General features: G+C 38.9%; 4 protein-coding genes, 1 non-coding gene and 2 pseudogenes across 21 annotated transcripts; 4 read left to right on the top strand and 3 right to left on the bottom strand.

Annotated features, from left to right (window-relative positions):
• Positions 1–36,415: 36,415 nt before the first annotated feature.
• On the bottom strand, positions 36,416–84,608 carry Arel1 (apoptosis resistant E3 ubiquitin protein ligase 1). 10 transcript variants are annotated; one of them, XR_011706553.1, is made up of 23 exons: positions 84,461–84,608; positions 79,063–79,155; positions 77,248–77,320; positions 67,174–67,482; positions 61,717–61,777; positions 60,569–60,795; positions 59,415–59,652; positions 54,479–54,648; positions 53,729–53,909; positions 53,284–53,531; positions 51,573–51,650; positions 50,642–50,783; positions 50,399–50,520; positions 48,298–48,373; positions 47,692–47,801; positions 45,831–46,010; positions 45,527–45,652; positions 42,836–42,965; positions 42,696–42,754; positions 39,703–39,792; positions 39,107–39,282; positions 38,679–39,000; positions 36,416–37,854 (listed from the first exon to the last, which is right to left on the bottom strand). XR_011706553.1 is itself a non-coding variant. In XM_071607668.1 (23 exons), exons 6-23 carry the CDS (start codon positions 61,730–61,732, stop codon positions 38,898–38,900), a joined length of 2,472 nt encoding a protein of 823 aa, XP_071463769.1. In that variant the 5' UTR covers positions 61,733–61,777; positions 67,174–67,482; positions 68,247–68,288; positions 77,248–77,320; positions 79,063–79,155; positions 84,461–84,608; the 3' UTR covers positions 36,416–38,897. The 10 variants fall into 10 exon arrangements, 9 of the variants coding, with proteins under 9 accessions (XP_071463769.1, XP_071463771.1, XP_027787329.1 ...); XM_071607668.1 differs by adding an exon at positions 68,247–68,288 and having other exon boundaries at positions 36,416–39,000; XM_071607670.1 differs by adding an exon at positions 62,220–62,305 and having other exon boundaries at positions 36,416–39,000.
• LOC114089589 (rRNA-processing protein FCF1 homolog pseudogene) lies at positions 48,803–49,566 on the bottom strand (annotated as a pseudogene).
• Positions 81,420–81,491, top strand: Trnae-cuc (transfer RNA glutamic acid (anticodon CUC)). The gene has a single exon. It is a non-coding gene; the product is annotated as a tRNA-Glu (tRNA).
• Positions 84,609–84,664: 56 nt separating the features above from the next.
• On the top strand, positions 84,665–107,505 carry LOC114089782 (rRNA-processing protein FCF1 homolog). Of its 3 annotated transcripts, none has more exons than XM_027931736.2 (8): positions 84,665–84,719; positions 84,978–85,045; positions 86,456–86,527; positions 87,559–87,707; positions 92,358–92,430; positions 98,495–98,582; positions 101,839–101,933; positions 107,367–107,505. In XM_027931736.2, the coding sequence occupies exons 1-8, from the start codon at positions 84,717–84,719 to the stop codon at positions 107,443–107,445; spliced, it is 627 nt and encodes a 208-aa protein (XP_027787537.1). In that variant the 5' UTR covers positions 84,665–84,716; the 3' UTR covers positions 107,446–107,505. The 3 variants fall into 3 exon arrangements, with proteins under 3 accessions (XP_027787537.1, XP_071463768.1, XP_071463767.1); XM_071607666.1 differs by having other exon boundaries at positions 84,701–84,730; XM_071607667.1 differs by lacking the exon at positions 86,456–86,527 and having other exon boundaries at positions 107,367–107,504.
• A 19,610-nt stretch (positions 107,506–127,115) lies between these two features.
• Positions 127,116–199,437, top strand: Ylpm1 (YLP motif containing 1). Of its 6 annotated transcripts, none has more exons than XM_027931540.2 (21): positions 127,118–128,116; positions 140,945–141,181; positions 142,737–142,916; positions 143,860–144,836; positions 159,481–161,601; positions 164,663–164,780; positions 170,947–171,367; positions 171,479–171,571; positions 172,013–172,205; positions 172,681–172,799; positions 173,643–173,797; positions 178,406–178,468; positions 178,739–178,858; positions 179,082–179,258; positions 179,344–179,427; positions 180,110–180,193; positions 183,130–183,210; positions 186,306–186,357; positions 191,544–191,674; positions 198,545–198,727; positions 199,055–199,437. In XM_027931540.2, the coding sequence occupies exons 1-20, from the start codon at positions 127,259–127,261 to the stop codon at positions 198,689–198,691; spliced, it is 6,411 nt and encodes a 2,136-aa protein (XP_027787341.2). In that variant the 5' UTR covers positions 127,118–127,258; the 3' UTR covers positions 198,692–198,727; positions 199,055–199,437. The 6 variants fall into 6 exon arrangements, with proteins under 6 accessions (XP_071463761.1, XP_071463762.1, XP_071463763.1 ...); XM_071607663.1 differs by lacking the exon at positions 127,118–128,116 and adding an exon at positions 134,112–134,158; XM_071607664.1 differs by lacking the exon at positions 159,481–161,601 and having other exon boundaries at positions 127,122–128,116.
• Positions 135,207–136,290, top strand: LOC114089648 (mitochondrial ribosome-associated GTPase 2 pseudogene; annotated as a pseudogene).
• A 16,164-nt stretch (positions 199,438–215,601) lies between the features above and the next one.
• Prox2 (prospero homeobox 2) lies at positions 215,602–225,300 on the bottom strand. Its single transcript, XM_071607659.1, has 3 exons — positions 224,566–225,300; positions 218,428–218,622; positions 215,602–216,905 (listed from the first exon to the last, which is right to left on the bottom strand). Exons 1-3 carry the CDS (start codon positions 225,298–225,300, stop codon positions 216,720–216,722), a joined length of 1,116 nt encoding a protein of 371 aa, XP_071463760.1. The 3' UTR covers positions 215,602–216,719.
• Between the last annotated feature and the right edge of the window lie 6,054 nt (positions 225,301–231,354).

Raw genomic sequence — 231,354 nt, 5'->3', positions numbered from 1 at the left:
TGGTTCTAGTCTCAGCACAATCATTTGTGGTTTAAGCTAAGTGACTCTTTGAGCCAGTTTCCTCACCAATAAAAGAGAGATCAAATAAATGTCTTTCTACACAGAATACCTAGAAAAAACAACTGTATTTGCCAATAACAACAGTCCAGACTACATGCAATTGGACCAGGGATGAGCTCCCTGGCCCAAGAGCAACCTTTCTTTTCTTTCTTTCTTCTCTTTTTTTTTCAACATACTAGAGATTGAATTCAGCTCTATCACTACACCCCCAGCCCCTTTTATCTTTTGAGACAGGGTCTTGCTAAGTTGCTGAGGCTAGTCTCGAACTTGCAATCCTCCGGCTTCAGCCTCCAGAGTTGCTGGGACTATCGGTATGTGTCAGCTAAGGGCAACTCTTTCTTCATCAGGTGACTTAAGACTTCTGTGGTCTGGCCAGGCATGGTGGCACATGGCCTGTAATCTCAGTGGCTCCTGAGGCTGAGACAGGAGGATCACAGGTTTAAAGCCAGTCTCAGCAAAAGTGAGACACTAAGCAACTCAGTAAAATCCTGTCTCTAAATAAAATATTAAAAGAGGTTGGGGATGTGGCTTAGAGGTTAAACACTCCTGAATTCAATCCTGGTACCAAAAAAAAAAAAAAAAAAAAAGACTTCTGTGTCTGACTTGAATACAAATATCCTTGAGTGTTGGATGAATCAGATACTATCTGAAAATTTGAACTAGGAAACAGTGCTTTGAAAACCAGGGCTTAGAATTAAAACAGAATAGGCACATTTCTGTGCCCTAGAGCTCACAGTCTGATGGGTTCACATAACCACACAATAATAAAGCCAAAGAAGTGAAGTGACTTCCCCAGGGTCACACAGCTAGTCAGTAACACAGAGAGGGCTATAACTCAGATCTTTAGACTTGGCTTTGGCTCAGGGTTTGGTCCTTCCTACAGTCACAGAAGGCACACTGCCCTGAGCTGATTGACTGAAGAAGGCCAGAGAGCCATCGTACCCCATGTTTACCTATGTAGAGCCCTTGGGCAGCTTTGGAGAAAGCGGCTCTTCCACTCAAAGCACTAAAACCTAAAGTCAGATCACATCACGGCAAAGACAGACCCTGGTTCCAGTCCTGCATCTCTACCCTGTGTGTCTATGTGATCATGCCCCTTCCCTCCCTGGGCCTCAGTTTCTCATCTTCACAAAGAAAGGATTTTACAGAATGAATTCAAATTCCCTGTCAACACTAAGATTTGATTTGAGGAGCAGACAGACCACAATTAGATGTGGATCCAAGAACTGCAGGGTCCAGAGAGTGCATGCTAGAGGGGAGCCCCCTGAGAGACCAGCCAGCTCATTCCTCCAATTTACAGTGGAGGAAGCTGAGGCCCAAAGAGGGAGAGATACTTGCCCAAGGCCACATGACTGATGATTGGCAGCACTCAGCACTGGAATCAGGGTCTCCTGACTCCCGAGCCTTTCAACTCTTTCTCTTTCAAGTCTCACAGAAAGCTGGAAACTATTTGGCCATCTGGGCCAGGGAAACCAAAAGTCACTGCTCATGTCAGAATGGGGCCTTGGGGCCTGGGAACATCTCTCACGGGGAGTGGAAGTGCCAAAGCTGCTGGGAGGAGGCCATGGTTGGGGACTCAGGAGGACATCCCGGAGATAAGCTGTCAGCATCTCCCCTCTTCTACTTGGCAAGAAGAAACAGGGAAGCATCCATGACGACAGAGGGACCACCCCAACTTCTGGCTGCATCGCTGCTCTATGGAGCATCCATGCACATATACTAACCACCCTCACCTAACTGTTGGAACCTGCCACCTGCAGCCTCAGACTGTAGATGTGTGTGGTTCCCTTACCCACACTACTTGTGGTGGCTTGGAATTGCTCACACAGTCTGAGATGCCCCTAAGTGCCCAACTCTAATGCTCAGCCTATTTGACTGGGATCATGATACCCTCCCATTCCAAGAATAAGTGTCAGGCACTGTGTTAGGCACTGGAACATCCTCATGCCTGTGTAATGGTGAGTGTGTTAACAGGAGATTTTTATTGTTGTTGTTGCATTTACTATATTTTTCTTTTGAGGTGGTTGGAAATGAACACAGATGGCAGTTTTTTTAAAGGGAAGGTTTCCCTGAGATAGTGGATTCTAGCCTCGCCATCGAGTATTTGAATTTAGCCTTATATGTAGATTGGTACCAATTTATGAACTGTATGCATTCATGCTATTAATTAATGGAAATAATATAATGGCAATTACATTTTTTCATTTAACTTTTCTGCTCTATTGTCTTTTTTTATTTTTTTTAATATTTATTTTTTAGTTCTCGGCAGACACAACATCTTTGTTTGTATGTGGTGCAGAGGATCGAACCCGGGCCGCACGCATGCCAGGCGAACGCGCTACCGCCTGAGCAACATCCCCAGCCCCTGCTCTATTGTCTTATGAGAAAACATCTTGAGCTTTGAAGTAAGAAGCATCCCCCTCATGTCCAATAGAAATAAAATGTGAGGCACAGGTGTAATTTTAACTTCCCTAGTATTTTTTTATGAAAAAAAAGGGTTTATTTTGGCTCCTAGTTTTGGAGATTCCAATTCCTTATCAGTTGGCGCCTTATCGCTTTAGAAGAGACAGCACATCATGGGAGAAGCATATGGTGGAACAAACCTTTCACTTCATGGCCAGACAGCAAGTGAGAGAGAGAGAAAGGAAAGAATGAAGGTTTTTCAATCCCCTATGAGGGCACACCTCCAAGATTCAAAGACCTCCTTCTAGACACAACTTCTTTTTAAAAAATTTGTTCTAATTAGTTATACATGACAATAGAATGCACTTTGACACATTATACATAAATGGAGTACAACTTCTCATTCTTCTGGTTGAAAAAGTATCACTCATACATTGCTGGTGAGACTGCAAATTGGTGAAACCACTCTGAAAAGCAGTATGGAGATTCCTCAGAAAACTTGGAATGGAACCACCATTTGACCCAGTTATCCCACTCTTCAGTTTATACCCAAAGGACTTAAAAATCAGTATACTACAGGGACACAGCCACATTGATGTTTATAGCAGCTCAATTCACAATAGCTAAACTATGGAACCAACCTAGGTGCCCTTCAATAGATGAATGGATAAAGAAAATGTGGTGCATATACACAACGAACTATATTACTCAACCATAAAGAATGAATTTATGGCATTTGCTGGTAAATGAATGGAAGGGGAGAATGTTGTGCTAAGTGAAATAAGCCAATCCCAAAGAACTAAAGGCCAAATGTTTTCTCAGATATTCGGATGCTAATTCACAATAAGAGATCAGGGGGCTAGGGAAGAATAGAGGTACTTTGCATTAAACAGGGGGAGTGAAGGGAGGAGAGGAACTAGGAAGGATAGTAGAATGAATTGGACATTATTACTGTGTGTGCATTTATGATTATTCTACCAGTGTAATCTTACATCATGTACAACAGGAGATTTAACACAGTCTTTCAGACGCCTGAAAAATGCCTAACCATGCTGGAGAAGGTTGATTAGGAAGCATTTCTAAGAATCTGAAATCCTGAAGGCTAAGGAGGAGTTCACCATGTACTGAAAGGGCCATGCCAAGGAGGAGGCAGTGCATATGTGAAGCCTGAACTTTTGGGGGATTTATAAGCAGCTCATGTGGCTGGTATTCAATTAGAAAAGGGGGTGATGGAAGAGGAGGAGGCTGAAGGGGAAGCTAGGGTCAATTTATGAAGCACTTCTCTGAGGACTGTAGCCATCAGCTGTGCCTGGAGTGGACAAACTATCCATCTGGAATTCTTGAACTGATGTTTTCTGGTCCATTGCAAGGAGCAACTCACCCAGAGAACAGCAATATATCCTTAATCTCCAACAACCCACCCAAAGCCACCCCAATAAACATGAGTCAACATAAAGCCAGTGAGCTTTGCCAGGCCTAAAGCATGACCCCCTCCCCACCCAGTCCTGCTCCTATACAGTCTGTCTCCCCACATAACTCCTTTCCCATAGAAACTATAGAACTGCCAGCGCATTGGGTCAGCGTTCTGCTGTCATGCCCACTCAACCAAACTGTATCCCCTCCTCCTGACACCTCTCCCAGATTCCCACACTTCTCTAAGCCATGTCTGAATTCCCCATTCCTTTTGCCCCTTGGCTCCTCTTGAGACACAGCCTCAGTCAGGCTCCTGTCCCTCACTCTTCCTCTTGCTTGGCTTCAGGTCCCTCCCTGATCCCACAAGCTCATGTTAAAGTTGCATCATGCCTGGGTGTCACGATATACATCTCCAAGCCTCTGACTCCCCCTCCTCCATTGCAGCCTCCCTCCCAGCTCTGCTATGTAGGTAGATAAGCCAAGTGCTCTTGACATCAAAATGGTAGCAGGGGAGTACCTAGTGCATTTCAGCCATAATTTATCCAGCACCCCTTCGGCAGGCATCAGTATCATCAAGAAGGTAGCAGAGGATAGCACCTGTCCTTAGGAGCTAACAGTATGGGAAAAGCAATGACACATATCATGGAAGTGCTGGGACTGAGACAGGCTCAGGGTATAAGGTGAGTCCAAGTTCACAGGGTATAATGTGAGTCCTGAATAGGAGAATGGGATGTTTGGTCAGAGAAGACTCTAGAGAAGGCGCCCTCTGAGCTGGGCAAGTCTCAGGCAGGAGAAAGTGGAAAGGATGGTGAGGAGGAAGCACAGAAATTACCAGAACCAGATTCACAAAATGACAACATACAAGGCCTTACCCCATCTCCTTTCACACTGGGGTTCCTGATCAGAGAAATTTTGCTATATTTCAATGATATGGTACCCAACATGGGTAGGCGGGGGAAATGGGAAACCCATTGTAATGCTGTTGGGTGCATACAGAGATGTTTGTTCAGCTGTTGGGGGGATCATTGAGATATATACTCCTATGAGACAGGGCTGTGACCTACACAAGACTTCTCACAACTGGGAGTCATAAAAACATTCATCCAATTTTCACATGCCATAGAACTGGAGGAATAAATGATAAAACTAGATGGTAGAAGCGAGATGTAAATTGATGTAGATAAACTGAGTATTAGTAGAGATAAGTTTTTAAAAAGTCTTGCATGTTGGTCCAAAAAAAAGTCAGCAATTAATTTAAGAATGCTTTGATAGCAGTTCATGTGAAATGACCTGAATTTTTTTTCTTTTGGTAGGGGAGAGTAATTAAAAAGGCAAAGCCCAGTTAGCCACTGGGTTCAAGAATAAACTAAGAGAACACTACCTTCCAAAATATCTTGTGCCATCTTGGCTAAAATCCAGGTCTGAGAACAAAGACGGCAATGGTGTACTACCAGATATTCGAATACAATGAAGCTTTGCACTTAATTCTGCTGCCAAGTTTTAAATAGAATAGTTCAATCCTGAAGCCTGTCTAGGGAAATGTAGCCTGAATGAAGATAAATATAGAAGGAGCAGCTGAGAGACAGGAGAAGAGAAATGTTGGTCCTCTGGCAATCTTCATGTATTTTCAGGAAGATTGGACACAAAGGGATTCAGCTTATTCTTTGTTTCCATCACTCATAGAAACTGCTGTAACAAAAAACCCTTAGAGATGGGGCTGTAGCTCAGTGGTAGAGCACTTGACTACTATGGTCGGGGCCCCAGTTTCCATCTCCAACTGTGAAAATAGATCAAAACATAAACCCAAACAATAAGTTTGTTCTTGTTCATGCCAAGTCAGGGGACAGGAGGGCTCTGATCCACACAGTCTCTCAGGGATCTAGAATTCTTTCATTATGGTCCTCCAATATTTTACCCATATACTTCCCCCCAGAAGTGAAAGGTGGGGCCTCTACAGACCTTCAGAATCAAAAGAGATCTCAGGGGCATGGAACCCACAGTCTTTCCACTTCCCCCGCAACTCCATTCTCCTGACAACCATCTACTATTGTTCCCAACTAACAGACTGTTCCAGTTTGACCTACCCTGGTCTTTCCTTTCATGTGCCCCAAGCCCAAAGGAATCACAGGGCCCATCAGGCTCACAAATTACTGTTCCCACTTCCACACCAAATGTCACTGGCCGGCTGGAAATAGTGGTTTTCAAATATTTTAGCTCTAGCTCACAGTAGGAAGTATATCTTACAACCCGACTTAATACGTATGAACATAGATTAGTTGAAGCAACTTAGTGCTGCTTCATGTGATACAGTTCATGTTGTCTATTACATCTTTTTGTATGGCATTTTAGTGTTGGCTGTGACTCTCTCCAGTAATTTCACAACCCACAAATGTATCTTGATGCTCACAAAGTAAATGGCAACCCAGATAAGGATCAGAATAACTCAAGACAAACCCAGAGGGCAAAGCATGAAAAAGCAACATGGATGGTCGATTTGTGTGCTCCAGAAGAAGGTCTTGAAACCCCTCAAGCCAGAGAACAAGGAGGCAAAGAACAATTTCATCTGGTCTTTGTGCCTATCCATCTGTCAGTTTGATGTAGAGGACAGTGTGTGGTATTGTTCATGCTGAGATCGGCGTGAAGTAGAGTGGACTAAAACTACAAGGGAAAAGATTTCAGTTCAACACAGGATTGGTAGGCGAGCATATGTGAGCAGCCAGGGCAACAAGAGATTTTACACATTAAAAAAAGCATTTTAATATGCTAAGTGAAGTTAGCCAATCCCTAAAAAACAAATGCCAAATATCTTCTCTGATATAAGGGGGGTGACTCAAAAGGGGATAGGGAGGAAGAGCATGAGAAGAAGACTACCACTAAATAGGGAAGAGAGGTGGGAGGGAAAAAGAGGGAGAAGGGGAGTTGCACGGAAGATGGAAGGAGAACCTCATCGTTATACAGAATATATTTATGATGTTGTGATGAAAAAAAGAAAAAAAAAGTGTGTCACATTAAATTGGATAGAGAGAAATGACAGGAGGGGAGGGGAGAGGAGGAGGAGGAAGGGCAGCAGAATAGAATAGACATTATGATTGCTGTATGTATATAGGTGACTCTATGACCAGTGTAATTCTGCAATCTGTACAATTAGAAAAATGAGAAATTATACCCCAATGATTCAAATGTATGAATTGCCAAGATCATTGTAATATCATGAGTAGCTAATTAAAAAAAAAAAAAGCATTTTAAAAGGCTCATGTGACATTTGTTCTTGTTCAAAGTAAGGGGAAGGCAGTTGATGTTAAAAACGGTTAAATTCTCATCAATGTTTTACTGTTTTCCCAGAAGTTAGGAAGGGCCAGATGGCTTCTATGAGCCCCAGGATCTCATGACCACTGCAGCTCACACCCACAAAACGTGCCTGTGAACTTTCACTCTGGCTCCATGTTGGCTGAGGAAGATCCAAACAGAAAACCACCCCACTTCCAGACCCCAGAGAGAGAGAGAGAGCCAGGCTAGGAACAGCCAGAGAGATGGAGAGGGAGAGATTGAGAGGAGGGACCCACGGAGGGGGTGCAGGCGAGGGGAGGAGGCTGCATGCCAAGCGTTGTAGACTGGGTGGGAAGTGCAGGCTGGGCAGGTTGATGGGAAGGAGCTGCACAAGCCGAGCTGTGAGCTCAGCATTGGGCATGAGGCAGGCCTGGCTCCTGTCATACCTGCACTAATGAGCTGGAAGCAGACAGAAACAGCCCAGCGTGTGAAGGCCAGCAAAGGGAGGGTCCTCCTCACGCCAGCTGGACAGGAGAGGATGGAGCTGGGTGGAAGTAGGGCCTGTCCCCTCCCCACACCCTGCATTCTCAAGCTAGAGGCTGAAACTTCCAGGAGAAAGGGCTGGGAGGTGAGGGCTGATCAGATGAGGCTGAAATAAGACCTCCTGCGGGGAAGGGGATTAGAAAGATGCCAAGGGACCCTAAGAACAGGAGGAGAGAGAGCCCAGGGGCTGCAGAGGAACCCTGCCAGCCCCAGGGAGGGAAGAGGCCCCAGGAGGGTTGTCAGCTACAGAAGCAGGCTGTGAGGAGAGAATCTGAACAGAGGCAAAGGCTGTGCATAATAAGGGCAGGCAGAATGGATGGATCCTCCAGCCCTGCTGGGGCAGAGCAATGGCCACAAGTATTTACAGACTGAAAACACCAAAGATCACAGGACTTGCCTGAGTCTGGGAGAACCAATCTGGACCTGACGGAAGAAGGCCAGGGTGGGAAGGAGGTATGAGTCTGGTGTCTTTCACAGCGACTGTCTTGAGATCCTGGAGGGAAAATCACTTTGGAAACCCCAGGAACAACTCAGACCACTGCCCCCCACCACAGCCAGGAACTGAACACAGCCCCAGATGGAGATCTGGGACGGCCTTTTGTGCATATAGGAGGAAAATCACCCTAGCAGGTGATTTTTCCTCTTCAAGGCCAAAAATCCAGGAATTCAAGAGAGGCATTTTGAGCTAAAGTTGTAGGGGAGCTGATTCTGCCTCCCAACACAGAGTGGGACCAGGGCAGTGGGGTAAATATTTATGGAGCATTCCCATTAACCTTTCACATGCAGAGTGACCCCTCCCAGTGGCTTTCATATGGATCATCACCCCCACCCGATTTCTTGTATGGAAAGTTCCTACCAGAAACAGAACCTGTGGATCTAGTCTGACCTGACTGGGAGGCCTCTGGGTGGGCTGTATGTTAGAATCTAGGCTGGGAGCAGAGGCACAGAAAACCTAGGCAGGACTGGATGTGTGTGTGTGGGGTGCTGCAGTTCATTCACCTGTAACCTGAAGAGACTGAGTCCTCTCTGCAACCAGTGGTTTTCATTTCCTCTCTGCAACCAGTGGTTTTCATTGGTTATAGCTCAGGTTGTGGTTTCTATGGAAACAGTCCAAGGCAACTGTAAGGACAGTAGGCAAGGGCACCACCCTCTAGCCTGTGACAACCATGTGCTTTGTCTGTCTTCCGAGCATCCTTCCAAGAAAGGGAAGGATCATGAAGGTTTTCAGGGGGTGGAAAATAAAAATGGGGGCTGGGGATGTGGCTCAAGCGGTAGTGCGCTCGCCTGGCATGCACGGGAAGCTGGGTTCGATCCTCAGCACCACATAAAAAAAATAAAATAAATAAAGATGTTGTGTCCACCGAAAACTAAAAAATAAATATTAAAAAAATTCTCTCTCTCTCTTTAAGAAAAAAAGAAAAGAAAAATGGATTTGCAGGTAGATCATGAGAAAAGGTTGGAAAGGGAGGCTGGGACACAGATGAATGGGGAGGTGCATCAGCTCTGGCTGTGATATAGAAAAGCTGACTCTGGCAAACTGAGCAGGGAAAAAAAAAAAAAAGAACTGATTGGAAAGATGCAGGGTACTAAAGGAGGTGCTCAGCAACCTGACCTGGGAAAGCCAGAGGCCAGGGCAGCTCTGGGGTTCTGGGTAGCAGGAACTCATTAGGCTGTAAATGAAGTTAGTAGTGACTCCGACTCAGATCCAAATTCCCCAGGAAAGAGTCTGATGGAGCTAGGGTCTGGCATCCACCCTTTGGGAATAAAGAGTGGGAAAGTCCTGGGACTGGCAGCCCCACTAGGAATGTGTGGAATTGGGGAGGTGGAGCTCCAAGGAGAACTCTTTCTGTTCCCTAAAGAAGGCGAAGGAGTGCTGGGCATATGCACACAACAGATGTTCCCTACACATGGGATGTCGATTAAAAGAGGAGGGAGATGAGTGGGGTGAGATATGGGAATTTCCAGGACACTCCAGAATCCACCATGGGGCCAAGGCTCTTGCTCCAGCCCTGGATTGCATCTCTCACTCCCGCTATAAAAACAAGCTCAGAAAAAGAACTCTGTTTTTGTTCATGACAGCTTGATAGAATTGTCTCCTTAGCTTCCAGTCATGCTCAGCCCCTGCTAGAATAATTACCACCCACCTGTTCTCCATGCAAGAATTCACAGCCAGTGGACACACATCTGGCCTGTAAAAAGACATGCTTGGAAGTCTCCCAGACTTCTTGGAACAGGCTGGGGACAACTCAGGGTCAGCCACTGATTTGAAAGCAAGGAAACAGCTGGTCTGAGAGCCGTGGTCACTATGGCCAGAGTGGCCGCCCACTCCTCCCCTGCGAAGCAGCTCAGTGGACATAAGACAGGTGAACCCTGAGATAAGCAAAGCCCCTGAGACTCAGAGGAGGTCTGAACAGTGGGCCCTGACTTCCTCCCCTAGGACATGGCAGTCCTCCCCACCCCCATCTACTTCTCCTGGGGGTGGTAGAAGCTACCGGCCTGCCTTTCTTGCCTTTCTTTCTCTCTCCATTACCATTCATACCACTCTTTTTTAAGCACCCTGGAAGTTAAGAGAAGGCCAGGTAAAGTTTTAATGGGGACAGAAATATTTTGATGGGGAAAGCAACTGCATCCAAGTTTTAAGGATGTGAATGAACTGGAAAGGGTCTGAGAGAGCCTCTGGGGTTTCCTTTTTTTTTTTTTTTTTTAAGCAGCAAACTCTTTGTGCGGTGTTTCTGCATTCAACACGTATTTATTGAATGCCTGCTGTAGGCCAGGAGCTATGCTAGCAGACATGGAACATGCAATCCAGGCCTGACCCCTGCCCTCTCAGCTGACACTCTAGGGAGGGAGACAGACAGCTGGGAAGCCAGTAATTGAGTAAGAAGCTCAATAAAGAGATTTAATTGAAATAGAGCCAGGAGCACAGCTAGGTGCAGTTGCAGCTAGGTGGCCTGATATAGATTTGGGGAGTGGGGTAGGGATGTCAACCCCAAAGAGTGACATTTGGGCTTAGATCTGAAGAATACATAGGAAACAAGGAAAGAAATAGGACAATGAGTGGGACAAGCGATAGTAGGAAGAAAATCCCCAAGATAGCACTTGTGTTGGAGGAAACCTCAGGAGGTGAAGTTTGCAGGGAGGCTGGGGGCTAAGGCAGAGGGCCACCAGGATCAGACCACCAGGGCCCAGGGCCCAGATCATGGGTGTGAACAGGAACCCGGAAAGCTGCTATGGCTGAGAAGGGGCCTGTTCCTGACACTTCCCCCACCCCCAGGAGGTATCTTGGCAGAAACACAGGCTTCACAGAACACAGCTTGACAACCACTGTTCCAGCACTACTGGCCATTTTCAGATGAGAAGACTGTGACAGGCCCGTCATCTGCCCCAGTGACCTCTCTATTAACTCTGAGCAGCTCACCAGTCTCCCTGGGAAAGCGATGCAGGGACAGGCTCCCAGGGCATTTCATGCAGACAGCCTCAAGAGCCGTCCACGGTTCTGGCATGAGGAAGAGGGGACAGACCCCATGGATGAGATGTTATCCCTTCCCTGCACTGAGGGCCCTCAGTCTTCTCTGCTCTACTGGGAGGATCCTGACCCCCTCAGCCTGTCCCCAGCTCTCATCCAAGGCATAGGCAGGCTGTCAGCCAGGACACCAGACCCACTCCAGCTCCAGCCTCAACATTCCTCTCCACCCAGGGGTCAGGGGCAAGTGGAGGGTATTTTCCCAAGCCCTGGGGAATGGCGGCGCCTCCTGATATCTACAGCCACTACCCGTCTATAGGGCAGCTACAGAGGCAGACAGACCAGAGAGCAGAACAGTCAGCTGGCCCTCTTAGCAGGGGTGTAAGGCCGAGGGGCCTGGAAGGAGGGCCTGGAGTATATCAAGGACTTCAGCCCCAGGAAGCAGAAATGGAAAGCTAGTGAGGGAGAAGGGAAAATGGCTGGCAAGGCAGGAGTCTGAGCTGAGACTGCTTCTGCCTCAAGAAGAGGCTCGAATTTGTCTTGCCCCATCCCAGGCTGGTCCTCTTCTAACTAACCCCAGGTCTGGCCTCTCTAGGGCCCCCATTGGCCTGTCTGCAGCTCCTGGGACAAAGCCACAGGCAGCCACCAGCTTGCAGGCAGCATCTTCAGAGCCCCAGAGGAGATAGACAGGCAGAGCAGGCACCTGCACAGCCCTGGAAATGCCAAAGGCCAAGTAGGCCAGGCTGGAGGGAAGGTCCCAGAGATCAAGGAGAACACAGCGGCAGCTACCAGATTGGAGGAGCTGCTGGGAGAGAAGACTCCTGAGTTCTGGGAGTTTCGTCAACCAAGATGACCCAAGGCACCACAGCCTTCTTTATTCCCACCTTTCCTTTCTGCACTCATTGGACACACCACTCTGAGAGCACAGAGCACCTACCATCCCGCCTCAGGGAAGGCAGGTATAGAGAAATAAGGGAGCAGGTGCCCGAAGGCTCAAATAAAGTCTAGCTCCTCCTCTGTCTAGCTGTGTGACTTCAGCAAAGATCTCAACCTCTTAAATTCTGTTTCCCCTTCGGTAAAAAAATGGAATGGGTAAGAGCTTCAGTTGGCCCCTATATCCACAGGCTTGGCATGCTCAGATTCAACCAACCACAGATTGGAAATATTTTTAAAAATTGCATCTGGCTGAGTGTGGTTGTGCACCCCAGTGACTCTGGAGCCTGAAGCAGGAAGATTGTAAGTTCAAGGCCAGCCTCAACAATTTAACAAGGCCCATTCAAAATAAAAAGGACTGGGGATATGTAGCTCAGTGGTACAGCACACCTGAGTTTGGCGCACCTGGTTCAAGAAGCACCCAGTACCAAAAAAATGTTTCATCAGTACTGAACATGCACAGACTTTTCTCTTTGTCATTATTCCCTGAACAATAGAATATAGCAACTATTTTGAGTTTTTACTTGTTTTAACTATTATAAGTAATCTAGAAATGAGTTCAAGTTTACAGGAGGATGTGCATATGTTATATGCAAATACTAAGCCATCTGATATAAGGGACCTGAACGCTCCTGGGGTTTGGTATCTGTGGAAGATCCTGGAACAATCCCCTGCAGATACAGAGGGACCACTATACTTCTTAGGGATGTAAAAACAGTTGGATGAGAAAATGAAATTCTTATTCGGTTTTCCGCGGATGCTAGGACTGGGACAAGGGGGCGTAAAGTGGGGAAATGGGAAAGTAATGGGGGACCTTGGAATTTTCACAATGGGGTGCTTGACATGTGGGAGAGCTTCCAACAACTTCAAATCTTCTCTCCAAGTTAGAGGCTGGGCTAGATAGTGGGAGACAAGAGCCTGCAGTAGAGAGAGTAGCTCTCAATTAAAAAGAAAAAGGAGAGAGGAAGTCAAATTTCACTAGGTGTGTCAGCCAAGAGCCTGGGCAGACAGCCTCTCCTCCAGAGGAAGGACTGGTGCTCCCCAGCACTCTGGCAGCCACTTAGCTGCTGTTTTCCTCATTAATTGTGGCTGTAGCCAGGCCTGTTCCAGGCTCTTTGCGCTGCTGACAAGGGACAGAAGCAATTCCATCTCAAAACAGATAGCATCACCTGTTCTCAGCATCATCTACCAATTGAATCAACACAGTGGCGCTGAACTCAGAGATCCACAGGGAATAAGAGCAGAGAACAGTTGCTGGGGTGGAACCAAGGGTCTGGGGAGCAAGGTGCACCCAGCAACATTAAGCCATAAATAGTAAAACTATTTTCCAGGCTTTCATTCCCAGAACAGCCTTATGAAGTTAATGATATTATTATTCTTGGTTTATAAATAGACAACTGAGGCACAGGGTGATTAAGAATTTTAGACAAAGGGCTTTTTTGCTTTCTGGGAAGGTGAGACCATGAGTTAATACGCTCCTGTGAGAAAAGAACAAAATCTGAGCTGCTCCCCCCTTCCCCAAGTAACGCACTTCTCAGTTTTGCTTTGTCCTCTGCCTCAGCTTCTCCAGATTTCCCACTGCCACTGTGGTGGCTAGGCTCAAAGAGCAGCTATCACTTAGTGTCCTGGGGATGGACATGCTCATTGTTGCCAAGTTCAGCCCAAAATATGGTCAGCATTTTTCAAAAGAAACTTATCTAGAGACTTAGAAGAAACCAAAACAAAACAAAAATATAAAAACCCAAGAATCTTGGAAGGGAGAAGTTTAGAAAGCAATAATCACGTTCTAAGTTAAGGACAATAGTGAGGGCTATCGTCTATGCCAAATATCAAACACTACGCTATATTCTTGATATATGTTATTTTATACTTAAATGAGATGAGGGATTAGTCTCCTTATTTTACAAATAAGGTAACTAATGCTCAGAGAGCTTAAGCAATTTTTTTCTGGGTCACACAGCTTTTAAGCAGAGCTGAGTATCAAACCTGCCTTTATTTTTAATTGCCTAAATAGAAGGGATAGTGACAACTGATGACAGGTCTTTTGTTGAGGGCTTATTTAGGTTTGCTGGAGGGATTTAACTGAGCTACCTGTATCCTAAATAGAAGAATTTCAGGTTGGCTCCGTTGTTCCGTCTGAGGCATTTTCAGGTTTTGTTCAGGAAGCAATCAGAATGCTTTTCCTCTTGGGCATGTCCAAAAAAACCTTGGCAAATCTGTCCCTTCTAGTTCATCTTTTAGTCCCTTCGTATGCAGTCCAAACAAAACAAAAAATTAAAACCAATGTATTTACACTTATCCATCTTAAGTCACACTCATGATACGTTATAATTCCCACAATATTTCATTGGTGAACTGTCAGACTGATGCTTCCTGATGCTCAGAGAAGTATGGTCATCCCTCTGTATGTGCAGGGCATTGGTTCCAAGACCCTCAGTGCCTGGCACCTAATTGATATTGAACATGGTGTTGCAATTACTATGGAGAGACAACTTCCAGAGACCACATTGATAAGTCTCCCTAACTCCCTTATCAATAAGTATTGATAAATAATATTTATTTACTTATTTTAAAATATTTTTTTAGTTGTTGATGGACTTTTATTTTATTTATTTGTATGTGGTGCTGAGAATCAAACCCAGTGCGTCATGCATGCTAGGCAAGCACATTACCACTGAGCCACAACCCCAGCCCCTAAATAATATTTATTGAGCTGTTACTACATGCCAGTTTTAGCCTGTGTAGCTTACATGTTCCATCTCTTAATCTTTATAACAACTCAATGAGATAAGGATTATTTTTATTATCTCCCTTTCACAGAAGATGAAACTGAGACCTGAAAATATTAAATAATTTGCACAAGGACACACAACTCCCAAGTGGCAGGACTGGGATTTGAGCCCAGATAGATAAATGGTGAACCTGTACCAGTAGCCTCTGGGCTGAGGTTGATGACAAGAGACAGAAAGTCAAAGAAGGATGAAGTCATTGTGTGCTGGGATAGTTGGGAAAGGCTTTCTGCAAGGGATGAGCCCTGTAGCACCTTGAAAGAAGAAGAGTGATGATAATAAGAGAGGTACATTCTAGGCCAGAAGATGACCCCTAAAGTCTCTTGGGACCTAAAATGGGACCTCAGAAGATCCCCTCTCCCTGGAGCATGAGGGCTTGCTTCTCCTCTGAAGCAGTGTCTGTGGCCAACTCAGTTGTCTAGGAAAACACTCAGAGCTTTAACAGGAGCCAATGGTCTGCATGGGAACTCAGTGTCAGTATGAAGCAGAAGAACAGCAATAGGTCCCCTGGGAGGCCCTGGACAGGGGGGCAGGTCAGGGTCAGATTGGCTCCCTGTCATCTCCACACTGGCCACAAGAGTTGCTTTGCAGAAGCTGTGCTTGGTGCCCCAGCAGGTGGACACACAGAGCCCATCGGTTGGAAATCCGTGGAAGGTCCCAGAAATCTTAGGGTGAGACTTCAACTTCACTTCAGCCATAAAATCTTGGGTGTTGGGGAAGAATTTAACTCAAGGCTAGACAGCTGGCACAGCGTTACAGTCCGCCTCCCTCCGCCACTCTACAAAGGCATGGTGGGGTCAAATGAGACCCGTATGGCCTGTGGCAACTGTTCCTTAGAGGTTCAGCCAACCTCCAGGCCCCATCCTGGGAACTCACTTGTGTGGCCATGGATTCCAAGTTCACTAACCAGACTCCTAGTTGCCCCCTGTTTATAAACATACGCCATCTTCCTGCACTGACCCCTAGAGTGAGTAGTTTGATGAATCTGTGCATGAAGCAGGAGTGAATGAAATGAGAAGTGAGAAGCTCCTATCTACTAGGACTCTTATCTCAATTCCGAAGGCCTGCATCTAATCCCAGAGCTGCCTACCTGGGATTAGAATCCACTGTGACCTTGGATGGGTTGAAATGCTGGGAGGAGGGGTTGCTATGAGAGCCTGCTATGCTGACGATGGGCTGGGGAGGGGATGTCACAAGCACACTTAGTAGGACTGAGAATCACAACATCGCGGTGCAGAATGTAGCTTAAGTGACTAGCAAAGTGCTCAGCATAGTCCAGCAATTTTGTGAGCATATTTGTCCCATATATGTTGATCAGTAGAAATATAATGTGGTGCCCTTCCGGGTTGACTGGCTTTGCTGGCTTTGTGTCTGTGTACATTCTTAGATCCCAGAGAGCAATGGGAGATCCCTGGGGAGCAATATGTCACAGAAGCACTTCTTGCCTGGGAGCTGATCAGAGGGATGGCTCTAGGGAATGCTGGGCCAGTCGTGGCTGGCTGAGGTCTGAAGGGGAACATGTGCACTCTGGGAGCCTGGGCCTGGCTCTCACACGCACTGGTGGAATTTCTGAGTGCGTCAGTAATTCTGCACCTGTTCCTTTTCACTTAGCCCCAGGCTGGTCTGGCTCACCCAGGCTGCAGCCAGAGGCAGTCTGGAGAGAACTGGCCAGCACTTCTGAAAGACAGACTGAGGCCAGAAGGCACACAGGGACTGGAGGATTCATCTCTGCTAAGGAACCCCAGCAAGAAGGCCCTGGCTCCCACCTCATGTGCTCTCTATGTGCCCAGCACAGTTCACTAGCTGACATGTGAACTGTATGTACATGGTTTGCTCTCCTACCATACTTCATGCTACTGTCACTCAATGTGGTTCATGGACCAGCAGCAGTAGCACCTGGGAGCTTGTGAGAAGTGCAGAATCTCAGGCTCCACTACAGATATATTGGATCACAATCTGCATATTAAGATCCCTGGTGATTTGGATGCTTGTTAAGATTTGAGAGACACTGCTACTTGAAAGCAGGATTTGTCCCTGCCAGACTTATCTTTATACCCTTCAACATCTATATTCCAGGTGCTTGGTAGGAAGTAGGTGCTCAGTAAGTCCCTGGTTTAACTTTTTATTCTGAAATAATTGTCGACTTAGAAAAGTTTTAAAAATAGTACATAGTATTCATGTATATACCCTTCACCTACCCTCCCTTAATACTAACAGGTTATGGTTTGGATGTGAGTGTCCCTCCAAAGCTCCTGTGTTAACTCAGGAATGTTAAGAAGTGAAATGATTGGATTGTGAGAGCTGTAATCTAGGATGGTTACTGACAGGGTGGTAACTGGGTAACTGTAGACAAGTGTGTTGTTGCTGGAGAAGGTGGGTCACTGAGGGCATGTCCTTGAAGGGTTGTTCTTCCTTGGCCCCATCCTCCGCCCCTCTGGTTCCTGGTTGCCATGAATGGAGCAGCACCCCTCCACCATGCCTTTCCACCATGATGTTCTACCTCACCTGGGGTCCAGAGCAAATGGAGTTGACCATCTACGGACTGAGATCTCTGAAACCACGAATCCCAAATACACTTTCACTCCCCTAAGTTGTTCTTGTAAGATATTTTGGTCACAGTGATGAGAAGCTGACTAATGCATGACAAAGGTACAATTACCAAACTAACATGAGCAAACTAACATAGGCATAGAACTCTTAACTGACCTACAGACTCTGGTCAAGTTTCATCAGCCTTCATTTTCCCTATTGCCCCTTTCCCTGCTCCAGATCCCTCATGGCATTTTATTTTATACCTTTATTTATTTATTTATTTATTTATTTATTTATTTATATGTGATGCTGAGGATTGAACTCAGGGCCTCACACGTGCTAGGCAATGCCCCTCAGTGTCCTCTAATCTGCTGACAGTCCTTTGGTCTATCCTTGTTTCTCATGACCTTCGCTCTTTTGGTGAGTACTTAGTTTATATTCTGTATCTCAACATGGGTAAGTTTGTTGTTTTCTTACAGCTAGATTAAGTTATGTGGTTTTGGTAAGAATACCAAAGAAGCAATGCTGAGTCCTTCTCAGGGCATCATCTCAAGGGTACATGATGATGACATGTCTTATTCCTGGTGATTTTAACCTTGTTCATTTGGTTAAATGTGTATCTGCCAGTTTTCTCCACACTAAAATTACTACTATTTCCCCCTCTCTAGTGAACAAATATCTCAGAAGAGATATTTTGGGATTATGCAAACATCCTGATTCTCTTTAAACTTTCTCCCACTGAATATAGCAAGCATCACTAGTGTCTCTTGCTTATGTGATTGCTGTTGTGTTTGCCTAATGGTGAGTTTGTATTTCCCTTTCCTTCTACATTTATTAACTGGAATATTGCTGTAAGAAGATAAGTTCTTTTTTCTTTGTTTAAAATTTTATTTATTTTAGTGGGGATTCATGGATATTTACTTAATCCCATGTAGTATAACCCAATATTATCATTATTTTATCTTGTGGCTTAAATTGTTTCAGTCAGGAGGAGTTCCTATTATATTCTACATGCTCCATCCTTTTTTAAGAACTTCCTTATTGTTGGGTGCCACAGAAAAAGTTCCAGGCTCATCTTGGTCATTAAAGTTAGTATAGATGAATGAAGGATGAAAAAGTAGGACCCTTCCTGTGTACGTCCAGCTGGGACACTATGTCTAATTCAGTTCTCAGCTGAGTGGAAGAACAGATGTTTGGATGCCCCATAGAATCACTCACTTCCACTGCTCTAGGAGTGTCAAGGAAAGCTGGAGAAACTTCTAACCTGAAAACAAAGGAAACTGTGTCTGTGGAAATTGGGAAATTGGCTCGCCCTGAAAGTCCCATTCATGGACTTTCCCCATCTACCAAGCAGCACAAAAGGATGCTTAAGAACATGTGCTGGAACCAGACAATTTGGTCTGAATCCCTATGGTATCTAGTGTGTAACTTCCCTGCGCCTCAGTTTCTCATCAGTAAAAATTTTTGAACAGTCTGTGGAATGTGTCAACATTCAATAACCATCAGCCACAGGAGAGTGGCCTTTCCAGCAATTAGCTCATCCTATTGAAACCATCCAGCAATCATTTATTGAACATCTACACATCTGATCTCAAAAGCTAGGCAAGGTCACCTGATTTGTACCTGGATGGGAGAGCCTCCTCATTGTAGCACTGTTGTGAGTCCTGGGTTCTCAGCAGTGAACTAAAGGGGTATCACTGCTCTCACAGACTTTATATCCTCCTGGAATAAAAGTAGTCTAACCCTACTAAAGACCGCAATACTTTTTTTGTTTGTTTTTGGTTTTTGGTACTAGGGATTAAACCTAGGCAAGCTCTACCACAGCTACATCCCCAGTCCTTTTTTTTTTTTTTTTTTTTTAATTGAGACTGGGTCTTGCTAAGTTGCCCAGAATGGCCCCCAATTTGTGATCCTTCTGCCTCTGTACCCAAGTCACTGGAATTACGGTTGTGCACCAACACGCCTGGCTTAGACTGCAATACTTTTTAATATGGTAGTGGGGATAGGAACAGCATTATTTTTGTCAATCAGTATTTTTGCCATTCATCTTTTCCTGGTAGAGGTATCCATTTCCTCTGGAGACCCACCCTCTGTTTTCATGTGAGTCAGGCTTTGGCCAATGAAAGTATTGAATTTTCTTTGCCACAGTGATTGGTTCAGCAAGAAAACATGACCCAATCAGCACCAATGAGACTTTTGCTCCTGGGGTTCCTCATGGTAAGAGCCATGAAACTGAGAGCTGCAGGGATTCTGGGCCCCCATCTGACACTGAAGCAAAGAAGGAAGAGAAGAGTCCTGATGGCCTTGTTCAAGCCCCAGAATTCAAAACAGGCCTGAGGTCCATCCCATACTGCACTTTTCATAACATAAGCCAAAAAATTCCCTTTTACCACTTATTACTGAGAAAGTTCAGAGGTTACTGCAACCCATCAGAAAGCTGACACCTGAGCAGGACGCCTAAGCCCTGTTATTGTTCTTAGTACTTAGTGTTGAAGCCAGATTTACAGATAGTAGTTACAGGTAGTTAGTGTAGTTAGGTAAATCGGGTCTAATATCAAGTAAGATAAATAAAATGGAGGCCATTATAGAGAATGGAGTCCAGGAAACCAGAGCAGCATTTGGGGAAATTGAAATGTTACTGTCCCCAAGGCCTGGAGCCCATCCTAAGAAAATGTTAATGAAGCAGCTCCCAGCAAACAGGGAGATGATAATCCAAAAGCCACCCCAGGCCCTTCCTGCCCAGATTACTCCTTCAGCCCACCTGTCCCCCATCTTTTGGGCCTTCCCACCTGCATTCCATCATTGCAAGATAACGGAAAACAAAGGACAGAAATGTGGGAAAGCTGAAAGAAGACCTTAGCTATAAAAGAGGGAAGACCTCCCTCTCCCACGGATTCCGCCTTTTGGGCCCCCTTCTTCCTCCGGGGTGAAGTCTTTTCTGCTGTCTTTTAATAAAGCTTCCACTTTCTACTCTCCACTTGCCTCTGGTGTTATACTTCAGCATTCAGGGAAGCAAGGACTCAGCAGTAACAGTGTCATGCCTTGTCCTCAAGCATACAACACAAATACACTTGCATGTGCATGGGGGCGCGCGTGCGCACACACACACACACCCCACCTCCCACCTCCAGCTTCCTGGCTCCCAACTCCCTCAGGAGGAAACCCCTGCCCAGGGACAGGCACAGCCTCTTCAGCATCCTGCATGGGTTATAGCCCTTCCTCCTGCTCATCTGGTTCCCCTCCCAAGAGTCTGCTCAAGCCTCTTCCTCTCAGGCAAGCCTGCTGAATTCCCAGTCCTCAGTTTGCCTCTGTGGCCCTGCCTCCTCTCCAGAAAACTTAGAGGCTGATGCCTGGTCTCAGATGGCCAGCAGGAGAATGTTAGCCCCAACCTCCGGAGTCACATTGAGGCTCCCACCCTAGAAGAACCACTTGTAATTATCTATTCTCCGGTCTCTGGTGTCTTCCTATAACTCCAGGCCTGGGCAGCCTTGGGGCAGACATCAAGGATGTTGGACGACCCACCCCACCCCCCACCCATTCAAAAGCCACATCCTAAAAGCAGACCAGAGAGCCCAAACTCCACTTCCTTTGGGAAGATTCCCAATTCCCTTCTCCGAAATTCTAGGGAATTCGGTTAAAACCCTTAATCACCCATCAACTTATGACATTGCTTGCGCTATTCTCTAACTCATCATCATAAGACTTGCCTGTTTGGACTGTAAGCTATGCACCATGAACCAGTAAACACTGAACAAAGAAACAAGTGGTTGAGGAAATGAAATTTTGAATGAATGGTGAAGTGCAGGAATGAATAAGTGAGATGAGTGAGTGAGTAAACTAAAGAGAAGAGACTGTGATAGGACTGGGGTGGAGTGGCAGAAGGATCAGAAGGCCCGGGAGGGAGGAGAAAAGAAAGGAGACAGGTGGGGAGATGAGGCAGCTCCCCTGGCTGAATGGCAGGAGAAAGACAGATGTCCCAGGTCTCTCAGTCTTTTGTTTCCATAAAAAATGAGGTTAGCCCTGGGCTCTTTTATAGATCATTTATTAGCTTTTAAGAACTTGTTATGGTTTGGATATAAAGTGACCAAAGCTCTGTGTTAATGCAGGAATATTCAGAGGTAAAATGATTATGACAGCTGTAACCTAATCAGTCCATCCTAATGTGAATGGACTAAGTAAGTGGTAATTGTAGGTAAATGGATCATGGCTAAAGGAGGTGGTTTACCAGGGGCATACCCTGAAAGAGTTGCTCTTCCCTGAAGCCTCTTCCCCTTTCCCTCTCTGCTTCCTGGCTGTGGAGAACAGAGCAGCACTCCTCTGCCATCCCCTTCCACCATGATGTTCTGCTTACCTTGGGCCCAGAGCCATGGAATCAGCTGACCTTAGACTGAACCTCTGAAAGCACGAGCCAAAATAAACTTTCCCTCCTCAAAGTTGTTCTTGTCAGGTATTTTGCTCACAGTGGCAAATAGCTGACTAACACAAAACTTTTCTAAAAAATGTTTTTAAGGGTTGGGGATGTGGCTTAAGCGGTAGCCCGCTCGCCTGGCATGCGTGCGGTCCGGGTTCGATCCTCAGCACCACATACCAACAAAGATGTTGTGTCCGCCGAGAACTAAAAATAAATAAATAAATATTTTTTTAAAAAATGTTTTTAAATACAAGTGGCATTTGTCAGGGACATTGCTTTGATGTGGTCAGTCTTGGCAACCGAAGGATCTGCTCTGGTATCCCACTTTGGGGTCTAGGAAAGACAAAGTGGTCATGTCACCAGCATTATCTGGAACAGCTTTGGGGTCAGGACCTGGGAGGTCCAGTGAACTTGGGGTGCTTCTCAAAGCCTTTCAGCAAGGACTCCAAGTCCTCTGCAGGTCAGGGCTATAGGGCCTCTCCCCAGATTCCTCATCTCCTTCTCTGCCACTGACTCCCATCTCTGGTTCCACATTGGTATTGCCAGGAGCCCTGTAGGGCCTCAGGCTACCCAAGAGAGCTGCAGATGACTACATGAATTTGCAGCTACAAATGAAAAGCCACGTTTTGTTTTGAATGGATTGGGGCTCTGGCAGGAAGGCCTGGAGTTGCAAATCCACCAAGTGAAGGAAGATGCAGATGGGAAGCAGATGTCGGATGTCGAAAGTCCCTGCTCCAGTGCCTAAGGCCCACCTTAGAGAACACATGCCTTCCACTGCAGAAAGCTGACGGGCAGGGCTATGCTCGGACACTGTGGTAGCCCCAACTGAGAGCAGGTCTGCTTAGCTGTCACCCTCTCCTTCTTACCCTCCTTCTCAGGGGCAAAGCATTCCTTCCTTGCCTTCTTAGAGCATGTCTGTTCTCCCTGCCTCTCCCCTCTCTCCTCTCCTCCCTCTCTCTCTCTTCCTCTGTCTCTTTGTCTTCATGTCACTGCCTGTCTTACTGTCTCTCACTCTCAGACATTCTCTAACTCCACGTCTGTCCTTGGTCTCTGACTCTCTTTTCCTCCCTCTTCCTGGCTCTTTCCCAAGGCCAGTGCCCCTACCCTCCATGCTTGGATAAGTCTGCCAATCAGCTTGAACCCCTGGAGTGAGGAACAGGAAGAACAGGCCAAGGGCAGACAGCAACCCTGGTTCCATGAAGGAAGGCCGTTTCAAGCCAAAGAGGCCTGGGCGGGCTGAGGCCAAGAATTTCTCACTTACCCACAGGGCTGGATATTTAGTCTGAGTTGGGGAGGGCAGGTGGCAACCAGCCTGGAGCTCCCAAGCCTGCAAGAGCCCAGCTTTGCCCCAGCCCTCCCCAGCCTCAGGTCCCATTCAGTGTGACTCCTGGCATGAGCCCAGTCCTCTCCCATACCAGGGAGAGGCAGCACAGCTGGGTACTATGGTCACTATTTCCCCCAAGGACACAGGCTCAGGTGAAGGGCAGACGGGACAGGAAGAAGCATATTTTGTGTCCTTTCCTGCTCTCCAAAGAGCTGAGCAGTCCTCTGCTTTCAGCCCCTGCAGGGCCCCAAACAGCCTCCAAAGGCAAATGTGCTTTTTCTTTGGCTTGTGTACAGTCTAAATACTTTATCCAATCGATAGAGTTTCCCTATTCAGTTGTCTTATTTTCCTTTACAGATCTATCATTCCTAAGTTCTCCCGCAGGACCTTGGGACAATTTGTGGCACATTCCAGGGGCCATCAGCCATCTCACAAATTGATTTTAAAATCATACACAGGCTGTGAATACTACACAACTTTCGAGGGGAACTTGAGGGTCACACCCTCTAAAAAGAGGATGTTGCCATTCCCAGGAGACGGAAATCATTTAGAAGGCTAGCTTCTGAGGATGTGAATGAGGGTACTGTTGGAAGACAGCTGGAGCTTGTCTCCCTCACATTCTCCAAGTCTTTGCTCAGGGACCAACTTCCCCTCCCAGCAAGCATTCACCCAGGATATATGGCACCTGTGTCCCCAGCACCAGGCCACACCTAAGGGCATCACTGCAGTACCACATGACAAGGCATTTCTTGCAGAGTCTCAGCTCATGGCTCTAGAATCTTTTAGGCACTGGGCACCTATCACACATATGCCTGACACTCTACTAGGCACTGGGAGTAGTGAGCAAACAGACGGTGTCCCTCTGCTCAGGAAGGAGACAAACAGGATGCTGAGAGCTGGGAAAACAGTGGGGCACCTAGGAGAGCACCTGCAGATGAGGGGAACCTTGGGCAGGTCACAGCAGCCGTTTGTGAGCTTTAGTTTCTTTACCAATTAAGAGTGGGCCTAGGGGCTGGGGTTGTGGCTCAGTAGTAGGGCACTTGCTTAGCGTGGGTAAGGCACTGGATTAGATCCTCAGCACCACATAAAAATAAATAAAGTCATTGTGTCCATCTATAACTAAAAATATATATATATTAAAAAAAAGAGTGGGCCAATATCACAGGCCTATTTTGAGGAGTCAGTGATGCCATTGATACAGAGTAACAAGCAGAGATCACATTCTACTGACAGCATCATGCAGCTAAAGCAGTTAGCAGCAGATAAGGCATAGGGACAACAGAGTTCTCAGTGCTCTACCCACACATCTTTGGATCCCCAAATCATCTTGGAACACATCTTGGGTTACTTCCCTGAACCCCCACAGGCAGCACCAGCCCAGTGACCCTGGGAGTAGGAGCACAAGTACCTAGCCCCCCCCCCCCCAATTTCCTAAGGGCTAGGCCACTTTCCCTCCAGCTTGACATTGTATCCTTGCTTGGCCTCTCGCTCCTTCCAGCCTCCTTCCCCCACTCCTGGGAAGATCCCTGAGAAATCACCACTTTCACTCAAACCCTCCTTACCAGGGCCACTTCTGGACAACACAACTTAAGACACTGGGAAGTGCCAAGTAAACATTAGAGGGTGTCTCCGAAGCTGTGCAACCCAGTCTTCCTACAGATCTACCCTCTGGCCATGGCAAGTCCTCCAAATTTCTAAGGAATCAGTCACAACACAACAGCCAACTAACTCTGAGGAAGTCTACCCTCCCTGTATTTGCACATGACAAAGGCCGGCACTGCGGGAAGCTGGGAGGATGGCCCCTGGCATATAGTTCTCAGTTCTTAATTCAGGAAATTGTCTGAGCTGCTGGCCTTGAGACTCTGTGTCCTCATTCCAGGGACCTGTCCAGGATACCAAAATATGGCATAAAATTTATATTTAATGATTGCCATCTTTTTCTATTCCTTGGAACCCTAATGGTCATCCTGAAGTTAATCTTTTTTTGTCCCTCTTCCCACATTCCATCAGAGGGGAAACAGGAGACCTATGTGGAGCAGAGGCATACAAGCTGCTGGAAGGGCCAGATCCAGTTGCTGGTCTGGATTATTTTTCTGGATTTTTGTGATGTTTATGGTATTTGCCAGCTTTGTAAATTTTGTGATTTGTTATGACTTTTTTCTTTTTCCAAATAAATATTCTCCTTTTTGCCTAATTTTGTATTGTTTTACTTAAAGAGGACTCCTAAAGGCTGGGTATGGTGGTGCATGCCTAAAATCCAAGCCACTAGGGAGGCTGAGGCAAGAGTATTGAAAGTTGAACACCAGCCTGGGCCACTTAGACCCAGTCTCAACATAAACATTTTTTTAAAGGGCTGGGGGTGTAGCTCAGTCATGGAGTTCTTGCCTAGCATACATGAAGCCCCAGGTTCAATCCCCAACATTGTTAGTGGGGCACAGACGGAAAACGAAGAGGAATCCCAAAATTATAGAATCTTAAGGCAACAGAAAACCTCAACATGCTTTGACACCAATGTTCTGAAGACTTTTTCACAGACTAACTTCTGGCTCCATAAATTTCTTTCTCTTCTTCTATCCTTACACTTCCAGTGTTGATGTGAGAGCAGCTGGTCATGCATCTGGTGCTGTACCAGGTGAATCAGCACAGTATGTGATACAAATAGTTATGCAAGCCATTTCTATTCAGGATGCTTAGCAATAAATATATTATACAGCATAAATACATTACACATAACTCAACTTAATATTTTTCCAACTGAACCAAATGAATATATTTCAGCAGGCTCAAGTGATCAGTTGAATATATTCCTAATTCAAATTCCTTTAGTCATATCCTCAAATGCCACTCCATCACCACTTGATATAAAAGAAAGAATAACATAGTAAAAATCAAGATGGAGATCTACTACAGTTTTAAAGAATCTTATAAAATGTACAATCTTGGAATAATATATGATCTTGAAAGTGGCTTGTGCAAGTGAGGGCCTCTAAGACTTGTTAGCTTCTCATGAAATTGTCCTCGTGTGTCTGGACTTGTTGTGAGCTTTGGACAATCACATTTTAAGGTCTGTGGGTTTTAGGGTCATCTCATATGTATAAGAAAGAACATGGCTCTTTCTTTTCTTTGATGCTCCTTAACCCTAAATCCATGGCAGGAAGACCCTGCAGAATCACCAGACAAGGCTGACAAAGGACAAGAAATGGTGACCATGATCATGGCTGACAGTGAGTTTGGCTTCTGAGGTGGGACTTAATAGTAGGAGGTCTGTTTTCCATCAGCCCAAGAGCTCCTCTTCTTTTGCATCTTCTTGTTTTAGGGGACCCTCATTTTTAAACTAAAGTTTCTTTTGAAAAACTTCCAGGTTTGACTTTGCTGAATGAGAAGGCAAAGGGATTCAGCTCTGCCCCAGGCAGGCCACAGCCAGTGGGAGTGGGAGAGGCAAGGCTGGCATTTATAGGATATTTTGTGATTTGAAAAACATTTTTCACATTCAATCCCTCATCTGAGCATCACACTCCCTCTGCATGGTGCCTATTTTACATGTTGGTAAAAGACAAAATATTTGCCCAGCGTGATGGTGCATGCCTCTAAATCCCAGCAGCTTGGGAGGCTGAGGCAGGAGGATTGTGAGTTCAAAGCCAGCCTCAGCAATTTAGCGAGGTTCTAAGGAACTCAGTGAGACCCTTTCTCTTTTTTTTTTTTTTAAAGAGAGAGAGGAGAGAGAGAGAGAGAGAGAGAGAGAGAGAGAGAGAGAGAGAGAGAGAGAGAGAGAGAGAGAGAGAATATTTATTTCTTAGTTTTCGGTGGACACAACATCTTTGTAAGTGGTGCTGAGGATCGAACCCGGGCCGCACGCATGCCAGGCGAGCACGCTACCACTTGAGCCACATCCCCAGCCCTGAGACCCTTTCTCTAAATAAAATACAAAAAAGGGCTGGGGATGTAGCTCAGTGGTAGAGCATTTGCCTAGTATGTACAAGGTCCTAGGTTCCCATCTACAGCATTGTCAAAAAAGTAATAATAATAACACCTACCCCTGTTTATAAGGGTTAATATGCCAAACACAGTGGTAGCACTTTTCACAAAATTCTCTTCTTTAATTCTCACATCCTCTAACATGAGCTGGACTGGAAGATTAAGGAGGTTGGAAATGCCAAGACAGAAAGATTCCTTGTGCAGGGCACAACATAAGCAAAGAAAGCAAGGCAGGCATGAGCTGAGCTTGTTCAAACTACATTCACTTGGGCCTGGGGCTGTAGCTCAGTGGTAGAGCACTTGCCTACCATGTATGAGGCACTGCGTTCAATTCTCAAAATAAAGGTCCATTGAGAAATATATATATATATATATATATATATATATATATATATATATATATATATATATTTTCTTTTTAAGAAAAAAAAAAAAACTACATTTACTGACACCCTGTTCTTGGGTGCCTGGTCCTATCAGGTAGGCCTCCTAAGACTCCTTGCCAGCATCTCTCTCTGAGAAGGGCTGCTCCCACACTCAGTGAACTCTGGAGACAACAGCTGGAAGAGGCCTGTAGCCTGTCACTACCCATACGGTTTCTTCTCTGCCTGCCAGGGTGAGCTGGTATGTCACGAAGGCTCCCATATTTCCAGCCAAGTGATGGGATTGGCTCCCACCCTTCAGCTTTGAAGTAGCGCTCCCAACAACCCACGGGCTTGGTCAGACTTTGCTCTTTAGTTCTTCCATTTCCCACCAGGGACCTGGAGCTGGGTAATGACCTAAGGAGCCTCCTTGGTTTGTTGGGAGTTGGGACACGAAGGAGAACCTCCTGACCTGGAGGCGGGGAGCTGGAAAGCACTAGCTCTGCTCTGAATGGGCAGCAGAAACCTTAAAAGGCACAGAATGCCCCGGACAAGTTGAAGTGCCTACCAGACTGATTTCCTGGACCAGAAGTCAGAGGTCTGCACCCCGTCTGTCTCCCGGTTTAGAGGGATGAATGGAACATTGGCAGCTCTTACAAGAGTTCTCAGAACTTAACTGTGTGGTCCTCAAATCTCCTCCTTTGAGCTTGTGTCAAAGGAGGTGCTGGAGCCAACCTGACACCTAGATTCACCCACTGGACACGTAACCTTGGGCAAATTAGTTCTTTGTGCCTCAGTCTCCTTATCTGTAATATGGGAATACTGACTGACTTTAGCTTATAGATTGATGTGAAGATGAAATAACTTAGGCCACATGCTTAGAATAAATAGGGCCTCGCTAAGCAATGTATTAGATGTCAGCTCTTGTTGTTATTGCAAAATTTCTGAGATTACTCATTTAGGCTCACCAGTGTTTTCCTTTGGGTTGTTTTCTGTTACTTAAACTGGATTGAATTTCAGGACAAGTGCTGGAAAAACTTCTCATGAGACCTGGGAGGGTACTACTACTAACTGCCAGCACTTCTTGCTGCTTCCTTCCCAGCCACCCTGTTGGAGGCTGGTTTCACTGCCCAGGCTGTATCTGCTGCAGTTCATGTGCAGCTGCTAACTGGGAAGAGGTGTTTAATATTTCATTAGCACCTCCACTGCTTCTTATGAGGCTGATCACTTCAGCTTTCCCTCTGGACTCTGAGCTGCCTTGGAAAAGTAGTTCCTGTGATGGCCCAGAGACTTCCCCAGCTGGTCCCAATCCCTGTCAGATCTCTCCCTTTTTACCCACGAAGTGAAACAACTTGCTGGCTAGATTTTGGTGATATATATGTGTGTATTTTTAAAAATAGGCCAGATCCTTACTCTTCTGAGCATCTAAAACTAAACCTTCATACAACTTCTCCAGAGCCGCTGCCTCTTCTCCCCACCCCGCACCTGCAGAACTGCCCTCATGCTTGCCACCCATGCTCTGTAAGGAATTAGGCTTGGGAAGGCAAGAACCCAAATTTGAAGCAGATGTTTGGGATGATGAGTGAGGCTGGGGTGGAGACAATAGGAAGGATGTGGACCCTGCTAGAACTGCTCGTTGGTCTGACCTATTGCCAAGGCTGAGAAAAATAGAGTGAGTGTTCCTGGTTAAATACCCAGCTATTCCTCTTGCCAGACTTTCCTGGGCCTCAGTCCTCAGAGACTGGCTCTGCTTCCAAAATTCTCCACATCTTTGTGCCAACCCCTATCTTGGCCCACTTTTCCTGCTGCATAGAGCCCCTAAGCCCAGTCTTACCCCTGAAAGTCAGGACTGGAGTTCTGCTTTTTTTTCCTCTCCATAGCTAATCCACAGTAATGTTTTTCAAGCCAAAACTCAAGATATGGTCTGACAAAAGAGATTTGCGCTGATTCCGGGTGTGAGAGACTGTCTGGAAGACGCAGCATGGATGCCAATAGTATTTTCAAGGTTTTGGGGATATAATAGGTCAGAGTTGAAATCAAAGCCATTGTGGAATCTGCAGATGGATGGCCACTGAGCACCCCCACTCTGGACATCTCCAGAGCTGTACACGTGAACCTGACGGGATCTGACACATCTGTCTACCTTGAGTAGGACATCAAGTCCAGAGAGAAATACTCAAGTTTAATTTCATTACTTTGACTTTCTGAGGAGACAGAAGTTGACATTATGATGAAAGGTTTCACAGGAAAATCCCTTTGGGAAAGGAAGCCTACAGAAAGCCGGTTTTACTGAGGCATGGACCTGACTGACAGAAGGCCAATCCAGCCACAATCCAGCTCAGTTTAAAGAACCAACTGTCAGAGCTGGGGATGTGGCTCAAGCTGTAGCGCACTCGCCTGGCATGCGTGCGGCCCGGGTTCGATCCTCAGCACCACATACAAAGATGTTGTGTCTGCCGAAAAACTAAAAAGTAAATATTAAAATCCTCCCCCCTCTTTAAAAAAAAAAAAAAAAGAACCAACTGTCAGGACTGCTCAAACCTATGAGAGAACAGGCATCAACTGCAGCACATGGCAGAATGATAACCAGGGACTCTGACTACCTGAGTTTGGCCAATGTGAAGGAAACTGGAATGAAGCCGAGTATTTCTACCCACAGTGGTTACAAACCAACATCAGAGCTGTTCAGAGACTTGATTTGTCTCTTCATGTCTTTGCATTCATTGGAAATGGCATTACTTTGTCTTTTCTCTGCCATCCTGATTATCCTGACATAGTACAGACCCTTCTGATTGTTGTTAAGATGCCTCCCTCTCCCCATCCACTCTAGATTTTAATTTCATTAAGTGAGCTGCAGGCAAGTGGCCAGTTCCCCACTGCCAAAGTCAACACCTCAGGTTTGGGAGAGCAGGTTAAGGAGAGTGTGGCCCTAAGATCACTGAGTTCCCTTTATTTGGCCCATCCCAGCGCTGGCTTGGGTGACAGCCTATTGATGGCGCAATGAGGACTTGCTCCTTGGATCTCTGTTTGGAATCCATCTTTATCAGGGTTTGTTCTTCTCTGTAAGTCAACAGGGAGAGTAATGTCCCTTCTTTTGTGAAAGGAGCTAAACAAATTTTACTTGCAGCTATTACTCTGTAATACAGGATTTCCCAAATGCATAAATAGAATGTTCCCCACCTTAAAGTAAACAGGAACGGGCTGGGGTTATGACTCAGCGGTTGAGCGCTCATCTAGCACGTGCGAGACGCTAGGTTTGATCCTTAACACCACATAAAAATGAATAAAATAAAGGTATTGTATCCAACTACAACTAAAAAATATATTAAAAATAAAACAAAACAGGAATAAGAGAAACTACAGGGGGAGGGTGGTGATGAGCTCAAAACCCCAAATCTCAGGGAAATGGAGTTTATGTGTCTACCTCCCCACACAAAACTCTGAGGTGCTCAGAAACAAGGATCACTTTTTATCTTATGTTTCCTTCGTTCCCTACCCAGTGTTCCATACACAGGAAATGTCTGGAAAGATGCACAGAATTAAAGGAAAAAGAGAAGCCAGAGACGGAACAGAGACACTAGATTTAGGGGATAGGGGGTTCACTTATAGGAAATGAAATGAAAACTTGGATTAGACTTAGGACTAATCAAGTTTTCATTTAGAGAAGACTTAGCACAAAATGATGACACACACATAATCTTCCTCTTACACAATAACACAACTATTTGTTTTCAACACAGAAGTCTTCAAACTGGCTTGCATATATCCCTGGCTGCTAATGGGCAAACAGAGGAATGTCTTGGCATCTCCTCTGAGTGGGGGTTCTGGAGAGAGAGGAAACATAGTTGGTCAGACAGATTCCTTCATGTGCAAATCCTTACTACAGGTGAAGTGGGGGTTGGAGAAGCAGTGACTTCCTCTTAGAGATGTAGAGAAACCCTTCACCCTAAGATATTATGCTTGTAGTTTCAATAGAATCAGTCTTGTTTTGGGTATCTCCTTTAGCTCTGGCAATCTTGGAAATGTTTACTTCCTCAGAGATGCCCATCAGGAATTTGGCCTTTGTCAAAAGATGCTGTTCTGTGTTTCATATAAAGAAAGATGGGGACAAAAGACATATTCAAATGAGTCTTTCTCTGCAGACTTAGTTACATGAGATAAACATCAGGGTATTGTGTTAGCATGTCTGACCTCATTCTAATTATCCCATTTGCATGCAACATATGGATTTTCCACCGAAGTAAAAAAATTAAAATTTCAGGATCTTTTCCCCATTATATCCTCAAGAATGTCTTGTATTCTTTATGCAGGGTTCATTTAAAATTGGAAGTTTCTTCATTCAAGTTATTAACTAGTATTCTATGAAACTTTCTTCATGCAAGGTTTTAAAGTTACTACTAATAGCTGCACCTCTTAAAAGCTATCTGAGGCCTTCTCCTCATCAATCCCAAATCCCCAAGTGACTGAGAAGTAAACCAAGGTATAAAGTGTTCATCTGTCACATTCAGCATCAAGGGAATGTGAGGCAGAGGCAGCAAGCTCTGGTGGCCCAGTGCCTGGGTTCTTTTGTAGTCTAAACTAATCCACTAGAGACAAACCAGAAATGTAGAGTTTGAGTTTGACATGAAACAGACCCTATGCCCAAATACACTCTACCACTGAGTAGTTAAAGATGCCTTGGCAGTTTTTTATCCTCTCTGTGCCTCAACTGTCTTGTGTAAAATGGAGAAGATCTACCTTGCAAGGTCATTGTGACTATTAGACAATACATATTAAAGTTCCTGATATACAAGAGAGCTAATTAACAACAAAAAGGTAACTATTACCATAATTCAGTACTCAGGCAAGTTAAGGAAAGTCAAGGGTTACTGAAATACCTCCCCCAATTATTTGGTCAGATGTCTGACACTGTGCAGGATTCATCAGTTCGCTTGCTCCACTAGGGTCCCCAAGTTGCCTACCACATGACAGGTTTTAAGATGCAGTCTCAAACACCTCCTCTGGCCTTTAGAGAGTAACAAGGAAGGAGACAAGGCCTCTTATGATTTGGGTCTTCTTCATAGATGTTTGGGCTAGGTCTCTTGAATACCTATTCTCTTTGGCCTGTCACCACCCTCTTGACTCCCATACCAGTCATTCACACTAAGCACCTTAAACTGCCCCTAGATTCACATAAACTCCTGCTGTGGAAATTATACTAGAGTTCTGAGCCATGGAATCATAAAGACTATATATAGAAAGTTTTTTTTCATAGAGCTCCATACTATTAGTTTTCATATTTAGTTAATAGTATCATTTTATAGGTCAGAAACTGATATGAAAAGAAGGTTGCCTTGATGGGGGTAGGAAAGATGGTAGACCGAGATGGATATCATTTCCCTAGGTACATGTATGAAGACACGAATGGTGTGACTCTACTTTGCGTACAGAGAAATGAAAAATTGTACTCCATTTGTGTACTATTAACTGAAATGCATTCTGCTGTCATGTATAACAAATTAGAACAAATAAATAAACAAATTTAAAAAAGAAATAAAGGTTTGCCTTGGCCAAGATTGAACTTTTGAGTTAAAAATATAAATCCAGATGTAGTGGTGCACACCTGTAATCCTAGAGACCTGAGACGCTGAGGTAGGAGGATCACAAGTTTAAAGCCAGTCTCAGCAATTGAGACCCTGTTTCCAAAAAAAAAAAAAGAGGCTGGGGTAAAAAGCACCCCTGAGTTCTAGCCCCAGTACAAATCAATCAGTCAGTCAGTCCATGACTTTCTATTCTGTGAAGGTCCCATTCTGCACTTGATGCAAAAGTATCCAAGGGTATCTTCTTTGAGGAAAAATCAAATGACACAAGATGCCTGCGCTACAGGGGTGCTAGAGGCTCAGGGGCCCTAGTGTCAGAAATAGGACATAAAGTTTATATCTCTAACTCCTTGTGTAATCCAAGGTGGACTTCTTTCTAGCGATCCCTAAGAGATGAAGTTGGAGACCTTGCTCACTCAGAAATTTGCCTGGTTTGTCAGCCAAACCTGGTTTAAGGCACTCATGGCCATCAAAGACTACAGAGGCCATAGTGGCCTACTTATTGGATGCTCCAAGGAAGTGGCAGCCACACACAGACTCATCCTAGATAAATTTTCATTTCCCTAAAGAAAGGCTACAAGAGGAATCAAATGATTAGATATGCTGGGTACCATGACACACACCTGTAATCCCAGAGACCTGGGTGGCTGAGGCAAGAGGATCTTAAGTTTGAGGGCAGCCTCAGCAACTCAGCAAGGCCCTGTCTCAAAAAAAAAAAAAAAGGGGGGGGGGGCAAGGTAAAGCATCCCTGGGTTCAATCCCTAGTAGCGGGAAAGAAAAATGGATGCTCTGGTTCCGAACCTTCCCTCAGAGGTACCAATATTTAAAAAGCTGCTGCAGTTGGCTGGTATAAACAAGCCAAAGCTACACCGACAAAATAGCGGCTCAAGCCACCTCTGACATGGTATCAAAAAACCTACAACTATCATCTCTTGATTTCTCAAAGAAACTGTGTCTTCCACATCTTACCAGGGACTCAGATCATCTTTAGAGGCCATATCCGAGTTTACTATGGAGAAATGGGTACCTGCTATAACTACAAAATAATCATATTTATATAAGCAAAATTAAATTAAACCTGGATGGGGTGTGTGTGTGTGACACTCCTAAAAAAGCATATGCCAGCTCTAGACAGCATCACTTAGACAAGGTCATCAGAACCCTCCTACCCCCACAGATCTCTACATTATCTCCTTGAATTCTAAACAGAAGCTAAAAAGCAAAACCAAAAACTAAGCTCTTCAATAACTTTGGTTTGCTTTTCTGACATGTGCACAATATTTAGTAGTGAGTCAGAAATACTAGCCCATTCCATAATTATTTGGACAAGTTAGTGCTGAGTAATTTTCAATACTATTACACCTCAATGATGACACTCAAGGATGTCCTACTAACCACCAGAATCACTATCATGTTAGACCAGTCCACAAAACCTATTGGGGGGGGGGGCATAAATACAAAGGAGTATCTGAAGAAAAATTTTTACAAAGAACTGGTAGTCTTAGAATATGATTAACCTGGTTCAATCTCAGGAATCTGGACTAGATTCTCATGGGGCAAAGATGGCCTTCTAAAACCAATAGTAAGGGGCTGGGGATATAGCTCAGTTGGTAGAGTGCCTGCCTCACTGCACAATGCCCTGGGTTCAGTCCCCAACACCATTAAAAAAAAAAAGGGTAAAACCAATTTTAAGGTTTAATTATTATTGAGAAATTGGCCTTGGTTAGTATCTTATCAAGAGACTTAATTGGCTCTTTTTCCCCTCACCCTATGACTTTTGGGACAGGCTATTAAAAGGGCACTAGTGAAATAATTTTCATGTAAGTCAGGATAATCACTCCTTCTAGAGGGTCAGGATGAGACTATGCTCTGTAATACTGCAATGTTTCTTTTTGACCTAGATGGTAGTTACATTTTATAATTACTTTAAATTGCATATGCTTAGCTAGGCGCAGGAGTGCGCCTTGTAGTCCCAGTGACTCAGAAGCCTGAGGTAGGAGGATCACGAGTTCAAGATCAGCCTAAGCAAATTAGCAAGGCCCTAAGCAACTTAGTGAGACCCCATCTTAAAATAAAAAATAAGGGCTGGAAATATGGCTCAGTAGTAATGAGTTCCAGCTCAAAAGTTTTAAAAATTATTCATTTTTTAATAAATGTATTACCAGATAACTGGAACTGGTCTATTATGCTCATGGATCTCAATGAAACCAAAGTAGAGGTAAGAAGTTTTTGGGTTCAAGCCACCTGCTAGAGAGCCTCTACTGGTGCTAAGAAGTGTGGCTAGACAGAGGCCCAAGAGCGCACTCTGCAATGGCTCAGAGGCGATGCTGTACAAGAAGCTAAGGCTGGTATTTACTGGGTTGATTCAAGAACAATCCAAACCTCAAATCTTAAGAATGACTCCATGATAGGCTGAAATCACTCAGACACGAACCTTCACAGTGACCTATTCAAAGCCAGAAAAGCAGTAAGTGTAAAAGATGTAGGACTATAAATAACTGAAAAATATAAAGTTAGGATAAAACTTTGTCTTTCAAGATAAATCATTCAAGGAGCTCAATGAGGTGGAAGAATGCACTCAAATGGATTAGATTTCAAGCTAAGATTCCAATTCACAGATCTGGGGGGTGAAAACAACAATCTGTACTCCAAAGGGGGGAAACAAAAATTCTAAAAGGGATTGTTTTGATTTCCAGATTGGGAATGTACAAGATTACTACCCCAAGAAAACTGGGTTCCTAAATTTTTCTTTCTAGGCTCAAATCAGAGGTCTGGTTTTATCTCTTCCAAGCTTACTTTGGTTGGAGAACTAGTATCACTTGTTACTCACAAATTTTTAGGAGCAATAGTCTTGTTTTCTAAACCCAAATCCCTTGTGGGAAGGTAACAGGGATAGTGGAAAATAAATGTTGATATGAAAATCAGCCTGGGAATATAGCTCAGTTGGTAGAGTGCTTGCCTTGAATGCACAAGGCTCTGGGTTTGATCCCCAGCACCACCAAAAAAAAAAAAAAAAAATCAGAAAGCTATAACAACAAATTCATGTTTGGAGATTGATAACAGACATCCACTGCTTCTGCAAAACTGGATTCTTCTTCAGCTGCTGACTACAAATACTTGTCCCACTGGATGGCAGTATGAGAGAATAAGCAGGGTGGCCCTGCCTGGCCCTATGGACAGATACCAGGGAAGGGTGAAAGCACAAGCTGCAAGACGGGCCAGGGTTCTAGGTGCATATCCTACCCCGAGCCTACTGCTTCCTGCTTTCAGGGAAATGCAAAATCATGTGTAAATGTTTTTCCTTCTCCATCTTCTAGTTTAATCCCTTAATCTCCACCAAAAGTAGTCACTTGCTCCTTCGTTCTTCTTTTAGACATTTATTTAATGTACAAAATATTTACATCACTACCAGCAAATGTCTGGCCCTTTCACCTGGCCTGACAAATGGGCAGCAAGGATTGGTCTCTGTTAAATTTCTGAAACCATGTGGACACTCCCTGTGCTCACTTGAGGCCTGGTCTCCTTCAAGGACACTAAAAGGCCAGGGGGGTAGCTGGCCTCAAGCAGCTAGGCTACCAGGGCATAAACAAAAGAAATGATCAAAATAAGAAACATGAATAGAAAATTGCCCCCCAAATAACACACTATTACTTCTCTCCAGCATATTGTACCTTTCCCCCGATATTGGCTAGTATCAAAGCAGGATTAGGAAAAAAAAAAAAAAAAGCAAAAGTGCTTTTAAACATAATTAGAAGGGGAAGTAGGGGAGGATAAAATTGGAGGAATAGAAAACCACAACAGTACCAAAGGATTTTATGAAACAAAGACTCTGGTACCTATGAACCACCACAGGGGATGTAGCAGCCCAAGTTGGACTGCAATGGTGCTTGGGATATTCTGAAAAAGTGCTATGACTAGAGCTTAAAACAACAGATCTAGCCAAGAAAATTAACTCAATCCCCAGAATCAGTTTCTGGAGGGCTGCTGGAGGGGAGAATGAAGAATCCAGAAGAGGAAAACTGCCCAAAGCAGCAAAAGTCCACGTGCCTCAGCTGGAAACCCCCATTTGGGCCCAAGGGTGACAGGGTGATGACTAAACTTTCCTGAACATATCCCATGGGAAAAGTATGGATGAGCAGCAGCACCTTGTCCTGGTCCCTGAGGAGAGCAGTGACCATGCGGCATGGAGAATCTTGGGGTGACGAGGTCCTGATGCCATATCCTGGACCCCAAGGATGAGTGAGGTCAGCACCCATGCCAAGAAAGGACAAATGATGCCTGCAGAGGAGTGAGGTCAGGCGGGAACTGCAGCAGCTCAGGAGGGCTTGTTCCTCATCCCTGGGAACAGGAGGGCTCAGACGGTTTCTAGGAGGCCAAGGCATTGCCACAAGTCCTGCCTTGTCTCAGGAGTCTGTGTACTTGCTGGTTTTGGCAATAAAGATGGCTTGTAATATTCTGAGGTGAGTGCCCCCATCAGGAATGGTAGCTTGAAGCAAAGCCTTCTTAAAAACTGAAATTTGGGAAGTTGATGTGACTTTGAGCCTTAAAATTGTTTGCATTCAAACAGTAATGAAAATGGATGTTGTCATCTTCCAAGAGACAGTGGCAGGTTCTCTTCAATCATCACTCAACAGTAGTATAGAACTTCCTCCCTCCTTGGTTCCCCTTCCTGGTAACTGATGGAGTGAAGGGTAGGACCTGGGATGGTGTATACTAGGTGTTTACTGTCTCATGTCCTCCAGATCTGTCCCCAGTAGCCTGACCCCAGCAATCTGTGATCATTGTTCCCTTGTCTCAGTGCTGTCAGAGAACATCAAGCAGAGAGAATGAGAGATTGCTGGCATATATTCTTACTATCCTTGTTGTTTGCTACCAAATCTTCTTCAGCAGAACATTAAAGACTCCCCACCTCTTTAACATAGCATGTAACTTAGAAGTCAGGAGGTAGGCCTAGTCATATCTCAGTGCAAAGAACAAACTAAGGGAAAGGCATCAGTAGTCTTTAAGCCAACATGCACCTAGATATGTCCCTCACCATAAGGGAGAATCACACCAAGCACTGGAGGCTAAGCCCAGCTATCCTTCACATTCTTCGGTCTGACTGCTTGTTTCACTGGCTCAAATTCAGGAAAAAGCTTACAGAATTCTTTGTAGATTACTGATCACTTCTAAAATTGCCTGCAGGGAAAGTGCCTTTTTCAGTTCTGACATCACAAAAAAAAAAAAAAAATCATTCTTTTTCCGCTATCAGTCCTCAGCAGAGGTAATCTGGTGCCTTGGCCTATGCCTGCCAATGTGCAGGAGGACAAAATTAAGGAACCTAAGGATTGTGGGCCACATTCTATCTGTGCTTGTCCTGGCTGTTGGCAAGCAGAGGATCATCCCACCCAGGAGAAGGACTCCTGTATCAGTCTGGTCCAGTAGTGAGGGTCAAAGAGGGCACCTCACAGGAGCATCAGCCAAGAAGCTGGAGCGAGACAAGACTTAAGGCTCTCCACACACCAGTTTCCCAACAAAGCTGAGCCTGTGTGTTATCTCCCTCAGCCACTGAGGCAAATACAGCTACTGAGGTCTTCAAAGGACCAAACAAGAAGCAGCAGCATGGTCCTCTTCTCGTGACTTACCAGAGAGCTCAGATTAGGTACCGTGTCAAAGTGGCCTATGGTAGATATGGGCAGGGAAGGGGGAGAACAAGGCTTGTGGTAACAAAATACTCCAGACACAGGGAAGCATGCGGCATCTTCTGGTTGATGGTTATGTGTGTTAGGATCAGCAGTTATGTCTGTAACATGTGCTCAAATGCTCCATAGAGCATGGGAGCCAAGTAGATTGCAGGAGAGTGGTCAGAGCATGCCAAAGCCTTCACAACCCTCGCTGATGGCCAGTTGCAGCATCTTGTGCACCTCTTCATACGAGTCATATGTAGGGAGGCACAGCTGGTTAAAACTGGAAAGGCAAGAGAAGTGATTGACTCACACAACCAAAAACACCGGCAAGGACTGGAAAGATAAATCCCAACCAGGGCCGTACACAGGGCAAGTCAGATACCTACCATGTGTGTGCAGTAGGTAGCGTGCTGTGGGTTGGAGCAGCAATAATCTGAAATGAGGGACAGAGGGCAGCAAAGCCTCCAGGTGGTAGCTGAGAAGAGCCTGTGGTGAACTGAAGTAGTCGAGCCAACTCCTCCTGGGTCAGACTGGAAACCACAGTCCAAAACCACTTCATGACCTGGCAGGGAGAGTACAAGACTGGAATAACATATGGTACACAGTCTAAGATTTGATATTTGGGGAAAGGAAAAGATAACCCTGAAGTAGGGTTGTGTCTGAGTTTACAGTTCTACAAGGAAACTGGTAGGAGATGCCAGAGTTGGCAACCTCTGTAGGAACATTGTAAAATGATCAGGAAGGTAATCACTGATTGCTTGGTTCTACTCCTTTGCATTTCCAAATTACTGCTTAAGTGGCAGTCAGCATTCCAGTCCTTAAAAACCAGGGCTCCTTTCTGCCTGGACATCTAACTGTCTGTCCTATATATCATTTCTTCCCAGTCAACATGTGTAACACTTTAACTCTTCTACTTCTTTCTTCTAAAATTTCTTCCTTACAACATGGCACAAATCCAACTGAAGGAGTTTGGCCCACTTACCTTTTCTCTGAAATGCCATGAACCACCAACAACTACTGCATGGGCTTTGAAGTCAGAAACACTGATGTCTCCGGTCCCACACATCAGCAGCTACAGAAAGATGATCGGGTGTTAAGAAGGACAAAGGCCCACTACACAGTCAAAATTATGTATTAACACACAAATACTGGATTAAAAAAACACCAGGAGAAAGACAGAGGTGAGATCACAATACCAGAATACTGCTTGTGATCTTACTCCAGAACTACTGAATGAGAATCTCTAAACTATGCACTTACATAATTTGACATAGTCTGCCCTGGACTTAGCCTAGGAATATAAGAGAGTAAAAGCAAGTCCTTCCCCTTTGATGAAGATCACTAGCCCCCTCTATCAATCTATCAAATGGTCTTTCCTTTTTCTCAGGATTTAGCCTCCATTTTTTAATTTGTTTTGGTTTCTGATGGTACTAGGGATTGAACCCAGGGAATCTCCACTACTAAGCTACATTCCCAGCTCCCTGCTTTTTTTTTTTTTTTCCAATTTTAACTTTGAGACAAGATCTTGTTGCCCATACTGGTTTCACACTTGTGTTCCTGCAGTCTCAGTCTCTTGAGTCACTGGGATTATAGGCATGTAGCACTGTACTTGGCTCCATCCTTTTGTGGCCTGAACTCTTACTACATTCCCTTAGGTCCTGCTTCTGCTTGATCATATAAATTTAAAAGTATGCCAAAAAATGAGAACATTAATGACATCAGAACCCTAAACATCTTGTTGATGTCCTAATTTGGTACAGGATCCGGCAAGTTACTTAGCAGACTATGAGTATTCATCCAACATCTATAAAGAATGATACATCCTAATCATGAGGCAAGAAAAGCCCAAGGAGCCCTGGCTCCTTCAAAAAGAACCTATTAAATAAACGAGTGGCTAAGAGTAGGAAGAGACCATGTCCTTCCTTTCTACTCACTTTTACACGCTGTTACAAGAGCTTTGCTTCATGATAAAACAAAATATACTGGGAGCTATTCCTCAACACCAAAATAACAGTACTTGGTGATAAGTCTATCAGAAACTTTAAGCTGAGACACAAAGAATTCGCTTCATTTCCTTTTTTGGTAGCAGGGGTTGAATCCAGGAGTATCGTGCCCAGCCCCTTTTTAAAATTTTTTGAGACAGTGTCTAAGTTGCTGAGGCTGGCCTTGAACTTGGGATCCTCCTGTCTCAGCCTCCGGAGTCACTGGAATTATAGGGTGTGCCACATGCCCAACTAAGAATTCCTTTTGTATGGTTTCCATATGTGAAGGCACAAAAGGTGAGGAAAACTGCAGGAGACTTTGATTCTTGTTCTCAAAGACAGTTCAGTTAATAAGAATTATGCAAGATCACCTGAAACTACATTTCTTTCCCTGTTTTAAAAGAACTTCCTCCCGGGGCTGGGATTGTGGCTCAGCGGTAGAGCACTTGCCTAACACTGCGAGGCCCTGGGTTCGATCCTCAGCACTACAAAAAGAAATAAGTAAAATAAAGATATTGTGTCCATCTGCCTCATAAGTAAATAGAAAAACAGAAGTTAAAACTACAATGAAATGTGACTCTCAACCTACCAAAGTGGTATCATTTTTAAAAAGACTAATTGTAAAAAGAAATTTTTTCAAATGACTGGCAGAAGAAAAAGCTTTTGCAACCTCTTTGCAAAGTAAATGACAATATGTATCAAATGTGTCTTTCTTTTTTTATATCATATTTACTTTAATATTTTCAAATGTGTTTTTTGAAAGCATGTTTTTTAACTTAATGACTCTACATCTAGGAATCTGGCATAAAGAAAATACTCAAGAATGCAGACAATGATTTATCTGCAATATGTTTACTTAAGCACTAGTTACACTGGAGAAAAACCGGTAACAACCTAAATAAACACTAATAGGAAATGGTTGAATATTTTCTAATAGATCAAAATAGTGGAATTTAATGTTGTGATTTTAAAAAAATGTGCTTTCAAAAGCACATTTGTCCATCTGGAATATAACTTCTGATACAGTAGTACAAGAAAACCCACAATACAATATGCTCTTTTCTTTTTTACAACATAAAGTGTGTGTAATATGTGTTTATGTGTATACATAAATAAAAGCTAAAAGAAAACATTAAAATAAAGCCCTTAAAGTGGTCGGGAAAAAAAAAAAAGATATTGTGTCCAACTACAACTAAAAAATAAATATCTAAAAAATAAATAAATAAATAAATAAAAGAACTTCCTCCCTATAAGAACAGTTTGTAGAAATATACTCCTCATAAAAGCTATGGAAAGTTAAAACCAAAAATTTGCACTCAATGTGTCATCTGTGAGCAGCAAATAAAGACAAACTGATTTGGGGAGCATACCTGATATGGGCTTTAATTTGGCTAATTGTAAAAATGGTATTTACTATCTTATATCCATATTTTCTTGCTATAGAATTTGATATAAGAATATATTTTCTATTATATGTAAAAATAAATACAATGTTCTGGTACAGATCTTTGAAATACAACCATATTTCTGGTTTGCCTTCTTCACTAGAATATAGCCGTAGGGGGACTGGGACTTTATCTCACATTGATTGCTATCTCCCCAGTACTCAAAATACATGGCATAGAGGAAGTACTCAATAAATACCTAACAAATACATTCTATTATCCCTTAAATGTCCCTGAAAAATTTTATGAAGACTTTATATGACACTAACATTCTTATTATTCAATTATTCAAATTAACCAATATCAATATTTGATAAATAAATATTAATCATTACTCTTCAAAAATAATTAACTATTTACTGCTTTCTGATTTTCACATTTAGATTTTTAAAAAGTTGGAGAAGGGGTCAATGAATGGAAAAGTGATAAAAGTGTGCTCAACTCTTGTATATAAGGGCTTCCTTGCTGCACCTCATAACAGGAGGTGCCGCACACTGGTTCCTATAGGCATGCTCTCTGTAACAGGGGTTTGAATTATAAGCACTTACCTCGAGCTCATTCTCATCAAAAATGGCCAACAGGTTCTCAGGTACTAACTCATTCAAGCCTGAAACAAATATGCCAAGTTAAAGCCACACCAAGGATACAGACATTTTAAACTCAAGGCCAACAGGAAATAGGAGCCCACCTTTTAGGAAATGTTCCACCTCCTCTTTCACTTGACTGGCCAGTCGATATTGGGCCAGCAAGTTTAAATAGAAGATTTTATTTGCATTGGTGACTGGGGTTTGAGCTCCACCTGTCATGAGTTCTACAACCTGAAATAGGAAGCAAAAGATAAGGAGAGGCTGTGGATGTTAGATTACAAGGTGCTATGTGCCTGGTATGTTTCACACACATAAAACCCTTGAACTCTATCAGCACCAACTACAAGTTTCCACTGTGCTTTCAGCTTTTTAACACACTTGCTTTCACTTCACATGACTAAGCTTCAAGACTTCTACTACTGCTGCCATATTCTACCAACTACTATTTCTGAAGTGGGTGTGTGGGTGAGGTCTTCTCTGACCCAGTCAGGTAGTGGTCATGCAACAGGAAGATATTAAGGTTTCTTATTACTAAATTTTAATCTGTCATCCAAAATTAAACCACTACAGACCTCTTCTCAAATAAATCCTTTTATGTCTCAGAAATTTTAAGATGGGGATAGTTGATTCCACAAGTTCTCCAAAGTGAATTAGTGGAAAGTGCCACAGTTTGAACCTTAGAGATCCTGGATTCTAATCCCAGTCCTGATGCTATCTTGCTACATAACTTCAGTCACTTTTAATTATTTGGACCCCTGTTTTCCTCATATGCAAAGAAAAAGTCAAATAAACTTAGATGATTCTCAAACAGAACTTGTATCCTTCAATAAACAACTCTAAAAGGCACTTAAAGAATCCTTGAGGCACAGTTTAAAATTACCACTCTGGAAAATTTGTATATTGTATATAGCATATACATACACATATATTTTTTATATATATATTCATAAATGAAAGCCTCAATTTAGTTATAACATCAGATTTTAAGATCCTGATGACATCATGCTGCCTCATATTTTTAAAGATGCTTTTTAAAAAAAATACCTTTATTTTATGTACGTATGAATGTACATACGTAGTACTGAGAAGCAAACCCAGTGCCTCACACACATGCTAGACAAGCGCTCTACTACTAAACCACAACTCCAGCCTGCTATCTCATTTAATGTAAACCTTAAATCTTAACCATTTATTTCTTAGGCTACTAGATAGAAGTGCTTATTCACAGAATAGAAATATCACAAAATAACAGAAACTCACACAAAATAATAGAAAAAAATTCTACATTTTCCTAGAAGTAGTATTGCTGCATCATAAGGTATCAGAGTTTAGCTTATTAGATAATTTCAGTTTTTTAAAATGCCTGTGCCAATTTATATTCATATATAAGAGCTCCTGTTGCTTACATTCTCACCAATGCCTGGTATTATCTTTTTCATTGATTGTATAATATATGTAATTTGGTTTTGGTTTTTTAAAATACATATATATTTTTTTAGTTGCAGTTGGACACAATTCCCCTACTTTATTCATTTTTTTAATGTAGTGCTAAGGATTGAACCCAGTGCCTTGCATACGCCAGGGAAGTGCTCTACGACTGAGCCACAACCCCAGCCCCTATAATTTGGTTTTATCTATAATTTTCTGATTACCAGCAAAGTTTAATAAGTTTTTTTTTACATATTTATTTCTATTTGGACATCCTCTTTGAGAATTCATGTTATTTTACCCATTTTAAATGTAGCGTTTGTTCACGTTTTTCTGATTTTTTTAAAGTTTTAAAAATCAGTAAAATATATACTCCCATTTCAATTTTCCATCCTCATCATGATGTTACATTCTAAGAAATCTATCATGAACTGAAAGTTAAAAAAAAGAAAGAAAGAAATTTCTACATTTTTAATCCCTAAGAATCCCTGATGTGTGTGGAGTAACATGCCTTTCCTACCATGCTGTCCCTTGGGCCTGAAGACGTTTTACTGACTCTAGTTTTCTTGTTATGCTGGCTCAGGAAGTCAGGCTCTGATCCCATATGTACAAAGGGTTATGTGTGTACAAAGCGTTACATTCCCACAATATTCAGAAAGGATATCTGACTATCAGTAGAGTGGTACCATTGGTCACAACTTTTTAAAATTATGAATCACTGTAACTTTAGCTTCATCACTTATCATTAAACCCACAATGTAAACAATGGCACATTTTCCTCAAAAATACCTCTGGCCAATAGTTTCCTTGTAAAAACTTTCACAGAGGTGTTGTGTTAAAATAGGAATCATCTATATCACCACTGGTAAATGCTGATGAAGACAATATCCTTTCCAAATCTGCTTATGCGTGAGTCTTTCATTACCACTTAATTCTTTTTCGACTGGAAAGCAGGAACAAGTGGAATAGATAGGCATATCTGTTTCTTACTCCACTCAAATAGTTGAGATTGGGGCTGGGGATAAGCTCAGAGGTAAAGTGTGTTCTCAGCATGTGTGAGGCCCTGGGGTTCAAACGCCAGTACCCGCCCACTCCCCAAAAAGGGCTGAGAGCATAAACTGTGGGGTGCAATGTTTGAAAGCTGCATCATCTGATGGAAACTGCTAGCCACATAAGAGTTATTTAAATTTAAATTCATTAAAATGAGAAATTCAGTTATGTGGTCACACTAGCCGTGCCGTGGGTATTTAATACACAATACAAATTTAGAACCTTACCATTACTATAGAAAGTTGTATTAGACAGCACTGCTCTAGAGGGAGCTGGGGAACAGGGGACCCACAGGCTTTGGTCCTCTTTCTCACCTTGTCCAATTGACCTGACTTGTTATATTTTTCTTCTGCAAAAACCAGCTCCATTTCACTCATGTCATTGTTGAGGATGAAACAAACTTTTGATTTGTAGAATTCTGGGTCATCTGTTTCAAAGTACTGAGGAGACAGAAAGACACAGCCGAAAATAAACTCACTTTTGCCCAGAAATAAAATTTGTAATTGTTTGAAATCACTTATTCCTTGAACCTTAAAAATAATCAACCCAGGCAAAGAGATCTCAGAATTTATGGACAGGCAGTCTTAGTAGAAAATGCATACCTAAGATGGTAATTACCTTGTAATGCATGCGTAGTCCTATGATTTGGGCCAGGAAAGAACGGGTAAAACGGGCTCGAACCAACTGCTTGTAGGCACCTCCTAGAGAGGATTCATACAGACACTTGCCCACCAGCCGCCCTGCAAACTCATACATCTTTAGGCGCAGGTGAGGTGGGCGATTAGGATTAGGATGAACCTGTCAAAGAAATAAAGTGAAAGGTCCTGGGCTATTTTTCCCCAAGCCTTGTTCTGGAGAGACCCTCCCTCCCCAACTCCATGTGTTATAGTTTGGATTTGGAATGTTCCCCAAAGGCCTATATATTAAAGGACTGGTTCCCAGCCTTTGTGCTACTGGGAGGTAGTGGAACCTTTAATGGGGGGGACAAGTGAAAGGTTTTAAGTCAGTAAGGCATGCACTTGAAGGGTATTGTGGCAAACTGGTCTGTTGCTTATCTTGGTCATGACGTAATTGCTTTTGCCATGCACTGCCACCATGATGTGCTGCCTTAACATAGGTCCAAAAACAATGGGGCCAACAAAACATGGACTAAAACCTACATAACTGTGAGCCAAAATACATACTTTCTATTTACAAGGTGATTTTTTCAGGTATTTGTTATAGTAACAGGAAGCTGACTAACACACCATGCCAGGGGAGCAAGAATTCCAGTGTAAGGATCAAAGAGCTCAACTAATGATACTGGGCTTTTGGTAGCCACCACTGATTAATTTAAAGTGACTGAAGGATAAAAAATAAGGATGAGGGCTGGGGTTGTGGCTCAGTGGTAGAGCACTTGCCTAGTACATGTAAGGCACTGGGTTTGATTCTCACTCAGCACTATATATAAATGAATAAATAAAATAATGGTCCATTGACAAAAAAAAAATTTAAAAAATAATAAGGATTTTTACTAAACTAAAGAATCTTGTATTAAGTTTGTGGTCCCTGGCTGAGTATAGAAATTAATCAGAGGGTGATATGATGTCTTTTCACTGAACTAGAACTTCTTCCAGCCAAAATCTACATTTTACTCCTAACACCTCAACCTAGTCAAAAATATAGCCTAGAGGGGCTGGAGATGTGGCTAGAGCGGTGGCGCGCTCGCCTGGCATGTGTGCGGCCCGGGTTCGATCCTCAGCACCACATACAAACAAAGATGTTGTGTCCGCCGAAAACTAAAAAATAAATATTAAAAAAAAAAAAAAAATTCTCTCTCTCTCAAAAAAAAAAAACCCTTTAAGAAAAAAAAAAAAAATATATATATATATATATATATAGCCTAGAAATCAATTGCTTCAGGTATTCTTTTTAAAATATTTTTTTAGTTGTCTTTTTTTTTTCCTTTTTATTTTATTTTTTTTTTTATTGGTTGTTCAAAACATTATAAAGCTCTTGACATATCGTATTTCATACATTAGATTCAAGTTGGTTATGAACTCCCAATTTTACCCCAAATACAGATTGCAGAATCACATCGGTTACACATCCACATTTTTACATAAAGCCCTATTAGTAACTGTTGTATTCTGCTACCTTTCAATGGGTCTTTATTCTATTTATTTATACGTGGTGCTGAATTGAACTCAGTGCCTTACACATGCTAGGCAAGTGCTCTACCACTGAGCTACAACCCCAGTCCCCACTTCAGGTATGTTTTGAGAAAGTGGCTTAAGTAATATTCAACTGTCTTCATTTTTTCTCATCTTATAAATGAAATAATGAAGGCAACTAGGAGGGAGGCAACCTGATTAGCTCATATTGTAAGTAGCAAAATTAAGAACAGGACACGGGTTGTTAGATTTTCAAAATTTCAAACCCTTGAGTATACATTACATGTTCCACTTTCCACCCACCCAGGGGAAAGTCACAGACTCACTAATGCTTGGTTGTTGTCACTGAAACGGGTGAAGAGCTGATTGGTAGTATCAAACAATGCTTTGCAGATCAGTTCAAACCATTCCCGCCGAGGACCTCCCCAGTCCAGAGCTGAAAAGTATAATGAAAATTAATAAAAAGAGAAGCCTACCTCCCTCCTCTTATCATCTTTGTTCCTTTATTGGTGATTTTATGCTCTCCACATTCCCTCCATTCCATTACTTTACTGTATCTCCACTGCAAGTCACCTAAATGATAGATTATTATTATTTTTTTTTAAATCCCATCGCTTTCTGTAGGATAAAAGTATTCTGGTCACTAAGCTACTGGAAACACAGAAGATCAGAGATCCTAGGAGATGGACATTTTTCCTGTTTCTGCAATGGTTACTTTGCCCTTTTAGTTCAAACTCTTAGAGCTCTTCTTCCAATCCCTATGTTTCTGCTGTACAAGCTCCACCATGCCATCTGGCCAGTGAACATGATCATTTTTTTTTCCCTTGACTCCTGGAAGCTAAGTTGTTTTGTTTGTATGTGTAGGGGGAGTAAGATAAAGCAGGGATTAGGGAGGAGAGTTTCAAAAGATGAAATGAAATCTCAAAACTGACCTTCTTCATCCTGGAAAACCACTTCGAAGTTCTTGCTCCAATCTGAGATGGAGAAATTTCGAGTGGCCTTCAAAGACTGAAAAGCAGTGACAGGAGGGAAACTGTGAGAATACTGGTTGGCAGCCTCAGATGCTAAAAACAAAAACACAAGAGTACTGCCACTGTCCATCAAAGTAACCACTATTATATAGAGGAGATTAGTAGAAATAAGCTTTTGTAACATCGTCTTACATTTAAAATGCACAGATCTCTAGAAGAAATTTAAGGTTTGTTTTTTTTAATAATTATTTTTTAGGTGTAGATGGACACAACACAGTGCCTTTTATTTTTATGTGGTACTGAGGATCGAACCCAGGTCCCGCCTGTGCTAGGCGAGCGCTCTACCACTGAGCCACAATCCCAGCCCCAGAAATTTAAGGTTTTAAAAAATACTTCTTTGTCTTTACACCATCATTTTGTTGGAACTGAAGTTGTTTTTAATAACCTTCATTTTATTTTTATTTTTTTAAAAATGAGGCAAAATATCATTTTCCAAAAGCATCAAGAAGTGAGTATATTTAACCATACTCAGCTCATAACAGAGTAAATGGATTAATAGAATAATTTGTGTTATAGCATGTTTACTGAACTGGCAATAGATAAAGTTGGTCGAAGGAAGACAGAGGAACTTTGTTTTGTAAAAATGGAGGGGGGGATCATCTGGTATTTGTTCCCTGTCATATCTATGATTAGAAGTATACATGATAGGAATTCCAGGGATCTTCCAGATTCTTCATGTAAGGTCATGTTCAAATGTGGTCATGATGTAACACTTGTGCTGAGTTACTCTTTGTACTAAGTAGTCATCCCCATAGATTCCTTTGTGTGTGCATGGTAATTGTTCAAACCATGCATCCTTAGCCATCCTCAAAGCCACTTGGTAACTTTTGCCCCAATTTCTCAATTTCAGCCATTACACAGTTACATGAGAGATTCACTTGGTAGACAATTCATCATTGACTGCACTAAGTCCAGTTTGGTGTTAATGGAAAAGTTAATAAAGTTGGTAACAACCAGGATGTGATAAGGTGGGCCCAGCTGCATACTGTATTGGAAGAATAAGCAGGAAAGGTGTTGACTTCTCTTTCCTTCAATGCATTGAGAACTTCCTCTTGTTTCTTTAAAGTTTTTAATCTATTCTTTTCTTTAAGCCTCTCATCTCTGAGACTAAGCACTTGCTTCATGATTGCATACTTTCTTGCTTTCTTTCACCTTCCCATGTTTATGCCATACACCCCAACAATTCTGATTTTATTAATGAAAAAACTCTTGCAACAACCAGAGAAATAGAAAGTTGTGCTCCATTTGTGTACAATGAATCAAAATGTATTCTGCTGTCATATATACCTAATTAGAATAAAAACATACATGAATTTTTAAAAAAGAAAAAACTCTCATAGGAAGAAAAAAATGACTCAAATCATTAAGCCATGAGCAAGAGAACCAACGAGTTTCAGTAAAGTACAATCTATTCACTAGATATCTTTATCCACAAGGCAAGGTTCAGGCAGTGAGCCATGCCACATGGAGAGTGTGGCTGAGAAAAGGGGTTTCCAGTCACACCTACCAGAGCCAAACACTACAAACACTTTCTGGACAGGAATTAAGCCTTCTCATTCCCGGGGAATGTTAGATCCATGCCAGTGTCTGCATGGTGGAGACAGACACACGTCAGGTGTTCCTTTTCCATCAGACCAGAGTGACAACAAAAATCACATCCTTGTAATCCAACAAGAACCTATTTTAAGGATTCAATAACAGGAACATCCTCTGTAACCACTTCACCTCCCTGCATAGGAGACTGTTCAGGAACTAGTTTACCTAACAGGCGTGAAAGCCAATGTGTCACCTAGTCTCCCCTTGGTAAAATACCTCCAACAACTGCCCCAAAGTTAGCATAATCAAAGAGAAGAGCAAACAGTTTCTAATAGATATATTTAAGAAAGAGAAATTTAGGCTTCATTAAAAAAAACCCAAAAACTGCAAGGTATAACCATATTATTAAAGAGGTTTTTAGTTGGAAAACTCTGGCATCTGTTGATGGAGATGAAATTTTACTCACCGATTCCAACAAGGTATGTCTGCTGACCTTCAGAGTGACTTTGGAATGTGGTCTTTTCATGTGTACCTGCCGAAGCTCTCGCTGGAAAAAGTTTACCTTGTCCTGAAAGGTTTCAGAGCCTCCTGAAGAACAGCAAGATCCATGATCAGAGCCTCATGAACAGGTATATGAACTTTATATCCTTGGGACTCAAAGGCAGCTGGCACTGCTACCTTCCCAGTTGAATCTCTATACCAATCTTACCAATGTTCTTATGCAGGGAGCGAATGAAAGTGGCTGCTAGAATGTTCCTTTCCTTACAGCTGAGCTCCACAGGAGGCTGAATACCATCATCCACGACCAGTGTGAGAAGCTTATGAACAGGGTCAGGGCCAAGGTAGGAAAACTAACAACAAAAAAAAAAAAGTTAATCTATAAAGCCTTCAATCCCAGCAAAATCTTTCCACATTTCTACCCTTCTATACCAACCAAAAAACCAGGTAAACATGCTTTCTCTGAGTGAGCACCAACCAGGAGTACATCTCCTTTTTTTCACCTCAATGTTCTACAATTCAAATCTTATTTAAAATTATTTGAATTGCAGAAATTGCCTTAAGTAAGGATTACAATCAACACTATAGACCTTCCAACATAAAATATAAGAAGGGCAAAAGTAGTAAGAATATATAAAATAACAAAAACTGCTACTCCAAACTGCTAGAGGAAAGTGATTTTTATAAAACAACATATACAACAAACCTTTGGATAAAAGTTTATATTCTAAAAGCCCAGAAAAGTAAAAAAAAAAAAAAAAAAAAAAAGACTTTTAAGAAAATATATGAGAGAATGTTTCTTTTAAAAGAATGAGCTTTAGCATACTGGGAGTTACCAAGGCCTTCTGTATGAATTTAGTCCTAGAGACAAAGGTAACTGGTAAACTATTCCGAATTGCTGCTAATTTCTGTTTCTGTAGGCACGTGTCCTTCTAGAATTTACATATTCTTTGTGCCATTTAAGCGAGGAGATAACCCTTTCTTTATTTGGAAATGAATCCCTTGTGTACAGGGAGAACTTCCAAAAACACTGAAAGCCCTAGTGGTGGGGGTGAGGGGAGCGGGGAGGATTGGGAGGTGGCCTGAAACATCCTAAGAGCTGAAGCCTGCTCAGCAAGAACTAGATGTAAGGTCCAACTTACTTTTGTTCCTGGACATACTCGAAAGGTGTACAGGCGCCAGGGAATAATTTTCAGATAGAACTCCTTCACTGAGAATTGCTGGAGAATCAACACACAGAAAACAAAATGAGTGATAAATAAACGGGCCCTATTTGGGTATTTTAATTCAAATATCAAAGTTTCTGTGTTTCTCATGATAACCTGCCTCTTCGATGGACAAAGAGGGTTAACTTAGTACTAAAATAAATAATCAATTCTACCTCTAATAAAGCAAATTAAACCCAGAGACTCAGGAGACTGAGGCAGAAGGATCACAAATTCCAAGCCAGCCTCAGCAATGGCAAGGCGCTAAGCAACTCAGTGACACCCTGTCTCTAAATAAAATACAAAATACGGCTGGGGATGTGGCTCAATGGTTGAGTACCCCTGAGTTCAATACCCGGTATCCCCCCCGCAAAAGGGCAAATTAAAAATATTACAATGACATAAAATTTCACAGAGACATTTATAACCTTAAAACTCAAGTCTTACAATTCTGAAATAGCTGGGATCAGAGTGGTGAACATTTTACCCAGAAACAATCCGAATCTCCTACTCAGCCCAGTGCTGGTCAGAATGACTTTGTTAAGTCCAGACAGGGCATACCAGTCTTCCAGACCCATTACTTTCCTCCTCCTTGGGTGGCCAAGGATTTGCCAGGGATGGAAAGGCAAGAGGATAGTAATGCATGTGTGTTTTGGGGGCAGCTCACACAAAAAGTTCACCAAAATATTCCATGCAAGGATAAAGAAGGATCTTCCTATGCAATTTGCAATTTACAAAAAAGGAAAAGACAATGTAACAGTTCTTTAATCTAAAAAAACAAAAAACTTATTATATGAACATGAGGCAGATCAGATTTTTTTTCTTGATTTAAAGACATTTTCCAAAGAGAAAACAATATAATGAACCCATAACCAGCTTTAGCAATGATCAATTCAAAGCCAGTCTTATTTCATTCAATCACCTCATCCATTTCCCTCATTACCATCCCTTCTAGTCCAAATAAAGGCTAGATTTTTAAGTGAAGATGGTATACAGCAAGTGCTCTGAAGAACAGAATTTGAACTCAGTTTTGGTTATGAGATTAAACAGATAAAATAGGGTATTTCAACAGAGTCTCATTTTTATGAGAACTTACTAAGAAAATACAAATATTCAAATGAAACACTTATAAAAAGCGTCTCTGAGCTCAGGGGCTTGGGAAGTTCACCTTCTTGTCTCTGCCAAAATTTCTTTATTCCAATCTTGGAGCCTGATGTGACATCCATTTACTGAGGTTTCACAAATCACAGAATAAAAGACCAAATTGTTTCAACATAGTACAAGGGGCCAATAGTGATTTTTATACTGGTGAGAACTTCTTAATGGTTAAAAGTAGCTTTCTTTACAACTCAGAGCCATGTCTTGAAAATTCTCCACTGAAGCAATCAAAAGGCAGCACAGACAGATGCTCACAGTGCCAAGGCACAAAGCCTCTCTAGACAGAGATCTAGGCTAGTTCCAAACAAATATCAATCTACTGCTCCACTTTCAGTAACCTCTCTTAGCAGCATCCCCAAACCCTTCAAGTCAAGTCAATGATCCTGCCCCACCAGCACTCAGACTGGTATTTTGTTGCTAATGTTACTAAATCCCAATTAGAGGCAGGCTCAAGTAGAGGGACTATAATACAAAAATGGGGTGTTCCAACCTTTGGTGACACATAGCAGTACACCTTCTTCGGTTTCTTCACCTTCTCAGGAGTGTGGCACTCTGAGGGTGAGTCTTCATCTTCTTCTTCAATAGCAGTGGAGGGCCGGCGCTGGGAAGAGCTCATGTGCATGGGGGGGAGGTGCCATGGTGTGCTGGTACAGTTGGTAGCATTATAAAGATAAGCCTCAAAGTAAATGCTCACTCCTGACGTGGACACATTGCGTTCAACAATATTCTTCTCATTCTCTGAAGCATAACAAGGATAAGATTTAAAGTAAGAGGGGAGGAAAAAATTGCCTATTTCTAAGCATTTAGTCTATAGCACACTAAGCCAAGTGTGGTTCAAATATCAAATGTTTGTTTGGTGGGACAAGAGTACAGACACACAAAGAAGTGGCAGTGGGGAGGAGGGTAGAGACACCAAATCACAGCTTCCAACTCACCACTTAAGACAATAATATCAAATTCGCCATTATTGATCGGCTGATTTTGGTAAGAAATGCAGGCATGGAAGCAACCACGAGAATGCAGGGTGAGTCGCAAGAAAACCTGGCAAGTCTGCCTGTTCGATGTCACTGACTTCTCAAATGAGACTCCAGTAGTCTCCTCTTCTTCAGGGCCAAGCTATGGGAAAAAAAACAAAACATTACTCAACATGTACCATTTTTCCTATTTGCAAGACAATTTACTCTTTTTAAATTTTTTATTTGTAGATGGACACAATACCTTTATTTTATTGATTTATTTTTATGTGGTGCTGAGGATTGAACCCAGTGCCTCACATGTGCTAGGCAAGTGTTCTACCACTGAATTACAACCCCAGTCTAAGGCAATTCATTCTTTACAAAGAACATTCCTATCTACCATGTAATCTAAGTCTCATAATTACTAATGAGACAGACAGCTACTCAGATAAAGATATGACAATACACAAGTCCAGAAAAGGAGACAAGAGATTGGAGTCAATCAGAAAAGGTGAGAATGGGGGCTGAGATTGTGGCTCAGTGGTAGAGTACTCGCCTAGCATGCGTGAGGCACTGGGTTCGATCCTCAGCACCATGTAAATGTAAAAATAAAGATATTGTGTCCACCTAAAACTAAAAAATAAATATTAAAAAAAGAAAGAAAAGGTGAGAATGACAGAAGGAGCCTACTCTTGTCAAAACAGACAGGGGGGAGAAAAGGCCACTTACCTCATGAATGGACAAACTATAATTGTGCTCATCTCTCAGGGATGTAGAATTGTTGGTAGGGTTGTCATACTCATCTCGGGGCACTATTTGAAGGGTGTGTGGCTGCCCACAGGTCAACACAAGTGTAGAAAAATGGCACACAATTTTGGTCTTGGAAGGAACCACCATTCCTGGAACAGATAATAGAGAATTGAACTCAGTGCCTCACATGTGCTAGGCAAGTGTTTCTATCTCTAACATTTAGAGATAGAAAAGATATTCTTTAAGGCACAAAGAACTGCTTAGTGAGTCCCCTCCCAATTCTTAGGGACAATTAAAACACAATGAAGAGGAGGGAAGAGGAAAGAAAATACACTAATTCAAATGAACTTTATGGACTCATTTTTATAAATTCTAACAACTGCCAGAACTAAACAAAATTAAAATGTGGAGAAACAGAACTGAGAGTTAAAAATACAGTACTAGAGTTCCACAGGGAACAGAGGAGTGAGATAGGCCTTAAAAATGTGTGAACACATTTTACCAACATGTATTATAAAATAATTGTCTGGATTTGGGCTATAGTGAGAACATACAATGACCAGGATAAAAGATCAAGCTTTCACTAAATTTGTGGAACACTTCAGTGGGAGTTTAGTACTCTCTTAATTTAACATGTAATTGTACAGAGGTTTTAAAGAATAATAAATGGAAAATGAAAAGTACTAGGAATATCTGATGAATTTGTTTTAAAGGCCAAAGCGAAAAAGTATTTGAAAATTTTGACTATCAAGAGACAAAAAGTTCCACTCAAGATAAAGAAACCGGGGCTGGGGATGTGGCTCAAGCGGTAGCGCGCTCTCCTGGCATGCGTGCGGCCCGGGTTCAATCCTCAGCACCACATACAAACAAAGATGTTGTGCCCGCCGAAAACTAAAAAATAAATATTAAAAAAAAAAAAATTTCTCTCTCACTATCTCTCTCTCGCTCTGTCTCTCACTCTCTCTTTAAAAAAAAAAAAAAGATAAAGAAACCTTTAAAGATAAAGAAGAAAAAATAGGAGAGAGAGAGAATGAAAAAGAAAATTATTTTATTGATACCAACAGCAAGGAAAATGATGAAAGAAGTGCAAAAGAAAACTCTTGTCAAATTAAACTAAATTGGCAAGGTCTCCCCTCTATGCCCTGTGGTTGTTTGCAGCATCAGAACATCAGCATCTGCCCTTGTGATGTTGAGAATATTTGTGGAACACCTCTGATAGTGCAGAGCCATTGAACAAAGCCTGAAAGGCTGACATCAGCTCAGTGGTGATTTGGTCCATAAGAATAAGGCTTTGCCTGTTCTGATTTTTTAAATTGCTACTTATGGTCTGTTTGCAACTAAGATCTTGTATTTTTAAGAAGTGTTTTTGGGGAAAAAAGGTTTGAGAATCACAGCTGTTACAGAATAATTAGCTATAAAAATATACATTATGATATTTGGTGGAGAAAATGGTTTAGTATTTAGAGCAAAGAAAAGTAAGGGCCTTTGATGACTTAATTGAATTTTTTTCTAGAAAGCATGAATCAATAAAGATTTTTAATGAATTATAAAAAAGTATTATAAAAGTATTAAATGAAAAATGAATATCAAAAAATGTGTGAGCAATGGCAAAAAAAAATGAAAGGGGCACAAATCTGATAAAACATGGTATAAGACTTACACGTGGAAAACTACAAAATGCTTAAGAGAAAAACAACAAAGATCTTAAATGAAAAATATCATGTTTATTAACTGGAAGATTCAACATTGTAAAGGTGTCAATTTTCCCCAAATTGACATACAGGTTTAACATAATTCTTATTAAAATTCCAACAGAATTATTTATAGATTTAGACAACATTATCCCAAAATTCATATGAAAAGGCAAAGGAAATAGAATAGCCAAAACAATTTTGTAAGAATAAAGTGAGAAGAGCCAGTTTTCCAATTTTAGGACTTGAAATTACTACAGTAATCAAAACTCTGTAATGCTGGTCTGCATACGGTCTGTAGATTGGTATGCAGAATATATAAAGAACTCTCAAAATTCAACATTGAAAAAATCTACTTAGAAAATCAGCAAAAGACAAAAAGAAATATTTCACCAAAGAGAATACACAGATGGCAAATAAGCATATGAAAAGATGTTCAACCTTATTAAACCATTTGGGAAATGTGAATTAAAACCATAATGAAATAGCATATACTTATCAGAATGACTAAAATAAAAAATAGTGACAATATTACATGTTGGCAAGGACACAAAGATGCTGGATTATGCAAATGTTGCTGGTGGCATATAAAATGTGATAGGTCACTCTGGAAAGAGTTGGAAATTTTATTTTTAAAAAACTAAGCATGTGGGGCTGGGATTGTGGCTCAGCAGTAGAGTACTCTCCTGGCATGTGCGAGGGCCTAGGTTTGATTCTCAGCACCACATAAAAATAAATAAATAAATAAAATAGAGATATTGTGTCCAAATACAACTTAAAAAAAAAAAAAACTAAGCATGTCCATTCATTTTCATACAATTCAACGATTACACTCTAGGGCATTATACCAAAGAAATGAAATCTTATGTTCACACAAAAACCTATACATGAATGTTTTATTCACAACAGTCAAAAGCTGAAAACAATTCAGATGTCCTTCAATGGATAATTAAATATTCATATCATTGAATATTACTCATAAAAATGAACTAACTACTGATATACTCAACAACCTGGCTGCATCTCCAGAATACTATGCTGAGTGAAAATAAAGCCAATCCTAAAAGATTGCATACCTTTTGATTCTATTTATGTAACATTCTTCAAATGACAAAAGTATAGAAATGAAAATCAGATTAGTGAGTTTCCAAGGGTTAAGACCTGTGGAGGCTGGGGTTGTAGCTCAATGGTAGAGCGCTTGCCTAGCATGTGTGAGGCACTGGATTCAATCCTCAGCACTACATAAAAATAAATGAATAAAATAAAGGCATTGTGTCCATCTACAACTAAAAATAAAAAATTGTAATAACAAAAGAGAAACAGGCCTGTGAGGGAGGGAAAATGGTGTAGCTATAAAAGGGCAACATGAAGGATCCTTGAGTGTGATAAAAACTTTCTGTACCTTGACTGTATCAATATTAAAAACCTGGTTGTGATATTGTACTATATCACACCATGCTATAGTTTTGAAAGATGTTACTGGGCTGAGGTTGTAGCTCAGTTGTAGAGCATTTGCCTAGCAGGTATGAGGCCCTGGGTTCGATCCTCAACACCACATAAAATTAATAATTAAAAACAAAGGTGTTGTGACTCACCTACAACTTAAAAAAAAAAAAAATGTTACATTAGGTAAAGGATATACCAGATTTCTATTATTTCTTGTAATTGCATGTGAATATACAATTATCTCAAAAAATGTTAATTAAAACCAAGTTAGTACATATCATAACAATTGAAATTATTCTCCACTGGAGGCAAGAAGGTGAGGTGCTAATTCATGTGGAAAGGAGTCTCCAGAGTGAGGCATTCAAGGGAAGCAAATAGAGGGATGGCTTGGGAGCTACTTTGTTCTGAGCAGCCTTCTATTGCAGAAGATAGCAAGATGAGAACCAGTCAAGAAAAGATACACCAATCTTCTTAAGGTTTGACTCCCAAAGTTAGCCATGGTCCTAACATTTCTGTGGATACCAAACTAACCATTATCTAATGAAGCTTCTTGAAAGAAGATAGACGTACAAGGAAGAAGACAGGGTACAAGGCAGAAGACAGGCGTACAAGAACCCCGCCACCCCGCCCCAAATACACTAAACATGTATGTTGCAAACCAAGAGTCAAGAGATTATACTGATGGACCTCAATGTCAGTCAGCATCTGTTATCTGGCATAAAGGACACAAGAGGAAAAAAGGGTAGAGATAAAGCCTCCATTCCTAGATACCAGAAGCATGAGCAGAAACTCTTTAGGGAGAAGTAAAGCATACTGGCAGCAAGGGTGGGATTCGTATCAAGACGCTTTAACTTGAAAAGGTTTCAAAAAATCAGAAGAATTTATTTTCTACATATTCTGGTGCCCTTAGCCCTTTTGAACTTGCTAGGCTTAAGACTCAGCAATTCTACTCCTTGAGAAATTTAAAAAAAAATAAATTATATCTACACAAAATTTCACAAGAGCTTTAGTCAAGAAGTGGAAAAAAACTCAAATGCCCACCACCTTACCAATAGATAAATAAAATGTGGTATATCCATATATTAGATTACTTGGCAACAAAATTAAAGAAGAATTAATTCACACTACGACATGGGTAGGTCTTAGAAGTATTATATTGTTAAATAATCTAGTCACAAATGGCCATGTATCTTATGATTACATTCATGTCCAGAGTAGATAACACTACAGAAGCAATAGATAAGTGGTTTAGAAATTTAGGATTGGGGATTTGGTGACAAAGTGACTGATAATGAGTCTTTTGGGGATATTGAAAATGCTTTAAAATTGACTATGGTGATAGTTGCATAACTGTGTACATTAAATTGTATATGTATTATTATTATTAATAGTTTTTTTGTTTTTGTTTTTGTAGTACTGGGGATTGAACCTAGGGAGTGCTTTATTATTGACCTATATCCCCAGCCCTTTTATGTTTTTCATTTTGAGGCAGGGGCTCACTAAGTTGCCCGGGCGGGCCTCCAACCTGTGATCCTCATGCCTCAGCATCCCAACTTGCTGGGATTACAGGCATGTACCATCATGCCTGTTTAAACTCTCCACTTTAAATAGATGCATTTTATGGCATGTGAATTAAATCTAGGGGTAAAGGGTTAAAGCTCAGTGGCAAACTATATGCTTGGTAACCACAAGGCCCTAGGTTCAATCCCTCAAATCTCACTAAAAAACCAACACACCAAAAAAGGAATGGAAGGAGAAAAAAACAACAAAGAACATACCAGGCTGAAAAATTTTGTAGTAGGGACTATAGGCCACATTTAATCCACCAAGCTTCACTGTAATTTCATAACGCCCAGCCCTGCGTACAGTGAAGGCCACCTTTACCACATTTGAATTGGGCTCCTGAAGGACTTCCTGGGTCACTGGAATTTCCACTGCTAGCTCAACATGAGAGATGTGAACTCTCAGTCCCACAGGCCGATGTGCAGGGAAAGGCTGCCCGTTCTTATAAAATAACTGTAGAGGAGAGGAGAGGGGCACCTGTTAGTGAGCAGAGGAGAAAAACATTTTTGGTGTAATAAGAGAGTGGGGAAAGAGGAAGTAGCCGGCCAAGGTCATACTGATAAACCCCCGTGCCTACCTGCTTCTTACAGTTCTGCTCACAGAAACAGAGACAAATTCCCTCGGCACACCAAAGAAAATCAATAAGTCATGAACATATTCTTCACCTGTTCAGAGGACAGGGGTAGAATACACCACTGAATCAAGAACATACCAATTTTGACTTGACATTTATGAACCACAAATGCTGCCTTCTTGGTCTTTCCAGACCTTTCTATAATATTACCTTTCTATTAATATTATTAATCAAAAATGGAAGGCAGTAGACTGGCAGCACTGGCACTGAATAAAGGAAAGAATCAGGCAAGGGTAGGAGAGGTTCCAGCTCTCTTGCCTGTTTTTATGCTACACAATAGAGAAGTCACCGCGGGCACTGGCAAACTTCTCTGTAAAGTGCCAGAGGGTAAATATTCTTGGCTTTGTGGGTCATGCACAAAGCTACTGAACTGTCCTAAGGACTCAAGTAAGAAAGAAGACACACTGACCAATAACAATGCATTTACAGAAACAGAAGGCCCTTAGGCTGTGGTTTGCCAACTCCTAATCTTCAATACCTAAGTTTCTCAATACAATTTTTTGAAAAGGTAACATTAAGTTTTAAACTTTTTCAAAGCTAAGCACCTAGCAAACCAAAAGCGTACAGAAATTCACCACTCTTTGTATATTAAGAGTTCTCAAGTTCCTAGGAGGAGATGAGAAACAAGGGAAAATGTTAACATTCCAGCCAGCAGCATCATTGGACTGAATTGGTCTCTGGAAAGCAAGTGACTCAGAAAACCCAATGGGGATGGAGACAGAAACATTCCCTTACATGCACTCGGAAGGCCATGCTGTGGCCCACCTCATAGGGGTCCTTCCAATCCCAGGAGACTTTGCAGGACCGGGGATCCAGATAATTTCCCCGCACGTAGTCATAAATAGTCCGGTCCCCTCGGCGCTCACGGTCTTCATTTTGAAGAAAGCTGACTACTCGTGCGGCAAGCTCAAAGAGGAACTTAATTGTGAAGAAGAATGCAACCACAGATACTGTGATTCCACCTATATAAAGGAGAGAACACACAAACCAGCTGCTGGTTACACATTACAGCTTCTCATCACAGAACAGGCTAGCCATCTCACAAAACTTAAAAGAGAGTCAGGATGAGACTGTAAGATGAAGAAGAAACACTGTATAGGGTTGCCACCTCCTCTGTGGGTGAAGTGAGGAACTTCTCAGCTAGACCAGGGGTCAGCAACTACAGCCCTCAGGCCACAAATTCCACCTACTATCTGTTTCTATAAATGAAGTTCAACTGGGAACCAGTCACACCCATTTGGGTACAAACTGTCTACATCTGCTTCTGTATCACACTGGCAGAATTTAGCAGTTGCAAGGAGAATATAGAGCCTTCAAAACTGGAATATTTACTCTCTGGCTTTTCATAGAAAAAAAGTTCACCAACACTGTTCCATAGCATAAACTACACATCATTCTCCTCCAGCCCCACTTTCCTGGATGTGCTGGGCCCTTACAAAAGTAGTAAAAAGAATATGCACTCAGGTCTCTCCATTTGGAAGCCTTTCCCTCCCTTGTCCACTAGGCACAGGCATTCTCCAAGCCCCACTAGAGTTAAGAGTTCCCTCTTCTTGGCTCCCTCAAACTCCCATATTTGTTATAACTTATGTCCTCCTTGATCATCTTCCTTTTCATGTTATGAACTCCTTAAAAGCAGATATTTGCCTGATTTGACATTGAATCCACAGTAAACAGTGTCTGGCACAGACTGTAATTGCTCAATAAGTATTTCCCAAGTGAATGAATTCCTCTGCCAAACCTGTGAAGGTACATTTTGGCATGAGTGGAAATATTTCTAGCTCTGTTTTCAAGAGAGAAAGGAATAGTCAGGGAAACAAAAAGCAACTTGGTAACAATAAAAAATTTAAAAAAAGATAATTAAGAAAGCTCTTTCTATAACATACCAATAACGTAAAACATCAGGTCCCTTCAGTGCCAACAGACAGCCAAGGATCACAGCTGCAGCTGCGAAAGAAAACTTGTTAGTTTTGTTTTTGGTACTGGGGATTGAACTCAGGGTCACTCAACCACTGAGCCACATCCTGAGCCCTATATTATATTTTACTTAGAGACAAGGTCTCATTGAGTTGCTTAGTGCCCATTACTGAGGCTGGCTTTGACCTCACGATCCTCCTGTCTCAGCTTCCCAAGCCACTGGGATTATAGGCAGGTGTCACTGTGCCCAGCAAACTTATTAGTTTTTTCTCCAGCTTTCCCTTATAGCCATCTTAGAGGGAAACAAATTACAGAACACGGCCCTCTAGTCTAGAGAGTCAATACCTTTTTGCCCTCTCTAGTTTGACAGGCACTTTACAACATATTTCACACATTTAAAGAGAATGCATCACTCCTCCCAAAGTCTTCCAATCTATTGACCACCCTAAGAACACCACAAACAGTCACTTACTTTAATTACAAAATGTAGTAACAGGGCTTTCATCTTCTTAGATCCTGGGCTCCCAAGACAGTTTCCCTCCCCCAAGCAAAATAGTTCTAATTAACACAAACAAAAAGGACAATGAAAGCATTTACCCCTTTACAGTATTTGCCTTCTGGAAGTAATTCAGCTAAGTAGAAACAGTTATATAAAATATAGATTTTTAAAAAGTTAAGTATTATTACCATGTTGGCATTATGTAATTAAAACGAATGGTGGATCATCCCAATAATAAGCAGTGAGTATGTAAAAGAAGTCATTTGTGCCATTACCAAATCAGACAAACTACTAGCCCTCTGGAAAATGAGTTCAGCAGAGGGGAACAAAAGGAAGAAACTGTACTTCTCATCCTAAGTGATGCCTGCCAAGGTCAGGGTTTGAGGGGAAACTTTTACTGTTATTAAACTTGTTGCCAGAACAAAACTCAATCTTTGTTATTCATTGGATCATTTGAATCACCAAGGGCACCACCAAGAAAAAATGCAATGTGTGCTCAACTTCCCTATCACTTCACTGAGTATAACCTTGTGTGAGCTGCAGATGCTCTCCAGCCCATACTCAATTCTCTTTGTTTCTAAGGCAATATATGTTGAGGTTATCAATATCCAGCACTTTTGTCAGCACTAGAATATTACTTGGGACAAAACGGCTAAAACTTTCTAGGCTCCAGAGCTAAGAAGAACCTAAACAACGTAAAAAAAAAAAAAAAAAAAAACACAGGGTGCACTTTTATGTCTCATTGTGCTCAAAAAATTTGAACGAGACAGAATATGGTTCTTTGGTTCCTATGATAATAGTATTCTCAACAGAACCCACAGATAGTAGGTAATGTGAGGAATAACCATGTCAAGTTCCATAGAAATTCCTATTTAGACTGGTATCTGAAGTCCTACTTGAAAAAAAAAATACATGAAAAATTAGAAATGTCAACATACAAGGATAAAGAAGCTCCCTATTATTAAGATAATATATAGACCTGAAATTTAGGATCATAACTTCTGAGCCTCTTTCCCAACAAATATCACATCTTCTGGGACCTTATGCTGAAAAGCTGTCATTATCTCTCAAAAAGCATCTTTCTGAACCTCACAGGATGTGCTAGATAACCCAGCAGGACCAAACCTAGCAGTTTAACTGCCTTAAGTGCTTTCTCAGCTGGATGCTATCCAATGTAATATTGGATGTGAAAACTTCCAGTTCTCAGAAAAGCTACAGCATTCAACAGAAAATGAAGTACATGTGGCTGATGGCACAGGCTTGTGGTATCAAGTCTCTTGCTCCTTTGGGGGGAATTAGTGCTGAATTTATGGCTTGAGTCACAATGGCTAGAAAAATTCAGATCTATGATCTCTGACTTCTACAACAACCTTTCCTATGAGAGGCAGCTCATAAGCAGTAAGTCAAAAGCCTGAGGACTAGTTCCAGGGCTACAACTAACTGTAGACCTGTCTAGGCTTCAGAATTTTCACTACTGTAAGAGTGAAAGATTTAATCATTTCCGTGGTACCATCTTCTTTAATATGACTTCAACATAAGTCCCAAAGCAATCACAGCTCTCAAATCAAATAGTATAATATAGAAGATGAGAGCAAAGACTCTACAGTTAAGATTATCTGGGTTCAAGCCCATACACTACCATTCACAAAGTGAACCAGAACAAATCATCTAATCTCTCTACAGAATGCCAGTTTCCTATCTGTCAAGTAGGATTAATACCTACATATGGGTGCCATGAGATAACACATTAACAGCTCAGAATTAAGTCTGGCACACAGTATTTTTTCAAGATTTTAGTGATCATTACAATTATTCTCTACAGAAGTACCACTATCACTACTCCTTTGCTTCAGAGTTGAAGAAATCAAGGGAAATTCTCTACTGGCCCACACTTTCTTCAGTGACAAATGCATCAGTTACAAAAGACATGGCTTCTCTTACTGTACCTAAAATCTCCACCTGTACAGGAGAGCTTCATTCTATTCTAATTTGATGTCTAAAAATGTTCTAAGAAGTTAAAATCTCATCCTAAAATACTTCATCCAACAAATACTGAGTAACTTACTTAATGTACAAGATACTGGAGGAATGGCATATAACACAATAGCCAAAGTCCCAGGCCCCATGAAGTTGGCAGTAATAAATTTTACCATGTTGGATCCTTGGCCATTTCTCCCCATTCCCTTATTTCTCAACCAAATCATCATTACTGATTTTCTAGAATCCCTAGATCTTTTCCAGTAAGTCGATTCTACATTTCTACCCTAAATTCCCTTTATCATTTAAAACTCAGCATACCAATCACAACTTTTTTCCAAATCACTCTCCTCTCTTCTTAAAATCTCCTTATGGTTAAGGAGTAAGCTGTCAATTTCTCACTCACTGATTTGACTTTTGCAAAATATAGCACTGCTCACAGTTCAAATACCTCCCCAATAATATTTGCCTATCTCCAAGTTTTCCCCAGAGTTACATTCTGAACTTGCCTTCCTTCTACATTTTTCCCCTTTCTGGCTCTTCTTGAATATTGTTTCATAGCCTGTTTTTGTCATTCCAATTATTTTTATTTCAGTCTTCACCTGTATTCCATAACATTTTTTATCCTTTTACTGATTCTGTAGGGAGTTCTCCCTTCCCTGCCTCTTGCTATCCCAACCCTGCACTATTCTCCTTGGCCACATCTCCTCCTAATTATTCATTATTATCCTTCATTTTTCATTCTATGATCCACCTAAATTAGATCTTTTATACTTTCAAATACATGCCCTGAAATGTTCCATCTCCATGCCTTTTTAAATATATTTTTAGTTGTTGATGAATCTTTATTTATTTATTCTTTGTTTAATCTTTATGTTATTTATTTACATGTGGTGCTGAGAATCAAACCCAGTGCCTCACACATGCCAGGCAAGAGCTCTACCACTGAGCCATAGCCACAGCCCTCTCCCGGAAACACCTCCCTGCTTTCTTTTTTTCTTTTTTAAAAAGAGAGAGAGAATTTTAATATATATTTTTTAGTTTTTCAGCAGACACAACATCTTTGTTTGTATGTGGTGCTGAGCATCGAACCCGGGCCACACGCATGCCAGGCAAGCGCACTACCGCTTGAGCCACATCCCCAGCCCAACACCTCCCTGCTTTCAATCTCTAGCTACAAGATACCTCCTAATGCTAAATCTATGGAAAATCCTATCCTCATTCCCTGAAACTTCCCTAATCCCCAACTTAAAAATTCCTTCACATGCTCTAAGAAGTTAAAATCTTAGAAATTTTGAATTTCCATTCAATTTTGATTTTATCTATCTTATCGTTCTTATATTCTAACTTTCAGTCTCTTGTCTATTTTTTCATTTCAGAGAGGTAAATAACATAAGGGAAAGACTAGTCTTAAATCCCTCCAAAGCAATAAAAAAAATCCTCCAAAGCATTTAACATAATTACATTTAATAATTGCAATAAATATGAACAAAATATCTGCTGAATGAATAAGGCCAAATATTTATTCTTTCTTTTGTTCAGAATGCCTAAGGATCAGAAATTTCACTGATAGAAAACAGTATATTTTTGAAAACAGTTTGTTTTTTGCAGTATTGGGGATTGAACTTAGGGTTCATGCATTGCTAGGCAATTGCTCTACCACGAAGCTACACCCTCAGCCCTACATATAAGTTTAAAAAACTTATTTAATTAGCAGTATATTCACTTGAGCCAGTATATTCATTTAAGTTCTTCAGACCAAAAATTGCCAATTTAATTCAGATTAACCAGTATGTATCAAATATCTATCAGTAAGAACAGGAATTCTCATGTATTTTTCTACAGTACCCTCAACTTTCTGCTGCTCATACTTCTCCTGCATAAAATTACATTGGAATTCTTCCAATGTCTAGTACAGGCACAAAGAGGAATACTAAACCTCTACCATACTATTTCAAACAATTTTCTTATTTTAATATTTTGTTTTCAAATTCATCTCTATGGTGGTCATGCCCTTATAAAACGTGGCAAACTGTAAATACTCTTAAGCTAGCAGAATAACAGCAGTAGTAATAAACTAATAATTTTCCATCCCTTTATTAAGCATTTACCACAGGTAAACACCACCCAAAGTGCTTTACAATGTTAGTCTAAGTTCTATAATTATCACCACGACAGTCTGGCAAGATAAGATAACAGGGGAAAAAAAGACTGGGCTTAGAAAAATTAACTTGTTGAACATCTCAAAACTGGTCAAGTGACACAGCTGAGAATAGAACCTGTCTGAGGCCCCAAAGTGCTCAACCTCATACAATGATGAATTATGAAAAAGAATGAATTCAAAGGCATAGCCAAGTACTTCAAAAGATTTAAGAAAACAAATAAAATATAAAAAGTTACCCAATCTATCTGCTAGAATTTCACTGTGAGGCTAAAATTAGAAGGATAAATTCTTAAGGCTCTTTTAGTTATCTTTTGAAATAAAAATAAAGCATGACAGTGAAAGGTGGAATGCAGTACCAATTATCTAGTGCAGAGAATACTTGCTCCCTGGAGGATTCCAGGCAACTTGCTTCATACTACAGACCTTTGACTCACGTTCCCTACAAAATGGAGAGGGAAATACTTGAAATTACCTATATCAAAGGAATGTTAAAGTTGATTGACACGAATATTCTAAAACCCTTTTCTTCTTTTGTAGTATAAAGATTTATAATTACAGTATCAAATAAATGTTAACCGCAACATTGAAGATCAGTTGTGAAAATCACTTCCCCAAAATGGAGAATTTGTTTCTTCATATTCAAAACTGCTCTGCCAGGGAAAAAGTCAATTCTCACTATAATCTGTGCTTCAACAGCTATCTCTTACCAAGGAGACTCAGGACCTGGTCACTGGGTCCACGTTCTGCACCCCACTAACTGAATCTTAATTCAGCCTATTACCTTACCTTTAAACGAGGGCCCATGTTCTGAGAACCAAGTTATTCACAAAAGCAAATAACTTCTGGCTCCTTTCACTTTGTCTTCCAACTTCCACATGAAGAAAAAAGCCACAAAGTCACTGGAGAAGGTCTATCCATCAGACCTTCACTTAGCGTGTGTCACAGTAAGTAGAGAGTTGATGTTTTTGTAACGAACTGGATGAATTCCAAGGTAGAGAAATATAGCCCAAGAATATATCATTCCTGGACTTCTCTAGTGCAGGGCACAATCAACTGCTAAAGGATGCATCTGTTCTGGTGTCCCAGGATCCTACCCTATAAAGAAAAAAGGGAAGTGTAATAGGTTTTTCTTTCTGAAAGAGATTCCACGCCCCCCCCCCCAAAAAAAACAGAGATAGAACAGACAGTGGGAACTCTGGTACACTAAAAGTAACCAAGGTTTGGTAAATCCTGACCAAGCATCCTCAATTGAAACTCCACTCAAACTTCATAAAAAGAGTTGACTGGCAACCTCACTGCCTGTAACTATGTCACAGCCCAGAAGGAAGCTCCAGCACTTTAGTTGACCCAGACCTTCAGCAAAGGCAAACTAGGGCACAGATTTAAAGAGGGAGACTCAATACAACTTCAGGCCCAGTTTCAGTTTAATGGGGTTGGAGCCTGGAACCCAAGTGAAGAGAAATGAGACAAAAGCACCAGAAAAGCTAGATTACAGAGGTTCATACATACCATGAAAAGACTCAAATCAACATTCTGCTGGGAAAGAGAAAACTAAACTACCAGCCTGTCCAGTGTATTTCACTTGTGCTAATGTATTCATTTCTAAGACATGATTAAACAAGGCTAATGTTATCTTTAAAACAGCAAAATATACTATTAGAAGTTGGGGGCAGGGGAAAATCTGCGAATTTCCAAAATAAAGTTACTAAGTCCAATAAAGTCAGTTTGAACCCACAAAGATACTCATGACTGAATGTTGCAGAAAGGAGGTTTATTATGGCAATGCATATACAAAGAGCCAACATAAAACAAATGAGAAGACACTACTAAACATTTAATGGAAAGAAAAACAGTCTTACTATATGACAGGAACTGTTCTTAGTGCTTCATGACTCATAACCCTAGGACATAAACACAATTTTCTTAACTTTATAAAGTAGGTTTAAAGTGGATGAGGTACTTTCTCAAGATTATACACAAAAAGTAGTGTAGAGTTAAACTCAGACAGCCAGAAATCCATGCTTTTAATGATTACTCTCCTGTCTCTCTGTTTTGGGAAACCAAAGAAGAAAACACAAAATGCTAACTAGAACAGAACAGAATGAATGAAGGCCCACAGATCAAAAAAGTTGGCAAACTTTTATAATAAAAATAGAATATTGGGCTGGGGATGTGGCTCAAGCGGTAGCGCGCTCGCCTGGCATGCGTGCGGCCCGGGTTCGATCCTCAGCACCACATACAAACAAAGATGCTGTGTCTGCCAAAAACTAAAAAATAAATATTAAAAAAAAAAGAAAATTCTCTCTTAAAAAATAAATAAATACATACATATTTAAAAAAAATAGAATATGCATATATTTTAATAAGGCTTGCCAGGTACATAGCCAAAACATGGATCAACTAGCAACTGGAACCAGCTTAAAAGATTCACAAACAAAAGAGCAGTTATGTATACCACAAGAGATCTCTATGATGGAATGTTACATAAAGATTTTAAAATGATACTTTGAAAATCCTCATGAATAAAATGTTCACAAATAAAGTGAAAAGGCAGGCATGAAATTGTTCACATTATAGCACAAGCCCAATTTTAGAATCATAATATTATTTAAATAAAACAGAGAAAAACATGAAAATGTTCATAGAGGTCATCTCTTTACAGAATTAGAATTTTTATCTTCTATCTGTGCCTTTCAATGTTTTCAAATTCTTTTTTGTTATTATTGTCGGTACTGGAGATTGAACCCAGGAATGCTTTACCACTGAGCTGCATTCCTAGCCCCCCACCCAAATTTTTTTCTTTTGAGACAAGGACTTCCTAAGTTTCCCAGGCTGGCCTGGAACTTAAGATTCTCCTGCCTCAGTCATGCACCACTGCCCCCAGCTTCCAACAAATTTTTTTTTTCTTAGTTGTCAATGGACCTTTATTTTTATTTATTTGTATGTGGTGCTGAGAATTGAACCCAGTACCTCACGCATTCTAGGCAAGCACTCTACCACTGAGCCACAACCCCAGCCTTTCCAAATTTTAATGATGCAAAAACATGAAAAAATTCTTAACAAATATAATTTTATATTGAATATATAATATTTAATTATATTATATTTAATATATAATTCATATTCTTGAGAAATATAATTTTATGGACCTATTTTCCTAAAAAAGAGAGACAACAGGCAAATTGCTTTTTTTTCAAATAGAGAAATAGTAAAAAGAAATGAAGATAAAGTGTACTGAACTTTTGTCTTTATAGGGTTTCCAACTCTCTGACCAGCTAGCTACTTGATTAAGCCAAGTAACTCTTAGTTCTAACATCCTTTACTGACTGTCCCCACCATGAACTACCATGCTTATCAATGCTGCAGTGTCTCTAGTGAGCTTCAAAACTCAACTCAAGCACTGCCCAACCCCCATCCCTCTGGCATTTCTCTAAAGATTCTACCCATGCTAGGCAAAAATCAATCACTTCCTCCTTTGTGATACTCCAAAGATGAAGATACCTCTATGACCGCATTTATTAGTCTGCTTTATAATTATCTGTTATATGGCAGTCTCTCCTAATAGACTATAGCTCCCTGAGGATGCTGGCTCTTAATCCTTTGCCGTCCATAGCTAGTATGGTATGTGGCCCTTCTATCTCAGGGACTATACTCTCACAAAGAACCCAGCTAATTCCTGTTAAGTTTCAGAAGCATGGCCTACACTCTAGAGCAGTCAGCCTGAAAGGGGGCCCAATACTTCCCATCTCTACAGGCTCACAGGTCTTACGGACTACACTTTCAGGAAAAAGAATCAAATGCAGGAGCCAGCAAACTATAGATGGCAGGCCAAATCCACCTGTTTTCATAAAAAACAGAATGAAAAGATCCAAGTTCATTCATTTACATGTTGCCTATGACTGCTTTTACACTACTATAGCAGAACTGAGTAGTTGCAGCAGAGATGTATGGTCCACAAAACTTTATTATAGAACCCTTTGTGGGAAAAGGATACCAATCCCTGGTGTAGGTCTTAGTCCTGAAGTAATGTACTTACATTTTGTAAATGTGAACATTTCTACCAAACCAAAGCATAAAAATCATTTTCTTCTCATTCTACTATCCCTTCTTAGGAAAAGAGCTATAATACTCACAGAATTATGCTAATCTTTCTAATTTCAACTTTAATTTAAGTTTCATGTCGACATTCACAGCCCATTTAGGGATTTTACACAACCATTTCCCAAAGAATGTGTTTCATACAATAAACCTCAGGGATCAAATACTGTATCTTGGTTCCTAAAATTATTACAGTACATATTAATGACACTTTAAAGTGCTATTCTAAAAAGCTAAGGAAAAAACTGGCATGAATAGTCCACTTCAGAATTCTGGTACATATAGAGCTAAGTGGCAGCACATATGAGTTTAGTAATCACCTACTGATTTCCACAAAACAAGACAGGACAAAAGAAAGAAACCGCCTTCCAAGATGTAGTCTCCAGCATTCTGTGCTCAGACCACCAGCCATGAGTCCAGGAACATCAAATTAAAAAAAAAAAAAAAAAAAAATCACTCAATTAGTAAGAGGTTCACAGGTTTAGAGTGGTCTAATTATGGAGGTTCCAAGAAATAGTGTACCATCAGACACTTTGAATTATTAGTTTATAATTTCAATGGCTTGATATCACCCTTGGCTTATTCTCCCCACCCCAAAATACCACTATAAAAGACTATCCGCCCACATCAAGTTTATACTCTTGAGATATTTATACAGTTGTATATTTCTGCTGTCTTGGTTCAGCCAAGTTATAAGGTTTTCATTTATATTCTTTCATCAGTCAGCCCGTCTAGTCTCTTGATCATTCCTGCAGGTCTTCTGTGAACTCTCTCCAGCTGGTCCCCAGCACTCTGGTAATGAGGTGCCTCCAACTGACTGCAGCCTTCCAGGAACAGCTGAGTTAGAACAAGATGAGCTCACCCTCCTCAGTTCCATGACATAATACTCCTAAGTAGGCAATCCCCCAAATCACAGCAAGTGAGTATGCTGCCATATTAGACTAAAACCCCATTCCATGCCTCACAGATTTGGGTATCAGCAAATGCCAGAATGTGCTAGAAGTCAGAGAATAAATGTCATATGTTCCTGAAGCATCTATTACACCAGAGGATAAAAAGAGAATGGAGGGAAAAAGTATATTCGTGTTAAAATAAACACACAAAATAGAATGCAAAAATTCATGGCTTTCTAAAGATAAAAACATAGATATGCTCAAAATACTCATGGATATTTTGTACTTAAGCCAAAAGGCTCTTGGTTGCTCTGCCAAGTTGTAAAGCCCCCAAGGGGTTATATACCTACTACCCTGTACCACAAGAGGTGCTTGAGTCAAAAAATCTCAAACACTTAACTTCTGGTCTACTGCCCATTGGCACCTATCCCATACACTTTTTTTTTTTTTTTTTCACTTTTTTCTTTGAATAGACAGAATGCCTTTATTTTTTATTTGTTATATGGTTCTGAGGATCAAACCCAGTGCCTCACACATACTAGGCAAGCACTCCACCACTGAGCCATGCCCCAGCCTGCCATACACTTACATTTTAAATGAGATTACTATTACTATGCTATGTTTCCCCATCTCTAGGTATCTACATTTATTTTCTCTTTGACTAAAATAATTTGCCAAATCTATATGATTTCCCCTTGTAATTTACTGACAACTATTTTTAGGTTCTGCATCATTTATTCTTAATTGATTTCACATTTCTTGAGCATATGCTGTATGCCAGGCTGTATGCTAAAAACTAAGTAGAAGGATAAATGAGACTACATTCTTAACCTGTGCACCTGGTTCAACATGGGAGACAGATGACACAATGTGGCAAATGCCACCAAACAGTATGAATAAACAAAATGTGGAGGGCAGGGGAAGAAGAGGTAACAGAGTTGAGAAGTCTTCATAATAGGGTAAATAAAGCAGATTTCTTAAAAATGAATAAGCATTTGCAAAAGCAGGAAGAAAAAAAGGCTAATATCCTAGGCATAGGCAGAATACCAAAGTAAAAAAAAAAAAAAAAAAGGAGGTGGTGAAAAGCTCAGCATTATGAACCAGGGTGAATAATTCTAAGTCCAGTTCTACATTGGTGGTTAAGAGAATAAATTTTACTGAGTGATCCTGGACAAGTTACTTCCCTCCTCTTCCAGTTGCATCACATGTAAAATGGAGTGGCACTGAGAAAGGAAAGGATTCCAGCTGCTCTTGAGTAGCAAGACTTAAAGGAAATAAAGGGAAGACTGGTTGAGAATTCAAACTCCAGACCCAGGTGACTTGGTTTTACAGGAGTGCCTTGGGGGATATTGCTCTATGCTGAGTTGCCAGGTTACGATGATGGTTTGTGTCAGGCCACAGCAGCTCAACCCATAGTAAGTGAGGAAGATGGCTTGAGTTTTACCCAAGGGACTATCCAGCTTTCCAGAGATCCCATGTGAAAACCTAGCAACAATCTAAAATACTGAACTTTCAGGGTTTCTCTCAAGTATGACAATGATAATAACTCACATTTACCAAGAACATACTCTGGAGCTAGGGTTGTAGCTCAGTGATAAAGTGCTTGCCTAGCATGGGTGAGGCCCTGAGTTCCATTCTCAGCACCACACAAAAACAAATAAATAAAGGCTAAATTCTTTAAAAAGAAAGAAAGAACATACTCTGTGCCAGGTACTGTATAAAGTGCATTATTTATATTATCTCCTTTAACCTCACATCAACAATATGAGATAAGCATATTATTATCCACTGAGAATAATCTACAAGATTAGGAAACAGAGGCACAGAGAACTAAAATAACTTGCCAATAAGTCATCCAGTTGATAATTGAAAGAGCCAGGCAATCTAATTCCAGAACCTATACAATTTTTTTTTTTTTAGAGAGAGAGAGAGAGAGAATTTTAATATTTATTTTTTAGTTATTGGCAGACACAACATCTTTGTTTGTATGTGGTGCTGAGGATCGAACCCGGGCTGCACGCATGCCAGGTGAGCGTGCTACCGCTTGAGCCACATCCCCAGCCCCAGAACCTACACTCTTAACCAGTAATACGATGTATCAAAAAGAGTCCCTGGGTTGGGGTTGTGGCTCAGCGGTAGAGGTAGAGCACTCACCTAGCATGTGCAAGGCCCTGGGTTTGAGCCTCAGCACCACATAAAAATAAGTAAAGGTATTGTGTCCAACAACAACTAATAAAATAAAATAAATATTAAAAAAAAAAAAAGAGTCCCAAGGGTTGGGGTTTTGGCTCAGTGGTAGAGCACTTGCCTGGCATGTGTGAGACACTGGGTTTGATCCTCAGCACCATATAAAAATAAATAAATAAAATAAAGGTACTGTGTCCATCTATAACTAAAGACATACACACACACACACACACACACATACACACACACACACACTCCACCAAGAAGGGCAGGGAAGTATATTCAGGATAGGAAGAATGAGAGCTCAGAAATATTTAATTTGAAAACATAAAAAAATATGACTTTTAGACATTAAGCAACAAGAAAACATAAAAGAGATTTTTTTTTTAAACCAAGGGAGAAAGAGGATCACATATCATAAAAGATGTAAAGTTTTTGTTCTTAGAAGCAACAAAATCAATGATTTGTCAGGTCAAAAAGACCAACAAGCCGGGCACAGTGATGTGCATTTTTAATCCCACTGTCTCCGGGGGTTGAGGCAGGAGGACCACAAGTTCAAGGCTAGCCTCAGCAACTTAGAGAGCCCCTGAACAACTTAGGGAGACCTCATTACAAAATAAAAAATAAAAAGGACTGGGGTTGTAGCTCAGTAGTAAAGTTCCTCTGAATTCAATCCCTACTACAAAAAAAAAAAGAAAAAGAAAATGACAACCAAGAACAAAAAGCTAAGGACAAATGCAAACTTTCTACCATGGGGAAACAGGATCAATGGTGGAGGAGAATAGGAAGGAAGAGAAAAATATGGGGAGAAATATGAGTACAGAAGTTTGAAGTGTTTATGGGATATTTAGGTAAATACACCCACAAGACAAATTCAAACAATCATCTGAAGGTACCAACATCCTGAATACACAGGGAATGGAAAAGACCACTATGTAAATAGGCAGACCTAGAAAAAGACTGTGGGGAACCACTTCAAATGCACGCACCTTTAAGTCCTGATGCACCATAGGGATCTGAAAGATCACTATAGTCTGGTGTGTTAGTGCCATGACTGGTGACAGATAACCAGGCAAGGTTATCTGGCACCCAGAGGGGTTGAGCTACACTCACCTGTTCCTTTGAAATCCTACCCCTTGCCTCATTTGAATGGCTTCTCCCCAATAAAAGGGTTCGGCACTTGCTCTTCTCTCTCTCTCTTTCCAGGAACCCCTAAGGTCAGAGGAGCCGTCACAGGACCCAAAGAAAAAGGCATTTCTGTCTCTGTGTGATTACTTTGAGCAGACCAGTTCACTTGGAGTGACTTTGAGTGTTTAGGAACAAAAGACTAATTATAAAAACCCTCAGGGATGAATTTTACTGAGGGAGGCAGAAAGGAAAAGAAAGAGAAGATAGCAAGCTGTAATATGTGTGAAGTAATATCTTATTGTGGTTTAGTTTGCATTTCCCTGAAGGCTAACAACAACATTGAACATATGCTGTGGCGTGCACTCATAATCCCAGCTACTCAGGAGGTCTGAGCAACAAACGTGGACAACAAAGTGAGGCACTTGTTAAAAAAGGAGGAAGAGGAATCATCAGAGAAAAGAAGTTATAAAAGTGGTTTACTAGAGACCAAAAGAAGTAATTACTACTAGAAATGAGTGTGCAACAGTGCTCAGACCCAGAAAAGTTTTATGCTAGAGGTGGAGAACTCAAAAATCAGCCCCTAAATTATTTTCCTGAATTATTTAGAATTCTCACTTTCTGCCCTAGTTAATTCTTCAAATAATATTTATACCCAATTCCCATCACTAATAATATTAATGAAAAATTAATCTAATTTTGATAACTAGAAAGCTCTTTGCAACTCAATTCAGTGATGCTTATTATATCTAAATCACCTCAGTGCCTATGATACATTCAAATCTAATCTGAATTCATTCTCTAATCCTGCATAAATCCTTGACAGAATAATCTCATCAAAATTTTTTAAAAATCTGCTTTATTGCTTTATTGAGGTATAGCTTTTATACAGTCAAAGCCACCAATTTAAAATGCACAATTAGTTCTGTTTTGTTTGCAATGCTGGAGGCTGAACTCAAGCCCTTGAGCATGTTAGTCAAATGCTCTTCCTCTGAGCTACACCTCCAGCCTAAAGTGTATTAACTAATTCTGACAACTGTATAACATTATAATATAAAATGCAATGATGATAGAACATTTTGTCATCCCAAAAAGTTTCCTTGTGCTCCTCTGCAGTCAGTTCCCCACCCTCAACCCAACCACTAATCTAGCACTATAGTTTTACCTTTTCCAGAATGCCATATAAATGACATCATTTATAAAAGTCTTCCATGTCACATTTTTCTGTAGTGTTAACAGTTTTTAGATTTATACGTGTTGTTACATGAACAGTAGAACAGTAGTCTGTTCTTTATTGCTGGGTTGAAGTCCACTAAAATGACATACTGCAATTTGTTTATCCATTTACCAGATGAAGGACATTTTGGTTATATCCAGTTTAGGCTATTATGGATAAATATAAATATTCAAAAATAAATCTTTTTTTAAACTTTTTTTTTTTTTTTTTTTAGTTTTAGGTGGACACATATCTTTATTTTTTTATGTGGTGCTGAGGACTAAACCCAGTGCCTCATGCATGCCAGGCGAGCGCGCTACCACTTGAGCCACACCCCAAGCCCTCAAAAATAAATCTTTTATAGACACGTTTTCACTTTTCTTGGTAAATTCCTGGGAGTGGGATTGTTGGTTCATATGGTTAGAATAGTTTTGGCTGCCCCCCAAAATCCCTGCCAAATTGTATTTTAAAGTAGCTGTACTACTTTGTATTTCCACTGGCAAAGAATGAGAGCTCCAGTTGCTCTACATCCACCAACACTCAGTACTACTGATCTTAATTTTATCTATTGTAATATGTGTGAAGTAATATCTTATTGTGGTTTTAGTTTACATTTCCCTGAAGGCTAACAACAACATTGAGCATCTTTTTTCAGTTGCTTATTGATTATTTGTGAAACTTCTTTGGTGAAGTATTTGCTCAAATCTTTTTTTTTGCAGGGGGTTACTGGAGATTGAACTCAGGGGCACTCGACCACTGAGCCATATCCCCAGCCCTGTTTTGTATTTTATTTAGAGACAGGGTCTCACTGAGTTGCTTAGCGCCTGGTTGTTGCTGAGGCTGGTTTTGAACTCATGATCCTCCTGACTCAGCCTGGGATTATTGGCATGAGCCAATAATCCAGTTCAAAGTTCAAAGTCAGTCTCAGCAACTTAGCTCTTAGCAATTCAGCAAGACCCTATCTCTAATAAAATATATTTTTTTAAAGGGCTGGGGATGTAGTTCAGTGGTTGAGCACTCCTGGGTGCAATCCCCAGGATCAAAAAAAAAAAAATCTCTGCCCAGCTCAAAGTCACAAAGACATTTTCATTTTCTTCCAAAGTTCATCTAAAAGTTTCACAAGAAAAAAAAAAAACTCTTATCAAAAAAATTTTAACAAAATTTCTTAACTCCTGCATTCGATTTATGTCATAGTTATTCAATTTTATTATTTATTTGCTTGTTTCAAATCAACTTCCCACATTACCAAGCATCATTAAAGTTATAGTCTATTTCTAAATTTGAAATGATTTTTATCTTTTTAGCAGATATCCCCTCTTTTCAACTTGGTAAGTGACTTACCTAAATTTAGCCAAGGTTTCAATCCTTTGCTTTTCCTCAAATGGACCAAAACCTCTGCAGCCTGATGCTGGTTCTAAAAACAACAAAATTCCACAACCCAGAGTAAGCTCACTGGGGTTCAGCCAAGGGTGATCAACTACAACCCTTCTGGAGTTAAGATGCTGCTTTTCTAAGATCATTCTCACCATTATTAAGGCACTCTTACCTGTAAGGGGGCTGGAAAAAGCTGTCGAGAAGAGTTAAATTAAAATTAAGGCTATAAGGTTAAGATGAGCATACTAAAGTAATTCTACAGCCATTAATTCATTTTTTTTCTTGCACCATTCTCTTCAAACAAGCCAGAGTTCCTCAGACTCAAAATGAAATTTATAGTATATACAAAAGCACAGCTTATGCCCTCTAGAATGGAGTCTGCCAATCCTACTCAGTACAATTTAGAGTAGGAAAAGGGATTCAAAGCTAATATAAAACTTGGAGATCAAGAAATGACAATTTACCAATGTTCATTCTATAACCTTGTGGGACATCTGGGGGAAAAAAATAGAAAATTGGCTCATTTACATCCCTATCACATACCTTACCCTAAGTCCAGAAAACATTAGCTTCTAGAATTACTGACCCATAGAGTCCTAGTTGGAACTCTATATGTCAGGGATTAAAGTTGTTTTTGTTTTTCTCATTGCTTCATTCAAACAAATGAACCTAAAAGTGTTACTTTTTAATCAAAGCAAATGTTATGGTAACAGAGGTACTTAACATATAATAATCAAAATAACAAATGGTCTTCTAAACTAAGAATAAATTTCTTAGTTATTTTGAAAGTCATTTTATAAGAATTTTGGCTTAATTTTTTAGAAATATTTTAATAATACTCTGCATTATAAGATGTTTCTGGTCTCTGCTTTTTTTCAGGCTTAAACAACTGGCTAATTGATATTTTTCATCACAGACTGTGGATGTAACTAAGTGGTATTGTCCTTGCCTAGCACACATGACGCTGTGGGTTAAACCCTCAGTACCCAAAGGGGGGAAAAAAAACATTCTTCATCACTATTAAGTCATCTTCACTAAAGAGAACCACAGAAGCTCTGCATGTGACATAGATACTCATTTGTACAGAGGTGAAATTTCAAGCAGGAAAAGTGGTGTTCAATCACAATGAAGTATCCAGAAAGAACTCCCCAAGTACAGTGTTTTCTAAACTACAGAACGATACTATGAGATTGTTTTAAATGAAATTCCTATACATACATTTAAAATAAAAAGGTTTTTATGATTTTCTTTTCTATATGGTGATGCCAGTTTTTCATATACGTTAGTTAGAAATTAAAAAGAATATTAAGGAAATTACATTTTAGCTGGCAAATGGGTGTGGCAAAAATCATGATAATGGTGGGCAAAGGACAGAAGTTTGGGAAACACTTACCCTAGAAGATATTCTGGAAAACAAGTTAAAACCCCAAACTCATACATGAACTCTAGAGAGATCCATTGGCAAGATCCTATAGCTTCATATTTTCACAAACTGGCTTTTTTTGTTTTGTTTTCTTTGGGTTTTTCTTTTCTTTTCTTTCTTCTTTTTTTTTTTGTTTTGTTTTTGGTATTGAGGACTGAACTCAGAGGTGTTTTACTACTGAGCTACATTCCTAATCCTTTTTATTTTGAGACAGGGGCTTGCTAAATTCCTGAGGCTGGCCTTGAACTTGCGATTTCCTTCCTTGGCTTTCCAAATTGCTAGGATCACATGAGTGAACTACCATGCCCAACTAACTGATTAATTCAAATTTCATTCTGCTTTTTCTAATTGATGCTTACTGTATTCTCAGTTGACTGGATTCAAGGCTGGAGTCACATTCAGCTCAGAAAGATGAAGGGTTTCCAACTATTTCGGAGATGACAATGTAGTATCTAAATCAACAAATTAACAGATAAATTAACAGATTTATTTTTGTTCAGGTGTCTTTTCAAAAGGAAAATTATTAGCTTCAATTTACTACTTCCTCCTATCCTGATTCTTCTTCTGCATACAAAATGGACTCTATTATGATGATCCACACAATTAAGACAGGCCCCCATGTTACCAACCCATGGCAGCTTTTATGCTTTGGTGACCCTGGGCCACTGAATCTTGGCTATAACAGGAAGATTTTAAAACTAATTCTCTGAGCCTGACAAGCTGTCTCCCTCAATAAGTCTAAGAAGTTGTTATTTCATTAACTGTGCATGAAGTAGCAGGCAAGTGGCCAGATCCGTAGTCCAGCGGGGTAGAAATAGAATTGTTGCACATATACTTAAAAGCTAACAATAATTTCTGCCTCTATTATGATCCACTACTTTCAATTCTACTCTTATTTAAAGGGGAAACAAATTATTTATACAATTTAAAGGAAGAACAATTTTTTTTGATGGTGTTATGGATCAAACCTAGGGTATCACACAAGCTAGGCAAGTTGTCTACCATTGATCTTGTTGTGCAAGCACTCTACCCTCAGTCCAAAAGGAATAACAATCTTAAATGAGCATTTAATATTTCTTTAAGATTCCAAGGAGAAAAACTCAACTAATCACAAAAATGGCAACATAATATGACTCAATGTAAAGAAGAAACTCAACACTTATTAATTCAAAACAAAATTTCTGTTGACCTAATAATCAATGTTACCAAATAAGGACTTAATTTCTTCAAATGGATATTAAGAACCTACCACATGTCAAGCAATAAGCTGTACCAAAATGAGTAAGACAGTCCCCAACTCCTTAAAAACATACAGATTAGCAAAGAAAACAGACAAATTAATCACTAGTTATAATTCCATGTAGTAAAATCTATGAGGTGAGCACTAGGTGCTGTTCGAGACTAGAATGGGCACCTTCATCAGGATTAGCTCATAGCTTCTCAAGTACCTTCACATCACCTTCCTAGGAGCAAAGCCAACTCTTCACTCAGTTACCAGTGGTTTGGGAATCAAGGAATGGTACTATGTAGTATTATTTATTTTCATGATCAATGACTTTTACTCTTCATCAATGATCAGAGGGGATTACTGGACCACATACATAGCACAGAAAAAGCACTCATCGGGAAACTCAACCTGTTTGTAAAAATTATACATGGTCCAATTGCAATGTGGTATTCTGGACTGGGTTATGGGACAGAACATGAGTGGAAAACTTCTAAAAGAACATGAGTGGAAAAACTTGTAAAATCCAAACAAAGTCTGTAGTTCCACTAATAATCCTGTTAATTTCTTAGTTGTTTAACATCTGTACCATGGTTGTGTAAGAAGTTAACATTAGGAAAAGCTGGCCAAAGGTATACAGAAACACTCTGAACTTTCTTTGAAACTTTTCTATAAACTTAAAATTGTTCCACAATTTATTATTTTTTTGTTTTTACTTAAATATGGTTTCTTACGTAACATCCTTACTTCTCCTTGAGATCATGCCTCTTAATCACTGCCTCAACTCAAATATGCTAGGCTAAATATTTTTTTAGAAAATCTTTTTCAACTCCTTCCTGTAAACCATTTGCACAGCCAGGCTGGGTTTCCTTCTTCACCAAGACATAAAAAGCTAGATCATATTTGGAAGGTTTTAGATGCTTTCTCTTCCTAATAGCTTGAATATATATCAGGGGGTATATATTCTTGGATTTGAACTGCCCAAAGAGGACAGACCAGACTCCACTAATGTCATAAAATCGAATCTGTCATATGGCATGTTGACTGTAATAATAACAGTACTGACCTGGACCACTTCCAGAAAGATGAACAGGTGAAATAATTTCTCTATAATAATTCAATTCACAAATCTCTATTTAATGACCTACCACAGTTTAACTGTTCACAAGCCTTTCTCCAATATAGGACTAAGGTCTTAAAATGTAACTAGCACATTGCCTAAGGCAAAATGGGTCCTCAATAAACGCTTTGTGAAAGAAGACACAATAGTAATCTACCTTTGAGATCCTTTTATAAACCAATTAAATATCCAGACCTAGTAGAGCATGCTGTATACCATGCTACCACATTTAGGAGGCAGTCAAGTTACCTGAAAAACAATTAATAGCAACTAATGTTTGTTCGGAAAAAAAAAAAAAAAAAGTCATGAGTCATAAAGATCAATGTAAAAATTTTAACTAAAAGTGTCATAAAGATCAATGTAAGGGGGTTGGGGATGTAGCTCAGTGGTAGAGTGCTTGCCTCTCATGCACAAAGCCCTGGGTTCAATCCCCAGCACCACCACCAAAAAAAAAAAAAAAATCAATGTAAAAATGTTAACTAAAAGTAAAGAGATACCTCTAAATTAATTTTGTTTCCCTTGAGGGCCACAAACATGAATCCACCTATAACTTTCTAATATTGAGAGGACACTGAATCCTAACCACTAGACTACCAAGGATCACCAACTTTCCAACACTATTAATACAAAACTTTAAGGACTCTTTGATTATCCATAATACTTTATAAAGAATTTGTTATCAACTCAAATTGGTAAATTAGTCCAATTAGTGCATGGGGGAAGTCCAAGCCAAATTATATGTTCACAATGTGGGTCCAATGCTTTGATTCTTTTTCTTCAAAACTGAAGAAAAATACAAAATAACCCTCTTGACTGCTAAGAATTACAATAATTTCTCTTCCTTACAAGTATGTACCTGAAAGCCATTCCCTCCTGCTTCGATCCAACACAACCAACACCACCTCTTCTCTTCCCATTCCTATCAAAGAATGTTAGAGAGTATCCAAGTAGTTTAATCTCAGGCTATAAGAATCTCAGATTTCAACAAAATTACAATGCAGCAAAAACATACCTTTCTAAGCATGTTCTCATCCCCCATGGTATTCCCACACTAATTTAGCTCCCTATCAAATATTAATAAGGAAATAAGAAAATTCTCAGAACAAAAATTGCAAACCACTTTTTAAAAAATTTTTATATGAGTTCCAAAAATCAGGGGACCTAATACCAAGGAAGTGTTTTCCATCAGTGCCTGAATTTAAATGCAAATTACTATTCAATCATATGCAATTGTTCCTCTGAATGAAATATATACGCTGCAAAAACAAAACAAAATGTTTAGAAACTGATTAGTAAATTACCAAATCAGTCTCTAAATGTTTCACTTTGTTTCTGCAGTGCCAGAGATTGAACCAGGATCTCTGAGCTGCAGCCCAGCACTGAGATACAAGCCAGCACTGAGATACATCCCAGCACTCTGAACTGACTTAAAAATAACTGGCAATATTTACTTTAAAAGCTTACTGCCCAGGGGCTGGGGATGTGGCTCAAGCGGTAGCGAGTTCGCCTGGCATGCGCGGGGCCCTGGGTTCGATCCTCAGCACCACATAAAAATAAAATAAAGATGTTGTGTCCACCAGGAAAAAAAAAAAAAACAACTAAAAAATAAATAAATAAATAATTTTTTTTTTAAAAAAAAAAGCTTACTACCTAATCACCAAGAGGTTCTAATGTATCAAAAAAAAAAAAAAAAAAAGGTTGCTATTAGCTCTACCCATGAATGACAGTTTGGCACAGACAAGCTGTTCTGAGAGATTAAGACCGTCTAGTGACTTCAAATGGAGTAAAGCAAAAGGTACATACAGAATCTGTAGATATTCTAATAATAAAACTACTTCAACATCAGAAGTTCAGAGCCTACAAATATGCAAACCACAAAGCAATCTAAATCATGCATGCTTAAAGGAGAAAAGAGAAGCAGGACAAACAGTAGGTCTACATTCAAATCAACACGAGAAACTGCCCCGCAACTGAGCTTCTCAAGACCTGAAAAACTGATGAGAAAAAGGTTTTGAGGCTTATCAACATATTCAAGTTCCAAAATAGTGGAACTACATATTAAAATAAACCCAGCATAAAATTCTAATTCTACCACAGTTGGAAGAATTGTGTCGGAACAACACGGAATAGAAAACACTTGGTAAATTTACTTTGTGGTAGTTATTTTTCTAGGTACTTCATATTATAAATGAGGATAATAAGTCCTGATAACATCTCTGTAAGGCAGGTACTGTTATGATTATCTCAATTTTTCATATGAAGAGAGTGAGACACAGATTAACTTGTCCAATGTCATGCATCTAGTAAGAGGCATAAATTTTTTTAAAAAACCCATCAGTCAGATTCCAAGTTCCTATTAACCAATATATTGTCTTATAATAAGAGTTATACAATGGTCACTTTTTTCTTTAACCTGAAAACATTTGGGGCTCTCAAATGTTTGTATCATCTGAGATGTATCAAGCAATAAGAAAAGCACAGGTGGGGCTGAGAGTATAAGCTCAGTGAGAATGCATTGCTTACCAAACACAATCCCCTGGGTTGGACACCTAGCACCATTAAAAAAAAAAATGCAAAGGAAAGCAAAGCATAGGCTTTGGGATCAAACAGACCCCTAAATAAAGCCTCCGCCTCAGCTTCCCCATACCTAAAATGAATGTACTTAAGTTATTGTGAAGGTCAAAAGATAAGTAACATAGAGCATCAAGCGATAAGTACAGTACATATACAGTACACAATATAGGGGTTCTTAGTATGAAGTTTCCAAACACTTGAATGGTCCAGAGATACACTTCATAGTATATGAGTCTTTTAAATTGTAAGGGTGCTGCGCACTTCAGCTCATTTTTGAAAGAACTGTGCCTGGCTTTCCACAAATTTTCACGGGGTATGAATGAGCCAAAAGATAAAGACCCACAAGCGTACATAACAGATACTTGCGGGGTACGCTACCTTTCCCTTCTTGTTCTCACAAATTCTCCCTTTTCCCTCAAGGAAGGCATGCCAAGCCTTCACAATAAATGCCAGTTGTTTCCCACCATATTCTTAGCTTAAGGAATAATAATATATACAAGTTTACGTCCCAGTTTTCCAGAGAGAGCCTAAAGAAGGCCCTCAAGCGCTTCTTCATCACTCTTTGCCTGGAAGAATAAACTGTTTATTCGAGAAGAAAGGTCCTTGTAAGGTGCACGAAGCACCTTGAGGGCTAGGAAACCCGACTAGGAACCGCAGCCTCAGGACTGGAGAACGGAGACCTGATGCCCCAGCGCTGGGCTATAAGGACAGGTGTTTCCTCAAACTACTGGGCAACCCAGGATTCCGACTCGCAACACTTGTCCTCTTTCTGGGAACTTTGGTGCAGGCAGGTTTGCTGGGATCTGCTTCGGGCAGGATGAGTGGAGAGAAACGTTACCCGAGCTACGTTGCAGCTAAATTTCAGCTGAGGTGTCCTGGGAAGCGGCAGCAGGATTCAAACGAAGATAGACCCTCAAGTAATCCGACAAGAGCCCCCAGAGCTGTCTCTGCCGGAGCTAAGAGCCGGCTTGGGGTTTTTCCGTTTCTCAAAGGGGCTTCCGTTTCCGGGTTATCCTTCGTCGGAAGCAGTATATAGATGTCGTAAAAGTGTCGTGTAATTGGTGTATTCGGAAGAACGGGTGTGCGGCTTGAACATGGTGAGAAGAGGGTCTGTCGGAGCCTTATATGGGGGGAATAGGAAGGACTCAGAGCTTGACCCCATTTCTTTTTCCTTACACTTCCCTTGTTTATTTGCATTCGGAACTTAGTTCTTAAACGGCTCTGAACCGAGCTTGTTGTGCTTTAAGGAGTGAGGAGAGGGGTTGGGTGTTTGAAGGAAGAAGAGAATGGACAAGAGAAAAAGTACTTTAAAAAGATACAATGTACGCTTTTAACTCTAAAATTTCTGTTTCAAGGGAAAGCAAAAGAAAACAAGAAAGTATGCGACCATGAAGCGAATGCTTAGTCTCAGAGATGAGAGGCTGTGAGTGTCCAGAATCTTTTGAGTTCTTAAGACTGCCCAGAGATAGAGAAGTCACGAGGGGATAAGTAGCAAATATTTTTGTTGTTTTGTTTTCTCTTATAATATTGTGTCTTAGATTTGTGTCGCCGGAGATAATAGTCAGATGTGTAATAGTCACCGCGCTGCTGAGCGACTTTGCTGGGAAAGGCCATGGGAAATAAACATTTCTTAAGTGTTCACTTTGTTCCGCTCTTGTTATGTGCTTTGTCACATTTAAACATCATAACAATTGTGTGATGTAGACACCTTTATGTTCTTACCATTACATTGCTACATTCCCCAGAAAAAGATGTTTGTTGTCCTTGAAAGATGGTGAAGTCAAAGACCATGTGTTCAGCACTTGACACTTAAACTTTTTTGAAAGAGAATGAGAAAACTCCCAAATGACTCCATGTTATAAATCTTATATGAATCCAGATCACTGTGGAAGAAAAGAATAGAGAGAAATTCTCTATTATAAAGAGGACCTAAATAGTTGTTCTGCTTCTGTCAAGACTGGATAGGTTATTAAATAAGGACTGGTCTTCATTGTTTTTAAATTTCACAAAAACAGAATGGTCATGAGAGCCTCCAGAGTTAGTCTTCCAAGCCTTTGATGTGGATTTATTAGGGACTGAAGATGTAACTTAGTGATAGAGCACTTGCTTAGCATGCATGAGGTGCCTTCACTTTGATCTCTAACACCAAAAAAAAAAAAAAAAGGCAAGCCATTGGTGTGGATTAATTATGTCCTTTATAGGAATGAGGCCCCACTGATAATTTCTACTTACAGTTAAATTTTGTATATGTCTTGTGATTTAGCACCATCTCCCTTTTTTTTTTTTCCCCATACTGGATGCTTTACCATTGAGCTACATTCCTTTATTTTGAGACAGGAACTTGCTAAATTGCTGAGGCTGGCATTGAACTTTGCAATTCTCTGCCTCAGCCTTCCAAGTAACTGGGATTACAGGAATATACCACCATGCCCAGCTGTCTAACCCTTTATAAGAAGCATTTGGGAAAACGCCATTCCCTATCTACTATTAAAACATTTGAGTCATCAGAAGATAAATATCAACAACTTCTTTGCTCACTTCTTGGGAGGGATTTTGGTCCTTGATATGAAAACTTCTTGCTAAGAAAGACACTATAGTTTAACCAACATTTACCCATTAACAGTTTTTTGGATTATTGGTTTTACTGAATAATTTTGATAGTTCCAGACTACTTTCCACTACAGTTATTTGCTCAGAAAGTGTAGGCTGATATTAACATAAAAATATAACAAAATAGGATTTGCTCTGTAGGAAAAAAATAATGGAACTTTTTAATGAGCTAACTACTGTAATATTTTTCATCTCTCCTGTATTAACTTTTTTTTTCCCCCAGTAAAGAAAAGGATAGATTAAAACCAAAAAAGAAACAAAAGAAAGATCCCAGTGCACTGAAGGAAAGAGAAGTGTGAGTAATCAAAAACTTTAAGTTTTCTTTTAAACCTGAAAGGGACAGTCCAAAACCTCTTAGAAATCCAGGCTTTCCATAAGCTGATTTACTCAATCATTTGTTAGTAAGTCTGACACATTATGCAAATAAGAGTGGTATTGCTGAGCATACACTGATGCCAGTGGTTTGAAGGTTTTGGGATTTCATGGAGCTGTAAGATTTCCCTAAAATCCTGGGAATATAATCTGAGAGTATTAGGATTTTTGTTTGCCAAGAATCTTTTAGAAGACATAATTACCATTGTTTAACACACCAGCATTTCATGAAATAAAGATTGTTTTAAAAAATAAATAAATACTAATGAATAAATAGTATTTTCAGAATAAGGTCATTTCTTTTAATAAATATATTTAACTTTACAAAAGCCTTACTGCATTTTCTTTGTTTTCTCAACCTGGTTCATGGACTAGTATTTAAACATTTGGGACTTGTAGATGAGAAAAAGGCCCTGCTGTATTACATAATCCTAACACTGGACAAACTGTTCTCTTAGACCACATTTTGTACAACCATTTAGGATCCTATGAGAATAGCAAACTTGGTGTAGTATTATTCTGATTAAGATATCAGTATTCTACCACTTGTGTCCATGGTTACTCTGCTTCTGATAGAAAAAGATCTGTGTTGAATAATTGCTTTTTTAAATCTGTGGCAAAACATGCTAGTGTACAATTAAGATAAGCTTTCACAGGATGGGGTTGTGGCTCAGTGGTAGAGCACTTGCCTTGCATACGTGTGGCACTGGATTCAATCCTCAGCACCACGTTAAAAAAAAATAAAGTTAAAAAAACAGATAGAATTTTAAAAAGAAATAAGCTTTTTACTTTCTTCCTTGCTTTCCTGTTTAGAACTTATTCCCAATGAATAAGAGAAAAGGAACTTAATCTATAGTGAACTATCCTCAGCAAAGACTTCATTTTCATTTTTTGTTCATACCAAAATATCAATGTAGACTTAACTTTGTGTTCTTATTTTTCTTTTTATTTCAGCCCCCAACACCCTTCCTGCTTATTCTTCCAATATAATACACAATTGGGCCCACCTTATCATATCCTGGTTGATACCAACTTTATCAATTTTTCCATTAAAGCCAAACTGGACTTAGTGCAGTCAATGATGGACTGTCTGTATGCCAAGTGTGAGTAACATACTTTTACATTTCTTTGACATTTGTTCAGAATAATCATATTTATCCAAAAATATGAAAGAAGGAGATAGGATTTGCGATGAATGAATTGCCATTTAATTTGCAATGGTTATCATAGAAATGACCATTTTTAATGAAATGTTAAGCATACATGACTAGAAGTAATTGAACTTTCACAATTCAGAAAACAGTGCTTTGGCCATCATTATGGATATCAATTCTGAACATAGAAAGGGAATTTTATGTTTTAGAATTTGGGATTTTAAAATTCTAGGTATATTAAAGTGTATTATAATTTTTCAGTATATACATTCTTTTATATTAAGGAGTGTAGAAAATCTACAGACATTTTGTCATTTACAATCATAGAATCAGAAGTTGGATGATGGTTGATTTCTAAGTTTATTCAGATGTTATTTATTTGTACTAAAACGACCTGAGGTAATATATTTACACCTAGATGTGCAATTTACCATTAATAAAGTTCCCTTGTATACTTGGGTTATCTCCCTTCACACAATTTTCCAACACTACCATGAACAGGCAAAAAAATGTAGGCCATAACTTCCTAATAGTAAGATCTGATAAGTTTAAATTTGTGTATTTTCCAGTCACCTGATAAAAAATACAAATGAAAATTAGGCTTGTACTTTGTCATAAAGAATAAATTACTGGAATAAAAAGGGAAAGTTTATACCTCCTTTAATCTTTTTTTAAATATATTTTTAATTGTAGATGGACACAATACCTTTATTTTTATGTGGTGCTGAGGATAGAACCCAGTGCCTCACACAAGCTAGGCAAGTGCTCTAACACTGAGCCACAACACCAGCCTCCTCTTTTAATTTGTAAAGGATACTATAGACACACCTTGTGTTATTGTGATTTTTAAAATTACACTTCACAACTGGTGTGGTGGCACACGCCTGTAATCCCAGTGGCTCGGGAAACTGAGACAGGAGGATCACAAATTCAAAGCCAGCCTCAGCAAAAAGCAACGTACTAAGCAACTCAGTGAGAGCCTGTTTCTAAATAAAACACAAAATAGGGCTGGGGATGTGGCTCAATGGTTGAGTGCCCCTGAATTCAATCCTTTGAACTCCCACCCCCCAAAAAAAATTACACTTCACAGACATTGCATTTTTTACAAGTTGATGATTTATAACAGCCCTGCATAGAGCAAGTGTTTGAGCACCATTTTTCCTATAATATGTGTCCTCTTGGTAACTCATGATATTTCATATATTTTCCTTATTATTATATCTGTTTTATTAATCGGTGATCAGTGACTTTTGATGATATTGCTGTAAATGGGAACACCATGAACTGTCCCCATATAAGAAGGCACACTCAATCCATAAATGTTGTATGTGTTCTGATTGATCCCAACTACCATTCTACCACCTCTCTCCCTGTCCTCAGGCCTTCCTATTCCCTGAGATATAACATTATTGAAATTAGAATACTTAATAACCCTACAGTGGCTTCTAGGTATTCAAGTGAAAGGAGGAATCATGTACCTCTCCCTTTAAATCAAAAGCTAGATGCTGTTAAACTTAGTGAAGGTGTGTAAAAAGCTGAGACAGGCTGAAAGCTAGACCTCTTGTGCCAAAAGGTAGCAAGAATTGTAAATACAAAGGAAAAACCTTTTAAAGAAATTAAAAAGTGTCAAAGTGCTATTCCAGTGAACACATAATTAGTAAGAAAACAAAACAATCTTTCTGCTGATATGGAGAAAGAAAATCAAACCAGCCACAACATTCCCTTGAGCTAAAACCTAATCCAGAGCAAGGCCCTTACTCTCTTCAATTCTCTGAAGTCTGAGAGAGATGAGGACACTGCAGGAAAAACGTTTGAGGCTAGCAGAGGTTGGATGAGGCTTAAGGAAAGAAGCCATCTTATTAAAATAAAGTGTGAGATGAAGCCTCAAGTGCTGATGTAGATGCTACTGCAAGTGATCTAAAGGACCATCTAAGACTATTGGTGAAGGTGGCTACACTACACAACAGATTTTCACTGTTGACATGATAGCCTTATCCTGGAAGAATATACAACCTAGGATTTAAATAGCTATCAAGAAGTCAATGCGTGTCTTCAAAGGTCAGATTGACTCTGTTATTAGGGGCTTATGTAGTTGGTAACTTTAAGTTGATGCCAATGCTCATTTACCATTCCAAAAATCCTAGGGCTCTAAGGAATTATACTAATCTACTCTGCCTGTGCTCTATAAATAGAACAAAACATGTACAGCCTGAGGAATGAGAAGTTGTGATCCATTTGTGTTCAATGTGTCAAAATGCATTCTACTATCATGTGTAACTAATTAGAACAAATTTTTTTAAAAAGATATACCAATAAAAAAATAAAACAACAAAACCTGGATAACAACACATTTGTTTATAATATGGTTTACTGAATGTTTTAAGCCTTCCCAACAATGATGATAGTTTGCTCTCCAGCTTTCCATCAGCATTTCTCAGATCTCTTAAAAAAAAAAAGAAATATATGTATATATATGTACCTGGTGACCCAAGAGCTCTGATAGAGATTAATCTTGTTTTTGTCCACTAGGAGAATATCCTTCTGAAGTCCATGAATCAAGGAGTAGTTTTTTGAATATTTTTTTAATTATACATGGTTACAATATTTTGTTTACTTACTTTTTTATGTTGTGCTGACGATTGAACCCAGTGCCTCACATGTGCAAGGCAAGCACTCTACCACTGAGCCACAGCCACAGCCCTTAAGAAGTAGTTTTGACTTTCAAGTTTATTATTAAGAAATACTTTTAGTAAAGTCCTAACTGCCATTATCTTTTTCTCTGATAGATCTGGACCTTTCCAGATTGAATGAGGTGCCTTTAAGAACATTCATGGGCTGGGGTTATAGCTCAGTGGTAGAGCACTTGCCTAGCATGTGTGAGCGACTGGGTTTGATTCTCAGCACCACATATAAATAAACAAGATAAAGGTCCATCAACAACTAAGATATTTTTAAAAAAGAACATGCATAATTTATGGGAAGAAGTTAAAATATCAACATTAACAGGAGGTTAGAAGAAATTGATTTCAGCCCTCATAGATGACTTTGCGGAGTTCAAGACTTAATGGAAAGGGATGATTATAGATAAGCATGTAGCTGGGTGCTGTAATTGCATGCCTATAATCCTAGTTATTTGGGAAGCTGAGGCAGGAATATTGCAAGCTTACATACAACCTGTGAAAGATGGAAGTTATTTTTATTAAAAATGAAAATAGATCTTATTTTTGTTCTTTTCAAAAAAACAGCTCAGTAGTAGAATGCTTCCCTAGCGTGTGTGAGGCACTGGGTTTGATTCTCAGCACCACATATAAATAAATAAAGGTCCATCAACAACTTAAAAATTTTTCTAAAACAGCTTTATTAGGATAATTCATATACTGTTCACAATTTAAAGTGTACGGTTCAGTTTCCTTTATTGTAGTCACAAGAGTTATGCATCATTAATCACAACAATTTTAGAACATTTTCATGACCTGGAGAAAATCCCTGTGCCTGTTAACCATCACTCCACAACCCTCCTTATTCTCCCCATCCCTAGGCAACTACCAATGTTCTGTCTTTATAGATTTGCTTATTCTGGACATTTCTTGAAAATAGAGTCATAATATTTGGTCCTCTTTCATTTAACATATGTTTTCAAGGGTTGTTCATGTTATAGCATATATCACCACTCTACTAAGTAGAAAGTGTTTGTTTTGATTTATATCTCTTTAATTAGGAGTAAGATTGAGCATCTTTATGCTTATTGACCATTTCTATGTCCTAGTCTATGAACTGAAATATAGCTTGGCAGTTAAGATCCCTAGTGTAAGGGTTGGGTATAGCCCAATGGTAGAGCACTTACCTAGTCTACATGAGGCCCTGGATTTGATTCTCAGAACTGCAAGGAGGAAGAAAAAAAAAAAAAAGATCCCAGAATAGACTATCCAAATCTTGACTTCACCATTATCTATCTAGTTACTTTTTTGCATCTGAAGATCCTTATCTATAAAATAGGAATGATGATAATTATGACAACAATGCTACCTGGTAGGTGTTATTATGAACACTAGAGTGAGACAGTTCTTATAAAGTACTTAGCACAGTGTCTGGCAAATAGTAACAATTACAAACTATTATTATAATAGCTGAGATATTTCATTTATAGGAATACATTAAGAAAATTAGCCCTTTTGACAAATGTGTAAAAATATTTTTCCCACCTTATTTTTTAGTCTGCTGTGGCTTTTGGTAGTTGTCAAGTTTTCTTTTATTTGTGTGATTAAATTTGTGTTTTTTGTTTAATTTCATGGCTTAAATTTAAACATTTTTTCCATCTACAAATTACAGAAAAATAATAACAGGATTCGGCTTAATTTTTTCCCCAGCATTTATGACAGGTGCTTATTAAAGTCTATGGCATGTCTTTGTGACAATTCCCTAGTTGCTTTATAAATAGGGATTTTTAATTTGTTATTTTTAGTTATACATGACAGTCTTCTCTAGATCTTAGCTGTTATTCCAGAAGTTTCTTGGATCTATTAAAGACTGACCAGGACATAATTCACATAACTTATCCACAAGTTCTGTTGTTAACTTTTTTGTATTTTTTCCTGGCAGGTATCCCTTGTATAACTGATTGTGTAATGGCTGAAATTGAGAAATTGGGGCAAAAATATCGAGTGGCTTTAAGGTAAGAAGGATCTAGTCTAGTTTTATTTTAGATTGGTATACTGAAGATTCTTTTATTTTTTATATATATATATTTAGTTGTAGATGGACACAATGCCTTTATTTTATTCATTTATTCTTATGTGGTGCTAAGGATTGAACCCAGTGCCTCACATGTGCTAGGCAAGTGCTTTACCACTGAGCCACAACACCAGTCCTTGGTATAATGAAGATTGTTTTGACCCTTCTTCATCTCTTTGCCTTCCAAAGAGTGATTGACCAATTAGACAAAATAAAAATTAAACAAAACTTTTATGATTTTAAAAATTAAATAAAGTTTAAAAGATTTTAAGCTCAACCTCTTTGAACAAAGCTACTTAGTCATATTGATCTTGTGACTCCTTTTAATTTCCTCTCAATTTTTCCATTAGAAGTTATTTATTAGTTTGTTTTAAAGACATCTCTTTCAGTATCTCACACTTAAAATGTACACATTTAAAGTTTTGAGTTTACTCTAGAAAATTGAATTTAGAACTTTGAATTTAGAGTAGGCATTCTCAACATGTGTCCATGGACTTCTGAGTCCCAGAGACTTTGGCACAAAACCTTTTATTCACAAAACTCATTTTATAATAATAGAGCCATTGTTTTTGTCACTGTGTTGACATTTGCACTGATGACATTGCTTATGCCTTAGTATGAATCAAAATAATGGGCTCCTACAAGGCTAGTAGCCGTTGTATTCCTCACTGCTCTTCACTGGCAGTTTTTTTTAAAAAAAGCCAGAGTTGCTTAAGAATGTCCTTGAAACTAGCTATAGTGGCACACACCTATAATCCCAGTGGCTGGGAAAGCTGAGACAGGAAGATCGCAGATTTAAAGCCAGCCTTGGCAACTTAGCAAGACTCTCTATTAAAAATAAAAAGGAAATGGCTGGGAATGTAGCTAAGTGGTAGAACATCCTAGGTTCAATCTCCAGTGAGGCAGATTCCTTAATGAAGCAGTAAAATTTAACTTCATTATATCTTGACCTTCAAATACACATCAGTGTTCTTTGTGATGAAATGTGATACATACACAGAGCACCTCTGCTACTTACCAATGGACAAAAGTTATCTCAATGAAAAGTGTTGTGTGTGTGTTTGAGTTGGGAGCTGAACCAGCTGGTTTTTCATGGAATGTCATTGTTTCTGTGAAGGAACAACTGATAAACACTGGTTATTTAGACTTTGTTATTTGGCAAGCATTTTCTCAAAAATTAACAGTGGTGTCAGGCATGGTGGCACACACCTGTAATCCCAGTGGCCTGGGAGGCTGAGGCAGAAGGATCACGAGTTCACAGCCATCCTAGCAAAAGCCAGTTGCTAAACAACTCAGTGAGATCCTGTCCCTAAATAAAATACAAAAAAGAGGTGGGGATGTGGCTTAGGGGTCAAGTGCCCCTGAGTTCAATCCCTGGTACCAAAAATAAAAATAAAAAATAACAGTGGTGGCCGGGGCTGGGGATGTGGCTCAAGTGGTAGCGCGCTCGCCTGGCATGCGTGCGGCCCGGGTTCGATCCTCAGCACCACATACAAACAAAGATGTTGTGTCCACCGAAAAATAAATAAATAAATATTTAAAAAAAAAAGACAGTGGTGAACACATCACTGCAAGGAAAGCAACTTACCATATCAGTCACCAGTGATAAAATTCAAGCTTATGGTGAGCTTAACACATCCTCAATATTAAAGACCTTCTTATTGTTCTTACTGAGACCAGTGGAGATAACAGGTGTGATGTTTTTTCATAACGTATAATGAAAAGTACCAGGGCTGGGGATGTGGCTCAAGAGGTAGCGCGCTCGCCTGGCATGCGTGTGGCCCGGGTTCAATGCTCAGCACCACATACAAAGATGTTGTGTCCGCCTAAAAACTAAAAAATAAATATTAAAAAAAAAAAAAGTGCCAATAGTTGGAAAAAGCAACATACCTCAACTAATGAGTGTTTTCTAAGTGACTTATGAATGATGTCACAAAATCATGCCATGGCTAAAAAACATGTTCAATAGACCAGTGTATTATTTTTGTCACCTTTATGGAGATATAATTTCTATACGATAAAATTCACTAATTTAAATTGTATAATTTGGTGAGTTTGGCATACGTATATAACAATAGGACTTCTATTATAGTCAAGAAATAAAACATTCCTGTCTAGAAATTTTATTTCATTTATAGGAATTCTAGAAAAGGCAAAACTAGAATAGAATACAGAGTAGTGGTTTCCTGGAGCCAAGAGTAGGAGCGGGGATTAACTGCAAAGAGGCATGAGGCAGCTTTTTGTGGAGAAGAAAATGTTCTATTTCTCAGTGGTGGAAGAAGTTCCATGGATATATAAGTCTGTTAAAACTTATGCAAGCATATCTCTATAACTAGAGATTTCTATTATATTTCATTGATATAAAAAAAGATGATTTTTTAAAGGCAAAAGAACAAATGGAACATCTTAGATAGTATTGTTTAGGTCAGTAGGAAAGTAATAAATTACTAAAATACTGATTACATCTGTAGGAAGAAAGAAAAATTGGATCTTTATCTCACATAAAAATCAATTCCAGGTAGAGGAAATATCTAAACTTTTAGTAGAAAATATAAAGAATATCTTAATGAGCTGAGGGTGGGTAGGACTTCCTCAAGAAGTCCAAACTATAACAAAATTAATCAATTTGACTATATGGAAATTGAATGCTTCTTTATAACAAAAGATACCATAAGCAAAATTAAGACAAGCCAGAGACATTGAGAAGATATTAGTAACACATGTAATGAACAAATGGCTTATTTTCAAACTGTATGAAGAACTTCTATATATATCTAAGAAAAAGACAAATAATCCTTAAATTCACAGTGAGATGCCATTTCATACTCATCAGGTTGGCAAAAACAAATTAAATCTGCTTGACAATGCCCAAAATAGTTGAGTTTGTATAACAATGGGAATTCTCATACTCAACTACTATTGCTGTCAATGTGACATGACTTTGGAGAGCAATATGGCAATATCTGGTAAAATCAAGGTTGTCCATGCTGTTCCAACACTGTCTTTCAACCTAGAGATCATAGTCTGTATGTTGTGAAATCAGTTTAATGAGTCACAACTAATATTGTTTTTAATGTAATAGAATGTTAGCATGCCTTGCATGAGGTAAGAGTTGAATTTGAATACTGTTTCACAAAACTCTTTTCACTTTTATAAGCTTGTGTATAAAAGTGCAAAGTGAGTGCTAGTAAACTGCATTCATACTGTGGCTTCTGGTAATACAGAAAGGCACTGCCATAAAGAAACTCACACAACAATTGTAGAGTCAAGTTTTGGAATTTTCTTATGTAATAGCAAAAAATTATAGGTAGCCAAAGGTCCTTTAAGGAGAGAATGGACAAATTATGGAATGTTCATGAATAAAATACTATATAGGAGTGAAAATGGGTGAACTAGAGTTATAATTGTCAATATGGATAAATCTCAAAAGCATTATAAAACAACCAACCAAGAGCATACATTTATCTAAAGTTTAAAAACATGCAAGCCAATATTACACTCTATATAGGTATGTACATATGAAATCTTACATCTGTAGTAAAGTGTGTGGGGATGATAAATATAGAATGAAATTCAGCATAATAATTATTTGTAGTGGGGTAGGGAGGGACTGGGGATTGAACTCAAAAATACTTTACCACTGAACTACATCCCCAGCCCTTCTTATTTTTTATTTTGAGACAGGTTCTTGCTAAATTGCTTAGGGCCTCAGTCTCCCAACTCGCTGAGATTACACCACTGCACCTGGCTCTTTAATGAAAATTTAATCTTCATCCATTTTTGCATATCTGAAATAATTCAAATTAAAAGGGGAAAAGAGGTAATTATTTTTAAATAATATAAATAAATAGCGGGAGGCTGGAGTTGTAGTTCAGCAGTAGAATGCTTGCCTTACATGTATGAGGAACTGGGTTCAATTCTCAGCACCACATATAAATGAGCAAATAAAATAAAGGTCCATCAACAACTAAAGAAAATTTAAAAAAATAAATGAACTGTGGGAGAGGGAGGGAAATATGGGCACAAGTTTGTTTATGTAGAGAAACAAATGGGGTGTTAGCTAAAAGGAAGGGCTAATTAAATTTTTTTTTCCTTTTTTATGATGGGAAAGTACTAGAGCATGTTGGTCTGTCCCCAGAAAAGAGCCAGTTAAGAAGAAGAGATAATTCCAAAAGTGAAAGGTGTAGCCAAAGAGCCAAGTCACAAGACTGTTGCCTACATCTTTTCTCAGCTACCAGCCTGTCTTCCTTCTAGTGTATCCTCCTTACCCAGCATGCTAATTCTTCCCATGATAGAACTTGGTTCATATCACTCTTCCCTCAGAAATCTCTTTTGGGCCAGGTGTGGTGCTGCATGCCTGTAATCCCAGCTGCTCAGGAGGCTAAGACAGGAGGATCACAAGTTCAAAGCCATCCTCAGCAAAAGCAAGGTGCTAAGCAACTCAGTGAGACCCTGCTTCTAAATAAAATAAAAAAATAGGGCTGGGGATGTGACTCAGTGGTCAAGTGCCCCTGAGTTCAATCCCAGTGCCCTACCCCACAAAAAAAAAAAAAATCATTTTTGGTACCAGGGATTGGTACCCAGGGGTGCTTAACCACTGAGCCACATCCCCAGCCCTTTTTTATTTTGAGATAGGGTCTTGCTGAGTCGCTTAGGGCCTCACTAAATTATTGAGGATAACCTTGAACTTGGAATCCTCCTGTCTCAGCCTCCTGAGCTACTGGGATTACAGGTATACACCACTTTATTTAGCCCTTGCCTCAGAAATCTTATACTAACTCCCACCACCTTTGTCATGAAGCTCACACTCCTCAGCCTGGCATTGGAGATTAGCCTTATTTTACCCTCCTCTCCATAAACACTTCTCCGCCAGATGTGCTCACTCTTTCCTGATCAGCAGCAAACATTTTATTGTTGGATGGTGCCCTGTTTGGAATATGCCTACCCTCATTTTGCTTGGTATATTCTTTCATCTTCATTTTATTCATCTCCATGTCTTTTTCTAAATTATCCAGCCCACATTGATCTAGCACTGAACTACTGCAATATGGAGTATTTTTGTTGCGCTTGGTACCTGTGTGCTACCTTGTATTTTTATCCATTTCAGTGACTCATCATCGTTGTGTAACAGAAAGAACAGAGCCCTAGGAATCACCGACTCAGGATTTTTCCTTTTTCAGATTTATATGAAAATAATACATTTTAATGCAAACAGAATAAATATACAGATAATTAAAGAGTCCTTCTCCACATTCACACTTTGACCATTTTCCTATCCTCAGAGTGATAATTAAAAAATCTTAGTTTACATATTTTTTCAGACCCTTTTCTATGCAATGTGAGTCTAGAGAAAGAATACCTGAGAAGGGAATTTTTATTTTCTTAATTTAATCGTGTGTTCATTCATACTTTTATATATGCATTTTTGCTTATATATTGTTCGTTGGCCTCCTATGTTTACTGTACAGTTTAGTATAGGTCCTTCCACATTCATACAGATAGCTCTACCTCCCTCTTTTTTTTTTTTTTTTTAAATAGGACAGGGGTACCCAAATATCTTAACTTTACCTTGTTGCTGGATATTTAGAGTGCCTTCTTTTTTTACTGTTATAAACCACACTGTAATTCCCATCTTTGTGCCTGTCTTCCAGTACATTTGTATAAAACAAATGAACTGTCAAATTAATTTGGTTTTGAATCCTGGCTTTTCCCAACTATGTAGGTTTAAGCAAATTAACTTCTCTGAACCTGCTTCTTCTTTAAAATGGAAATATAATTCAGACTTCTGCGATGATTAATTGACTGCAGGCATACCACCAGTTATCAGTCAGCAAGCTTTGACTCCCAGCTCTGAAAGGTGTGTTTCTAGTTAAAAGATAAGCTTCAGAGGGAGAAGGTGCCTGAAAATCTGCAGAGGTCATGTTGCTTTCACTTCACTAATTGAGGCACAGGAGATTATCCAGTTGCTTGAGTGTTTTCTTTAATCCACTTTTGTAACCCTGCAGGATTGCAAAGGATCCCCGGTTTGAACGATTACCATGCACGCACAAAGGAACCTATGCAGATGACTGCTTAGTACAAAGAGTAACTCAGGTATCATAAGTTTTTAAATGTTTACTTCTACTTTAAAACAAAAAAGGTAAACTATTATCTCCTGAATGTTCATGGTCAGTAAAGTATCTAGAAATATAAATTATTTTAAAAATTATATAACATCAATTCACAAGAAGCATAAATTTTCTCATTTACTTGAGAAAGTGGATTGAAAATTTATATTCTAACCATAATGGGAAGAGCACAGGTTGGGGATGAAGCATGGTTTCAAATCTCAGCACCTGCACTGCCTGGGGATGTGATTTGGGTTACACTGGTTATATTCTATTTTTTTCTGTTTGTTTGTTTCTTTTTAATTGGAGCTTTGTAGTTATACATAGTAGTTGGGTTCATCCTGACAAGACTCATACATGCATGGAATTTGATTTCATTTCATGATACCCCTCCTTTTCCCTCCTGCTTTTTCCTTCCGTCCTCCCTCCCCTTTTCCATTCTCCTTCTTCTACTCTACTAAACTTCCTTTCACTCTCTATTAAATTATAATTGATTGATTGTTTTTTTTTAAGTCACTTTTTTTCTTTTTTTGTAGTTACAGATGGACACAATACCTTTATTTTATTTATTTATTTTTATTTGGTGCTGAGGATCAAACCCAATGCCTCTCATGGGCCAGGCAGGTGCTCTGCCACTGAGTCAGAACCCCCAGCCCAGTTAATTGGTTCTTTATGTTAGCCTCCTCTTCCCTCCTCCTTTCCTTTATTGTACTTCACCTTCCATATGTGAGAGAAAACATTCCACCATTGAGTTTGGCTAATTTCACTTAGCATGATATTCTCTATTTCCATCCATCTACTTCATTTTCAAAAGCCACAACTTGATTTTTATGGCTGAATAGAACTCCAGTGTGTGTGTGTGTGTGTGTGTGTATGTGTATGCATATGTATACATACACATCACATCTTCTTAATCCATTTATCTATTGACAGGCATCTGGGTTAATTCCATAATTTAGCTATTGCGAATTATGCTGCTATAAACATTGTTGTGGATATATCATTGTAGTATGCCAATTTTAGATCTTTTGGGAAAATACCAAGAACTGGGATATAGCTGGGTCATATGGTGGTTCCATCCCTTATTTTTTGAGGAATCTCCATAGTGCTTCCCAGAGTGGTTGTATTAGTCTGCAGTCCCATCAATAGTGTACAAGTGTACCTTCTTCTCCACAACCTCACCAGCATTTATTATTGTTGTATTCTTGATCATTGCCATTCTGACTAGAGTGAGATGAAATCTTGGTGTAATTTTGATTTGCATTTCCCTGATTACTAGATGTTGAACACCGTATATTTGTCAGCCATTTGTGTTCCTTCTTTTGAATAGTTTCTGAGTAGTTCTTTTGCATTTATTGGCTGAGTTATTTGGGTGTTTTTTTTTGTTGTTGTTGTTTGGTTCGTTGCTTTTTGGTGTTGAGTTTTTTGAGTTCTATTGTATATTCTGGATATTAGTACCCTCTTGGAGGAGTAGTTGGCAAAGATTTTCTCCCATTCTGCAGGCTCTCTCTTCAATCTCTTAATTGTTTCCTTTGCTGTGCGGAAGCTTTTTAATTTGACAGCATCCCACCTATTTCAGATCAGGTATTATGATGCCTTCTGCTTTGCTTTTCTAGATTAGTATTGCTTTGTCTATTCTGGATCTCTTATTCTTCCAAATGAATTTTTTTTTTTTTTAGAGGGAGAATTTTTTTTAATATTTATTTTTCAGTTTTCGGTGGACCCAACATCTTTATTTTATTTTATGTGGTGTTGAGGATCAAACCCAGTGCCTCTCGCACGCCAGGCAAGCACTCTACCACTGAGCCACAACCCCAGCTCTTGACTATATTAATTTTGCCTATCCAAGAACATAGGATAGCTTTCCCTCTTCTAAGTTTTCTTCAATTTCCTTTTTGAGTGTTCTGTAACTTACATTATAGGGCTTTTTTACCTCCTTGGTTAGATTAATTCCCGAATTTTTTTGTTTGTTTTGTTGGCTGGTCGGTTGGGGTTTTTTGTTTTTTTTTGTTTTGTTTTGTTTTTGAGTTATTATGAATGGGATGATTTCCCTAATTTCTTTCTTGACTGAATCATAGAAAAGCTAATGGCTTATGGTTGTTGATCTTGTATTCTACTACTTTGCTAAACTCATTTATAAGCTCTAAAATTCTTCTGGGAGAGATTTTTGAATCTTCTAGATAAAGGATCATATTGTCAGCAGATAGTTTGATTTCTTCTTTTTCTGTCTTTGAATCCACTGATTCTTTATCCCTCAAATCTCTAAAATGGTTTGGGTTTATGTAGATATAATCATATATCAGATTCCACCTCCCTATGATTCTAAAATAAGGTTCCATTTCCTCCTCATGCAGGAATTTTGTCCTTTTCCACCATGCCTAACCCAAAAGTGTTTCTCATTTACATCAAAATCTGTCTCACACTTATCCTGGAATAAGTAGGTTTTGAATTGTTCTATTCTGACCTCCTTGTCAAGTGCCACACGAACTTCTACTACAGGTAACTCTTATAAGAGCCTCTCTTGGGATAGGGGTATAGCTCAGTAAGAGAGCTTGCCTATTATGCACCAAGCTCTATGTTCCTCAGTTCTGCTTAAAAAAAAAAAAACTCTTCTCCCTTGCTGAGGATAATCATTTTCATCTGGTGATTGTTCTGTGTCTTTTTAGCCACTTTCTCATAGGTGGGGCCAGCATTGCCCATAATTTCCCACAGCCCAGCAGGCACCACACTGCAACTTTTTGTAAAACTCAATGGAAATTTGGATATGACAAAACTAAGGTACAACACAAAATGTTGCAGCTTTCAGAGATGCTAAGCTCAAACTATGGGTCCTGGATATCCTGTTCTGGGCTCCCAGCCCAAGGAGTAGCCTACCTCCACATTGAGAGGCTTTAAAGCACATCTAAGCCCTGAGATCAGGGAAAGGAGAGAGCTGTGCCCTAAGGTAGAAAAGTCTCTTATATTTATGAGACAGAAAACAGCTTGTGGCTTATAAACAGTTTTTTACCTTCTTCCCCTCAAGATTCTTAGAATCATATTCAGCCTAAGCAATTTATTATGTATTTATAAATATGAGCTCCTAGAGCACAGTAGCTACTCAACAAATTGTTATAGCCTTCCTTTTTCTAGTTACTGTGAAAAATGAATGATTCTTAAGATTAGTCAATAGTTGTGCAATTTTCCAATAGTCATTAAATACACTTAGTGAGCTCTGTATGAACATCAATGGATATCTCTTTCAGCACAAGTGTTACATCGTGGCCACAGTTGACCGTGACCTTAAACGAAGAATCCGGAAGATCCCTGGAGTTCCTATCATGTACATTTCTAACCACAGGTAAGAAATTTCTCTTGGGAAAGTAACTAGAAGAATATAGTTGATGTTAATTTAAAAAGAGTTCAGGCTGGGTGTGATGGCTCACTCCTGTAATCCTAGCAATTTGGGAAACTGAAGCAGGAGGATCCCAAGTTTGAGGCCAGTCTTGCTCTTGGGAGAACTCAAGAGCAACCTAGTGAGACATGGACACAATACTTTTATTTTTTATTTATTTATTTTTTAATGTGGTGCTGCGGATCAAACCCAGTGCCTTCCACAATCGAGGCGAGTGTACTGCCACTGAGCTACAACCTCAGCCCCTCCATATCAATTTTTAAACAATAAATGCAGCAACCCGGGGTTTGGTTTTCCCTAAATGAGGTCAAGTTATAAGGTTATAAAAGGATTTCAAAGAAGTTACTATATCAAATATTTACATGATTGTATTGAAGAAATGAGACAAAGTATCAAGAGCAAGGACAGAAAATAAAGATAGGATTTAGGAATGAAGCAGACACTCAAATTGTTAAATAAGAATAGATACATTGCTTTAAATACAAAGCATTATTTTAAATCAAGCTAATCTTTTTTGGCCAGAAATACCTTTTTGAAAGATATGTTTTTTTTTTAAGATTTTTTTTAAAAGATACTTTGATTAGCACCTCATTTGGGAAACTAATAGCTTATTTAAAAAAAAAACAAAAAACATTCTTTAGTGTTCTTGTAAGTTTCTGGGTCAAACTATAAATGACCAGCTTTTCAGCAGCTTGGGGATCACAGTGTGGTGAGAATATGGGCTAAGAACTTGGGCTTCCCTGGATTCAGACATTGGCTCCCTTACTTGCTAACTTTGTGAATTTGAAGAAAAAGATAATATAGTCAGTGTTTTGATGTCAGTCACTCATTATGGGATCCCTCTAAAATATTCCCACTGACAGAAGAAATTCATGGTGGGGATAAGTGTTATAATGAGTAAAGGATGAGTTTTTAGATGGGATCTACCCACCTTTCTTACCAATGTTGATTTTCTACCCTGAACAGATACAACATCGAGCGTATGCCAGATGATTATGGAGCCCCTCGGTTCTGATTCTTACAAGACAAAGTCCTCTATCTTCCTTCGACCAACTTTCTCAGTTGCCAGTTCAGTAAACATGCTATAGAATATAGAATAATTCCTGTAGCATGAATTATTTGCTCTGTTATGAGCTAAATATGATTAAATATACTCACTTCTTGATGCTTTTTGAAAATGATATTTTGTAGCCTTTAAAAATTTGTTGCATTTTTTAAATAAATCATATGTTCCAGTCATTATTCACATGATTAGATTTACTCAAAGTTTTTAAAGTTTATACTCAGTACTTAATAAGATTTGGTCCTGCCCTCACAACACTAAACATGGTTGAAGAGAAAAACATGCAAATGAATAAATACAGTAAAATAGTGCTAGGGTACAAGTATTAGGCAAGTTGTGGGCACATGAAGGAGAAAGGAAGGATTTCTTTTTATTTGGTTTTAATAGGAAGGGAGGAAAGGCTAGATGTGGTAATGTTTGAGTTAAACTTAAAAATAAATGAGTGCTTACACAGTAAACAAGACAAAGAAGATGAAGCACAGGAAGTAGTATGAATATGGAGACATGAACGTGATTACGACTTGTACAGATAATTGCTGGAAAAACTTTATGACTAGAACATAGGAAATCATGGGGCAATAGGGGATATACCCACATCTGAGACCCATGAAGTGGGAGGTAAAAAGGAGGGGGCCTTATTTATCACCAAAGGGTTTGGACTTATCCTAAGGTCAATAAGGTGTTCTTAAATTGTTAAGCAGTAAAGCCAGGCACAGGGAGTGCATGCCTGTAATCCAACAACTTGGTGTAGGAGGATCACAAGTTTGAGGCCAGCCTTAGCAACTTAGCAAAAACCCTGTCTCAAAATCAAAATAAAAAGGGCTACAAATGTAGCTTAGTTGTACAGCACTCCTATATTCAATCACTAGTACTGAGGAAAAAAAGAAATTAAGCAGACAGGTAATATGATCAGTATAGATATTTTAAAATGACTACAAGGTAATGTAAGAATAGATAAATAGATCATTAAAGCACAGTGGAAGGTCCATAAATAAGCCTATGTATTTATGGGAATTTGTTATATTAGTAAGTTGCTATTTCAAATCTGTAGGACAAGGAAATTATGTTAGAATGCCAAATAATGTGAAGTCATCTATTAGGGTTAGAATCCTGATTCCACCAGTTATAGTCTGTATGAGTTGGGTAAACCACATAACCATTTGATACTTTCCTTATTTCTTCTTTAAAATGTTTTATTTAATCCTCAAAACAAACCTGATAAGGTAAGATTAAATTGAGTAATACCTGGCCCAAGGAAGTGTTGTTCAATAAATATTAGTGATTATTGGGCTGGGATGTAGCTCATGGCAAAACGTCTGCCTTGCATTCATAAAGCCTGGGTTCGACCCCAGTTCCAAAAAAGACAAATAAAAAAAAATCCCACTAAATATTAGTGATTATTGCATTATTGCAATGGCAAGGTGACTATATTTGGAGAAGAAAAATATTAAATTCTTATTTCACATGATTCATGAGAATATACTTTAAAGTAGATCAAAGACCTAAATTTTGTTTTGAACTAAGAAGTGTTAGAATAAAGAAAAATGTGTTCCTAACTTTTAGGTAGAATTCTTCAATAAGAAGCACAACACCAGAGGGTTGGTGTTGTGGCTCAGTGGTAGAGTGCTCGCCTAGCACGTGCAAGGTGCTGGGTTCAGTCCTCAGCACCACATAAAAATAAATAAATAAAATAAAGGTATTGTGTCCAACTACAACTAAAAAAAAATTTTTAAATAAAGAAGCAGAACACCATAAATAAGTTTGAATATATTAAATTATAATTTTCCATGCAAGACACTCCTCTCCCTAAAATAACAAGTGGCTGATAAAAAGATATTCTAAAATAATACAACAAGGATGTAGGGAAATGGGTACTCAAGTCATGCTGACAAAGGTATTTACCCCAAGAGAGATGAAAATGTGTTTACAAAAAGGCTTATACACCTATGTTCATAAATTCAAAAAGCAAAAACTTAAAACAACCTAAATATCCATCAGTAGGTAAATGAATAAACATATGTGGTATGTTCATACAGTGGAATACTATTCAGCAATGAAAGGAATCAACTACTGATTCAACAACATAGATTAGTTTCAAAACAAGTTGAACAAGAGAAGCCAGGTATAAAAGAATATACACTGTATGGTTCTGTTTAAATTCTAGGGAAAAAATAAATCTAAAACTATAGAAAGTAAATTATTGATTGCCTAAGATCAAGATGAGGATGGCCAGGTATAGGCACAAGGGAATTTTGGGGAGTCCTGGAAATGGTGTTTGTTATGATGGTTACTTGAATATATTGATTTGTCAAAACACATTGAAGTATATATAGAATGGGTGTCATGTTGTATGGAATATTTGCCTCAGGAAGAAAAGAAGAAAAAGACATGCAAAAAAATTTTTTTAAATATGCTGTTTGAATATGCAATATGAACAATATTGGGGTTTTGCTTGTGGGCAATTTTGTGGAAGTTCCACATACACTTGAAAAAGTCTTATCAAGATAAATGTTTTAATATCCATAAAATCTACCCAATTGCTTAGGCCTTCTCTATCCTTTTCATTTTTGACACTTTGATCTGTCTCAAACTGAGAAAAATACATGAGGATTTCCTAATATTAGTGTATTTTGTCTATTTCTCTTTGCACTTTCTTAGAGTTTCCATTTCATAAGTTGCTACTGTGAGCCAGGAGTGGTAGTGCATGCCTGTAATCCCAGTGGCTTAGGAAGATGGTGAATTCAAAGCCAGCCTCAGAAACATAGTGAGGCCCTAAGCAACTTAGTAGTACCCTGTCTCAAAACAAAGGGCTAAGGATGGGGCTCAGTGGCTAAGCGCCTCCTGAATGATATCAATTCTGGGAGTGTGCTTGTCTTGTTTCTATCCAATTATTGTATATTTGGCATATGAATGCTGATCATTGTTCTTTTGGTGCATAGGTCTCTAGATCAAGAAAAGCCACACCTCCTGATACAGACACTGTTATATATACCCCTTGTTGTAGGGACTGCTGTACATAACCTTTGAGTATTGCCTTGACTGGACAGGACTTTGAGATTGTCTCTGTAGCAGAAGAGGTTGCATATACTTTACCTGTGGACGGGAGAGTGAGTTTAACATTTGGTATCTAGAAGAGAGTGTGGCATTCAATTGTGCTGCCCACCAATTATTTCTGGCTTTTGTGTGGACCCAGGTTGGAAATGCTCTTCTGCACCATCTTTGAAGCTAGGTGTGGCAATGTGACTTGCCTTGATTAAGATGATATGTCATTTCTAGGCAGAAGCTTTAAAGTCAGTGTGTGATTATTGTGCTCCCTTTGCCCTGTGTTGGCAATCATGAAAGCATGGAGATGGAACCTTGCTTGGCTTGGGGCCTACAGAACATCCCAGCTGGCCCAGGATTGGAATATCAGGATGAATAATAAATACGAATTTGTTTAAAAAAAAAAAAAAAACAGGAATTGAACCCAGGGGCACCTAACCACTGAGCCACATCCCCAGCCCTTTTTTTTTTAATATTTATTTTTTAGTTTTAGGTGGACACAACATCTTTATTTTACATTCATGTGGTGCTGAGGATCAAACCCAGTGCCTAGTGCATGCTAGGTGAGCACTCTACCACTAAGCCACAACCCCAGCCCTTTTTTATATTTTATTTAGAAACAGGGTCTCCCTAAGTTGCTAAGGGTCTCACTAAATTGCTGAGGCTGGCTTTGAACTTGAGATCCTCTTGTCTCAGGCTCTCAAGCTACTGAGATTACAGGCATGCACCAGTATCCTCAGCTGTTTGTTTTTATTACTGTAGCATAATTTAGCCTACACCAACTGATAAAGCGTGTGTTAAAAGTCCAAAAGCAAAAAAAGCAAAGGTATCCAAATGAAGAAAGTTAAAATTATCTCTTTTCACAAGTGATGTGATCTTACGTGTAAAGAATCCACACAAAACAAAACAACAGTTACCTTGCTATTATTTGAATGTCCTTACCAAAACTCATGTTGAAATTTGATCTCCAGGGCTTGGGATGTGGTTTAGGGGTAGAGCGCGTGCCTCACATGGTTGAGGCACTGGGTTCGATCCTCAGCACCACATAAAAATAAATAAATAAATATACTGCGTCCATCTACAACTAAAAATAAATGTTTAATAAAAAAGAAATTCGATCTCCATTGTCAGGTATTAAGAAGTGAGACCTTTAAGAGATGATTAGCTGATGAAGGCTCCACCCTCATGAATTGGTTAACCTATTCATGAATTGATGGGTTAATGGGTTATTTTAAGAGTGAGTCTGTTAAAGTTTGGGCTTATCTCTCCTTAAGATACCCAGTGCCACCTGAGGACTCTGCAGAGCCCCCAACAGCAAGAAAGCCATCACCAGATGTGATCCTTCAACATTGAACTTCTCAGGCTCCAGAACAATGAAAAATAAATTTCTCTATAAGTTATCTGGTATGTGATATTCAATTATAGCAACAGAAAACAGATTAAGACAACTAATAAACAATTTCAGCAAAGTTTCAGGATACAAAATCAGCATTCCATTATCAGTTGCATTTCCATTCAATAACAATGACCAATCTGAAAAAGAAAGTAAAAAACAATCCCATGTCCTACAGCATCAAGAAGGATAAAACACTCAGGAATAAATCTGACCAAGGAGGTGAAAGATTTGTATAACAGTTCCCCCTTATCCATGAAGATGTATTCTAAGACCACCAGTGGATGCTTGAAACCACAGTAGTACCAAATTTTATATTGTTTATACTGTTTTTTCCTAATCCGATTTTCCTAGTATAAAGTTTTATAAATTAGGCACAGTAAGAGGTTAACAATGATACATATAACAATATATTGTAACAAAAGGTATATAAATGTGTTGATGCTTGGGCTTGGATTGTGGCTCAGCAGTAGAGCACTCCCTGGCCCGTGTGAGGCCCTGGATTCAATCCTGAGCACCACATATAAATAAATAAATAAGTAAAATAAGGTATTATGTCCAACTACAACTAAAAAATAAATATTTTTTTAAATGTGTTGATGCTTGCTCTTTCTCCCTCAAAATATTTTGTAATGTACTTACCTTCCTTCTTGTGATAATATGGGATGATATCATGCCTGCATGCTGAGATGAAGTGAGGTGAATGCCAAGACCTAATTATATAACCTAATGCTCTTAAGCTTACCTAAGAACATTGGGCTACTCTGTAAGGGCCACTTGAACACACACACACACAATTCCTGATTGCAAAACATAACACAAAGGAACAGTGATCAAGACTGTGGTAAATAGCATAAAGACAAATATATAGTAAAAGTAAGACAGGCTGGGCACAGAGGTGCATGCCTGTAATCCCAGTGGCTCAGGAGCTCAGGCAGGAGAATCTCAAGTGAAATGCCAGCCTCAGCAATTTAGCGAGGACCTAAGCAACTTAGTGAGACCCTATTTCTAAATAAAATATAAAAAAGGGCTGGGTAAGCAGTTAAGTGCCCCTGGATTCAATTCCCATTATTAAAAGAAGAAGTAGAAGAAGAATAGAGAGCTCAGAAATAAACTCTTGTATATATGGCCAAATGATTTGGGGGTGGAGGGGAGTGTTACCGGGGATCTAACCCAGGGTTGCTTTACCACTAAGCTACATCCCCAACCTTTTTTATTTTCATTTTGAGGTCGGATCTTGCTGAAACTTGTTGCTTAGGGCCTCACTATATTGTTGAGGCTGGCTTTGAACTCCTGATCCTCCTATTCAGCTCCCAAATTGCTTGGATTACAGGCTTGTGCCAACATGCCTGGCTGGCCAAATAATTTTTGATGAGGGTGACAAGTCAACACAAAACATAAAGGACAGTCTTTTCAACAAATGGTGTTGAGAAAACTGGATATCCACATGTAAAAGAGTGAATTTGATTTTTACCTTTTACCATATGCAAAAGTGAACTAATAATGGATTAAAGAGCTAAATGTAAGACCTAAAAGCATAAAACTAAGAAAAAAAAACATGGGAAACTTTGGGACATTAGATTTATTGGGTATGATATCAAAAGCAAAGCAAAAACAGGCAAATGAATCTCCATTAGGTTTAAACACTTCTGCCATCAAAGGAAACAATGAGCCTAGAAGGAATGGCAACCTATGGAATTGGAGAAAATGTTTATGAATTATAAATACTTGAGGGTTAATTTCCAGAATTTATAAGAAACTTCAACTAAAAAAAAATGACCCTAGTTTTTAAAATGGTCAAAAGACCTGGATAGAAATCCTCTGGAAATTTAGAAATGCCCAGCAAGCATATGAAAAGATGCTCAGCAACTCCTCATAGGGAGAAATGCCAATCGAAATCTTAATGAGATACAACCTCACACTCATTAGGATGGCCATTATTTTTTTTTAATTATTATTATTATTTTTTAATATTTACTTTTTTTAGTTTTCATCAGACACAACATCTTTGTTGGTATGTGGTGCTGAGAATCGAACCCGGGCCGCACGCATGCCAGGCGAGCATGCTACCGCTTGAGCCACATCCCCAGCCCCAGGATGGCCATTATTTAAAAAAAAAAAACAGAAAATAGCAAGTGTGTGGTGAGGATGTAGAGAAATTAGAACCCTTATACATTCTTGGTAGGAATGTAAAATAGTACAACCAATATAGAAAATATTATAAAGGCTCCTCAAAAAACTAAAAGTAGAATTACTATACAATCTGTCAATTCCACTTCTGAGTATATTTCCAAAAGAGTTTGAGGCAGGATCTTTTTTTTTTTTTAGGCAGGATCTTGAAGAAATATTTGCCAGTAGTTGGGGGAGAGTTGAGAATTAGTGTTTAGTGGATATACAGTTTCAGTGTATGAAAAAGTTACATGTATCTGTTGCACAACAATGTAAAGATTTAAATCTTTGCTGGTTAAGATGGTATCTTAGTTTGTGCTACTATAACAGAATACCTGAGACTGAGAAATTTATGAAGAACAGAAATTTATTTTCTTAACAGTTCAGAATGAATCTGAGAACTCCAAGATCAAATTGCTATGAGAACATTCTTACTGCATATATTTATGTATTTATTTTAAAACTCATAGCATTAAACATATCATCTACTATAGTTTGAATGTTTCTTCCCCAAAATTCAGATGCCACCAAATAGCTTAAGAGGTGGAAACTTTAAGAGTTAATAGGCCACGAGGGCTCCTTTGTACCAGAGATTGAATCTAGGGATGCTTAACCACTGAACCACATCCACAGCTTATTTTATTTTATTTATTTTATTTTGGGACAGGATCTTGCTAAGTTTCTGGGGGCCTCACTAAATTGCTGAGCTGGCTTTGAATTTGCAATCCTCCTGCCTTAGCTACGCAAGTCACCGGAATTACAGGTGTGTGCCACTGTGCCTGGCCTATCCAGCAATTTTTTTAAAAAGAGACTATCATGCTTCAAACATTCTTTATTTTATTTATTTGTTTTTAGATGGTGCTGAGGACTGAACCCAATACCTCACACGTGCTAGGCAAGCATTGCACCACTGAACCACAACCCAAGGCCCCTAACCAAGTATTTTTTTAAGATTTTCTCTATTTAGAGTTTTAAAATTTCACTCTGAAGAAATTTAGCTGTGGAGTTCTTCTCACATCCTGTTTGGGAAGATCATCATTGGGCTTCTTGAATCCCTGGATTTTGCTGTCCTGAAAAGTTCTCAACCATTGTCTCTTCAAATACAGTCACTAGTATGGCAATATGTAAAAACGTGGATGTATAACCGATGTGATTCTGCAATCTGTATACGGGGTAAAAATGGGAGTTCATAACCCACTTGAATCAAATGTATGAAATATGATATGTTAAGAGCTTTGTAAAGTTTTGAACAACCAATAAAAAAAATAATAAAATAAAAAAAATTAAAAAAAAATAAATATTACATAATTGTCCATCTCTTATCATTCTGGAACTCCCACATTAAATCTTATCACTCGGGCTGGGGATGTGGCTCAAGCAGTAGCGCGCTCACCTGGCATGCGTGCGGCCCGGGTTCGATCCTCAGCACCACATACAAACAAAGATGTTGTGTCTGCCAATAACTAAAAAATATTAAAATTCTCAAAATAAATAAGTAAATAAATCTTATCACTCAATCTTCCAAGTAATTTGACCTCTTTTAAATATTTTCATTTCTTTCTTTGGCCTGAATTCTGGATCTTTCTCCGGCCCTATCAGTTTTACTGATTCTCTCTTCAGCTTTGTCTAACATGCTGCTAAACTACTAAATTTACACATTTCATTTTAATTTCAATTAAGTTTTTATTCTAGTTCTGTTCTTTTTCAGGTATCCTTGTTCTTTACTCATATTTTCAAATCTCTTAGTTGTTGAAATAAAATATTTTATATCTGGTATGTAATAATTCCAGTATCTATAGATTTTTGAGAGACTTATTCTTTTCTTTATTTTATTTATTTATTTATTTATTTATTTATTTATTTATTTATCTATTGATACTCACTTATATTTCCCTATTTTCTTGTGTATTTAGTGAGTTGTTTTCCTTAGAATTGTTTTTAAGTGAAATATTTTGAGACCTGGGATGAAGTTCTTCCCAAAGTTATTGCGTTTGCCTCTGTCAGTTCTTGAGTTACTAGCAGCAATAACTATAAATTAAATTCTGGGCTTCAGGGTCTTCAATCAATTTAGAACTTGGGTTAAAAACAACATCAGGCCTAGTTTGTTATAAATTCTCACAGAAGATTCTGCCCTTTACTTGATGTTAAAGGTCAAAACAGGTGTTTTCTTCACAGCCCTGGAGGAGAAATGGTTTTTAATTCTCTCTAATATGATGGGTATAATTCTTTGTAATCCAAGCTTTATTCATGGTCTCTTTTCAACGAGACCTAAGTTCTGCATCCTATCCCCTGAGAATTCATAACCATGAGCTAGCCTATTTGCAGTCCCTTGCTGAGAAACATGATGACCATTTTCAAAAGTTAGGCAAAACTCTTAAAGGCAAATGCTGAGTCTCTAGCTTTTTACAGTTCACTTGAGAGTTTCATACTTTCTTTCCAGCTTATGAATACATTCCTGAAGTATTTTACAAAAGTATCTTAAGCTGTATTTTTTTCCTATAGAAAATTAAGTGTGGATCTTGGGACTTTCATTTTTTCTTTATATATTTTTACATTATTTTCATATTTTACACATATACATTCATACATAATAAGGAAATCTTAATACCACATAAAAAATGCAAGGAAGTCCTCAAAACTGATGGGCCATATCAAAATAAACAGAAACCATCATGAAAAGGCTCATGCTGACCAAATTTGATATAATTTAAATATTAAAATTAATAATGACATCAATGGATTTTAACACATTGATTTTTCATAAAGAATCTATGAGCCCACTAAAAATAACGAGCAAAGTAGGGGAGATGGAAGAGCTTCCCTTACATGGAAAAATGACAACTAATAAATGTATATGGAATAAAACTAATATAAAATCATTGTTTTAAGCCAAGTGTGGTGATGTACACTGGTAGTTGGGAGGCTGAGGTAGGAGGATCTCAAGTTTGAAGCCAGCCTGGACAACACAGCAAAGACCCCATCTCAAAAACAAACAAACATATAAATAAATAAAAACATTGTTTTACAATTACCACTGTAATAACTGATTCAGGCAAGAATCATAAGTGGATGCTAGATCTAATGGTGAAAACTATGGAAAAAGATATTTGGAAGGCCTCAAATATCACTCCATAGTACAAATCTTTAAAACAGAGAAATCTGGCAGACACCATCTTAACCAAATGATCAAACTCAGTATCATTTCTCATAGGACAAACTATGATAAAGTACATCATGATATGATGCATATGAGAGTACATTAACCATGTCATATTTTTGTCCCCCATTTAAAAAATTTACCTAATAATGAGGAAACAAACTGTCAAATCCCAAATCAAGGCCCATTTTGCAAATGCAAATCAGTGGAATAAATTCTTCAACATATCAATAAAGCCAGGTGTGATAGTACATGACTTGGAAGGCTGAGGCAGGAAGTCAGCGTCAGCAACTTAGTGAGACTCCATCTCAAAAAATAAATTAAAGGGCCTGGGGCTGGGGCTGAGCGGTAGCACTTACCTGGTATGTGTGAGGCACTGGGTTGGATTCTCAGCACCACATATAAATAAATAAAATAATGGTCTATCAGTAATTTAAATTAAATTAAATAAAGGGCTGGGCAAGGTGGCACACACCTGTAATCCCAGCAGCTTGGGAGGCTGAGACAGGAGGATTGTGAGTTCAAAACCAGCCTCAACAAAATTGAAGTGCTAAGGGGCTGGGGTTGCGGTTCAGCAGTAGAGCGCACACCTCGTATGTCTGAGACCCTGGGTTCGATCCTCAGCACTACATAAAATAAATAAATAGACAAAATAAGGATAAAAAATGAGGTGCTAAGCAACTCAGCGAGACCCTGACTCTAAATAAAATATAAAAAAGGGCTGGGGATGTGGCTCAGTGGCTGAGTGCCACTGAGTTCATTCCCTGATACCAATAAATAAATAAATAGATAGATAAAATAAATAGATAAATAAATAAATAAATAAATAAAATAAAGGGCTGGGGATATAGCTCATCAGTAGAGTACCCCTGAGTTCAAATCCCCAGTACCACAAAACAAACAACAATAACAACAACAGAAACTCACCAAGGACATGAATATGGGGAGGGAGGAAAGGCTGGTTTTAGAGAAAACTAACAAGGTTTGAAAACTAATGCAAATTGTAATTTTTTTTTTTTTTTTTTGGTACTGGTGATTGAATCCAGAGGTGCTCATCCACTGAGCCACATCCCTATCCCTTTTTATTTTTTATTTTGAGACATGGTCTTACTAAATTGCTTAGGTTTCACTAAGTTGTTGAGGCTGGCCTTGAACTTGCAATCCTCTTGCCTCAGTCTCCCGAGTCACTGGAATGTGCCACTTGTACCCAACAAGCTGTAATTCTTGAGTGGACTCTGGATCCAGAAAAATAAAAAGTTGTAATGGATACTACCAGGACAATTGCAGAAACTTAAGTGTGAATGAATTGTTAGGTAATAGAATTGTATTTATGTTAAATTTTCTTTGGGTAAATACTATAGTAAATATTCTTAGGACAACTCTGCTGAATGTTTAGGTGTGAAGTAAAGTAATGTCTTCAAGTAACTCTTGAATAATTTGGGGAAGAATAGGTAGTAGATACACACAAATAGTTGAGAGAGATGCCCCTAGGTAAAGAATATAGGAGTGTTTCTTCAATATTTTTACAACTTTTCTGCACATTTATCATTTTTCAAAATATTTGATGAAACAAAAGTGAAAAATACAGTAGGGAGAAGAGATAACTAATCTAGTAATGTGAAGAGATGGGCTGTAACACATAAGGGCCAGGATTAACCTATAGGAGCAGAGCCATTTTGAAACTGGAGGACAGGAGGTAAGGCTGGTTGCTAATAAAGATTAGAGCGTGGGTGTGTCAGTTCTCTCTCTGAAGGTAAAGCAAGGCCATTTATTGAGCGATGGGTTTTGGGGTAGTGGTGAAGAACTGAAATAGCTCTTGTTTTGAGTGAAAGATGTTAATGACATAAAATAATGGCAAAGTAATGAGAATCCAGACAACATTGAGGCAGCTGAGTTGGTAGTGTCACCATCTGTGTGCTGTTTGGTTCCTCCAGGGCCATTCAGCAAAAGGAGGTCAATGGATGGAATGAGCTGTAGTTGGAAATTGATGGGGCAATTACAACAGTAGAATAAGAAACTGAAGATGCTTGCAAAGAGGCTGAGTTGACATAGGTTGAAGATTGGTAGGAAAAGAAGTATAGTCAAGAGAGGAGCGGTAAACTGGGCAAAAAGGGATCAATCAAGGTACTGGAGAATCCAGAAAGCTAACTAACAGATATATTAGAAAGGAGTATTTAAGAGATTTATAGAAATAAAAGATTAAGGGGCTGGGATTGTGGCTCAGTGGTACAGTGCTCACCTACCAGGCATGAGGCACTGGGTTCGATCCTCAGCACCACATAAATGTAAAATAAAGATATTTATTTTACATCCACCTAAAACTAAAAAATAAATATTTTTTTTAAAAGATTAAGAGGGGCTGGGGATGTGGCTCAAGCGGTAGCGCGCTAGCCTGGCATGCGTGCGCCCCGGGTTCGATCCTCAGCACCACATACAAAGATTGTGTCCACCGAAAACTAAAAAATAAATAAATATTAAAATTCATTTAAAAAAAAAAGATTAAGAAATAGGTAATTAGGGGCTGGGGTTGTGGCTCAGAAGTAGAGTGCTTACCTAGCATGTGGGAGGCCCTGGGTTCAATCCTCCGCACCATGTAAAAATAAATAAAATAAAATAAAGGTAGTGTGTCCAACTACTACCAAAAATAAATATTTTTTTAAAAATAGGTAATTAGAATATGATATGAGAGATGGAATAATTCCAGCAAAGATAAGAGCCATTGTTTCATTGAGTACCCTTATGGATAAAGATTTTGAGATTGATGTGATGAAAGAACTTTGAGCCTAGCTTGCTCAGAGAGTCATTTGTGTGTTTATTGGACCGCCAAGGCTAGCATGCATAGTACAACCTTAGGCAGATTCTAAGAGTTTCCTTCCAGATAAATTATCAAATTGGTAACTTAAGTGGACTATTAAGAAAATTCTGTGGGGCTGGGGATGTGGCTCAAGTGGTAGTGTGCTCGCCTAGCATGCGAGAGGCCCTGGGTTCGATTCTCAGCACCACATAAAAATAAAATAAAGATATTGTGTCCACCTAAAAAACTAAAAAGTAAATATTTAAAAAAAGAAAATTCTGTGCTAAGAAAATGAATCCTCAAGCTGGGAATGGTGGTGCCTGCCTGTAATCCCAGCAATTTGGGAGACTGAGACAGGAGGATCACGAATTATATTATGGAATAAGACCCCTTTCCTTCAGTACAATTGTGCCAACTTTGGGTAGATGCAGATCTTTAGATGGCCAAAGAAATTTCATATGCTGATTAGGTTATTCCAGAATCTCTAATCAATATATTGCAAGAGGGATGATATCACCATGAATGACTAATTGGAACATACTTCTAGAGCCAGAGATGGTTGGATTTTTCTGAGTAACATGGTAGGTGAGGAAGATGTGGAGTGGTGAGCAAAACTGGGATTTCATTAAAGATGGAGGAAGGAAACAATGCTCTTTAGACAATCATCATTATCCATTACAGAAACTGTAGCCATGTCTAAGAGTATAAGGAAAATGTCTTACTAGCTGTTTTTCAATTTTTTTTTCAATTTTAATATTTTCCCATTCTCTCTCAATTTTAATTTTTCCATGTAAAAGCATGCAATGCTTCATATATTCAAAGACATACATTACTTTTGAATGTATGAAACATTGTATAATAAAGGTAGATGAAATAATGTATAGCACATACAGAGTATATTTAAGGTATAAAGATTATTACTAAAATGAACATCCTTGTACCCATTCCCTGATTTAAGAAAAAGAATATTCCCCTTAACTTTGAAGCTTTTTATGTAATCCTCTCCTATTACATTTCCCTTCCCTCAATTCTACCCCACAGCTGAGGTAACCTCTGTCCTGGTTTTTCTGTTTATCCTCTTTATTTTAATTCTATTCTCTCTCTCTCTCTCTCTCGTGCTAGGGATTGAACCTAGGGCCTTGGACATGTTAGCTAAACACTCTACCACCAAGCTGCATCCCAGCGCTGTATATCTTAGCAATATGTACATAGCATGCATGGTTTGGGCATCACCTGCAAATGATATTATTCTGTATATAGCCTTTAGATTGTGGTTGAATGTACATAACATAAACTTTATGACTTTAATCTTTTTTTTAAGTACTAAGGATTTAACCTAGGGATGCTGTACCACTGAGCTACATCCCCAGTCCTTTTAATTTTTTTTTAATTTTGATACGGGCTCAAGCTAAGTTGCCCAAGTTATCCTCAAGCTTGCAATCCTACTGCATCAGCCTCCTCACTTGCTACACTTTAACTGTATGTTTTATTGGCTGTAAGTATATTCACATACAATTCTTTCTGTCTACTCTAAACACGTCATGTAAGTGGAATCATATAGAATTTGTCATTTTGTGACAAATTATTATTTTTTACTTAGAATAATGTCTTCAAGATTCATCCATGTAGCATGTGTCAGAATTTCCTTCCTTTTCAGGATGAATAATATTCCATTATGCTTATCTCACATTTTTTAATCTAATCATCCATCAATGGACACTTGAGTTGCTTCTTCCTTTTGGCTATTGTGAGTAAGGCTACAGTGAACATGGTGTTCAAATTCCTGTTTGAGTTTACTCTAAATTTTTTGGAGTACATATCCAGTGTATTTAGTCTTTTGCAACTTTCTCTTTTGCTGAGTTTGTGAGATTCATCCACATTAACATCTGTAATTCACCCACCTTCATTGATGCACAATATATCATCAAATAAATATAAAATAATTAATTCCTTCTCCAATAAACAATAATTTATGTTGTTTCTTATTTTTGCTATTACAAACAGACCACATTTTTTACAACCCTCCTGTGCATATGTGTATACACTACACTATACACGTACACGTGTGTGTACAGACACTCTAGTCCAAGGTATATGCCTACTAGTGAATTGGATCATAAAACATTATGCATCTTCAGTTATGCCAGATATTGTCAGATTACTCTTTGTGTACATATTTGAACTCCCATCCTGGAGTTTCTGTTGCTCAAATGGAATTTCTGTTGTTCCACATCCTCATTAGAACTTGATATTGTCAATGTGGTATAAACTGCCAGTTGTCCCCAGTATCTATTCTCCTCTTCTTCCTTTAATAATAGATTCATAAGTTTTACTTGGATTGCTCATGTAGAGACTTTATTTCCCAATCTTCTTTGCAGAGAGCCACAACCAACTCCCTGAGTTGTAGCCAACAGAATGTGACTGAAAATAATGTGCTTCTCTTCTGGTCATGACATTAAAGAGGCATGCTCGTGACAAGGCATGCTCCTGGGCTGGCTCAGTGATACAGGTGCTTGCCAGGCATGCATGATGCCCTGGGTTAAAACCTCAGCATCACGTTTAAAAAAAAAAAAGGTAAAACTGGCACAGTGGTGCATACCTGTAATCCCAGTGGTTTGGGAGGCTGAGACAGAAGGAGTGCATGTTCAAAGCCAGCCTCAGCAAAAGTGAGTGACAAGCAACTCAGTGAGACCCTGTCTCTAAATAAAATACAAAATAGGGCTGGGGATGTGGCTCAGTGATCCAGGGCCCCTGAGTTCAATTCCTGGTACCCTGCCTCCAAAAAAAAAAAGTAAAAAGGTATGCTCCCCTAACCCTCTGGCTAGATGCAAACTTGACAAGCCAGAGTAGCCACCAGAGATGAAAGCTTTATGTTGAAGAAAACAGCTTCTGATGGCTTGCTTCTGAACTGCTCTTTGATTAAGAAATCAACTTTCATTTTGCTTAAGCCATTGTCCTTTAGTTTCTCATTGTTTCAAAAACAGTTTAGACTGCATTCTAATAAACATATCAGCTCTTCAATTTTAAGGCCATTTCCAATTTACCCTTGCTCAGAAAACCAGTGTTCATTCTTCCCCATAATCTTTTTGATAAGGTTCTTTTTGCATTTGATCTGTGTCCTTCTAAGTTCCTTTTATTGTCCTGTCTCTGAGCACATTTGGCTGACAGTAGAGGCCCACTCCCCAGGAGGTAGATATTTGTTGGTTTTATTTGTCAATATCCCCTCTCAAACCAGGCACGGTGGCCCAATCCTGTAATCCCATCAGCTCTGGAGGCTGAGACAGGAGGATTTGAGTTCAAAGCCAGCCTCAGCAATGGCGAGGCACTTAGCTACTCAGTGAGACCATGTCTCTAAGTAAAATACAAAAATGGGCTGGGGAGGTGGCTAAGTGGTTGGATGCCCCTGAGTTCAATCCCCAGTACCAAAACAACAACAACAACAAACGACAACAACAACAACAAATCCCCTCCTCCCACCTAATTACCCCTTTTCTCCTTGGAGTTACATTTTCCCCAATTGTGTATATTAGAAGTTAGATCAGAGTGCCCAGTTCTTACACTATAGAAGCGGAAAGGAACATGGGAGGCTCATTCCAGAGCCTTCCTCTGATAATCATATATATATCTGAGAAGGCATTTAGAGGCTTCAAGAGAAAAGGAAAAGTGAACCTTGTTTCTTCCAGCATCCAGAGCTTAATGGTGGAATAGCTCCTACCCTGGCTTTTTCCCTGCTCCTAGACTAAGGAACATATGATTTTCTTATATATTTTGTGATTCTACATTATCTTTCCAATACATTTCTTTTTAAGTTTCAGCTGTTGCTATAGCTAACATCCAAATAACTATAATGTGTGTACACCCTCAATTTCGGGTTTTCCAAAACCCTCACAGATCCATGAGGAATGGCTGGAAGAATTGACCCCATAGCAATTAAGATCACTTATGAACATCTATGGATTTATTTAGAATAAAATGGGTTCAGGACTCCATGGTGATAAGAAGGGAAAGAAACACATTTCCAAGACTCTGTATGACCAGATCACACTGTGTCTACACAGTGTCCAACTAGAATCCTGAAGAAATGCCTACCTAAGCACAGACCCCATTGCAGCTAATCTGCATCTAGATTGTGTTGTTAGAATAGTATAAACTGCAAGAGTTAGCTAGTAAGGTTTTCATTTGTTTGTTTCCAGTGCCAGGGTTTAAACCCAAGGCCTTGCACATGATAGGTGAGTACTCTACCATGAAGCTAAATCCCCAAACCCCTAGTAAGAATTTATTCCATGAAACGGCATGCAAGCCACCAGCCAATCAGAAATATGGCCTCAGCTCTGTGGTAGAACACACCTATGATCCCAGAGACTCAGGAGTCTGAGGCACGAGGATTGCAAGTTTGAGGCCAGCTTCAGCAACTAGGAGATCCTGTCTCAAAATTAAATATAAAAAGGGTTGGGGTGTAGATCATTAGTAAAGTGCCACACATACACACAAAAGCCTCAGTACCACACATACACACAAAAGTCTCAAAATGCCAAATGCTGTTTTTTCTTCTCAACCTGCACCCAAATCTCCCTAGCAACAACAAGAATGAAAAATAATAAAGAAATGCAGGTGGGTTGTAACCTTAATCCAGAAAAGACTCATAGTAGTTGATGTTGATAGCTGATCCTCTGGGGTCCCACACATACAACTTTCTCATGATCTGTGCTATAATTAATCTTAGTTCATTTTGATATTTATTATTCTTTACTTTTTGCATTCTAGATTAGTAAAATTGTTCTCTAAAATGTGTATATGTTGGGTTTTGTGTATGATTCTAGGGATTGAACTCAAGAGCACTCTACCATTGAGTTATATTCTCAGCCATTTAAAAAAAAATTTATTTTGAGATAGGCTCTGTCTAAGTTGCCTAGGCTAGCCTTGAACTTGAAATCCTCCTATCTCAACCTCCCTCAGTAGCAGTAGTGCACCACCACTTGCGGCCTGGATTGGTTTTATAATGTGAAGTTGATGTTCCTAAGATGTCACATGGAGAGCATCATACACACAATGAGATTTTTAAAAAAATATTTATTTGGCGCTAAGGCTCTGTAAAATGAAGATGGTTGTTATTTTTGAAAATTGTGCAGGTTAGAAGCATTAAGTGGCTGACTACGTTAGTTTCCTGAGAGGATTGCTGAGGCAATCCTCCTGCCTCAGACTCCTGAGTCTCTGGGATCATAGTTTAAGGGATTCCATAGTAAGGGAATAGGATCCCCATAGCATCTAAATTTTCTTTAGGTACAATACCTTTAGTTTGTCTTAATCAATGAGGGAATGTAAAAGGGCCTGTTTAGACAGTGGTGCTATATCCCAAGCAGGTGCTGAAAGGCCCCTTTTGTTGGAGGGGTTCTGGATAAACGCCCAGACAGCTAGACCTACTGGGAAAGGTGGGAAAAGCAAAGGCAAGGAGAAAGCTTTCCATCTTCTTCCACCTAATTTTATCTTTCCCTATTTTCTCTATTTTATCATCACTACCATCACTTTTCTTATTTCCACCTTTGTTTTTGAATTTATTTAAAATTGTGAAATACAGGACACAAAGCATCCTTAAGTTTCTTTTTCTTTTTTTTTTTTAATTGGTTGTTCAAAACATTACAAAGCTCTTGACATACCATATTTCATACATTTGATTCAAGTGGGTTATGAACTCCCATTTTTACCCCGTATACAGACTGCAGAATCACATCGGTTACACATCCACGTTTTTACATATTGCCATACTAGTGACTGTTGTATTCTGCTATCTTTCCTATCCTCTACTGTCCCCCCTCCTCTCCCCTCCCATCTTCTCTCTCTACCCCATCTACTGTAATTCATTTCTCCCTCTCATTCTTTTTTCCCTTTCCCGTCACTTCCTCTTATATGTAATTTTGTATAACAATGAGGGTCTCCTTCCATTTCCATGCAATTTCCCTTCTCTCTCCCTTTCCCTCCCACCTCTCGTCCCTGTTTAATGTTAATCTTTTTCTCATGCTCTTCCTCCCTGCTCTGTTTTTAGTTGCTCTCCTTATATCAAAGAAGACATTTGGCATTTGTTTTTTAGGGATTGGCTAGCTTCACTTAGCATAATCTGCTCTAATGCCATCCATTTCCCTGCAAATTCCATGATTTTGTCATTTTTTTAGTGCTGAGTAATACTCCATTGTGTATAAATGCCACATTTTTTAATCCATTCATCTATTGAAGGGCATCTAAGTTGGTTCCACAGACTAGCTATTGTGAATTGTGCTGCTATGAACATCGATGTAGCAGTATCCCTATAGTACGCTCTTTTAAGGTCTTCAGGGAATAGTCCAAGAAGGGCAATAGCTGGGTCAAATGGTGGTTCCATTCCCAGCTTTCCCAGGAATCTCCATACTGCTTTCCAAATTGGCCGCACCAATTTGCAGTCCCACCAGCTATGTACAAGTGTACCCTTTTCCCCACATCCTCGCCAGCACTTGGTGTTGTTTGACTTCATAATGGCTGCCAATCTTACTGGAGTGAGATGGTATCTTAGGGTGGTTTTGATTTGCATTTCTCTGACTGCTAGAGATGGTGAGCATTTTTTCATGTACTTGTTGATTGATTGTATATCCTCCTCTGAGAAGTGTTGTTACGCTCGAATTCGGGACCCCCAAAGACCACCAGAGACCCAAGATCGATGTAAGCGGCAAAGAGGTGTTTATTGCGAGCTAGCTCGGTCCTCCGCGCACACGCACAGCAACTGGTGACGCTGAGAGGCCCCAAGCCCAGGGTTTTCAGCAGTTTTATACATTTTTTGGAGAGGGCAGGGACTTCACATACATCATAGCATCCCTTAGCAAATCATCACACACCGCGGGAAAATCAAATAACATCAAATAACAACTCTAAAACATGATTAGCACATTCACTGGCGGGAACAAGTTGGGTAGGGGTGATTGGTCAGTACAAAAGGGGTATTCATTTGAACTGATTGGTTTAAGCCATGAGGGGTGTACGTGCTGAACTACATGGTTTCCCAACATGTTATCAACCACCATAAACTACTGGGAGGGTTATCTGGCATCCCAGGTATTTCCCTGTCTCATGCTGCTTGGTGGCTGCTAGGGGGTTGCTATGGATCTCCACCTAGCCTGACTGAGTCAGGGACAACTGGCGCAGCAGATCTCCTGTTATTTGTAGATAAACAACTTAGCAGGGTGGGAATGTGCTTAGGAGTGCTCTGTGGGTTTTTCCAAGGACAAAGGCCATGTCCCTTCCTTGGACAGGCTTTGCTCTGAGATAGAGGCTGGTTTTTCAGTGTCTGTTCAGGTCCTTGGCCCATTTGTTGATTGGGTTATTTGCTTTCTTATTGTTTAATTTTTTGAGTTCTTTGTATACTCTGGATATTAGGGCTCTATCTGAAGTGTGAGAAGTAAAGATTTGTTCCCAGGATGTAGGTTCCCTATTTACCTCTCTTATTGTTTCTGTTGCTGAGAAAAAACTTTTTAGTTTGAGTAAGTCCCATTTGTTGATTCTTGTTTTTAACTCTTGTGCTATGGGTGTCCTATTAAGGAATTTGGAGCCTGACCCCACAATATGTAGATCGGAGCCAACTTTTTCTTCTCTCAGACGCAGAGTCTCTGATTTGATATCAAGCTCCTTGATCCATTTTGAGTTAACTTTTGTGCATGGTGAGAGAAAGGGATTCAGTTTCATTTTGTTGCATATGGATTTCCAGTTTTCCCAGCACCATTTGTTGAAGATGCTATCCTTCCTCCATTGCATGCTTTTAGCCCCTTTATCAAATATAAGATAGTTATAATTTTGTGGATTGGTTTCTGTGTCCTCTATTCTGTACCATTGGTCCACCAGCCTGTTTTGGTACCACTTAAGTTTCAATAAAGGAAGTATTTGTGAAATTACAACCTGGTTCAAGAAACAGAATATTGTCCTCACCTCAGAAATCCAGTTGGGCCTTTACTGGTCTCTACTCTTTTTCTTCTCCTCAAAGGCAACTACCTACTGAAGCCAGATTTAAAGTTAGGTAGTCAGTGTAGTTAGGTAAATCGGGTCTAATACCAAGTGAAATCTAAAATGGAGGCCATGCTGAGAATGATTCCAGGAAACGCAGGACAACTCATGGAATATTAATGAAGTCCTGAAAAGGCCCTAGGCCAAAGTCCATCCCAAAGAAGTGTTAATGAAGTCCTTCCTGCTCAGACTACTTCTTTGGCCCACCTGTGTCCCACCCCTCGGGCCTTCCCACCTACATTCCATCACTGAAAGAAACTATAAAATGGAGAGACAACCGCACTTCCATGGATTCCACCTCTTGGGTCCCCTTCTTCCTCTGGGAGAAGGCTTTTCTGCTGTCCTTTAATAAACTTCTAATTTCTACTCTGACCTTGCCTCGGCGTGCTTCTTTGGTGTTATTCTTCAACACTGGGGAAGCAAGGACTCATCACCGGTCAACAGCGGTAACACTACCACCCTCACTTCTAACATAATTTTATTTTGCTGATTTTTGAACTATATATAAAGTAGATCATACAGTAAATGTTCACTTGACCTTCCAGTGTCCAACATTTTTGTGGAGGTTCAGTTATTAAATGATAACAAACAGAAAGTGCATAAATTGTAAGTGGTACAACTTGACAGATTATTTAAAAAACTGAATGTGCCTATTTAATGGCATTCAAATAAATAAACAAACATTACCAGAAGCCACCTTTGTCACTATCTATGTTAGAAGGGGTTCTCCAGTGAGACAGAACCAATAGAAGATTGTGTGTGTGTGTGTGTGTGTGTGTGTGTGTGTGTGTATGCACAAATGAAAGGACATTTTTGGCCTGTGGTAGCATAATGCCATTCTCTGCCTTCACATGGCCACCTTATTATGAGAATGCAGATTATATTGAATTAGGGACCTATGCTACTCCAGAAGATCTCATCTGTAACTATTCTATTTCCACATAAGGTTACATTCTGAGTTACTGAGGTGAGAGCTTTGACATGTCTTTTAGTGGGGGCAAAATTCAACTCATTACAAATGTAATGATCATTGATGTCTGTTTTTGGTCTTGATGTAAAAACTTTAAACTTTTCACCATAAGGGTGGTTTTGCTGTAGCTTTTTAAAATTAGATTCTTTTTTTTCAGATCAAAAAAGTTCCTTTTTTTTTTGTTTTGTTTTTGGTACTAGGGATTGAACCCAGGAGTGTTTACTGCTGAGCCACATCCCCAACCTTTTTTTTTTTTTTTAACAACATATTTATTTTGTTTATTTATTTTTATGTGGTGCTGAGTATCAAACCCAGTGCCTCACATGTGCTCAGCTAGCTCTCTGCCACTGAGCCACACACAACCTCAGCCCCCCAACCCTTTTAATTTTTTTTATTTTGAGATAAGGTCTTTCTAAGTTGCTGAGGCTGGCTTTGAACTTGGGATCCTCCTGCCTCAACCTCCAAAGCTGCTGGGATTACAGGCATGCACCACAACACCTTTATTTCTTGTTTGCTAAGTGTGTTAGTCAGCTTTCCATTGCTATGACAAGTTCATAAGATTAATCAATTTAAAGGGCAGGAAGTTTATTTTGGCTCATGGTTTCAGAGGTTTCAGTCATGGTCACTAAGCTCAATTGCTTTGGGCCTGTGGTGGCACAGTATGTCAGTTAGGGTGAGGGAGGGTGGTATGTGGCAAAGCAGGCCTATTCATCTCATGGTGGCCAGGAAGCAAAGAGAGAGAGAGCTCCCGATATCCCTGCAGGTATATGCCTCCAATGACCTATCTTCCTCCCAATAGACCCACTTTCTAAATGTTCCACCACCTCCCAATAGCACCACAGGCTGGCAACCAAGCCTTTAACATATGGGTCTTCGGGGGACATTTAAGATCCAAACTATAACACTAAGCTTTTTAAAAATCATGAACTTTAATTATGAAATTTATCAAATTATTTTTCTGCATCTAAGAAGATGATCATTATTATTTTCTCCTTTGTTCTATTACTAAAGTGAATTACATTTTTTTAGTTGTTGATAGAACTTTATTTTTACTTATTCATATTTGGTGCTGAGAATTGAATCCAGTGCCTCACACATGCTAGGTAAGTGTTCCACCACTGAACTACAACCCCCGCCCTACATTTTTTTTTTTGTATATCTCAAAAGGAAAATTTCACCAGGCATGGTAGTGCATGCCTGTAATCCTAGCAACCTGAGACAGAATTGCAGTTCTAGGCCAGCCTAAAAAATTTAGTGAAACCCTAAGCAACTTATTGAGACCCTATCTCAAAATAAAAAATAAAAAGGGGTAAGGATGTAGGTCAGTGACAAAATGCTGCTGGGTTCAATCTCCAGTTCTAAAAAAAAAAGGGGGGGGGGGTGTTTCAATCAAATATATTAAAAATACAACTAACTGGGATTACTGGGTTAGGTAATGTTTTTTGTTTCTTGGTCTGGGTTGGTGATTGGTTTGTTAAAATTCCCTATGCTATATACCTATGGCATGTAATTTTATGTATATATATATATTATACTTCAATAGAAAGTTAAAAGAAACAAAACTAAATTCTTAGGAGAGAATAGAAGCTCTTCCTTCTGAAGGATACCAGCCTACCCAACTTTTCACTCACATTCACTTCCTGAGAGAGGTGAAGATCTGGGTTGCTAAGATGAAGAAAGGTCAGATCTTTAAGTGGTCCAAACTGCCATGCTGACAACTTAATACTCTCAGAGTTAGGTACTGTCTTTTCTAGAATTCAATGATTCACTCAAACCAAGAGTCCTTGTTTATTATCAGGCTCAAAGATTTTTGTATGACTATCTTCTAGGTCGTCTGGACAATCTATATATTTATTTCTTTCCATGTCTACTTTAGAGATTCTCCAACATGGATTTTTATGTGTTGAAATATGACGAAGAATTCCATTTCTCCCCTTTTACACTACCTGCAGATGTTACCTGTAGGAATTAGTGTACTATATTTCCATTCTTCACAGCTTTGTTCCCAAGTGTACTGCTGGGTAGAAATAAGTTAAGTCTATTCTTTTAATTTGGAAACAACTAATGTCTTTACAATTTCTCTTTTCACTCAGAACCATGGTAAGCCTCCCCATTATTTCAGATTTAATTTTATCCTCAGGTATTATTCTGTAGTTTTCTTCATATAAGTTCTAAATATTTCTTATTAGAGTTATACCTTGTTGTTTTATGGGGTTGTTGTTGCGATTGTCGCTATTGTGAATGGAACATTTTTTTTTTCCCCTTCTCATTCAAAAATGAACGGTGGAGCGATAGGATCTCTACCACCCCTTTGAGCTGTGAGACTCTATGGTTCCTTGGTTCTATGAGAACATTCCACTGGCGCCTAAGTTATCCATACCTGAAGATAGATGGCAACCGCGAGTCGCCAAGCAAGGGGCCGCTCTATCTCGCCTTTGTTCTCCTCTCGGTGCTACTGCGCAAGCGCAGTCACCTCAGTGCCGTCCCCGCCTTCCCGGTCGCGGGCCCCGTTCGGTAGCGCCGGCGCACTGGCGCGCTCCGTTTACACGCTCCGGGGCCTATAGGCGCCTCGATTTCCGGCTGTCGCCGTCGCCGCCGCGGCTCCTGGAGGTCGGTTGCGACGAGTAACGGCGCCAGGACGAGCCCTGCGCCTTCTTTTCCGATATGTACCCGAACTGGGGCCGGTATGGCGGGAGCAGCCACTATCCGCCGCCGCCGGTCCCGCCGCCGCCGCCGGTGGCGCTTCCTGAGGCCTCGCCGGGGCCCGGGTACGCGAGCTCGACGACTCCCGCGGCCCCCTCCTCTTCGGGCTTCATGAGCTTCCGCGAGCAGCACCTGGCGCAGCTCCAGCAGCTGCAGCAGATGCACCAGAAGCAAATGCAGTGCGTGCTCCAGCCCCACCACCTTCCTCCGCCCCCGCTGCCGCCCCCGCCGGTGATGCCCGGGGGCGGTTACGGGGACTGGCAGCCGCCGCCGCCACCGATGCCTCCGCCACCCGGGCCGGCCCTCAGCTATCAGAAGCAGCAGCAGTACAAACACCAGATGCTCCACCACCAACGAGATGGGCCTCCTGGTTTGGTTCCAATGGAGCTGGATTCCCCGCCTGAATCTCCTCCTGTCCCACCCGGGTCCTATATGCCTCCGTCTCAATCGTACATGCCCCCTCCTCAACCACCACCCTCGTATTACCCGCCATCTTCCTCTCAGCCCTACCTACCTCCTACCCAGCCGTCCCCTTCCCAGTCCCCACCTTCCCAACCTTACCTGGCATCCACTCCTTCTTATTCTTCCTCCTCACAATCCTATTTGAGCCATTCCCAGTCCTACTTGCCCTCTTCTCAGGCATCTCCTTCCCGGCCCTCCCAGGGCCATTCTAAATCCCAGCTACTACCACCACCGTCCGTCCCTTCTGGGAATAAAACAACTGTCCAGCAAGAGCCTTTGGAGAGTGGGGCCAAGAACAAGAGTGCTGAACAGCAGCAAGCTGCTCCTGAGCCAGATCCCTCTACGATGACTCCACAGGTAAGAAAGCATCTACTGGAGCCGTTTCTTTCACCTAGAAGGCCCTGAGTGAGCAGGCCTCGGGACTTTAGTGAATGTCTAGCCTAATTCCAACACAATGACTAGCTAATTTACACTCCAGCGGATTCCTTAAGAGTCAGAGGTCTGACAGCCAGCTTTTTAATTAGTTAAATGTGGATTACTAAAAGAACAGCATTTGAAGATGTGTCTAGACACCACAGGGTAGTGGGTTGGCTCGAGAATCTCTACTCGGTTACATACCTTAGTTTCCTTTCACCAGTCTCCTAGATTTTGTTGCATAGAGCCTTGTTTTAAAAGTGTATTTTAAACTAAGATTTTCATCAGAAAAGAAGGGTAGAAAGGAGCTTCTCAAAGAATTGGTGCTTAAATGCATATAAACCTTTTGATCAGTTAACTACATCTTTTTTGTTTGTTTCTTTTGGATATTAGTGATTGAACTCAGGGGCACTCAACCACTGAGCCACATGACCAGCCCTACTTTCTATTTTATTTAGAGACAGAGTCTGAGTTGCTTAGTGCCTCACTTTTGCTGAGGCTGGTTTTGAACTACTCAGCCTCCCCAGCCACTGGGATTACAGTCATGCGCCATCCCGATGGGGACCAATTAACTTCTTTAAAAACAAAATTTACAGAGGAGGGATAACTGTCAGCTTCCTGAATTAAGAGTTCTTAGCAAATAGAGAATGGAAGTCTTGTCTTATTAAGAGGATCCCCAAATATGCTTAGAGGTGTATATGGGATACATAGGTGAGTCTCTGGATATGTGATCCTTTGGTAATCTATTGGTCCGTTTTAGGACCTGATGCATTCTTTCTGACATTACTTCAAGGTAGGTTTAAGACATGATCAAGTTTGTTACATTTCATTGTTACCATTCACTAAAAAAATAATAGTCTTTGAATTTGGCCATGGTAAAAACTAAAAAAAAAAAAAAAAAAAAATGTTTTGTGATATCTTTTTGTGAGAGAGCTATCACTGAAAACTTCTGTTTGAAGGTGTGTTTCTTTCCACAAAGACTGACAGGGTAGTTGGAATAAATGAATTCCTTTTTGAGAAGAGAAGGAAAGTAGAACTAAAACAGAATAGATCATTTGTTGTGATTTTTAAAAATAGACACTTTTAACAATTACTAATCTTCCTTAAATTTACCAAGGAAAAAATAGACTCTTGTGATATACAAACTCAGATTTACCTATTCCAAAAGAGAGGGATATTCTAATTTTACAAGGTTTGGCATTAGAAATTAAGAAAAGAAGCAGATTGTTTTAGGAAATGATGCTTGGCATGTCATCAGGAGAAAACACTTGAGATCTTGGGATAAAACAGTAGAGTAAGTGATTCTGATGCCCTACACCAGATTTCTACCATCTCATCAGATTATTTTGCCCCAGATTGCTCTATTTTAGAACTAGAAATTTTGTCTTTTTTCTCACCTCACTCTGAAATTTCCAATATTTTTGTCATCAGACTCTGAGTTAGTTCAAGTTAAAACGTGACTTTTCTATCTTTACCTCTATCAGACTTTTCTTTTTCTTATAGAGAAACAAATGACTTGTATTTTTGGCTATTTGCTTTTTTGCTTTTATATCCTTGCCTGTTCTGAACTTCTTTCATTGTCTTGAATATTCAGTGCCTTTAATTCTTTGATGAGAGTAGAAAGAAAGCAGTGATAGAAGATGAGGTTTGAGGGTTGTGGAGTGAACCAGATCAGGAAGGGCCTTGTGGGCCTGTCGCTCTTTTATCTCTGTTTGGAGTTCATCCCAAATTCCTCAACTCCCATTCTCCCCTTAGAGTTATGTTGCTTTTAGTGTTTATCTTAAATATTAGGGTTTTCATGAAGCCATGCCTGTTCTTAACCCACTTGGTTTAATTCTGTTTTTCAAATTGTAAGTCTCTTGCAGACAGGGTCTGTTGTGCTTATCTTTCTAATCCTCTGCAGCACCTAGGACAGTGCCTTGCAACTTGTAGGCTCTTCACAAAGATCTTTTCAGTAAGAATCAAGAACTGTCATCCTCTAGATCTAGGATTCTTTTTGTTTATTAGATGATAAATATTTTTTCATGCTAGTGTCGTGATAACCAAATCCTTCTGCATATTGTTTTTCATTCATATTTTATTTTATTTTTTTTAAAGAGAGAGAGAGAATTTTTTTAATATTTATTTTTAAATTTTTGGCGGACACAACATCTTTGTATATGGTGCTGAGGATCAAACCCGGGCCGCACGCATGCCAGGCTAGCGCGCTACCGCTTGAGCCACATCCCCAGCCCCATCATATTTTATTTTTGAAATACTTAATTAAATTTTTTTGGGGGTGAGAAATTTTAAACATAGAAAATAGAAAAAAGGGTTTCAATATCCATCATTGAGATTCTGTAGCTGACTTTACCATGTTTGCATCACCCAAGCCATTTTTATTGTTGCTGCTGAAATAGTTTAAAGCAAATCTTAGATATTGTGTCATTTCATCCCTACTTTTTTTTTTTTTTTTTCCAGTGTTAGGATCGAACCAGGGCCTCACACATGATAGGCAAGCTGCATTCCCCAGTCCCATCATCTCTAAATTCCTAATTAGATACTTTTTTAAAAAAAGAATCTTTTCTTAAGTAAACATTATTATTATAACAACTAAAAATGTTAACAGCTTTTTGGTATTATCTGATACCCAATCCATTCATATTTCCCCTATTGTCTCATCATACTGACAGAATTAAAAATCATTCTCCAGATTAACTAATAATGTTTTGCTGGTTTATTGAAATCAGGATGCAAAACAGGATACACAGAAGACTCTTAATGCAGATGAGGGTTTCTCAACCTCAGTACTATAGAAATTTTGGACAGGATAGTTCTTTGTTATGGGAGGTTTGTCCTGTGCATTGTAGGATGTATCAGCATTCCTACTCACTGCTCACTAGATGCCAGTAGCAGGCTCCCAATTTTGACAACTGAAAATAGTTCCAGACATTGCCAGATATACCCATGGGCAAAATCACCCTCAATTGAGAATCTGCTGATCAAAATTTGTCTCTCCTGTTCTCTTTTTTCTATCTCATTGCATTGAGCTTGATTAAAAAATCAGTGTCAGTTGTCTTGCAGAACATCCCACATTCTGACTTTATTATCCCATGGTGTCATTTGACTTGTTCTTCTGTCCTGTGCTTTTTGTAAATTAGAAGTTAAGTCTAAACGAACCCAGGGTCTTGCACATGCTAGGTAAGTGTTGTACTACTGAGCTAGATCCCAATTTCTAGAAGTTAGCTTTAAAAACCTTACATTGAAATTCAGCTTTATTTTGGCAAATGTGGTGCATAGGTGGTGCTGTGTACTTTATTGCATCCCATCATAAGGAATACAGTGCCTGATTGTCCTGTTCCTGGTGCTGAGATTAATAATTGGGTTCACGTGATGATGGTCTGATCCTGCCACTGTAAAATTTCCTTTTTTTGTTTTGTGTGTGTGGGAACTAGGGATTGAACCCAGGGGCACTTTACCACTGAGCTATATGCCCAGCCCTTTATATTTTTTATTTTGAGACAGTGTCTTGCTAAGTTACCCAGGCCGGCCTCTAACTTTTAATCCTCCTGCCTTAGCCTCCTGAGTCATTGGAATTACAAGCATGGCCACCGTGCCTGGCCACTATAAAGCTTCCTGTCATCTGGTATCATGTTTTCATCTCGTGGTTCATCCATCAATGACTTTTGCATGAATAAATTATTTCATTAGAGTTTGCAACTTGATGACTTTTTTTTCTGCCCCTTCCCCCCCCCCCCATCTATATTGAATTCTGTAAAGAAAAACTTTCACTCATGAACTAGGGCTGTTTGATTAGAAAGGCAGTTAGATAGAAACACAGGATAAATACTTGATCTTCTCCCATTTATTTTCCAGTTTTATGAATAAAGTGTTGATAATTTAATGTTATATTCTTTTCAAATAGTTAGCTTTTTTCTGTTTAAAGGATTGACTAGTTAAAATAGATAATAATCTTTTTCAAGAATTGTGATTTTTATTTGTCCTTTTAGTTTCAAAATAACATATTTAGGTAAAGCTGTCATTTATTTAATGTTCAAGTATTTATTGACTAGCAACTTATACTAAATGCTAAACTTAGCACTGGAGAGGAAATGGTGAATAAGATAGATATGGTATGATACCTTCTGTCAATAACTTGTTATCCAGTGGGGATGGCATTTAATAAGTAAGAGAAGTACAGGGTGCTATGAGATTATAAAATATATTTACTAGACTGTTCTGTAAAGAACTGAAAAAGATGAGCTCCTTTTTTTAAGTTTGTCGTTGTATTCACAGTGCCTTGCATAGATATTAGCACATAGTAGGTGGAGAACATGTATTTTTAAATGAATATAATTCGAGGCTTTAACCTCTTCTTTTGTAAAATGATATTTAACTGAAATCTAAAGAATATGCAGGAGGGGGCTGGGGTTGTGGCTCAGCAGTAGAGCACTGGCCTCACATGCACGAGACCCTGGGTTCGATCCTCAGCACCACTAAAAGTAAATAAGTGAAATAAAGGTATTGTGTCCAACTACAACTAAAAAATAAAAAAAAAATTAAAAAATAATACACAGGAGGGCTGGGGCTCAGTGGTAGAGCACTTGCCTAGCACGTGTGGGGCACTGGGGTTGATCCTCAGCACCACATAAATAAATAAAATAAAGGACGACTAAAACTATATACACGTGTGTGTATGTATGTATGTATGTATGTGTGTGTGTATATTACACACACATGAATATGCAGGAATAAACCAGATAGAATTTAAAGAATTAAGTTCAGGGTGAGAATAGTAGACCTTTAAGAACTTATTCTAAGGACAATAGGAAGCCATTGAAGGATTTTATATAGGAAAATGTGAGTTTTTTTGTTTTTTGTTTTTTTTTTGGTAACGCTGAGGATAAAACCCAGGATTTTGTGCTTGCTAGACAAGCATTCTACCACTGAGTTACATCCCCAAACCTAGGTTGGCATTTTTGAATGCTCACTCTGCTTGCAGTGAGGAAAATAGATTTTGGGGGGGTGGGGTCTACTGGGGATTGAACCCAGGGGGTGCTCTATTATTGAGCCATACTCCAGCTCTTTGTCTGAAAATTTTGAGACAAGGTCTTTCTAAGTTGCATGGGCCAGCCTTGAACTTGGGATCCTCTGGCCTCAGTGTCTCAGGTTGCAGGGATTACAGTTATGCACTATTGTGCCCTTCTGGAGAATGGAATTGAAAGGTGAAAGACTGATTTAGAAAAGTTGTTGAAGTAATCTAGGCAAGAGTTAAAAGTGGTTTGGACTTGGATGATGTTAGTAGAAATGGCGAGAAGTAGAAAGACTGGAGAAATATTTAGCTGCTAGAATCTAATTGGAGATTACTTGAATAGTCATGAAAAAGGAGGCATCAAGGGTGATTCCTAGGTTTCTGAGATGGGCTAGTGGGTGGATGATTGGTGGTCCCATTTACTAAAATAAGAAAGGCTAGAGAAGAGGGAGAACAGGTCTAGAGATGAGAAAATTATTAAATTTTAGACATAATGAGTTTGAGGTTTTTGGGGCATAGATTCCAAATGGAGATGTCTGGTTGGAAGTTCGTTATAGATCTGAAATTCAGAAGCAAGATCTGGTGAGTTGTAGCATAAAAATGGTGGTTGAAGATGGAGAAATAGATGAGGTTGTCTAAGGAATGTGTGTAGAGTAAGAACAGAGGTTAAAGGACATTGAGGTAGTTACACAGTAGCAGCATCTAAGGGAACTAATGGAGAAAAGGCCAAATTAGGTAGCTAGAAAATCACGACAGTGCAGTACCACAGCGTGTGCAGGAGAAAACTCTTTCTGTGTATAAGGGAGTAGTTAGCTATGTCAAGTACTGCTGAGGTCAAGCAAAATAAAGATTTTGAGTTATCTTTTGCATTTACTGACATGTAGATTATTGTTGACCTTGGCAGGAGCAGTTTCATAGTGACTGAAGCCATATTGCATTGATTTGAGGAGTGATGGAAGGTGAGGATGGGGATGGTGAGTATAGACAACTCTTTCAAGAAGTTCGTGTTTTGAAGGGAAATAAGAATAAGGGCAGGAGCTGAAGGAAAAGATGAAGTGAGGGAGCATATTTCTTCTTTTTTCAAAAAGGGACTAAGCTTATCTGGTGACCCTAGTCCTAAAATAAAATGTGAATCTCAAAAATATTTAAATTAAGCATATTTAAAATAAATTTCTAAAATAGAAACCTGACTCATTATTTCACCCAATTTTTTTTTCCTTGCATTAAGATATAAGAAATAGAACATGTAGTATTCAGGCATGTGTAAGAGTCAACATTACACACAAACATCTCCTCCTTTACAGTTCCCTTCCTGGAAAATCACTTAATATGTATTTCATCACTGTGCTGATTGCAAGTGGTCAGTAAATGCTTCCTGGATAAATTAACATCTTCTTTCGTGACAAGAATTGTGGCAAATAGTTTTTATGTTCTTTCTAACTTTAAATACTTTTATTCTACTTCTTTGTAAATGTGACGTATGCTGATTTTCCTTCATCTATGAACCAATATCCATCTGAGATGTGATGGGAAATTCAGAAGTGGCTCCTAGACTCAAGTTCAGACATGTCTTTTCCTTTCTGAAATAATCACTCTGCTCTTGGGGTTGTTGAAAACATTTGTTTGCAATGTCTTCATTATTCATTTGTAGAGCTTTAAAAAATGTGCTGAGGTGGTGGTGGCAGCTAGGAGGAGGCGGGTAGGCGGTGGCCCGAGGTGAGCCGGCCTTTTGCCATTGGTCGCACTCCGCAGTGGCATGACCAGGCTCTGTGGACCAGTGCTCAGGTCTGCAGGCCCCAGAGGCCTCCCCGGAGCATGTGGGCAGGCATGGGAAGCATGCCACATGCATACTTGGGCAGGTCTGCTTCTGCTGGGAGAATGTGTCAAAAGGCGAGGAGACTGAGGCAGCAGGTGCATGACCTTCTCTGGGTCATGCCAAGGGGCCATAAACCTGTGAGGCTCTTCTTAGCAAGATCTCAGACCCAGTTGGAGGGCCTGGCATGATGGACTCACTGGCTCCTTCCATAGCAGGCTTCACCCAGGATGTTGTCAGTGGGCTGTGTAACACACCAAGCATCAGGAGCCCCCAGGAAAGAAGCTGCTCTCCGAGAAAAATCTTAAAAAGTATTTTGTGGACCATTGGAGAATGCTTGTTCATGAGGAAATGGAGGCTCTGGCTGGAGTTCTTCCATAGTGAGCCCCGCAAGGAGTTCAGGGGCCCAATGGTGGAGATGGCCCAAATGGTGGCTATATCGTCCTGAGAGCTGACCAGCAAGTCAAGTTGCTGTTGTTGGTTCTGTCCCAGTATCAGGGTTTCAGTGGAGAAGATGGTGGCAGGAAGAACTGTCTTTGGCCAGAATGGTGCCCGTTGGCACCTTGGTGAAGGAGGGCAGTGAGGTCATAGCCTACTTGTCCCAGCCAGTCTGGGAGTACATTGCTGCACTGGGCGGGGAGGTGGGAAAGGCAACCGCTTTTTCCTGGTTAATGACAACTGTGCCCCTGTGACTTGCACCTCTGAACAGCTGGGTTAGGAATGTATTCTTTACCTGGAGCTCGAGTTGGTGGGCCACTCCGGCATGGTCGGCTTCCCTACTGCTGGGAAGCCCTCGCTCCTCCAGTCCATTTCAAATGTGAAAGCTGAAGTGGCTTCCTACCACTTCATCACCTTAAACCCCTATGTGGGGATTGTTCACTACAAAGGTCACCAACAGGTAGTGGCAGACATCCTGGGCATCATCCAAGGTGCCCAACAGGACAGGGGTCTTGGACTCAGCTTCTTCAGGCACATGGATCACTGCTGCTTCCTGTTGTTCATTGTGGACCTTTCCCTACCAGAGCCATGGACTCAGGTGAAGGGTTTAAAATACAAACTGGAGAAGTATGAAGAAGGCCTGTCTGAGAGGCCCCATGTGGTTGTTACAAACAAGATTGACCTCCCCCAGGCCAGAGCCCATTTGCCCCAGCTCCAGAAACACCTGGGACAGGTCATCCTCTTGTCAGCAATGACTGGGGAGAACCTGGGGCAGCTGCTGCTGCACCTGAAGGTGCTACATGATGCCTACCTGCAGGCCAAGCTCCCACGAGCCACCAGCCACTCAGATGGTAGCTGTGCACAGTGTTACCATGTCTCAGAGGAGAGTGCTGGCACAGGCATGGACACGGGCCTCCAGGCTGCCACACTAGCAAACCTGATTATAAAATGTGGGTGGTTTTGAACACACAAGAGAAAGTGCTTATAGATTTAAAAAAAAAAAAATGCTGAAACTTTGTCCTATGATTGAATTAGAGATCTGGTTCTGGTTCATATTAAGTAGAACCTATAAGGCATTCTGTCAGTGCATCAACAAGTACTTGAGGCCTTAACAAGGCTTGTATCCTGGACTGGATCTAAAACAGAGATAGAGAATAGGTGGCAAATTGAAAAAGAATTGAGACATCTACCATCTTCCTGTCTGTAGCTGTTGACTTGTAGCTTGTAAAAGATAGTTTGCATCTTTGTATCTTTTAGTGATTCTTTCAAAGCAAAGCAACTAAAACAAATGAAATGTTTACATTTTATTTTTTTTATATTTTATTTTTAGTTCTCGGCGGACACAACATCTTTGTTTGTATGTGGTGCTGAGGATCGAACCCGGGCCGCACGCATGCCAGGCGAGCGCGCTACCACTTGAGCCACATCCCCAGCCCCAAAATGTTTACATTTTAAAGAAACTGAATTTATTAATTTTTTTAAAGAGAGAATCTTTTTTTTTTTTTTTTGGTAGATAGACACAACACAATGCCTTTTTTTTTTTAATGTGGTGCTGAGAATCGAATCTGGGTCCCGCCCGTGCTAGGCGAGCGCTCTACCGCTGAGCCACAATCCCAACCCCTAATTTTTAAAAAATAAGGACAGCCTGTTGATATTTTTGATGTTTACTTAAAATGATGGAAGAAAGTTATAATTTGGGGGAAGGGATGATGGAACCCAGGGGTGCTTTACTGCTATTCATACCCCCAGCCCTTTTTGTTTTTTTAATTTTGAGACAAGGTCTTGCAGAGTTACTTAGGGCCTCACTAAGTTGCTGAGGCAGGCCACAAACTTGTGATCCTCCTGCCTTAGCCTCCTGAGTTTCTTGGATTATAGGCATGTATAATCTGGCTATAGATGTTTTAATCTGGCTATAGATGTTTTAATATCATGGTCAGTGTACTTGTTTTATTTTTTATTTTTTTTAAATATTTATTTCTTTAGTTTTCAGGGGGACACAGTATCTTTATTTCAGGTTTATGTGGTGCTGAGAATCGAACCCAGTGCCTCACGCACGCTAGGCGAGTGTGCTACCACTTGAGCCACATCCCCAGCCCAGTGTACTTGTTTTAATTTTTGGTATTGGGGATTGAACACAGGAGTGCTTTACCACTGAGTACATCCCCAATCCTTTGTATTTTTTTTTGAGACAGGGTCTCACTGAGTTGCTGAGGCTCACTTTTCACTTGTGATCCTCCTGCCTCAGCCTTTCAAGTCACTGGGATTGCAGGTGTGTGCCACCATGCCTGGCTAGTGTACTCTTGTTTCTTACGTTGAATAGTGGAAGTAATTATATACTGGGAGCTGATGATTATGCTTATGATAATTAAAAACAAAAATCCAATCATAGCCCAAACTTCAAAATGGAGTTAAATGGAATTTGTCCTTCCCCGTAAATTGGAATAAATCTCAGGTCATACAAATGAATGGCCAAGAGGGGAAATCTTCACTTGATCAATAACCATTTATTGACCTCCTACTCTGTGTTCCAACACTAGTACCAGATAGGAGATAAGCAGAAGACATGTCTTCCCCCAAGAAAATTACAGTCTGTGAGATAACAAGTATATTTTGTGGAAAACAGCTATATATTATGTGCATTTTATGCATCTGTTTGCAAATGGAAAATTGGGGAGGTAATACAATAAAATAATAACAATAGAGGAAATTCTCCTATAGAGATAACTGGTTTAGAAAATGGGCTTGGCTGAATGTTTTCTCAAAATGTGGATGCTATTTCACAATTTGGAGTAGGGAGAGTGGAGGTATAGACAGGGAGTGAAGGGCTGGGGATGCGGCTCAAGCGGTAGCGCGCTCGCCTGGCATGCGTGCGGCCCTGGTTTGATCCTCAGCACCACATACAAACAAAGATGTTGTGTCCGCCCAGAACTAAAAAATAAATATTAAAAAAATTCTCTCTCTCTCTCTCTCTAAAAAAAAAATTATTAAAAAAAAAAAAAAGACAGGGAGTGAAGGGAGGGGAGGGGCGAGGAGGTAGGAATGATAGTAGAATGAATCAGACATTATTACCCTGTGTGCATACGATTACATGACCTGTGTGACTACGTCATGTACAATCAGATAAATTAGAAGTTATACTCCATTTATGTATGATGTATCAAAATGCATTCTATTGTCATGTATAAGTAGTTAGAACAAATAAAAAATAGAAAATGGGCTAGGAAAATGAACCCATTTAACACAACTGAAAACTTAAGATAAAAAGTAAAATACTTGATTGTGATACAATCTGGAAAAATAAAGCTCAGTATGATAAAAATAAGCAGATTTTATATTTAATGGAATTGATAAATGAAATTACAGCTGATGTTTAGAATGAACAGATAAAGTGTAGGTTGGGTTTCTGTACTGTGACTTTTGTGACATAATTGTATGGCAGCATTATCTTTTATTTCATTTTTTGATATGTTGAGAAAACATCTTAGGGATTTATCAATTTTCTCAGGGCTGTTTTTCAACCTTAGGTATTCAGGTCCTTCCCTTTTGTAGTTCCTATGTAAAGTTGTTTCATTGTTAATTTCTACAGAATAGGACTTCTGTGGGATCCTCAGCTGTCAGTAATGAGTTCTGAAGTTCTCCAACATCACTTTCATAAAATCCTACAGTCTTAAAATTGTAGTGCAGATATGCTGTTGTTGATCAGAGAAGTATCTAGGGCAGTTTTTCCGTGGAGTTTTAGTATGACAACTTTTGTTTTTCCTTGTGCAGCCTTGAACTGGGGAATTGTATAATGAATACCACGATAATGAAGATCTTTTAGTTATTTGAGCGTTGGGATTTTTTTTTTTTTTTTTGCGATACTGGGATTGAACTCAGGTTCACACATGCTAGGCAAGCACTCTACCACTGAGCTACATCCCCAGCCCGTTTTTGAAAATTTAACTTTGAGACAGGGTCTTACTAAGTTACCCAGGCTGGCCTTGAACGGCTCATTCTCCTGCCTCAGCCTCTTGAGTAGCTGGGATTGCAGGTGTGCACCACTACACCTGCTCTTTATTGATTTTTAATTAATAAGTTACTATGTATTTGTACAGTTGATTTTCTTTATTAGAAGTTGCCACAAATGCTGAATTAGAGAATACAGAACCACTGTTCCTAGAGGTAATGCATGATTAGGTTCTTCTGAGCACCTGATCACATTTTCATCATCTGATCAATACATAGCCTTGTTTAAATGTGTTTTCTATTTAAAGACCCTTTATTTCACATATATTATCGATTAATTAGCATTGAATTCACAGGCAGTAGCACTGTAATACCTGCCTGAATGAAGCTTATCTAACACACTTGCTTTCTCTGGATGTTACATCAGCTGTCCTGCTCTTAGGAATACTAGACAGTACTTTGGCACTGTGTTTAGAGACCATTTTAAACAATAAAATCGCCAACAACAAGCACAGAAATATGAAAAATGTGGCTCTAAACTAGACATGAAAAGGACAGTGTTTGAGAGCTGCACCCAGAAGGCAGAGCATCACTATGTTCTTTCTCAGCTGGGAACATGCATGTCAGGCCACTCAGATTTATTTCTGCTCTCCAATTATTTATGAATGACTGGGATAGTTCTGCGAGTATTGATACTGGAGTTAGACATAAATTGTAGCAGGTGGGCAAATCTGCAAATACAGAATCCACAAGTAATGAGGATTGACTCTTTTGATTTTTTTTTTTAATGAAAGCACAAAACAGACTTCTCGAAAATTAATTTATTGTATCATTTGGAAGATTAAACATAAACTCTTAAAAATAAATAGAATAGGGCTGGGGATGTGGCTCAAGCGGTATTGTGCTCGCCTGGCATGCGTGCGGCCCAGGTTCGATCCTCAGCGCCACATACAAACAAAGATGTTGTGTCCGCCAAAAACTAAAAAATAAATATTAAAAAAAATTCTCTCTCTCTCTCCCCCCCCCTTAAAAAAATAGAATATATTATAAGCATAATATATTCTCACGTATGTATGTTTATCTAAGTATGGATAAACTGATGATAACAATAGGTTTTAAAAGGAAAAGCACTGGAGAAGAATGAAGGCAGATAGAAAAGACAGGTCTATTTGGTTGTATTTATTAATTGCAAGATCCCTGTGGATTAATCTAAACAAACTAAAGTCAGGTTAGAAGCAAGTAGATGTGCATATCAAAAGGATTAACTGTGATTATTTATCAAAAAGATTGTTCTCACCTCCAAAACCATGTTTTAAGAGAGGAAATGTACTGAATTATTTTGTGTGGTTGAATTTAAAATTGTAAATTTGGGAGAGAAACTGATATTTTTCTCTAGTCTGTTATTAAGGTCATGTTAACTTATTATTTTCCTTTCTCTGTCTGGCTTTGCCTTTTCTTACCTATAAACACATGAACACATTTACAATCGTAATTGTCTGTCAACACCAAGTTGCAGAGATACATGATTGTCAATTCGAATTCTCAAAAATGGGTTCTGTTGTAGGAACAGCAGCAGTATTGGTATCGACAGCACCTGCTTAGTTTGCAGCAAAGGACAAAAGTGCATTTGCCGGGACATAAAAAAGGCCCTGTTGTAGCAAAGGATGCACCAGAACCAGTAAAAGAAGAAGTTACAATACCTGCCACCAGTCAAGTATCAGAACCTCCTTCATCTGAGGAGCCCCCATTACCACCTCCGAATGAAGATGTGCCACCTCCTCTCCCACCAGAGGAACCCCAGGTAACAATGTAATCAATTGTTTATTGAGTTGGTTAGCCTTTTTTTAATGATTCACTTATGTACATTTTTGTCTTAATATATTTTTTCATGTATTCAAGAATTTATAAAATTCTACTTGTGAAATAATCATGTATTTGCCATATCAGGTTTAGAGTAATGAGGATTGACTCTTTTCTGATTTTTTTTTTTTAAATAGAAGCATAAAACAGACTGAAAATTAAATTAAATTACAGCATAATTTGGAAGATTAAACTTAAAACTCTTAAAATAAATAGAATATATTATAATATATTCTCATGTTTATCTGAGTATGGATAAACTGATGATAACAATAGGTTTTAAAAGAAGGAGAAGCAGTGGAGGAGGAGGATTTTTTTTTTTTTTTCCTGGTTTGTGCAAGAAAGAAGAATTAGATGCTCTTGGGCTAGAGTTGTGGTTCAGGTAGAGCATCTTGCCTAGCACTGGGTTTGATTCTCAGTACTGAATATAAATAAATAGATAGATAAATAAATAAAGGTCCATCAACAAATAAAAATATTTATTTATATATATAAAAAAAGAATTAGATATTCTTTTGAATTGTCTCTTAGCACTAATGGGAGATGTCCAGGTATGTTTATAATGATAGCAGAGGGCAATAGTTAAGAACCTCATCTCTTGGGGCTGGGTTGATGGCTCAGTGGTGCACTCGCCTGGCACATATGAGGCACTCAACTGGGTTTGATCCTCAGCACCACATAAAAATAAATATGTAAAAAATAAAATAAATGTATAAAAAGTATTGAACATGCATCCTTAAAAAAAAAAAAAAAAAGAACATCAGCTCTTAAGATTATCAGCCTAGGCCATAGTCTGGGAATTTGACACTTGCTGTGGTGACTCTGGTCAAGTTAGTTAAGCATTCTGTGCTTCAACTTCCTCATCTGCAAAACAGGCATATTCAAATTGTAACTATTTTATAGGGCTGTTAAGGCATTAAATGAGATTATCTTTGTCAGATGTAGCATAGTAACTGGAATGTGGAAAGCTTTTACATTAATTCATAGGTCATTTTTTGTCCAGCTTTGTTGAACAATGATGACTATCATAATCCATTGGTGAAAAGTGCCCCCCCCCCCCCGCAAAAAAAAAAAAGAAGAAATATTAACTTCTTAGAGTGAAAAGCACAATGGTTCGCTTTGGGAACAGGGAGATTATTTTTTTAGTGAAGACTATAGAATTTATACATTTGTTTGTGTCAGTATCCATAATAAGAACATAGATAGGACTAGGTGTTTTATCTAAACATAGAATAGCTTTTTTCTTTTTTTATATTTATTTTTTTTAGTTTTCGGCGGACACATCTTTGTATGTGGTGCTGAGGATCGAACCCGGGCCGCACGCATGGCAGGCGAGCGCGCTACCGCTTGAGCCACATCCCCAGCCTCTAGAATAGCTTTTTTCAATTAGTCTTGAGTTGTAAGGATTCTGAACTTTATAAAATACTATATTTGTAAAATATTAATTTGGTTGCTGTTTTAAGACTTACATAAAAGTATATCTTCTTTACCTTTAGTCTGAAGACCCAGAAGAAGATGCCAGATTAAAACAGTTGCAGGCTGCAGCAGCACACTGGCAGCAGCACCAGCAACATCGAGTTGGCTTCCAGTATCAGGGAATAATGCAGAAGCACACTCAGTTACAACAGATCCTTCAACAGTACCAGCAACTTATACAGCAGCCACCACATATACAGGCAAGTGTTTCCATAGTTGGTAAATAGGAAGTTGTCCCTAGAACATGTAAAGGATTTATTATTTCTGAAAGAGAGTTGCTCCTGAAGAACAAAATATATCAAATGTTGACGATCAGATATTTCTCAAGGGATGCCCAAGTAGTTATCTTTCATATTACCTCAGAGAAAGGTGCATATAGAGGAGTCTCTTGGGAAAGAGTGGATAGAGTGGAGTCTCCTGATCATGTCAGTTTGGGCCAGGTGTTAAAAACCTGGAATTTTTACCACATGAAACCATAGGTAAATGAGTGTTTTGCCTACATACCAGTGCAGTAACTGATAAGCAAATAATCCATCAGAAAGGCCAAAAGCAATCATCACAAAAATCCCCAAACAAATATGTAAAGCAACTTGGATATTTGTCTTGTATCTTAGAGGTATAATCTTATGCTTATGAATATATAGTAATAGATCATTTTTCCACTATTGATTGACTGATTGATTGGTACTAGGGATTGTACCCAGGGGTACTTTACCACTGAACCACATCCCCAGCCCTTTTTATTTGTTATTTTGAGACGTCTCACTAAGTTGTTTAGGGCCTCAGCTACCAAAGTTGCTGGGATTATAGGCGTGTGCCACAGTGCCTATAATCTTAAAATGATCTATAGTAATTAGAAACTTTAAAAATATTTATTTCTGAGATAGCTTTTTTGCTTGAGTGTTTGGTTGGTTTGTCCAACTCTGTTAGAAACACAAGTTATATAAATAAGCCAAAGGAAGAAAGAAGATTGATCATCACTGAAAGGATTTGGCAAAGTTTATAAATCCTTAGACCCTCAAAGCCTCTAATGTTGTGATTTCTTGAGGCTTCCTATGCTTGTGATTCACTAATATTTTAACTCATGATTGATTATCCTCTTATCTGAATATCTTGAAATAATTTTTATTCCTTTATTTGTAGACCATGTCTGTAGATGTGCAGCTGCGGCATTATGAGATGCAGCAGCAGCAGTTTCAACATCTCTACCAAGATTGGGAGCGAGAGTTTCAGCTGTGGGAGGAACAGCTTCATTCTTATCCTCATAAAGATCAGCTTCAAGAATATGAGAAGCAGTGGAAAACATGGCAGGGACATATGAAAGCCACTCAAACCTATCTCCAGGAGAAAGTCAATTCATTTCAGAACATGAAAAACCAGTATATGGGGAACATGTCAATGCCACCTCCTTTTGTTCCGTATTCTCAGATGCCTCCACCTCTACCAACAATGCCCCCTCCAGTATTGCCTCCATCTTTGCCACCACCAGTGATGCCCCCTGCCCTTCCTGCTACTGTGCCACCACCTGGTATGCCCCCGCCTGTGATGCCACCTGCTCTGCCAACCTCTGTACCCCCACCAGGAATGCCTCCATCTTTGTCTTCAACAGGTCCACCACCAGTTCTTCCTCCACCTTCCCTCTCTTCTACAGGGCCACCACCCGTCCTTCCCCCACCATCTCTCTCTTCAGCAGCACCTCCACCCATCCTGCCCATCCCGCCATTGTCTTCAGCCACACCTCCTCCAGGAATACCTCCCCCTGGAGTTCCACAAGGGATACCTCCTCCTTTAACAACAGCCCCAGTTCCACCAGCCTCAGGTTCTCAGAACTCACAAGTTCCAGAGAAACCTAGACCAGCACTGCTTCCCACTCCTGTGTCTTTTGGTGCAGCCCCACCTTCAACTTATCACCCTCCGTTGCAATCAGAACAAGTGAATTCTAAACCTCCTCTGAGCAAGTCTACCCTGCCGTACAGTTCATTCTCTGAACAAGGACTTGGGGAGTCTTCAACTATTCCATCTCAGGCAAATACTGCAGCCAAGGACATGCCAGTGAGGTCAGGTGGACTGCTTCCAGATCCTCCTAGAAGCAGTTACTTGGAAGGTCCAAGAGGCCCAAGGTAGGTCTGCTTTTTTTTTTTAAACTATTTTGTTAATTTATGTTGCATTGGTTTGGATGGAATTAAAAGCTTACTTATGCAATTTTTGTATTCTCTTTGTGCTCTTATGTCCATTCCTGCTTTACACTGAATAATGTTACTATTGTTCAGTAAGACATGACAGTGTAATCTGGAAAAGGTAACTTGCCCCTATTTCTTTGATGTGGCTGATTTTATCCTGTATGTGGGGGATTACAGTCCAGAATGAATGTAGTGTTACAGAATAATGCTTATCACTTCTTATTGACTTTTCAGCTTCAGAAATAATATTTATTGAACACATAATTTATCTTTTATTTTTCATTTATTTGACAAAAAGTTGAATTGGCAAATATTATTTGTTTTTTAGTTGAAGATAAATAAACCAATGTTCTTTTGGAAAAAAGGTAGTGACATTTAATGTAAGAGTAAATAGGATATTTTTAAAAACAATTCATTTAGCAAATGTTTATTAGATTCCTTCTCTAATGGCAGTGAATAGCAGAACTGACAAAATCCCTTCTCAAAAACCCCTCAGCTAGGCCTCATGGAGCTTTTATTCTTTATATTTTCCTCAGTGAGAGAGATGTCTTTCTTTTGTCTGAACCACATATTTATTTAGAAAAAAAAATAAAAATAGTGATCTCTAAGTTTTTTTTTTACCTGTTAAAAAGTGCTAAATCCATCTTTTCAGGTTTGTAGGAATATATTTTTCCTCCCAAGTTTACCTAAAGAAATTCCTGTAGAAAAGTATTTTCAACTTTACCATTGGAAATAAATAATCTGTGTACAAAATTCAGATACTAAGACAAAGTGTGGGGAAAAAGTGAGCCACCTAATTCTACCATTGGGAGATAATAATTTTTAAAATTCATGTCAAAAACAGACTCTCATACTGAGTATATTGTATTGTCTTGTGATTTATTTTTTTCCACTTATTTGTGTATTGATTGACTTCATCTCAGTATCAATGGATCTGTATCATTTTAAATTTAAACCTTATGTGACATCTGAAAACAAAATTACATCTTTTGTTTATTCCCCAAGTTTAACATTCTGAAAATATTGTGGCAGAAAATTCCATCCAAAATTGAAGCTCAGAGAAAGTTAGGCTTAATTAACATGAATTCCTCTGTGTACGAAGAAGCCTTGTTAGAGACTTTACATACTTATTATCTTAGGAGAATCTTCTCAAAAACCCCTTAACTAGGCAGGTTATTCCACATTTACCCTTTACAGATGGGAGCTGAGAGGATAAATAACTTGCTCAATCACGAACATGTAGCTGGGAGAGTAGAACTGAGTTTCATATATAAGTGGAGCTGAGTCTGGAAGGTCCCTGGAGCACAAGCACTCTTAAGTATTGTGTTTAATGCCATGATTCAGATTCACAGTGTCAGTGATTACAGATACATTTTGTTGTCTTTTTTGTGTTGTTGTTATTGGTGGTGGTGCTGGAGAATGAACCCAGGCCCTCCTACATGCTGGGAAAGAGCTATACCCCCAACCCTGTAGTCTTGATTTATTTAATGTGTCTTATTTTCTTGATTTGAATGTGTGTATCTTCTGGATTGAGTATGGCCTTTTAGACCTGGAGACTCATTTGCACTCAGAGAAGTACATTCTTAATACCTCATGAAACATACATTTCTTGCTTCTTTAATTTCTGTCATTGATGTTTCTCTTTGGCTATTAAATCTTAGTTTGTAGATTTAGGACCTATTGTAAGTATTTTCTTAATAATAATGTCAGTGCCAGAGGATCTTAGCAGTTACCTAATTGCAGTTATCTCTCTTCAGTAACTTTGCATTTGTGTTGCATTTTAGTTTGACGTGCTGGGTCTTACATTGCCTTATTTATTCCTCTTTGTTGTTTCATGAGAAATAGATAAGGAAAGCTGAGACTTAGAGAAGTTATAAATAAGTTACCGTGGAACTTACCGAATTCACAGACTTCTGATCCACATTTTAGTTCATTGTGCTTCCTGTGACAAACACTTGATGGACCCATGTTGAACATTTACACTGTGATGAGGAACAATGTTATGTCAACCATTGGTGGTTGTCTGGAAAGTTTATTTTTTTACAGAAATAAAAACCTAATTATGTTTCTGTAACTTCTTCTACTTGTTAGGTCTGGATCTGCCTCTCTGGAGCAACACAGAAGGAATTATTCTATTCCTTTACTATAGAACGTCAGTATAGTATTTAAAAACTTCCCTTATGTCTCACCCTCCTGCTTTACCTGCAGTGCTCTACCAGCATAAACTCAAATTCTTTTTGTGTAATCTTTGATTCTAGCTGCCTCCTGCTTAATGCTCACTATTTGTTAAGGGGCCTTTGTTTTGTTAAGCTTCTTCAGAAGGATCACTTACTCAGATACAGAGGACTATGGTCCTTTGTTATGTACAGAATGCTTATATATCTTCATATTTCATCTAATTAGGTTTGGGCCATCATTTTTAGTCAGCTGAAATCTTGGTGAATGTTGATTATATTGTAGGTCTGTGTAGCTTTTTCAGCTGCAACTTTGATAAAGATAACTTTTTTCTTTCTTGAATCTGGTCCTGCTCATGTTAGCTGCTTTGTTATTTATTTTGTTTTGTAAACCTCTCCCCAATCTAGCTGTCATTCCAATTTCCATTTCCCTTCCACTCCTTTTGCCCAGAGTCCTTAAATAGTATAGTTTGTGACTGTTATCCAGGCATAGTTCTTTTTCTGTCATGTAATTCGAAAAAAATATACACTCATATACGTGTGTGTTTGTGTGTAATTATGAAAAATGTTGCCATGTGTCTTTTGGTACTCTGTATATTTCCTGAGATGTGCATGGGTATGTGTGTGTATACAACTTCCTACATGCTCAAAAATGCAGTGTGTTATTTATATTTAATACAGTTTTGATACTGTATGTACGTATGTGTGTGATATTGGATTTGCTGGGTCTTTTAGAAAACTACTATTGCTCAATAAGCTATCATATCAGTGGACACTGGTTTCTCAGAACCTTTTTATTTTTCAATAATAAAACTTTTACTGGCATGCACAATCTTCAGTGTGTAATGTACTGAATTTTCACAAAGTAGATACATTCATGTTATCACTACTCAGATTAAGAAATAGAAATTCCTAGAGCTCAAGAAGTTCTCCTCAGTGAGGTGTGGTAGTGGCGCATGCTTGTAATCCTAGCAGCTCGGGAGGCTGAGGCAGGAGAATCATAAGTTTAAGGCCAGCCTCAGCAATTTATGTAGTCAGTGGTATAGCACCCCTGGATTCAACCCTCAGTAAAAGAAAGAAGAAGTCCTCCTTCTCATCCTCCTTTCTGTCATTTTCCCCTACCCTAAAGAAAATCACTACACTGACATTTTATACCACAGATTACCTATTTTTGAACTTATTAATAGAGTTATACCATTTGTATTCCTTTGAATGTAGTGCCTTTTACTTGACATTGTATTATGAGATTCATCAATGTTGTATGTGGCAGTCTTGTTATTGTACAATATTCCATTGTATGAATGAATATTCCATAATTTGTTTATCCATTTTAGTATTGATGGTCATTGATGTTTTGGGTTATTATAAAAAATGCTGCTAAGTGTATTTAGAGCCGTATTTATTTCTTGAGGTGTATGAATGTGTATACTTAATTTTTTGAATGTGGCATCTCACTTCACATGGTATTACTGTGAGATTCATTCATGTTGTGTGTTGCGGTGTTTTGTTCATTCTCATTCCTATATAATATTCTACTGTGTGAATATACCACAATTTGTTTAAAGGATTGGAATTGTTTGTAGGGTCTATACATGTTTTACATTGCTAGATGCTCTTCAACAGTTTCCCAAAGTGGTTGTTCAAGTTTACACTCTAGCAGTGTTTCAGTGTTCCAGCTTTTTTGCATTCTTGTCAGCACTTATTGTTGTTAAACTTTAAATTTTAGCAGTCTTGGTATATGTTTAGTGATATTTTTTATAATTAAATTAATATTTCCTTGATTACCAATGAATTTTTATTTCTTTCTATTTGGTTATTATTCAGTTGGATTTCCCGTGTATGAAATGCTGATTCAAGTCTCTTCCTCATTGTTCTATTGGGTTATCTGTTGTATTTCTTATGGATTTGTAGGAATTCTTTACATGTTTTGGTATCAGTTCTTTATTTATTATATGTATTGCACATTTTTCATTCTGCAGCACTTTTTAACTTTCTTAACCCAAATTATACCAGAGAAATAGTTGTTACCACGTAACTAGGTCCAGTGGACCCCCCCCACCTTCTTTTTTTTTTTTTTTTCACTTGTGATATTGGGATTGAATCCAGGGGCATCTATCTAGCTTGCTAGGCAAGTGTTCTACAACTGATCTGCATCCTTAGACCTCTGCTGTCTTTAAAAATATATAGTTTGCTCATAACATTTCAAGTTGGAAAATATTTTTTAAAACTTTTTTTAGTTGTAGATGGACACAATACCTTTATTTTATTTATTTATTTTTATGCGGTGCTGAGGATCAAATCCAGTGCCTCACATATGCTAGGCAAGTGCTCTACCACTGAGCTACAACCCCAGCCCTTAAGTTTGAAAATATTTATAATATAGTTATCTGAGAACTCATATCTATAGATTTAACTTACAAATTTGACAATTTTTAGAACGTAGAATACTGCTGTCTTTTTGCATTTGTCTTTTTTTTTTTTTAATATTTATTTATTTATTTTTTTGGTTTTTGGCGGACACAACATCTTTGTTTGTATGTAGTGCTGAGGATCGAACCCGGGCCACACACATGCCAGGCGAGCGCGCTACCGCTTGAGCCACATCCCCAGCCCCTTGCATTTGTCTTTTGAGTCTAATAATTTTGAAGCAATTTCTCTCTGTTTTCTTCTATTATTATAACCAGGAAGTGAAAAATCCAGAATTCTCATTGTGCTCAGTTAAGCTCAAAAGTAGGGCATAATATTTGGAGCAGTGCAAAGGTGATGACAAGTTTATTTCACTTTTGTTTCAACCTGTTAATTGATCCATCTTTCGTTTTTGTTGTCTCCTTATTTATTTATTTATTGGTAAAGGGGATTGAACCCATGGGTACTGAGCTACATTCACAAGTCCTTTTACATGTTTTTTTTTTTTTTTTTTCAGAGAGAGAGAAATTTTTTAAAATATTTATTTAGTTAGTTAGTTTTTCAGCAGACACAACGTCTTTGTTTGTATGTGGTGCTGAGGATCGAACCTGGGCCACACGCATGCTAGGCGAGCGCGCTACCGCTTGAGCTCCCCAGCCCCTTATTTTTTTTTTTTTTTTTTAAATTTGAGCTAGGATCTTGCTAAATTGTTGAGGCCTTCAACTTGTGATCCTGTCTCAGCCTCTTGAGTCACTGGAATTGCAGGTGTGCACCACTGCACCTGATCTTATTTTACTCTTTAAAAGCATGGTTAAGTGCAGTTGATGTGTAACAGCAGTATAAGAAGTTTTGTTCTGTTTAAAAATATATATATTTTCTCTTCGTTCTTGGGTAGCCCTTTAGGGAAAGAAATGTCATGAAATATCAGTCTTTACAAATAGAACTGTTAAAAAATGTAAAAACTATAATTGGATCCAGTAAACCCTGATGAATTCTAAAAGTTAATGGTGTCTTTTGATTAATAGAAATTTTTGACTGTAATAATCAAACTTATAAATATTTTCCTTTATATTATAGTTAGTGCTTTTTTGTGTCCTGTTTTAAAAAACTCCAAAGCCATAAAAAAAAAAAAAAATACAGTGTCCTATTTTTCTTTGGTATTTTATTGCTTTAAATTAACACTCCATATAGAATTGATTTTTTTGTCAATGTATAATGAGGTGTAGTGGTCCAAGGCCATTATTTTCTGTATGGCCATCTTTTAACTACAATATCAGTTGTCATCTCTTCCCTCCTTCTTTGCATCATCTCCATCCTAAGTGTCCAAATGTGTTTATTTGTCCTTGTACCAGTTTCAAACTGTGCAAATTACTGTAGCTTTATAATAAATTTTGATATCTGTTAGTTTAAGTCCTTCAAGTCTTTGCTTTTAGGGGCTGGGGATGTGGCTCAAGCAGTAGTGCGCTCGCCTGGCATGCGTGCGGCCCGGGTTCGATCCTCAGCACCACATACAAACAAGGATGTTGTGTCCGCCGAGAACTAAAAAAAAAATAAATATTAAATAAATATTAAAAAATTTAAAAAAAAGTCTTTGCTTTTAGATCATGGTTTGGCAATTTTTTTTTCTGTTAAAAAGTCAGGTGGTAAATATTGTTTTTTTTTTGGCCATATTTGGTCTTTGTCATATATTTTTCTTTCTCTCTCTCTCTCTCTCTCTCTCTCTCTCTCTCTCACACACACACACACACACACACACCACAAAGAACGTTTTAAAATTTTTTTTAATATTTATTTTTTAGTTATAGGTGAACGCAATATCTATTTATTTATTTATTTTTTTAATGTGGTGCTGAGGATTGAACCCAGTGCCTCACATGTGGTAGGGGAGAGTTCTACCTCTGAGCCACAACCCCAGCCCCTTTAAATATGTTTTAAAGTTACTCTTAACTGCTTGCTTCATAGGCTGTAGTTTGCTAAATCTTGTTCTCCAGGGTCTTAATTATTCTCATTAGGATCAACTTGTCAGTTTTCAACCTGTTGGAATTTTGTATGGATACTGCATAGAATCTGCATAGAATCTGTTGACCATTTGAGGAAGATTTGACATCTTTATATCAAGGGTTCTGATCAGTTGAAACTTTTGATTGGTTTCAGGATTAAAATTGTGGACCTTTCCCTTTCTATAGATTCTTATTACAATTTGTAAGGTACTGTGAGCACTATAGCTTTTCTTCATGTTTCCATTTGTCATGATTGTTCCTGTTTGTAATAGTTACTCGTCTTTGGAAATTTTTATTTTGGGACCTTGGTTATGCATATTAGAAAGCAGATATTAATTTTACATGAAAACCAGTAGGGAAGAAATTTATAGAAAGTGGTATCTTATAATTCCCATGGTCTGTTGATTTCAGTGTTTATGAAAATAGTGTGATACAGACAATACCTTGTTATATACTTCTTTAGTTTATACTAGTTTATACTTCTTAAGTTTTTATACCCAATTTGGAGATTTTATACCAAGTTTTGAAATTTTTATGCCTGTGCACCTAGTTTTAGGGTTTTTTTTAACCATCTCTTTATTTTGATCCCCCCCACCCCCCACCCCCCCCCCCACCCCTGGGGATTTAACCCAGGACCTGGTGCATTTAGGCAAGTGTTCTACCACTGAGTCACATCCTCAGCCCTAGGATTTTTATTTTTTAGGGGTTTATGAAACAACTATATAAACAAAAATTTCAAAACATTTAAAACTTCAAATGTTTTACTCTAACCAATGTGCAATTTATTTACTGTTTTTACTTTTTCAAATACATGTTTTTAATGTTAGGATCAGTATTTCGGGGCTGGGATTGTAGCTCAGTGGTGGAGCACTTGCCTATCATGGGTGAGGGCACTGGGTCTAATTCTCAGCACTGCATATAAATAAATAAATAAAATAAAGGTCTATTGACAATTAAAAAATTTTTTAAAAAGGAAAAGAAAGATAAGTATTTTGATGCATTGATGTAAAGATGACTTATTTTTATGTAAAATTTTAATGAGCTTGTCTTTATATATTTATTCCAAAGTTCTAAAAACAAATTATTTTATAAATGTCATTTCATAACATTTTTGAACTTTGAAAATTCAAAAATGCAATAGTGATAAATGTTTGCCATTTATATGTAGTGTTAAAAGTATATTTCAAATGGATTGTACATTTTCCCTGTCCCCAAAATGAAAATAATATGACAGCCTTGGGCTATTAATCATCAATTTTATCTGAAGACAAAGATCAAAGTATTTCACTTTATCAGCCCTTCCATCATGTTCTCTTATTTGCATACCTTTAGTGCCTTCTTCCTTTGTCCTTTCCTCTCCTCTTTGCACATTTTCTTCTCTTTGTCTGGAATTCCCTTCCTGTCATTTTTTGCTCTATTATCCCTATTTTTCCTCCCCCAACGGTAGAACTTCCTGAATTGTGTAATGGGACCCTTCAATAAATCAGACATTGGACACACTTTTGTTACCAAGACATACATGTCCCATATTAAATTCTGTTCTGATTATTGTTTTATTTGTCTTACTCTTCTGTGAACTGTGAAATCTTTGAGGTGTTAGGTATGACTATTTCTAGTACTAGCACAGTACCTGACAGTAGGTGTTCAATAAATGTTGCTTTTGCTAAAATGTCAGCCATGGATAAAATTCTCAAGGAATTCACAATTTAGGGAGGTTGTTTATATTCAAAATCTGTAATATCAGATAATATTTTTATAAGGTTTCTCACTGTCTCTTACATATTATGAAAGGTAGTCTATGTCTTATTAACCTAATAAAATTTTTATATAGAAATAAAAATGTTAGGGCTGGGGTTGTGGCTCAGGTTGTGGTAGAGCGTTCACCTAGCGTGTGCGAGGCCATGGGTTCCATCCTCAGCACCACATATAAATAAAGATATTGTGTCCAACCACAACTAAAAGATGAATGTTAAAAAAATAAATAAAAATGTTGCACAATTTTAATGATCTAAGATACAATTTTTCTGGGTACTTTGAATTAATAAATGTAACTTTAAGAAAAGGAACCAAACTATGAAAAACCATAGAATAGCCTACTTTTTTCTCTCTGTGAATATGTGTTCTCCACTGTTAGCATTGTGACTTTGACAAGTCACTGATCAGTGCCTTTCTCCTTTGCCCATGCTAGCTATATCAGGTCTTCATAACTTCGCATAGACTAGTTACCCTCGTGCTGCTTTCTCAGGCTCTGCAAATATTTTGTTTTTCATTTTCATTTTTTAAAAATATATGACAGTAGAGTATATTTTGACATACAAACATAGAGTATCTTATTCCAATTAGGATCCCAGTCTTATGGTTGTAATCTATGGAGCATTTTTTATTTCCCTTTCTATCTTTAATTTGGCTTCCTGCCTTACAGAGGAAATCAAGATGGTGGCCCCAAATTTCTCCCTTCCTGTCCTTACTTTTACTTATTGTGCTCATCTTCTCTTTCTTTTTTCTTTCTCCCTCCCTCCCTTCCTTCCTTTATATATATATATATATATATATATATATATATGTGTGTGTGTGTGTGTGTGTGTGTGTGTGTGTGTCTATTTTTTTTTTTTTTAAGAGACGGTCTCGCTAAGTTGCTCAGGGCCTCGTTAAATTGTTATCTTCTTTCTTATATTCTCAAAAGAGGCAGGACTTCTCCTGATAAGGGCTAACCTGTCTCTGTGTCCTTTAAAGAAATGTATTTTGTATTTTATCAAATACATATATACACATGATTTTTTGAAAATCCAGCAAAATGGCCATCTATTGCCCACATCACCTAGATGTCATCCCAAATGGTATCCTCTTTTAATTTTGTTTTGTTTTTGTTTTTGCTGGAGATTAAACCCAGGGCCTCAGACATGCTAGTCAAGCACTGTACCACTAACCTACACTCCCAGACCCCTTTTTAAATTCTTTAGCTATTCTTTAACAGTTTTAATTCTGAAGCTGTTCTTTCATTATCTTTCTGTCATTAAATAATATGCTGCTCCTTTCTTGAGTTATACATTTTAGATATTATGTATTTACTTCCTGTTCTGGTAGATGTGGTTTAGTTCTTACTCCAATTTCTTCAGCCCAATATATTTATAACACTTTTTTTTGGCAAATCAATAATTTTTACATTACTTTCCGAATGTTATTTATTTTAGCACTAAGTAATGTACTGTGATTATATTTTCTTTGATGTAATAACTTTTTTTTAGAATTTCCAGTTCCCTTTCTTCTTTAAAATAATCTTCCATCCCTACTCCCAGAAGCACCAGCTTGGTTTTTCCTTGGGTTTGTATGGAATGATCTCCTTTTCTAATGATCCCTTTGTCTTGGCTGGTTGGTTTGCTGTGCAGATCTGGCATATGGCTGTTACTGTATTTCCCTTGACTATTCTCTTGGATCAAATTCACTGTTTATTGAATTTCTTGGCTTCCTGTTAGAATTTAGTACCTCCTTTTCCTGGAGTACATATTTAAGTAACTTACTTAAGGAAGTGTGGGCAGGAGGTAAAGTTTTTGAGTCCTCACATATCTGAAAGTATCTTTATTCTTGTATTTGTCTATTTATGTATGCCTTAGTTATATTTGACTAATAATGTGGAGATAGAATTTGTAGTTGAATATAACTCAGAGCTTCATTAGGATCATTGTTTTATTTTCTTCTATTATCTAGAGTAGCTATTATGTGGTTGATTCTTTTTCTTGTTTTTTTTTTCTTTTTGTGACTTCCCCCCTCAACTGCCAGGAACTTTTTTTTTTAATCTCTGATATTCTGAAATTTCACTGTCGTTTTTTAGTTTTATTAATTCTATTGAGTACTCAAGTGTACTTGGCCCTTTCTAGAGACTAGAGTCCCTTAACTCTGGGAAATTTCTTTATGCTATTTCTTCATTAATTTTTCTTCTGTTTTCTGTATTTCCATTTCTGAAACTCCTTGTTATTAGTATTATGGACCTGTTGAGTTGATTGTCTTTGTCTCTTGTCTTTTGTTATTGCTTTCTAAGGGACTTTAACTTCCTATCATTTTATTGCATTGTTTTATTTTAAGAATTTAAAATATTTTTCTATGGTTTTTTACAATCTCTAAGACTCTAAGGATACAGATTTGAGTGGATTTGTTTTCTCTTTTTGTAAGTTCTCTCCTGCCTTTTGTATTAATCTGTGATTTCTTCAGATCCATGTCCTATTTAATGTCTCTTTGGTTTCTTCTTCTCATTTTGAAGATGTGCTTCAAATAAGTAGTGATCCTTGGTTGTTCATTTGTATTTAAGAATAGAAGACACCTGAGAAACTGAGAGATCTGGGATGTCACAGGGGCTTGTCAACTGTCAGGTTTTGCTTTATTTAGATGATAGGGCAAGGAACTATCTACTAATGAGAGGAGACTCTTAATAGAATTTAGAGACATTCAAGCTAGGAAAGGCTAGTTGTTTCTGAATATAGATTTTAATTTGCATATTTTCAGCCTCAAGGCTTACTCCTGTCTTTCTCCAGCATCCTTGGTATCTGAGAATCTTGACCCTCCTTGGGGTTCTGTTGGTCAAGCCAGGCCATTCTGATTTTATCCCCTTCTCTACCAGCACTCTAATTGCAGCTTCTTTCTGCACCATAAGTTACCACTCATTTTTGTTCTTTGTCTTCCGGAATTTAAAAAGAAGACCTATCTTTTTTTTTTTTTTTTTTTATTGTGGGCTTATATATGTATAAATTTTTTTTGATGGTTTTTGAAGTGTCAGCTAGGCTAGAGTGAAATTCATTTCCCAGAATTCCCTTTCTTTTGTGTTTCTGATTCTGGTGGCCCATGGGGAGATTTTTGCTTCTGATTTGAAGCTTTTATCTCTTGACAACCAAAAACGCTCCAGTGGTTTCTCCAGAAGAAGACATAAGATCCCTTTTTTGTCATTGGGTTGTTTTTCACTATTATGAATGAGTCACATTCTTTCTTTTATATTCTGTAACTTAAATACTGAGATATAAAGTTTATTAACATCTTATGTCAGATGATAAAGAAGAACACTAATGAACTAAAAATATTTGACAAACACAATGTATATATTTAAACACATTTATGTCACATTAAGGAAAAGATACCCGTAACTTATTTCTGTAGCTGGTCCTGTAGTTATAGCTGGTATTTATTACTACCTTCTTCTGCCACCCATTCCCTATTCCTTTTGCTCTTAGCAAGTACCTCAGCTGGTCCTGGGTTTTGCCTTTGCTTTTTAAAAGATGAACACAATATCTTTATTTATTTATTTATTTATAATGTGGTGCTGAAGATCAAACTCAGTGCCTCACACATGCCAGGCAAGTGCTGTACCACTGAACTACAAAAAAACCCAGCCCTGCCTTTACTGTTGAAAGGCCTGGGCTATTAGCAGTCCTGTCTAGATTAGGTTATGGTACTTTTCCATAGACTTTAATTACAGGACATGGAAATACTGAAAAGTATCCTCGAGGATTTCTTGCATTTCAGACATACTCCTCCACACCCTGGTGTGACTTCAAAAGTCAGGATCAGTCATCCCCAACCCTCACCCCCTTCTTTACCTGTTGATATAGATCTTCAAAGTAAAGTGGTGATTTCAGCTTTACATTGTCATGTTCCCTGGTGGAAGTATTTGTCCCTTGAGACCTTCAGGCCAGTAAAGCCTAAAGTCAAGGAACTAAATCTTTTGCTGAAACAGAATTGATTGGTCTTCAGTTTCATTGTTGAAACTGAATTTTTTGTTCTTTATTAATTTCCCAGAACAACGAAATAAAAAACCTTTCCTAGTTCTCATTAAAGACATGAAAGGCATCAAGTTCCCTTTAGTCATCTAAGAAACCTTGGAATCATCCTAACTGCTTCCTTTTCCATGATTATTTTATTCCCACTCGTTACAAAATCCTATCAGTTTTACCTTCTTTTACCTCACTTTTATCCCTTCCTCTTCATCCTTTTATTATTAGAACAGGTATTACCTTCTCTTGCCCAAATTGTTGAACATATCTTTAAACTTTTTCCCTCCTTTCACCTGTTCTTTTTCTGCTAAAGCAGTCTTTTAAGTGAGACCATATTTAAGTGGCTCTAATGCTTGTAAAGTAATTCCAAACTCCTTACCAGCCGAATTAATTCATCTGTCAGAACAGAGATCCATAGATAAGTTTAACAAGGTAGAAGATATTTTCTCTCAGAATTTATACGATGTTTTAGTAACTGAGGTTCTTTTTGATTTGTTACTTCACTCCATCACTTATGGTGTTGCTCTTGTTTAAGTGCTCCAGGATGCTTCACTACCATGTCAGAGCCAGCATTAGAAAGGAAATGTTGAAGAGGAGGATGTGCCCTTCCCTTTATAGGGATAACCTAGAAGGATTTATAAATCATTTTCTTTCTCTGCCCTTTGGCCAGAGCTGGACTACAAGTTCTAGCTGCAAGAAAGGTTGGGAAAAGAAGTCTGTAGTCTGTGGACCTTTGTGTTCAGCTAAAAATGGGCTTTATTACCACAGAAAAAGAGGAAGTGGGTATTGGAGGATTACATGTAGTCTTTGTGACACAGGCCTTCCAAATGATCTTCTGGAGACTGATAGTTGCCTGCCTCTTTGCCTTATTTCATACTATGCCACCTTTCTACTCCTCCCTTTCCCAGCTTTCTTTATTCTTCTCTCCTTTTGCTTCAGCTATGCTAATGTATTTGCACTTCCAAACACGCTACACTGCTATATGCTTCTCTGCCTTCCCTTATATTGTTTCCTTAGCCTGAGATGTCCTTGTCAACTTGTTCCCCTCATCTCCAACACAGACTGATCTCAGAGAGTTTGTCTTTCAAGACTCATTTGAAGCATTTCCAATTTTAGAAATCTTTTATTGGACACACTCTTCTCTCCTGGATAGAATTGACCATTTTCTCCACTGTTGCCCTTTTTGTATGCAGGTGGACTTTAGTTATTATACCTTTTGACATTCATTTACACTAAAATTCCCTTTCCATCTAATCATAAATTCTTTGAGAACACAGATGACAATTATTCATAAATATTTATTCAATGAGTAAGTAGGTCCCTAGCAAAAAATCTCTGCCCAGACTTTTTAAAAAATATCTTTATTTTGTTTATTTTTATGTGGTGCTGAGGATTGAACCCAGTGCCCCACATGTGCAAGGAAATTGCTCTGCCACTGAGCCACATTCCCAGCCTTCTGCCCAGACTTTTTAAAATGTCAGATTATACTCTTAATATATGGCTGCTGTTTTTTAAAAGACTTTGTCTGTTAATCAAGATGTTAGTGTTAGCTCCAACTATATTTACAATTGTGCTTTAGTTCCTTAAATTTTTTTTAGTCGTAGATGGACATAATATTTTTGTTTTTTTATATGGTGCTGAGGATCAAACCCAGTGCCCCATGCATGTGAGGCAGGTGCTCAACCACTGAGCTACAACCCCAGCCCAATTGTCCTTTAGTTTCTTGTTTTGTTTCATATTTAATTTTTTTGTTGTTCTTGTGCTTTTTTTTTTTTAATTGTAGTGGGGATTGAACCCAGGGCCTTGCACATGCTAGGCAAGTGCTCCAATAATGAGCTACATCCCCAGCCCTCATACTTGTTTTGTAGTTATACTTTAATTCGAAAAATTCTCTCAGTTAGTATAGAACTTGTTAATTTTTTTCCATTTAAAATTAGTAAACTATTCCATCTACCCAGGGCACAGTATTTATAATTGCTTTTTTAGCAATTCATTAGATCAGTGACCTGCTGAAGGAGATATACTGAGATGAATTAGATAAAGCTGATGTGAATTCCAAAACCTTTCAAGACCTTCTGAACACTGCTACCATACTGGTTCTAAGATATAGGTGACATGGATTTGTTTGATGACTGAGAGTCATTGTCATAAATAAATTCTAAGGCAGAAGTGCCTTAAATATTCTTACATGGAGAATTTTTTTTTTCTGCTTTACTGTCTTGAGTAATATCTTTTGTTTTACTTGTAGATTTGATGGTCCTCGAAGATTTGAGGATTTAGGGTCAAGGTGTGAAGGACCGAGACCCAAAGGGCCTCGTTTTGAAGGAAATCGCCCCGATGGGCCAAGACCCAGATATGAAGGTCACCCAGCAGAGGGCACTAAAAGCAAATGGGGAATGATTCCCCGGGGGCCAGCATCTCAATTTTATATTACCCCCAATACATCCCTAAGTCCTCGACAGAGTGGACCACAGTGGAAAGGCCCCAAACCAACTTTTGGACAGCAACATCAGCAGCAGCCTAAGTCACAAGCAGAACCTCTTTCAGGAAACAAAGAACCATTAGCAGACACCAGTAGTAACCAACAGAAGAATTTTAAAATGCAATCAGCTGCATTTTCCATTGCTGCAGATGTAAAGGATGCCAAGGCGGCTCAGTCAAATGAGAATCTAAGCGACTCTCAACAAGAGCCTCCTAAAAGTGAAGTCTCGGAAGGTGCAATAGAGCCTTCTAATTGGGACCAGAATTCTCAAAGTATGGAGACTCAGATGGACAAAGCCCAAGCTGTTTCTCAGCCTGTATCCCTTGCAAATAAACCTGTACCTACTCAATCTGCTTTTCCCTCAAAAGCGGGGGGCATGGAGGGAGGAGCAGCAGTAGGAACATCATCGTCATTAACTGCAGATAATGATTTTAAACCTTTGGGTATTGGTCTGCCCCATTCAGAAAACAACCAAGATAAAGGGCTTCCTCGGCCAGATAACAGAGATAATAGATTAGAAGGCAACCGTGGAGGCAGCTCATCTTACAGAGGTCCTGGGCAAAGCAGAATGGAAGACACCCGGGACAAAGGACTAGTAAACAGAGGTCGTGGGCAGGCAATCAGTCGAGGACCAGGGTTGGTCAAGCAAGAAGACTTTCGTGATAAGATGATGGGTAGAAGAGAAGACAGTCGAGAGAAGATTTGCAGAGGAGAAGGCAGCCGGGACAGAGGGTTGGTAAGGCCAGGAAGCAGTCGTGAGAAAATGCCAGGTGGTCTGCAAGGCAGCCAGGATAGGGGTAGAGCTGGCAGCCGAGAAAGGGGCCCACTTCGGAGGGCTGGCAGTCAGGAGAGAGGACCCCCTCGAAGGGCTGGAAGTAGGGAGAGAGTACCACCCCGAAGAGCTGGGAGCAGGGAAAGGGGACCACCTCGAGGTCCTGGCAGTCGGGAAAGAGGACTGGGAAGACCAGATTTTGGTCGAGATAGAGGTCCTTTCAGACCAGACCCAGGAGATGGTGGAGAGAAGATGTATCCATATCACCGAGATGAGCCTCCTAGGGCTCCATGGAACCATGGAGAAGAAAGAGGGCCTGAAGAGTTCCCATTAGATGGTAGAAATGCTCCAATGGAACGAGAAAGACTTGATGACTGGGATAGAGAGAGATACTGGAGAGAGTGTGAACGTGACTATCAAGATGATACACTAGATCCATACAGTAGAGAGGACAGGTTCTCAGCACCACCATCTCGGTCTCATGATGGAGATAGGCGAGGACCTTGGTGGGATGATTGGGAGAGAGATCAGGATATGGATGAGGACTACAGTAGGGAAATGGACAGGGACTTGGACAGGGATGTGGATCGGATTGGAAGACCCATGGATATATACGATAGAAATTTGGATAATGAGTGGGACAGAGATTATGGGAGACCACTGGAGGAACAAGAATCTCAGTTTCGTGAACGGGATATTCCATCTCTTCCACCTTTACCACCCCTCCCACCTCTTCCACCTTTGGATAGATATCGAGATGATAGATGGAGAGAAGAAAGAAATCGAGAACATGGGTATGACCGAGATTTTCGTGACAGGGGTGAGTTAAGGATTCGAGAATATCCAGAAAGAGGAGATACATGGCGGGAAAAGCGAGATTATGTTCCTGACAGAATGGACTGGGAAAGAGAACGGTTGTCAGACAGATGGTACCCATCTGATGTGGATAGACATTCCCCCATGGCCGAACATATGCCCTCCTCACACCATTCCTCTGAAATGATGGGGTCTGATGCAAACTTAGACTCTGACCAAGGCCTTGGAGGGGTAATGGTTCTCAGTCAGAGGCAGCACGAAATCATTTTGAAAGCTGCACAAGAACTGAAAATGCTTCGGTAAGTTCACTCCTTAAGATCATTTCTTTCAGTTGAAATCATTTTTCACACTGCTCTTTTTAAGTGATATATATGAATGGAATCATTTTACTTTAATTTCTTATCGCATACTTTCAGTTTGTTTTTCTGGCCATCCACTGCTGTTTTAGGTTACTGTGGTTATTTAGGAACTGTGTTAATTATAGATGTATGCCCTGGGAAGTGCAACTTGATGGTTACTCTTGGCCTTTGTAGTTGGAGTTGCTGGCATGCCTTATCTGTGCATGTTTCAAGTGTTAAACTTCAACTTTTTAGGGCTTTGGCTTTCACGGAGCTCATATGTAACCTCCACTTTTTTTCAGTAGGTGGTTTGTTCTTTTTCATTAGATCTGATAGATTTCATATTTGCTAATCTTTGATATAACTTTGGAGAGTGCTGTATTTTTCTTTGTTGAAGCTAGGAGTGGTTTACCTGGGAGTGTCTTTGAATTTGTCTAACTGTTGATACCTTCTTTTTGGGATGTTTTGTCTTCATTATACCTGGAAGCAGATTATTTCTACTTGAGGATCTTGTTTCTACATAAATAGATATTTTCTTCTTGAGATTGAGAGTAGAATTTGGATTTCTTGATTTATAATTAACTGTGTATAGGTATCTACATAGTACTTCCCATATAGTAGCAATAATAACAAAGCTAATTTTTATTGCATGTGTACCTTTGTTTCTAGAAACTGTACCAAGTCTCTGTGTTCAGTAACTCATTTAATCCTTAAACCATCTATATCCTGAGGTAGGAATTTAAGAATCAGTTATGGATTGTAAGCTTTTTTAGCTCTTTTTTTTTTTTTTTTTTTTTGAGAAAATAAATTAATGGTTAGCTTTTGATGGATTCTAATGTATTGTGTTCCTTTCATTTTTCTATTCTGGCCTACACTTGTGGATTATGCCAATTGAATTTATACCTGAAACCTTAGGACTAGAAAAGTGTGATAAGAGAAGATACTCTAGAAGAGGATGAAAGACCAGCTATGTCAGGCAGTAAAACAGTTTTCTCTGGTCAATAGATGATAAGTGTCAAAGACTTATTTTTCCTGGATTATTCATGAGGATGTGAAAGCATACTGTAGAACATTTAGTTATTCATTTTTATGTTATAGGCATCTTTAATTGACACCTACTCTGTATTGGGTACTATGCTGATAATTTAATCCTCTTATTTCATATCCTTATATCTCAAAGGCCTACAAAGATAAGTACTATCATCCTCACTTCACAAATGGTACTAAGTTCCCTTGGCTTATAAGTGGCAGACTTAGAATTTGAACTTAGCCTGTCTGATTCTAAAATCTGTGTTGTTTATGGAGCACACCAAACTGATTGGTGTTGCTCAGCTGCCAGGGTTTCTTTCCTCTCCTTTTTAAAATTTCTTTTTCATCCATTATTGATTTGCATAAAAATGCTAGATAAGAAGTGCTGCTTCTTCACCATCCTTAACAAAGAAAAAAACAACCTCTTGTAGGCAATATAAATATAATTAAACAAAATATATTGAGTGTTGGATAAAAGTAGTCATTGTTGAATACAAATAGGTTATGTTGTGTCTGTGTAAAATCAACAAATATTATAAGAAATATCTATGAGGCAGAAAATATTCTTATGTACTTTGTTTCCATTTGGATCACAACACTATACAGAACAGAAAATTGCAAAAGGTCTGAAAAGGTCATAGTGGATGTAACTCATGTTTAAAATGGGCATTATAAGGCAAAGTAAAAGGAATTAACCAAAGTTTAAAGAAAAACCACAAGGGTTACATAATTGATATTTAAGAATATGAAGTGGGGTTTTTTTTGGTTTTGTTTTGTGTTTCTTTTTTTTTCTTTTTTTTAATCTCTAGTACTAGAGATAAAACCCAGGGACATTTTTATGACTGAGCTATATCCCCAGTCCTTTTTTGAAACAGGATCTTGCTGAGTTGCCCAGGCTGGCCTCAAACTTTGGATCCTTCTGCTACTGCCCCCAGAGTCACTGTGATTACAGGCATGCGCCACCATGCCTGGCCCCATGAAGAGTTGTTTTTAAAGGTGTAGACTGACAGTTGTTCTCACCATCTACAGCAAGAATTATAAACCATAATGCCCTGAAGAATCAGACAGGTGACAAATGAGTGAAAATGGGTTAAGTGAAAGTGGAGTGCCGTAAGGATCATGGCGAGCTGCTTCATCTGACATTAGCAGCCACTAACTAGACACTCAGCTAGTTGTTGCAGTGTGGAAATATAGGCCTGCTGTTACCAGATCTCTCTAAAATTTGAATTAACTGTGAAATATTTGCTTTGTAAATAACAGCAACTAATTCAAATTTTTAAAACTGATGCAAAGCTGGAGTTGATGATGCACAACTTTAATTCCATCTATTCTTGAGTCTGGGTCAGGAGGATTGCAAGTTCCAAGTTAGCCTGGGCTACTTAGTGAGACCCTAAAGGAATGTAGCTTAGTAGCCGAGTGCCTCTGGGTTCAATCCCTAATATCAGAAGAAAAAAAAAAAAAGACCAAGCCAAGTTTTTTTAAAAAAAAAAAAACGACCTTTCTAGCTGGGTGTGGTGTGTGGTGACTCATGCCTATAATCCAGCAACTCAGGAGGCTGAGACAGGAGGATTGTAAGTTCAAAGCCAGCCTCAGCAATTTAGTGAGGCCCAAAGCAACTTAGCAAGACCCTATCTCAGAATAAAAAAGGGCTGGGGATATGGCTCAGTGGTTAAGCACCCCTGGGTTCAATTCCTGACACACACCCATACACAAAATTTTTCTAGAGTATTGAAAAAAATACTAGGAGAGTGTTTGAATAAAAGAAAAATGTGATGAGTAAATTATTAATAATTTATAGGTCTTACATGACTGATAAGTTAGCTATGTAAAGCAAGAGAACATTATCCCCGGGGTGCTGTATGGTTACTGTGTATAGGACAAAGTTTTTAGGTGTCTCTCTCTCTCTCTCTCTCTTTAATTTAATATTAATCATAGTCATTTAGGAATGGTGTCAACGGACCTTATATACAATGGCAATTTTATTTGTTTATAGGGAACAGAAAGAACAGCTTCAAAAAATGAAAGACTTTGGTTCTGAGCCACAGCTGGCTGACCATCTACCACCCCAGGACTCAAGATTGCAGAATACATCAAGACCTGGGATGTATCCGGTATGGGAAAATATGTGCTTAGAAAGTGAAATAGTTTCTACATTGTGTGGATTTTTAAATTACAATAAGCATAAATTTCTGCTATAAAATTGCAAATTTGGGAAAAGTAAAAGCTTTGTTAATAGTATGGTCAAAAGTTGGCAGAAGTGCTCCTTTTCACCAGGTTCTGATAAGTAGAATAAATGTACCTAAACTGCATGGCTTCATGTTCACAGAATTATAGAATCTTTCTAATAATTTTGTTGTTGTTATTCAAATAGTCCTGTTTTCCATCTGGCAGGTCTGAATGTGAACCTTTTGGTGCTCCCTCTGCCTTTAAACTATTAGAAGGGATCAAGCATCATACCCTAGTACATTCAGGCAGTAGAGAAAAGGGGTTTATAATGAAGAGTTAAGTGATTAAGTTCTGCCTTTGTTTTGTTTTGGAATTTTGGTTTTTATTATTTTCTTTAAGCCAGTGATTGACTTTAAAAATGTTGTTATGCAGATAATTTTGTAACAACATAATGAGGGAGAAAAATCTACTTTGAACCATTTTATCAAATTTGCTTTTTGTTTCTAAGTGTTCTCTTCCATCCTGGTCTAACGTATAACACTCATATACAGTTGTTGACATCTGTGACTCCCATGATGTTGACTTCCCATTTCATATTTCTTGACTTTGGTATGCGTCCATGTGCCTGCAGTTTCTGTCTGCGGATGTGTCTCCTGTCAAACTCAGTATGTTCAAAAGGAAGCTCATGATCATTCCCCATTAAGATGTTCCTTCTCCCATCTTTAGTCACCTTAAATCAAAATATGGGGACCAGTTAGAGTTCAGTGGTAGAGCACTTGCCTAGCATGTACAGAGCCCTGGGTTTGAAAATAAATCTGAAAGTCAGCCTTATGTCTTTGCTTTGTCCTACTTGTCCATGTCCAGTCATATGGATCTAATATTCCATTTTCCACTTCCCTACAACCTCAGTTTTAGCCTTAATCTGTCTTCCCTAGAATATTTCAGAAACATTCTGATTCATCTCTCTCCATCTCATCCTCCAGTGTGCTATCAAGAGTGATTATTTTTTAAAGCCAATTTTGAGTTATAATTTGTACATAATAATTTGTACAAAATACCCATTTTAAGTCTATTGTTTGAGTTTTGATAGATTTATACAAAAGAGAAAAAAATTTCCATCACCCCAGAAAGTTCTCATGCCCTTGTGTTTGGGAATATGCTTACACTCCACTTCAAGCAGCACTAATATGACTTCTGGCCAGAATAGACATTTTAAAACATAAATCTCAGTATGTTGTACCCTGGCTTTAAAACTCTTCATATTTGCTTTGGGGATAAAATCTAGTCTTTCTCATGGCCTTTTATGTTCTTCCTGTGCTGGCCTGACCTCTGCTGACCATTGCTTGCTACTCCACCCACTTAGGCTTGAGTTTCCTTCCACTTGGAGCTACTTAATTTTGTAAATGTGCCAGACTCTTGTACTTCTCCATGCCTTTGCATGTGCATGTTGTTCTCTAAGCCTAGAGTTTCTTTTCTTTCCTTTCCCCCAAGTAGCTAATTCTTGTTTCTTTTAGAATTCAATAATACTGTCTTTTCTTCCCCTTTTTATAAAGTGACTACCCTCATATCCTCTATCCCTATAACATCTTGTACTAGTCTCTGTCATAACCCTTATCATTTTGTTTAGTTTTTTTGTTTGTTTTTTTTTTTGTACTGGGGATTGAACCCAGGAGTGCTCTACCACTGAGATATATCCCCAGCCCTTCGTTACTTTATTTTGAGAAAGAATCTCACTAAGTTATGGAGGATGGCCTTGAACTTGCGGTCTTCCTGTGTCAGCCACCCAAGTTGTTGGGATTACTGACATTAGCCACTGTGCCAGGCTATTATTATATTTTGATTTTCTGTTTTTTTTCTCTTTCCTTCTAAACTGAGCTCACAAGATAAGAACTGAGGTACTGAACCCTGGGCCTCATGCATGCTAGGCAAATGCTCTACCACTGGGCTATGTCCCCTTTTCTTTTTATTTTGAGACAAAATAAAAAGAGTTGAATTGCTATAGCTAGCCTCAAACTTGGTATCCTCCTGCCTCAGCCTTCCCAGTAGCCAGAATTACAGACTTGGGGTACCATGCCTAGCAAGAACTGTTATCTTTTATCTTTGCATGTCTTGGCAAATAGTAGAAGCTCTAGGTTAAAAAAAAATCTGCGTTTCTGCTTTGTTCTTTTAACATATCAAACATTTTTTCATATTGCTATGTGCTGTGTTATTTTGGGGGCACAATAACTTGCTGAACTATTCCATCTATGATGGACCTTTTTTCCTAATCTTCCGCTGTCATTAATACAACTTAAATGAATTTCTTTGTATCCAGTTGCTATATTGGGTAACTTAAGAATAATTTAAATACTTAAAGTCAGATAGGATACTTCAGTCAAAGAATAAAGACATTGTCATCTCCCTGCCCCAAATCAATTTGTTTCTTAACCATGCCTGTCTGCTCTGCTCTGGTTGCATTCAGGTACACATGGTCTCATACATATTGATTAAAATTAAATATTGACGTGGCCAAAAATAATAATCAATAGAAGGACATTTCAAAAATTATTCCTATAATATATCTGAACAGCTTTCTTCAATAATTTTATAACATCTATACTATAGCTCTTGTAGCCTTGTAATCTTCTGCTATTTAATATTTTTGGTAGATTTAATAGTTTAATACAATGTTTTAATATGAATTTTTTGTAGAATTAGTAAATACATTTTCATAACAAAATTTAAAATGCCATATCCCAGTAAAAAGTTTACCTTTAGGTAATAGCCATTTGTCTTTAACTCCAGCTTATAATGGTCTTCAGTTAATGTTCCTTACATATATGTGAATTTTGTTTTTTATTCAAAAAGTTTAGTTTTCAAGCACAGCCTACTCATGAATAAATATGTAAGTGATACATTTTGTTGGCCCTTTGAGGTCTAAAATAGCTATGAGCAAAGAACAAACAAACCAGAAACAGTGAACTAAGATAAATGAGAGAAAGAAGTGTTCAAATTGGGCTTGCAAAGATTAAAATAAAATGTATTTGACAGTTGGGTTTCAGTGATGAGTAGAAAGGATCTGTCTACCAAGAGGTGCTGCCTTCTCCTTTATTTTTTTCTTTTTTTAATATTTATTTTTTAGTTTTCGGTGGGCACAACATCTTTGTTTGTATGTGGTGCTGAGGATTGAACCTGGGCCGCACCCATGCCAGGCAAGCGGCTACCGCTTGAGCCACATCCCCAGCCCCCCTGCCTTCTCCTTAATATGCATTTCTTTTGGCGTTTGGTGAAATGACTTTTTGAAAACAGAAGTAAACATGGCACACAACTGTGGCACTCCTTGGAGGGATTACTAAATGTCCCATATGATTTCTGAATTCTTTTTGTCTCCTGAAACTCATGTTCTGTAGCCTTGCTACAGACTGCTGTTGTCAGCCAGACAATTGAATGGAATAGAAGGAAGGTGTCTCCTAGAGTTTGTTTCTCTCACTGGAAATTCACTGTTTTTTTGGAGGAGGTAGATCTCTAATTTGGTAAGATGGTTCATAGCTGAAGTTCTTAGTCAAGGGGTAAACATGAGAATTGCCGGTGGAGAATTTTCATTTTTAATATATTTATATTTTTAATTGACACGTGGTAATTGTGTGCATTGTCTTCCCAGGCTCTGATTGTTTTTGTTTTAAGCTAATGACAGGGCCTTCCCATGGAATTTTAGTATGTGCAGGTGGACCTGGGACATTTGAAAGTAAGTAGGGTAAGGAGAAGAGAGAGAGAGGGTGTGGTTCATTTTAAGAAGGGGCAAATGGGCCGGGGTTGTGGCTCAGTGGTAGAGCGCCTGCCTCGCACATGTGAGGCACTTGCAAACCATTTTCCAAATGCCACTTTTGCCTGTCACTTATATCATCCCAGCACATATGACATTGTGAAATGGCCCAGGTTTTTGTACCTGTTGTGTAAATACTAAATGTACCTTTACCTGTAGTAAACTGGGTTCGATCCTCAGCACCACAAAAAAAATAAAATAAAGGTATTGTGTCCAACCACAACTTAAAAATAAATAAATATATGCATCGTGTCCATCTACAACTAAAACTATATTTAAAAAAAAGAAGAAGGGGCAGTAGTGTTGAAGATAATTTTTTTTCCTTTTTAAAAACAAATTTGTTGAGGTATAATTTACATACCATTTAATTCACCCATTCAAATGAACAATTCAATGATATTTTAACTAAACTCACCAAGCAACTGTCACCATAATCCATTTTTAGAACATTTTGTCACTCCAATAAGATCCCTATGACATTTATTCTTCATAAAACAATTTTTAAATTAAATTTCATTTAAATTATAACACACTCAGGATAAACATTCACAAAGAAAATGAGTTTTTAAAAAATTATTCTCAAACTTGTAATCTTCTACTCAAAACACAAAGCTATGTCACCCATCATATTTCCCCTCCATAGTTTATATTATGTTGTTAAATATTAATTATTTGGGGTAATTTCAGACTGTTTTTATATTTGAACCATTTATCCCTCTCTCTGAAATTTTCTACCAGCAGTCAGTTTAATCTGCTTTGGAAGCTGCATTTGAATTTTCAGTGAGTACCAAATGCCACTTTTGCCTATCACTTATATCATCCCAGCACATATGACATTGTGAAATGGCCCAGGTTTTTGTACTTGTTGTGTAAGTACTAAGTGTACCTTTACCTGTAATAAAGCAGCGTGCTTTTGATAATATCTGTTTCTCAGCTAGAAATACTAGCTAAGGGCCATACTGCTCTAAATAGGAACTGAGGAAATACTTTTACTATTGACTCCACCCCTTCCTTGTTTAATCCTAGAGAAAACTAGAGTTTCAGATCTATTTCCTATTTTAAACATTGTACATATGTCCCCGTAAGTTCATGTTGAAGGCAGATGCATAACACTAATGCCATTTATTCTTCACCACCACCCCCATCACCACCACCACCCCCACTCCCACTCCCACTCCTAGGCAACTACTAGTTCACTTTCCTTTTTTTTTTTTTTTAATTTTTGTTTTAGATGTTGATGAACCTTTATTTTATTCATTTATTTATATGTGATGTTAAGAATCGAACCCAGTGCCTTACGCATGCTAGATAAGCATTCTGCCACTGAGCCACAACCCCAGCACTAAATATTTAATTTTTAGTTGTAGTTAGACACAATACTTTTATTTTATTTATTTATATGTAGTGCTGAGGATCGAACCCAAGGCCTTGCACATGCCTGGCAAGTGCTCTACCGCTGAGCCACAACATCAGCCCTTACTAGTTCACTTTCATCTCTAATTTTTTCTTTTCTGGGAAATATCAATGATATAGATCATATACTATGTGGTCTTTTATGTCAGCTTCTTTTATTTATGTTTGTATTCAAGATTTATCCATGTCACAGTATGAATCAGTATTTCTTTTTGTTGATGAGCAATGTCCATTTTATGAATATTCCACATTTTTATCCATTCACTAATTGATGACCATTTAGACTGTTGTATAATGTTGCTGAGTATTTGTGTATATGTCTTTGAGTAGAGTTATATTTTTCTTTTTCTTGGATAGATATGTAGAAATAGCATTTCTGAGTAATATGATAAATTTATGTTTAACTTTTTGAGAACTTGCAAACCATTTTCCAAAGTAGTAGCACCATTATAGTCCCACCAACAATTTAAGGGGTATCTTCTTTCTCCATTCTCACTGTCATTTATTTTTGTCTGTTTTATTAACTATAGCTATTCTAGTGAGTATGAAATAATGACTAATGATATTGAGCATTTTTCATGTGTCATTAGCCATTTGTATATCTTCCTTGGAGAAACATCAGTTTTGTCCTTATGAATTTTTTATTATATGTCTTATTACTAAGTTATCCGAGCTTTGTGTATTTGGAATTCAAGTCCTTTATTATATTTGAGAGTTGCGTATATTTTGATCTGTGACTTGTCTTTTAATTTTTCTGCTGATATCCTCTAAAGAACTAAGTTCTAAGGTTTGAATAAGTCCAGTTTATCTGGATCATGAACCAGACTTTAATTTACATTGATCTGTGGCAGCATGATGATGTGCTCATCTACTAAGACATTTACTCTGTCCTCTAGCCTCCAGGGTCCTATCGACCACCCCCTCCTATGGGTAAACCGCCAGGTTCAATTGTAAGACCCTCTGCTCCACCAGCAAGATCATCTGTTCCTATGACCAGGCCTCCTGTGCCAATACCACCACCTCCACCTCCACCTCCACCACCACCTCCTCCTCCTCCAGTGATAAAGCCACAGTCTTCAGCTATGGAACAGGAACGCTGGGATGAAGATTCTTTCTATGGGCTCTGGGATACAAATGATGAACAAGGACTGAATTCAGAATTTAAGTCAGAAACTGCAACGATTCCACCTGTTCCAGTATTACCACCCCCACCTGTTCACTCTACCATTCCACCTCCTGGCCCAATGCCTATGGGTATGCCACCAATGTCCAAACCACCGCCAGTGCAGCAGACTGTTGACTATGGCCATGGCCGGGGTGAGTAATGGTAGTGAACTTGTAGCTGGGATTCTACAGGTATTGTTGACCTTAAGTTGATTTTCTTCAGTTTTACTGTTATAACATTTTATCCCTGGTTTTGTTTACCAGATATATCCACTAATAAAGTTGAACAGATACCCTACGGAGAAAGAATAACCCTACGCCCAGATCCGCTACCTGAAAGGTCAAGTTTTGAGACAGGTAGGATTCCCAGAGAGTTCAGTATTTTCAAATCTAATTTTAAGGCCTTATTATTATATAATTTTGTTTTTAGTAAGATTTCTGGGCAGTCCTCTAACATAGCTAAATGTTTCTTTTTAAAAAAATTATTTATTCTAATTAGGTATATATGACAGCAGAATGCATTTTGATTCATTGTACACAATTGCAGCACGACTTTTCATTTCTCCAGTTGTACATGATGTAGCATCGCGTCATATATGCAGTTATACATGTACCTAGGGTAATGATGTCCATCTCATTCCACCATCCTTCCAACTCTGTTGCCCCCTCTCCACTAAATGTTTCATTAAGTTGAATTTAGGGCAGAAATTTATGCTAATTCTAAAGTTAGATTTATACTTTTCTGCTTTTATTTCTCAAAAAAGGAATATATTTCTTATTTTCTGTTGTGTTTTATAGACCATACAGGCCAGCGAGATCGCTATGATAGAGATAGAGACCGTGAGCCTTATTTTGATCGTCAAAGTAATGTCATAACAGATCATCGAGATTTTAAAAGGGATCGGGAGACACATAGAGATAGAGACCGGGATCGTGTTATTGACTATGACCGCGATCGATTTGACAGAGAGCGCCGACCCCGAGATGATAGGTATACTCTGAAAGATTTCTTTGCTTGGTGTGCCAATTATTATTTTTAAGTTCAGCAAAAGTCAGTGTACCTAAGGAAATTTAGTAAATGTCATAATCTTCTGTGTGTGTATGTGTATAATTTGGAGAAGAAAGAGGAATTCTGGGCCAGTTTTTAGGAACACTGGTTCTTGAGTTTTGCTAGCTTGAATTCCAGATAATTAAATGGGAAATGGAGATAATGCAGAAAGGAAAGGAAATAGTATTTTGAATAAAGGTACAATCATTAATTATAGGCATATAATTTTATTTTTTCAGTTTATGAGCTTCTTAGGTTTGTTTATATAAGGTAGATCTAAGTGAAAAAGTAAAGTCAACATATAATATTGGCTATGTGGAATAACTGTAGAGGATTGGGCTGATAATGATGTTGCATTATAAAGCAGAGATTCGAAATAATTTTAATTTACCAAAATACTTCCTGTTATGCCTTCTAGAACTCAGTCATATCGAGACAAAAAAGACCACTCCTCATCCAGAAGAGGGGGATTTGATAGACCATCCTATGATCGGAAGTCTGACCGACCAGCCTATGAAGGCCCATCCATGTTTGGAGGTAGAGTGATGCCTTGTTAATAATAAGGATATTGAGAATGTGACAAAAGGGGAGATGCTTTTCATTTCAGCTAAAGATTTAATCTTTGGAGTAAAATGTACTTGAAGATTTCTCAGATGGCAGTATTATCATCAAAAATAGCAAACTCATTAAATAAGATGTAAATTGATTTAAAGAAATTTTGGAAAATAGAAACAAAGTCACTTGTAATTCCATCACCCATCATACTACAAATATTATAATTTTTATATTTTTCTTCTCATTCTCTCCTCATATACATATTTGTGAAATTGGGATCAAAGTATAAATGCGTTTTTTTGTTTGTTTTGTTTTGTGATGCTGGGATTGAACCCAGACTTTGAGCATGTTAGTGGCTCTGTGACATTCCATTGTGTAGACAAAATATAAGAAAGACCTTTATTGTTGGACATTTAAGTTGCTTTTAGTTTTTCATTGCTATGTAACTTACATTTATTTATTTGTAAGCTGATGACTCTTGTTCTTAAAATTGGAAAGCAGAATTTACTGAACTATTGGTCATGCTTGGGATTGTCCAGCACAATATTTATTATTTTACTGTGTCCTGCTGTTTGTCTTTTTCATACATTTAATATAAAGAAGGATGAACTCAATATTTTGTAGAACACTGTTTCTTGAAATATATATAAATCTTTTTGTTTTCTTGATTTCAGTAGACTTATATTACTTTAAATCTCCTCTAATTAAAGTAAAAGCCTTCAAATCATTAGACTTTTTGGAAATTATGATTAAGATGTGGGTAGACGGTTAACTTTCAAAATAATTTCTATATAAATAATAACTGTTCAACTGCTGGAATTCTAGGAGAACGAAGAACTTACCCAGAGGAGCGAATGACCCTGCCAGCTCCTTCGTTAAGTCACCAGCCACCTCCAGCTCCACGGGTTGAGAAGAAGCCCGAATCAAAGAATGTGGATGACATTTTGAAACCACCAGGCCGGGAGAGCAGACCTGAAAGAGTGAGTCATGGAGTTGACTAGATTTTTGTAATTCTGAAGATGATAAGAGATTCATTATAATATCCTGAATAGAATTTTCTTTCTTTTCTTTTTTCATTAAAAAAAAAATTTGTGGTTGTAGATGGACAGCATGCCTTTATTTTATTTGTTTATTTTTACTTGATGCTGAGGATCGAACCCAGTTCCTCACACATGCTCAGCAAGCGCTCTGCCACTGAGCTACAGCCCCAGACCTGAATTTTCTTTCTTTTCTGCAACATAGAAATAATATCAGATTCAAGCTACCTTACCCTCTCTAAATCACCATATAAACTCACAAACATATTATGGAACCCCTTAGTTAGTCCTAAATTTCATGACAAAAAAAAGATAGTGGAAAACTTTTAAAATTCATGAAAGCTCAGTCAACCATTTTGAAACAGGTAAAAGTAGTTTTGATTTTATAGGACAAAAAGAGGGAGAATTAGGAAAGTTGATTTTTGCTTAGGCTTAATTTCCTAGTGACTTCCAAATATACACATTCTTTTTTTTTTAATTATTTTTTTGTAGCTGCATGCAATAACCTTATTTCATTTATTTATTTATTTATATGTGGTGCTGAGGATCGAACCTAGGGCCTTGTATGTGAAAGGCGAGCGCTCTACCGTTAAGCCATAATCCCAGCCCCCCAAATATATGCATTCTTTAAAATTTATCTTCTATCGCAGAATAATTATTCTATTTGAATAAACTGATATTAGAGATTTTATCAAATATTTTGATCCCATATGTAGGGAATTAGTAGGTCATTGTTTTACAGTCTTTTTTTTTTTTTTTTTTTAACTATTATTGGAAAGCACAGCTTTTCTATTGTTGCTGTTTGCATGATACAGTAGCCTCCCCTTATCTGTGGTTTCATTTTGTACAGTTTGTTACCTGAGGTCATCAATGGCCCCAAAATATTAAATAGAAAATCTCAGAACAATTCATAATTTTAAAATTACATGCTGTTCTGAGTAGCGTGACAAAATCTTGTGCCATCCTGCACTGTCTTGTCCAGGAAATGAATCATTCCTTTATCTGGCATATTCATGCTGTATATGCTCCCCACCTCTTGGTCATTTAATAGCTGTCTCAGATATAATACAGTGACTGTCACAGTATTGCAGTGCTTATATGTAGAGTTTTGTACTATTTTTGTTTTTAGAGATGAAACTGCTGAGGGTAAGGTGGTACTACTATTGTCTTTTACCATCCCTTTACTTTTAATTTATTTTGTTTTGAATATAAATTGTCTCTCTTAAGGACACATAAAGCTGAATCATGTTTTGTTTTTGTTTTTGTTTTTTAATGTAATCTTTTTTCTATTGGTTTCCCACCCCTCCCTTCTTATGTGCTATAATTAAACCTAAGGTCTCACACATGTTAGGGAAGCTCTCTACTACTGAGCTATACTCCCAGCACAGTCTGGGAGTACAGACTTTTGATGAGATTGTTTAATCCATTTACATTCAAGGTTATTTTTTATGTAATTGGCTTAATTTCATTTTGGGGTTACTCATCACAAATGTATAGAAATACAGTTGATTTTTTTTGTGTATTCATCTTAGATTCTGCAGTATCACTGACCTCACTTATCAGTTTCAGCTGTTTTTAGTGAATTCTTAGGATTTCCTGTATATAAGATCATGTCATCTGGAAATACAGCTTTATTTTTGCCTTTCTAAGCTGGATGTTATTATTTCTCTTTCTAGGCTAATTACCCTTGCTGAAACTTCCATTTCAGTGTTAAATACACATGGCAAGAGTGGACATCCTTATTCTTGATCTTAGGATACATAGTATTTTATCATTAAGTATGATGTTACGTGTGGATTTTTCATGGATGTACTTTTTTCAGGTTAAGGAAGTTTCCTAGGTTCTATTGAATGCTTTTTAAATGTCAATTAAGATGATTAGTGGGGCTGGGGTTGTGACTTAGCGGTATAGCATGTGCCTGGCATATGAAGCACCGGGTTCAATTCTCAGCAACACGAATAGATAGATAGATTGATAGATAAGCATTGATAGCTAAAACACACACACACACACACACACATACACACACAAATAAAGATGATAGTGTGATTTTTGGTGTTTGGTTTTGTGGGCCTTGGGTGTAGCAAGTGCTCTACCAACTGACGAGATTTTTGGTATTTAGTATATTGATATGATACACTAAATATAATATTCCAAATATATTGATATGATGCGTTTCATTATTTGATTTTTATGTTTATCCCTGAAATGAATAACACTTGGTAAAGGTGTAGAGTTCTTTTCATATATTACTGGATTCAGTTCGCTAGTATTGTTGAGGACTATTACACCCATATTCATAATAAATATTGTAATTCTTGCATGATATCTTTGTCTGGTTTTAGTAGCTGAGTAATTCTGGCAAAAATAATTTAGGATTATTCTTTCTGTTTCTGGAAGAATTTGTGAAGAATTGGTAGAATTCAGTGATAAAGCCATCTGGGTCTGGATCTTTCTTTGTGGGTAGTTTTTTTTTGTTGTTGTTTTAATTACAAGTCTCTTCACTTGTCATAAATCTATTCAGGTGGGCTATTTCTTTTTGAGTCAGTTTTAGTAGTCTGTGCCTTTCTAGAAATTTGTCTATTTCATCTAAATTATCTCATTTGTTGGTATACCTTTGTTCATAGTGTTCCTTTATAATCTTTTTTTATTTCTGTAAAGTTGGTAGTCATGTCCTCTCTTTTATTTCTGATTATAGTAATTTGAGTCTTCCCTTTTTTTTCTTAGTCTCAGTAAAAGTTTATCAATTTTGTTGATCTTTTCAGAACCAGCTTTTGATTTTAGAGTCTTGTTTTCTGTTCCTATAGCAAAATACCCAAGACTAGGTACTGTGTAAGGAAAAGAGACATTATTCAGTTTATAATTCTGGAGATTGAAGAACATGGTGCCAGCATCTGCTTGGCTGTAGTAGGACTTTCTGGCCACACGGAAAATTATGCGAGAGGAGAGATGACATGGCATTACAAAAAGCCAGAGAGACACAGAGGCTAGGCTCACTCTTTTTCTTTTCTTTTTTTTTTTTCATTTTACTTGGATTTCCATTGTATTTGATTATATAGTATATAACACACTGCATGCTACATACTATATCACATAACCTTCTAGCAGCAGTAGATGACCATACTGAGTTTTTTCAAGAAAAAACTTTCTTAATCAATGTTCTCCAAACCCTTTGATATATAACAATTAACTCCAGGTATGCACCTCTTTCCATCAAATTCTACTGATAGGGAAAATGGGCAACCCTTTTTTCCTTGCCTCCATTAGTGAACTTAGGGTTTGGCCACTCTGCGGATAACCAAACACATACCCATTATGCTGAGTCCTGAAGAATCTTGAACCACATTTTGGCACGCTAATCTAAATCAAAACCTTACTCCTAAGGCCTCTTAAAGGTGACTGGGTTCAGCTCCTTTCCCACTAAACCATGCAGCAACCTAGGTTCACTCTTTTTGTAACAACCTGCTCTTTTTTTTTTAATAACTTTATTTTTATGTGGTGCTGAGGATTGAACCCAGGGCCTCACGCGTTCAAGGCAAGATCTCTACCACTGAGCTACAACCCCAGCCCCAATAACCCACTCTTGAGGGAAAGATCCGGGTTCCCTCAAGAACTACATTACACATCCCTAGTGATGTAATTACTTCCCACTAAGCCATCTCTTTTTTAATACTTCTATTTTATTTATTCATTCATGTGCAGTGCTAAGGATTGAACCTAGTGCCTCACATGTGCTAGACAAATGCTCTACCACTGAGTTGCATATACCTCCAGCCCCTAAGCCATACCCTTTTAAAGGTTTTACCCTCTCAGCACTGCAAACTGAGTGGGGACCAACCTTCCAGCATATGAACCATTGAAGAACACACTCAAACCATTCTAAACCATACAAGTTGTTTTTTTTTTTTTTTCTATTTTATTACATTCTGCTCTAATCTTTATTGTTGCTTTCTGTTTTCTTTTTTAATATTTTTTTAAGTTGGACACAATATCATCTTTATTTGTTTATTTGTTTTTTAGAGAGAGAGAATTTTTTAATATTTATTTTTTAGTTTTCGGTGGACACAACATCTTTATTTTATTTTGATGTGGTGCTGAGGATTGAACCCAGGGCCTTGCACGTGCTAGGTGAGCGCTCTGCCGCTGAGGCACAACCCCAGCCCCCTTCTTCCTGTTTTTTTAGGTTTAGTTTGCTCTTCTTTTTTCAGTTTCTTAAGATAGAAATTTAGGTTATTGATTGTACATCTTCTTTCTTAATATGGGCTCTTTAGCACTTTTTTAGCTTTATCCATTGAACTTTGATATGTTGTTTTTATTTTCATTCATGTCAGACTCTTTTTTGACTTCTGTTTTGATTTTTTCTTTGACTCAGATTATTTGGGAATATGTCATTTAATTTCTACATATTTATAAGTTTGCCCAGTTTTCCTACTGTTCATTTCTAACATTATTCATTTCTAACATTATTCATTTTATCTTAGGTCATTGTTAACTAAGATCTCATTGCAAAAAAAAAATCTCCTGAGTGATTTTTCTCTCATTGTGTTTCAGATTGTTGTTATAATGAGAGGATTGCCTGGCAGTGGAAAGACACATGTTGCAAAACTTATTCGAGTGAGTATGGGATAGTTAAAAAATCAGTTGTTTATGTTAGTGAGCAATGTGTTAGTGGATCCATGGTACATGTCGTCCCATATAAATTTTTTTTTTATCTATTGAAACAAGTGTTTTTGCCTCTGCTTGATTTGCAACCATCAGAAAATTATATATTATTTAACCATAAGAAAAAAATGTTGGTGTTCTCAGTGAATTAACATTCTTTAATAGTGTTCATAGATTTCTTTTTTTTTTTTTTTTTAACCTTCTTGACTATTTGATTCTTAGGATAAGGAGGTAGAGTTTGGAGGGCCTGCACCCAGAGTTTTAAGCCTGGATGATTACTTCATCACCGAAGTAGAAAAAGAAGAAAAAGATCCAGATTCTGGAAAGAAAGTTAAAAAGAAGGTGTGATATATTCTTTTAGATTACATTCTTAATTTAATTCATTAATAGTATTTAAAGAGGAGAGAGAGATGTGCGTTTTTGAAGACTAAAACTTCTCAAAGTTTGGAACTCAGGTGTGAAAGAAAGAGTACAAAAGCGTCTCTATCTAAATGCTAACCAGTAAAAAAAATCTAGGATGAGTCTTTGCTTGTGCTAACTTCAGACCTTCTTGGGGGGATTTTAGGTAATGGAATATGAATATGAAGCTGAAATGGAGGAGACTTACCGTACCAGCATGTTCAAAACCTTCAAAAAGACTCTGGATGATGGCTTTTTCCCCTTTATCATTCTGGATGCTATCAATGACAAAGTTAGACATTTTGACCAGTTTTGGAGTGCAGCAAAAACCAAGGGATTTGAGGTATGGACTTAAGAGAACTTTAAAACACTTCATTTACATGTAAGTTTTATATTTCTTTGCCTAATCATTATTTATTGTTGCTTAGGTATATTTGGCTGAAATGAGTGCAGATAACCAGACCTGTGGCAAGAGAAATATTCATGGAAGAAAGCTTAAAGAAATAAATAAGGTGATTTCAGAAACAGGGTGGTAGAGTACCCTAATCTTTATTTTTCCCACCTTAGCACTGTTATCTGGAAGTCCTTGTTTATCCTGTTTTCTTTTTTAGTTATAGTTGGACATAATATCTTTATTTTATTTATTTATCCTGCTGAGGATTGAACTCAAGGCCTCGCACGGTCTAGGCGAGCACTCTACCGCTGAGCCACAACCGCAGGCCCCCCACCCTTTTAAATATTTTTTTTAGTTGTAGTTGGACACAATTCCTTTTTTTTTTTTTTTTAATATTTTTTTTGTTGTCAATGACCTTTATTTAGTTAATTTATATGTGGTACTGAGAATCGAACCCAGTGCCTCACACCCGCCAGGCAAGCACTCTACTGCTTAGCCACAACCCCAGCCCCATTACCTTTATTTTTTTATTTTTTTAATGTGGTGCTGAGAATCGAACCCAGCACCTCACGCGTGCTAGGTGAGCCCTCTACCACTGAACCACAACCTTAACCCCTATCCTGTTTTCTTTTCGAACATCTTTTCTACCTGTTTTATAAACATTTCTTTTCCTGTGTATATATGAAAGGGGTGGCTTGGCTCTTCCTAGAACAGTACTAGTTAACTTTATCTTGGATACTCACTTAGTCTTTATATGAGTAGTTTCTAGAAATTACTTGACCTCCTGAATTTCTTAATAGATGGCTGATCACTGGGAAACTGCACCTCGTCACATGATGCGTCTAGATATTCGTTCTTTGCTGCAAGATGCTGCTATTGAAGAGGTATGTGTGTATCTTTAGCTTAAATACTGTTCAAAAACTTTTTTTTCCCACCTTTTGTACTTTGAGAAATGTAAAACATATAGAAAAGTTACATAAATAGTATAATACCTGTACCTCAGGTCTTTCATTGAGATATACCAATTATTAACATTTCGCCACCTTTTTCTCTGTATAGATATATGCTTAATATTATTGTTATTAATGTTGGCATTATTATTTGTGGAACCATTTGAGAATTAAGTTGCAGACCTCACAGCTTGTCACACTTAAATACTATAGTAGACATCTCCTAAGAACAAGAACATTCTCTTATAAAACCAGTCAGTTATCAAGTTCAGGAAATTTAACAAGTTTCCTGATTACATTTCTTGAATTATATATAGTTTCTGTGCAGATCTTATCAGCTGTTCCTAATACATGCTTTATAGCGATTTCTTTAAATTCCAGAATTTAATCCTTTCATGTAAAAGTAATTCTCTGCCTGTTATGATAAAGACAGAATTTTTTTTTTAAAGGCACATCACACACCTGCTGTATTTAGACCACTTGGCTATTCATCTTTTAAAAAAAAAATTTAATATGTATTTTTAGTTATTGCTGGGGTTTATTTTATTCATTTATTTATGTGCAGTGCTGAGAATTGAGCCCAGTGCCTCACAAATGCTGGGCAAGCACTTTAACACTGAGCCCCAGCCCCAGCCCCATAAAGACAGAATTTTTGAAGAGCGTAGGCCAGTTGTTTTTTTGAAGGAGCCTCAGTTTGGGTTTGCCTGTTTCTGTGTGCTAAGATTTAGGTTGAACTGTCGCCAGCTAGCTGGACTGGCAAGATGAGCTGGGTTCAAAGGAGCTAGCTGCAGCAATAAACTGAGAAAACGGCGAAGAAACCATGCAGAACAAGAACATGAGTTTCGAATGTGGGACTGCTCTGTGATCTCAAGGGTCAGCTCCACGCTGGATAGCACTGGAAGGAGCAAGAGAAAGAGTACACCCAGAACCCCACTATTTTTTTGGGAAAAGACATTTGATAGAGTATTCCACCGAAAGAAGGCAAGGGATAGGGTTTCGAAAGGTGAAGTCTTGCTTGGTGAGCAGATTGATTGACATCTTGGCAGGTCACACCCATCTCAGGTGCTGTGTGGGATCACAGGCAGAGCAAAAGGAAAGGCTTTGCACAGCCCAATCAGCACACAACGCCACAGCAGTCCCCTCACATGCTCAAATGCGCATAGCTCACACACACAGCCCATGGATGGCTCGTGACATTGAACATTAGCAGGAATTCTACATGAGTGATGTTGTGTCCTCAGTGCTCCCCATTAGGAGTCATATGATGTTAGTTTCTCTCTTTGTTGTGATTTAGACACTGCTTGATTAAGGTAATATCAGTCAAGTGTTTCTATCTTTCTCTTTTTGTAAGAATAATTTATAAGGGAAATTCTTTGGAACTGTGAATATCCTGTTCTCTAACATATTTTCACTTGTTAGTAATTCTTGCCTGAATGAGTTAATTTGGTGGAAGAAAATCTTTATCATGGAAAGGAGAGATTTTTCCATTTTAATTGCTGTGTGCTTCTGTTCTGTTTGATCTCTCCCTGTGAGTGGGAGTTATCTGTACTCAATGTTGTCGTTGTGTTTTTAACTGTCATACCACTCCTCAGCCCATTTCCTCTGGCTTCTGCTCTTTCTATTACCTAGTGACTCTCTCACCAGTGATTTCCATGATAGTGGACAATTCTCTCTTCTATTACTTTACTTTGCCTACCTTCCTGAAAACATGTTTTTATCTTGGCTTTTGTGAGTCTACACACTTCTGGCTTTGCTTTTCTGGCCATCACTTTTCAGTGTCTTTTATTGACTTTTCCTGCTTCCCAACTTTAAGACTCTCTGCTTAGCTTTATTTTTACTTTGCACATTATATAAATGATCTGACTCTTTCTGGCACCATATATTGCAACTCCTGTGCCCATCATGGTAGTTTGGATTGCCATTTTTATACCTTATGTTACAATCTTAATTTTTTAATGGGGGATTATAGGTGATTTTTATAATTCTTCTATGATTATTTTCTAAATTCTCTGTCAAAAAAAAGTATCTTCACTTTAAACTCAACTAACTCACATCCAAACCTGTTCCTCTTTAAGTATTCTGTTTTTTCAATTAAAATCACCAATCAGATATTTTTTATTTTTTTGGTACCTAGGATTTAACCCAAAGGCACTTAACCAGAGAACCACATCCCCAGCCTATGTTTTACTTTTTGAGACAGGGTCTCACTAAGTTGTTTAGGGCCTCACTAAGTTGTTGAGTTTGGCTTTGAACTTGGAATCCTCCTGCCTCAGCCTCCTGAGCCAATGTGATCACAGGCCTGTGCCACCATGTCTGGCCCAGTCACTTGATTGGTAAAGCTAGTAATCTGAAAATTATCTTTGATTTTTACCCTCCCCTATACCATTTGACCTTATCTATTTACCTTGTAATCTGTTACAAGTTTTGTCAATTTTACTTTGTAACATAGCTTCTCAAATCCACGTACTCTTATTTGCATTAACTACCATTCTGGGCCAAGTTACTATCATCCCACTTTTTACTATACTTTTTCTTATATTTTAAGATTTGAAACATAAGTTTACTTATTTGGAAAAAAATACTTGTTAAAGGTTGTAAAAAGAAACCCAGTTATCCATAAACATTTAAAACAAGTAACCATCTACGTGGAATAAAACATTATATTTAATCTCGTAGGGAATTATAAAAATGGGTATCCAGGCCAGAATATTGTTCTGTCTTTATTAGTTATGTTTCAAAATTAATAGTAAGTTTGTGCTTTGCACACTGTGCAAAGTGCTTATTCCTGATCTTAGTAATTCAGTGGTTTTCTAAATGTTAACTAAATGTTTTTTGTTTGTTTGCTGTTTAATGATTACTGTCATCTCTAGGTAGAAATGGAAGATTTTGATGCAAATATTGAAGAACAAAAGGAAGAAAAAAAAGATGGAGAGGAAGAGGAAAGCGAACTGGTAGGAGACAGACCAACCACTTTGAACAAAGTGTCTCTTTATTAGATTTCTTAAGGAGGTTTTATATTCAGATCTGTGGTCAGATTACTACTGTTGATATACACTTTTTAATGGTAAAAGTTTCCATAATCATCTTCAAGGAAATTTTTGGATACTTTTTATTTTTCCCTAGACCAAAAGAACCCTGTGTTAAAAGAAAACTTTTAACAGAGTGCTAAGAAACTTACCTTTGTACTTATTCATCTATTTGTGGATAGTTTTAGGGGAATATACTTTTTAAGAAAATTATATTTGAAAGGGCATTCTTACATTCCAGCAGATATGTGGTAACAGCCTACCCAACATATGCGTAAATTGTCTCTTCTTTGCTACAAGATCTCAAAATCGAGTTTTTCTGTCAACTAAGTCAGAACTTAATTGAATGAGGAGGCAGAGGGTTGCCACTGGCTACTGGATTTGTTCTTCTGCATTTTATCCTGTTAAGTGATGGGAAAAATTTTGATTGTGTAGCCAATGGATTTTGCTTAGGCTGATTAGAAACTTACATTTGTGAGTTTGAAGTTCCTGTGTACTGTAAATGTTTTTGATCACAACTCTGTAGAGATGTTTGCTTTACCCTGTTATTGAAGAAAATGCGACCTATAGAGTTATGTTGAATTTTCAGTATTTGCTAATGAGGTACAGAGATAAGCAATGCCTTGGAATAGTGTTGCTTTTTAAATCCAGACTATTATTTGGTTTATTTAATATTTCACCTTTGCTAAAGTTGCTTCTCATATTCCTCTGAAAATGTATAAATCGAGAACCCTCATTCCTGGGGATTCCCAGAGTATAAAGACTCTCCGAGGAGTGGTCCCATCAAACCCATGTGTGATATAGAGGACTCTTGATAGAAACTGTGTTTATATAGAGATGGTGTCAACCTACATTCATAGATTTTAAATGTGGATTAAAAAATAAGCTTTAAAGTTAATGGCATTTGAGTCTCAGTATGTTTTTTCTTAAACAAAGTCTATTTTTCCTAAGTTGTATTTTGACATACCTAATCTAAAATGTAGGCAGGAAATTTCACTTAAAGGTCCACCCTGTTCTGGACTATGGTTAATGACCTCTTTAGCTTCTTGCAGCATATATATTGCTAGAAAATGACCATGTGAGAAGTCTGCAATATCATTAGCTTTCTGAAGCTCTACCTTTATAGAGATTTCAATTTAGGATATGGTTCATAACATCTCAGTTGCTTGGGTGTAGGTCAAAACTTGGAGCTTTTAATTGAATGTACTATTTTTTAAAGTGAAACACACTATAATACTCTATTTTTACATCAGAGTCATGGCAAGGAAGCCTTAGAGTTCTACCTTGCTGGACTATCTTTTATTTCCAAATGGCCTAACAGTTTAAGCAGTGGGAGAATGGTAGAGTTTTAAAGAACAGGATGGTTCCAGCAGGCAGAAATTAATATCCTTGTTTACTTTATGTTCTAAAACTTCTCTTAACCCATTCAAAGACCAGAATCCAGGATCTTCTACTGTTGCACTCTATCCCAAGAGTAAAAGATTCTTGGAGAATATTAACCAAAGGGTTAAGAGCAAGTCTTATTTCATTCCGACTATTTTGACAGAATTCTCAGTAAACTTTGCATTTTTCACTCTGTGCTTGATTGATACACTGGATGAAATTAAAACATTTCTTGGTTAAGAAAATCCTTGTTGGGAGATCAATGGTGTAGTAGTTTGCCTTCTTTAGTGCTTCAGTATACCTAGTAGAATTGATTCAGAGTTTTTATTCCAGTGATGCTTAAGGATTTCAGATGATTTTTGATGTATCACTTATACAGGCTTCTTCAGTACTTAACTTTTAGCATCAACGCTTCAGCATAGCTTTCTTGTGGTTTGTTCTAGTAATGTATTTGGAAAAGATGATATAATTTATAACCTGAAATACCTAGTAAGCTGAAATTGAACTATTAGTTCTGGCTAGAAATGTGTAAAACCCATAAGTTCCCTGGTATAATGATTCTGCTGCTCAAGTAAACTCTTCCATAGAAGCTGTTGTCATATTTTCAACACACCTTCCAACTTAGCTGTGTCAGTCTGTTCTATGAACTCGAATATTCTCAACAGTAGAGAGATATAATGATTCATAAAAAAAAAAAAAATTGCTGACACCTTTGATGAATTTGTCCTGTTTTCTAGGTCCTAATGTTAAAGTTTCTGTGTGTTAGGGTCTAATAGAAAACAGTCCAAGTGAAGGAAAGGGCAGTCATGATAAATCACATGTACTTGCTAGGTGAATAAATGCATAATTCACTAGATGCACTGGAAAACTGGAAACTGTTTTGGGAGTTTGAAATAAACCACTCAGTTATCTCATGATACCTAAGATGTAAGTTGGTTGTGGAGACTTTTGTTTTTTCGTATAATGGGAAAAAGTAAATTTAAAAAGACATCAGAAATAATAATCTAATTTCCAACTGATGAAAGAGAAATGCTCTGAAATTGATTCAATAAAATTAGTCTTTGTAAGATCTAACTGGTACATGGATTGAGTCATTTTAAAGTGAGTTTGAACTTCATAATTGGGTAGTTGGGTTCAGTGATACCAGCCCTCCTCCTTTCTTTCGAGTACTTAAAAACACTGGACTGTCACGTAACTGTCTTGAAGAACACATTTTGGACCTCCTGCTACAATCACTTGAGAATAGCAGCCGTGATAGAAAATCACCTAGCTAGTGATTAATATCAGACACAGAATGATATTAATTTTGGCATAGTAGCTATCTGTACATTCTTACCATAATTGCTATACAGCTGTTGTTCACACTACAATTATGAGCTCTGAACCATAGCTGCCTCAAAGCGCCTTCACAATACTATACTGAAGTGACTACCCTGAAATTCATGCATGAAGTTTGGCAAATTTGGTCTTTTAGTTTCTTCAAAGATAATGAGATTGTGTTTTCCCTAAGGATATATTTACAACTAGTGAGTGGAAACTGAATCCATTCCCAGTTTTAATGCTTTTCCAGTTCAAAAGTGTTTTGCATGTATGTGTCTCTTTCTAACCCTTCGAGCTTCTCTCTGTGTACGATTTAGGGTTACATTCCGAAAAGCAAATGGGAGATGGACACTTCTGAGGCAAAGCTAGGTGGGTATTTCCTTTTTCCTGTTTTTATATGTGATACCTCATGGTAATGGTCATAGAGCTTTCTGCTATAAGAAGAACAAATTTCCCAAATCTTCAGGTGAAAACACAATTTTTGGCCCGCCTCACATCCTCCAGTCTGTTTCATTAGCTTTTGGTTTAACTAGTTATATCTTGTGACAGAGTGGAAAAAGATTATTTAAAAGAATTGCTCTATTCCATTTGAAGTTTTTAGAGTACAGTGAAATATTTGATGAATTTAATAATTCTATAACTTTTAACATTCATTTTTTTATATTGATCAGAAATATTGGTGCTGGTGACGTTTCTTCTTTTAAAGAATATTTAATTGCAGCCCAAAGTTGAACCTGTTTATGAATACTTTGGATAAGGATAATAATTATTAAAGTCTAAAGATTAATTAAAAGGCACATATTTTTCTTGTAATGAATTAGAGGTTCTGGATATAGGGAAGTGAATATCTAATTCAGATTTTTGAAGAGCCTGCTTTATGAGATTCCATATAAATTTTCCTTCAAGTTGTCGTTAGCACCAGGTTACAAGGTAAACCAGTTAAAATGATTATTTAAATCAGACTTCAAAGTTGCTTAATGTGAGGTTTTCCATCATGCCAAATAAACAAAAACACATAATCAAGCAGATTCCTCCAGTATTTTGTGGTGATACTGTAAAGCATTTTAAAATTTTTATTACTTCATTTAAAGAAAACAGTTTAACATGTCGATTGAGATGTATCAGAAAAATTTTAAGAAAACATGCTAGGAAACTTTTGGAACTACAAAGGCCTTAATGATGTGTGAATTATGACTGTCAGCCTCTGCTGTTCTCTTCCTGGTATCATACTGTGACTCCAAAACTTAAGGAACTGTCTAAACGTCTTTATTTCATAGAACAAATTTAGTCATTTAGCCTGCTTCACTCCCTAGGACACATTGTGTTTCTGGCACCACAGAAAATACACATTTGTGAAAATTATGCCTTCTGTTTTGCACAGCTACTGGTGCTAGCTCTTGATATTGACTATGTGTTTAAAAAGTAGTTCCATAAACAGTAATATTACCGTTATTGGGATAGGTTTTTTCTTTTTTTGTAACAGGAATTGAATTCAGGGGCACTCAACCACTAAGTCACATCACCAGCCCTTTCTGTATTTTATTCAGAGACAAGGTCTCACTGAGTTGCGTAGGCCCTCAGCCGCCTGGCTGGGATAGGTTCTTTATAATAAAATCTAAACATTTGTTAGAGCTGGTGATGTAGCTCAGTGCTTGCCTAACATGTGTGAGGCCCCAGGTTCAATCCCCAGCACTAAAGACAAACAAAAGACTTTTTTTTTTTTTAAAAAGCATATGTTAAATGAAAACTATGTATGTTTCACTGACATATTCTACTTTTCTTTCCTCTGTGGGAAATTTTAATAATCACCAACTGTCTCCTTCCTTAGACCTGAAGCACATATATGTTTAAATGCAATTAAATATGTAGAGAATAATAACCACATTAATTTTTTATATAATGACGCTTTGGTTCTACTTATTCTACTTATTTTGACATTAGGTTGAAGTTCGAGGCTTATGTACTTTGGAAATAATCTATAAGACACTAAGACCATTTCTTTCTAATGGTTCTCTAAATGGTGGTTATCTTCTGGGGCAAAGAAAGATTATAAATAAAAATAGATAAGGTGAATATAAAAGTGATAACTATTTTAGCTAAGCAAATATTCCTCAGAGGCATTGTGTAATATGTGATCTGGGATAGTGGTTTTTTTAAACTGAAACCAGTCCATTTTTTACTTTTCTTTCTAGTTTCTAAGGAGAAAAGAAGATGGAATTTAGTTATGATAATTATTCAAGAAAATATGACATTAACATTGATATTAATTTCTGGGAAGAATTCTGGCTTGTGTACCATTTAATCCTCAGAAAATATATCTTACACAGATACACTCGGTTTTGAAAACAGTGTTAGACAATGAATTACAGGAATGGATTTCTTATAAACCATTTCTGGTAGGGTTAAGTCTGGTAATAAATCCAGAAAATAAATTCTAATGTTTACAGTTCAGCTTTTGATTGTTTATAATAGGAGTGACAATGATACTTTGTATAAGGACTTGCATCTTGCACCACTGTATTGTCTTGAGAGCTGATCCATCCATGGAGGAAGGCAAATCCAGTGTGTTTTCTTGAAAGTACTTATTCCTTTGAGATTAATCTTTTGAGCCAGTTTAGAGGTTTTCCTTTAACTCATGAGTATCTTTATCTGAGAATTAGCTTATTTATGTTGTCTTCCTTATCATAACAGGTACAATTGATTTTTCTGAGTACTCAATCAACATTCTTAAATTACTCTTGGTAACATGGTTATGCTGGTGGAAACATTAAGCTTTAGCAGTGTCACACATTGAACCAAAAGAAGAGCTGAATCTGGAACTGAGGAATTTGATTCACAAATTAGTCTGCCAGTAAGAAAATTCTGACCTCAAATCTTTCAAGCATCTGGTTAGGTCTCATTGCAGAGTCTTGATCTGTGCCCAGTATATAGTTCAGCCTGTGTCTGAGTGTTAAAAATGAAAGCAACCTAATTTTGAAATAGTTCAGAGCAGGCCTGAGCTACATCTGGTGTGGGTGTCATGGAACTGTTGAAGGCTGCCTGTAGTCCGCCTATAGTTTTATACCTAACTATTACTTCCCAGCTGGGACACAGGCATCCTAAAGCAAGGTGGGTATTATTACATGCCACATCAGATGCTGGGATCCAGAATTGAAGCTACTTAAATTCCAGCAATGTGATTTTCGTTTCCCAAACTGTAAGAACTAGAATATTTGAAACCATTTTCATCCTAACTTAGGTTTCACCATCTAAAGTACTTTTGTCTTTCTCTTCTCTGTGTCATTTTTCTGTACTTAAGTTGTTGTGTATTGGCTTTCTGCACATCAGTCAGACTCATCTCTTCACAGTTGGAATGTAACTATTGTTTGTATAGGCACATAACACTTGTATGTTCACCATGAACAGATTTTCAGAAATATTATTTACATTTAGGAAATACTTAGATGTATCTAAAGAATTTTTCTGTTGTGCTGTATAATAATATTTACAGTTTTAAAGATGTGGTAAAATTCTATGGCCTGCCAAGTTGGATTTAAAATTCATCATCATCTTAAAACTTTATCTTTTGAATCTCAGATGTCTCAAAATCATTAGTGTAAGTGTATTGGTCACCAATCTTCCTTTTATAATTAAGAACCCAGATTCCTCTTTCCTCACCTTATGCCATCCATCTGTGTGTTTGGGTTTCCAGTATGCCATGTGGAAGAAGTATGAATGAGCCTTTCTTTAGTCCCAACAAGGAAACTTTTAAACAGATTACACAATAAAATTTCAAATTAAACATTTCAAACAAGGGTGCTCAGACTAGAAATGCCTGCTCTTCTGACTAGAACACCTGGTCTGTAACTCCTGTCATATATCCAGTGTATGAGGAAAATCTCTTGCAGTTTTCACTGCTCTTCTGCATTGCTACCTGGCCATTCTCTATTCTTGGAATTGAAATGTGAATTTTTTTCCTTTGAAGTATGTTAATGTCAAAATTAATTGTATTAAGTTTCAAACTCAATTGAGGTTTATTTAACTTATTAATAATAAGTATGCGGGAGCTTCCTACTCTTCTGGTAACACTGTATGCTGTTGAACTAAGTCCGGTGTCATTGCTTATAGGACCTTGTTGATTTTCAAATACCATATCCTATGTCCCTGTGCAGGAAGGAGTCACTTATTTAAGATTGTGTATAGTATGGCCTGTAAATAGAGCCACTTGGTATAGCATGTGATCTGCAGAGGAAATACAAGACTGGTTCTACAGAACCCCACCCATGTGAAAATTTTGCCAAAACAAGATGATAAACTTTTCTTGAGTTTTGTAAAGTAATAAATTTGCCTTACTGATTTTTCAGTGATAATTGCTTTTGTGGGTTGGGAGGGTTGAAACTAAAAAGTTTGCCAATTATGCAAAATCTTTCTGGCCTTTAAATATTGTACAGTTTGTTGTGTGTGAAATTCATATATTTGAAGCATAAATTCACCCTCCTCCTTGCCAATGCTTCCATTGCACTTCATATCACGTTCCCTCCAACTTGGTACCTTAAAGATTTCTATTATATACCCTCTGCACCTGTTACGGAATTCTATGAAGTATGGTCATTGTGTTCCTGAAGCTTTTAGGCTTTCCTTTATTGGTCTGCTTTAATAATAGTATGTTTATATAACTTCAAATGATTCAAAAGTTTAGTACTTTATTGTAGCTAAAAATGTATATAACTCATGATATTCCATATGTAGTATTCAAGATCAATTATTAATAACCAATAAAAAAGACATAACACATTTTCATTGCGTGTTCTTCTTTAAGACATCTAATCTCCTATCTCATAGTTTCTGGATGTGGAATTCTTATTCATTTAATTGATTATAGTTGTAAGCTCTTGGGAGGCCTGGCCCTCTGAATCAGGGTTCAGAAAGAAATATCAGATCTGGTCACTTTGGCTGACTAGACTTTAGCATCAGAATGGTCAACAGTATTTCATGATGTATCCAGAGAAAGTGGCAATCTCATATAGTCATCTGATTTATAAACATTAATTCATGATTAATTCTCTCACAGCAGCCAAAATCCTAAGAAACTGTACATCTTAAATCTTCTTAAATATCACTAAGTTCTTGGTACTGCTTACTTTTCATATGATACAATATTACACACAATTGTAGATGAAATGAATGGTATTAATGATGTGTTGAAGAAAAAAAGAATGGAAGTAATTGTCTTAGAAAAATTCAGCTTTTCATTCAAAACTTTGAATTGGGGAGCATGGGAGAACAAGGAGAAAGCAGAAGACAAGTGCTTTTTCTTGCTTTGCCCATTATTTGTTACTTAAACCAGCATCATAATGTAACAGTGGCTAGTACAAACATCAGATAGACCGTGGAAATTGCACAGAACTTGACATTTTTCTCAGCCATGAAGATAGTTTGGATCTGCAAGTTGATGCTCCACTCAAAAATATGGATAATTCCCCTTGAAAGTATTCCAGACTTCTTTTCCCTTGTATATGTGTTGTGTACAAATTCACACTCTTCCTTAATGCTTCGGCTCTGTGTTTGTCCCTCAGACAAGTTGGATGGCTTGAGGACTGGTACTAAAAGGAAACGTGATTGGGAGGCGATTGCCAGCAGAATGGAGGATTATCTTCAGCTCCCTGATGATTATGAAACTCGTGCTTCTGAGCCTGGGAAGAAGAGGGTAAGTGACTTTTGTTAATAACTCACAACAAATAAAGGACCCATTTAAGCATCAGATTTTAGAAAAATACAAGGAGATAATTATATGAATGCCATTTTTTAGAGCATTTTAGTTTTGGTACTGTATGACATTACATATTCTAAAAAGAAGGGAGACCTTACAAATTTTAGGTCAAAATGTGCAAGTGACTTAAAAAATGAAGAACAGAATCTTACATGGTTTGCATGTTGTCAATTTTAAAGGAGCTGGGAGTAACCATTATGTTATTTTATCATAAGGTAAGAATGGGGTGCAGAGTAGGGTATTAAAGAGAATCTGTAATACTTCTTAATGGATTTTATGGGGAGGGTCCAATGGTAGATGAGATCAAGAGTGACTTCCTTAGGGTTCTGGCAATGCACATCCAATGTTTGTGATGTTGTTTACTCTGAGGGAGTCATAAGCTTAAATTTTGTTAGAAATCTAAGTAAAGACCTGGTTGTAGTGTAGCCCCAACTATTCAGAAGGCTGAGGCAGGAGGATCACTTGAGTCTAGGAATATCAAGCCAGTCTGGATAGCATAATTGGACCCCATCTCAGATTAGGTTAGGTTAGGTTAGGTTAGATGAGATACAAATCCATCTAAGTGAAAATATTAAATTGGTTATTAGATTTACAAGTGTGAAATTCATGAGAGACCAGACTGAAATAATGAATTTGAGAAAAATGGTAAACCATGAAACTGAATGATCTTGCCCAAGGAGAAATTTTAAATAGAAAAGAAAATGGGATGCTGGACCCCAAAATTTAGAAATTCAGATAGAAGTGTTTCAAGAAGAAAAAAATCAGTTTTAAAGTGAAAAAACAATTAAATTGAGAACAGAAATGGCCATTAGATTTGGCAACATGAGGGTTGCTGTATGTTCTTCTCTTAGATGAGAGACAGAAGCCAGTTTGGAGCCAGCTCAGGAGGCTGAGGCAGGCAGATCATGAGTTCAAAGCCAGCCTCAGCAACTTAGCTCTTTTTATATCTTATTAGAGTGTCACTGAGGATTGGCTCATTGGTTAAGTGCCCCTGGGTTCAGTCCCCTTGTACCAAAAAAAAAAAAAAAAGAAAGAAAGAAAGAAGCAGCAGCAACAGCCAATTTGGAGCATACTGGAGAAGAAGTATATAACAGCAAATGAAGAGGAAGTTTTACTATGAAAGGGAACAGAAATATGAAGCCAGGACATGGGATGGGTGTACCACATAGATATTGGATTCAATTAAAGTGATATATATGTGTATCTTTTAAAACAAACTAACAAAGCAAAGAGATCATATATACACTGTTATGAACAACTTTCTTCTTGCGTATCTTGATATAAGTAAGTATATACAGATCTACCATTCTTTTTAAAAAGCTGCCCAATATGTCATTATTTGGTTGTACAAGTAGTTATTTAACCAGTCCATTATTGATGGATGTCTATGCTATTTCCATTTTATTGCTAATACAGATACTATAGTAGAAATCACGGGGCATAAGCCTTGGTATCTTTTTGCAAAATTTCCTTAGGATGAATTTTTAGCACTAAAGCTGCAAAGTCATAGAATAGATTTATCATTCTGACAGATATAAGATTTTTTTCCAAAAAGGTCCAACTATTTCTTTATCCACATGTAAATTAAGTATCCTCTTTTACCACATTTACACCCACAGTGTTGTAATCAAACTTTTTGACTATCTGATATCTGGGAGAAAAATAAATCATTTCTTATTAAGAATGGGGTTGTACATGATACTTTTTACACATGATTTCTTTGTATTTTTTCATGAATTTCCTCAATGGTTGAATACTAAAATATTTTTTTTCTAAAGAGACTAAAAATGCCAGTAAATCTTCATGAAAGTGTGTTCCATTTTAAAGAATCCAGCTTTCAAAGCTATTTCAAATATTGCAGACAGCCCATAAGCCCACTCTTGTCTGTGTAGCTTGAGGGAACAAGGAGGAGATACCCTTATAATGGCTTTTCATTTGTGTCCAGCTCCTCCCAAGGACTATTTAGATCATGCCTGTTACTCCAATTTTAAGGTTGAGGTCAATAGAAATAGAAAGTGGCTGACTGGGGCTGTAGCTCAGTGGCAAAGTGCTTGCCTAGCATGTATGAGGCACTGGTTCAGTAGTCCTCAGCACCACATAAAAAATAAATTAATAAACAAAGATATTGTGTGTCCCTGTACAACTAAAAATATATATATATATTTAAAAAAGAAGAAGAAGCCTGGTGCAGTGATGCACGCCTGCAATTTCAGCGGCTCAGGAGGTGGGAGGATTGCAAGTTCACAGCCAGCCTCAGCAAAAGTGAGGCATTAAGCAACCCAGTGAGACCCTGTCTCTAAATAAAATACAAAATAGGGCTGGGGATGTGGCTCATTGGTCATGTGCCCCTGAGTTCAACCCCCAGTACCAAAAAAAGAAAGAAATAGAAAGTGGCACACCTGATCTGGGATTGTAGCTCAGTGGTAGTGCACTTGCCTAGCATGCGTGAGGCCCTGGGTTGGATCCACAGCATCACATTAAAAAAATAATAAGTAAATAAATAAATAAATAAAAATGAAGATAGTGAGGAAATATAATATACTTTTTCTTCTAATCCCATGTTCTTCCATCTACAACTAAAAAAAGTTAAAAAAAAAAGTGGCACACCTTCTTCGGAAGTGATTTGAGAATAATAATTCAGTGTAGTTTTGGTGACACATAATCTGAAATGAGACATATATATATTTTTTTTACTTAGACATCTGTCACCTGTGCAATAAGAAGTATATGATCCCTTGCAGTTTACTGTCAAGTTGGGTGACGAGAAAACTGAGGAGTGCACATCGTAGTTCTAAATGGCTAAATGGCCTAGTTCTAAAATGGCTCCTCTTTAATCTCATTCCTCTGCCTCATATCTTGATTTTAAATAGTTTTTAACTCTCAAACCACTCACCAAAATCAATATCAGGGCCCAAGGAAAGAAGATCTTATAAGTAGCAAGAATGTAGCATACATTATTCCATTCCTTTCTTGGGTCTCTTGGTTTCAGTAGTTCAACTTTTAACAAATACCATATGGATTCCTGGGATTAACTTCTACCACAACAAAAAGGTGGTTTTGTAGAGTTGATCATATTAGAAATTTTACCTAAATGGCTAGGCTTTAAAGTATACTTGTTTTTAAGAAGTTTCAGGTTTAGTTGGATATAAAATGGCAGCTCATGTGGACTCTATTTTGTATTTTTTTAAATTTAATTAATTTATTTATATGTGGTACTGAGAATTGAACCCAGTGCCTCACACATGCCAGGCAAGTGCGCTACGCTGAGCCCCAGCCCCAGCCCTGCTATTTTGTATTAATTTTATGACTGTGGAAGGTGAACATTTTCCTTGTTTAACAAATTTGTATATTTTAGAAATATTTTTAGTAATAATAGATGAAATATATATATAATCAAACCTTAGAGTGTTAGCCAAGGTTTTTTTTATATTATAACACATTTTTCTTAAGTGGCAAAAAGAAAGACATTGGGCTATAAACCTCAAAAGTACCTTTAGGAAAATTAGAAGGGACACTGACTCAAGAAGCCATTTCTGGCCAGGTATGGTGGTACACACCTGTAATCTCAGCAACTCAGGAGACTGAGGTGGGAGGGTCGCAAGTTTGAGGCTATTAGGGAAATAGGGAAAGACACTGTCTCAAAAGAAAAGAAAAGAAGGAGCCATTCTGGCTCAAATCCATTATTTCATTCCTGTTATTGTTAGTGTTTTGATGATCTTTCATTCATTTTACAAATTGATTGTCTGTGTGAATAAGTACTATAAGGAGCTGACCTCCAATGGAAGAATCCAGCATGTAAATTAGTAATTTTAATACAGCATCAGTATGTATTAGAGATGTGAAAAAAATGTAACACCTTCCAGTATATTGTAATTCCAGTTTCAAAAATCTTAGTAATTCCCCACCCCCCGCCCATCTTTCAAATAGAATGTTTAAATTTGACTTGTTACTTATCCACAATTCCTGGAAATAAAAGTTTCTGTCTTGCAAAAAAAACAAAAAACTTAGTAATTCATGCATAATCATAGTGCTTATTTGAAAAATAATATTCTTTTTCTTCTAATCCCATATTCTTCCATTTTATCAAGGTTTTAAGCAGTTAGAATCTAAAGTGCAACTTTAAAAGTAGCAGGTTTTGATTGATCAACATATTTAGCTCTGTGCTGAATATGTTGATCAATGCCCCAGACATGAGTTTAAATTTATTGTGAGCTGGTTACCTTTTCCTTGTTCAGTAGTCATAGTCTGCCCATACATCCTTTATGCTCCCCACCACAAGTCATCTTTCAGTAAAATGTGTATCCTTTATTCCAAGTAGAACTAACAGTGCCTATGAATTAACCAAAGTTAAATTATTTATTTATTTTTTGATGTGTAGAATGCCCAGAGATCTTTGTATACTAAAAGCCGCATTGGGGCAGGGGATATAGCTTAGTTGGTTAAATGCTGGCCTCACATGCACAAGGCCCCTGGGCTGGGGATGTGGCTCAAGTGGTAGCTCGCTCGCCTGGCATGCGTGCGGCCTGGGTTCGATCCTTAGCACCACATACAAACAAAGATGTTGTGTCTGCCGAAAACTAAAAAATAAATATTAAAAAATTCTTTCTCTTTCTCTTTAAAAAAAAAAAAGAAGAGTCAGGTGTTCCCGGGGCTGGGGTTATGGCTCAGTGGTAGAGCACTCGCCTTGCACATGCAAGGCCCTGGGTTCGATCCTCAGCACCACATAAAAATAAATAAATAAATAAAATAAAGTTATTTTTTAAAAAAGAGGTGTTATTATTTCCTTCCCCACTATAGTTCCTACACATCCCTTTGACCACATGATTGCATTAGGAGAAGCCTGGTCATTTCATAACCAGTCCTGCAGATGGGAAAAGGGAAGGCCAGTATACCTTAGAGCAATAATGCATGTTTAATTCCAATATGAAGAGTATGGAGCGTTTTTTGTTGTGGGGGGTGGGTACCAGGGATTAAACTCAGGGACACTCGACCACTGGGCCACATCCTGATCAGCCCTATTTTGTATTTTATTTAGAAACAGAGTCTTACCGAGTTGCTTAGCACCTCACCAGTACTGAGGCTGGCTTTGAACTCATAATCCTACTTCAGCCTCCTGAGCCACTGAGATTACAGGCATGCACCACCTTGCTGGCTGAGAGCATGGAGTTTTGATGCTCTCGTTTCCTTTCTTTGTCACAGATAATAAATAAATCACAAGCATATTTAAAATACAGTCTTTGGTACTGTGCATTACAAGTAGCAGAGTCATAGTCTACCTTTCAGTATTTGAAGTCATGGGAGGGGAGGGGTTGGGGAGATAGGAAGGATAGTAGAATGAAAAAGACATTATTATTACTGTGTATATATGTGACTGCATGACCAATGTGATTGTGCAACCTGTATACTCTGAGAAATTATATCCCATCTGATTCAAATGTATGATATGTCAAGGTCATTGTACTGTCATATGTAACTGATTAAAACAAATTTTAAAAAAATTAATATAATATTGTAAGAGTTCATTTTTTTAAAAAAATCAGAGTACCACCAACAGGAAATACCCCTGAATCATATATCTGTAGTTGTAATCCTGCCAGTTGTGTCAGTGGGTCTCTATGTCATGTATGAAGGTAATAATACTAGCTTTCTATTTTCTAAGATGAAATTTCAAGAAATTTTAATTCTGTGGAGATAAATAAAACTCAGTCCTTGAACCAAGGTGTTTTCAAAGCCAAGTGCTGTGTGGCACATGCTACACAGCTACTTGGGAGGCTGAGGCAGGAAGATTGTAAGCTTAAAACTATTTTGGGGAGGGTGGGAGTGATAGCTTAACTGTTTAAGCCAGGTGGGGGCTGAGGGATTCCAACTCAATGTGTATAAATTATATGGAGAAGACAGATCTATAATTGGGTAATTACACTGAAGTGTGAAATTCAAAAGTAGACATGTTGAAATCCTAAAGGAACTTCAGAAAAGTAATGATTAAAAATGATTATTTGAGGTTGGGGGTGTAGTTCAGTGGTAGAGCTCTTGCCTAGCATGTGTGAGGCACAAGGTTTGATCCTTAGCACCACCTAAAGATAAAAAAATTAAAGGTATTATGTCCATGTACAACTAAAAATATTTTTTTTATTAAGGGATAAAGTATGGAAGGATGACTACATTCATGCCAGGTGAACAAGGTTTGGGGAAAGACCTTACTAGAAAGACTGGTACTTGCAAAATTAAACATGAAATGAGCTGACGTGCTCTGAGAATCAGAAATAAGTCTGTTGTTTATCTCCCTCACTGGCCAGAGATGCCACAGAATGGATGGGGGCCAGATCAAGTGGGATCTGAGTACGTAGACTTTGTCTTAAAGACTTACTAAAGGTACCCTTTTTCTTAGGGGAAGAGTTTGAAACAGATAAGAGTCACAACTGTGTATTTGGGGGAAATCTCTATGGTAGAGTGGATTGGAGGGGGTGAGTAGAGGCAGGAAGACTAATCAAAGATTAGTACTTCGGGTTAAAAAAGAAAGGGGCAGGGACAGGCCTGTGAGCTTAAAGGACAGGCCTGTGAGTGACAAAGGAGGTGGAGAAGGCAGGACTGAGCCAAGAGCTGAACTGCTTAAGAGCTACAGTGGTTAGGACTTGGTGACTTAAGTAAGATACAGGGCTTTCTTCTGTTCTCTTGGGTTAATTTTTACTATGTTCTGAACTTGGAGTTTCATACGTGTCATTCTGCCCCTGAAGTTACCGAAAGAGGGAGGGGGACTTTTGCATATATTTTTCTCTGTAGCCCAGCCTAATGCTATGTTCTCTTTAGGTGAGATGGGCAGACCTGGAAGAAAAGAAGGATGCAGATAGGAAAAGGGCCATAGGTTTTGTGGTCGGACAGACAGATTGGGAGAAGATTACAGATGAAAGTGGCCACCTGGCTGAAAAAGCCCTCAATCGAACCAAATATATATGAGACTTAGTTTTTGAATGGAATCATTATTCCTCTAAGGTAAGAGTACCCAGTCATATAAATAATCTACTATGTGGTTGCTTCAAAGGGTTTAAGATAAAGAAGACAACATGCATTACTAAAAATGCTATTTTCTAATTCTGAAAGAGTAAGTATGAACTGTTTTTTTGCTAACATTTACAATAACATATTAGAACAGAAAGCAATGTTCTGTAACCCTGGCTTGCTTATAAAAATATAGAACTTGAGAAAAGCTTGGATTCTGTGGATTGGAGAAAAAGTGGATTCATGTTATGATAATGAGACCTGCTGAACTTTCTGCCATTTTTTTTTTCCTGACATAACAATCTTTTCTTTTCTTTCCAGGTGGTTCGCTTTGAGGTGATCTGAAGCCAAGGCCTCATGGATCTTCTTTGTGTGTCACCTTGCTTCCACGTTTCCATTTTTGTTTTGTTTCTACTGCTTTAGTTTTTAAAATTCTCCAGTGTCCCCAAGAGGTATTAGAATCTTGCTGTATCCAAGCAAGAAATAAAAATTTTTAAAACTATTTTGGGGAGGGTGGGAGTGATAGCTTAACTGTTGAAGCCAGGTGGGGACTGGAGGATTCCGACTGACTATTTCCTCCTCTGTACAATATCACAGACTATCTCTATCATCATTGCTTTGTGGCTGTTTTTGTTTTTTACTATATGTAACTGGTAGCTGATTGTACTAGGATTAAAAACAATAAACTTTCACGATAAAGCCAATGAGATTCATGGGCTACACAGCATGGGCCCTTTTCTCGTTTTCTTAATTTTTCTTGTATTGAATTTTTAAAATGGTGTGACCTAATTACATGCAAGCTGAACATCCCAAAGCCTCTTTCCCATTGAATATTATTGTAGCTCAATGGTTCTATAGCATATGTTGTAAAACGTAAGGTTCAGTGGTGTTCAGAACACTCATCGTTGTTTTATACATATTTTGTTTCTTTATCTTTGTGTCTTAAAGACTGATAGAGACCAAGTTCAAATATTCATCCAGTTCTCTGGAGCATATTTGTTCTGTAACATAATGTGTTTTTTTTTTTTTCAGGGGGTGGGGTTTCTATTCTTCCCACTCTTCTTTCCTTTTTCTTAATGCTATATTATGTTTTGATTTTTTTTTCCCCCTGATCTAGATTTGAATCCTGGTGAACATAACTGATGTACTCCACAGAACTCAAGCTTATTGCCTTACTTTGAACTTGAAATGTTGATTTTTGAATCAAAATCACAGGGCAGGAACATGCAGATGCAGGGCCCTCTGACATGCAGCCTTGAAGCCTGTCAGGTTTTCAGGTTCTTGCCAGATTGCTCACTTTTGGAACATGTGGCCTTCTGCACAGAATTTCCTCTCTGCTAATGCAAGGTAGAGCCCAGGAACACAAAGGCTAAAACCCAAATGCCATCCTTCTTTACACACAGAAAGAGGACTCTTCCCTTTCTCGTTTTACAATTTAAAAAAAGACATCTTCTAGCTTGAAAAAAAGCCTTTTTCCTTAAATGCCATTTCACTTTGTTAGCCAGTTCAGCAGTTTGTAAATGTGTTCACCTAAGACTTCAGCATTTTGAAGTGTTCTCTTTCAGCCCACAGATGAAAATCGTTTTGTTTTATGATCTACAGTAAATACCGTGTAAATAGAAGTATTTACTAGCAGCCCAATAATATCACTTTGGGTTCACCAACTTGATATTATAGTACTGAAGACTGATTTAATGGAAACCCTGACAACTTTCTGTACTTGTATCTTCCCTGGAATTCTGAATGTTTAAAGCTAAGACTTTAAATTCATTAACAAGTCAATATTGAATGTATAATTTGCTTCATTAAATAACTTCCAGTGTTTGTAGTATTTAGTAGCTTTTTTGATTTGCTTATTAGCCTATTATACATTTCTAAATACCAGTCTTTCTCAGGGCCTTTATTATGATGGGAGAAGGTACAAGATAGCCATAGAATTATTGTTTGTGCAAAGACTTACTAAAGGTACCCAGTGTCTTTCCTCATCAAAAATAAAACTTCCAGAATGTGTTCTCTAATTCAGGAGAAATAGGAAGCCTCTGTGTTCTTCTAGCAGATGCTTTATTTCAGTTGTCCTTAATTTTTTTATAGTATTCAGAATGCCAATGAAATAAGGAGTGAAGGTCACCTGTGAATTGGGTTGGTGTCAGTGCTCCTATACCGGAGGGAAAAAGAAGAATCAACAGTCAGACATGGCTTCTTTCTGTTTTCAGAAGATACACATTAACATTAATGCAGTATTACCTGCTTTAGGAAATTGGTATGACAAATAAACTCAATGCTAGGAAATTTATGAAAAAAAGATTAGGAACCAAAAAGAAAATAATAGATACAGTTGATTAATACTGATTTTTCTAGGCCATTATGAACAGTTAAGAAATTTGTAAACTTACATTATCACCAGAAGCAGAATAGAATGGAAAGCTCAAGAGTATTTTGTAAAAATTGATATATGGAGAAAATGCCTTGATAAGACAAATATTTTCAGTTTATCTACTTACTATTTTTTATCTCAGAAAGCTGTTTGGTATGTTTTAAAATTTTTATTTTAATCATATTAGGTTTTTGTTGGTTTGTTTTGTGGTGCTGGATTGAACCAAGGGCCTTGTGCATGTGAGGCAGGCACTCTACCAACTGACCTATATCCCTCAGCCCCCTAATCATATTAGTTTTATTTCAATCTTCTGTCTTAATACAAAATAGTCTGATGTTTCAGATATTTTAAGTTAAATGTAAAATTTCTGATTTAACTCTATTCATAACTTCCTGTACAAGGAACTTGGTAGATGAGATGCAGAAATTTTTCTATTTGAGAATCATTTAGGATTATGTTGACATTTAAAACATTTTAATGATTGAGTAGCAAAAATCAGAAGCCATTGGCAGGGTGTAGCGGCTAAGGAGGCTGAGACAGGAGGATTGGGAGTTCAAAGCCAGCCTCAGCAAAAGCAAGGCTCTAAGCAACTCAGTGAGACCCTGTCTCTAAATAAAATAACAAAATAGGGCTGGGGATGTGGCTCAGTGGTCAAGTGCCCCTGAGTTCAATCCCTAGTACCCCACCCACACCCCCCCAAATTGGAAGCTATCAATAATACACGGTAGTCTGGTTTTGGACACCTGATTGTTGTGGGTTTTTTTGTTTTTGTTTTTGTTTTTTTTTTGAGAATTTTAATATTTATGTTTTAGTTTTTGGAGGACACAACATCTTTGTATGTGGTGCTGAGGATCGAACCCGGGCCGCATGCATGCCAGGCGAGCGCGCTACCGCTTGAGCCACATCCCCAGCCCGTGATTGTTGTTGATTAACATTTTCTTGACGTTTTTGATTAAGATATCAATGAATAATCCAGAAAGAGTTCATTAGCAAAAATAAAATCTTGCCGGACTCCGTGTCGCATGCCTATAATCCCAGTGGCTCAGGAGGCTGAAGCAGGGGGATTACAAGTGCAAAGCCAGCCTTAGCAATGGCGAGGCACTAAGCAATTCAGTGAGACCCTGTCTCTAAATAAAATACAAAATAGGGCTGGGATATGGTTCAGTGGTTGAGTGCCATGAAGTTCAATCCCCAGTACCAAAAAATAAAATAAAATCTTAAATTGGATTTATTTTGAATTGTCTGACTAAAAGTTGGAAACCCCTGAGCTTAAGTTTACTTAATTTGGAAGTCCCTTGGCTTATGTATTATTTTATCCTGCCAACTGAAAGTTACATGTGTTTTGTTAATAGGCTTCTAGAGGCTGGCTTAACTGCTAGGACTGTAACAAGTTCTTGGCTACAAAGAGACAACACAGCTTTTCAGATAGAGTTTAGAGCTTTAATTATGAGCTTTCAAAACTGAAATGTTTTAGTAATAGAAGAATGATTCCCCATTTTTGGTATTGGCAGACCCTGGATCAAGTCTAGGTTCTTCTCTTAGAACCTGTGTGACTTTAAGCAAATTTTTTAATCTGTGAGCTTCAGTTTCTTCATCTATAAAATAAAAATGGTAAGACACACCTACTAAGAGTTGCTGAGGACTTAAATATGATAACATGTTAGTGCTTATCACAGTACCAAGCACACAGTGAAAGGTCAAAAATCAGTGGCATGTTAGTACTTTTTGATGTGTTCTTACATGCTCTTTTCAGAATACAGCTGTCTTGAAGATAGTTCTGTCACCCTTTTTAGTCAGCTACCATAGACTAAGCTGTGCCATATTAAATAGTTCAGAGTGATGACTCAAAAGCAATTTCAGGTAACCAGTGGCACTGAACCAGCATGGAGGTTTAGGAAGCTCAGGAGCAAAGACTTGTGAGATACTCAAGAGGGTGTGAGTAGTGACAGAAAGCAACTGCCAGACCACAGCCATGAACAAAGCATTGATTTGTCTTGGTTTTCACATATTCAAAAAGAAAGTAGTAGTTTCATGAATACATAATATATTCATATGATATAAATTAAGAAACTTCAAGAGTATCTACATTTAAGTATTCCTTCCCATCCCTGCCTTCAGCTACCCACTACCCTATCTGTAGAGGAGATAAGTGCTAAATATTTCTTTTGTGTTCTTTGAGAAAATTTCTGTGGATTAGCTTAGTGTTAGTATTATTACCTTGTTTTGGTACACTCGCTACCTTGTTTTCCTTTAATAGTATGTCTTAGTGGTCATTCAAATCATTCATATATATATATATATATATATATATGTATATATATTTGTTTCCTCTCTCCCCTTTTATGTTTTCTAGAGGTAACTTTTTATTATAAGGAGGCTTCCTGAAATTATTTAGAAATTGTTTCAACTATATTCTTTTCATGGCATGGTCTTATGAAACTTATGGTCTGGATGTAATAGTTTTATCATGTGTAAATTTGTGTAACTACTCCCACGGTCCTCCAACCTCCCATCCATCTCTTTTCCTTGGCAACCACTAATCTTTCCATTTCTATAATTTTTGTCCTTTAAAGGATGTTTAACACATGAAATATACACCTTTTGGGGATTGGTGTTTTAGATTTTTTCACTGGGCATAATTTCCAGGAAATTCATTCAAGTTGTTTTATTACTGAGTGGCATTTCATCCCTTTCTCTTTTGCGACTATAGAACATTTTATATTTAACCAGAATTTAATTGACCAGGTCTCTGTTAATGTTATACTGTCTTTTGCTGTTGCAAATTGTGTTTTTCATATATACTCAGTCACTCTACCACTTCCTACACCTGTCTAATTTCTAGCAATGAAGGAACAATACTGATGGCATCCTTTATATAAATATCCTCAGAAAGTGACAAGTGCTCCAAGAACCAGCACAGCACAGCCACAGACTACTATGAAGAGTACATGACAGTAATAAAATGACAAAGGCTGATTCTGTTTTCAGGAAAATCCTGCATGGTTGGATTCTGACAAAGCAAAGTCAAGTATATCATAAAGGAGCAGAACAGCCAGAGACTCTGATGGTTGCCTCATCCACACATAACTGAGAGTTAAGACCTTAGGCCACTGTCCTTGAAACCTGGATTATTTCTCTACATCTGCACCTCGGACTAACCTGATCCCAGTTCTCCGTTGCTTTCACATTCGACCGGATTCAAGGAGCATCCTCATGCCTGGGGCTGAGCTACTGCAAATATGGATAGTCCTCTACCGTGCCAGGAGTGGTTTGCATTTTGATCTCATAGGAGCCTGTGAATTTAGTGGCTTGCAGTGTAGGGAAGAGCTTCCACTTAAGAATCTTAAATTTTCTGCTAAATATTCATACTCTCGTTTTTGACAATAGGTTATAGACCAGTAATCAAAAATCTTAACCATATTTGAGAAATTGAAATAATCTGTATCCCATTCTCAGATATATTATTTCTGACACTTGAGTTCCTGTTTTTTTACTAGATGTGTAATCTCCCCCCACTCTGCCCCCAGTTTTCTTAGAACCCTCAGGGTTCTGAAAAAGATAAGGGATCTCAAAAGGAGTTAGCACCACTTCTCCTGCCTTCAAGGGGTCTCAGGAGTCAGCAGTATAATTTGGCTCTCTTTATGTGGTCACCAGAACTGTCACAAAGACAGGATTATAACAAATTTAAAGAACTTAAGCTGGAGATGTAACTCAATAGTGGACTGTTTGCTTAGAATGTGCAAAGTCTTAGGTTCAATCCCCAATATCACACATGTTTAAAAACAGCAGCTGCCCTTTTATTTGCAATTATTTGGGTAACATCCTATTCTATAAAACAGAATGAGTGTCCTCTAATGTTTATTTCTTGTAGAGCATCTTAGCTCAGTGCATGGCTTATCAGTAGAGCAGTGAATAAAGGTGTGTTTCCTGTGTATATGGCAAGGGATCACAAATGCATTGAGCAGGTAACAGATGAGTGAAGCAGAGGATGGAGACCGGCAAATTGTAGAGCAAGATAGGTCTGCTTAAAGGCATAAGGCATATCAGATTGTGGTCAGGTAGGGGTGCAAGTTTTAGTTTGCCGGATTTTTAAGATTTTGCTATTCTGGATTTTTTTGTGTGAGAACTTCCAATATTTCGGCACCAGGAACTTTTGTTTGGGGGAAATGGGGTTGTGAGCACTTTAACCCACATGCCCTGCCCCCTGCATCTGACTTGAGGGCTGCCACTTTGAAACACTTGATACTTCAAAGAATAGACTAGAGAGACCTTAGACTTCATTCTGGACAAATCCACTCTTTTTACAGATAAGGTTTCTAAGACTGAAAGAAGGGAAGAGACTTGCCCAAATTTTGTTATTCTATGGCAAAATAGGGCTAGAGGTTGGGTTTCCTGGTCCATAACTCCGTTATGAGTTATCTGTAAATTCTAGGATGTGAATTTTTGGTATTGTGTATGTTGTGTGTGTGTGCACATGTGTTTACTCAACTCTGTGGACCTGGAAGTAATTCCAATCTAAATATATCAGGAATTCAATATGATTACTTTGAAACAGTCTTCCTGGGGGTAGCTGTATACCTAAGATCTCACCTGAACACTTGTTACTTAGATTGGTGTTTCTTTTTAATCACAGAAACTTAAAAATTAACAGGAATATTGAATTCAATTATACAAAAAAAGTGGAGTTTCCCTACAGAATAGGGAAAATCATTTATGTATTGCCACAAAGACAGCTCCTAGAAATAATTGGGTTTATTATTTCTTTTTTAAAAATTTTATTTACTTTTATTGTTGCATTGTAATTATATATAATAGTATGATATGTCATGTTCATACTGTAATTCCTTATGTAATGTAATAGCTTATTTTCTTTGGTTCCAGTAATGAGTATGTTACCTACTTCGTTTGGTAGTTCCCTTATTAAGGTTAGACTCATCAACTTGGCGTTTGAAGTTTCTGAGTAACCTGATCCCAAACTCTTATCCAGCTTCCTCTTCTCTATTCTTACTACATGTACTCTACACTTCAGGCACTGTGTGACTTTTGTCCCCTGAATGTTCCCTATGGTTTGGGGTGTTTGCACTTCCCGTATCTTATCCTTTAGAAATATAATTATCTGAAGGCTCCATTCACATGCCTCCTCCTCCTGGCAGCTGATCCTCCACCTCTCACAGGACTTTGCTTGTACTTGTCCAATATTCCTTTATTTGCCTCTGAGAATAACGTAGGCACCTATCCCACTCTTTCCTAATCCTAAATGCAGACTCGTTGAAGGTAAGAACTATGGTTTCCTTCTCTTCCAAACTAGTAACACCATGATATGCAATATTCATTTGGTGTTCAATAAGCATAATTAGAATTGATAACCCAGTCAGTTTTAAATATAACATTAATTCATGTAGGTCAATATATGTGTAATTTATAAAACCAAATCTTGTGTTTGCCTTTTCACTACCTCTGTATCTTCCAGCTGGTGGCATATCCGTATGTATTATATATAAACCAAGTATTGCAAATTCAAATGTCTGCAAAGGATAGGAAGGAACTGTAAATGAAAGAATTGGCCAATAGTTTCATGATGTCATGTTATATTCTTTCAACAAAATTGTACTTTGTTTGCAAATTAGATATGCAGGAATATTCTCTCATGGAAAAACACCCTGCCTGTTTTCTTTATGACACTATCTTTACTTTAACCACTTTAGGTAGAGATTTAAGTATAAATATTAATTTCTTCTTAGCTGTACCTTGAGGAATAACAACAGCAGGAGAATGGTACATGGCAGCTGATTCTCAGCCTCTGTTGGAGAGGCAATAGGATGGGGACTTGGCTGTTGCAAAATGCTTGTCCCATCTTAATTGGACAATTCTCCAGCCAGTGACTGACTTGAAGAAATGTAGACCTAAGGCTACCATATAGAGATAATTGGAAATCTGATTTTTTGTGTGAAATAGCCTTTTCAAAATACCGGGGAGAAAACAGTAAAAAAAAAATCACATTTGGTGGCCGAATATTACATACTGGCCATAATTTGGGCTTCTAATGTATACCCTAAGGAATAGTGACAATTCTGAAAGATAGTTATTGTAATGAAGATATTTGTAAGAAGGGAAACTTCAAGTTATACCAGAAAAATATCTATATAAATATTTTGACTTATCACCTTTTATTGATATTATAGAAAAGCAGTTCTATTTTCATTGAGTCAGATGGCAATATACAATACTGATGCCGAACTCACAGTGGGTTAATTTTTTGCTTTCACATGGGAGCATGAATAATAACACCACACACACACACACACACACACACGTCCTTCCAGTGCCTCTGTTTCTGAAGATGCAGGTAAGTACCTTGTATGTACTCTGTTAAATAGTGGGCACAAACCTGTGCCAGAGAAAGAAGACAGAGAGAATGCCCTTTGGTTAAGTGGAGCAGCCGAGTGGCTTTGGATGTGAATTTAGAATATCCTGCTCTAAATTCCACTACTTTCTATTTCCACTGGGGAAAGAGGATGAATGTCATTAAAGCTGCTTTGTTGGCACCTTTCGTTGTCAAGGTGGGTATACTTTTGATATGTTTCATTTCCTAAAGTGTGTTTGGGGCATTTATTATTTTAAAATTCATTTACAATGAATTCATATTCATTGTAAACAAGTTAAAACATTACAGACAAAACACAACACTTAGCTGCCTTAAGCTCAAATACCTTAAATCTTAGAGGTGATGACTGTTACTATTTTGCAGTGTGGCTTTCCAATCCTTTTTTCTGAGTTTGTATACATATATATTAGCTATAAAATACAGTCTTTGTGGGGTTTTTTGTTTTTTTAACATGAGTGATACTCTTTACATATTCTGCAGACAGACCCACTGACTTGGATGCATACATGCTCATTTCGCATGTATATGTAAAAATTGTGTTTTTCCATGACGTATATAATATTTTTTCCTCTTCAGTGAGTTTTTCATTTTCCTAACAATGTATTGAACACCCTTATAAAAATACCTTATAGGTTTATTTTCTAGTTGTCCCAGGGAAAATAACAGAACAATCTAATTACTGAGCTATAGGGAAACAGATTTTCCTAATAGTTATTTGTGTATGCATGTGTTTAGAAAGAATTTTAACTTAATGTTTGAGGTATCAAAAATATTCTGGTGTTTTTAAATTCCAGTTTTATATCCTGCCCTCCTTTGAATTTTTTTCTCTGAAGTCTAGATTTAGAATTGATACAGATAAACAAAATGGGTTCAGAGTAGTATGTGTAGTTCAGAACTAATAAGCTTTTGGAATAGAAACTGTTTGAATTGTGGGGAAACTAAAATGTCAATTGAGAAGATAATCTCCCATAATCGTGTATATAAAATACAGTTCTTTTTCTCCAAGTCATTCTCTATTCCCTTTGCAGTTATGAACTTGCACCACAAGTACTATGAAAATATTTTCTTATATCCCGCCTCTTCTTTAATGTTAGTTTGTATTGTCCTAAAATATATGTTTTGGGTTCTGTTTCCTTTTTTGAAAAGTAGCATTGAGGTTGGGGCTGTAAGCTCAGTGGATAGTATGTGCTTTACATGTGCAAGGCCCTGCATTTGATCCCTAGCGACCCCCACCCCCACCTCCTGCCCCCCCAAAAAGTAGTGAAGTCTGAAACATCCATTTTTCTTCTTAGGAACCAGTTCATTTACTTAGATATTCAAGTTTTTATTTAAAAACATGCTTTAAGGATTCTCTTGTTTCTCACATGAGCCTTTTTGCTTTCACTAGATGTGAATCTGAGTGTTGGTAGAGGTTCACAAGACCTGAAAAGCATTATTCCAACATTTATTGTTAGGATGGGAGAGAAGGCCACTGGGGCTCTAACTTAGGGATCCATTATTCCTAGTGAAATGGTTGCTGAGATTTCTTAAGCACTCAAACATACAATTGCTCCTTTCTCACTTAGAGTGTATGTGTTTAGAACGATGAAATAGGATAAGTGTACCCTGTGAAGAGTTGTGTCCTAAAGCAGTGGTTTTTCCTGGGGAGATTTTAAAATTCCTGTAGGCCAGGCTACATTGCATATTTACAAATTAGTATCTAGAAGTGGCACATAGGCATTGGTAATTTGGGTTGTTTTTTTTGTTGTTGTTGGGATGTTTGTTTAGTACTAGGGATTAAACCCACTACCACTGAGCCACATCCCCAGCCCTTTGAGATAGGATCTCACTTAAGTTGCTGAGGCTGGCCTGGAACTTTTAGTCCTCCTGCCTCAGCTTGCAATCATTATGCTTATAGGTGTGCAGAACCATATCAGGCTTGGGCATTGGTGATTTTTAATGGCTACCAGTAGTTCTAAGGTGCAGCCAAGTTTAGAACTAGTGGAGGAAAGGAGATTTTAAATTTTATTTATTCTCCAAGTGAAAATAAGTTCAGTCCATTAATTTTGCAGTTATGAAGATGGCATTATTAGAAGATTACTACTAACCAACAGTTTAAAATGTAAAAATAAAACCCACCTAGCCTGAAAGAGTTAATGCTTTCCAAAGGTGTTCCATAGCCAAGGAACAGCTTAGGCACAGGGAGAATTAGTCTTACTATGAGCAGATAAAGCCAAGATTTAAAAATGCCTTGTAATCTAAAACATATATGTGCCCCTGGACCTGAACACAGTGTAGGCTTCTGCAGTTGTGAAGATTCCTCACAATGGAAACGGGTTGTGGTAGAGAGTCAAACTTGAAGGTTTAAAGGAAAAGTTTGATTTATGGAAAGTTGTACGAGGGTAAAGAGAAATGCAGAGAGGGCAAGCAGGAATATGTCTATGGCTTCTCCTTTGTGATTTTCAGGAAAGATTATTTCTGCTCTTGGTTCCAGTTATCTGTATAGTCAGTCAAAACTGAAGAAATCCCATCCCGCCCCCGTTCAAATTGTTAGCTGCGCAAGGTGGCACACTCATGTAATACCAGTGGCAGGAGGATCGTGAATTCAAAGCCAGCCTCAGCAACAATGAGGCATGCTAAGCAACTCAGTGAGACTCTGTCTGTAAATAAAAAATTCGTATTTTTTACGAATACTGGGGCTAGGGATGTGGCTCAGTGGTTGAGTGTCCTTGAGTTCAAACCCTAGTGCCCCCCAAAAATTCAAATTGTTATCAAGTGGCTAGGATGTATCTTATTAGGTTAATTTAATCTGCTTCAATGCTTTATAAGATAATTAGTATCTGTGGCATAAGTGTACAAAATAGAAGCATTCTATTCCATGATCATGTGGAAGTTTTTTGCTCTCCTTTCAGGGACAGTCCTTCAGTAGACCTTTCTCAGAGATTCTGATTTTAACATGTTTTTTTTTTTTTAACTTTATTTTGAAGTAATTATAGATTCATAGGATCTTGAAAAAAAAATGTACACAGGTTATTTCCAGTTCTTCACCCATGCTGACCCAGTGATAACATATAAAGAGAATTATGTATCAAAGCCATGCCTATCCAATTTTACAAACATGCACACGTGTACATACACAACACAGTTCCATGTGGTGTTCTCTCATGTAGCTTCATGTAACCACCACAACAATGAAGATAGACTTGGTAGGTCACTTTCCTTGTAGTCCCATCACCAACTTCAGATCAAGACTTCATATTGTTGGGGGCTACTGATTTGAGTGTTTGTTAGCATAGTTTTTGCAAACACACAGTGGCATTTTCTTTATTTTTATGAGATTATAATTATTGGTTCTCTTCTCAATAGTCTTCTCAGTAGTTAAAGCATGGTTTATTTGCTTTAATTGAAGGGAGTGAAATAATGAGCATATGCCCCAAAACATAAGTATAAGTTGCTGATCTTAGTTTTGGAGCAAATCCACCAATTCTGGCACAGTAGCAGTGGGTTAAATACTAAGAAGTTCTTTTAGTGCTGGATTTCAAAACATTTGAGACCTACTCAATAACTAGTCAATGCCTTTATTCTAATTCCTAAAACAGTAAGAAGACTATTGATGTCCCAGAGCAAAGCTCTGATGTATTTGAATTGAATAGGCCTAGCTTTCTAATAAAGAAACAGCAGTCATTTAACAGCATACTAATCATTGAGTTGGCACACTGAACTCTGCCTCACAGTTGTCAGGTAATTACTTACTCCAATGCTTAAGAATACATAATCATACCTATTATTTATGTGACATGAGGATCTAAATTATTTTTGTACCTAGTATATAAAAATTAAGGTGTTTAGGAAATAAGTCCAGTGTTACTAAACTTTCTGTGCCCAGTATTTGCTGATAAATCTGCAGTCTAGGAAAACAATTTGTATTCTATTCTAATACTATAACCTCACTATTTTCCTTAGGAACAAACTCTTATTTTTTTGTACCATTTTTGTCAGGTTTATAGGGGAGAGAGGTTTCTGGAGTTTAAACTGATTGGTCCAGAGTCAGTAAGCTCCGCTCTGATTAAGTAATAGGATATGTGTTGAGAAGATAGTGATCCTGAACAAAAGCAACTTGGGGTATTTATAATAACGAATATGTTCTGCCAGTATAATTGTGAGGTTTTGTTAGGAATTTAATATAGTGATAATGCAGCAAAACCTCAAATTGAAAATCCCATTGTCTCATAAAGCTTGACTTGGAAGTCTGTGTAGAAAGACTAGCCAAAAAATTACTTTTTTTGAATCTTGAATATTCTGGAAAAGGTGATCACCAACCCTTATTCACAGGAAAAGATAATCAGCATTAATGACTATAAATGAAAAGAATGAGAAAGGAGGCTGGATTGTTTTCTTTCTTTTTTAAATACATTTATTCAATCTGCTGTTTATTTTATTTATTTTTTTATGTGGTGCTGAGGATCGAACCCAGGGCCTTGCACGTGCCAAGCGAGTGCTCTACCACTGAGCCACAACCCCAGCCCTGGATTATTTTCAATAAACAAGTAAACTAATTTTTATGGAAAAGTCATTCTGAACATAGATTTTAAATGTCAGAAGAAAACCAGGGTTTTTTCAGTTATATACTCCCTCCCTGCTCTTCATGTAATTAACAAGTGAAACAACTAGAGATGTTTTGAATGGCTGTACAGAAGTTAGTGAAAAAAACATTAAGCTGAAAACAGTCTATTTAATGGAAATATATATATAGCCTTCAAAGAGCAGAATTTAATGGTAAGTAATTTTAGAAATACCACATTAGTCACTAAGCTTATAATGAAAAGGATGTCAGTAGTGCAGTGTACTATAGTGGCATGTAAAAGGCAAAAGCAGATCAGTGTCTTAGCAACCAATTAGCAAACAGCAGTGGTAGTGATGTCATATGTCAAACACATCCACATACAGTTGTAATAACAGGGAGGAGATGCATATAATGTTTGTTTACCCTCAAAATATGTTAACATCAGTTTACATTAGTTTCATGCTGAATAGGTGTTAGTATATGTTACTGTATGGTTGTAGAACAAAGGTCAAAATATATTTTATATCAGTGATGTCCCACATGGGTGCCATTCTTAACCTAAGGAATAGTTCTTCTTTCACTACAAAAGCAGTACAAATTCACGACTTTGCTAATGGTTTATGATCATTGAGTAATAATACAGCTAACGTACTGAGAACATATTATGCACTAGGGATATATACGTTCTAAGAACTTCACATATGTTATTTTACCTCAACTTTAGCACTGAGATGGATGCTTATTTTATTATCATGATTTCACAGATGAGAAAGCTGAGGCCGAGAGTATCTTGCAGAGGTCCATAGCTGTAAGTGACTTGAGCCTGTGTACCTCCCACTGACTCTACTCAGGAAAGTTAATGATTGCAGGAGAAAGCCAAAGGAGTAGAGAATGGCGGGCATCAGTTGGGATCCCTGAGGATAGAGTGGGGAAAGGGAGAGAGATGCATTTAAGAGTGACTAGAGAATTTGGAAATGGCGAAATAAAAGTGTGAGCATGATGAGGTGAGATTATGAGAAATAAATAGCCCCCAAAAGGCTTGGTGCAAGAGAAACAGACTAGAGGAAATGGACCCGTGAAGCAAGTGAGGCCTGAATTGTGAGCTGCCATTGTTTTCCTTCCTATACCTGCCTTCACCTTTCATCAGACACTCCCTCTTTTGGAGGCTAACATTCAGTTTGGTTAGTGGGCTTTTTTTTTTTTTTTTAATGATTAAACATTCAACTCCTGGGCACTTGGTGAAGGTTTGTGTAGCTTTTCCTTAATGGGACTGGGGTGTAGAACTTTATAGGAATTGTCTAATCTTGGAAAATACTCTATATGAATCATCTTCTTCCACAGGTGACCACTTAATAAATCTGTAAGTGAAGGTACCATGATCAGCCTGAGAGATATAAGCATGCTTTAGTAATACTCTCAAATAGGTCATCAGAGCCCATTGTTTTTTTTTTTTTTAAAGAGAGACAGAGAGAGAGAATTTTAATATTTATTTTTTAGTTTTCGGCAGACACAACATCTTTGTATGTGGTGCTGAGGATCGAACTCGGGCCGCACGCATGCCAGGCGAGCGCACTACCGCTTGAGCCACATCCCCAGCCCAGAGCCCATTCTTTAGAGATGTATTACTGTGTACTTATGGGAAATCTCACCAAGAAGGTTTTGATACTTTTGTGAGAGGTACTATATTTGCCATAGTATCACAAGCTTATCTTTCTCTCCAAAGCATCAAGGCCAAAACAATTAAGAATTATGGGGCATTGGTTGGGGGGCATAGCTCAGTGGTCAGTGGTAGAGCACATGCTTAGCATGCATGATGCCCTAGGTTTGATCCCTACCCCCCGCAAAAAAAAAATAATTGTAGAGCACTTACCAAATTCAAATTACATAATTTAATCATCAGCCTGATAACATACCTTTATCTATTTTCTAACCATCATTGTATTTTCTTGTCTTTTTCTGATTTTCGCAGTACTGAGAAAATGATCTTGCATTATGTAAGATCTATGTATATACTTAAGAGAATCTTTATAAAATCATCTAAGGATTTTTAAAATTTGTTTTATATCTTCAAACTGCTTTACAGACTAAATAGTCAAAAGTATAAAAATGCTAGACCAATGATTATGAAAATTCACAGGAAACTGATTACCAAAACTTCAGCCATTTTTAAAGGATTTTTGAAGAAATATTTTTAAAAGAGACATGTATAAAATTAGATTATAGGAGTGCTTTTTAATTTTTTTTTGAGGATTGTATATTTTTCATTGAAAATGTTTTAAAAGCGAACTTCCTTAATGGGACTGGGGTGTAGAACTTTATAATAGTGTTGTTTGCTATTCATGCTTTGACCTTTCTTTGATGGGGAAGGAAAAGATCACATAGGCACCCCTGATAGGTCCAGGAAATACCTCTCACCGGTTGAGTTGAGTTTGGAGTTGTGTGCACTGTGTGAAATCATGTTTAAAATAAAGTTTCCAAATGAATCTTCTGTACTGAATGCTAATTAACAGCCTGCTTTTCATCTTTAATTAGGCATTCTCTCAGAGGTGTTGTCATCACACACCACAGTACAGGCCTGTCATCCACCATTGAAAGACAATTATGCAGTACTTGACCAGAGTATGAACATGTCTCATTTGGGAGAAAATAGCACCCACATACACCTTAATGGAAAAATGGACCAGACCTTTGGCAGTGTTATGACTGCTGAAGGAACATAATAACCAGCTCCACTTACACCCAGACTGTATTCCCAACACTGAAAGAGATGTACTTGGTAGAAACAGAAAACTAATAAAATGGAATTCCTCTGTTGGCAGAGTGCACGTATTTATACATTCTTCTGTGTTTAGCTCAGTGGTCAGAGAACACTTCCTGGAAAGGCTGCGGGACATGAATGTTTTCAATTTGAGCTTACATATTTCATCTAATCGGTCCTCAGAACAAGGTTGACAGCCCTTGAGGTGGCTTGGCTCAGCTTGTAAAACATACTAATGAGTTTCAGGTTTGGGACAGCTGCTCCATACTGGACAATCATGTCAACTTGGAGTTGCTTTCCATGGATTTCTTCAATAATCATGTGATGCCTCTCTGGACAGTGGATTCTTCTGTGTCCAAACAGAATTGATTGCCCTTGACCGAGGTAATCAATAATTGCCGCTGTCTGAATTTTGGTTTGAGCAGATTCCTTCATTTTGATAAAAATGAGGAGAAAATGGGGTAAAGTGTGTCTGAATATTTGGATGTCTTGAAGGACACTTAAAAATAACCCTTAGCTAGGGCTGTAGTTGGGTGGTGGAGCACATGCTTAGGCATGCAGGAGGCCCTGGGTTCTATCCCCAGCACCAAAAACCAAAAATGACCTACAAGTCTTGGTTTAGGCTGTGTATGTTTTGTTTCTTCTCAGCTGTTTGAAGTAAGAGAAAATTCAAGGGAAAGTCTTCTTTCATCTTTTTTGTGCTGTTGTATCATCTTTTTTGTGCTGAGTATCTAGCAATAGTTTAGGGAGTTATCCGTTCCAGCTAGCGCCTCACCCTCTAAGTTATGGAAGTGGAGTAGCTGCACAATGGAATTTGTTCTGTGTAGATGGGAAGGAAGGAAGCTAGTGCAGTCACAGACATCTCTCAGGACTAAAAAGCCCAAGCCATGTATTATCCCACTCTACCCTGCATGCCTTTGGCCACGTTTACAGGCTTCATTCCGACTAGTTAAGAAGAGAGATGCAGTTACTCAGCTTTGCAGGTCTCTTGCCCATTTGTTCAGAGTGAGTCACAGTTTGTGTTGGGCTAGAAGGGAGGAAGAAAGTGTGGATTTCACAAATTGCTTCACCTGTGGAAGTTTATCCACGGACTGTAATTTCTTTTGGAATTGGAGAATTTCCATTTCTGTATTTATCCCAGTTTTGCTATTCATCACCTGTGAGGTGGAGTACCAGGCAGCGTTGTCAGTGCCATATCAGTGCTGAATGCTTGCTCTAGTGGTGGTTTCCTGTTTGAGATCCTGAGTGACAGTGTAGAGTAGCATGCAGCCTTGCTCAGAATGTCTTGGGTTCCTCCGTGTTCCTGACCAGGTCTACCAACCCAAGTGTCCTGGCCTTACAACATTTGGGAAGTTACTTCATGGTTCAAAAACCTTGGTTTGCTCAAGGTTCTGTTTGGATAATAGCTGCTTTTCAGGGCAGAAGTTTAATGAATGTGACAGTGTCTGGCAGATAGGTGGAGCTTGAGAAACAGGTAAGTAAAATGAAAATAGTCATTTGTAAAAGCCCCAAATACCATGATAGCTAGAGGAAGAGAGGGAAAATAGCTTTTGTGTCACGTGTCACAGAACACTTCAGGACATAGTATCTTTAATCCTTACAACCTTATTTTACAGATGCAGAGCTAACAGGAAGTTGTCAGTCTCAACACCTGGCAACAGTGGATTGAGATTCAAATCTTCCTATTCCAAACTTGTGGTTTTTTTACAATATACTACTGATACATTGATATAGTCAGTTGATATATTTTATAATTAAGTTTAAATATTTTATGATTCTAGAAAGGAAATAAGTGATCAGAATGGTAATAGTACTTATTCAAGGGCAGGGAGTTCATGTGCCCATTTTATATGACTATAGCTAAATGGTTACCATTTAAGACAAACTCAGGAAACTCTGGCCAGTCACTCCTCATTTTGTTTGACTTTAACTCCGAAACACCTCCTGGGGATACCTGGATGATTTGAATATCTCTGGGATGTCACTGTCCAGTTTTGAAATAATTTTATAAATGGGTTTCTTCCAGGAAGGATCTGAATCTCTCCCTGTGGAGACAGCCCTGAAGAACTCTTGCAATGTCACGCTGGCAATTTCCAAGAAGCAATCCGGGACCTGCATTCCCAAGGAGACCCCCCAAGAAAGGAAAGACATGAGGCTGGAAGCACTGGTGCCACGGAGCCCCCCCCCCCCAGACAGATGCTACCTGTTTCTTGGGTAGTGGGATAAGAGCAACCCTGCTCTAGCAGCCCCTGGCTGCTGCAGCCTAGGCATGCCCTGCTCCCTCTCCAAACACAGACTCCAGTGAGAGAGCCCTGGGAGAAAGTGTATTAAGAAATACTCCCCTTGTAGGAGGATCTGGTTTCATTTGTGTGTGATTTTTAGTAAGTTAGTAGAAACTAATTAATTGAAATTAAATCTGTGATTCAAAGAGGTTTTTAGTATTCTTTTCCTCAGACCTGTTGTGGAAAGATGTATCCCCCATGTCTGTCATACCTCACCCCACTACCCTTTAGGGCTGGATCCCAAGGGCTTACCTTCCTGCTTCCAAAGCCAATGGAATGGAGCTGTTCCAGGACCCTTACCCAGACTGGCACCATAAGTGACGCTGTGGGACACAGCGTCCAGATCCGGCTTGGCCTAGGACTTGCTGCCACTACCTGCTAAGTAATCACCCCCACATGGAAAGGTGTGGTGGTGCCACTGTCCCACACGCCCTGGCTCCTTTTCCTCCCACAGGTAGGCTTAGGTTTCCCAGCATTCAGCCTGAGCATCCAGCCAGTGGGCACCAGCAGTTCTTACATCATTAGAGATATCAATAAACTGCTCCTGTGATCACAATCGAGACAAAAGCAAGAAGAGGGAAATGCAGTCTATGACAAGACACACCTGGCATCTCCAGAATGAGATGCAGCCTAACAGCTGCCAGCTGTCCAAGAGGCTCCTCCACCTGTTTCCTGATAGGAATTCACACTAGTGACACTGAGGCTCACCCTTTACTATCACTTACCCCTAAGGTGCCACCAGTGTGCCTTCATAGGGATCCCAAGGCTCAGAGGCTTGAGCATCTTTTTAAAATATTTTTTAGTCGTAGATGAACATAACATTTTCTTTATTTTTACGTGGTGCTGAGGATCGAACCCAGGGCCTCACACGTGTGAGGCAGGCGCTCTACCTCTGAGCTACAGCCCTAGCCCAAGGCTTGAGTATTTTTATTTGTTATAAAACTGTTCAAGTGAGAATATAGATACGAGCCAAATGATGAACAGAAATTGTTCAGGAAATCTAGGCCAAAACTCGTTGCTAGCATTTAGTCCTGAGTCTCCTGACACAAAGATAAAAAGGTCAAGCAAATTCTGAAATTTGATAATTACAGAATAAGTCTAGACTGGCATAACTCCTGGTAGACTTCTGCTTATGTTTCAGCATGAAGATGGGCGGTATTTGCTGCATCTACCTATTGCCTGAGTGCAGATGTTTAGGCTGAGATCTCTGTTGGTGATACAGAGATTGGCTCCAGGGCCCTGTGATACTCAGTGACAAGGAGAGACACCATCGAGGGGATCTTTTCTCAAACACTCAGTCCCATAGGAAAGACACTGCTCAGACCTGATGGGACCCTGGTACATGGTCTTACCTCAAAGTCATTTCCCTTGTTATAGTGCATATTGAGGGCTCGAAAAAGTTCTGAATCACGGAGAACCACCAGCACTTTGGGATTTGTGACACCATCTAAAACTGCTTGACGGGCAAATTTTTCCATTTGGATGTAATAAAACTCACGAAAGTTGCTGAACCACTTGATCATCTGAGAGGTGATGCAGCGGTTGAACTGTGTAAACAAGGAGTCCATCAAGTCAAACATTTGCCCTGAGGTGCTCCAAATCGTAACTGTCAGCATCAAATTCAACACAGGGTTGATGTTAATAGCTTCAACCAAATAATGGGACTTCCTTTAGAGAAAGAAGCCAGAGCTGTTTACCAGGCCTATTCAGTTGGCCTTCAAAATCTGAATTAGTTCTAAAATGCCCACTAGAAAATAATTCTTCAAGTACTAGATTTGTAGAGAATCTTTTCATGGTGTCTAAGTGGTCCTTTGAGAGAGTCTAGGGTCAAGGTTACTGTGGTGCTAGCAGAGCAGCCAGGGAGCCTTCTACTTATGTAAAGGGTTGAGGGAAGTGGTAAGGGTATAGGTCAAAGGGCAGTTTTTAGAGTTACAAAATGAATTGAAATCTAAATCAGAATTTGCTACAGGGATCAACCAACAACTGAATAAGGGGGGAAGACCTGAAAAAACAGCCCTTAGCTGTTATGGAAGACCCTAGAAACTTTTCCATGGCAACAGGCAAGGTTTGATTCCTTTCATTTTCCTTATTGTCACACTTGATGTAAGTCTGACAATGTCTGACAGTGCATATAGTTTTTCATAAGGTTTTCATAAGGCTCCCAGCAGAGACAAAACTGGGCCAAAGATTCCAGTTACTAGTGTTTCTCTCTCCCCCTACTCTCCCTTCCCATGTGTTTCTGGGATTATCCATAACTCAGCAGCCTAAAAATTCAGACACCCAACCTTCCTAGGCCAGTGATTATTTGGGCAGTCTCTGCCCAGAACTGGGAACCACACCAGTTAGATCAGCAGCATGAACAGGAGCTAACATGTGAGGATCTGGACCTTCCTCATACACAGCTGGGAGTTTTGCAGGGGCTGAAACTTTGACTTTACCTGGACATCGGGGAAATAAGCCTTCAGAAGGCTGGAGCTGGGGTACCTTGTGAAGAAGAACATGAGTTTGGCCTTCTTCAAGTGACCAGGGTTCAGTCCTTCCTGGATTTATCTCAGTGTCAAAGAAAAGTAACTTTGAAAAACCAGTTACCAAATAATGTTAGCAGATTATCCAAATAGCAATTGTCCTGTTCCTTGTGGTTTCTTTTTCTCTTTTTCTGACTGAATGGAGTATTTGCTTCTTTTTTCCATCTCTGGAGACTGGTTATATAACCTAAATGTCTACAGGCAGTCAAGATGCAAAATTTAGAAACATCTTGATATGTGAAGGCATGATATCAAACAGTTGATGTACTCTTGTGTTTCTCCAAAATGGGATAGGAAGAGACAGCAGCTTATATCCCACATAAGCCCTTTTGAAACCCCAAGTAGAGATTTACTTCCCCTCTGCCTCAGTTTCCTCATCTGTAAAATGAGAGAAGTAGCTTAGATTGGTTCCATTCGGGTTCTCATTCTCCAAGTTATCTTTGCAGGTATGTGAGCCCCAAGCATCTAGCAAGTTGAGCACAGCGCCCGTGTTGCTCCTGCTCCATCAAGACGCTTGAACTGTGCCTGTATCTGCCTTCCATCTGCCTGGCAGAACTTTCCATTATCAGTCAAGCTCCAGTTTAGAAGCTCCATATCATGTGGAACCTTTCCAAACCAATTTAGGCCTTCCTTACCCTGTGCTCCTGAGGCTTTTTGTACAAATCTCTGTTGTAACAATTACCTTATTGGAATTTTTACTGCATGTTTGTCTCCCCATTTAGACTGTGAGCTCCTTGAGGGCAAGGACCATGTCTTTTTAACTTTGTGTTCTATGTCTTTATCTAGCTCTGGGCTAGGCACATAGTAGATGCTCAAAAAATGTGTATTGGATGAGGAAGTGAATGGATGATCAACCTATTCCTCACCCTGAGGACAGATTCCTTTCACCTTAAGAACAGGGAGCTGTGGTGCAACTCCTTAGCACCAGAGTAGGAGAGAAAGAAAGACTGTCACTTAATGCTTAGCATTCCCAGGAAAGGACTGGGTGAGATGCCTTCCAAAAAATAACCTTGGGTATTAGATCTGAGTGATTTCAAACTTAAGACTTTCCTGCAGGATAAATCAGTTTAGCCAAAAGAAACCAAACCCACTAACTATGGTTATAGTTGGCCTAGGCACTCAGGCTGCTGCATGGAAGACCCCTATCCCCCATCTGTTGTCCTTAAAGTTTTGGGTTTTGTTTGTTTTAGTACTAGAACCCAGGGCATTCTAACTCTGAGCTACATCCCCAGCACCCCCTCCCTGTTTTTTTTTTTTGTTTTGTTTTTTTCGTATTTTATTTTGGGACAGTTTCTTGCTAAGTTGCCTAGGTTGGCTTTGAAGTTACAAATGTCCTCTCATTGGCTGTACTTCTTATCCTTACGTTGATGAATGCTATGAAAAGAATCTTGTATTTGGGAATCCAAAGACCCAGATTCAGAAGCTGATTTGGCTATTAGCTATTTGACCTTGGGCAAACCACTTAACTTCTCTGGGCCTACTTTCTAAAATTTAGAATATAATGGTTAAAGCTTTTGCTTGGCTGTCAGATCCTGGGTTTGAATCCTGGCTCCTCTCTAGTCTGCCTTGTGACTTTGAACAAGTTAGTTTGCTCTATTTCTCTACCTCTCAGATACCTGGGTCTAGAGTGGACACTAGGGAATTGTGAGAAAAGCCAGGCTGGAAACCCCTTATCTGAAATACTGGGGCAAGAAGTGCAGATTTCAGAATTTTGTTATTTTATAAAGTTAATATGGTGTGTGGGTGTGGGTGTGTGTCACATGTTAATTAACACAGCAGAGGCAGTCTGTAATACAACACACTAATATCTCTACAGTAAAATGTGACTAATTATGCTAAGTGGAATAAAGTCCATAAATAGCCTCCAGTCTGTGTAGGTCAAGTTTTGCCACCAAAAACAGTTGACTCGCTTTTAAAGGAAAAAGCTAGAGGGCTCTTCAGAACTTTTGGGTTTTTATATTGTGGCTAAATAGCAGTGGGCATGCACATGTGATCTGCCACAGGAGAAAGTGCCTGATGAGTGCCCCTTGTTCCAGTCTGCACTCCTAGTGACTGTTCTCTTTCACGAAAGCAGCTGCTGCTAGATGGATTTCATGGCCCATGGGAACTCATCTCTAGTGCAGAATACAAGCAGCAGGAAGAAGGGAGTAGTCACTGGGGACAGGATACTACCTGGGGGGGATCCTCAAATCATTGTAAAGACAGCCACATCTTCATCTGTGTGACAAGGCTTGATCTAGGTCTTTTTTAAGATGGGCCCCAGAACTTCCTGATGCTCTCTGAGCCCGATCCTTATTTTTACAGGGCAGGAACAGGCACATGAGGGTGCCTGACAAATTGACAAAATAAATCTTTAGGGGCTGGGCCTTCTTTTTTTTCTTTTGATACTGGGGTACTCAACCACTGAGCCACATCCCCAGCCCTATTTTGAATTTTATTTAGAGACAGGGTCTCACTGGATTGCTCAGCGCCTTGTCATTGCTGAGGCTGGCTTTGATCTCAAGAAACTTCTGCCTCAGTCTCCTGAGTTACTAGAATTACAGGCATGTGCCACTGGGCTGAGCCTTCTTGAGGGACCCCCTGCTGCCCAAATTTAGTAGGGAGTCTTAGCCAGTGCTCTCTTAACAAAGGCCAGACAGCCTTTCTCACAGTGAAAGTCAGTCTATGCTGGTATGTGTACTTCCAAGATGACTCTTCCTGCGTGAAGAGGCAGTCAGTGCTGGCAAATGATGTTCTTGCCACTGGTTTTACGGTTGCTCGCTGCCTTCCAAGAAAGTCCAAGCCATGGGATGTTTCTAACATCATGGACCAGCAGGGGGCGCTCAGAGCACTTAGGACACAAGGCCACCTCAGGCTGGGCAGTGAGCCAGCCCCACCCCATCCTGCCCTGCAGCTGCCAGACAGGGGACTGGACTTGGACTATGCGCACTTAGATATGACTTCACAGACACATTAACCTCTAGAATCTATACTCACAGATGCCCACGGTGAACACAGCGCGTGAACACAGCTCACTAAAAATGCAACACCAAAAATACATTCTCAGGAGGTTTAGTCCTGCAGGATGCTTGTTGGAAGAGGTTTCTTTGGTCCCAAGAGTTTGGAACTGCTTACGTTTTCCTTTTAGAGCTTCACAGTAGACCTCAGCATATTAAAGACTCTGAAAATGCCTGCAGTGAAGAAACTAATCCAGTCAAGTGCAGTGATACATGCCTGTAATCTCAGCAACTTGGGAGATTGAGGTAGGAGGATCACGTGTTTGAGACCAGCCTCAGCAGATTAGCAAGACACTGTCTCAAAATAAAAAATAAAAAGGACTGGGGATGTAGCTCAGTGTTAGAACTGGTTCAATTTCCAGTACTCCCTCCACAAAAAAGGAAAGAGTATTTGCCAAAAGTACTTTTTTTTTTTTTTTTTTTTTTGTATCAGAGATTGAACCCAGGGGTGCTTAACCACTAAGCAACATCCCCAGCCCTTTTTATATTTATAGACAGGGTCTCATTAAGTTGCTTAGGACCTCACAAAATTACTGAGGCTGGCTTTGAACTCTTGATCCTCCTGCCTCAGCCTTCTGAGTGGCGAAAATTACAGGCATGTGCCACTGTGCCCAGCTCCTCTGCTCTTCTAACTCAACAACTTCTATCCTGAGTATTACTCTGGGAAACACTGTTTTGGGGAGGGGGCTCTGTCTAAAGGCTATGATAAAATTCAGACCACCACAGGCCATCCTGGACCTCTCAGACTTTCCCAGTTGTGGAGGTGGGGGGTCCTCTCCCTCCTGTGCCCAGATCTCGGGTTCCATCCCACCTGGCTGTAGCCTGGAAGCTGTTCCTTAAATCAAAGACTTCTGGTCCTTTCAGGACATCTCTCTCTGTTTAGTCTCTAAGAAAAACTCCTCTTTTCCCCCAGAAGTTCTTGGATCCTCATGTATTCCCCATGAATTATCTAACATGCAGGTTTTTTCCCTGTAGATCCATGAGGTTGGGGAAGCCATATCTCAGATGTGACATTCCTTTGACCTTCTCTGCCTAGGGCTATGAGCAGCTAGAAATCAAATGTCAGAGCTCTTTCTTCCACAGGGTATGTACTGTATTGTGGAAGCCCATTTGAGTTTAAAAGCAAACAAAACTCTCTCAGACCCAAAGGAACAAGTTAGTCATGGTGGAATCCAATGAGTCACAGAAGTAACTAAGTGAACCTTCCCAGGATCCCTCACTGCTAGAATGTGGTTTCCACTTGGTCACACAATTAATAGGCTGTGAGTCAGGGAAGGAATGTTCAGAGGCCATATTAAGAAGACGGTGGAAAGAAAAGTTGGTCCCTATGCAATACAGTTATCTGTCCCTGCCTCCTCCTCAACTTCCAGTTTTCCTGCCTCTCTGGGCTGTAGCCATAATTTCAATGACCAGGAAAGGATATATGCACGGAAGAGAAGGGAGTTGCATCTGTGACAGCCTCCAGGCTGCTGTGCTCCGTCTTCACGGAGGGAAGGAGGGGCCGGCTCTCCAGATGGGGCACTGTGGTGAAAGGCAGCGGGCACAGCTGCTGGCTCCAGACCCAAGGTTGCAGAGCAGACTCTATAGAGGGGTGACTTTGTGAAGATGAGTCCAGCGGAGGATTGTCGCTCCAATGACCATTGGGTCCACGACCCAATAGCTGGCTAAGAATCTGATTTTCCTGGACGTGGGAAGGAATAGCCAAGGGATAATTTGTTACGGGACCCTGATAGGGTTTGGAGATTCTTGGTGAGACAGGGTACCTCGGAGAATCTAGAGGCTTGACTAGTGGTAAGTTTCCTACAGGGACCCCAACTTGTGGCTGGGTCCTTCTGGGCAAGGTGGCCAGAGTAAGTAGATCTTTATAGGTCCCTCCCACAGGAGGCGAGGGCTCACTTCCGCCCTCTGGCACTAGTCTCTGGAAACTTCTGCCCTGCTGGGTCAGGTGGCCTGGTGGATTCAAAAGCACCTTTTGTAAAACAGAGTCCACAGCCTGGGACACTGCCCTGGTCAGTTCTTTCCTCAGAATCTCCAACAAAGCTTGTGTTCCAGAAGAAAGGAACCTGAGCTCCTCAGACTGGTGTTCAGGCTCAGACACTCTGTGTTTTTCTGCCCCACAGAGGTACGCACTAGAATCCTGATGGCGGTCACTGTCAGTAGCCCAGGGGTTAGACTCACAGCTGTTCCTCTGCTTCTCTCTCAGGGGGCCTTGCCCCTGCTCAGAGCCTCTGGGGCCCTGAGCTGCAGCCCTGGGCTCGGCAGCCTGCAGGATGTGCTGTTGCAGATGTCTCAGCTGTTGCTTGAGCCGATGAAGTTGTTCTCTCACCCCAGGACCCCCCTTCCTGTTGCCCCAGGCAGGGCCTGGCTTCAGGGGGCCTTGCTGCATGGGGAGACTCTGCTTTCTCTTTCGCTTCTCTGGGCAGCATGGGCTGTCCCTGGCTTGGGCATTGCCTGGCACCGGGGGGTTGGGAGAGAGACATATGCCTTGGACGATGGTCTCCACTCTCGCCCTCTTGGCCTGGATGTGCTCATCCCCAAACCAGTTGGTATCAGTGAGGCTAGAACTGGAGGCCTGGCCCCAGGGAAAGGGGGAGTCTTTCTCCAGCTCTTGGGAAGCTGGGCTTCTCTCACCTTCCACACAGAGTTCGGCCAGGTGGGAGCAGGTCCCAGACTGAGAAGAAATCAAGATAGAGTTTGGATCCATCGCTTGGCTTCCCAGGCAATTGCTGAGAGCTCTGTAAAGAAGTGGAGGGGCTTCTGGAATCCCTCCTACCCTCTTCAGTGGGGCACGCACCCAGAATGAACCGGAGGTCCCTCCTCTGCCCTCAGCAGGGTGAAAAATTTCTGCTGCAGAGGACTGAGGCTCTGGATGCCAGGACTTAGGAACCTCCTGGGCAGACTCCTGAAATTAAAGACAGCAAGAAAACAGTACATGTGACTTGGAGCAGTGCTTTTTAAACTCGAGTGTACAAAGAAAAAGGCCTTGGAATCTTGGTAAAACAGATTTCAAGTCAGTAGATCTCAAGTGGAGCCGAAATTCTGCAGTCCATGCTGGTCAGGACCCCAATTTGAGGAGATTCCAAGAGTGAGCCCCTAGGAGGAAAGATCTTCTGCCTGGGCTTAATGATACATTATAATAATAATGGCAGCCAATTGAGCATCTGGCATTATGCCAAGAACATGACCTGACATCCCTATTATCTACAATTCAGGAACCAGACTCCAGAGAAGTTAAGGAGTTACCTCCCCAAGATCAAACAACTAGTAAAAGGCAGGTTGGAGTCAAACCAAGATTTGCCAGATCTGGAGTGACTAAGGGCAACAGAATTATCTGGGCACTTGTTAAAAATAGGAAATTTAGAGGACATAGCTCAGTGGTAGGGCACTTGCCTAGCATGTGCAAGTCCCTGGGTTCAATCCCCAGTAGTGCAAAAACAAATCAACAAAAAATAAAAGCCAATAAACAAAACTTTAAAAAAAATATATAGGAAATTCATCTGGCCCAGTCAGACCTGCTAACTTGGACCCTTAGTGTTGGGGCAGGCACCTGTGTTGGCCACACCAATTAAAAGTTGAAGAATTAGTGCTGTTTGCCCACTATACTACCCTGCTTTCTAGAAGAAAATCTGATTATGCATTTATCACTCAACTATTTAACAACTGTTCATTGAACACCTTCTATATGTCAGGCCACATTCTGGGAAGTTGGAGGGACAGAGTGATCAAAACAGCAGAGTCTGCTCTTAGGAAACAGGCAGTCTAGTAGGGGAGGCAGTATATTTTCAGGGCATGATACTTGCCATGAAGAAAAAGCAGAGCGAAAGGTTGAAGGGGTGAAGGGCTGAGGAGGAGGGAGCTACTTTAGGAAAGGCTGCCTGAAGCTGTTTGATTCCCACAAAGTCTGGAAGTACACTGTGCCCCACCCAGGAGGCTTCTGACAAAATCTATCACAGCTGGGAGTTTACAGAGCGTCCTTACACATTCACCATGTTGCCTCTCACAGCGACCTTTACAGCTGCATCATATTCCCACTTTACAGATGAATAAACGGAGGCTCCATGAAACCAAGAATGGTTCCCAGTTTCCAGATTCCAAACCTTCTAATTCCAACCATGCCTCGGCTGAATCCCTGAAGATGCAGGGCCTGTGTGAGAGCTTGACTTCTCCGTCCATTAAACAGATTCATCCTTTCCTGGAGGAGGTCAATGAATTTTTTTCCCTTTGTAGATTTCCACTCTCCTTTGCTTTTTTTTTTTTTGTAGGGGGTGGGGTGGAAGGAGGGAGGTTTACTGGAAATTGAATCCAGAGGTGCTGTACCACTGAGTTACATCCCCAATCCTTTTTTTTTTTTAAAGACACAGTTTCACTAAATTGCTTAGGGCCTTGCTGAATTGTTGAGTCCGGCCTTGAATTTTCGATCCTCCTGCCTCAGCTTTTAGAGCGGGTGGGATTACATGCATGTGCCATGGCACCCAGCCGCTTTGCTTCTTTTACACAAGGCTGGCTAAAGAAAACTGGCTTTCTTCTGCCCACCTTTACTTTTATCCTGAAACTCCTTTGGAATCGTCCTGGGCCTTCTGCAACCAGTGGGGTGGAGGCCTGCTTCTCGCACCAGCACACTTGGCCTCAAGCCTCCCCTGGGGCTATCAAGTGACAGGCACCAACACAAAGTCCTGGTGGTCTGCCTAAGGATGGAGCCTGGGAGGGTATGGCAGCTGCATGTCATCGTGAGAAAAATGCCTCAGAAAGAAAGCTAGAGTCTTGGGTCAGAATAATTAGAAGGGTCTTACTTTGAGTAAGATCTTTGCAAATTATTAAAATAAAAACAGATGACTTGTCAAACTAATGTAAATTTAAAAATGTGTTACTGTCATGTTTATACCAACAGTTTAGGAGGTTTACTAAGTTTACTACCTATTGGAGAGAGGAGCATTTCTTGACTTCCTGTGATAATTTGACAATGAATATATAATATTTGTATAATATAAAAAATTATTTTAAAAACAGATCTTTATCATATGATGAGCTTGGCTGGATCATTAAACATATGTGACCGGGGCTGGGGCTGGGGCTCAGTGGTAGAGCGCCTGCCTGGTACGTGTGAGGCACTGGATTTGATCCTCAGCACCACATTAAAAAAATAAATAAAATAAAGGCATTCTGTCTACCTACAACTACAAAAATTTTAAAAAAATTTAACCAAGAGAAATGGAACAATAATGATATAGTCTATATAATTTATTTTTAGTTAGGCAGCTTCCATAAAGAAGGATATGGAAAATGACAACCTCCCAAGACTGTGTGACCTGGGAGGAGGAAGAGAGGAAGAAGGCAAAACATTGATCCTTCCCCAATAAATCCTTTCCCACCGACAAGACAGTCCCTGGGAAGGAGGTGAACATCAATCCTAAAATGGCAATTCTTGGGAAAATATTGATCCTTTCCCAGTGTCAGTGAAGCCACACATTAATCCTGTCCCAGTGACAATACATTGACCCCCAGAGGAAAAAGATAACAGAATGCTGAGCTCTGGACCCTCCATCCTTTCCCAGTAAAAAGTTTCAAATTTTTACAGTCTTTTCCCTGAATGCCCAAACTGACACATTCTGTTGAAGTGATTAAGTCATCTCTCAGTGTTACCTATAAAATCCAGACCTCTGGCTGGGTGTGGTGGTGCATGCCTGTAATCCCAGCAGCTCGGGAGGCTAAGGCAGGAGGATCACAAGTTCAAAGCCAGCCTCTGCAACTTAGTGAGGCCCTAAGCAACTCATCAAGACCCTGTCTCTAAATAAAATATAAAATAGGGTTGGAGTTGTAGCTCAGTGGTTAAGGACCTCTGGGTTCAATTCCCAGTACTAAAAAAAAAAAAAAAGAAAAGAAAAAAACAAACCCAGACCCCCTCTATAACCAGTGGCCATTTTCTACCCAGAAAGTAAGCCCCTCCAATGCCTGACTCTGTTGCTGAATAAAAGGCATTGCTGAGGGGCTGGGGTTGTGGCTTAGTGGTAGAGCGCTTGCCTAGCACATGTGAGACACTGGGTTCGATCCTCAGCACCACATAAAAATAAAGCTATTGTGTCCACCTACAACCAAAAATATATATTAAAAAAAAAAACAAAAATATTGCTGATCCATGAAGTCCTGGTTATTTATGTTTTCATTATGTGCCAAAACCATTTTGGTTATTTTTGCTTACACCAACTGCTCACTGAACAATTTGTGCTCATACTCAGCATCTTCAAACCCAAACTCTATAACTGCCCCTTCATCTTGCTTCACCTTGTACCAGTCTCTTGCTCTACAAGTCAGAAGCCAGGGATGGCTAACTCCTCATCATTAGCATTGATTGGCTGATAGGTTTATGGTAAAATGGCTCTAAACTCCATCCCACCATGCCTTTCCCATCATTACCATCTGATTCAGGATCTCGCCATTTTTCACCAAGATAATTCCAGTACCTCATGACCGCTTCCATTCCTCTAGCCTCTCCTCTCTCTGGCTTTTCTTCATTATTCATTCAACAAATATGGATTGAGTGCTGCCAACAGACAAAATCCTCTGCCTGTGTAGAGCTAACATTCATGCAGAGGCAACAGAGGAAATAACATGAGAAATAAAAAATGGAGGATCATTGTGTAAGGTCTTGTTGGCCATTGTAAAAAGTTGGTCTTTACTCTGAGATAAATAAGGATCCAGTAGAGGGTTATAAGTGAAATGCTCTTTTGTTTAATTGATGCATTATAATTATACGTAATAGTGGGAGTGGGATTCGTTATTTTATATTATGGGATTTACTAACAGCTTGAATGGATGCAAGAAAATTAAACAGCACTGACACCACCAAGGTGTTTGTCCTGAGCAAGAAAGGATGGAGTTGCCATGAACTGAGATGGGAGAACTGCAGAACAGCAGGTTTGTTTGGAGGAATACTGGGGGCTCTGTTAAGGGCATGTTGCATTTGAGATAATAGATAGCTTGATGAAGATGAAAATGTCAAGAAAGCAATTGGATGCATTGGGGCTGGGGCTCAGCGGTAGAGCACTTACCTGGCATGTGTGAGGCACTGGGTTCGATTCTCAGCACCACGTATAAATAAATAAACAAAAATTAAACGGGCTAGGGTTGTGGCTCAGTGGTAGAGCGCTCACCTAGCATGTACGAGGCGCTGGGTTTGATCCTCAGCACCACATAAAAATAAGAAAATAAAGGTATTAAAAAACCCACATCAATCTTTACTAAAATTTTTAAAACTTAAAAAAAAAAGAAGCAGTTGGACAAATGAGCCTGGGGTTCAGTGGGAGAGATCTGGGCTAGAAATATAAAGTTGAGGGTTGCCAGTATGATAACTGGATGAGCCCAATGCGGTGAAGGTAGATAGAAGAGGGCAAAGTCATGGTGATGTGAGGAGGCTGGGGTCAGGAGGAAGAACCAACCAAGGCAACTGCGAAGGAGCAGGCAGTGAGGTAGGAAGAAATCCAGGTCCCTGTGAGTCCTGGGAGCCAAGCGAAGAAGTTGATTGTAGTAGAAAGGAGAGGTGAAGTCCCATAGGGTCTGTGACTATTCAAGTTAGTGATGTGGTTATTAAGGGTCTTGATCAGTGGTTTTGATGGCATGGAGGGAAGAAAATGTCTGATTGGAGTGGACTGAAGGGAGAAGACAGGAAGGGGGAATTGGTGACACTGAATATGACAACTTTCAAGGGGGTTTGCATAGAGGAGAGGAATGGGACAGTGAGACTGGAAGGGGAAGTAGTGTGAACAGATGGGTTTTCAATATAGGAGAAATAACAACAGCATTCCTGAAGACTGTTAGAAGATAAAATATGTTAATGTAGGCAAGAGTGAGAAAGTCCTGTTTCCTTGGGCCGGAAGGAGTGGGTGAGGTCTATGCATACCTGAAGGGACTGGCTTCAGGTTCATCCACGGGGCAGGAGAGAGGGCAGTGTCTGCACACAGGCAGGCAGGTTGGTAAATGTAGCCATGGCAGTTGGTGGAAGCTCCCTTTTGGTTATTTCAGTTTTCTCAGTGACATTGACAGTGGCATCGATTTTCTAAAATGTGATCTACTTATGGCCCTCTGTGGAATCAAAATCTTTCCTGGATTCCCAGCAACCATTGACGTTCTCATGTCTCAGCTTTTCATAAACATGGTCTTGTTCTAACTCTGGAGCTGCTGTCCTTAGCACTTGGGAGAGTGAGCTGTCTTTGTGTTCCTGAATGGGCCACATTTCTTAAGCCTCCATGTCTTGGCACTTATCATTCCCTTGGTTTAGACAGCCCTTCTCCTGCTTCCTCGTGGCCTAGCCCCTACTCATTCAAAATCCAACTGAAATGTTACTTTCTCCTCTCTGAAGCCTTCCCTTTAGACTGTGAGCTCCCTCTTTATCTGGTCTCCTAATAGTGGTTGACTGCCAATTGCTCACTCACTCAGTTGAACAAATTGCTCTATAAACAAGTCATTTATACTGATTTTTGTCTCCTCAATTGTGGTATGATTGGCCATCCATATATGCAATTTCTGCATCCACAGAGTCAACTAACCAGGTTGAAAATGTTAAAAGAAAATTCCATAAGTATGTCCAGACTTTTCCCCTTGTCATTCTTCTTTAAAAGATACAGTGTAACAGCGATTTATATAACATTTACATTGTACTAAGAATTATAAGCAATCCTGGGGCTTGGGGCTCAGAGATAGAGTGCTCACCTAGCATGTGTGAGGCACTGGGTTTGATCCTCAGCACCACATAAAAATAAAATAT

The sequence above is a fragment of the Marmota flaviventris genome, chromosome 2 (assembly GCF_047511675.1).
Source record: "Marmota flaviventris isolate mMarFla1 chromosome 2, mMarFla1.hap1, whole genome shotgun sequence".
NCBI lineage: Eukaryota > Metazoa > Chordata > Mammalia > Rodentia > Sciuridae > Marmota > Marmota flaviventris.
This window is presented reverse-complemented; position numbering and strand designations above follow the sequence as displayed.

Excerpts from the sequence above, each read along its gene's own strand:
- Prox2 (XM_071607659.1), bottom strand. The coding sequence starts at position 225,300 with ATGGATCCAAACTCTATCTTGATTTCTTCTCAGTCTGGGACCTGCTCC. Across the intron at positions 218,623-224,565 it reads TGGACTCTGTTTTACAAAAG|TTCAACCGCTGCATCACCTC; the intron begins GTGCTTTTGAAT and ends TTGTTTACACAG. Across the intron at positions 216,906-218,427 it reads ACAAGGGAAATGACTTTGAG|GTCCCGGATTGCTTCTTGGA; the intron begins GTAAGACCATGT and ends TTGGGAATGCAG.
- Arel1 (XM_071607668.1), bottom strand. Across the intron at positions 53,532-53,728 it reads TGATATTATTGTCTTAAGTG|AGAATGAGAAGAATATTGTT; the intron begins GTGAGTTGGAAG and ends GTTATGCTTCAG. Across the intron at positions 51,651-53,283 it reads ACTGCTATGTGTCACCAAAG|CAATTCTCAGTGAAGGAGTT; the intron begins GTTGGAACACCC and ends TTGATTCTCCAG.
- LOC114089782 (XM_027931736.2), top strand. Across the intron at positions 87,708-92,357 it reads GGACTGTCTGTATGCCAAGT|GTATCCCTTGTATAACTGAT; the intron begins GTGAGTAACATA and ends TTTTCCTGGCAG. Across the intron at positions 101,934-107,366 it reads ATGTACATTTCTAACCACAG|ATACCCAGTGCCACCTGAGG; the intron begins GTAAGAAATTTC and ends TCTCTCCTTAAG.
- Ylpm1 (XM_027931540.2), top strand. The coding sequence starts at position 127,259 with ATGTACCCGAACTGGGGCCGGTATGGCGGGAGCAGCCACTATCCGCCG. Across the intron at positions 178,469-178,738 it reads ATGTTGCAAAACTTATTCGA|GATAAGGAGGTAGAGTTTGG; the intron begins GTGAGTATGGGA and ends TTTGATTCTTAG. Across the intron at positions 178,859-179,081 it reads GAAAGAAAGTTAAAAAGAAG|GTAATGGAATATGAATATGA; the intron begins GTGTGATATATT and ends GGGGGATTTTAG.